Here is a 246372-nt window from a genome sequence, read left to right as displayed (position 1 = left end):
CCATCTCCCGGGTTCAAGTGATTCTCCTGCCTCAGCCTCCCGAGTAGCTGAGATGACAGGTGCATGCCACCACAACTGGCTAATTTTTGTATTTTTAGTAAGATGGGGTTTCACCATGTTGGCCAGGCTGGTCTCAAACTCCTAACCTCTGGTGATTTGCCCGCCTCGGCCTCCCAAAGTGCTGGGATTATAGGCATGAGCCACTGCACCCAGCCACTGTTAGTTTTTTTTTTTTTTAACATCCAAACAAATGTGACTATATGACTCTATGTTCCATGCTCCCACCCACTTTTTTTTTTTTTTTTTAAATCAACCATCTTAGTCTTTTTTTTTTTTTTTGAGACAAGAGTTTTGCTCTGTCACCCAGGCTGGAGTTCAGTGGTGCCATCTCAGGTCACTGCAACATTCGCCTTCTGGGTTCAAGCAATTCTTCTGCCCCAGCCTGCCAAGTAGCTGGGACTACAGGCACCTGCCACCATGCCCCGCTAATTTTTGTATTCTTATTTTATTTTTGAGATGGAGTCTTGCTCTGTCACCTGGGCTGGAGTCCAGTGGCGTGATCTTGGCTCACTGCAACCTCTGTCTCCTGGGTCCAAGCAATTCTCCTGCCTCAACCTCCTGAATAGCTGGGATTACAGGCGTGCTCCACCAATGTCTGGCTAATTTTTGTATTTTTAGTAGAGACAGGGTTTCACCGTGTTGGCCAGGCTGGTCTTGAACTCCTGACCTCGTGGTCCGCCCACCTTGGCTTCCCAAAGTGCTCTGATTACAGGCCTGAGCCACTGCGCCTGGCCAGTCATTTAAAAATACATAGTTCAGGCCGGGCATGGTGACTCACACCTGTAATCCCATCACATTGGGAGGCTGAGGCGGGTGGATCATGAGGTCAGGAGTTTGAGACCAGACTGACCAACATGGTGAAACCCCGTCTCTACTGAAAATACAAAAATTAGCTGGGTGTGGTGGCGTGTGTCTGTAATCCGAGCTACTCAGGAGGCTGAGGCAGGAGAATCACTTGAACTTGGGAGGCGGAGGTTGCAGTCAGCCAAGATCGTGCCACTGCACTCAAGCCTGGGCGACACAGCAACTCTCTGTCTCAAAAAAAAAAAAAAAAGTATGTGTGTGTATATGTATACACACATATATACACACACACACACACATATATATGTAGTTCAGGGGCATGACACAGATTTATATTGTTGTGCAATCATCATCACCATCCATTCCAAAACTTTTTTTTTTTCTGTTTTGAGACAGGGTCTCGCCCTGTCACCCAGGATGGAATACAGTGGCACAATCATGGTTCACTACAGCCTCGACCTCCTGGGGTCAAGCAATCCTCCTGCCTCAGCCTCCTAAGTAGCTGGGACTATAAGCACGTACTACCACGCCTATCTAATTTTAAATATTTTGTGGAGATGAGGTCTTGCTATGTTGCCCAGGCTGATCTGGAGTTCCTGGCCTCAAGTGATCCTCCTGCCTTGACCTCACAAAGCGCTGGAATTACAGGCCTGAGCCACTGCCCCTGGCCCTCATGTACAAATTCTTAGGTGGACATGTTTTCAATTCTCTTGAATATATACTGGAAGTAAAATTGCTAAGTCATACGGCAACATTTTCAGGAAATGCCAACCTGTTCTCCTTAGCAGCTGCACCATTTTACATTCCCACCAGCAATATTTGAGTGTTCCAGTATCTTCATGTCCTTGCCAACACTTGCTATTTTCTATCTGTTTGATTACAGGCATCCTAGTAGGTGTGAGGTGGTATCTCATGATACTTCTGATTTGTATTTCCCTGATGGTTAATAAGATTGGGCTTCTCTGTGTGTGCTTACTGGTCATTTGTTTTATTTGTTTATTTATTTATTTATTTATTTTTTTGAGACTGAGTCTCGCTCTGTCGCCCAGGCTGGAGTGCAGTGGTGCAATCTTGGCTCACTGCAAGCTCCACCTCCCGGGTTCGCGCCATTCTCCTGCCTCAGCCTCCTGGGTAGCTGGGACTACAGGCACCCACCACCACGCCTGGCTAATTTTTTGTATTTTTAGTAGAGACAGGGTTTCACCATGTTAACCAGGATGGTCTCGATCTCCTGACCTCGTGATCTGCCCGCCTCAGCCTCCCAAAGTGCTGGGATTACAGGCGTGAGCCACCGCGCCTGGCCTTCACTTTTTTAATGTTGTATCATTGGTGTCTAATGTTTTTAAACTTTTTTCAATTTTAATTTTTAATTTTTTTTTTTGAGACAGTCTCGCTCTGTCACCCAGGGTGGAGTCCAGTGGCACAATCTCGGCTCACTGCAACCTCTGCATCCCAGGTTCAAGCGATTCTCCTGCCTCAGCCTCCCAAGTCGCTGGGATTATAGGTGCGCCACCACGCCCGGCTAATTTTCTGTTTTTAGTAGAGATGGCGTTTCACCAAGTTGGCCAGGCTGGTCTTGAACTCCTAACCTCAAGTGATCCATCCACTTAGGCCTCCAAAAGTGCCGGTATTACAGGCATGAGCCACTGTGCCCGGCCAAAGATGATTGGTTTTTGTTTTGTTTTGTTTTTTTTTTTTTTGAGACGGAGTCTCGCTCTGTCACCCAGGCCGGAGTGCAGTGACCAGATCTCAGCTCACTGCAAGCTCCGCCTCCTGGGTTCAAGCGATTCTCCTGCCTCAGCCTCCCGAGTAGCCAGGACTACAGGCGCCCGCCACCGCGCCCGGCTAGTTTTTTGTATTTTTTAGTAGAGACGGGGTTTCACCATGTTAGCCAGGATGGTCTCGATCTCCTGACCTTGTGATCCGCCCGTCTCGGCCTCCCAAAGTGCAGGGATTACAGGCTTGAGCCACCGCGCCCGGCCTAGATGATTGTTTTAGAGTTATGGTTCGCCAGCCAGGAAGGGTGTCCCTGAGATCCCCTCAGTGAGTCTGTAAAGTCAAAATTATTTTATTTTTTTATTTTTTATGTTTTTTGAGACGGAGTCTCGCTCTGTTGCCCAGGCTGGAGTGCAGTGGCCGGATCTCAGCTCACTGCAAGCTCCGCCTCCCGGGTTTACGCCGTTCTCCTGCCTCAGCCTCCCGAGTAGCTGGGACTACAGGCGCCCGCCACCTCGCCCGGCTAGTTTTTTGTATTTTTTTTAGTAGAGACGGGGTTTCACCGTGTTAGCCAGGATGGTCTCGATCTCCTGACCTCGTGATCCGCCCGTCTCGGCCTCCCAAAGTGCTGGGATTACAGGTTTGAGCCACCGGGCTCGGCCATTATTTTCATATTGCTATTAAGATGTCATTTGCGGCTAGGTCCTCAGTAAGAGAGCGGAGATTCCTGAGAGCAAGCATTTGAGAACTGCAGGTGAAAATATCGTTTCTCAACCTCATTTGGCTGCAATCCACGGCGAGCTGGCCTGCAATGCCTGACCCAGCCCGGGGCCTCCCTCTGCCGTGGCTTGTGACATAGTGACGGATTCTGTTTTATGTAAAAAGGAAATGCGTGCCAACAGGAGATGAATTCATCTCCCAATGTGCCAGTGGGTACCCACGGTGGGGTAGGTGATGCCTGGCTTCCTGTCCTGGCCTCAGGCAAGTGAATACTTTCGTTTTTTCTCTGTAAAATGAGATAATGATGGAGGGACCCACCTCACGGTGTCCTGTGAGGATTTCGTTTCTTTTGTTTTATCTGTTTTGGAGACCAAGTCTCACTCTGTTGCCCAGGCTGGAATGCAGTGGCGTGATCTTGGCTCACTGCAACCTCCACCTCCTGGGTTCAAGCCATTCTCCCTCCTTAGCCTCCTGAGTAGCTGGGATTACAGGTGTGTGCTACCATGCTGGCTAATTTTAGAGACGAGGCTTCACCGTGTTGGCCAGGCTAGTCTCGAACTCGACCTCAGGTGATCTGCCTGCTTCAGTCCCCCGAAGTGCTGGGATTACTGAAGTGAACCACTGTGCCCAGCTAATTTTGTTTCTTAATTTTGTTTCTTTTTTTTTTTTCTTTTGAGACGGAGTCTTGCACTGTCGCCCAGGGTAGAGTGTAGTGGCATAATCTTGGCTCACTGCAACCTCTGCCTCCCAGGTTCAAGTGATTCTCCTGCCTTAGCCTCTCGAGTAGCTGGGACTACAAGCACCCGTTACCATGCCTGGCCAATGTTTGTATTTTTAGTAGAAATGGGGTTTCACTATATTGGCCAGGCTGGTCTCGAACTCATGACCTCAGGTGATCTGCCCACCTTGGCCTCCCGAAGTCCTGGGATTACAGGCATGAGCCACTGCGCCCGGCCAATTTCGTTTCTTTTAGAGACAGAGTCTTGCTCTGTTGCCTAGGCTGGAGTGTAGCGGCATGATCATAGCTCACTGCAGCCTTGACCTCCTGGGTGTAATTAATCCTCCCACTTCAGCCTCCCAAGTAGCTTGGACTGTAGGCACTCACCACCACACCTGGTAATTTAAATTTTTTTGTAGGGACGGCGTCTTGCAATTAGGTTGGTGCAAAAATAAAGGTGGTTCTTGCCATTACTTTTAATGGCAAAAATCACAATTACTTTTGCATCAATCGAGTGTGTTGCCCAGGCTGGTCTGGAACTCCTGGGCTCAAGCAATCCTCTGGCCTCAGCCTGCCAAAGTGCTGGGATTACAGGTATAAGCCACCGTGCCTGGCTGGAAGGAAGAAAATGTAACTGATTAAGGAAGTGCCCAGTGCAGTGCCCAGCACATAGTAGGTGCACAATAAATGTGAATTCCTGCCCTTGTTATTCTCTGACGTGTCCCTGAGCTGCTGAGCTGGGCTCAGGTCCGGCTGTGTTTGCAGCCACCCGCCACCCTGGGAATGCAGGACTGGAGCCCTTCTTGGGAGGGTTGGGCACCAGGAGAAAGGCTGGCGGGGACCTAATGCAGAAGGCGATTTATGGCGCAAACACAGCACTTGTGTGTGGAAGGAAAAGATTTTCTTTGAACAAACGAGACTCTCAGCCCTGTTTCCCAGTAGCACGATTACTTCAGAACTGTGCAGCTTTCACAAAACAAAAAATATGGTGAGGGATGAAGGGAGATGAGAACACCCTTGCAGCCAGTGGAACAAATGTTTCTGAACTGCAGAGGGGCGGCAGTTTGCAGACAGCGAGGCAGGGCTTGGGATGGAGGCCTGGGTGCATGTCCCAAGCCTCTGCCATCAGATTAGGGTTTAGGCCGGGCGTGGTGGCTCACTCCTGTAATCCCAGGGCTTTGGGAGGCTGAGGTGGACAGATCGCTTGGGGTCAGGGGGTTCAAGACCAGCCTGGCCAACATGGTGAAACCCCGTCTCTACTAAAAATACAAAAATTAGCCAGTGTCATGGCACGCGCTGGTGACCCCAGCTGCTCGGGAGGCTGAGGCATGAGAATCACTTGAACCCAGGAGGCAGAGGTTGCGATGGGCGGAGATTGTCACCCTGGGTGACAGAGCGAGAACCTGTCTCAAAAAATAAAAAAACAGGCTGGGCGCGGTGGCTCAAGCCTGTAATCCCAGCACTTTGGGAGGCCGAGACGGGCGGATCACGAGGTCAGGAGATCGAGACCATCCTGGCTAATATGGTGAAACCCCGTCTCTACTAAAAATACAAAAAACTAGCCGGGCGAGGTGGTGGGCGCCTGTAGTCCCAGCTACTCGGGAGGCTGAGGCAGGAGAATGGCGTAAACCCGGGAGGCGGAGCTTGCAGTGAGCTGAGATCCGGCCACTGCACTCCAGCCTGGGCGACAAAGCGAGACTCCGTCTCAAAAAAAAATAAAAATAAAAAATAAAAAATAATAAAAAATAAAAAAACAAAGTTATGAATTGAGGCATTATTTGAGGGAGTTCGGGAAGGAAGGGGCATGGGAATGACAGACTCATGGTATCCCTGTGTCTTCAGCTGTTGGCCTTTGTGTTTGCAAAGTGTTTCATGATTATATTAAGTTTTACAATGTCTAACAGTTAATAGTAGCCCTATTTCACTGTGTGTCAGGCACTGTCTTTTTTGTGTGTTTGTTTTTTTGGAGACCGAGTCTCACTCACTCTGTTGCTCAGGCTGAAGTGCGATCCTGGCTCATGGCAACCTCCACCTCCCAGGTTCAAGTGATTCTTCTGCCTCAGCCTCCCAAGTAGGTGGGACTACAGGCATGCACCACTATACTTATTTTTTGTAGAGATGGGGGTCTTACTATGTTGTCCAGGCTGGTCTTGAACTCCTGGCCTCAAGCAGTCCTTCCGCCTCAGCCTCCCAAAGTGTTGAGATTACAACCATGAGCCACTGTGCCTGGCTGAAAGGTTGCCTGTTTCATCAGGTGACTGCTATGCCTTTGTGCCATTTATTTATTTATTTAGAGACAGAGTGTCATTCTGCTGCCCAGGCCGGAGTACGACGGTGTGATCTCAGCTCACTACAGCCTCCGCCTCCCGGGCTCAAGTGATTCTCCTGCCTCAGCCTCCTGAGTAGCTGGGATTACAGGTGCACACCACCATGCCTGGCTAAGTGTTTTTTTTTTTTTTTTTTTTTTGAGATAGAGTCTCACTCTGTCGCCCAGGCTGGAGTGCAGTGGTGTGATCTCGGCTCACTACAAGCTCCACCTCCTGGGTTCACACCATTCTTCTGCCTCTGCCTCCCAAGTAGCTGGGACTACAGGCACACGCCACCACACCCGGCTAATTTTTGTGTTTTTTTTTTTTTTTAGTAGAAACGGGGTTTCACCTTGTTAGCCAGGACGGTCTCGATCTCCTGACCTCGTGATCTGCCCTCCGCGGCCTCCCAAAGTACTGGGATTACAGGAGTGAGCCACCGTACCTGGCTAAGTTCTTGTATTTTTTTTTTTTTTTTTTTTTTTTTTTTTTTTTTTTTTTGAGACGGAGTCTTGCTCTGTCGCCCAGGCTGGAGTGCAGTGGCCGGATCTCAGCTCACTGCAAGCTCCGCCTCCCGGGTTCACGCCATTCTCCTGCCTCAGCCTCCCGAGTAGCTGGGACTACAGGCGTCCGCCACATCGCCCGGCTAGTTTTTTGTTATTTTTTAGTAGAGACGGGGTTTCACCATGTTAGCCAGGATGGTCTCGATCTCCTGACCTCGTGATCCACCCATCTCGGCCTCCCAAAGTGCTGGGATTACAGGCTTGAGCCACCGCGCCCGGCCTTTTTTTTTTTTTTTTTGAGACGGAGTCTCACTCTGTAGCCCAGGCTGGAGTGCAGTGGCCGGATCTCAGCTCACTGCAAGCTCCGCCTCCCGGGTTCACGCCATTCTCCTGCCTCAGCCTCCCGAGTAGCTGGGACTACAGGCGCCCGCCACCTCGCCCGGCTATTTTTTTGTATTTCTTAGTAGAGACGGGGTTTCACCGTGTTAGCCAGGATGGTCTCGATCTCCTGACCTCGTGATCCGCCCATCTCGGCCTCCCAAAGTGCTGGGATTACAGGCTTGAGCCACCGCGCCCGGCCAGTTCTTATATTTTTAATAGAGATGGGTTTTCACCATGTTAGTCAGGCTGATCTCAAATTCCTGACCTCAGGTGATCCACCCGCCTTGGCCTCCCAAAGTGCTAGGACTGCAGGCATGAGCCACCATGCCTGGCCCCTTGTGCTATTTGTTGATTACTGACTGTACTGGGGCTGAGCCAAGGCCAGAGCCCTGTGGTCCATCTCTGCAGACCTGTGTCTGGTAAAATCCTACCCCCGGCCTGAGTTCTGGAGTAGGTCACACTTTTGTTTTCTTTTCTTCTCTTTATGTTTTTTTTTCCCTTTCTTTCTTGAGACAGTGTCTTGCTCCGTCATCCAGACTGGAGTGCAATGGCATGATCATGTCTCACTGCAGCCTCGAATTCCTGGCCTCAGGCAGTCCTCCCCCCTCAGCCTCCTCAGTAGCTGTGACTGTAGCTAGATACCACCATGCCCAGCTAATTTTGTGTAGTGGTGGTTGGGGGTGGAGGGGTCTCACAATGTTGCCCAGGCTCATCTCAAACTCCTGGGCTCAACCAGTCCTCCCAACTTGGCTTCCCAAAGTGCTGGGGTTACAGCTGTCAGCCACCACAAGCAGCCCACGCTTGCTTTCAAAATGCCCTGCCATGGGCCGGGCACAGTGGCTCATGCCTGTAATCTCAGCACTTTGGGAGCCCGAGGCGGGCAGATCACGAGGTCATGAGATCGAGACCATCATGGCTAACATGGTGAAACCCCGTTTCTACTAAAAATGCAAAAAAAACATTAGCCGGGTGTGGCGGCAGGCGCCTGTAGTCCCAGCTACTTGGGAGGCTGAGGCAGGAGAATGGCGTGAACCCGGGAGGTGGAGCTTGCAGTGAGCTGAGATCTGGCCACTGCACTCCAGCCTGGGCGACTGAGCGAGACTCCGTCTCAAAAAAAAAAAAAAAACAAAAACAGCCCTGCCAACCCAGCAGCCAGCGTTGGCATTTCTGCTCTGTTAAGGTGTTGTTTGCCTCCGGGTTCAAGTGATTCTCGTGCCTCAGCCTCCCAAGTAGCTGGGACTATAGGCATGCGCCATCACGCCCAGCTAATTTGTTTTTTTTGGGGGGGATGGAGTCTCACTCTGTTATCCAGGCTGGAGTGCAGTGGCACAATCTTGACTCACTGCAACCTCTGCCTCCCGAGTTCAAGCGATTCTCCTGCCTCAGCCTCCTGAGTAGCTGGGATTACAGGTGGACGCCACAATGCCTGGCTAATTTTTGTATTTTTAGTAGAGATGGGGTTTCACCATGTAGGTCAGGCTCGTCTCGAACTCCTGACCTCCTGATCCATCTGCCTCGGCCTCCCAAAGTGCTGGGATTACAGGCATCAACCACCGCGCCTGGCCAATTTTTGTATTTTTAGTAGAGACGGGGTTTCGCCATGTTGCCCAGGCTGGTCTCGAACTCCTGACCTCAAGCAATCCACTTGCCTCGGCCTCCCAAAATGCTGGGATTACAGGCGTGAGCCACTATGACTGGCCAGAAACCTCTCTATACAGAGCAAGGCCTTGGGGGGTCATTTTATTGGGGGATAGTGTGGACCCCCGTCTTGCTGCCAGTTCACTGCTGTGTTGCCCAGAAACAACTGACTGTCCCTTATCAGCTCTGAGACAAACTTCAGCCAAATCCTGAAACGGTTCCACCTGCTTTTCAGTTTGTGGTTTAAGGTTTTGGGGTTTTTTTTTTTTTAGGAAGTGAAATGAACAACTCTCCTCTGGAAGAGAAAGATAAGGCTTGAATCCGCAGGAGCGATGTCTGCTGGAAAGAAATATTTTTTAACTTGTGGGCAGTTCTCCAGCTGGGCTGTGTGAGTGAGGAAGCTGGCAGCGCTCTCACTGAGCGAATTGGACGGAGGCTCTGTCGAGGCAGGGGTTCCTTTCCCCGGCGAAGCAGGCTGTGGGCCCAGGCCAGCCAGGCGCAGCGACAGGGATGGCTTGTGCCACAATGTGGCCTGGAGATCTGGTGAACTCGGAGGCCCGGACCCATTCCCCAGGCCAGCCACCTCTTCCCTCCAAAACACCCACTCCTGGCTGATGGGGGCCACTTGGGGCATCACAGGCCTTTGCTATCTAAAAGCTGCATTTCCCGGGCCTTCCGTTGCTTTTAAAAATACAGCTTAACCCTCCCTGACACTGCAGAGTCATTCTCTAGCTTGCTGCCATCTGGAGACTGCTGTGTATGGCTTCCAAGGTGGCCTCAATGCTCCACTGAGTTTCTGCAGGAACTCACTCCCACCGCCTGTAGCAGGATGTGTTTGGTAGCAAATAATAAAAAACCTAGCTCGAAACAACTTCACAATGAAGGGAATTTGGTGTAATGGAAAATGTGCAGTGGTAGGGTAGGCTTCAGGTCAGGATTGATCCAGCAGCTTACTCACATCTCTAAGGACTCAGTTTAGAATAGCTACCAGCAAACTGGACTGTGGGATTCCTTGTTTATTCCTACTACTGAACCAATTGCTCTGACCAGGGGAATGAGAACACCTTGATTTGCTTAGAGTAGTTACCCATTCTGTGGTACCCACACCACACAGCTGCCATGGAATGGGACAGATCTAATTTTATGGTGCCCACAGAGTCCCCCCAATCCCTTTGTAAAATGTAGTATAGCGACTCCTGTGGAACTGACCTGAGCTGAGCTCATCTGAGCTGTCCTCTGACCATCACCCACAAGTCTGTGTGTTCTTAGAGGGGACAGTCCTAGGCCAGGTGCAGTGGCTCACATCTGTAATCCCAGCACTTTGGGAGGCCAAGACAGGTGGATCACTTGAGGTCAGGAGTTCAAGACCAGCCTGGCCAACAAGGTGAATCTCCATCTCTACTAAAAACACAAAAATTAGCTAGGCATGGTGGCATGCACCTGTAATCCCAGCTACTGGGGAGGCTGAGGTGGGAGAATCATTTGAACCAGGGAGATGGAGGTTGCAGTGAGCCGAGATTGCACCACTGCACTCCAACCTGGATGACAGAGTGAGACTCTGTCTCAGACAAACAAAAAAAGGGGACTGCCCCATTCTGTTCTGAGTCTCAGCACCCGGGGCTGTCCCTTCCCACCTCCCAACCTCCCTCCTCTGTCCTTTGCTCCCAGCCATGCTCGCCTCCTTTCCATGCCTTAAGTGTTCTGTCCTTGGCCTGCCCTAGGGCCTTTGCACAAGCTGTTCCCTCTGCCTGGAGCCCCCACCTTGCTGAGTCTGTTGCTTCTGCTCATTCTTCAGGATTCAGAGAATGTGCCCCTAGGCTTGGCCTCCCCGGGGCCTCCTGGGCCTCGCCTGCCCCCACTTCCCAGGGCTTGTAATTGACTGCATGAGATGAGGGGTTTATGTGCGAGTGCATCGTGATGAGTCTGAGATCCCCCTTGGTTTGTCCTCCCACTGATTCGAGCTGCCCCCAAGCTTACTGCCTTGGGAAGGGGTGAAGTGGAAACTGAGGGATGGCTGGCTTTGTCTCCTGAGAGCCCAAGGCGGCCGACTGGTGCGGGGGGAGCACGGTCCCGAGAGAGCAGATGCCGTGGGCCTAAGGGACCAGGGATGGGAGCAGGCAGCGGGTTCCTGGGCAGAGCCGAGCCTTGGGGAGGACAGCAGTGGGGGCTGGGCTGCTTTTAGGTCCCATGATGAGGTTGGGTGGAAGCAGGAGTTGCCAGTTTCAGTGGGGTGACCGGGCCGGTGCAGAACGGAGGTTGGGTTGTTCAGGAAGCAGATGCTGAGAAGGACTGCGGAAGGCAAAGGGGTTCTTCGGGGGTTGAGGGAGGAGTGACACTGGGGAAGGAGCACAGAGGGAACGAAATGTGGCAGGGAGCTGTTAGACTTCGATGCTGGAGCCAGCACGGCCCATGAGAGAGTCCCGCGTGGGGCAGAGATGGCCAGGTCTCGCCTGGGCATTGGCTGGGGCCACGTGGAGAAGAGTGTGACCTTGCTGAAGGACCAGACTCTCTCCTGATGCCATGGAAGTGGTGTTTGTGTGTGTGTGTGTGTGTGTGTGTGTGTGCGTGCATGCATGTGTAGTGGGTGGGGGGAAGGCACCATCTAGGGACACCCAGGAAGTTCTGCTTCCCACTTCCCTGAATTCACAGCCTGGGTTTGAGGCCCACCCTGTGGGGACGTGGATGGTCAGCAATCCCTGAGGATCTTCTCAGGACGGACTTGGCACCATGGGAATGCAAACCCCAGAATAGAAGCCCATTCCCACCGAGGGGATGGCAGTGTCCTGTGGGGAACCAGGGAGGACAGGAGCGGCTGGGCTTGTGGAATTGCTTCTGATGCCAGTGAAGCCAGTGGCCAGCAAGGAGACTAAGGCAGTGCTCCTACGAGAGTGCTCCCTGATGCTCCTCCTCACATATGCTCCCCGAGAGTACTCCCTGGAGTACTCCCCAGAGGGTGCTTCCCAAGTATGTGCCCTGAGAATGTTCAAGTATGTGCCCTGAGAATGTTCAAGTATGTGCCCTGAGTGCTCCTTGAGAGTGCTCCCCAAGCATGTGCTCAGTACTCCCTGAAAGTGCTCCCAATGCTGCTCCCCTGATGTTTCCCCCTGAGAGTGCTCCCCAGATATGCTCCCAAAGAGTACTCCTTGGAGTGCTCCCCCGAGAGTGCTCCCCAGATAGTCTCCCTGAGAGTGCTCTCAAGATAATCCCCCAGAGTCCTCCCCAGTAGTGCCCAGGGTTGGTCCCTGAGCAAGAGGACAGGGAGCCAGCCTCGAGTTTGCTGACGGGGCTAACCTCACAGCAAACTCCTAAAGTGATGGCATGGAAGGTGGCCCTTGGACTGCCGTGGTGACTGGGATCACTCTTACAGCACCGCCCTCCAGGCTCTGGTTTTCCCGACTGTAGGGGCGAGGGTGGCATCGATAAGCAGACTCTACCCTTTAGGATTCGAGAGACAGAAAATCCCAAACAACAGCGGCTTAGCCAAGCAGAGTGTCCTCTCACTGACAGCTCGGGTGGCCATCTGGGCTGATGGGCAGTGGGGGAGGCGTCTTATGCCTTGGGGGCACCTCCTCCTCCGTGAGTCCTCACTTTGCAACCTGGGTGCTGATGGGGCCCTGCAGGCCCTGCAGGGTGGCCCTGCCCTCGGCCCCCAGGCTCTGTTGCTCCCTCGATGTGTGCCCTGGGGTAAGTTCCTGAACCTCTCTGAGCCTCACTCAGAGCCCCATCTGGAAAATGAGGTTCTTTCTTTTCACTCATTGAGGAATTCATTTCTTTCCTCCTGCTTCTCAGAAATCAGTCTGGATGGGAAACAGGCATCAAACATACTAATCTAGTGGCCTCTGGAGTGGATGCACAAGATCATTTACTTACGTGAGAAAAAAATAAATAACGCTTTCATTTTAAGTTATTCTTTTCTATAAAGTAAGAATGAAACAGCCGAGGCAGGAGGATCACTTGTGGCCAGGAGTTCAAGACCAGCCAGGGCAACACAGGGCCGGGCGCTGTGGCTCACGTCAGTAATCCCAGCACTTTGGGAAGCCGTTGCAGGCAGATCACGAGGTCAGGAGTTCAAGACCAGCCTGGCCAACACGGTGAAATCCCCCCCTTTAATAGTAATACAAAAATTAGCCAGGTGTGGTGGCGGGCACCTGTAATCCCATCTACTCAGGAGGCTGAGGCAGGAGAATCGCTTGAGCCTGGAAGGCAGAGGTTGCAATGAGCTGAGATCATGCCACTGCACTCCAGCCTGGGCGAAAGAGCGAAACTCTGTCTCCAAAAAAAAAAAAAAAAGCTGGGTGTAGTGGTGCATGCCTGCCATCCCAGCTACTTGGGAGGTTGAGGCAGAAGGATCGCTTGAGCCCAGGAAGTGGAGGCTGCAGTGAGTCATGATTGTGTCACTGTTCTCCAGTCTGGGTGACAAAGCAACACCCTCCAAACAAACAAAAACTTTGCAGGCCAGTAGCAGTGGCTCACGCCTGTAATCCCAGCACTTTGGGAGGCTGAGGCAGGAGGACCACTTCGGCTCGAGTTCAAGACTAGCCTGGGCAACACAGTGAGACCCTCTCTGTAAAAAACAAACAAACAAACTTTGCTAACATTGAATGTACAGATTTGCCTGGCTTGTGCTGGTGGGGGTCTGGAGCAATCGCATGTATCTGAGGTCCTGGATGTATGGCTCTGTGCCAGCTGCCCCTGTCCTGAGGCCTCAGTTTCCCCCTCCTCCTCTGGGAGGAGACACAGAACAGGCCATGAGGTGCTTGGAACTGTGCCCGGCAGGCTGCCGCTGAGTCATAGCTGTCTCTGTCCCACGGGAGAGGTGGATCCTCCCAGGGGAGGAGGGCCAGCCCGAGGTGCTCTGCTCACCCTTTGACTTCGTGTTTGGGACACTCGGAGGCTGGCGTGCGGCCGAATAAGTGGATCTATAGATTAACAAAACTAATCCTAATGAGATGGGTGTATGGCTTAAGCAGATTCTTGCTTAAAAAAAAAAAAAAACCCTCCCCCCAGGCAAACCCACAAAATCCATCTCAGATTAGAGAGGAACGGTGCAAGCCTCTTGCTCCTTGGGACCTGAGGAGACAGTGGGGGCGATGGTGACGTCATCACAGTGCCGGCTTGTTGCTATTGGCTGGATGGCCAAGAAGTACCACCCAGTGACCTCCAGCAAGAGGGGGCCCAAATCCATGACATCATCCAGAAGATCCTTTCACAAAGGGATTTGTCCCCAGAGCCCTTCACAGTCACTGCTGGGAGGAAAAGAGGGGTTTAGAGATGTTTCTTGGCTCGGCACGGTGCTTCACGCCTGTAATCCCAGCACTTAGAGAGCCCAATGCTGGAGGATCACTGGAGCCTAGGAGTTCAAGACCAGCCTGGGCAACACGGCAAGATTGTCTCTGTATAAAAGAAAATTTTAAAAATAAAGAGAGAGAGATGGAGAGACAGAGACAGACAAATAGGCAGAGACAGAGGCAGATGGAGACAGAGATAGCAAGACAGAGACAGAGATCGAGCAGACTGAGACACAGATAGACAAACAGGACAAAGACAGATGGAACTGGCAGATTAACCAGGGGGGGGAGAGGAAGCAGGAGGGCTGGGAAGCTGAGCCTGGCGGGCAGGACCTGGCGGCTGACCAGGCCTGGGGCCTCCCCGGGCCGATGCATGGCCACTATTTCCACGGCGTGGCCAGACTGGCCCAAGCTCCTGATGTTCCAGCCTCTCTGGGCGGGGCGGGGCAGGGCTGGGCACTCAGTATGCCCACTGCGTGGGGACAGGGTGGATCTGCGCCTTGGAGGGGATGAGAGGGGGCAGGTTCCAGCCCTCTTTCCCCCATGGGGTCAGCTGAGGTTTGGGGATTTCTGGGACATTCCGGGTGCGAGTGCAGCAGCTGCCACCAGACTACAGGGTGTGGGGCCAGGGACAGGCATGGACCAGGCCCCCAGGAGCGGCTGGGCTCTGAGCTGTCCCCAGGGTGTGGTGGGCATCAGAGGAAGGGCTGGTCACCCCCTCAGCCCCTGCAGTGTGGCCAGGCGTTGCCAAGCTGTGGGGTCAAGTGTGCCCACCTGCTCCAGTGCAGACGGGGAGACTGAGGCCCTGAGAGGTGGCAGCCAACCCAGGACCACAGGCCACCTGGGGCAGGTGGGAGGACCAAGGCTGGCCCCTCCACACAATCCCCCTCCAGGTGACTCAACATCCATGACCAGCCCCCGTTACTCAGAGGAGCCACTTGGGGGTCTCCAGGGAGGTCCCTTAAGCCCTCGCCTTTTGTGCATTGTGTCCCTGGCCATGCTGCGCTGGGTACATGGGCTCAGGTCGTGCCCCAGGACTGCCTCTGGGCAAAGTGGTGGCCCAGCCGCTCCCTGCAGACCCTGGGAGGAGGGGAGAGTGGGGATGGGGAAGATCTTCCTGGGGTGGGACTGGGGCCTGGAGTGGGAGGGCCAAGAGGATCAGGTCAGCAGACACCTCCCAGGTCGGCCCTGGGCTCAGCCCTGGACACACGGGGATCCTGAAATCATGGCAGCACTACGGAGGAGCCCTGGCTGGGATGGGATAGTCCCCAGGCCATGACAGTGTGAGGAACACAGAGCAGGGTTTGGGGAGGTCACAGCCAGCAGAATGTTCTGGACGGCTTGGCTGAATCAGTGTTAGCAAGATTGAGGAAGCTGCGAACAGCCTTCTGGGGAGGGGCCTGCAGGTGCAGAGCCCCCGGTGGGAACCGCAGGGCCGTTTATGGGGCCGGCATGCGGTGTGGCGGGGCCTGTGCCACTCCCTGAGGCACGGTGCTGGCAGGACAGGTACGTGTGTGTCTGCAAAAGCCTGCCGAGTTTGTGGGGGCCACAGAGGAGCTGGGGACGGGGCTGGGCTGTGACAGCACCTAGGTGACAGGTGACAGCATCTGGGTGATGGGAGATGGGCTCTGTTCAGGGTATAGCCAAGGACTTGGGGTGAAGTGGACACAGGCCGGGGGACTGAGCAGAGGGACGCAGAGGAGCTGGAGGGGAGCCGTGAGAGGTGGGGCCCCTCTGAGCTGAGGCCTGGGGCCCCACACAGTGGAGATGGAGTTGTTGTGTCTGAGATGGGAACCTTGAAGGTCTGTAGGGAGGTGATGTCTCAGCTGGAGTCACTGACTCCAGAGCTGAACCCAGAGCTCTCAGAGCCATTGGACAGGGCAGGGGGACAGAGTAGGAGGGGACCTAAGCGGGGCACAGGAGCGTTCTGGGGTTGAAAGTTTCCCATGAGGAAAGAAGATGGGTCGGGCAGGTGTGCCCCACTCCCAGTGCCTCCACACCCCCAACCTCCAGCCTGGGTGACCCCACCCATCCCAGCCTGGGTTGCTATGGTGATGGGATGCATGGCCAGCAGGTGTCACCAGAGCCTGCAGAATCTGGAAGGAGCAGGCGCAGACGGGTGGGGGCGCCTGTGGGACCCTCTCCTGGGGTCCCCTCCAGCCAGACCAGGCCCAGAGAGGTGCCCTCAGAGCCACCTTGGCCAGGAGCCGGAGACACAGCCCGGCCATTGGGGACACAGCCCAGGACAGCAAGGAGCCCTGGGTGGGACCACAGGAGGGGGATGTTAGCTCAGGGGGAACCCTGGGAGGAGTTTGCAGTCGGCAGGTCTATGAGAAGCGGGCTTCACCACGGTGGGATCCTGGGCCTCATTTTCCCCGTCTGTAAAATCATGCCCAGGCCTTGCCCAGAGCAGGGAACCAATAGGACTTGGAAGTGGCCAGGTGCAGTGGCTCACACCTATAAACGCAACTTTTTATTTTATTTTATGTTTTTGAGACGGAGTCTCGCTGTCGCCCAGACTAGAATGCAGTGGTGCGATCTTGGCTCACTGCAACCTCCGCCTCCCGGGTTCCAGCGATTCTTCTACCTCAGCCTCCCAAGTAGCTGGGACTATAGGCATGCACCACCACACCTGGCTATTTTTTGTATTTTTAGTAGAGATGGGGTTTTACCATGTTGGCCGGGCTGGCCCCAAACTCCTGACCTCAAGTGATCTGCCTGCCTTGGCCTCCCAAAGTGCTGGGATTACAGGTGTGCGCCACCATGCCTTGCCTAAACCCAGCTTTTTGGGAGGCCAAGGTGGGAGGATTGCTTGAGACCAGGAGTTCAGGACTAGCCTGTGCAACATGGCCAGACTCTATCTCTAGAAAAAAATTTAAAAATTAGCTGGGGATGGTGGTACACGTCTGCAGTCCCAGATACCTGGGAGGCTGAGGCAGAAGGGTCGCTTGAGGCCAGGAGTTCAAGACCAGCCTGGGCAACATAGCCAGACTCTGTCTCTAGAAAAAATTTAAAAATTAGCCAGGTGCAGTGACGCACGCTTTCGATCCCAGCTACTTGGGAGGCTGAGGCAGGAGGATTGCTTGAACCTAGGAGTTTGAGGCTGCAATGAGCTGTGATTGTGTGATTGTGCCACTGCACTCCAGCCTGGGTGGCAGGGCAACACCTGCTCTCTAAAAAAAAAAAAAAAAAAAAAAAAGAAACCTCAAAGTATCTCTGGATCAGAAGCCACTTTGACCCAGGAAGCAAGGCGCACGCACATGCACACGCCTTTGCACACGCATGTCCACGGCCCGTACAGAGGCACAAGTCTGAATTTCACTGCATTTCACTTCTTAGTTTGAACCTCCCGACAGGGCCTCTGAGGTCAGAGCCCCTGGGCCTAGAACACAAATCCCACTGTCTAGAACCATCTACTGAGGTCCCAGGGAGGAAGCTTGAGGGACCAGGCAGGTCCTGGCTTTAAAAAATTTATATATATATATATATATATATATATATTTTTTTTTTTTTTTTTTTTTTTTGGCAGAGACAGAGGTCTCACCATGTTGGTCTTGAACTCCTGGCTTCAAGTGATCTTCCCGCCTCGGTCTAAGTGCTGGGATCACAGGCATGAGCCACCGTGACCAGTCCTGGCTTTACCACTCCTGCTGTGCACCCCTCTCTGAGCCTCAGAGGGGTCCCTGGCCTTGACATCTCCCCTTGCTGGGCCATAGGACCAAGGCCTGGTGACTGATTAATGCACAAACTAGGTGGGGCCTCTGGAGAATGATGGAGGACACGGTGGCCGGCGAGCGATTCCACCCTGGAATTAGGTGAATCCACGAACTCCCTCTAGCCCCGTCCCCCTCCCCTCCCCGGCCTTCCCCTCCTCTACTCCCAGGAATGCTGCCAATGCCAGGGATATGCTGAGGCCTGCTCTTCTCCTAAATGAAGTCTCCGCTGCCGGCATTAGCTTATTTTCTGCAGAAAGCAAATGAAAGGGGTTGCTGAGGAAGGTATTTGGATCTTTGGGGCCGCTCCCAGCGTCCTTGCACCTGGCCAGGGGTGAATCTGGCCTGGGGGGCCACCATGGTCCCAGTCCCAGGCCCCTTCCTGGAATTCCCCTTCCCAACCCCTGCTACTGCACGTCCAGCTTTCTTTTCAAAGCCTCCCCGGCCAAAGTGGGGAGGGGGGACCTGCCTGCATCATGCCTGGGGCCCCAGCATCGGAATGGCCAGTTGCCTGTCCCTCTGCGGGTTGTTTTGGCCTCTCAAGTTCACAGACCGTGTCTTTTAAGTCTCACTATATTTTTTTCTGATTATAAGAGCAATCAATTTCACCATAGAAATGTCAGGAAATAAGGCTGGGGGTGGTGGCTCATGCCTGTAATCCCTAAGATTTGGGAGGCTGAGGAGGGAGGATCACTTGAGGCCAGGAGTTCAAGATCAGCCTGGGCAACATAGTGGACCCCATCTGTACAAACAATACAAAAATTGGCCAAGCGTGGTAGTGCGTGCCTGTCATGCCAGCCACTTTGGAGGCTGAGGCAGGATCCTTCAGCCCAGTAGTTGGAGGCTGTGGTGAGCTATGATGGCGCCACTGCACTCCAGCCTGAACAAGAGTGAGACCCTGTCTGTAAAAAGAAAAAGGAAAAAAAAAAAAAAAAAAAAAAGGCAGTGCCTGCGTCTACCCCCCGCCTCTCTTCGGTGCATTTTTCTCCCTTTGTCTTACGGAGTCTGAGGCTCTGGCCCACCCCTCCCCACCTTTAGTGTGTTTCCTTCCACGGGGCGAGGTACAAAGAAGGACTGTCGGAGGGAGGGCTGGGGTCAGGGCTGGGCACAGGGCGGGATGAGGTGGGTGAGGGTACCCATGAGCTTCTTGCCAGGTCCTCCTGCCACACCCGCAGCTCCCCCAGCCACTGAGGAGCCCCCTGCAGAGCTGAGTGGCAGAGGCAGCTTGTCCCCCCACCTTCAGCAATGGGAACCTGTAGCAACTGGAACAAGGCCCCACCGTAAAGTTCTGTGTGTCCCAGGTAAGGCTGAGAGACGGAAAAAAGACCCCGACAGCTTTCATCTGTTTCCCGGCAGGGATGGGGTTCTAAGGCAGGTTTCCTGGAACCCTCCAGCTCTCTTTGTCTAGCTGGGGAAGTGGCTTGTAGACCAGGTCAAGGGACAGAAAGCACTGATTCATCCATCCATTAGCCTATCTATCTATCTATCTATCTATCTATCTATCTATCTATCTATCAATCATCTATCCATCCATCCATCCATTCACCCATCCACCCACTCTTCCGTTCACCTACCCACCCATCTGTCCATCCATCTACCCACACATCCACCTATCCATTCACTCATCTATCCACTTCATCCATCCATCCATCCATCCATCCATCCATCCATCCATCCATCCACTCATTCACCCACCCATCCACCTACCCACCCACCCATCCAACCATCTACTCATCCATCCATCCACCCAATGTGGTAGCGTGCGCCTGTGGTCCCAGCTACTCAGGAGGCTGAGGTGGGAGGATCACTTGAGCCCAGGAGTTCGAGGCTGCAGTGAGCTGTGATTGTGCCACTGGACTCCAGCCTCAGTGACACAGCAAGAGCCTGTCACTTAAAAACTAAAAGAAAGCAGCAGTTTTGGAGAGTAAATGCAGCCGGGCCAGTGGCTGGAGAGGCCCCAAGTGGTACTAGAGCAGGGTGGCTGTGGGATTGGGTGTTCTGGGTGGGCCTCCCTTGGCCATTCCTGGTCAGCAGTGGTTGGTGAGTTCTCGGCCACCAACCCTCCCTGTGTTCTCTTTAGCAAAGTGGAGGGGCCTACAGGGTCACTAGTCCCCTGGGATATGCTGAGGGGGCAACTCTGGGCCAGGAACCCCTCACTGGGTGGGCACACAGGGCAGGTGCCCTGAAAACCTGTCCCCCAGAATAGCCGCCTGATATGCCCCTTCCTGGCCAGGCCCTGTTGGGTAAAGGGAGGCATGGCGGAGGAGGTGGGAGGGAATCAGGGAGGACCCTGCCTCGGAGCACCAAGTCCTGTTCACCCAGCCCCACCCCACTCCGATCTCAGAGCCCCTGGGGGTGGGAAAGGAACCCATTTTCAGAATCCATTTCCTCCATGTCAGTTACAGGGAAATCAGAAGAGAGAGACGATGCCAGAAAAAAAGATAAAAAAAAAACCCTCCACAAACTGTGAAAACATCCCCTCTCCCCAGCGCTCCACCCCGGCCTGAGCATTGCTTTCCAGATATTTCTTGGGTGAGAAGAATTAAATTTAGTTCAAAGAAGTGTTTATGGAAAACAGTGTCCAGTGTCCAGTGCTGGCGGGGCAGTGGGGTCGTCTCCTGGGAGGCACCTCGCCCTGTCCGGGGGACGGCTCTGAGAGTCTCCTCTGGTGTCCCCCATGGGGTTGGGCGCTGCAGGGAGCAATGCAAGTCGAGGGAGCAACCCTCAAGGTCAGTGCCCAGCAAGCTGATGCGGGGGGCTCCGGGTATCTGAGAGCAGCCAGATCTCCTGGGGAGATGGGCGGGTGGCCACAGACTGGGTGGCTTCCAGTGACAGGAGTTTGCTCTTTCACAGTGCTGGAGGCCAGCAGTCCAAACGCAAGGTGTGGCAGGGCTGACTCCTTCTGGAGGCCTTTGGGGAGGCTGTTCCAGGCCTCCCTGCAGCTTCCTGGGGCTCCAGAAATCCTCAGTGTTCCTGGGCCTGTAGCTGCATCGCTCCCATCTCTGTCTCCGTCGTCACGTGGCCTTCTCTGTGCCTGTGTCCCCTCCTTTCCTTTTCTTTTTTCTTTCTTTCTTTCTTTTTTTTTTTTTTGAGATGGAGTTTCTCTGTCACCTAGGCTGGAGTGCAATGGAACGATCTCGGCTCACGGCAACCTCTGCCTCCCTGGTTCAAGTGATTCTTCTGCCTCAGCCTCCCGAGTAGCTGGGACTATAGGCGCTCGCCACCATGCCTGGCTAATTTTTTGTGTTTTTAGTAGAGACAAGGTTTCACCGTGTTAGTCAGGCTGGTCTCGATCTCCTGAACTCATGATCCGCCCACTTTGGCCTCCCAAAGTGGTGGGATTACAGGTGTGAGCCAACCCGCCGGGTCCCCCTCCTTTTCTTGGAAGGACACTGGTCACTGGATTTAGGACCTGTCCTAAGCCCAGGATGATCTCATCTTGAGATGCTTAACCAGTGACACCTGCAAATATCCTGTTTCCAAATAAGGTCACATTCTGAGGTTACAGGTGGACAGGAAGTTTTGGGAGAACATCCTCCAACCCCCTGCAATGGGAAAATTGACATGCAACTGTTTGTTGTTGTTGTTGTTTTTGTTTTGAGGAGTCTTCCTCTGTTGCTCTGTCGCTAGGCTGGAGTGCAATGGCACAATCTCGTCTCACAGCAGCCTCCGCCTCCCAAGTTCAAGCAATTCTCCTGCCTCAGCCTCCAGAGTAGCTGGGACCACAGGCATCTGCCACCACGCCTGAGTAAATTTTTTTTTTTTTTTTTTTTTGAGACGGAGTCTTGCTCTGTCGCCCATTCTGGAGTGAAGTGGAGCAATCTTGGCTCACTGCAAGCTCTGTCTCCGGGGCTCATGCCATTCTCCTGCCTCAGCCTCCCAAGTAGCTGGGACTACAGGCGCCCACCACCATGCCTGGCTAATTTTTTTGTATTTTTAGTAGAGACAGGGTTTCACCGTGTTAACCAGGATGGTCTCGATCTCCTGACCTCGTGATCCGCCCGCCTCAGCCTCCCAAAGTGTTGGGATTACAGGCGTGAGCCACCGCGCCCGGCCTAAATTTTGTTTTTGAGATGGAACCTCACTCTGTCACCCAGGCTGGAGTGCAATGGCATGATTTTGGCTCACTGCAGCCTCCGCCTCCCAAGTTCAAGCGATTCTTCTGCCTCAGCCTCCCAAGTAGCTGGGATTACAGGTGCCCACCACCATGCCGAGCTAATTTTTTTACTTTTAGTAGAGACGGTTTCACCATGTCGGTCAGGCTGGTCTTGAACTACTGACCTCAAATGATCTGCCTGCCTCGGCCTTCCATAGTGCTGGGATTACATGCATGAGCCATGGTGCCTGGCCAAATTTTTGTATTTTTAGTAGAAACAGGGTTTCACCATGTTGGCCAGGCTGGTCTCAAACTCCTGACCTCAAGTGATCCACCCGCCTTGGCCTCCCAAAGTGCTGGGATTACAGGCGTGAGCCACTGTGCCCAGCTTGTTTTTTTTTTGGAGACGGAGTCTCGCTCTGTTGCCCAGCCTGGAGAGCAGTGGCGTGATCTCAGCTCACTGCAAACTCCGCCTCCTGGGTTCATGCCATTCTCCTGCCTCAGCCTCCCGAGTAGCTGGGACTACAGGCGCCTGCCACCACACCGGGCTAATTTTTTTGTATTTTTAGTAGAGATGGGGTTTCACCATGTTAGCCAGGATGGTCTCAATCTCCTGACCTCGTGATCCACCTGCCTCGGCTTCCCAAAGTGCTGGGATTACAGGCGTGAGCCACCACACCCGGCCTTTTTTTTTTTTTTTTTTAGACAGGGTCCCACTCTGTCTCCCAGGCTGGAGTACAGTAGCACAATCAAGGCTCACTGCAGCCTTGAACTCCCAGGCTCAAGAGATCCTCCTGCCTGAGCCTCCTCAGTAGCTGGGATTACAGGTGCATGCCACCACACCCAGCTAATTTTTAACTTTTTGTAGAGAAAGGGTCTTGCTATGTTGCTCAGGCTGGTCTCCAACTCCTGAACTCAAGTGCTCCTCCCACCTCATCCTCCAGAATAGCTGGGACTACAGGTGCGCACCACCACACCTGGCTAATTTTTAAATATTTTGTAGGAATGGGGTCTCGCCGTGTTGCCTAGGCTGGTCTTGAACTCCTGGCTTCAAGTGATCCTCCTGTCTCCGCCTCCCAAAGTGCTGGGGTTACAGGTGTGAGTCACTGTGCCTGGCCCACCACTGTGTTCATTCCCTAGTGCCACTGTTACAAATGCCCACACACGGGGTGACTTCAAAGCAGAAACCTGTTGTCTTACAGCTCTGGAGGCCAGAAGTCCCAGATCAAGGTGCAGGCAGAGTTGGCTCCTTCTGGAGACTCTCAGCGAGAATCCTTTCCAGGCTTCTCTCCAGCCTCTGGTGGCTGCGGGCCATGCTTGGCGCTCCTGGGCCCGTCGCTGCCTTGCTGCAGTCTCTGCCCCGGCCATCAGGCACTCCTTACGTGGGAGTGCGCTCTGTGTCTCTTAAGGACGGGAGTCATTGGATTTAGGGCTCATTCTAATCAGGCACGCTTATCTCGAGAGCCTTACCTTAATTCCATCTGCAGAGTCCGTTATTCCAAGTGACAGCCTATCTGAGGTTCCAGGTGGACATGCCTTTTGTGGGGACACCCTCCAACCCCCTACCCTGCTTGTCTGTGGGCGGTTGGCTGACCCACTGTCCTGGGGATGAGAGGGTGCCTGGACGGAAGGAGTTCAGTGAGAAAACTGGGGCATTCCCAGGCACACCGGGTCAGTCGGTCCCAGGGGCATTCGGTAGGGACTGGGATGTGGGTTTTATAGCCTCGGTGGTGGGCGACACTTCAGGATGGAAGGGTGGGCTCTGGGTGGGAGGAGGGGGACCTGCTGCCCACCCGGGGCCCCTCAGGGACACAGGCTCTGAGCTCAGGTCTGCCTTGGGCAACTCCCTTTTACTTCTAGAGCTGCAAAGCCCCACCCATAGCGCAGCTGGTGTGGGCGCTGGGGGCTCCGAGATGAGGGTAGGGAGCTCCTGGCATAGGGTGGGCACACGTCACCCCTGTGGGCCCCGAGGGAGATGCCTGAGGGGCCTTTGGAAGCCTCCCGGTGAGGGCTAAAAATGGTCCCAATTAAAATGGGAAGCTGGCAGAGCCTGGGGCCAGAAGCTCGCCTCCTCCTTGGCAAGTTTGATTATTTTAAATCCCCAGGAGGGATTAGGTCTCCAGGGACAGCCTGGTTCCAGGATAAAGGGAACCAAATGAAACCACATGAGGTGCCCTTTCCAGGTGGATGGACCGCTGTAGGGGTGAAGCCCCTCTGGTCTCCACACCCGTGTGGCCCACCCAGGGGTGAAGGTCGAAGGTGCCCTCTCAGGGGGGCATCGTGGGGGGCAGAGGCAGTGGCGCAGCATGACTGGTTGAGGGGGACGGTGAGGAGGGGTGTCAGTTCTGGAAAGTGTCCCTGGAACAGATGCAGCTCAGGTACAAGGCTATGGTTGTCAGTGACACTTTGCATGGGACAAGTTGGACTGCAGGGCAGTGGGGACATCACTGCGGCCATGGAGTGAAGTATCCACCCAGACCCCAAAGATCCCCCTCCCTTTTATTTTTCATTTAAAAAATGATGGCAAAATATGCTGGGTGTGGTGGCTTAAGCCTGTAATACCAACACTCCGGGAGGCTGAAGCTGGTGGATCTTGAGCCCAGGAGTTTGAGACCAGTTTGGTCAACATGGTGAAAATCCATCTCTACTAAAAATATAAAAATTAGCCCAGTGTGGTAGCGTGTGTCTGTAGTCCCAGCTGCTTGGGAGGCTTGGGCCGGAGGATTGTTTGAGGCTAGGAGTATCAAGACCTTGTCTCTATAAAAAAAATCAAAAATTAGTTGGGCGTGGTGGTGCATGCCTGTAGTCCTAGCTACTCAGGAGGTTGAGACAGGAGGATCGCTTGAGCCCGGGAGGTTGAGGCTGCAGTGAGCTATGATTGCACCACTGTACTTCAGCCTAGGTGACAGAGGGAAACCCTGTCTCTAAAAATAATAATAAAAAGGAAGAAAAGAAAGAAAAAAAGGAAGCAAGCTTTTAGCATCAGCTGAGTCATGGTGGCGGCTGTTTTCCAAGCCAGACCCTGTACTCAACATGTTTTCCTTGTCTTCCCAAATTTCCCTGGCAGGCTGAGAAGTGCTGTCTGTGGGGAGGAAATGGGGTTCAGAGGAGCTGGGGGTCCACTCTGGGTTACACCGCAAGCTGGGGGCTGAGCTGGGATGGGAAACCCTTAGGCAGATGTTGGCCCCAGGCCAGCTGCAGGCAGTCACCTACCACAGCTGCAGACTGACAGATCACACGGCAGAGCACAGCTGCCCGGGGCTGCAGCAGGGACTGGGGACCCAGAGCCTGCGGGAGAGGGTCTTACCTGCTCAACCCAGGGAGGGCTTCTCTGGGGAGGTGTCCCTCACGCTGGGCCTTTCGGGATGACAAAAGTCAGGGTGGGCGACAGGAAGGGTTTTCCGGGAAGAGGGAACGGCAGGAAGGGAGTTCCAGGAGGCTGGGACGTGGGATGTGCCGGGGACCAGTGCTGTGGGGGTGGGGAGGGGGGTGGCAGAGGAAGGGGAGGCCAGGATGGGGTGGGGAGACCTGGTGGAGGGTCGGCCAGCCTTGGAAGCAACCCTTGGGGGAAGAGGCGCCGCTGGGGACTTGTGGGGACCACCACGCACTCTGGGAGGGTCTGGAAGACAGGGCAGGTGTGTGCGAGGAAGGCCTCTGAGACCCTCTTAGCCCCATTTCCAGCAGCCAGGCCTTGGTTTCCTGTTCCCAACAGTGAGGGCTCCCCAGTGCTGAGGGCTGTGCCTTTTTTTTTTTTTTTTTTTTTTTTTGGTAACTGATGTAAAATTCCCATGACATAAAATTCACAGGCTGGTGAGGTGGCTCAGGCCTGTGATCCAAGCACTTTGGGAGGCCAAGGAGGGAAAATCGCTTGAGCCCAGGAGTTCGAGACCAGCCTGGGTAACATGGCAAAACCCTGTCTCTACAAAAAAATACACCAAATAAGCCAGGCATGGTGGCACACGCCTGTAGTCCCAGCTACGCGGGAGGCTGAGTGGGAGGATCTCTTGAGCCCAGGAGTTCGCGGTTGCAGTGAGCCAAGATCACACCACGACTGCACTCCAGCCTGAGTGACAGAGCAAGACCTCAAAAATTACAATTCCCCATTTCAAAGTGAAAAAGCAGTGGCAGTTAGCACGTTCACAGTGCTGCAGTGCTGTGCATGCACCACCTCTATCTAGTTCTAAGACCTTTCCATTGCCCCCAAACAAACCCCGTATCTGTAAAACACTCACTCGCCCAGGCCCCTGGCAACCCCCAGTCAGCTTCTGTTATTGCCTATTCTGGACATTTCATATAAATGGGATCATTTAATAGGTGACCTTTTGTGTCTGGCTGGAATGTTGGAGGCGCACCCATAGCACAGCACAGATCAGGACTTTGCTCCTTTTAAAGGCTGAATCATATTCCCAAGTATGAAAATACCACAACTGGGCCGGGCGCAGTGGCTCACACCTGTAATCCCAGCACTTTGGGAGGCCAAGGCAGGTAAATCACCTGAGGTCAGGAGTTTGAGACCAGCCTGGCCAACATGGTGAAACTCCGACTCTACTAAAAATACAAAAATTAGCTGGGTGGCACACCTGTAATCCCAGCTACTTGGGAGGCTGAGGCAGGAGAATTGCTTGAACCCAGGAGGTGGAGGTTGCAGTGAGCCAAGATAGAACCACTGCACTCCGGCTTGGGAAACAGAGAAACTCCATCTCAAAAAATCAAAAAATTAATACATAAACCACAATTAGTCCATCCCTCTGTGCCGGACATTGGACTGCCCCATGTGCCACTATTGAGCAGTTCTTATTGCCAGGGCGTTCTTCTGTCATAGGGGGCAGCCTGGCCTCCCTCTGACACCTCCCTGTCTGTTCCTGGGCACTGAGAAAGCCTGGATGGGGTCGTGTCTAGGGCTTCGGAGAGGTGAACGGCGTTCTCTCCCAGTCAGATCTTGGCCTTTAAGCCTAACGCGGCTTCTGCCACCATGTTGGGGTGCCCCTGCTGGGCACAGCACCCACTGTGTGCGAGTTGGGGGTGGAATTCGTGCAGGGTGGGGGTGGCCGTGCCCCCCCCAAGCGGGTGAGCGAGGCTTCTCGTGAAGCAAGCGTGACGCTGCCACCTTCTCAGGACCATGCACCCACAGCCCACACTCCTCTCTGGTTTGAGGCTAAGTCCAGGGCCGTGGGTGGGGCGCGCTGCTGGGCGCCTGTCACGTCCTCACTCTGGCCCTTCAGGTGCTGTTGACTCCTTGGGCCCCCTCTGTTCCCCACCCCCGGGCCATCATCCCCTGCACCTGTGGGAATTCCAGGGCCCCAGCCCTCCCTTGAGCCCTAGGGCCCCGATGGCTCTGATGACCGTGGGGTCACAAGTGGGTCAGTGAAGGCCCGCCTGCCCCCGGCTCTGCACCAACCCAGCTCACCCAGTACCCAGGTCCTACCCCAAAGGGGTGTCAGTCTTGGGGGAGGAAGCCAGCTGAGGAAGTGGAGCCCAGGAGCCCCAGGAGGGGCTGAGGGGCTGGGATAGAGTGACCACTTCCCAAGCAGGGGAAGCCATGCTCCCAGCACGGGGGGCAGACAGGCAAACACCTGCCGGATCCATGGCGGAGGGCGGGGTGGGGGGACTCAGGCTCAGGGAGGGCAGTTCCTGGCAGAACACGCCTGGTCCAGCTAGACTTCCCGGCAGCCAGGCAGGGGCGGGGCGGGGGGCTGTTTGCAACCTGGGGTGTAGGTGCAGAGCCCAGGGCACTATCGGGGATGAGGGCAGAACCAGCAGTGCCCACCCCAGTCCGTGCTGGCTGCTGCCCCTTGTGCCAGACTTGCCTTGTCCCCCCAAGACACTAAGGGCTGGGGCTCTGGGGGCCAGAGATGGCCACATCCCATTCCTGGCCTCTCACCCTCTTACTCTGCCAGATGCAGTTGTTTGTGTGTGTGTGTGTGGGTTTTTTTTTTTCCTAGAGACAAGGTCTCAAGAGGCCAGGCATGATGGTTCATGCCTGTAATCCCAGCACTTTGGGAGGCTGAGGCGGGAGGATCGCTTGAAGCCTGGAGTTTGAGACCAGCCTGGAGTTTGAGACCAACATAGTGAGACCCCATCTTTACAAAAAATTAAAAAAAAAAATTAGCTGAGCATGGTCATGGGTGCCTGCAGTCCCAGATACTTGGGAGACTGAAGTGGGAGGAAGGCTTGAGACTGGGAAGTTGAGGCTGCAGTGAGCTATGATTGCACCACTGCAATAATAGCTTTTATTTTTATTTTTTGGGATAGGGTCTTGCTCTGTCACCTAGGCTGGAGTATAGTGGTGCAAACATAGCTCACTGCAGCCTTCACCACCCGGGCTCCAGTGATCCTCCTGCCTCAGCACCCCAGGGTAGCTGGGACTACAGACATACACCACCACACCCGACTAATTTTTAAATTTTTTATAGAGATAGGGTCTCGCTTTGTAGCCTGGGTTGGTCTTGGACTCCTGGACTCAAGCGATCCTCCCACCTCGGCCTCCCAAAGTGCTAGGATTACAGGCATGAGCCACAGTGCCTGGCCCACCCTCTTAAATTCTTACTGTCCTCCAATTCCCGCATAAGCCGAGAGGGAAAGAGGGAGGGATGAAAGAAGGGAAGAGAGAGCCAGGCAGCAGAGTCATCTAAAATGAGCATTTAAGAGGCTAAAAACATGGTGAGCTGATATAGCAAGCCTCAGCTGACATGTGGGGACCACTTGGGGAAGCAAAGAGGGAAGGAAGGAAGGGCAGATGAGTGGCAGGGACCTGGGTGCAAGGCCACTGTCTCCCCACAACCTGAGCCATCTTATTTTGGCAGCCTGGCCCATATCCCTACAAAGGATGTCACATCTGAGACATGGTATCTTCAACCCCATTTCACAGATGAGGAAACCAAGTCCCAGGGGCCTTGTTGATCCTTCATGGGAGCTTGGGCCACCTGGCTCGATGCCCTGGCCCCTTTCTATAGCCCTTTCACAGGGACATTGTGGACCACTGGCTTGGCCAAAGATGGCTACAGGAAGGTCCTCAAGGCTGGACACGGTGGCTCACACCTGTAATCCCAGCACTTTAGGAGGCCAAGGCAGGAGGCTCACTTGAGGACAGGAGTTCAAGACCAGCCTGGGCAACACAGTGAGCACGTATGGCTAATTTTTTTGATTTTTAGTAGAGACAAGGTCTTGCTATGTTGCCCAGGCTGGTCTCTAACTCCTGCGCTCAAGCAGTCCTCCTGCCTCAGCCTCCCAAAGTGCTGGGATTACAGGTGTGAGCTACTATGTCTGGCCTCTATTTTTTTTTTTTTTTGAGATGGAGTTTTGCTCTTGTTGCCCAGGCTGGAGTGCAGTGGCACGATCTCAGCTCATTGCAACCTCCGTCTCCCGGGTTCAAGCAATTCTCCTGCCTCAGCCTCCTGAGTAGCTGGGATTATAGGCATGTGCCACCACGCCCGGCTAATTTTGTATTTTTAGTAGAGACAGGGTTTCTCCATGTTGGTCAGGCTGGTCTCAAACTCCCGATCTCGGATGATCTGCCTGCCTTGGCCTCCCAAAGTGCTGGGATTACAGGCATGATCCACCACGCCCGGCCCTCTATTTTTATTTATTTATTTATTTTTCAGAGATGGAGTTTTGTTCTGTAGCCTAGGCTAGAGTGCAGTGGCGTAATCTGGGCTCACTGCAACCACGACCTCCTGGTTCAAGCAATTCTCCTGCTTCAGCTTCCTGAGTAGCTGGGATTACAGACGCCCGCCACCATGCCCAGCTAGTTTTTATTTTTGGTAGACACAGGGTTTCGCCATGTTGGCCAGGCTGGTCTCGAACTCCTGTCCTCAAGTGATCCGCCCGCCTCGGCCTCCCAAAGTGCTGGCATTCCAGGTGTGAGCCACTAGCCCTGGCCTCTATTTTTAAAAAAGAAGAAAAACAACAGAGGAATGCTAAGGATGACTGGCACCACGAGAAGCCAGGAGGAGACAAGGAGAGAGTCCACCCAGAGACTTGGGAGGGCCATGGCCCTGCCAACACCCTGATCTGAGACTTCTGACCTCCCAGAGACAGTAAATTTCTGATTTTTTTTCTTTTTTTTTTTTTTTGAGATAGGGTCTTCCTGTCACTCAGGCTGGAGTACAGTAGCGTGATCACAGCTCACTGCAGCCTTGACCTCCCGGGCTCAAGACATCCTCCTGCCTCAGCCTCCTGAGTAGCTGGGACTACAGTTGTAAGCCACTGTGTCCAGCCTAATTTCTGTTGTTTGAAGCCCCCAGTGAGTGGAGCTTTGTTACGGCAGCCACAGGATACTAACAGATCTGGAGGGGAACCTGGGGAGAGGTGGGAACAGCTCTGGAGCCTCAGGCTACCTCCTCTGGCTTCTCAGGGAAGTAGGCGAGCATGCATGTGCATGCGTGCATGTATGTATGTGTCTGAGTGTGGGTTTCTGATGTGCTTGGGGAAGGTTCAGGTTCCCAGAAGAGGCTTAAATACCAACATCAAAGCAGGAGCTAGACTGGCAGGGCTGCATTGCAGACAAAACAAAGGACTGGTGGCTGCTATTTTAAACCAGGGCCCCTGGCCAACCCTGTCCTGGCCTCTTCACCCTGTGTCTGAGGCAGTGCGGGGCTGGGCGGGTATTTAGTGTGGCAGGAGTCAGCATAGCACGGAGGTGGGCAACTTGCCCACACATCCCCCTGGCTCCTGCTAAAGCCCTGTGGGGGCTTTCTGTCCTAGGAGTAGCGGCCATTGAGCCCATGAGAGACCCTTCCAGAGGGCTCTCAGCCTTGTCACTGGCTTTTTCTCAGGATGTTGGCAGGGCTGGAGCACATCAGACTGGCATGGATTCTCCCAGTCAGGCAAAGGTGAAAGGTGCTCTGGCCTGGCTCAGCCCCTCCACCCCTTTAAGTGTTATCCCACACTGGACTCAGTAGCCCCACTAGTGACTACTGCGGTGCTTCAAATTGTTACAAAATGTAGCAGTTTAGAACCATCCCCTTATTTTGCTCACAATTTTGCGGGTCAGAAAGTCAGGGTGGGCTCAGCTGGGTGGTTTTCTCCTGGGGTTACTCATGCAGTGAAAGCAAGTGCAGCCTGGTACTACAGTTATCTGTGGTGGAAATGCTACATAAGTGAGCGACTACACTTCTCTTCCCAAGTCTGAGTTCAGTGACATCAAGTTGGCAGCTTGAAGCTGGGAGAATTTACACCACAGATATTGGCAGAGGCTACACATCAGGTTCCCTCCTTGTTCCCCACCCCCACCCTAGGCTCCAGCCACCTGAGAACTTACTAACATTGACCAGTGTCTCATTGCTGTGGTCCCCACATGGGCAGGTCCGGAAAATGTATGAGACCGGGTTTTTTTTTTTTTTTTTTTTTTTTTTTTTTTTTTTTTTTTTGAGACGGAGTCTCGCTCTGTCGCCCAGGCTGGAGTGCAGTGGCCGGATCTCAGCTCACTGCAAGCTCCGCCTCCCGGGTTCACGCCATTCTCCTGCCTCAGCCTCCCGAGTAGCTGGGACTACAGGCGCCCGCCACCTCGCCCGGCTAGTTTTTTGTATTTTTTAGTAGAGACGGGGTTTCACCGGGTTAGCCAGGATGGTCTTGATCTCCTGACCTCGTGATCCGCCCGTCTCGGCCTCCCAAAGTGCTGGGATTACAGGCTTGAGCCACCGCGCCCGGCCGGGAGTTTTTTTTTTTTTTTTTGAGACAGAGTCTCGCTCTGTCACCCAGGCTGGAGTGCAGTGGCGTGATCTCGGCTCACTGCAAGCTCCGCCTCCCGGGTTCACGCCATTCTCCTGCCTCAGCCTCCCGAGTAGCTGGGACTACAGGTGCCCGCCACCACACCTCACTAATTTTTTGTATTTTTAGTAGAGACGAGGTTTCACCATGTTAGCCAGGATGGTCTCAATCTCCTGACCTTGTGATCTGCCCACCTCGGCCTCCGAAAGTGCTGGGATTACAGGCATGAGCCACCGCACCCGGCCTTTTTGTTTTTGACAGAGTCTCACTCTGTGGCCCAGGCTGGAGTGCAGTGGCATGATCTTGGCTCACTGCAGTGCAACCTCCAGCTCTTGGGTTCAAGCAATTCTCCTGTCTCAGCCTCCCGAGTAGCTGGGACTACAGGCACACGCCACCAGGCCTGGCTGACTTTTGTATTTTTAGTAGAGACAGGGTTTTACCATGTTGGTCAAGCTGGTCTCGAACTCCTGACCTCAGGTGATCTACCTGCCTCAGCCTCCCAAAGTGCTGGGATTATAGGCGTGAGCCACTGCGCCTGGCCTGCACCTGTTGAAGTTTTATGAAGCATAGCCTCAGATATCTTTTTCTGCCAAACCCTGTGTTTTAGCTATTTTTTAATTTTTTACAGAGTCTCACTCTGTTGCCCAGGCCGGAGTATAGTGGTGCAATCATAGCTTGCTGCAGCCTCCAGTGCCTGGGCTCAAGTGGTCCTCCTGCCCTAGCCTCCCGAGTAGATGTACTACAGATGTGAGTTGCCACACCCAGCTAATTCTTTTTGTTTATTTGTTTTTGTGGAGACAAGTTCTTGCTATGTTGTCCTGGCTGGTCTCAAACTCCTAGCCTTAAGCTATCCTCCTGCATTGGCCTCAAAGAATGCTGGGGTTACAGGTGTGAACCACTGTACCCCGCTAACCACACGTTTTTCTTTCTTTTTTTTTTTTTTGAGATAGTGTCTTTCTCTGTCACCTAGGCTGGAGTGCAGTGGCACGATCATGGCTCACTGCAGCCTCGAACTCTGGGCTCAAGAGATCCTCCCACTTCAGCCTCCTGAGTAGCTAGGACTACAGACATGCACCACCATACCTGGCTCATTTTTTATTTTTTGTAGAGACGGGATCTTACTATGTTGCCCAGGCTGATCTCAAATTCCTGAGCTGAAGGGATCCCTCTGCCTTGGACTGGCAAAGTGCTTGGATTACAGGCATGAACCACTGTGCCCAGATGACCCCATCTTTCAATAGGGGGAATTTCAAATAATTTTAGGGCTGTGTTCTCATGCCACCACAAGCCAGGGGGCCAGATTAGCTGAGGACATGTCCTCTAAGCCCTTCTGTGTCCCTTCTGTTTTCAGTTTCTCTTCTGTCTCCTTTCCTTGGAGGTGACAGAGGGCACCCATGTGCCCAGGCTCACCCAGGCAGTAGGTGACACCAGTGGGTGACAATGTAGATGGCTTGCCGTGCCAGACACTCACTCCAATGCCCATTTTACAGATGAGAAGACTGAGTACGGAGTGGCCAGGCAGCCTGAGCAGGATCGCAGAGGGAGGATTTGTTCCTGGGCCAATCCCCTTGTTTCCCATCCATGTTCCCTATTCCTGGCAACTTGAGGGGACAAAGACCTATTCAGGCCCCGCCACCTCCAGCCAGATCTATCTTCCACAGCAGCTGAGCCTCGATGGCTTGGGGCTAGGTCACAGCCCCTGACTGATGGTGAACTGGCCTGACAGGTAATTTGTACCTTGCATAGGAAGATGCGGTTATTGCCAGATGAGAACCAAAACCGGCCATGAATAATTCCTGTGCTTTCAACAAAAACACCGATACAATGAAAGTTAAATAAATACTGCTCAAGCCACTCAGGCGTGAAGGGGAAAAGAGATACTGAAAATCATCTGAGCTAGCTCCTGTGAGCAGAGGTGCTGGGGCCCTGGTCCCTGTGGAGGTTGGCTGGACTCTGGCTCATGTGGAGCAGGTTGGCCTGCACTGACTGAGGGAGGCTACAGCTCTCTTCCCTGCTCCAGGTCTGGCATGTGACCTGCGAGACAGGCAGCCCCGCTCGGAGGCTTCCAGGCCTTGGCCTCGGCTGTTCTTTAAGCCTGGAATGCCCTCTGTGCCTTCTCTGCCTAGCAAACTCCTATTCATCCTTGAAAACCCTACTGAGATGATATCACTTCATTCATTCATTAAATGGACACTCACTGAGGTCTGCTGGGCCAGCCATGGGGCAGAGAGTGATAGAAAAAAGGGAGGGTCACGCCTGTAATCACAGCACTTTTGAAGGCCAAGGAAGGAAGATCGCTTGAGGCCAGGAGTTTGAGACCAGCCTGGGCAACATAGTAAGACCCTGTCTCTCCAAAAAATAAAAAATTAGGTGGGTGTGGTGGCACACACCTGTCGTCCCAGCTACCCAGGAGGCTGAGGTGGGAGGATCGCTCGAGCCCAGGAGATCGGAGCTACAGTGAGCTGTGATTGTACCACTGCACCCCAGCCTGGGTGACAAATGAGATCCTGTCTCAAAAAGTAAAATAAAACAATAAAGTGAAGAGCCTCTGATGTGGGCTGAATTATGTCCCTCACAAATTCATATGTTGAAGTTCTAACCCCTAATTCCTCTGAGTGTGACTGTTATTTGGAAATACGGTCCTTAAAAGAGGTGATTAAATTAAAATGAAGTTATTAGGTTGGGCCCTAATCCAATATGCCTGATGTCCTTATAAGAAGAGGAGATTAGGACAGACACGCACAGAGGGACGACCATGTGAGGACGCAGGGAGAAGACGGCGTCTACAAGCTAAGGAGAGGCCTCAGGAGGAATCAGCCCTGCCCACTCCTTGATCTCGAACTCCAGCCTCCAGAACTGTGAGGCCAATTATGTTTCTGTGGTGTAAACCACCCAGTTTTTATTCTAGGGACCCTGGGAAGCTCACACAGCCTCACAGGCTTGTAGAGGTGACAAGCATGTTGGGAACAGTGACAACAAGGGTTGTCACTGGGAGGATATAGCACAGTCACGATCTGAGTTCAGGCTGAGTGTGGTGGCTCATGCCTGTAATCCCAATGCTTTGGAAGGCTGAGGCCAGATAATTGCTTGAGGCCAGGAGTTCAAGACCAGCCTGGGCAACACAGCAAGACCCCATGTCTACCAAAAATAAAAAATTAGCTGGGCATGGTGGTGCATGCCTGTAGTCCCAGCTACTCAGGAGGTGGGAGGGTGGCTTGAACCCAGGCGTCAAGAGCTGCAGTGAGCTGTGATGCCACCATAGCACTCCAGCATGGGCAACAGAGTGAGACTCTTTTTTTTTTTTTTTTTGAGACGGAGTCTTGCTCTGTCGCCCAGGCTGGAGTGCAGTGGCCGGATCTCAGCTCACTGCAAGCTCCGCCTCCCGGGTTTACGCCGTTCTCCTGCCTCAGCCTCCCGAGTAGCTGGGACTACAGGCGCCCGCCACCTCGCCTGGCTAGTTTTTTGTATTTTTAGTAGAGACGGGGTTTCACCGTGTTAGCCAGGATGGTCTCAATCTCCTGACCTTGTGATCCGCCCGTCTCGGCCTCCCAAAGTGCTGGGATTACAGGCTTGAGCCACCGCGCCCGGCTTTTTTTTTTTTTTTTTTTTGAGACTCTTGTCTCCACAAAGAAACTTAAAATATGAAGAAATAAAAAAAGAGGAGAAGGTCATGAAGACACAGCCATAGAGGGAAGGTGGCTTTGTGACAGTAGAGACGGTGACATTGTGGCGATGCAACTGGGAGCCACCAGAAAGCACAGAGGCCCAGAACAGTGTCACCATCAGAGTCCCCAAGAAGGACCCAAGCCTGCTGACACCTTCATTATGGACTTCCGGCCTCCTAAACTGTGAGAGAAAAACATTTCTCTTGCTTAAAGCCACGCAGTTTGTGGTCCTCAGTCATAGCAGCCACCAGAAACCAATACAGTTGGCCTCGGTCCTGTCCTGGTCAGGAAACATTGGGTCAAACCAGGCATGGTGGCACACACCTGTGGTCCCAAGGCTGGTGGATCACATTGACCAGCCTGCACAATATAGTCAGAACCCTTCTCTATAAAGTTTAAAAAAAATGAGCTACTCGGGAGTCAGAGGTGAGAGGATGCTTGAGGTCGGGAGTTCAAGACCAGCCTGGGCAACATAATGAGAACCCATCTCTACAAAAGTAAAAAAAAAAAAAAAAAAAAAAAAAAAAAAAAATATATATATATATATATATATATATATATATATATATATATATATATAGCCAGGTGTGGTGGTGTGGACCTGTGGTCCCAGTTACTTGCGCGGCTGAGGCTGGAGGATTGCTTGAGCCCAGGAAGTTAAGGCTGCAGTGAGCCGAGATCACACCACTGCACTCCAGCCTGGGTGACAGAGCAAGACCCTGTCTCTTAATAGAAAAAGACAGGCTGGGTGGGATGGCTCACATCTGTAATCCCAGCACTTTGGGGGGCTGAGATGGGAGGATTGCTTGAGGCCAAGAGTTCAAGACCAGCCTGGGCAGCATAGCAAAACCCCATCTCTTTAAAGTAAATACATAAAAATAAAAGAGACTGGACATGGTGGCTCATGCTAATCCCAGGACTTTGAGAGGCCAATGCAGGAGGACTGCTTGAGCCCAGGAGTTTGAGACCAGCCTGGGCAACACAGTGAGAAGTTAGGGCTACAAAACAGGGTCTACAAAAATAAAAATAAAAAAATTAGCCAGGCGTGGTAGCATGTGCCTGTAGTCCTAGCTACTTGGGAGGCTGAGGCCAGCCTGGGCTACATAGTGAGATCCTGTCTCTAAAATCATAATAATGGTAATAAAATTAAACCGGAGCATAACTAGCATTAGTGAGGATGTGGAGAAACTGGAACCCTGCTGCACTGCTGCTGGGAGTATAAAATGGTACAGCCGCGGCCGGGCGCAGTGGCTCAAGCCTGTAATCCCAGCACTTTGGGAGGCCGAGATGGGTGGATCACGAGGTCAGGAGATCGAGACCATCCTGGCTAACACGGTGAAACCCCATCTCTATTAAAAAAATACAAAAAACTAGACGGGCGTGGTGGCGGGCGCCTGTAGTCCCAGCTACTTGGGAGGCTGAGGCCGGAGAATGGTGTGAACCCAGGAGGCGGAGCTTGCAGTGAGCTGAGATCCGGCCACTGCACTCCAGCCTGGGCGACAGAGCGAGACTCCGTCTCAAAAAAAAAAAAAAAAAAAAAAAAGGTGCAGCTGCTTTTAAAAAAGTCTGGTAGTTTCTCAAAAAACTAAACACAGAATGAAAGCAAGGTCTTGAACAGATATTGGCACACCCATGTTCACAGCAGCACTCTTCACAACAGCCAAAAGGTGGAAATGACCCAGATGTCCATGGACAGTTGAATGGATAAACAAAATGTGGTCTGTCCATAAGATGGAATATTATTCAGCCCTGAAAAGGAAGGAAATTCTGCCACCTGCTATGACGTGGATAAACCCTGAGGACATTATGCTGAGTGAATAAGTCAGACTAAAGGACAGATATTGTATGATTCCACTTATATGAGCTTCCTAGGATCATTAAATTCATAGAGACAGAAAGTACAATAGCCAGGGGCTGGGAGAGGGGAATCAGGAGTGTTTAAAGGGGACAGGGTTTCAGTTTGGGAAGATAGAAAACAGCTCTGGAGATGGATGGTGGTGATGGCTGCACAACAGTGCGAATGTGCTTGATGCCACTGAACTGTGCACTTAAAAAGGGTTAAGATTGAGGCCGGGCGCGGTGGCTCAAGCCTGTAATCCCAGCACTTTGGGAGGCCGAGACGGGGGGATCACGAGGTCAGGAGATCGAGACCATCCTGGCTAACCTGGTGAAACCCCGTCTCTACTAAAAAAATACAAAAATTAGCCAGGAGCGGTGGCGGGCGCCTGTAGTCCCAGCTACTCGCGAGGCTGAGGCAGGAGAATGGCGTGAACCCGGGAGGTGGAGCTTGCAGTGAGCTGACATCTGGCCACTGCACTCCAGCCTGGGGGACAGAGCGAGACTCCGTCTCAAAAAAAAAAAAAAAAAAAAAAGGGTTAAGATTGTGGCCGGGCGCAGTGGCACACACCTGTAATCCCAGCACTTTTGGGAGGCTGAGGTGGGTGGATCACCTGAGGTCAGGAGTTTCAGACCAGCCTGGCCAACATGACAAAATCCCGTCTCTACTGAAAATACAAAAAATTAGCCGGGCGTGGTGGCGGGTGCCTGTAATCCCAGCTACTCAGGAGGCTGAGGCAGGAGAATCGCTCGAACCCGGGAAGTGGAGGTTGCAGTGAGCTGAGATCATACCACTGAAGACTCCATCTAATAAAAAAGTCGGGGGGCCGGGCACGGTGGCTCACGCCTGTAATCCCAGCACTTTGGGAGGCCAAGGCGGGCGGATCATGAGGTCAGGAGATCGAGACCATCCTGGCTAACACAGTGAAACCCCGTCTCTAGTAAAAATACAAAAAAATTAGCCAGGTGTGGTGGTGGATGCCTGTAGTCCCAGCTACTCAGGAGGCTGAGGCAGGAGAATGGCGTGAACCCAGGAGGCGGAGCTTGCAGTGAGCAGACATTGTGCTACTGCACTCCAGCCTGGGTGACAGAGCAAGACTTCACCTCAAAAAAAAAAAAAAAAAAAAGGTGGGGGTGGATTAAGATGGGTAAATGTGATGTGCATTTTACCACAATTTTAAAAGAAGTGCCAAAGTTAGCAACTCAGGAGATGTGGCTTTGCAAGTATGGCCAGCATTGTCTAAACTCACCAATACCTGGTTTATCTCCCCTTCCTGGGCACAGCAAAACTCTCCAGCACCCCTCAGCTAAGTGTGATCATGTGGGCTGTGAGCACCAGGGACATGGGAGTCTGTGCATGCCCCATGGTGACCTCACATGCAGGTGGACAACTCGTGAACTCTAAGTGGCTCAGGCTGTCCAGACACCACAAGGAGGTCAGTGGCCTGGGAGCAGCACCTGGGCTGTGTTGACAATATGAAGAGGAGAATATGTTTTTCTGTGTTGCATCAAGCCATTGAGATGTAGGGGATATTTCTCACTGCAGCATAACCTGGCCTATTCTGACTGATAGACCAGCTTCCCTGGAACAACAGCAGATCTGGCACCCTGGAGACAGCTGGTTGGAACTGCCAGGAGCTACAAGGGTCAATGGTTCTCACTTGACCCTTGTAGGCTCTTAGATTTGGGATGGTGTCTGAGTCTCTTTGAGCTGCCATAGTGAGGTGTCACTAACTGGTGGTTTAAACAACAGAAATGTATTCTCTTACCGTTCTAGAGGCTTGAAGTCCAAGATCAAGTCTCTAGTCCAAGGTGGCAGGTGTTGGCAGAGCGTGAGGCGTCTGTCCCAGGCCTCTCTGGTGTGTCCACCCCCCTCCACATCTTTCTACATTATCTTCCCTCCATAGCTGTTTGACTCCAAATATCTTCCTTTTATTGGTGACAGGATCTTGCTCTATTGCTCAGGCTGAAGTGCAGTGGCATGATCACAGCTCACTGCAGCCTCGACTTCCTGGGCTCAAGCCATCTTCCCACCTCAGCCTCCCAAGCTGCTGGGACTACAGGCATGTGCCACTATGCCTGGTTAATTGAAAAAAAAAAAAAAAAAATTTGTAGAGGCAGGGTCTTGCCCAGTCTGGCCTCAAACTCCTGGGCTTAAGCAATTCTCCTGCCTCAGCCTCCCAAATTGCTGGGATTACAGGCATGAGCCACTGCACCCAAATGTCCTCTTTTTATAAGGACATCAGTCATGTTGAATTAGGGCCCACTGGACTCCAGTATGACCTGATCTTAATTACATCTGCAATGACCCTCTCTCCAAATAAGGTCACATTTCAAGGTATTAGGGGTGAGGAATCAAATATATGAATTTGGGGGGGACTCTCTTCAATCTACAACAGATAGCCCCACAGAGGAGGATCTGTGGCAATCGGGCCAGGAGAGGAGGGCAGGGGCAGGGGCAGGTAGGGGACGACCAGACACCTCCAGCAGATGGAACTAAGTGAGCAGGTCTTTCTGGCAGGAACAGCTCTAGAATATTCTTGTTTTGTTTTTTTGGAACAGAGTCTTGCTCTGTTGCCCAGGCTGTAGTACAATGACATGATCTCAGCTCACTGCAGCCTCCGCCTCTCGAGTTCAAGCAATTATCCTGCCTCAGCCTCCTGAGTAGCTGGGACTACAGACACCCACCACCAAGCCCAGTTAATTCTTGTATTTTTAGTAGAGACGTGGTTTCACCATGTTGGCCAGGCTGGTCTCGAACTCTCAACCTCAGGTGATCCACCTGCCTTGGCCTCTTAAGTGCTGGGATTACTGCCGTGAGCCACCACGCCTGGCTTAGAAGGTTCTTTAGAGAGTCTCCATGGCCATAGAAACTGGGTGTGTGTGTGCCTGTCTGTGTGTGTGTGTGATAGGATTCCTACCTCCTGCCCCTCTCTGGGGTGAAGGCAGACCAATACATGAAGAGAGAGTGTAGGGCAGCCGGGAGGGGCCTGTCAGGCTTGATCTCTGTAGGTTTGTTTTTGACTCAACGCTGGCTCTAGAAATGGATTGACATTGGGGTGGGTGTGGGATGGAGGCTGAAAGGAGAGGGAAGCTTTCAAAGCTGTAGCCATGGGAAATGTTTTTATTTTCCGCTTGAAAGAAAATGCCAAAGAAGGATAAAAAGGAAAAAAAGGGGGGGAGGGGAGAGGTGATGAGAGAGACTGTGTGTGTGTGTGTGTGTGTGTGTGTGTGTGTGTGTGAGAGAGAGAGAGAGAGAGAGAGAGAGAGAGAAAGCCGGGATGCCTTTTTGTATGAGACTTCTAGATTGGGAAATGAAGCTCGGCCAGGCGTGGTGGCTCACACCTGTGAGTGGCTTCCAGCACTTTGAGAGGCCGAGGAGGGAGGATTGCTTGAAGCCAGGAGTTCGAGACCAGCCTGCGCAACATCATTAGACCTCCCCTCCCCGCATCTCTATAAAACATTAAAAAAAAAAAAAAAAAAAGGCCGGGCGCGGTGGCTCAAGCCTGTAATCCCAGCACTTTGGGAGGCCGAGATGGGTGGATCACGAGGTCAGGAGATCGAGACCATCCTGGCTAACACGGTGAAACCTCATCTCTACTAAAAATACAAAAAAATTAGCCGGGCAAGGTGGCAGGCGCCTGTAGTCCCAGCTACTCGGGAGGCTGAGGCAGGAGAATGGCGTGAACCCGGGAAGCAGAGCTTGCAGTGAGCCGAGATAGTGCCACTGCACTCCAGCCTGGGTGACAGAGCAAGACTCCGTCTCAAAAAAAAAAAAAAAAAGCTACCTGGCGTGGTGGCACACATCTGTAGTCCCAGCTACTTGGGAGGCTGAGGCAGGAGAATTTTTTGAGCTGGAAAGGCTGAGGCTGCAGCGAGCTGTGGTTGCACTGCTGCACTACAGCCTGGGCGACAGAGCAAGTCCCTGTCTCAAAAAGAAAAAAAGAAGAGACCCCAAGGGAGGCCAAGCTTGGTGGTTTGGGTCTGTAATCCCCACACTTTGGGAGGCTGAGGTGGGAGGATTGCTTGAAGCCAGGACTTCAAGACCAGCTGGGGTAACATAGCGAGACCCCATCTCTCCAAAAAAAAAAAAAAAAAAAAAGATGATCCCAAGGGACAGGGGATATGGATTCTCCAGGTTTGCCCTGAACCTCAGTCTTCGCTAGGTTCTGTGGAATTACACAGGAGCTCCTGCTCTCCAGCCACGGCTCTCCTGATCTCCAAGGTGACCCCTGGGTTACTTTGACCTCATCCCCCTACTTCGCCCCAGGCCAAACCAGGGTCTCATACTGCTCCTCTGACCTTCACTGCCCCCCTTCTTCCCCATGCCAGGCCAGGGAAGGAGACAGCCTCTACCAAGTGGCAGGGAGGACTGATGGTTAGCACAGTACATGGGTGGCGGAGTGTGTCACGTGTCATGGGAGTGGCCTTGCCTCTACCTTTTTTTTTTTTTTTGAGACAGAGTTTTGCTCTTTTTGCCCAGGCTGGAGTGCAATGGCGCGATCTCGGCTCACCGCAACCTCTGCCTCCTGGGTTCAAGCGATTCTCCTGCCTCAGCCTCCCGAGTAGCTGGGATTACAGGCATGTGCCACCACCCTGGCTAATTTTGTATTTTTAGTAGAGACGGGGTTTCTCCATGTTGGTCAGGCTGGTCTTGAACTCCCGACCTCAGGTGATCCACCTGCCTCGGCCTCCCAAAGTGCTGGGATTACAAGCATGAGCGACCGCGCCCGGCCGCCTCTACCTTCTCTAAGTGAGTCTCAGCCAGGCTGGGGCTCCCAGGGGCACAGGGCTTCCACACTGGGGTCCCCAGCAAGCTGCCTGGTTTAGTTCAGGGTGCCTGCTACTTCCTGGCTGCATGGGCTTGTCACGTCTCCTTTCTGCCCTCAACTTTCTCATCTGTTAAATGGGTATGCCGGTGCCCCAATCATAGGGTTGTCAAAGCCTGCCTGAAGCAGGGCTCAGAGCGCACCACGAGGAATTCAGACAGGAAAAGAGGAAACTGGGAAGGCTCTGCGTGGGAACGGGGTGGGACAGCCTGGATTTGGGACGCAAGGCGTGTGCTAAGGAGGTGGAGCTAGGAGAGGTGGGGCGTGCAGAGGTGCCTCTGAGGGCCAGGCTGGCAGTGGAATTTGCTGCAGAACTCTCAGCTTGCACAGGCCTGCCTGGGAGGGGATCAGAGGCCTAAACAAAGCGGGGAGCCGGCAGGGAGGGGGTAAGGGAAGGAACCTCTAAGAGAAGGAACAGTCCTCTCCCGGGGCACCCACTCCCCACCTAGGTGCAGCGCCTCTCCCCAAACACACGTGCTGCCAAGCCCTTCATCAGTCACCCTGGCACTGACATCCATAAATCCCATTAGTCACACCGCCACAAACACATCCAGTCCCAGGCAGACAAAGACACGGGGCCCCAAAGCGGCTGTGTCTGTCCCCAGTGGCGCTTTCCCCATGCCTAGAACTGTGCGGACACCGCAGGCGCTCCGTGCAATTGTTGAACCGACAGCAAGCAGCACTCCTCGCAATCACAAACGCCTCCTGATCGCGTAACTACAGGCCCCCGGATAACCACAGTTGTTCCTTTCCCCCATTCCAAGTCTCTCCCATCCCCTCGGGGTACACACGTACTGCTGTAATCACCCACGAATGCCCTTGGCCATTCCCTCTTCTGCGTCTCTCTGGAGGGGGTAGGGCTGACACTGCGCCCCCCTCCCCCAAGCCTGTGCTCGGACGGGTCAGGCAGAAAAACCATCCCCCAAGGTCACCAAAGCTCTTCAGCAGGCGCCCCCGGGAGCTGATTTATTGGCGGCTTATTTGGAGAAATGCTATCGCTCTTAGATTCCGGAGGGGGGAAAAACACGCTCGCGGTGGACTTTAACCTTGGGCTGAAACCACAGCGCTTTGTTTTCAGAGGTGCTTCCTAGGGCGCCGCGGCGGGGCTGGGGCCTAGCGGGGGAAGCTCGGCCGGAATGTGGCCCAGCAGCCTCTCCACTCCCAGGCTGCGCTCCCGCCTGCCCTGGCAAGCGCTCAAATTCCTCTGGCCCCGGCCGGAAGCCCTCGGTCCCTCCAAAAGTGCTTCTAGAAATTCTAGGAAGGAGCCGAAGCTCCTTGGATGAGGGCGTCCTTGGAGCGAGGTTTCCAAACCCTCCCATCCCAAGCCCCCGGCATGTGCCACCGCCGTTCGCAGTCGTGTTACTGGCATGGTGAGGTTTTCGGGAGGCACCCAGGAAGGGCTGAATGCTTCGGTTTCCGCGCACCTTAAGTCCGGAGCAAAACCCCGCTGGAGGTAGTTGGCTCCGATCGCGTGCATGGTTTGCTTGGCTGATGTAAGACACCAGCGCGAAGGCCTGTTCCCGCCCCTCTGGCAGAGATAAATTAAGCGTTATTATTGCAAATGCATCCTCTCTGGATCTGCTCCCCACGACTGTTCCGTGTGTCAAAACCGCCGCTTCCACCAGGCAGCCACAAGGGCGAGACCAATTACCGCTTTCCCCATGGTTGTGCCAAAGCACGCAGCCAACGAGGGCTCCAAGCCGGGACCCCGGTTGAGAAAAACCTGGGGCATCCGGCAGCACCGACGGTGGGAACCAGATGAGCCCCCGCCTCCGCGCATGGTGCCCACAGTCACCCCCCCGCCTTGGTCCTCCTATGCCAAAAAAAAAAAAAAAAAAAAAAAAAAAAAAAAAAAGGCTCATCATGCGCCCGCAGAGGGCTCTGAGGAGACACGGGATGAAGGCAGGGTCCGCGGAGAAGTGGCAAGCTAAATTCTGAGAAGCCGCTTCGACCCTGACCCTGGTGTCGCCCCTCCGTAGTGCAGGTGGCACCGGAGTTGGGCTCGAGTGGACAGCTGCACGCCCATCCCAGTCTCACCGAGCCTTTCTAAGAGGAATGCCAGGCCCGGGCGCCCCTACCCCAAGGCGGTGATCCTGTGAAGCTCGGGCCACCTCGGGGTCCAGCGCCCTCAGGGATGGATGGTGCTGGCACCGAGGGACGAGGCCGTTCCCTCTCTTTGGTGAACGGAGAAGCTCTTGGCGTGGTTCCCTGCGCAGTCTTGGGGTCCCCAGGCCGTGATGGGGTGAGCAGGGCGTGCGGCGTGGCCTGGGATGCGAGACCAGTCTGGAGCACCCCCGCGTGAGCGACGGGAAGGAGGGCCCGCCCGGAGATTTATGGCCGCAGCTGGCCCCCTGCGCACCGAGCGCGTCTCCGTCCTTTCCCAGCCAAACAGTGGAGTGGAGGACCCGACCCTGGCTGGAGGAAGAGGCCAGGGCCGGAGGCGGGGCCGAGAGGAGCTGGAATCCATCTGGGCTGGGCCTGGCGCTTCAGTCCCAATTCTGCCCGCCTTGCGCCCTGGTCTCGGTGGGGTGTGGGGCGATGGCGCCGCGTCCCTGGTCTTCCAGGCAGGTTCGGGCAGCTCCCGGCTGGGTTGGCCCAGCCGCGACTTGGCGCTGTATCTTGGCGCTGTATCGCGGCTGGGTCTGTCGCAGCGAGGGGACGGCGAACGTGGCTTTCCCGGGCACAGCCTCTTCGGGTTTTAGCCGCTCCCGCCAGACACGGGACCTGCGGAAACCGGAGCTTAAGACACCCAGCCACATGGCCTCTGAGCGGGCAGTAGAAGCCGGCAATCCCTCAGGGGGTGCCCTTCACCGAGATGCCAGCGGAGAATGGGGGCTTCGGTCCCTGCCTGGAAAGGCGGTTGGGGAGATGGGTGAAGTGGCTCGGGTGGCCGCGCCAAGGAAAGGATGCTGGCTTTTTCTTCCCCCGCTGGGGGAAGGATAAGGGGAGAACGTGTCCAAGCGGCCAGCAACACCAGAATTTGGGAAGAACCGGGTTCAACGCCGAATTGAGGGAGGCCGTCTGATCGCGGGAGCTGCACCAGTCGGGGCTGAGCCTGCGCCAACAAAAGCGCGACAGGGGTGACGGCCGGGCTCAAGGTTGGCCTGTCCTTTGGTTTTAAAACAAAGAGGCAGAATTTTGTCAGTCGGGACGCGTCCAGGGAGCAGAGGCCGGAGCCGGTAGCCTAGGAACACAGGAAAGGCCTCGGCTCCGGTGGCCCAGACTGGCTGCGGAGAAGCACGGTGGGCCGGGCCTCAGCTAGCCAGGGCAGATTCTCCCGCAACTGCGGTGGTTTGGGGCTACAAGGAAGACCCACCCCGCTCCCCCGAGTCGATTTTTCACCCAGTCAGTAAAACACACACACACACACACCCACCCCAACTGCGTCCACAGGGTTTTTGGCCACCTATCCCGCTGGGTAAACAAAAGTGTGAGGGGGCGGGGAGGGGGAAGGGGAAGGGACGGAATGGGGGTGGGGCGCGTAAGATGGCGGCTGGACCTGGTGGCCTATGGCCTGTGCCCTATGGCCGTGGCACCCAGGCCTGGTTTTTACATTTAAATGTGGCCCACCATACTGGGGAGGGCGTTTCCCTGGACCCTGAACCCTTGTTAGGGATGTCCTAGAGGCTCCCCTTTACGAATGGAGGCACCTGGGCTGCACCCACTACACTTCGCTTGGGATCTGTCCTCCGCCCCAAGATGGCTCCCAGTCGCTGTTTACTCAGCGACTGCGGGGACACCAGGGCGCGGGGCTGGGGAGCAGGCGGAGATCAGGGCGCGTATAGATTGGCCTGGGCAGGCGGCCTCTCCGCGTAGCCCGCCCGCGCCCCCACGCAGTTGGCATCCCTGGAAAACCAGCGTGGGCAGGATGCATCCTGGCCGCCCCCACCACCACCGCGTCCCCAGGCCCTGCGCCCTGGCCGGGCTCCGGTGGCTGCAGGGCCGCGCAAATGTGGAATGGGTGCCGGGGGCGGGTATGGAAGGGGCCCGCGCGAGGGGGCTGGGCGCACAAAGCCCAGGCACCACGGCCCTAATGAAATACCGGCTGGGTTCGTCACGCTGCCGAGGCGCACACTTGAAAAATGCAAACGCCATTGGCAAATCCAGGGCAAACAGGCAGAATTTTTATTAGCAACTAAATGATTTATGGCACACGTACCCCGCCGTCACAATTACGGCGTCTCGGAGCATCCAGGGGGTGAAAACATTAAACATTTATAAAAATGGGCCTTTGTTTTTTTCTACTCCGCAACCCTTTGTTTTCCCCACCCCAACTCTCTCAAGATATACATATTTTTTCCTTGAGCTATATTAAAATAAAGAAAAACATTCCCCAAATCCAGGGCAGGGTAATGCGGTGGAGAATTAGGGTCTGGGCTTGTAATAATGGTGGGCAAAGAGAGTGGAGAGGAAGCGATGGGGCCTCGGGCGTGGGAGGGCTTAGCTAGGAACACACAAGACCTCTGCATATGGCTCAAGGGCGCTCTGCGCCCCCACACACGGCCCCCTTCCCCCGCCTGGGCTTCCAGCAGCCCCGCGCAGCTCGACTGCGTTTATTCGATTCCTGCAGTCCCCTCCTCCCCTAAGGCACACAGACACAATACCTCCTTTCTCTAACCCCCCTCTCCTCTCCGTCTTTGCTCCTGGCTGTCCCGGGGATGCACCGGGCGCCTCTCGCCGCCCCGAATGCTGAGGCCGCCACTGAGACCCGCACGGCCAGCTCCAAACGCGGACACCGTGGCTTGTTCCCCTCGGCTCCGGCTATTTTCGTTCCTTTCTTTCCTTTTCACTCCTCCCTCCTCCCCAGCGGAGCTACAGCTTCCAAAAGAGGGCAGCCTAGAAACCAACGCAGGAAGCTCCAGGAAGGGCAACTTGAAACTGCCCTCAAGAGGCTGAACTTTTTTCCTCAAATTTATCCTGGAATTAAATTAGACACCCCCCAGTTCGTTCTCGAAGCCTCCCCCCACCTTTTTTTTTTCTAAAAGTGGAGAAAAGAAAATAGAACGAATGGGCACTAACGCGCTCATTTTCCCCCCTCCCGAAAAGTTGCCTTAAAAATTGATTTAAAAAAACAGAACGGGCAATGCGAAAACGCTGAGTCCGCAGCGCGGGGCGAAAGAGCGGGCTCCTCTTGTTTTAATTAAAATCTTATCACCGCAGTTGCTCTTCGAGGCAGGATTGGAAGGATTTCTGCCCCTCCAAGCTTCCTTTCCAGGGTACGTAATGCCTAGCCGGGCTCGGGGGCCTGCAGGACTGCAGAGAGGGTGCGGGGGCCCCCAGGACAGTTCTGCTGGCGTGGTCCGCACTCCCTGCGCCCCCGGTCAGGTAGGTCGGCCGCGGGCAGCTCACGGCTACTCAACCCAGAAAGGATTTTGCTGAAAGAGCAAAATAAAAGTACAAAGTCTGGGGGATTGGGGCTCCCTTCCCCCTACGGCCGCCGTGGCCAGCCAAGCACTTTTTGGGCTTGGCGGCTACTTCCTCTGAGCTCAACAGATTTTTTTTTTCCCGGTCTCGCCCTCCCTGGAGGGGGCGCGGCGGATGGAAGGCGAGAGAGGCCCCCAGCCAAGAGGTTTTTAATATTACACTTTAATAGGTTTCAGAAGGCTCCGTGGAGAAATGCTAATAGGCTGAAATGTCAGAATCAAGAGGGATTCAGTTCGCGCTCAGCCGATCTAATCCTTTTTTCTGCTCTGATTTTTTTGTGGAGGGGGGGAAGGAGAGGGGAGCGCCCACGCAAAGAGGGACTTTGGGGAGGGGCGCGCTGTGCGAAGCGCCGCAGCCCCGGCCTGGGCCGAGCGGGGGGCGCGCCCCGATCCGCGTTTCTATAGGAACCCCTTTTAGAAGATTAGAGACTCACCCGCTGCCCGCCGCTGCGGCCTCTCCAAAATATTAATCAGTAACCATCTGACACCGCGTTTCAGGGAGGGACCCGCAGGCCAGTGCTAGGAAAACGGCCTTCTCGCCTGCCCATCCCACCCGACCGCGCTGCTGGGGCAGAGGGAATGAATCGCTGCTTTGTTTTAAAAGGAAGAAAAAAAACAAGGGAAAAAGCAGCCCTTGTCTGTTTCGGCGTCTCCACCGCGCGTACTAGAAGCGCACCCCAGGGGAGGTCGGGGCCCGGGGCCCGGGGCGCGGGGTGCAGCCCGCCGGGCCCCAGGCCCTCCCCGGCTCGCTTGGCTTGTCACCTCCTCCTGCGAGCAGGAAGCTGACAGGCGGCCCATTAAACCGCGCCTTGCAAAGCCCTGGATTGCGGCGACAACCATCTTCCTCTATTTTGATCACTCAGCCCAGACGCTGGGGGAGGGGGGAAGGAAAAGGGAGGAGAAGGAGAAAGGAGGGAGGGGGGGTCCGAGCTGGTGGAGGGGGAGGGCTGCCTAGAAACGGCCCGGAAAAATTCTCACCACCAGTTTTGATCATTCAGCCCCGCCGAGGGGAGCCTGGAAACTGCTGGAGCCCCTAGGTCCGTAATTGGTTTTATAGGAATGGCTGTGGGCCAAGGTGTTTACATGCGCGTGATTGGCGGCGCGCGCGGCCAATGCACGGCGGCCGGGGGCCGGGCTAGGGGGGGCGGGCGCCCGGGAACAATGCGTGTTTCTTTGCCGGAGAGTGCTCCCCTCCCCCAACCCCCTCCAACCTCCCCCCCGCTGCCTTTTTTTTTTTTTTTTTTTTTTTTTTTTTTTTTAGATCCAGCGAGAGGAACTTGAAAGGGGGGTTGTGTAATGTACCTTTTCCAATCCCGGGCTGTATATGGAGATTTGGGATTCTTTAAACCGGCGCTACCTGGATTTTATTAAAAAGCGGGGAGCTCGGCGGGAGGAAAGCTGGCTTTTCCGGGGGCTGCGGGAGCCGGGCCGCGGGAGGGCGGAGGAGTTGGCGCGCCGAGCGCTCGGCCCGGGGAGCGGTTTTCTACCAAAAAAAGGAAAGGCGGGCAAAAAGTGTGAGGCGGCTGCGGGTGGCGGAGGGGAGCGGCGGCCGCGGGATGGCAGGCAGCACGGGCGCCTAGCTGCGCCGGGAGCCGGGGCCGCCACCGGAGTCGTTGTCGCCGGAGCCCGGAGCCGTGAACCCAGCCGCGCCAGGTACGCCGCCGGTCAGCCTGCCGGCCCCCGGCCGGGCGCGATGGTCTTCAAACTTCTCCAGCTCGACCCCCAACCACGCCTGCCCCTCGGGGTGCGCGGGGGGGATCCCCGCTACTGTCTGGCTCCCGATTACAGAATCGGGGACCAGGGCCGGCTGGGAGGGGGCGCCCTCGGAGGGGTGGGGGTGGGCTGCTGCGCCCCGGGCGCCCACGGGAGCCCCCAGCCCCGCTCCGGCCCGCCTGGCCCGGCCGAGGGGCGGCGGTTCCTCTCTTGGTTCCCAGCAGGCGGTGGGGGAGCCTGGGACGCCGAGACGTTTTCGATTATAGGCTGTTTTTAATTAAAAGCCGGAATTCAGCCATTTTAACTCCATTTAAGAGGGGGAGAAAAGTAGGGAGAACGCAGCGGAGCCCGCAGATGGCCGATGCAGCTTGTTTGCCAGTGCGAGGGTGTTCCTGGGGGCTTCACCCCGACTTCCCCGAACTGGGGCGCCTGGTCATACTGCGAGGCACTGGCTTTTAAAAAGCTACCCAAAGAATCTCTTACCAAAAAAAAAAAAAAAAAAAAAAAATCACGGGAAGCTCATCGCCTCCTTAAGACATGTATCCTCGGATGTGGCGATCTTAGATTTTTCCAAAGTAAACGCGGATCTGGTAACCAGAGCCTGATGGGAGAGAGCGAGGGAGGGAGGGAGGGGGTGTTTGTAACCAAAACCGAGTTAAAATAGGCACCCTTAGCAAAGTTGGGGAGGGAGGCTGGAGAGGAAGGCCGGCGGGTTTGGCCAGGGGTTTTGCAGCCGAGGGGGTCTCCTGCTCGGGGGGCTGGGCGCGGAGTGCAGGGCGCCGGGCGGGCACCCGGGAGCCGGTGGCTTTGGCGTGATCGGCGGCTCTAAGAGCGCCCAGGCCTCCTAGAATCAGGAATGTGAGCTGCTGCAGACAGATCGAGGGAAGGGTGGGCTCCAAGATCCCCTCCGATCCCCAAGAGAATCCGCAAACGACAAATCTTTTAAACAAACAGCTTTAAACTGGAACTACAGGGGGATTTACCCAACGGTGGGGGAGGCGCCCCTTGGCCGGCCCGCGCTGCAAAGGTTTTCTTTGTAGGTTATTTTGGGGGGTGGGTGTGTGGGGGGGGAAGCTAGGAGTAGAAGCGAGATCCTTGATCCATTTCCTTCTCCTCTTGACATCCCCCAAATCCCCCACGCCAGGCCACGTCCTCGGGCTGCAGGATCTCAGGCCAGGGCGTTGGAAAATGAAACCAAAGCTTGTTTTGTAGGATTCTTTCCAGTCCTTAGGCGAGAATGCCACGTCTCGGGTCCTCGGACTCGAGCTCTGGGACTCATAGTGCCCCCGGGGGGAGAAAGGGGGGGGGACCACGAGCCTCTTTAAAAATAATAAACCCGCTTTGGACCCTCCCTCCTCCCACCCCCAGAAAAACACCATTCCGTCGGCGGTTCAAGGCGAGCTCAGGAAAAACCAAACTCGGAAAAGGGAGGCGAGGTCTCCAAAAGGTTAAATATTAAACTTTGCGGATCAGATAGTGCCAGAGTGTTTTGGGAGACACTTCGGACCTCTTGTGGCAAGGCTTCACGGTTTTAAACCCCGGAGCATTTGACGCCCAGGAATAAAATACACTTAAGAGGTTTGTATTTACGCTGTCCGGGCGCAGCCGAGGAGCCCTGCCCGGTTTCGGGAGGACCCGGCAGCCGCCGAGGCAGAGTCTGGGCTGGGGCGCAGCGCGCCACCGCCGCCGGTCACTTTTCCGAGCCAGGTCCCGGGAGCCTGAAGCCGCCGGCGGAAGGAGTATGGATTTTACTTTTCACTGAAAAGGGGCTACTCCTGATTTCATTTCTGGCCACTTGGTCGGCACCCCCCGATCCTGAAGGGCGAGGCGACTTTCTGAAACTTATTACTTTATTTTTTTTTCCCTTTTTCCTTTTCCCCTTTATATTTCTTCCGCGGCCCGTCTCCTCCCCGCCAAGACGCCGTGTGCGCCGCCTCGCGCAGCTCCGCCTGGCCGCCCGGAGGGGCCCCACCGCCGGCCGCCTGTGCGCCCCGGGCCGCGGGCCCGCCGCCGAGCGCAAGCCCCGCTGGCCGCCGCCATGCACGCCGCGGAGCCCCCGCCGCCCGAGGACTCTGGGACTACGCCGAGGCCGGACTTTTAGGTCCCACTGAGCTAGGCCTGCGGGCCGGGTGGGGGGCTGGCCGCGGCACTCCCGCGGAGGATGGATGGCCGAGACTTCGGGCCCCAGCGGTCCGTGCACGGTCCCCCGCCGCCGCTGCTGTCCGGCTTGGCCATGGACAGCCACCGCGTGGGCGCGGCCACTGCCGGACGCTTGCCCGCCTCGGGCTTGCCCGGCCCGCTGCCGCCTGGGAAGTACATGGCTGGCCTGAATCTCCATCCGCACCCGGGTAAGTGCCCCACGCCCTGCCCATCCCCTGCTGTGTTCTCCGGGAGATCCACTCGGCGGGGTCCTCCTGTGCACTCGCGGCCGGGGCTCGGCGACTCTCCTTCGGCCGGCCACGAGGGTGCGGGCGGACTCAGCCCCCAGGGCGGGGAAACTCCTGGCCCCGGAGCCGAGGCCAGTCCGGCGGCTCCGGCGGTGGAAAAGGCTCGGTTGCCTTTTCCTCACCGTGTCCGGCCCTAGTGAGCCGAAAGCGGGTGCCGTAGCCCGAGCCACCGGGGGCGATTCCAATCCCCGGGGGCCCCGGCGGCACAAGCCTGGGCTGGAGTTTTAAAAATCTGGGCGAGAAAAGAACAAACCGGCCCCCGCACCCCGCGAGACACCCGCTCCCCGAGCTCGATTCTTTTTCTTGGCAAACGCCCCTTTTGGCGCCCGTGGGCCCTCCTGGGTTCTGTTCCCAGCTCCACCACCCGCGCCGAGCCGGGTCCCTGGCAGTTACCTAGCGCCGGGGGATGCGGGAGTACGGTGACCCCAGCCCTGGGACCCTGGCCTCGTGGCGGGCGGGATGCCCCTTTCTTCCCGGGGAGAACGGCGGCCTTGGGAACCAGCACCCCGTTAGGAGGGCGGCGACCCGGGCCCTCGGGGACCCAGTGTTCGCCGGCGCTAAAGAGTGCGGAGGCGCGGCAGGGACGCCGAAATGGGGCCACCACCGTCCCGAACCTAGAGGGAAAGAAGAGAGCGGGTCGGGCAGGGCCCAGGCGGCGGAGGGGAAAACCCTGCTGCGGGAGGAGGTGGCCGAGAAGGTCCCGTGGCCTCCGCCATTTCCCAAGAGGGGCTGCCCAGGCACGGTGGGGACAGTGTCCGGGCAGGCGCTTCGCCGGGGCGGGAGACTATCGCTCTGGTCAGTCCGCGGCCGCTGCAGCCAGTGAGGCGGGAAGGAGCTCGGGGACCTCCAGACCAGCCCGGCCGCCGCCCGAGGACACCCGGTTCCTCCTCCTTGGGCTGCCCTGGCTTTTGCGCTTGGTGTCCCAAGTCTCGACTTAAAAAAAAATCCACCTTCTCTTGGAATTGCAGTTTCGGATTTTTGCGATTTCCAGAGTAGCCCCCGATGCCCCCCTCTTCTTTGGGGTCTTGCCGGAGACACCCCCGGCCCAGAGCTGCTGCCTCGGCCTTGCCTCGCCCGCTCGGCGGAACTCGCCGATTTTGCCTCTCTCTTTGATTTTTCTCCTGGAACTTTTCAGGAACTGGAGTCCCGGGGGCTCGGCGGGACAAAGGGCCTTTGTGAGGCGCCGGGCGGGGGAGGGGCGGGCGCCCGGGGGCCGGGAGCTCGGAGATCCCCGCCGGCCGGGGTGCTAGAACTGGGTCTTGGCCCTCGGACCTGCTTGTGCCCCTCCGGAGCTGGGGGCGCATTCCGCCCGGGGTCTGCGACCCGGGCAAGGGGTTGTTCCCGAGTGGTGTGTTGTGGCGAGGGAGGGGCGCGGGGGACCCCCGAGTAAGAAATTGGGGGGCAGCCCTGGGGTACAGAGGCCATCTGAACTGTCCCCTTCTGCGCTCCCCACAAGTCCACCGTGATGTGTGTGTGCATGTGCTTTTTGGGTCATTTGGTCCAGCCCGGAGTGGTGGCAGGGGGGCCCCCCCAAGCCTGGCAATCGGTGCCCGTGTCTCTCTGACTGGCAGGGCCTGCGCTTGGCTTTTTCGAGGCTGGGAACGGGCGTCGCGCACTCCCCGCCTGCGATCTGGCTCCGGCCTGGCAAGGCAAAGTGCCCTAATGCGAAGCGGTGAAAACAGCTACTACTCATGCATGAGTGCACCGTGCCAGGGCCGCGCCTAATCTGACGCAGCAGTCAGACGGCCTAGTGCCCATTTGCTGGATGGTGAGGCTGAGGTGGAGGGAAGGCCAAGCCTCGGAAGCCCAGCGGGAGGTAGCCTCGGAGCTCTGCCTCTGCGCACCTTCTGCGCTCACTGGGAGCTGCCTGACTTCTACACGCCGAGGCTGAGGTCGGGGAGGAAACAGCAGGAGGACTGCTGCCGCCCCCTGAACCCCGTGCTCACCCGGGAGGGAAAGGGGGGGCCGGTGCTGCTTCTGGCTGCCCCCCTCCCCAACTTCGAGTGGCCGCACGGAGACCTCGGACCCCAGGCCAACGCCCAGAGCCAAGCCCGTGCTAATCCCATTAGCCACGAGGTGGGAGCAGCTCCCATTCACTCTCTGCTTGGGGCTGGGCCGGATTACACATTCCTCAGCCCAGCACACCCTCCCCCTCCCGGGTTTTCTTTGTGGGGTGCAGGTGCTAAATTTTCCCTTCTGACGCACCTCCCTCTCTTCCTTGACTGTCGGCACCTTAGGTCTTGCCAGCTTTATCAGTCCCATCTTTATTTGTTTATTTTTGTACCGGGAAGTCCTGAGTGGTTGAGCCACTTGCTTGGGGTCACACAGCTAGGGAGAGGCACATTACCGTTGGGCTCTGGGGACGTGGATGAGCGCTGCCAGGGCTTATAAAGCCCCTCCTAGGCCGAGGGAGGTTCCCTGGAGAGAGCTCAGAGCTGGAGGGGCCCTCGGAGAAAGATCCCCTGGGAGGAATCCCATCCAAGCTAGCATTGACAGCCATCTGCTGGGGTGGGTCCTCTGGAAGAGCTGGTTTCTGCCTTATGGGTCAAGATGGAGGGGTTTGGCCTCTTCTCTGCAGAAGAGGAGGTGATTTTAAGAATGAATGGTGTTTGGGATCAGGAAAGGGTGGTTTTTTAAGTTTCCTATTATCTTGAGCCTTGCTACATTGTGAACAAAATAGTCATAGCCTGATCGGGGAGATGGGCATGTAACTGACAAGCACCTGGGGCTTGGCTCTGTGCTCTGGGCTTGGGAGGCCTGGACTCAGTTGTCCTCACAGGCTGCAATTAAAGAGTTATTAGTAGGATTTTGTACTTGGATGTTTATTCTCCCTGACCCCGCACCCTAGGCTGGCCCTGGGAGGGTCCATGAATAGAGGGTGGGACTCAGGGATCTGGGTGGGGAGGCCCTGCACTCTGGCCTGGCCAGCCGTCAACAGGGGGCCATGGACCTTCTCCAGGGTCTGATCAGATCCATCTCTGGAATCCAGTCTGTCAGCCTACTGGGATTGATTTGGAAAGATTCATCAGTGAAGACTGCTGGCAGAGTGATGGAGAGATAAGGACGATTTGCAAGGGGCTTCCTTCTCTGGTTAGAGGCGACAAGGGAGGCCCTGGGAGAGTTCTGGAATCTGGAAGGGCCACTTGGTGGGGAGGAGGCTCTCTCTCTTGGTTCTTCAGCTCCCAACACCGGTGCTTTCCTTCTTTTCTCACTTGCTCATTTACTCAGCAAATAATTTCCAAGTGCTTCCTGCGTGCCAGGCACCGCTCCGGTCCCAGGAATGCGGCAGTGAACCCAACAGAAGTCTCTGCCCTCATTGGAGCTCACGTTATTCAGGGGAGTTGGAGTGAACACACAAATACCAGAAGGAAATTTTTTTTTTTTTTTTTTTTTGAGATAAGTTCTTTGTCTGTTACCCAGGCTGGAATGCAATAGCGTGATCTCAGCTCACTGCAACCTCCACCTCCCAGGCTCAGTCCATCCTCCTACCTCAGCCTCCTGAGTAGCTAGAGTTACAGGCGCGTGCTACCACGCTCTGCTAACTTTTTGTATTTTTTAGTAGAGGTAGGGTCTTGCTGTGTTGCCCACGTTAGTGTTGAACTCCTGAGCTCAAGTAATCCTCCTGCCTTGGCCTCCCAAAGTGCTGGGATTTCAGGTGTGTACCACTGCACCCAGCTGATTTTGTTACTTAAATTTTTTTTTTTAATTTTTAAGAGACAGGGTTTTACTCTGTCACCCAGGCTGGAGTGCAGTGGTGCAATTATAGCTCATTGCAGCCTCAAACTCCTGGCCTCCCTGCCTTGGCCTACCAAAGTGCTGGGATTTCAGGGGTGCACCACTGCACCCAGCTGATTTTGTTACTTTTAAAATTATTTATTTGTTTATTTATTTATTTATTTTGAGACGGAGTCTCGCTCTGTCGCCCAGGCTGGAGTGCAGTGGCCAGATCTCGGCTCACTGCAAGCTCCGCCTCCCGGGTTCACGCCATTCTCCTGCCTCAGCCTCCCGAGTAGCTGGGACTACAGGCGCCCGCCACCTCGCCCAGCTAGTTTTTTGTATTTTTTAGTAGAGACAGGGTTTCACCAGGTTAGCCAGGATGGTCTCGATCTCCTGACCTCCTGATCCGCCTGTCTCGGCCTCCCAAAGTGCTGGGATTACAGGCTTGAGCCACCGCGCCCGGCCAATTTTTTATTTTTAGAGACAGGGTTTTACTCTGTCACCCAGGATGGAGTGCAGTGGTGCAATTATAACTCATTGCAGCCTCAAACTCCTGGGCTTCTCCTGCCTTGGCCTCTTGAGTAGCTAGGACTAGGGTATGTACCACCATGCCTGGCTAATTTTAAAATTTTCTGTAGAGACAGGGTCTTGCTGTGTTGTCCGGCGGGTCTCGAACTCCTGGGCTCAAGAGATTCTCCTGCCTCAGCCTCCCGAGTAGCTGGTACTAAAGTCCAGCGCCAGGTTGGAGTGCAGTGGTGCAGTCTTGGTTCATTGCAACCTCTGCCCTCCTGGGTTCAAGTATTCTCCCTCCTCAGCCTCCTGAGTAGCTGGGATTACAGGTGTGTGCTGCGACACCCAGCTAATTTTTTTTATTTTCAGTAGAGACAGGGTTTCACTGTTGGCCAGGCTGGTCTCAAACTCCTGGCCTCAAGTGATCTGCCTGCCTTGGCCTCCCAAAGTGCTGGGATTACAGGCATGAGCCACGGTGCCTGGCCTAATTTTAAAATTTTCTGTAGAGACAGGTCTCCCTATGTTATCCAGCTGGTCTCAAACTCCTGGGCTTTAGAGATCCTCCTGTCTCAGCCTCCCGAGTAGCGGGGACTATAGTCCAACGCCACTGTGCTTGGTTAAGCAAATGATTTTTTTTTTCTGAGAGGGAGTCTCACTCTGTCGCCCAGGCTGGAGTGCAGTGGCGCGATCTAGGCTTACCACAACCTCCGCCTCCTGGGTTCAAGCGATTCTTCTGCTTCAGCCTCCTCAAGTAGCTGGGATGACAGGCACCCGCCACCATGCCCAGCCAATTTTTTTTGTATTTTTAGTAGAGATGCGGTTTCGCCATCTGGGCCAGGCTGGTTTCAAACTCCTGACCTCAGGTGATCCACCTGCCCAGGCCTCCCAAAGTGCTGGGATTACAGGCGTGAGTGAGCCACCATGCCCAGTTTAACTTCAACTTATTTTTAAGTGAAAGTTTCCCAACAGTGAAAGTTGCCAATTTTCCCTGGACAACCAACTGGAGAAAGGATTCTCATATTGTTTTGTAATCTGATGTTTAAAAATGTAACGCTACACTGTGGAGTCTTATGCAGGCCGGGCTCAGTGGCTCACTCCTGTGATCCCAGCACTTTGGGAGGCTGAGGCAGGCTGATCACCTGAGGTCAGGAGTTTGAGACCAGCCTGACCAACATGGCGAAACCCCGTCTCTACTGAAAATACCAAAAAAATTGGCTGGGCGTGGTGGCGGGTGCCTGTAATCCCAGCGATTCGGGGAGGCTGAAGGAGGATAATCGCTTGAACCCGGGAGGCGAAGGTTGCAGTGAGCCAAGATCACACCACTATACTCCAGTCTGGGAGACAGAGATTCCATCTCAAAAAAAAAAAAAATAAATAAATAAAAATAAAAATAAATAAAAAAGGAACACAGACCATGCAGAAAACAAAATGGTAAAGGTCTGGTCTGGTCTGGTCTGAGAGGTGAGGGGCTGTATTAGTGCAGCCCACCCCCACCCAACTGATCTGGAGGGGTGACCTTTTTTCCTGCATGCAAAGGGCAGAAAAGTGTGGTGAAGGTGGACAGAACACAAAAATCAGAACCCGGCATATCTGAGCTGGCAGAATGGCTGTAGCTGGTGGGAGGGAATGTGGGGGAGGTGGGATCCTTCAGGTCCCTGAAGGCCAGTCATGAGGTCTTGGAATTTTAAACTAAGGAATGAGGAGGCAGTGGAGGGTTTAAGTGGAAGGAGTAATTGAAATTGAGGGATGTTTCACAGAACTGGTCTGGACTCTTAAAAAAATGTCAATGGTGCTACTGCTAAAGGCAATGTGTGGCTCTCGATTGGATCTTGGGATCAGGGAAGAAATTGCTCCAAAGAACATCATTGGGACAATTGAGAAAACTGGAATATGGACTGTAGATTAGCAGATAGTATCAGATCACTGTTAGGTTTTATGAAGTGGATAACTGTGTGTGGTTGTGTAAGAGAATGTCCTTGTTCTTAGGAAATAAGAATACTGAAATATTTACAGGCAAGGGACGTAGAGTCTATAACTTGTCCTTGGAATGGTTCAGGAAAAGAAAAAAAATATATATGGGAGACAATGGTACCTCAAGTATTAACATCAAAAAAGATAGTGAGGGGGGCGTGGGGTTCATGCCTGTAAGCCCAGCACTTTGGGAGGCTGAAGTGGGTGGATCACCTGAGGTCAGGAGTTCAAGACCAGCCTGGCCAAAGTGGCAAAACCCCATCTCTACTAAAAATACAAAAATTAGCTGGGTGTGGTGGAGGGCACCTGTAATCCCAGCTACTTGGGAGGCTGAGGCAGGAGTATTGCTTGAACCCAGGAGGTTGCAGTGAGCCGAGATCGTTCCACTGCACTCTAGCCTGGGAGATAGGATGAGACTCCATCTCAAAGAAAATGAAAAAATAAGACAGAGAGCAGCCAGTTGTTGGATCTGGTGAAGGTCATAGGGCAATTCATTGTACTATTTCTTTTTCTTTTTTTTTTTTTGAGACAGTCTCACTCTGTTGCCCAGGCTGGGGTGCAGTGGCCGGATCTCAGCTCACTGCAAGCTCCGCCTCCCGGGTTTACGCCATTCTACTGCCTCAGCCTGCCGAGTAGCTGGGACTCGCCCGGCTAGTTTTTTTGTGTGTGTTTTTTAGTAGAGAGGGGGTTTCACCGTGTTAGCCAGGATGGTCTCGATCTCCTGATCTTGTGATCCGCCCATTTCAGCCTCCCAAAGTGCTGGGATTACAGGCTTGAGCCACCGCACCCGGCCTCGTTGTACTATTTCAAACTTTTCTGAATTGGAAATGATTTCAAAATAAGCATTTAAAAACAACACTAGGGGCTGGGCATGGTGGCTCATGGCTGTAATCCCACCACTTTGGGAGGCCTAGGTGGCTGGATTGCTTGAGGCCAGGAGTAGGAAAGAAGTCTGGGCAACATAGCAAGACCTTGTCTTTACAAAATGTTTAAAAAATTAGTCAGGCATGGTGGCAAATGCCTGTAAGTCCCAGCTACTTGGGAGTTTGGGAGTCTGAGACGGGAGGATTGCTTGAGCCCCAGAGACTGAGGCTGCGGTGAGTTGTGATTGCACCAATGCACTCCAGCCTGGGCAACAGAGTGAGACCCTGTCTCAAAACAAAAGAAATGAGGCTGGGTTGCTAGCCAGAGATAGTCTGGTAGATGAGGAGAGAAGCAGGAGATAATTAGGAGGTGTTGGTGACCAGGGAGGGAGGCTGGAGGTGGCCAGGGTTCTGTGCCCTTTGGAGGTGGGGCAAGTAAGACGGATGGGGAGAGGAGGGAAGGAGGAAGGGGAACTCAATGGCTTGGGTCCCAGCTGCTTGTGGAGGGATGGGGAGGGGCAGATTTGAGGAGAGGCTGGGGATTGGGTATTCTTGTTTTGGATGTGGCTGGCGGGGGCTGCTCTTGGCTCCCCGTCATGAACCAGTCTGTGGTCTGGCCCGACTCCTCCTATCCTGTCATGTACTGTAGCCTTGTCCTCCAACCAGACCCTTGCACCGGCTTTTCAGGCATCCCAGCCCAGCTTTTTAGGGGACAGGCTGGAGCTGTTCTCAGCACAGGTATCGGGCCTCCCCAGGGCCTGCTGGGAGCCCTGGTCAGTGGTCAGTCAGGGCCAGGGTCCTTACCACATCTGCTGCCCACAGAGGCCTGGCATGTGCCTTGGGAGGAAGTCTAGGCCACTAGGTGGGAGCCACTCAAGTTCCTTGTCACTTCTCCCAGGCCACCAGTGTACTCAGCATTGCAGTGAGGTTTTTTCAGGCGATAAGGAAAGTGGTGGACCCTCAGCCTGGGGGGAAACCTTGACTTCCCACATCGTCACCAACCATTTGACACATTGCTGAGCCTTTTGGGGGTCCCGGGAAGCTCCTTGCAATCGCCAGATAGAACATTGCTCCATCTAGAGGAAGGATGGCCTCCAAGCTGAGGTGTGGGTGTTGTTCCCCCAGTTAAAGAGCATGTGATGACTTTCTAAACCTCAATTTTTTCATCTATAAAATGGGTTAATTAGAGTGAATGAATTCATTTGGTGGTTGTGAGGTTTGTTTTTATTTTTTTTGTTTTTATTTTATTTTTTTTGGGACAGTGTCTCGCTCCGTCTGCCAGACTGGAGTACAGTGGTGCAATCAGCCCACTGCAACCTCCACCTCCCGTGTTCAAGCGAGTCTCCTGCCTCAGTTTCCCGAGTAGCCGAGATTACAGGTGCCTGCCACCACTCCCGGCTAAATTTTGTATTTTTAGTAGAGATGGGGTTTAACCATGTTGGCCAGGCTGGTCTCAAACTTGTGGCCTCAGATGGTCCACCCACCTTGGGCTCCCAAAATGCTGAGATTACAGATATGAGCCACCATGCCTGGCTGAAAATTCATTTCTTTATTTTCTGGAGTTACTGTCTTTTTTTTTTTTTTTTTTGAGACGGAGTCTCGCTCTGTCGCCCAGGCTGGAGTGCAGTGGCGCGATCTCGGCTCACTGCAAGCTCCGCCTCCCGGGTTCACGCCATTCTCCTGCCTCAGCCTCCCGAGTAGCTGGGACTACAGGCGCCCACAACCGCGCCCGGCTAATTTTTTGTATTTTTAGTAGAGACGGGTTTCACCGTGGTCTCGATCTCCTGACCTTGTGATCCGCCCGCCTCGGCCTCCCAAAGTGCTGGGATTACAGGCGTGAGCCACTGCGCCCGGCCTTTTTTTTTTTTTTTTTCATTTGGAATTCCTTAGAATATTTGGCTTCCAGTTTCTCTCTCTCTTTTTTTTAAGAGACTGGGTCTCGCTCTGTTGCCCAGGCTGGAGTGCCATGGCATTCTCGTGACTCACTGCAGCCTCAACCTCCTGGGCTCAAATGAGCCTCCTACTTCAATGCCTCCTGAGTAGCTAGGACTACAGGTGCATTCCACCACACCTGGCTAACTGTTACATTTTTTGTAGAGATGGGGTCTCTCGCCATGTTGCCCAGGTTGGTCTTGAACTCCTGAGCTCAAATAATCCTCTTGCCTGGACTATCCTAAGTGCTGAGATTATAGGTGTGAGTTACCTCACCTAGCCAGCCTTCTGGTCCCTTGATACATTTTTTTCATTTGTCATATCTATTGGATGAGCTGCTTTGTTTTCTTGGAGATTTCCTTCCTGAAATTTTCCATCTTCCTTCTCTAGTCTGGTTGGCCCGGTTCTTGGGTATGCTGTAGAGCCATTGTTCTTCAAACTCCCTTTACCTGTCTGCTGTGTGTCTGATTCCCTTGCCTTCCCGTTTCCTGTTTTACTGCCTCCTTTCTGTAGAGCACATCCTGCGGTTACTTTCTGTGAAAGGGTACGAGGAAGGCAACGTTTTTGGGGCCTAGTATGCCTGAAAAATGCTTTTGTTCTACCTTCACACTTGAGTGCTATTTGGGAAATACTTTCCCTTTCCCTCTAGGAATTTTTTTTTTCTTTTTTAATGAAGTCTTGCTCTGTCACCCAGGCTGGAGTGCAATGGCGTAATCTCGGCTCACTGCAAACTCCGCCTCCCGGGTTCAAGCGATTCTCTTGCCTCAGCCTCCTGAGTAGCAGGGATTACAGGTGTGAGTCACTGCATCCGGCCTTCCCTCTAGGATTCTGAAAGAATTGCAACATCACCTTCCATATTCCACTGTTACTTTTCAGGAATATGATGCCATTTTGAGTCCCGATCTTTGTGTATGAACCTCCCGCCACCCCCTTTCTTTCCCTTTCTTTTCTTTTTTTTTTTTTTTGAGATGGAGTCTCACTCTGTAGCCCAACCTGGAGTGCAGTGGCACGATCTCAGCTCATTGCAACCTTTGCCTCCTGGGTTCAAGCGATTCTCTTGCCTCAGCCTCCCAAGTAGCAAGTAGCTGGGATTACAGGCATGTACCACCACGCCCAGCTAATTCTGTATTTTTTTTTAACGGAGATGGAGTTTCACCATGTTGACCAAGCTGGTCTCAAACTCCTGACCTCAAGTGATCCACCTGCCTCGGCCTCCCAAAGTGCTGGAATTACAGGTGTGAGCCACCACGCCCAGCCTTCTTTCTTTTCCCTTCTCTTCTTCTTTTTTTATTATTATTATTTTTTGAGATGGAGTCACACTCTATTGTCCAGACTGGATTGCAGTGGCGAGTTCTCAGCTCACTGCAACCTCCGCCTCCCGGGTTCAAGCGATTTTCATGTCTCAGCCTCCCAAGTAGCTGGGATTATAGTCTTATACCATCACACCTGACTAACTTTTGTATTTTTAGTGAAGATGGGGTTTTACAATGTTGGCCAGGCTGGTTTTGAACTTCTGGCCTCAGGTGATTCACCCACCTCGGTCTCCCAGAGTGCTGAGACTCCAGGCATGAGCCGCTCCGCCTGGCTGCAGTTATTCTTATTCTTCATCACTATTCTGAAATTTCATGTTGATGTGTTTTGTTACGGGGTCTTTTTGCATTTACTGTCTTGGGTGCCGTATAGACCGTAGCAAACTGGAAACTCAAGTCTTTCAGACTGAAATTTTTTGTATTAGTTTTATTTTTAAATTTCCCTCCCAGTATTTTTGCTCTTCTCTCTAGTATTCCTATTAGTTAGGTATCCTGGGTCTCCTAGGCTAATCATTGAATTTTCTTTTTGTTTTTTTGTTTTTTTGAGACAGAGTCTTGCTCTCTTGTCCAGGCTGGAGTGCAGCGGCATGATCTCGGCTCATTGCAACCTCCGCCTCTTGGGTTCAAGTGATTTTCGTTCCTCAGTCTCCCAAGTACCTGGGATTTCAGGTGCGTGCCACCGTGGTTGGCTAATTTTTGTATTTTTAGTAGAGATGGGGTTTTGCCATGTTGGCCAGGCTGGTCTCAAAACTCCTGGCCACAACTGATCCGCCCACTTCAGCCTCCCAAAGTGTTGGGATTACAGGTGTGAGCCACTGCACCTGGTCTGATTATTGAATTATTTATTTATTTTTTATTTATTTTATTTATTTATTTTTTTTGAGACAGAGTCTCGCTCTGTCACCCAGGCTGGAGTGCAGTGGCGAGATCTCGGCTTACTGCAAGCTCTGCCTCCCAGGTTCATGCCATTCTCCTGCCTCACCCTCCCAAGTAGCTGGGACTATAGGCGCCCGCCACCACCCCTGGCTAATTTTTTTTTTTTTGGATTTTTTAACAGAGATGGGGTTTCACCGTGTTAGCCAGGATGGTCTCGATCTCCTGACCTTGTGATCCACCCACCTCGGCCTCCCAAAGTGCTGGGATTACAGGCATGAGCCACCACACCTGGCCTTCTTTTGTATTTTGTATGTCTTGCAGTTTTTTCTTTCTGGGAGATTTTCTTAATATTTTCTTAATGGTATCTTCTAACATTTCAATTTTTTTTTTTTTTTTTTTTGAGACAGATTCTCCCTCTGTTACTGGGGCTGGAGTTCAGGGGTGCAATCACTGCTCACTGCAACCTCAAACTCAAACGACTGGGGCTCAAACGATCCCTCCTGCCTCAGCCTCCTGGGACCACCACGCCTGGCGCACACCAATTTTTGTAGAATTTAATTTTTAAATTTGAGCTATCATATTTTTCTGTCCCAAGAGCTCTTATAACCTGGGTGCTCTGTTTTTTTTTTTTTTTTTTTTTTTTTTTTTAAATAGCATCCTGTTCTTGTTTCATGGATACATGATATTAATTGTATTTTTTTCCCCTGGCGTTTTCTTCTTCTTTTTTTTTTTTTTTTTTTTTGAGACGGAGTCTCGCTGTCACCCAGGCTGGAGTGCAGTGGCGCAATCTCGGCTCACTGCAAGCTCCGCCTCCCGGGTTCACGCCATTCTCCTGCCTCAGCCTCCCCAGTAGCTGGGGCTACAGATGCCCGCCACCGCGCTCGGCTAGTTGTTTTGTATTTTTTTAGTAGAGACGGGGTTTCACCGTGTTAGCCAGATGGTCTCGATCTCCTGACCTCGTGATCCGCTCATCTCGGCCTCCCAAAGTGCTGGGATTACAGGCTTGAGCCACCGCGCCTGGCCCGTTTTCTTCTTTCATGCATTGTCTTTGTTTTCTGAGTCTTTTTTCTCTTTTCTGTTTCACCTTGGAGACTTCCCGCGGGCCCCTGCCAATGATCATTCTCAGGTGCCCCTTGTTTAAGAAAAAGCAGATGGGATTCAGATGTAAGGGTGGGACTTGTTGGCCATTGAGGAGCTTCTTGAATGTCCTCTGTAGAAAGATCTTTCTTTGTTGACCTTGTAAATCTCACGGGCAAGAATTCACTGGTTTCTTGCCTGTTGACATTGAAGCCAGGCTGTTCCTGTCCCAAGAGCTGAGTGTGCATGTTAAGGTTGACGATTCGCACTCCGATTCCTGTTTTTCCTTTGGTCCACACCCTAGTCCTGAGACTGCATACCCTCAATGTTCCATCTTTCCCTAGTAAACAGAGGGATCAGTGCTTCTGTGGTGAAACCAACTCTTGTCAGCTATTCTGTGAACCCTGGCTTTACAGGCACTAGGGTCTCTGGGTTCAGTCTCCAGAACTGCTGGTTTCCTGATTGCTCCAAGCTTAAGTGTTTCATTTCCCCACTCACCACCCTGCCAAGCTGCACATCTTCTGTCCCTCTGCTTTCTTTTTTTTTTGAGACGGAGTCTCGCTCTGTCGCCTAGGCTGGAGTGCAGTGGCCAGATCTCAGCTCACTGCAAGCTCCGCCTTTTGGGTTCACGCCAATCATTCTCCGGCCTCAGCCTCCCCAGTAGCTGGGACTAGAGGCGCCCGCCACCACACCCAGCTAGTTTTTTTGTATTTTTTAGTAGAGACGGGGTTTCACCGGGTTAGCCAGGATGGTCTCGATCTCCTGACCTTGTGATCCGCCCGTCTCGGCCTCCCAAAGTGCTGAGATTACAGGCTTGAGCCACCGCGCCTGGCCCTCTCTGCTTTCTTGCTTCCAAATGGTGGTTTGTTTTTTTTTTTTTTTTTTTTTTTTTGAGACGGAGTCTCACTCTGTCACTCAGGCTGGAGTGCAGTGGCGTGATCTCGGCTCACTGCAACCTCCGCCTCCTGGGTTCAAGCAATTCTCCTGCCTCAGCCTCCTGAGTAGCTGGGACTACAGGCATGCGCCGCCACACCCAGCTAATTTTTATATTTTTAGTAGAGACGGGGTTTCATCATGTTGGCCAGGCTGGTCTCGAACTCCTGACCTCAGGTGATCCACCCGCCATGGGCTCCCAAAGTGCTGGGATTACAGGCGTGAGCTATGCGCCTGGCCAGGGGGCTGTTTCCTTTTTCCTTTCCACTTCTCTCCTGTCTCGCTTTCTTTCCTTTTTTTTTTTTTTTTTTTTTTTTGTTAAGACAGAAGTCTTGTTCTGTCGCCAGCCTGGAGTGCGGTGGTGCCGATCTCAGCTTACTGCAGCCTCCGCTTCCCGGGTTAGGCACGCACACCACGCCCAGCTAATTTTTTTTATTTTAGCAGAGACGGCGTTTCACCATGTTGGCCAGAATGGTCTCGATCTCCTAACCTCATGATCTGCCCCTGCTGCGCCCGGCCACTTTCGTTCCTTTTGAAACTGTATTACTGTCATTTTTGTGAGGTTCTGGTGTTTGGGAAAGGATTTGTAAAGATCAAACACCGTGCAGTCTCTTGTAGGCTCACACTCCTCCTCTTGCTACTTTGCCTGGGAGACTTGGTTCTTCTGTCTCTGCTAAGAGGCATCTGATGTCTTCTAGCTTTTGCCCGAGCAGTTCCTAGAAGGCCCTCCACCCCTACCTCTTTTTCCACCCTGGGAGGTGGAGTCTCCGTAGGGGGGAAACCAATCACTGGGGAAATCCTTTGTGATTGCTTGAGAATTGACGAAGTCTGGAGCCCTAGGGGCAAGGCTGAGATGGACGTATTTGCATATCCTTGGCTGGCCTGAGGCCTTGACCTCTCCTTGGCCGCCTTTGGGATTCCTTTTATTTAAATTCGAGCACTTATTTTGTGGGCTGGGTACCTGATTGGAGCAAGACAAAGTCCCTGCCCATATTTGAGGATTGGGGAGGGACTGGGATTAAGCCAGAATTGCCGGCTCGTGCTGTGGTCCCAGGTGGGGAGTAACTGGGAGCCCAGCTTGATGGATATTTTTTGGAACTCTGCTCACCTGGTGGGGAGGTCAGCGATGGCTTTCTGCTGGAGTGGAGGCTGGAGGTGTAGGAGGGGCAGGATGGGGTGAGGAGGCTGGGAGGGGCAGGATGGGGTGAGGAGGCTGGGGTGGGCCCTCCTTCTCCCTGGGGCCATCCCCCAGGCCCTCCTGGTGGGGCAGGGTCGAAGCAGGTTGATCTGGGCTGGTGGCTACTGCAGTCTTGGTCCTGGTTCTGGTCCCAGCATAGCTTGGAGGAGACTGCAGCCTCGGACTCTAACTTGCCTCTTTTCTGTGCGGATGGGAGCTCCAGGATGGCGGCGGTGGCCACAGGTCCGATGGCCCAGCCGCAGTACCAAGGACATGCAGGGTGAGCCCCTGTCCCACCACCCTAGTCTCGAGCTCTGTCACCTGAGGGGAGGGGGGATGCCGCAGACGTCCCTGCGAGGCCGGGACACAGAACCTTGCCATTTTAGGCTCAGAGTGTGAGATGCCCACCCCAGGTCCCACAGTGGGAGGTGAGGGGTTCGAGGACCTAGCTCCCTGCAGGAACACTGGGGGCTGGTAGGGAGGTGGGGGTGTTGATAGGAATTTGTCTATTTTTTTTTTTTTTTGCTTCTTGGTTTGTTTTTCTTTTCTTTTTCTTTTTTTTTCCCCGGAGACAGAGTCTCGCTCTGTCGTCCAGGCTGGAGTGCAGTGGTACGATCTCAGCTCACTACAGCCTCCGCCTCCTGGGTTCAAGTAACTCTCCTGCCTCAGCCTCCTGAGTGGCTTCAATTACAGGCACCTGCCACCACACCCAGCTAATTTTTGTAGTTTTAATAGAGACGGGGTTTCACCCTGTTGGCCAGGCTGGTCTTGAACTCCTGACTTCAGGCGATCCGCCTGCTTCTGCCTCCCAAAGTGCAGGGATTACAGGTGTGAGCCACCGTGCCCGGCCTCTACTTTCTGTGTCTACGGATGTGAGTACTGTAGGTACCTCAAAAGTGGAATGACATACAGTATTTGTTTTTTGAAAAATTAAAAAAAAATTTTTTTTTTTTGAGACAGAGTCTCGCTTTATTACCCAGGCTGGAGTGCAGTGGTGCGATCTCGGCTCACCGCAACCTCCGCCTCTTGGGTTCAAGCGATCCTCTCACCTCAGCCTCCCTAGTAGCTGGGATTACAGGTGCCCGCCACCACGATGGGCTATTTTTTGTATTTTTTGTAGATGGGATTTCACCATGTTGGTCAGGCTGGTCTCCAACTCCTGACTTCAAGTGATTTGCCTGCCTCGGCCTCCCAAAGTGCTGGGATTACAGGCGTGAGCCACCGCGCCTGGCCCTAGTATTTGTTGTTTATGTCTGGCTTATTTCACTCAGCTTCATGTCCTCAAGGTACATCCATGTTGTAGAATGTATTGGATTGTCCTTCCTTTTTAGGGCTGAATAATATTCCACTGGCTGGATGGACCCCATTTTGCTTATTGATTGATGGATGGACACGTGGGTTCTTTCCACCCTTGACTATTGTGAATAGTGATGCTGTGAACATAGGTATACAAATATATGTTCGAGTTTTGGATTTCAGCGTCTGCATACTTTTCTATTTTTTAAAATAGAAACAGGGTCTCATGAGGTTGCCGAGACTGGTCTCAAACTCCTGACCTCAGATGATCCTCCTGCCTTGGCTTCTCAAAATGTTGAGATTACGGGCATGAGCCACTGTGCCTGGCCTGATTTCTGTATACTTTTTATTTTTATTTTTATTTTTGAGACAGAGTCTTGCTCTTTGCCTAGGCTGGAGTGCAGTGGCCCAATCTCGGCTCACTGCAACCTCCATCTCCCAGGTTCAAGGGATTCTCCTGCCTCAGCCTCCTGAGTAGCTGGGATTACAGGCATGCACCACCACACTTGGCTAATTTTTGTATTTTTAGTAGAGACAGCGTTTTACCATGTTGGCCAGGCTGGTTTCAAACTCCTAACCTCAAGTGATCCACCCACCTCGGCCTCCCGAAGTATTGGGATTACATATGTGAGCCGCAGTGCCTGGCCCTGGCTAACTTTTGTATTTTTAGTAGAGACGAGGTTTTGCCATGTTGTCCAGTCTGGTCTTGAACTCCTGAGCTCAAGTGATCCTCCTGCCTCAACTTCCCAAAGTGCTGGGATTATGGGTGTGAGCCACTGTGCCCGGCCTAATTTCTGTATACTATTTTTTTTTTGAGACAAAGTCTCACTCTATCGCCCAGGCTGGAGTGCAGTGGCACAATCTCGGCTCAGTGCAACCTCCACCTTCCAGGTTCAAGCAATTCTCCTGCCTCAGCCTCCCAAATAGCTGGGACTACAGGCGCACGTCGCCACACCTAATTTTTTTTTTTTTGTATTTTAGTAGAGACGGAGTTTCACTGTGTTGGCCAGGCTGATCGTGAACTCCTGAGCTCAATCTTCCCGCCTCGGCCTCCCAAAGTGCTAGGATTACTGGCCTGAGCCGCCGTGCCCTGCCGTTTCTGTATACTTTTTAGAGACACCTTTTCATTTTACACACAAGTGTGCATGCGCTGCTGGGGTTTTGATGGGGATTACATGGAATCTGCAGATCATTTTGGTTGCAGGAGCATCCCAGTAGATAGGTCTGCCTGTTTCCTTAGGAGGGATCCCCAGAAGTGGGTCTGGGCGCCTGCAGTCCTCGGTAAGCCTTGTGGATTTGTTTTCGAAAAGCTGGAGATGAATTGGCTCAGTTGTCATCCTTCCTGGGCAGCTATAACCACCCAGCGCCCTCCACAACTAGAAGCAAAAATTTGCTGATTTGATGGAATGGAAATGACATCACTGTTTTAATACTTCTTTGTAATGCTGATGGCGTTGAAATTTCGATGGAGTTTGGCCATTTATAGGTTCTCTTTTTCAAATTGCTTGGGATTTTTTTTTTTCTTCCTCAAGCCAGAGTCTTGCTCTGTCACCCAGGTTGGAGTACAGTGGCACAACCTCAGCTCACTGCAACCTCCACTTCCCAGGTTCAAGCAATTCTCCTGCCTCAGCCTCCTAAGTAGCTGGGATTACAGGCGCCTGCCACCACACCCAGCTAATTTTTGTATTCTTAATAGAGATGGGGTTTTACCACGTTGGCTAGGCTGGCCTTGAACTCTTGACCTCGTGATCCAACCACCTTGGCCTCCCAAAGTGCTGGGATTATAGGCATGGGCCACTGCACCCAGCCCTGCCTGGGATTCTTACAGCATTCTCAGAATCTTTATACAGCCAGAGTGATAACCCATTCTTTGGCTTAGATATTACAGAATTCTCTGGATCTTGGGATCCGTGGCAGTTTGAAGGTCATTCTATCCGGAGGGTCCTTGCAGGATTTTTAGCTGCTATCTTGGAAACACCTACGTCACCTGTCAGTGCTTGGGGCCAGAATAATGTCTTTCTGGGTGACAATTCTGGTTTGATTAAGTCTATGAAGATGCCCTCATCATCTGTTGACATCTTAAGGAATGCATCTTTTTTTCTTTTTTTTTTTTTCTTTTTTTTTTTAAAACAGCCAGGGTCTCACTCTTGCCCAGGCTGGAGTGCAGTGGCACAGTCTTAGCTCAATACTTCTAATTTCTGGGCTCAAATGATCCTCCCGCCTTCAACCTCCCGAGTAGCTGGGACTACAGGTGTGCACCACTAAGCCTGGCTAATTTTTAAATTTTTTTTGTATAGATTGCTGGGGGGGTCTTGCTAGGTTGCCGAGGCTGGTCTTGAACTCCTGGCCTCAAACGATCCTCCTGCTTCGGCCTCCCAAAGTCCTAGGATTAATAGGTGTGAGCCACCAGACCGCGCAGTCTGGGATGCAATTGTTGTGAGAGGTCAAGATGTTTCCAAAAATGAAGATAAAGCAGGCGAGGTGGTTTGGGAGGCCAAGGCGGGCGGATCATCTGAGGTCAGGAGTTCAAGACCAGCCTGACAACGTGGAGAAACCGCCGTCTCTACTAAAAATACAAATTTAGCTGGGCCTGGTGGTACATGCCTGTAATCCCAGCTACTCGGGAGGCTGAGGCAGGAGAATTGCTTGAACCCAGGAGGTGGAGGTTGCGATGAGCCGAGATCACGCCATTGGACTCCAGCCTGGGCAACAAGAGCGAAACTCTGTCTCAAAAAAACAAAGTGAAGATTAAATGTTATGTGTTTGATTATGAAGGGCTGTTTGGGATTGAAAATGTGCAGCCTATGCCTGATGAATGCTTCTGCTCTGTCTGGGTGCGGCTGAGTGGAGAAGTGTAGGTTTGGGAGTCAGAGCCTCAGTCTCCTTATCTGTAGAAGGGACACCAGTCCCTCTCCCAGTTGACAGGAGTGGGGAGCACAGGGTAGAGAAGCAGGTCCCAGAGAAGCCTGCAGGGAAGGCCTGGGCTCCCTTCCTCTAGCTAATCAGGACCTTGCCCCATTCCACACCATAAATACTATTTTCTTTTCTCTGTGTGTGTGTGTGTGCGTGTGTGTGTGTGGTTTTTTTTTTTTTTTTTTTGAGACAGAGTCTCAGTCTGTTGCCAAGGCTGGAGTGCAGTTGCACTGTGTTGGCTTACTGCAACTTCCGTCTCCTGGGTTCAGGCAATTCTCCTGCCTTAGCCTCCCGAGTAGCTGGGATTACAGGTGTCCACCACCACGCCCGGCTAGTTTTTATATTTTTAGTAGAGACGGGGTTTCACCATGTTGGCCAGGCTGGTCTGAAACTCCCGACCGCCAGGTGATCCGTCTGCCTCGGCCTCCCAAAGTGCTGGGATTACAGGCGTGAGCCACCACGCCTGGCGGCATAAATATTATTTTCTGATTTTTTTTTTGTTGTTTGTCCTTTTGAGACGGGGTCTTGCTCTGTCATAGGCTGGAGTGTGTTGGCGCGATCTCGGCTTACTGCGCCCTCCGCCTCCCGGGCTCAAGCCATCCTCCCACCTCAGCCTCCTAAGTAGCTGGGATTACAGGCCCACACCGCCATGCATGGCTAATTGTTTTTAATTTTTGTAGAGATGGAGTCTCACTGTGTTGCCCAGGCTGGTCTCAAACTCCTGACCTCAAGTGATCTGTCTGCCTTGGCCTCCCAAAGTGCTGGAATTACAGGCATGAGCCACTACACCCGTCCTAAAATAAGTTTTTTTGGGATGGGGTCTTGCTCTGTTGCCCAGGCTGCTCTTAAACTCCTGGTTATCCTCCCACTTTGGCCTTCCAAAGTGTTGAGATTATAGACATGAGCCACAGTGCCCAGCTCCTACCATAAATACGACTTGATTACCTCCTATGTGCAGCATAGGACTGGGAATAGAAAATAACCTGTAGCACTCCTAGTAATGCCGGGGTGAGCAATCTGGCCAAATGTGGCCCACGTCCTGTTTTTATAAAGAAAGTTTTATTGGTACAGAGCAACGCCCAATTGTTTACCGTCTGGGTGCTTTCCTTTCAACAGGCAGCAGACACCCTTTCAAAGAAAAACTTGCTGTCTTAAGTGGGCAGAGACGATAAGGAACTAACACCTGTGATAACAGGTGATAGGCATTGGAGAAAAACATTTCAGGAAAGGGCGTGGTGGGGTAAGTTGCAACGTTAAAAAGGCAGTTAGGGAAGGCTGAGCTATAAGAGAAGGGAGTGAGGGAGTTAGGGTATAGACAGGCAGGAATGTGCAGGGTCTTCCCTGTATCTGGAGGGAGGATCTGATTCAGGGCGAGGTGCAGAGGTGGCTGGAGCTACTCTGGACCAGCCCATTGACAGTGACAAAGCCTTCTGGTTCTTTGCTGTGCAAGAAACTGATGTCATCGTCACCATGATCACATGCAGCCTCCCGCCCTGACTCGAACCAGGGAGAACTTCAGGTGCCCACCATACAGTTTCTGGAAGGGTCCCCAGCAGCTCTACTGTTGCAAAGGGAAGATTGCATTGCTGGGCCAGGCATGGTGGATGGATCACTCGGCCTCCCAAAGTGTTGGTATTACAGGCGTGAGCCACTGCACCTGGCCTTAGTTTTAATTTTATTTATATATATATATATATATAATTTTTTTTTTTTTTTTTTTTTTTTTCTTGAGACGGAGTCTTGCTCTGTCGCCCAGGCTGGAGTGCAGTGGCGCGATCTCGGCTCACTGCAAGCTCCACCTCCCGGGTTCACGCTATTCTCCTGCCTCAGCCTCCCGAGTAGCTGGGACTACAGGCGCCTGCCAACTCGCCCCGGCTAGTTTGTTTGTATTTTTTTTAGTAGAGACGAGGTTTCACCGTGTTAGCCAGGATGGTCTCGATCTCCTGACCTCGTGATCCACCCGTCTCGGCCTCCCAAAGTGCTGGGATTACAGGCTTGAGCCACCGCACCCGGCCAATATATATATTTTTTGAGACAGGGTCTTGCTCTGTCTCCCAGGCTGCACGCAATCTCAGCTCACTGCAGCCTCAGCCTTCTGTGTTCAAGCGATCCTCCCACCTCAGCTTCCAGAGTAGCTGGGTTACAGGTGTGCACCACCACACCCGGTTAATTTTTTTGTATTTTTTTTTTTTTTTTTGTAGAGATAAGAGTCTCTATCAGCCCAGGCTGGTCTTGAACTCCTGGGCTCAAGTGATCTGCCCACCTTGGCCTCAGGTAGTGCTGAGATTAAAGGTGTGAGCCACCACACTGGGCTAGAGCTTGCATTTTTTTTTCATGGAGGTGAAATTCACATAGTATACAATTAACCATTTGAAACGTGCACCCTTCAGTGGTATTTGGTGTACTCATCCTGTGTAATCACCATCTATCTGTGGTTTCAAAATTGAATATTTATTTGAGAGAGAGTCTCACTCTGTCGCCCAGGCTGGAGTGCAGTGGCATGATCTCGACTCACTGCACCCTCCACCTCCTAGGTTCAAGCGATTCTCCTACCTCAGCCTCCTGAGTAGCTGGGACTATAGGGACACGCCACCATGCCTGGCTAATTTTTGTATTTTAAGTAGAGATGGGGTTTCACCATGTTGGTCAGGCTGGTCTAGAACCCCTGACCTCAGGTGATCCGCCCACCTCTGCCTCCCAAAGTGCTGTGATTACAGGCATGAGCCACCACTCCCAGCCCTGAATTTTTATTTTAAGCAAGGATAAATGGCATTTTGCTAGAAGCAGTCACGGACTCTGACGTCGTAGTAGGTGCTTAGCTTCTCTGAGCTCCAGAGTTTATAACCATAAAGAATAACAATAATCATAGACCAGACACAGTGGCTCAGGTCTGTCATCCCAGCACTTCGGGAGGCCAAGGTGGGAGGATCGCTTGAGTCCAGGAGTTCTAGACCCCATACTGGGCAACATAATGAGATCTTGACTCTATGAAAAAAAATTAAAAGTAGCTGTACATGGTGGTGCATGCCTGTAGTCCCAGCTACTCAGGAGGCAAAGGTGGGGCAATTGCTTGAGCCTGGGAGATTGAGGCTGCAGTGAGTCATGATCGCACCACCTCAGCTCCCCAGGTAGCTGGGTCTACAGGCGCCTGCTACCACGCCAGCTAATTTTTGTATTTATAATAGAGATGGGGGGGTTTCACCATATTGGCCAGGCTGGTCTCGAACTCCTGACCTCAAGTGATCCGCCTGCCTTGGCCTCCCAAAGTGCTGGGATTATAGGTATGAGCCGTCGTGCCCGGCTGTGTGTTTTAGATTTTTTTTTTTTTTTTTTGAGACACAGTGTCGCACTGTCGCCCAGGCTGGAGTTCAGTGGCGCGATCTCGGCTCACTGCAGCTTCCGCCTCCTGGGTTCAAGCAATTCCCTTGCCTCAGCCTCCCGAGTAGCTGGGATTACAGGTGCGTGCCACCACGCCCAGCTAATTTTTGTATTATTAATAGAGACAGGGTTTTACCACGTCTGCCAGGCTGAACTCCTGGCCTCAAGTGATCCGCCCACCTCGGCCTCCCAAAGTGCTGGGATGGCAGACCTGAGCCACTGTGTCTGGTCTATGATTATTGTTATTCTTTATAGTTCACAGGTGTGAACCACTGTGCCCAGCTTTGTGTTTTAGGTTTTGACAGTCATTGGTCTTAGCTTCTAAGGTGTCGGGTGAGATAATTACCGGGGTGAGCAGGCGGCAGCCAGTTACTTGATTTGGGGAGCTAGGTCTTGAGCTCAGCCTAGGGCGGGAGGCAGGGAGACCCCCATACCGCAGGTTGGCATGAGGGATTCCAACCAAGTCTTTGGAGAGGCCAGTGAGCTCTGGGCCTAACTCTGAGTGAGCCCTGACACCCTGCGGCCTGTACCCTTCTTGGTGAAACGGGGGGATGGCAACTGCTCGGTCCTTGGGTGTGGGTGTGAGCAGTGGGTGGGGCGGGGGGCACTGTGGGGGGTTGGGGTACAGTGTAGAGATACAAGGAGACAAGGCAGGATGGCCTGTGCTTCCTCAGGGTTTATTTTAGAGCCTCTCTTGTGGGTTGCGGGATGCCTTGACCCTCTCCTCGTCCTAATGTGAATTTCTTTGCTTTGGCCCTGGGAACACTGGAAATCTCATTTATGGCCAGGCGCGGTGGCTCACACCTGTAATCCCAGCACTTTGTGAGGCCAAGGCAGGAGGATTGCTTGAGGCCAGGAGTTTGAGATCAGCCTGGGCAACACAGCAAGATCCCATCTCTGCAAAAAAGAAAAAAAAATTAGTTGGGCATGGTGGTGTGTGCCTGTGGGCCCTGCTACCCAGGAGGCTGAGGCTAGAGGATTGATTGAGCTCAGGATTGGAGGCTGTAGTGAGCCATGATTGAGCCACTGTAGTACAGTGTGGGTGAAGAGAGAGAGACCCTGTCTTTAAAAAAAAGAGGCCGGGCGTGGTGGCTCGCTCCCGTAATCCCAGCACTTTGGGAGGCCAAGGCAGGAGGATTGCTTGAGGCCTGGAGTTTGAGACCAGCCTGGGCAACATAGCAAGACCCTATCTCTGAAAAAAATAAAAAGAAAAAAATTAGGTGGGTGGCCAGGCACAGTGGCTCATGCCTGTAATCCCAGCACTTTGGGAGGATGAGGTGGTTGGATCACCTGAGGTTGGGAGTTCAAGACCAGCCTGACCAACATGGAGAAACCCCATCTCTACTAAAAATACAAAATTAGCCGGGCGTGGTGGTGCATGCCTGTAATCCCGGGTACTTGGGAGGCTGAGGCAGGAGAATCGCTTGAACCTGGGAGGCGGAGGTTGTGGTGACCCGAGATCGTGCCATTGCACTCCACCCTAGGCAACAAGAGTGAAACTCCATCTCAAAAAAAAAAAAAAAAAAAAAAAAAATTAGTTGGGCCTGATGATGTGTGCCTGTGGTCCCTTCCTAGCCCACCCAGGAAGCTGAGGCTAGAGGATCGATTGAGCTCAGGAGTTGGAGGCTGCAGTGAGCTGTGATTGAGCCACTGCACTGCAGCCTGGGTGAACAGAGTGAGACCCTGTCTCTAAAAAAAGAAACAACACTTAGCGATCGGATAATCCCCAATACAAGTATGCCCTGGGTGGCAGGTCACAGGTGGCAGGTTCCAGCCACTGTGATGTGGCAGGAAGTGAGGCAGCTAGTCCCCGCTTTCAGGGAGGGAACTCTCGGGAAGACAGAGGCATGAAATACACAAGGAGGCTGGCAGATCTGTTTCTGAGGGGCCGTGGATGGTCACAGTGTCACTTGGGGCCTGCTTGGGTTGTGTGGTTGTTGGGGGCTTCTCTGGGGCCCAGGGAGGCCTGAGGTGGGAGTGAAGGAGGAGGGTTCTAGGAGGCCTGGGAGCTCGTGCCTGAGGGGCCAGGCAGGAAAGCGGGCAGGCACGGGGACGTGACCAGGGAGAAGTTTGTTCTGGAGAGAGAGGTGGGGGCGGGTGATGGGCGAGTGCTGGCCTTATTGCCCTAGCTGAGTAGGGATCGTGTGTCCATTTTACAGAGTTGCAAACTGAGGCCCTGGGAACGGCACTGACTTGCTGGGGATGCTGGGGGTTCCCAGATGCCCCGCCCAGCCCGGGAGGAGGGGCTTTGGGTGCCGTTGAGCCCTGTGGCTGGCAGGAGCCGTTGGCTGGCATCCGGGCCTGGGTGCTGCTGGGCGGGTTTCACAAGCCCGGTCAGGGGCCGGCCTGGGCCGCTAGGCTTCCGTGCAGCCTGGGGCAGGAAGAGCTGGCGGCTGATGTAAGCTCTTGCGCAAACCCTGGCTGCTGGCTTCCGGAGCCTTCTACCCATCCGCCTGCCACAGCAAGGCGGAAGCCCGGGGCTCGGCAGGGCTCAGAGGCCCTGCTGCCCCGGCTTGGGCCGCATGGATGGACTGACTGGCCACCGAGGCCCTGGGGCCCAAGGGCTTGGCGCTGGAGTCCGGTGAGGGGGCTGGGCCTGGCTGGACTGGACTGTTGGGGTCCGGACATGGGGCGGTGGTGACAGGGCATGTGGTCAGAGGGCACCCCCTGCTGCTCTGCCCACTCCTGTCTCTGGGGCCCAAGGTGGAGGCCCTGCCCTTCTCTGCCTCAGTTTCCCCACATGTACCCCAAAGAAGCTGGGTTGGACATTCTGGGATCTCTGACGGTACTTGTTGACTATGGGTCTCGTGCTGGTATTTAGCCTCAGATAGAGTTTATCACACGCTTTGGGCTGCATTCCCAAGCAACCCGACTCCGGGAAGACCCGGGCCCGGCACGCCAGGGGTCGCTACCGGCCTCACACTGTCGACAGGCTGGGCCTTGATCAGAAGGACTTGGGCGGTCACTGAGGCCGTTTGTTGGGGAGCCGGGGGGCACTTGGGACCCAGAGGCTGGACTTGGGCCTGTGAGCTCCCACAGGCTGGACCGGGGCCATCTGGGAGCCCGCATCTCCTGCAAAGCCACATAACTTATCCGTGACACCTGTAAACAGTGTCCACGACACAGGGACTTAAAGGAGGTGGCTGTAGGGTACACACGGAATCCCTCCGCTGGGGGCTGGCTTTGCTGCCACCTACCTGAGGGCGTTGCCGGGAGGGTTTGAAATCACCTGCACGGTGCCTGGTGCATGCCAAGTTTTAGTGAATCGGTGCCACGGCTGGTTATGGTTGTTGTTATTTATATTTTGAGTCCAGGTTTTATTCTGTGGTCCGGATTGGAGTGCAGTGTGAAAACCTCACTCACAGCCCACCGCAGTCTCCAACTCTTGGGCTCAAGCCATCCTCTCGCCTCAGCCTCCAGAGACGACAGGCGAGAGCCACCTTGCCTGGCCTGTTGTCATTATTTATCGTTTTTTATATATATATATATATATTTTTTTTTTTTGAGACGGAGTCTCACTCTGTCGCCCAGGCTGGAGTGCAATGGCATGATCTCAGCTGACTAACCTCCGCCTCCTGGGTTCAAGTGATTCTCCCGCCTCGGCCTCCCGAGTAGCTGAAATTACAGGTGCCTGCCACCACGTCCAGCTAATTTTTTGTTTTTGTTTTTGTTTTTTTGAGACGGAGTCTCACTCTGTCACCCAGGCTGGAGTGCAGTGGCGCGATCTCGGCTCACTGCAACCTCTGCCTCCTGGGTACAAGGGATTCTTCTGCCTCAGCCTCCCAAGTAGCTGGGACTACAGGTGCCCGCCACCATGCCCAGCTAATGTTTTGTATTTGTCTTTTTAGTAGGGACAGGGTTTCACCATGTTGGCGAGGCTGGTCTCTAACTCATGACCTCGTGATTCGCCTGCCTCAGCCTCCCAGAGTGCTGGGATTAGAGGCGTGAGCCACCGCGCCCGGCCTCATTATGTTGTTACTGTGATTAAACATATGCTTCCTTCCTTGTCATTCCCAGAGGGAGGCATTTTTATCCCCATTTTGTTGATACGCAAACTGAGACCTGGTAAGGGAAGCCCCTTGCCCCAGGGCCTGCATGCTTCTCTCTGACCTGTTACCCAGAGGCCTGCCAGGGTCTTCCCTTAGAAGGGGTGGCGTTTGGGGCTTGTGGGACAGTGCCCTGGGTGGCAGCTGGGAGGCACCCTGTCCGATGTGGGCCTGCCCATGTGGGGTGTGGCGGGGCTGGCTGTGGCTTCCACCCAGGCCTCAGCTGATTTCCATCATCTTTCTGAGCAGCAGTCAGCCTGTGGCCCCTATAGGCAGTAACCCCAGGTGTGTGGGGCCTGCTGTCTGCAGGGGTTGCCCTTGATGGGGCTCCCTTAGTGACTCCCATGTCTGCCACTCCATGCATTCACAGATTCATCCCCTAAGCCACTGTGGCTCGGTGGTGCCAAGTCCCTGCTTTCTGGCTGTGTGACCTGGCACTTCCCATCTCTGAGCCTCACTTTCTTTGTTAAGTGGGTACACGGGGCTGGCTAGGGCTGCCGTGGGAGGTCATTCTCCGGCTGGAGGGTGGGTGTCCTCTCGGCCTGCAGAGCTCAGCATATGAGCCACCCGCCTGTGAGTCCCCCACCGCCTTGCCCTGTGGCCTCTGGAAGTCCCAGTGCCCCACCGACTTCAGGATTCCCCCTGCAGATGGGGAGAACGGTGCCAAGCCGGATCTGGGCTGGTTGGGCGGCAGGGGTAGAAGGCCCTCCTCTGAGGGTGTGGGGTGCCGAGGGCTGAGGGTCTGCTGTTGGGGGCTTCCTGCCATCTTGTGCTTTCTCAAGCCCTGGGTCTGGTTGGGTTGACCCAGGCCCATCCTGCGGCCCAGGGGTGGGGCCGGAGCAGGGGAACCCTCTTGGTCAGTTGGCCATTATCAGTTCCACACAGTTGGGGAGAGGCGGGGGTCTCGGGGTGGTGGGCTGGGGCGGCGGCGCTGGCCTGACTGGCTGCCTGACGGTCCTCCCAACTTCTCTCTGCAGGCGAGGCCTTCTTGGGCAGTTTTGTGGCCAGCGGGATGGGGCCCTCGGCCTCATCCCATGGGAGCCCGGTGCCACTGCCCTCTGACCTCTCCTTCCGCTCCCCAACCCCTAGCAACCTGCCCATGGTGCAGCTGTGGGCCGCCCACGCCCATGAAGGTAAGGAGCATGCCGGGGTCGGGGCTGAGGGCTGCTGGGCTGACGTCCCAGCCACTCTGGCCACTTCATATGCCCCTCTATTGTCATCACTGAGCTGGGGCTGGTGGGCCCCAGGTCACCTGGCCTCCCTGTCATTTCTCAAACGCTCAGGGCTTCCTGTTGTCACAATCACAGGGCCTTTGTACGAGCTGTTCTCTCTCCTTCCAGCCTGACACCCCATGCCACAGACCACCTTCCATTTCTCCTCCAGCTCAGCTCAGAGACCCCCTCTTCCCCACCCCCTTCCATCACTCTCTTGTGACGACAGATTATCTGATCCTTCATGAACCCCTGCTTTCCCGCCGGAGTGAGCCCTGAGTGCAGGGCCTGGTTTGATCTACTCAGCACTGTATCCTTGGTGCACAGTAGGCTCATTAATAATTAGAGGAGCAGGCCGGGCGTGGTGGTTCACAGCTGTAATCCCAACACTTTGGGAGGTTGAGGTGGGAAGATCACTTGAGGGCAGGTGTTCGAGACCAGCCTGGGCAACATAGCGAGACCCCATCTCTACAAAAAAAATTTCCTGGAGCCTGGGGACCTGGGGCTGTTGGGGCCTCTTCTTTTGCATTTCTGCAGCCATGCCCCTCAATGTAGGGGCTCTGCAGGCCTGGCTTCCCCCAGGCCATGAGCAGATTCTGGATTTCTGTAGAGCCTCACTTTCATTCTCTGCCTGTAAAGGAATGGGCCTGAGGACCTCTGAGCTCCTCCTCTCCTCCTTTGACAGGTTCTGGATGTTGGGCACTAGGTACCTCCTTCCTCCTTCCTCCTCCCTCCTCCCAGGTGTCCTGTAGGTGCTCATGGTTCCTGGAAGGTTACAGCCCTGGAGCTCCTGCTGCAGGCTTAGGGCTCTTCCGGCCCTCCCCAGCTACTGTCCCTCCCCTTCCTCCGGTGGGGTCAGGTCTGACCGAGTGCTCACCGTCATCCCGAATCCTGTGGCTACTGCGTTCAGCCCAGGAGGAGACAGGTTCAGCCAGAGGCATCCCCAGCCACAGGACCCTATCCAGTCCTTACAGTACGTTGCCCATTGTACAGATGAGGTCAGCGAGTCTGCTCCTCCTGGACACTCTGGGGAAGGCATCTGAATCCAGGCACGAGGGTGTCTGGCCTGCACAGAGGGGGCCTTCTAGGCTGGGGTCCCACCTGAGCCTGCCACTTTAACCAGCCAAGGCAGGTGCCTGGGCGAGAAGAGCCTGCCTCTCGGGCCTGTCTGCCAGCAGCTCGTTACCTCTGTCTCCCTGAGACTTCCTTTTCTCTTTGGCCAACAAATCCTAGTAATGACCGCAAACACACAGCGTGCTTACCACAGCCCAGTGCACACTCAGCTCACTTCAGCCTCAGAGCCAGCCCTGCCTGGGGGAGGGACTGTTAGGCCCTTATTTTTACAGACAGGGTCTTGCTCTGTCGCCCAGGCTGGAGTGCTGTGGTGCAATCTCGGCTCACTGAAACCTCTGCCTCCCAGGCTCAAGCCATTCTCCCACCTGAGCCTCCTGAGTAGCTGGAACTATAGGTGCATACCGTCACGCCCAGTTAACCACTAGATTTTGTTTTGGTGGAGTCGGGGTTTCACCATGTGTCCCAGGCTGGTCTTGAACTGCTAGGCCCAAGCGATCCCCCCACCTTGACCTCCCAAAGTGCTGGGATTATAGGCATGAGCCACTGCGCCTGGCCTATTAAGCCCATTAGGTCCATTTTACAGACGGGAGAGCAGAGACCTGGTGCCTGTGTGGGAGTGCTGTTTTTTTGTTTGTTTGTTTGTTTGTTTGTTTGTTTTTTGAGACAGAGTCTCGCTCTGTCGCCCAGGCTGGAGTGCAGTGGCCCGATCTCAGCTCACTGCAAGCTCCGCCTCCCGGGTTCACGCCATTCTCCTGCCTCAGCCTCCGGAGCAGCTGGGACTACAGGCGCCCGCCACCTCGCCCGGCTAGTGTTTTGTATTTTTTTTTTTTAGTAGAGACGGGGTTTCACCATGTTAGCCAGGATGGTCTCGATCTCCTGACCTCGTGATCCACCCGTCTCGGCCTCCCAAAGTGCTGGGATTACAGGCTTGAGCCACCACACCCGGCCTGTTTGTTTTTTATTGGTTGTATTTTTAAATTTTTTTTTTATTTTTTGAGATGGAGTCTTGCTCTGTCGCCCAGGCTGGAGTACAGTGGCACGATCTCGGCTCATTGCAACCTCTGCCTCCCGGGTTCAAGCGATTTTCCTGCCTCAACCTCCTGAGTAGCTGGGATTGCAGGCGTGCACCACCACACCTGTAATCCCAGCACTTTGGGAGGCTGAGGTGGGCGGATCACTTGAGGCCAGGAGTTCCAGACCAGCCCCACCAACATGGTGAAACTCCTTCTCTACTAAGAATACAAAGATGAACCGGGTGTGGTAGCAGGCGCCTGTAATCCCAGCTCCTCGGGAGGCTGTGGCAGGAGGACCTCTTGAACTCAGGAGGCGGAGGCTGCCGTGAACCGAGATCCTGCCACTGCACTCCAGCCTGGGCCACAGAGTAAGACTCTGTCTCCAAAAAAACAAAACAAACAAAAAATTGTGAATAGTTGAAGTCAGCAGGTCCTGATGCTGGGCATTGCTGGTGGGGGGCCTTTGGGGAGGCGGGGAGGATCTTTGGTGGGGGGAATTCCTTCCTGGCAGCTTCTGCCTGAGAGACCCAGCAGCTGAAGATGCTGGGTCCTCTGAGGTTCAGAGAAGGCAAGTGACCAGCTTGGGGTCACACAACAGAGAAAGGGCCCGTGTTAGGCTGAGGTTAAGAGTCCTGGCTCCAGGGTTTGATGGCCTCGGTCCAAAGCCAGGCAGCTCTGCTGTATCTCCTTGGGCAAGTGGCCTTCTCTGAATTTTCTCATCTTTAAAGTAAGGACATTAAGTCTCTTCCTCGTAGGTCGTTTCTGAGGTTTAAATGAGGATGACAGTGGCAAAGCTCTTGGTCATGTTTGGTAGACTGTTATCGGGCCCTGCTAGTTGGATCCATTCTGATCCTCTTCCTGTGGGGACTGGAGACCCCATCCTCCCATGAGGGCTTCCTGGGCCTGGAGAGAGACCCAGGGTTGGGGAGCAGGGGAATGCCCTGAGGAGCTGCTGTTAAACCTCGAAGCTCCCTACACCAGCGGTCACCTGCCGAAATAGTTTATTTCCAGGAGCTGGAAGGAAGCTCCTGGTGGGCAGCACAAATTGGCCCGGCCCAGCTTTTCTCTTTTCTCTGTTACAGGCTTCTCCCACCTGCCCAGCGGGCTGTACCCATCCTACCTCCACCTGAGCCACCTGGAGCCCCCCAGCAGTGGGAGCCCCCTCCTCAGCCAGCTGGGTCAGCCCAGCATTTTCGATACCCAGAAAGGTCAGGGGCCAGGAGGAGGTAAGACTGTGGAGTCCGGGGTGGGGGGTGGCACAGGGGCCTTCTGACAGGCTTCTGGGGCCTTTGGCAGCATCCAGCTAGCCACCAGCTCTGTCCAGGATGCTTGCTTTTTTTTTTTTTTTTGAGACAGGGTCTCACTATGTTGCCCAGGCTGACGTACCCCACCACACCCAGCTGACTTTTTAACTTTTTGTAGAGGTGGAGTCTTGCTGTGTTGCCCAGGATGGTTTCAAACTCCTGGCCTCAAGCAATCCTCCTACCTCGGCTTCCCAGAGTGCTGGGATTACAGATGTGAGCCTCAGATGCTCTTTTGAGACCTGAGTCCCTAAGACCCCCACAGACTCCTTGGGCCCACCCACAGCCCTGGGTGCCTTCTGGTCACACTCTCCTCTTAGGGGCCCTGCTAGGCCTTCTGGGAAGCTCTGAAAACAACCCCTGGTCTTTCCTTTTACAGATGAGGAAACTGAGGCACGGGAAGGGTAGATTTAAACTTGGTTCTAGATATTTCCAGAGCCTGCACTCTCTAGCTGGGTTGCCCATTTCTTCTCTTCTTGCCCTGGGGAGATGCCTTGCCTTGCTGTGAAACCTCGGGGCTCCCTGCACCAAACTAGTTTAATTTCCAAGAGAAAGCACTGGGCCGAGTGCGGCTCACGCCTGTAATCCCAGCACTTTAGGAGGCTGAGACAGGTGGATCACCTGAGGTCAAGAGTTCAAGACCAGCCTGACGAACATGGTGAAACCCCGCCTGTATTAAAAATACAATAATAAGCCGTGCATGGTGGGGTGCGCCTGTAATCCCAGCCACTCGGGAGGCTGAGGCAGGAGAATCGCTTGAATCCAGGAGGCAGTGAGCCAAGATTGCGCCATTGCACTGCAGCCTGGGCGACAAGAGCGAGACTGTCTCAAAAAAAAAAAAAAAACAAAAAAACAAACAAAAAAAACACTGGGGGAGGCATGGGTTGGCCCAGCTCCCTCTCAGGTGTCCTCCTCCGCCCAGGCAGGGGTGGGAGGTGGCGCTCGCTCACTGCCTGCTGCTCTCTTCTCTGCAGACGGCTTCTACCTGCCCACCGCGGGGGCTCCGGGCGCCCTGCACTCCCACGCGCCCTCGGCCCGGACCCCTGGCGGCGGCCACTCCTCGGGCCCCCCTCCAAAAGGCTCGTCGTCGCGGGACGGTCCAGCCAAGGAGCGGGCGGGCCGCGGCGGGGAGCCGCCTCTGCTGTTCGGCAAGAAGGACCCGCGCGCCCGGGGCGAGGAGGCCTCGGGGCCACGCGGCGTGGTGGACCTGACCCAGGAGGCGCGTGCGGAGGGCCGCCAGGACCGGGGGCCCCCGCGCCTGGCTGAGCGCCTGTCGCCCTTCCTGACTGAGTCCAAGACCAAGAACGCGGCACTGCAGCCGTCGGTACTAACCATGTGCAACGGCGGCGCCGGGGACGCGGGGCTGCCCGCGCTGGTGGCCGAAGCGGGGCGCGGGGGTGCTAAGGAGGCCGCCCGGCAGGACGAGGGCGCGCGGCTGCTGCGGCGCACGGAGACGCTGCTACCCGGGCCGCGCCCCTGCCCCTCGCCGCTGCCCCTGCCGCCTGCGCCCCCCAAGGGGCCTCCCGCACCCCCCGCGGCCACCCCCGCCGGTGTCTACACCGTCTTCCGCGAGCAGGGCCGTGAGCACCGCGTGGTGGCGCCCACCTTCGTGCCTTCTGTAGAGGTCTTCGACGAGCGCCCCGGGCCCATCCAGATCGCATCCCAGGCGCGTGATGCCCGGGCCCGCGAGCGTGAGGCTGGTAGACCAGGGGTCCTGCAGGCGCCCCCCGGCTCCCCGCGGCCTCTGGACCGGCCCGAGGGCCTGCGCGAGAAGAACTCGGTCATCCGCTCGCTCAAGCGGCCGTCGCCTGCAGATGCCCCCACGGTGCGGGCTGCACGCGCCTCCCCGGACCCCCGCGCCTACCTGCCTGCCAAGGAGCTGCTCAAGCCCGAGGCGGACCCGAGGCCCTGCGAGCGTGCGCCCCGCGGCCCAGCCGGTCCTGCAGCCCAACAGGCCGCCAAGCTCTTCGGCCTGGAGCCCGGGCGCCCCCCGCCCACCGGCCCTGAGCACAAATGGAAACCCTTCGAGCTGGGCAACTTCGCCACCACGCAGATGGCCGTGCTGGCTGCGCAGCACCACCACAGCCGCGCCGAAGAGGAGGCCGCCGTGGTCGCTGCCTCCTCCTCGAAGAAGGCCTACCTGGACCCTGGGGCTGTGCTGCCCCGCTCAGCGGCCACCTGCAGCCGGCCTATCGCCGACATGCACTCTACAGCCCACGGGCCTGGAGAGGCCTCTGCCATGCAGAGCCTTATAAAGTACAGTGGCAGTTTCGCCCGGGAGGCTGTGGCCGTGCGCCCTGGTGGCTGTGGCAAGAAGAGCCCTTTTGGAGGTTTGGGCACCATGAAACCCGAGCCTGCGCCCACCTCTGCTGGTGCCCCCCGAGCCCAGGGCCGACTCCCACACTCTGGAGGCCCTGCAGCGGGTGGCAGCCGGCAGCTGAAGCGAGACCCGGAGAGGCCCGAGAGCGCCAAGGCTTTTGGGCGCGAGGGCTCTGGTGCCCAGGGTGAGGCAGAAGTGCGACACCCGCCCGTGGGCATTGCAGTGGCTGTGGCCCGGCAGAAGGACAGTGGTGGCAGTGGCCGGCTGGGGCCTGGGCTGGCAGACCAGGACCGCTCTCTGTCGCTGAGTAATGTCAAAGGTAGGTCCTGGGTCTCTACCCCAGCCCCTTCCTTTCCTTGTTTTGTGCCACCCCGACATTCCATTTCTCCATCTCCCTTTCCACCTTCCCTGGCACACCTTCACATCTCCCTGCCTTCAAGCACCATTTGTCCTTTCTCTCACTTGTGGGCTGTGGCCGCTTTTAGAAGTTTATTGGTTTTTCCTTTGTGCACATAGAAAAATGTGTAAAATATGGCCGGGCGCGGTGGCTCAAGCCTGTAATCCCAGCACTTTGGGAGGCCGAGACGGGCGGATCACGAGGTCAGGAGATCGAGACCATCCCAACATGGGCTAACATGGTGAAACCTCGTCTCCACTAAAAAAAATACAAAAAACTAGCCGGGCGAGGTGGCGGGCGCCTGTAGTCCCAGCTACTCGGGAGGCTGAGGCAGGAGAATGGCGGGAACCCGGGAGGCGGAGCTTGCAGTGAGCTGAGATCCGGCCACTGCACTCCAGCCTGGGCGACAGAGCGAGCCTCCGTCTCAAAAAATAAAAAAATTAAAAAAAAAAAAAAAGAAAAATGTGTAAAATACAGAAAAAGAGAACAAAGGAAAAGGGCCATTATATTTTCCCAATACCCTGAGTCTTTCTGTGTCTTCTTCTGAATTCATTTTATGGTGCAATGTGCTTCTACCTGCAGAGCCCCTGGTGCATGTAGGATCTTGGGTCTCTGTGTCTTTTCCCGTATGTTACCGTGTGGGTCCTTTCCCTTCGTTATTGCTAAGTCTTTATAAGTACAATTTTTTTAATGGTCTTAAATGTTCTGCTGAGAGCATGTACCGTGGTTCCGTTCTCCATTTCCTTGGTAGGCATTTTATTTGTTCCTTCTCCGATGTTTTCTGTTCCGAACGTTGCTTTCGGTCCGTGTGCATTGCGCCTTCATGATATTTTTAGTCATTTCCTGAGAATAGATGGTCTTGGGAATAGACAAATATCAAACGTTCAATTTTAAGTCATCAAGGGACCTAACTGCGCCTTACTGATTCCAGTGGCCTCAGTACCTAGCCATCCTGGGCTCTGGCACGTAGTAGGTGTTTGATGGATGAGTGAATGAGTGTTTGAGGAACAGACAGAAACTGGGGTTCCGACATCCTCACGGTCTTGATACTTCGTACCTGAGTGACTTTTTAGGTAGAGAGTTTACGTGCCTGTAAGCGGTTTATGAGTCTCTGTTATATTTTGGATTCTTCAGAATTGTTTTATTTATGTATTTATTTTTGAAACAGAGTTTCGCTCTTGTTGCCCAGGCTGGAATCCAGTGGCAGGATCTCAGCTCATGGCAACCTCCGCCTCCCAAGTTCAAGTGATTCTCCTGGCTCAGCCTCCCGAGTAGCTAGGATTACAGGCATGCGCCACCATGCTCGGCTCATTTTGTATTTTTAGTAGAGACGGTTTCTCCAAGTTGGTCAGGCTGGTCTCAAACTCCTGACCTCAGGTGACCCACCCATCTTGGCCTTCCAAAGTGTTGGGATTACAGGCATGAGCCACTGCGCCCGGCCTGTTTTATTTTTTAGTTTATAAATTATTATTTTGTCTTAGAGATAGGGTCTTGCTCTGTCACACAGGCTGTGGTGCAGTGGTGCAATCATAGCTTAGTGTAGCCTTGACCTCCTGGGTTCAAGTGATCCTCCCGCCTCAGCCTCCCAAGTATCTGGGACCGCAGGTATGTGCCACCACACCTGACTAATTTTTTCTTTTTCTTTTTGTTTTTGGAGACAGAGTCTTGCACTGTTGCCCACACTGGAGTACTGTGGTGCCATCTTGGCTCACTGCAATCTCCACCTCCTGGGTTCAAGCAATTCTGCCTCAATCTCCCCAGTAGCTGGGATTACAGGCATCTATCACCACGCCTGGCTAATTTTTGTATTTTAAGTAGAGATGGGGTTTTGCCATATTGGCCAGGCTGGTCTCAGACTCCTGACCTCAGGTGATCTGCCTGCCTTGGCCTCCCAAAGTGCTGGGATTACAGGCGCGAGCCACTGGGCCCAGCCAATTTTTTCATTTTTTTGTAGAGACAGGGTCCTCTTGTGTTGCCCAGGCTGGTCTCGAACTCCTGGCCTCAAGTGTTCCTGCTCTGGCCTCCCAAATTGCTGGGCTTACTTACAGGGGTGGCCACCACCACTGTGCCCGACCACAACTTGAGTTTTTATTTTTTTAAACTGTTGCTGCCAGGCAGGCCTGGGTGACAGAATGAAACCCTATCTCAGGAAAAAATAAAACTAAAATTAAAAGAATAAGAAGGTTGATAATTTCAGTAGGGGAGGATAGTGCATTTCTGTAAGTTTTGAGCGTTTCTGCAGAGCTTAGCTGGCAGTCAAATTTCCTGTGTCCCTTCTTGTCTAGTTTGCTGTTGGGATTCCTCCTGGGATTTTGGGGGGAGTTCACATCTGAGGTGTGTTTGTTGGAACTCCTGACTTGGTCTGTCCGGAAGGTGGCCCACTGTTGAGCCAAGACCCCCGCCTGAGACTGTGTTTAGCCTGCGTGGTGTGAGGTTGCAGGCTGGAGTAAGGGCCAGGGAAGTGATGTTCGGCTGCTTCTAGCTCGTGGGACTTCTTGACAGTCAGCCTCTGCCCCCAGCCCCCTGAGCGCAGCCCACGTCCCATGCTCACTTGCTGGGAGCTCACACCTGTCCCAGTGTCTGGGTCCTTGTTTGTGGCACCCACAGGACTCCTTTCCCTTCGTGTCCCAGACTCTACTACTGCAGGCTGCATAGGCACCATGGGTGCCTATCTTCTGGGGCTCCGTCCTTCCCCAGCCTGGCCTTCCAGGCCTACCTGGGCTTGGACCTTGGTCCATGGCAAGTGGCATGGCTGGGTCCTGTCACCACCACCTCCTACTTCCACTGTCTCAACCTTGTTTTCCCAGACAGCCCAGGAGGGCACAGGCCACCCTCGTCACACCAGCCCTGCCTCCCCAATGTTCGTGTACACCATGGCTGCAGAGGACCCTGTAGATGCCACTCTGTGTTCCCCTCCCAGAGTCCACCCCGACCCGCTACTCTGAGGATGGGAGTCTGGGCCTCTCTGGCTGAATCTCCTACTTGTGTTACTTTTTTTTTTTTTGGAGACGGAGTCTTGCTCTGTTACCCAGGCTGGAGTGCAGTGGCACGATCTCAGCTCACTGCAACCTCCGCCTCCCGGGTTCAAGCGGTTCTTCTGCCTCAGCCTCCCAAGTAGCTGGGACTACAGGCACGCGCCACCACACTTGGCTAATTTTTGTATTTTTTAGTAGAGACAGGGTTTCACCATGTTGGCCAGGCCAGTCTCAAACTCCTGACCTCAAGTAATCCGCCCGCCTTGGCCTCCCAAAGTGCTGGGATTACAGGCATGAGCCACCGCATCCGGCTTTTTTATTTTTTTGAAACAGAGTTTTGCTCTGTTGCCCAGGCTGGAATGCAGTGGCACGATCTTGGCTCACTGCAACCTCTGCCTCTCGGGTGCAAGTGATTCTCCTGCCTCAGCCTCATGAGTAGCTGGGGTCACAGGCACCTGCCACCACGCCCAGCTAATTTTGTATTTTTTAGGTAGAGATGGGGTTTCACTATGTTGGTCAGGCTGGTCTCGAACTCCTAACCTCAAGAGATCTGCCCGCCTTGGCCTTCCGAAGTGCTGGGATTACAGGCGTGAGCCACTGCGCCCGGCCAGCTGTGTCACTTTCCCACCACCTTGACGCGTGCCCCAGCCGGTCCTGGGTATGTGATGCTGGACCTCCTGCCTGCAGCGCCCTTCCCACTTCCTGCACGGCCACGTCTCCTCATCCTCTGTGCCTTCACCTCCCCGTGGAGCCACCTTGGATGGGGGCTGCTTTGGCCGAGCTCCAGATGCTCCTGCCTTCTGGGGATGGCCCTGGAGTCTTTGGATTTTGAGTTGGGAGGTGGGGCTCTGTCAGGCTTGTCTTGGAATTCTCTTCATCCAGCAGGACTGGCTCAGTGAGCGATGCTCAGTGAGTGTTTGCTGACTGACTGAATGAGCACACGGTCCTGTGTGGAGCTCCGGGGAGCCAGGGAAGCCCCGCTACACTCTGACCCTGGGGCTTTGCACGAGAATCGGCCTTATTCAGGGACAGAAGGAGGAAGCGGCCAATAGCCCTTGGATTGGAGGTGGCCAGCTTGGTGATAGAAAAGTCTCCTGCCCAGAGCTTTGGGGCTGGGGGGCCCTGGGAGGCAGGAGATCTCTTTGAGCCTTTCTCTGGAAGGATCCTCCTGTCGCATGGGGTGGCACCTTTGTTGGGGGCTCACGGTCAGTGGAGTCCATCTGAGATCCCAGAGTACCTGTCTGTGTCCAAGAGGCCGTGAATGTGTGTGTGTGGAGGGGAGGGGGACAATGTGAATGTGAGAGAGGGAGGGAGGGTGTGCCAGAAGTTTGGGATGAGATGTTTGGGGATTTATCTGAAGCCGCCCTTCTCTGTTGGTGCTGATGTTTGAAAGTAGGTGACTGGTTGGGGGCCGGGCATGGTGGCTCACGCCTGTAATCCCAGCACTTCGGAAGGCCAAAGTAGGAGGATCACTTGAGCTTAGGAGTTTAAGGCCAGCCTGGGCAACCTAGCAAGACCTTGTCTCTACAAAAAATAAAATAAAAATAGTCTGGGCGTGGTGGCTCAAACCTGTAATCCCAGCACTTTGGTAGACCGAGGCAGGTGGATCACCCGAGGTCAGGAGTTTGAGATCAGCCTGGCTAACGTGGTAAAACCGCATCTCTACTAACTAAAAATACAAAATTAGCCGAGCATGGTGGCACATACCTGTAATCCCAGCTATCTGAGAGGCTGAGGCAGGAGAATCGCTTGAACCCGGGAGGAGGAAGTTGCAGTGAGCTGAGATCGTGCCATTGCACTCCAGCCTGGGCAACAGAGCGAAACTCCACCTCAAAAAATGAAAAAATAAAAAATAAAAAAATCATCTGGGTATGCTGGTGTGTCTGTAGTCCCAGCTACTCAGGAGGCTGAAGTCGGAGGATAGTTTGAGCCCGGGAGGTCAGGGCTGCACTGAACTATGCTTGTACTACTGCACTCCAGTCTGGGCAACAGAGTGAGACCCCGTCTCTAAAAGGATAAAAAAGTACGTGGCTGGATTCTTTCTGTCCTTAAAAAAAAAATCCCATAAGAAGTGGTCATTTCTCTCTGGGCAGCCCAGTCTGAATGCTGAGCAGCTTTGAAAGGAGGGAGGAGAGAGACGCACTGGGGTGCCTGTGCCTGGGCAGTTCTCCCAGCTGAGGACAGTCAGGTTGTCACCCTGGTCTCCTGGGGTCTCGCCCCAGTCTCTTGCTTTTTGGAGCGAGCCCTCTGCCTCTGTCAATGGTTTTAAGTCCAGGCTCTGCCCTTTGTAGCTACGTAACCTCGAACAAGAGCCTTGAGCCCTCTCGGCTCTGGGGGCAGCTCATCTGCTTGATGCCAGGTAGGCTGACGGGCACATAGTGGGCCTCTCTCTCATCTGCTCATATTTAGGGATTAGGGTCTTAGAGTGCGCCTGCCTGTGCAGGGGAGCCCTGGGTCCTCCTGTCCTCACATAGGATCTAGGTCTGGCCTTAGGCTGTCTTGGACCTTGAGATGGATGAAGGACAGGCATTACCTACATTTGTGAGCCCCACGCAGTCAGAGCCCCCACGCCTGAGAACTCAGGAACCCTAAGAGTCATCCTTGCTAGATGCAGCGACTCATGCCTGTAATTCCAGCTCTTTGGGAGGCCAAGGTGGGTAGATCGCTTGAGCTCAGGAGTTGGAGACTAGCGTGGGCAACACAGTGAAACCCCAGCTCTAAAAAAAAAAAAAAAAAAAAAAGCCAGGCACGGTGGCTCACGCCTATAATCCCAGCACGTTGGGAGGCTGAGGCGCGTGGATCACAAGGTCAGGAGTTCAAGACCAGCCTGGCCAAGAGGGTGAAACCCCATCGCTACTAAAAATACCAAAAAAATTAGCAGGGCGTGGTGGCGGGCGCCTGTAATCACAGCTACTTGGGAGGCTGAGGCAGAGAATCGCTTGAATCCGGGAGGTGGAGGTTGCAGTGAGCTGAGATCATGCCACTGCACTCCAGCCTGGGTGACAGAGTGAGACTCCACCTCAAAAAAATAATAATAATAATAAAATAAAAATAAACGATCCGAGCATAGTGGCGTGGCACCTGTAGTCCCAGCTACAGGGAGGCTGAGGCAGGGGAGGATCACTTGAGCCCAGCAGGTCGAGGCTGCAGTGAGATTGCACCACTGCGCTCCAACCTGGGTGACAGAGTAAGATCCTGTCCCCCAACCGCCCCCCAGAAAAGAAAGCAATCATTGCCATTGAGCCAGCAGCCTGTATGAACAGACAGCTCCATGAGGCCTCCTGTGAGGACGTGGACCTGTGCAGAGGAGGGGCTGTTACTCTCCCCGTTCACAGATGGGGAGACTGAGGCCTGCAGGGATGAGGCAAGGCTGAGTGGGGAACCCTGAGCTGAGCTTTGTCTCTCCCACCTCTTCACTGGCCCATCACCTCTAGGGTGGGACCAGGTCTGGGAGGGAGGGGCTGTGGGGATGTCCCCACCTCCAGCATCACAGGGGGTGGCTGGGGGTGCAGAGCCAGGTGTACGCCATGGTGTTGGTGACAAGCCTGCTGGGGCCTCTATCCCTTCACGGCCCCCCCACCATCCACTTCCCCGGACCCCTGGAGAGCAACCCGATCTGGAGCTGTTCAGAGAGAGGCCAGGAAGGGGTTGCCATGGGAACGGGGCCTCTGCGTGATCCTCGGGCTCCTAATGGCTGCAGTGTGGGGCGTGTGACCTGTGATGGGGGTCGTTAGCGCTGCAGACTGGGGGGCTTTTGCTGCACGACACCCTCACCCCACCATGGGCCCTGGGGTGGGGCTGGGCCTCTGGGCGGCCTGCAGATAGGGGACAGCAGTGACGTGGCTAGACAGGGCTGTGTGGCACTCCCTACGTGGGGCCGTGTATGTTGGCAGTCAGCAGGGCCGACTTGGACGCTGATCCCAGCCATGACGCGTCCATGTTAGTCTTGTGACCTGGGCGTGTTTCTTTATCTCCCTGTGCCTCAGCTTCCTCATCTGGAAGATAGGGATGAGGGCTGGGATCTGCCTCCTGGGTTGATGGTGATTGAGTTCATGTGTGCAAAGTGGCCTGGTGCCCTACTGGGCACAGGGACAGCCTCTGTTTATTTATCCACTTTATCTTATTTTTAATTTATTTTTATTTTATTTTATTTATTTGATGGAGTCTGGCTCTGTCGCCCAGGCTGGAGTGCAGTGGTGTGATCTTGGTTCACTGCAACCTCCCTCTCCCAGGTTCAAGTGATACTCCTGCCTCAGCCTTCTGAATAGCTGGGATTACAGGCACCTGCCACCATGCCCAGCTAATTTTTGTTTTGTTTTGTTTTGTTTTGTTTTTTTGAGACGGAGTCTCGCTCTGTCGCCCAGGCTGGAGTGCAGTGGCCGGATCTCAGCTCACTGCAAGCTCCGCCTCCCGAGTTTACGCCATTCTCCTGCCTCAGCCTCCCGAGTAGCTGGGACTACAGGCGCCCGCCACCTCGCCCGGCTAGTTTTTTGTATTTTTTAGTAGAGACGGGGTTTCACTGGGTTAGCCAGGATGGTCTCGATCTCCTGACCTTGTGATCCGCCCGTCTCGGCCTCCCAAAGTGCTGGGATTACAGGCTTGAGCCACCGTGCCCGGCCAATTTTTGTATTTTTAGTAGAGACAAGGTTTCACCATGTTAGCCACTCTGGTCTTGAACTTCTGACCTTGGGTGATCCGCCCACCTCGGCCTCTCAAAGTGCTGGGATTCCAGGCGTGAACCACCATGCCCGACCTGAGTTTACTTCTCTTTCTTTCAGTCTTTCCTTCTTTCTTTCCTTCTTTTTTTCTATTCTTTCTCTCTTTTTTTCTTTTTTTGGAGACAAGGTCTCACTCCGTCGCCCAGGTTGGAGTTCAGTGGTTCTGTCATGGCTCACTGCAGCCTTTAGAACACAGATAGTGTTCAATAAGTAGAATAGCTGTGTGGAATCAAGAGAAGCGTGATGGAGCAGAGGTGGTCGGGGGGGCTTCCTGGAGGAGGTGGCACTTGAAGCTGAGCTCTGATGGTGGAGGTCCAGGTGGCGGGAATGGTGTGTATGTGGCCCAGAGGTGGGGAAGGGACGAGTGTGACATGTGCAGAGAGGGTGGGGCACCCTTGAGGGGCCAGCCAGGTCCCCACTTGGCCCCATGGGGTGACAGATGGGACCAGGATTAGAGCAGATGGGGGGGGCGACAGAGTGAGGAGGGTAGAGCAGGAGCCTGGCAGGGGTAGGGGACAGAGGGCTCACTATATCTCTTCAGAGGCCAACCACATTTGCAGGGAGCAGCCTGGGGCTGTGACCCTTGAGGCCCTGAGGGGGGCAGGTGCTCTGAGAGGGGGCTGGCGAGTAGACTGGCTTCGGTGGCAGGTGGCGCCCAGGATGGAAGCCCCTGAGACCATTCGCAGTGACAGCTGGGACAGTCGGGGGCACAGAGGACTTGGGGCTGAGCCCAGGCTGCACGCTCAGTGCCCGCCTCTTCTGGGGGTACCAGGAGTGCCCTGTGCTCAAAATTTGTCCCAGACTCCAGGAGGAGCCAGGGGACGTGAGGGTGGCCCCTTCAGGTGGCTGAGCCTCCGGGATTCTGTAAGCTGGAACGGCTGTCTCCTCTGGGAGAAAGAAGCTTGAGCTCATGACCCGATTTCTCAGCACAGCTGTGGGACTCTGGGGTGGCCCTCTGTTGTCCCAGTCCTGCCCGAGACCTGTCACTGCCCTTCTGGGCCTCAGTTTCCCCGTGAGGTCCCCAGGCAGGGCCCCTTTCAGTCCCGACTAAGGGGTGCCTTGTGAGCTCAGGTTCTCCTTTGATACAGGAGCAACACTGTTGTTGGAGGTCCAGGTGGGCCTGGAGGCCCATGTCCAGCCGCCCTCATCGACATGCCCCTCCTGGTGCCGGGCTGCTCAGCTGTCCCTCCATACACTCGGTCCTGCAGGCATCTGGGCCGGCATGACTGTGCCCCTCTCTGGGTTCCTTTCTTCTGCTTCTGGGACGGGTGGATTCCCACCTTCCTCCTGGCTAATTTTTTATGTTTTTGTAGAGGTGGGGACTCACTGTGTTCCCCAGGTTGGTCTCAAACTCCTGGACTCCAGTGATCCTCCCACCTCGGCCTCCCAAAGTGCTGGGATTACAGGTGTAAGCCATTCTGCTGAGCCTGGGGCACTGCTCATTAGGAGCTCCCGGTATTTGGGGGTGTGGGAAGGGAGAGATGAGAGGAGAAGCTTGATTCCAAGGTTCCTCACCCATTAGGGTCATGGCTGTGGAGCCACTGTAGACCCCAGCTAGGGCAGCTGGGTGGGGACCTTGTCTCCAGCAGAAGGATAGTGTCTCTGTGCTGGGGGCTGAGCCCCTGACACTGCTGCTGGCAGTGCTGGACTGGGCCCTTGGGGGTGGCTGATGGCCGGTATCTGCCCGCAGTAGCCCTGGGTAGGAGGACCTAGCTCCCAGCCCACCCCTCTTCCTGGCAGCCCTGGGAAGGCCGGCCCCGAGGGGAGTATCAACCATGCCTCAGCCCGTGCGAGTGGCACCCGGGAGCCGACGGGCAGGTTTCTGAGCTGCACACCTGGTGGCCTCTGCCGTGGTGCTCAGCTTCCTCCCGTGCCCTCGCCTGTCCGGTGTGTCCCATCTCTGGCTCATAGTGTTAAACACTCAAAGAGGGGCCCAGGGCAGGGTGGCAGGGACGAGGAGGGACCGAGAGGGACAGACGGGGCTCCTGCCACTCCACCGCTCCCCGTCCCCTCTCCTCTGGTGACCATCCATGTGCCAGGCCTGGGACTCAGGGGCTGGCCATGGGGAGGGACAGGGATGGGTGAGCCTGGTGGCATCTCCCACTCTGGGGGCCAAGGCCACCCCTTCCACCCAAGTGGATAATGTTCTTTGGGTTTACTTTTCTGTCTTAATTATTTTTTCTTTAGAGTCTGGGTCTTGCTCTGTCACCCAGGCTGGAGTGAAGTGGTGCAATCATGATAGGGAATCGCTGTAGCCTCGACTTCCTAGGCACAAGCGATCCTCCCACCTCAGCCTCCCGAGTAGCTGGGACTACTGGTGCATGCCACTATGCCTGTCTAAATTTTTATTTGGGTTTTTTTTTTCTTTTTGAGATGGAGTCTCGTTTTGTCTGTCGTCCAGGCTAGAGTGCACTGGGGCAATCTCGGCTCACTGCAACCTCTGCCTCCTGGGTTCAAAAGATTCTCCTGCCTCAGCCTCCCGAGTAGCTGGGATTGCAGGGCGCACACCACCACGTCCGGCTAATTTTTGTATTTTTTTAGTAGAGATGGGATTTCGCCATGTTGGCTAGGCTGGTCTCGAACTCCTGACCTCAGGTGATCCACACCCCCCTTGGCCTCCCAAAGTGCTGGGATTACAGGCGTGAGCCACCTTGCGCAGCTAGCCATGTGTATTTAAACTGTCTTGGGACACACAGGCCTGCATGGTTGGGACCACAGCCTGGCTTAATGTGACCCAGGTCTGGCTAGTTTTTGGGTTGTGGTTTTTTTTCCATTTGGACTCTGCCCTATCCTCACCAAACCGCAGCTCAGAATCTGCTTTCCCATCATTAAAACAGCATTAGTGGCTGGGCGCGGTGCCTGTAATCCCAGCACTTTGGGAGGCCAAGATGGGTGGATCATGAGGTCAGGAGATTGAGACCATCCTGGCAAACCTGGTGAAACCCTGTCTCTACTAAAAATATTAAAAAAATTAGCCGGGCGTGGTGGTGGGCGCCTGTAGTCCCAGCTACTCGGGAGGCTGAGGCAGGAGAATGGCGTGAACTGGGAGGCGGAGCTTGCAGTGAGCCGAGATCGAGCCACTTTACTCCAACCTGGGCGACAGAGCGAGACTCCGTCTCAAGTAAAAAAAAAAAGAAAAAGTAAAATAGCATTAGCAAGTGCACCTAGCCTCACGTTTCATTGTTATGTGACAGGTTTTACGACATTTTCTTATAATATCCATGGCTGTTGTTCTAATTATTGCCACGGTTGCCTGTCTAGGGAACATAGGCCTTTTGGATGGGGGATGACAGAAGGGATGGATGATTCCTGGCCCTGAGAAACCCTGATTGGGGTTTGGGGGAGCTTGGTGTGTCATAAGGAAAGGTGTTGGGGTGAAGGTACTGCACAGATGGCTGTGCAGGACCGTTGGGGCTCTGGGGGGCCCAGGGAGGGGTGAGGGCAGTGGGACCAGTGGGTCTGGGGTGGGCTGGGCGCTGGCTGGGGGGCTCACTTCCGCCTGTCCCCCTGCAGGACACGGCCGAGCAGATGAGGACTGTGTGGATGACCGGGCCAGACACCGGGAGGAACGGCTGCTCGGGGCGCGGCTGGACCGGGATCAGGAGAAGCTGCTCAGGTGAGGGCATTGGGGGAGACTGAGGGTCTGGGGGGTGTCTGGGAGCCCCTGGAGGTGAGGGGCAGCTGGACGACCCCAGGTGGGCTTCGCCCCTTGACCCACGGATGCTGTGGTACTGAGAGCGGGAGCTGCCCTGATCCTCAGCACTGGGCCAGCCCTGCCCAGGCCAGATGACCCCACGACCCCTTCCAGTGAGTCTGGAAGGCCCTGGGAGGCCCTTCAGTTCCGAGCAGTGGTTGTCCTGACTCATGGCCTGGTGGCAAACAGTTCCTTGGGGCAACCCCCTTCTCCCTCTCGTCCCCTGGCTGTCCGAGCTGTCGCTGACACCTGTGATCCTCCTTCCAGAGAGAGTAAGGAGCTGGCTGACCTGGCCCGCCTGCACCCTACCAGCTGTGCTCCTAACGGCCTGAACCCCAACCTCATGGTGACAGGGGGCCCGGCGCTGGCGGGCTCGGGTCGCTGGTCTGCCGACCCCGCAGCCCACCTGGCCACGCACCCCTGGTTACCCCGCTCGGGCAGCACATCCATGTGGCTCGCCGGACACCCCTACGGTGAGTGTGGGGTGCAGGGACTCTCCCCTTCTCTGAGGGAGGGGTGGGAGGGGGCGGGTGCAGGACAAGAGCTCAGGGCTGACTCCTGCCTGCCGTTTCCTGGGGGTCCTGGGCCTGGCCTCCACTTTTGTCCGAAGAAGGAATGATAATGGCTTCTGCCTCATGGGGCCCCTCTGCCATACCTGTTCGGGGCAGATGCCCAATGCGGGTGGCTCTGTGAGGTTCTTTGCAGCCAGCGAACATCCCTGTCCCTTGGCTTCTCCACTGGAGGCCCCAGGAGGTTCAGGACTTGGGAGATGGTGCTGGGCTGGGGCCGCCCGAGGACAAACCGCCTGGGGTCCCCCAGCACTGACTCAGGCCTGGGCTTCTCCTCCTAGGCTTGGGCCCCCCATCTCTGCACCAGGGCATGGCCCCTGCGTTCCCACCCGGCCTTGGAGGCTCCCTGCCATCGGCCTACCAGTTTGTCAGGGACCCCCAGTCGGGCCAGCTGGTGGTCATTCCCAGCGATCACCTGCCTCACTTTGGTAAGTGGACCCTCTGGGTGGCCACCGTGGGCCAGGCTGGCCGTGCCCAGCGAGGTGGGCTCTGATGCCAAGGGCCTCCCGCTGAGGGGTGGCGGCCGGCAGATCCGGGGTTTGGGGAGGCGGACCGGGGTTCAGAGAGAACATCTGTTGCCAGCGTTATAAAGCCTTGGGGTCTTTGTTGCAATGAGCTCCTGCCCAAAAACTCCCCAAAGAGAAGCAAGACAGGCAGCCCTGGGTGGGGGCTGGGATTCCCCTTACCTGGCGCCACCGTCTCCTCAAATCAACGTCGAAGGCCGCTGGAGGCTGGGCGCAGTGGCCCAAGCCTGTAATCCTAGCACTTTGGGAGGCCGAGACGGGCGGATCACGAGGTCAGGAGATCGAGACCATCCTGGCTAACACGGTGAAACCCCGTCTCTACTAAAAAATACAAAAAAACTAGCCGGGCAAGGTGGCGGGTGCCTGTAGTCCCAGCTACTTGGGAGACTGAGGCAGGAGAATGGCGTGAACCCGGGAGGCAGAGCTTGCAGTGAGCTGAGATCCGGCCACTGCACTCCAGCCTGGGCAACAGAGTGAGACTCCGTCTCAAAAAAAAAAAAAAAAAAAAAAGACGATCACTGGGAGGGTCGGGAGAAGGTGTTCCCTGGGTCCTCACAGTGGCCCTCTTACACGTCTGCATGCTGACCTGCTCTGGTTGTCAGGCTGTGGGGACATCCCATCCCGGGTGTGGACAGGGCTGTGTTCCCGGGCCTGGGGTGCACATGTGGCCTATGGAGGACAGGACAAGCTTCCTGCCCCTAGGGAGCAGCCGGGGGCCCTGCAGAGCCCAGCTCCCCGCTGTGTGTGTGGCCCCTCTCTGGCCTCGGCTTCCCCTCTGTAAATGGGCATGGTGGTGCAGCATCAGGCCGCAGGTGGAGCACACTGTCTGTGTCCCCGCAGCGGAGCTGATGGAGCGGGCCACCGTGCCACCCCTCTGGCCCGCCCTGTACCCGCCAGGCCGCAGCCCTCTGCACCATGCACAGCAGCTGCAGCTCTTCTCACAGCAGCACTTCCTGCGGCAGCAGGAGTTCCTGTACCTGCAGCAGCAGGCGGCCCAGGCCTTGGAACTGCAGAGGAGCGCCCAGCTGGTGGTGAGTCGGGGAGGATGAGGCGCAGCTCCCTCTGGGGGCCCCATGGGTGATGAGGCAGATGAGTCAGCCAGCAGAAACTCCAGACAGTTACAGGGAGGGAGAAAATAGCAGAGGGGCAGGTGGTCAGGGAGGGCTTCCTGGTGGAGGCAGCACTGGAACAGAGACCTGGAACAGTCTGTGGAAAAGCTCTCCAGGCAGAGGGAGCTGTGAACAGAGGTAGATGGAGCCTGGAAGGGCAGGGTGCAGGAACAAGGGGGAAACCAAGGCAGAGAGGTGGCCTTGGGGACTGGGGAAGGGTGATTGGACGCTGAAGGAGTCCAGTGGGCTCCCGCTGTTGCCTGAGCCCAGCCTGGCCTCTTCTCTCTAGGTGGCCTCTTGGAGAGGCACAAGGAGGCCTGGCCAGCTGTCTCTTGATGGCATGGTCCCATAAGATAGGGTACAGGAGGAGTCTGCTCTGGAGGAGTCGGCCCAGGTGGTACATACAGCAAGGAGCTCTCAGAGCCTGAGCCCCAGTTCTGAATCTTAGCTCTGCCAGGCCTGGCTGTGTGCTCATGGGGAAGTACCTTTACTTCTCTGGGCTTCAAGTTTCCTCTCCTAGAAACAGATGCTAGCGTTGTGTAGTCTTTGGGTTGCTAAATGTAACTGTTTAGTAATCGGGAGAGTGGCCTGTCTTAGAGCGCTTCATCCTGGTGTTTTTTGTTTGTTTGTGTAGTTTTTTTGAAGTGGAGTCTTGCTCTGTCGCCCAGGCTGGAGTGCAGTGGTGCGATCTCGGGTCACTGCAACCTCCACCTCCTGGGTTCAAACGATTCTCCTGCCTCAGCTTCCTGAGTAGCTGGAATTACAGGCGCATGCCATCTTGCATGGCTAATTTTTTTTTTTTTTTTTTGAGATGGAGTTTCGCTCTTGTTGCCCAGGCTGGAGTGCAGTGGCGTGATCTCAGCTCACCGCACCCTCCACCTCCCGGGTTCAAGCGATTGTCCTGCCTCAGCCTCCAAGTAGCTGGGATTACAGGCATGCGCCACCACGCCCAGCTAATTTTTGTATTTTTAGTAGAGATGGGTTTTACCATGTTGGTCAGGCTGGTCTCGAACTTCTGACTTCAGGTGATCCACCCGCCTTAGCCTCCCAAAGTGCTGGGATTACAGGTGTGAGCCACCATGCCTGGCCCTCTAGCATGTTTTGTGTATTGACTGACCAGCCCAGGTAGGCATTGGTGGTCACGGAGCCGACTCCCTCCCATTTCCTCATAAGAGACATGCCTGGGCTCCTCCTGTCCGCTTTGGGGCATTGTGAGACCATAAAATGATGATGCAGTGAAGCAGGAAGGTTGAGCAGGTAGTGAGCTCTCCGTGAAGGCATCTGTCCCAATGCCATCGAGGGGTGGCCCCCCTGCCCTGACTGTGAGGGTCCCTGCAGGGCCGGGGTCCTGGTGGAGGTCCCCCATCAGCCCTGGTTCAAAGGGGCCCACCAGAGCTCCTCACCCCCAGCCCTGCCTTTTGGGGTTCTGCATGGAATGCTGTGCTTGTGACACATGGACTGGGATGGAATGTCCTCCGTCTCCAGCCTGGGAGGGGGTGGGCAGCCTGGACCCCAGGCCCTGCATGAGGTTCTCCTTGGGCTGGGGGACCCTAGGGGGACAGGGCAGGTGCGGGGGTGTGGGGCAGGGAACTCGTGCCGTGCTGACCCTGCCTGCCGGCCCCTCCCCAGCAGGAGCGGTTGAAGGCGCAGGAGCACCGGGCGGAGATGGAAGAGAAGGGGAGCAAGCGGGGCTTGGAGGCTGCGGGCAAGGCTGGCCTGGCCACTGCTGGCCCCGGGCTGCTGCCGCGGAAGCCCCCCGGCCTGACCACCGGCCCCGCGGGCACCTATGGCAAGGCTGTGAGCCCACCACCATCACCCCGCGCATCCCCTGTGGCTGCCCTGAAGGCCAAGGTCATCCAGAAGCTGGAGGACGTGTCCAAGCCACCCGCCTATGCCTACCCCGCCACCCCCAGCTCCCACCCCACCAGCCCGCCGCCCGCTTCCCCGCCACCCACCCCAGGTATCACCCGCAAGGAGGAGGCTCCCGAGAATGTGGTCGAGAAGAAAGACCTGGAGTTGGAGAAGGAAGCCCCCAGCCCCTTCCAGGCCCTTTTCTCAGGTAGGATGCAGCCGAGACCCTCAGGGTCTAACTCTGGCCCTGGCGCGGTAAAACTGCTCACCCATCTCTTCATTGACCCATTCGGTCGTTCATTCATTCCAACTCCACGGAGCACCTCCTGCGTACCAGACCCGCCGCCAGACACTGAGACAAACACAGGAGCCCACAGTCACATCCAGCCTCTCCCCGGCCCCTTCTCAGCAGTAGTGTCAGGGAAATGGGCGAAATATTAGAAACTGCTTCAGGACAAGTTGTTCTGAGCTTTCAACCGAGCCACACCTGTCACATACTCAGTATGCAGTCAGCGCTAAGTTCTACTTTGGTGATGATGGTCCAGGGACGCCCGTTCCGTGGGTCGCACGCACATACCCACTCTTCCCGTCTTCTGCATCAGGTGGCATTGCAGCAGGTGGCTTTGGGGGCTGGGACTGTGTTCTTCCTTCCTGGGGGGTGTTAGGCATGTGAGCGCGTGCTTGGGAGGACTTTGGTTCAAATTCAGATTCTGGCACCAAGGCTGGGTGAGCTCGGGCCAGTGGTGGCAGTTACTGAGCTTGGCCTGGCGCCTGTCTCTCCTTTGTCAGTTTCCTTTTGTGCACCTCCAGCTGCTGGGCTGGGAGTGGTGCAGAGTATCAGGGGCACACAGCCCTACTCTCAGGGAGATTATACCTGGGGACAGAACTGGGTTGCTATTCCTTTTTCTTTCTTTTTTTTTTTTTGAGATGGGATCCTCACTGTGTCACGCAAGCTTGTACTACAGTGGTACAATCACAGCTCACTGCAGCCTTGAACATCTGGGCTCAAGTGATCCTCCTGCCTCAGCCTCCCAAGCAGCTGGGACCATAGGCACGCATCACTGGACTTGGCTATTTATTTATTTTTATTTATTGATTTATTTTTGAGACTGAGTTTCACTCTTGTTGCCCAGGCTGGAGTGCAGTGGCGCAATCTCGGCTCACTGCAACCTCCGCTTCCCAGGTTCAGATGATTCTCCTGCCTCAGCCTCCCTCGTAGCTGGGATTATAGGCATGTGCCACCACACCCGGCTAATTTTGTATTTTTAGTAGAGACGGGGTTTCTCCATGTTGGTCAGGCTGGTCTCGAACTCTCAATCTCAGGTGATCCACCCACCTTGGCCTCCCAAAGTGTTGGGATTACAGGCGTGAGCCACCATGCCCGGCCAATTTATTTTTTATATTCATACAGATGTGTCTTGCTTTGTTGCCAAGGCTGATCTTGATCTCCTGGGCTCAAGCAGTCCTCCTACCCTGGCCTCCCGAAGTGCTGGGATTGTAGGCTTGAGCCACTGCAGCTAGCCCTGCTGTTGTATTTTGTTTTGAGATACGGTCTCACTCTGTCACCCAGTCTGAAGCGCAGTGGTGCCATCATAACTCACTGCAGCCTTGATCTCGCAGGCTCAAGTGATCTTTCCACCTTTGCCTCCCAAGTAGCTGGGATTACAGGGGTGCACCACCATGACCAGCTAATTTTTCTTTGTAGAGATGGAGTCTTGCAGGCCAGGCACAGTGGCTCACTCCTATAATCCCAGCACTTTGGGAGGCTGAGGTGGGTGGATCACCTGAGTTTAGGAGTTTGAGACCAGCCTGGCCAACATGGTGAATCTCTGTCTCTACTAAAAATATAAAAAATTAGCTGGGCACGGCCGGGCGCAGCGGCTCACGCCTATAATCCCAGCACTTTGGGAAGCCAAGGCGGGCAGATCATGAGGTCAGGAGATGGAGACCATCCTGGCTAACATGGTGAAACCCCATCTCTACTAAAAATACAAAAAAAAAAAAAAAAAAAAATTTAGCCAGGTATGGTGGCGGGTGCCTGTAGTCCCAGCTACTCGGGAGGCTGAGGCAAGAGAAGGGCGTGAACCCAGGAGGCGGAGCTTGCAGTAAGCTGAGATCGTGCCACTGTACTCCAGCCAGCCTGGGTGACAGAGTAAGACTCCATCTAAAAAAAAAAATTGGCCAGGCGTGGTGGCTCATCCTCATGCCTGTAGTCCTAGCTGCTCGTGAGGCTGAGGCAGGAGAATCGCTTGAATCCAAGAGGCACAGGTTGCAGTGAGCCGAGATGGCGCCATTGCATTCCAGCCTGGGCGACAAGAGTGAAATTCCATCTCAAAAAAAAAAAAAAAGAAAGAAATAGGGTCTCACTTTTGCCCAGACTGGTCTTGAACTTCTGATCTCAAGCAATCATCCCACTTTAGCCTCCTAAAGTGCTGGGATTACAGGCGTGGCCCACCACACCTGGCCTTGCTGTTACGTTTTGAACAACTGCTTTAATGGGGTGGAGCAGCAGGTTCGTGGGGAGTGGAGGCCAGACCACACAAGGTGGGTAAAGGCAGTTGTAGGCCTTTGCAGACCTCATGAAGCGTTTGCTTCTGTTCTAGCCTTGTGCTGGGTGTGGAGTGGGAAAGGGATGAGAGAAACAACTGTGGTTCTCTGCCTTCAAGACCACAAGACCCTGGGGACAGGAAGGTGGCTGATTTTTCACTGTGGGGCTGCTGCATGGCCCTGGGGTCTCTGAGATCCCACCTAGAACAGCTCCCAGCCCTGCAGCTGGGTGAGCAGAGGGCAGCTGTGTCCCGCGTCTCTGGGGTGGTGGGCAGTGTCAATGGGGACATGGGATATGAGATCCTAGGGCTCCCATGCTGACCCCTGTGTTCTTGGCAGATATCCCACCCAGGTACCCGTTCCAAGCCCTGCCACCACACTACGGGAGGCCCTACCCTTTCCTGCTGCAGCCCACGGCAGCCGCCGACGCAGATGGCCTGGCCCCCGACGTGCCGCTCCCGGCTGATGGGCCCGAGCGCCTGGCACTCTCACCCGAAGACAAGCCCATCCGCTTGTCGCCCTCCAAGATCACAGAGCCGCTGCGGGAGGGCCCAGAGGAAGAACCGCTGGCTGAGCGGGAGGTGAAGGCAGAGGTGGAGGACATGGACGAGGGCCCCACAGAACTGCCGCCTCTGGAGTCGCCACTGCCACTGCCCGCCACGGAAGCCATGGCTACCCCCAGCCCTACAGGGGGTTGTGGAGGTGGCCTGTTGGAGGCCCAGGCGCTGAGTGCCACTGGGCAGAGCTGTGCAGAGCCCTCCGAGTGCCCAGACTTTGTGGAGGGGCCTGAACCACGGGTGGATTCCCCAGGCCGGACAGAACCCTGCACTGCCGCCCTGGACCTGGGGGTGCAGCTGACACCCGAGACGCTGGTGGAGGCCAAGGAGGAGCCGGTGGAGGTGCCTGTGGCGGTGCCCGTGGTGGAGGCAGTGCCCGAGGAAGGCCTGGCACAAGTGGCACCAAGCGAGTCCCAGCCCACCCTAGAAATGTCAGACTGTGACGTGCCCGCCGGGGAGGGACAGTGCCCGAGCCTGGAGCCCCAAGAGGCTGTGCCTGTGCCTGGCAGCACCTGCTACCTGGAAGAGGCAAGCTCTGACCAGTTCCTGCCCAGTCTAGAGGACCCACTGGCTGGCATGAACGCCCTGGCGGCGGCTGCGGAGCTGCCCCAGGCCAGGCCTCTGCCCTCCCCGGGTGCTGCTGGAGCCCAGGCCTTGGAGAAGCTGGAAGCAGCTGAGAGCCTTGTCTTGGAGCAGAGCTTCCTGCACGGCATCACCCTGCTGAGTGAGATCGCAGAGCTGGAGCTGGAGAGGAGGAGCCAGGAGATAGGTGAGAGTGCGCAACCTCTGAGTTCTGCAGATTTGTGAATTTTATTTTTGTGGCGACGGGGTCTTGCTATGTTGCCCAGACTGGAGTGCAGTGGCACAGTCTTAGCTGTCTGCAGCCTCAAACTCCTGGGCTCAAGTGATCTTCCCTTCCCAGCCTCCCAGGTAGCTTGGGCTACAGGCATCCACCACCCTGCCCAGCTAACTTTTTTAAAAGATCTTTTTTTTTTTTTTTTTTTAGAGATGGGGTCTTGCTCTGTTGCCCAGTCTGGTCTCAAACTCCTGGACTCAAGCGATTTTTGCCCGCCTCGACCTCCCACAGTACTGGGATTATAGGTGTGAGCCACTGTGCCCGACCCCTTAAACATTTTTTAATAAGATTTTTAAATTATGAAAAACTGGGAATGTGGTTTATTCATATTCGTTTTTTAAAACAATTGTGATAAGATACACATAACAAAATGTTCCATCTTGAGCATTTTTAAGCGTCCTGTTGAGTGGCATGTTAAGTGTGTTTGCACTGTGCAGCCGGTCTGTAGGTTTTCTGGTGGCGAAATTTCGCATTCTATCAATGGTGTGTTTTAGCAGGATTTCTTGGGTTGCAAGGAACAGAAACTCTTATTTAAATTGGTTTAGGCAGGAGAGAATTAATTGGCTCTTGGAACTGAAGTCCAGCAGTAATTAGGTAATTTCAGGTATGGCTGGATCTAGGTGTTCAAGCCAAGAAACCAAGTTTCTCTTCTCCTACACAGGACCTTCCCTAGTCTCTCTCTCTGTGTCCCTATCTCCTTCCCTCTTGTTCGACTTTTCTCTCTGTTGGCCTCATTCAAGGCCGACTTACTGTCGCTTAACCGTCTTCATTGGGTTGGGGGGCGTGGTCTGTCAATTCCTCCCAGATCCCTGGGCCTGCTCAGCAGCCTCACAAAAGACGCCACCTCTTTCTTGCTAGCTTTGGCAAAAACACTGAGATTCACTCTCGTAGGCTGACTGCGGTTCATGCTTTTTTTTTTTTTTTTTCTGAGACAGTCTCCCTCTATCACCCAGGCTGGTGTGCAGTGGCATCATCTCGGCTCACTGCAGCCTCCGCCCTCCCGGGTTCAAGTGATTCTCCTACTTCAGCCTCCTGAGTACCTGGGATTACAGGCACGCACCACCATGCCTGGCTATCTTTTTGTATTTTTAGTGGAGATGGGGTTTCACCATGTTGGCCAGGCTGGTCTTGAACTCCTGACCTCTAGTGATCCACCCGCCTTGGCCACCCAAAGTGCTGGGATTACAGGCGTGAGCCACCATGCCCGACCGTTTTACTTAAAATGTTCTTTTTTTTTTTTTGAGACAGAGTTTCGCTCTTTTTGCCCAGGCTGGAGTGCAATGGCGCGATCTCGGCTCGCCGCAACCTCCACCTCCCGGGTTCAGGCGATTCTCCTGCCTCAGCCTCCCTCGTAGCTGGGATTACAGGCATGTGCCACCACCCCGGCTAATTTTGTATTTTTAGTAGAGACGGGGTTTCTCCATGTTGGTCAGGCTGGTCTTGAACTCCCAACCTCAGGTGATCTACCTGCCTCGGCCTCCCAAAGTGCTGGGATTACAAGCGTGAGCCACCGCGCCCGGCTAAAATGTTCTTTATTAAACAGTTTTCAAAGTTGTGGGTTTAAATTAATATTTTTTTTTTTTTTTTTTTTTTTTTTTACAAAAAGTAGAGATGGGGTTTCGCCGTGTTGGCCAGGCTGGTCGCGAACCCCTGACCTCAAGTGATTTTCCCACCTTGGCCTCCCAAATTGCTGGGATTACAAGCATGAGCTGCCAGCTTAAAGCTGTGGTTAAAAAAAAAAAATCATTGTTTTAGGAACTGCCCAATTTTCTGCCTGATGGTGGCCCTGGCCCTCGATGACCCAGTCTTAGATGGTCAGGCATTTTCGTTTGCTTTAAAACAAAGTTTATTTATTTATTATTTTCTGTTGCAAATAACGGGATGGTTATCCTTGAAGAAAAAAAATCTTTGTCCATATCTCTGAATTGCCTTGGATTATATGCCCAGAGGTAGAACTGTTGGGTCCAAACAAGGCCACATTTTTCAAGGCTTTCTGATTGTCATGGTCAGATGACCCTCAAGGAAGCCTGGAGAAGCCACGCTCCCATTGGCCTGTGTGAGCAACGCCCCTTCCCCCCTGGGCGGCCGTTGTCCTAAAGTTCATTGCTGCTTTTCTCTCACTAAAATAGTTCAATAGAAACTTTTTTTTTTGGTAGAAGAAAATCAAAATTCCCTTGGTCGGCTGGGCGTGGTGACTCACGCCTATAATCCCAGCATTTTGGGAGGCCGAGGCAACAAGAGTGGAACTCCATCTCAAAAAAAAAAAAAAAAAAAAAAAAAAATTCCCTTGGTCTTCCTACCTGGTATTGGGTTTTATGTATGTGTGTGTGTGTGTGTGTGTGTGTGTTTTGTTTTGTTTTAAATTTTTTCTGGGACAGAATCTCGCTCTGTTGCCCAGGCTGGAGTGCAGTGGTGTGATCTCAGCTCACTGCAACCTCTGCCTACTGGGTTCAGGTGATTCTCCTGCCTCAGCCTCCCAAGTAGCTGGGATTACAGGTGCATGCCACCATGTCCAGCTAATTTTTGTATTTTTAGTAGAGATGGGGTTTCGCCATGTTGGCTGTGCTGGTCTTGAACTCCTGGCCTCAAGTGATCTGCCCACCTTGGCCGCCCGAAGTGCTGGGATCACAAGTGTGAGTCACTGCACCCAGCCCAGAATTCTCCACCCTAGTAGGACACCAGCCTTACGGAATTAAGACCCACTGTCATGACTTGAACTTGACCACCTCTGCAAAAGCCCTGTCTCCCACAGAGGTCACCTTCTGAGGTTACGGGGCGGTTAGGACTCTCACATATTAAATTAGTGGGAAAATGACTGAACCCCTCACTGCTTGGCATCCCTTGTCTGATCAGTTAAGAGCTTCGGGAAAATAGGTTTGTGGGAGGGTGAAGGAGGTGACACAGTTGTACCTTGGTCCCCTCCTGGAGAACAGAGCAGCCCTCCGTCCTTACCTGACATTGTAGACTCCACGTCTCGCAGGAACTTGGGGCGGGGGTAGGTGGCGCAGAGGCATCACCGTGGGGTGGGCGAGACGGTTTCAATCTAACATCAGCCTTTGGGAGCTGATCAGGTTTGCGGCTTTGTGGCCTCAGTTTCCCTAAAGATATAAGAAGAGCAGCTGGGCACAGTGGCTCACGCCTGGAATCCCAGCACTTTGGGAGGCCAAGGCGGGTGGATCACTTGAGGTCAGGAGTACGAGACCAGCCTGGCTGACATGGCGAAACCCTGTCTCTACTAAAAATAAAATTAGCTGGGTGTGGTGACACATACTTGTAATCCCAGCTACTCGGGAGGCTGAGGCAGGAGAATTGCTCGAACCCAGGAAGCGGAGGTTGCAGTGAGTCGAGATTGTCACTGCACTCCAGCTTGGGCGACAGAGTGAGATGACAGAGTGAGATGACAGTGAGATTCAGTCTCAAAAAAAAAAAAAAAAAAAGATATAAGAAGAGCAAAACAAGTATTCTCAACTAGAGGTGATTTTGTTCCCCCAGGGGACATTGGCAACTGCAGTTTTGGTTGTCACAGCTTGGGGGGAGCACTACTGCCATCTAGTGGGTAAAGGCAGGGACTCAGCAAGACACCCTACAGTGAAGGCAGAGGACAGCCCTCAGCAGGGATGCGAATGAATAGTGAAATGTGAATGGTGCCAAGGAAGAGAAGCTCCCCCCTCAGCAGCATCATTAGTCATGTCTGTCTGTGGAACTTTGCCAATAGAGAATATGGTTCTCGGCTCACCACAGTCTCCGCCTCTCGGGTTCAAGCGATTCTCCTGCCTCAGCCTCCTGAGTAGCTAGCACTACAGGCATGGGCCACCATGCCCGGCCAATTTTTTGTATTTTTAGTAGAGATGGGGTTTCTCCATGTTGGTCAGGCTGGTCTTGAACTCCTGACCTCAGGTGATCCGCCCACCTCGGCCTCCCAAAGTGCTGGGATTACAGGTGTGAGCCTCTGCGCCCAGCCAAAAATTGGTATTTTAGATCACAAAGAAAATGTCAGCTGGGCATGGTGGCTCGCGTTTGTAATCCCAGCACTTTGGGAGGCCGAGGCAGAAGGACTGCTTGTGCCCAGGAGTTTAAGACCCGCCCGGGCAACATGGCGAGACCTCGTCTGCATTAAAAAAATGAAATGTCAATTAAAAAATTGTAATAGGACTCATTTAAATTTGGTGGAGACCAAAGCAAGATCTCTGTGGTTGAAGCACTCTTTCTGGAGGGTTGGGGGAGTATTTATCAGAGAGAGAGAGAGAACTGCACACACCTGGTCATATTCATCACATTGGTGAGGCTTTTCCTACCACACGTGTCCCAGCTATGTGCCCATGTGCTCCTATTACAAAAAGACAGGAGGCCGGACACAGTGGCTCACGCCTGTAATCTCAGCACTTTGGGAGACTGAGGTGGGAGGATCAGTTGAGCCCAGGAGTTCGAGACCAGCCTGGGCAACGCAGCAAGACCCCATCTCTACAAAAAATATAAAAACTAGCTGGGTGTGATGGCATGTGCCCGTGGTCCCAGCTACTCAGGAGGCTGAGGCAGGGCGATTGCTTGAGCCTGGGAGCTTGAGGCTGTGGTGATATGTGATGGTGAACTCCAGCCTGGGGCACAGAGTGAGACCCTATCTTTAAAAAAAAAAAAAAAAAAAGATAGGGAAGAACCTAAATGCAATGAATGGGAGATGACTGACTTGGATGAATCAAAACTCATCAGTTCAAGAGGGTTCTAGGCTGCTCCTCCGCCCCGCCCCCTCGCATGATTCTGCGTCAGCTCCTTCTTTGCACGTTTGACCATTTAAAATTGCTGACATTCTAGTGTTTTTGACCTTTAGAGATGGCAATTTTTATAAGGTTCAAGCTGATAATAATGAGGTTAATGTTTGCTTTGTGCTGAGAAAAGACATTAAGCAGAAAAAAAAGCAAAGTGTGATACAGTGTTGAGATTTTTTTTTTTTTTCCCCTGAGACAGTCTCCCTCTGTCGCCCAGGCTGGAGTGCAGTGGGGCTATCATGGCTCCCCGAAACCTCTGCCTCCAGGGTTCAAGCGATTCTCGTGCCTCAGCCTCCCAAGTAGTTGGGATTACAGGTGGTCACCACCGCATCCAGCTAATTTTTGTATTTTTAGTAGCGGGGTGGTTTTACCATGTTGGCCAGACTGGTCTCAAACTCCTGGCCTCAAGCCATCCACCCACCTCGGCCTCCCAGAAGTGCTGGGATTACAGGCATGAGCCACCGTGCCCAGCCTGAGATTTGTGTTGGTGTGTGTTTGTGTGTGTGTGTGTGTACGTTTTTTCTTTGAGACAGGCTTGCTATGTTGCCTGGGCTGGAGTGCAGATGTGATCGTGGCTCACTGCAGTCTCACCTTCCTGGGTTCAAGTGATCTTCTTGCCTCAGCCTCCCGAGTAGCTGGGACTGCAGGCACCCAGTTTACATTTATATATATATATATATTTTGAGCCGGGGTCTCACTCTGTTGCCCAGGTTGGTGTGGCTCAATCTCAGCTCGCTGCAACTTCTGCCTCCTGAGTTTACGCAGTTATGCTTCAACCCGCGAATAGCTGCGACTACAGGTGCTGGCCACCATGCCCAGTTAATTTTTGAATTTTTAGTAGAGACAGGGTTTCACCATGTTGGCCAGGATGGTCTCAAAACTGCTCACCTCAAATTATCTGCCTGCCTTGGCCTCCCAAAGTGCTGGGATTACAGGCGTGAGCCACCGCGCCCAGCTTATTTTTATATTTTAAAAGATGCCCGTGGATGTCATGTGCATTTGAATATGCATAATCATTTCTGGAACTGTCTTCTGGAAACTGCACCCACAGTGGCCTCCCAAGGGGGGGACCTGTGTGTTGCAGGAGGAAGGAAGAAGACTTTTTTTTTTTTTTTTTTTTGAGACGGAGTCTCGCTCTGTCGCCCAGGCTGGAGTGCAGTGGCCGGATCTCAGCTCACTGCAAGCTCCGCCTCCCGGGTTTACGCCATTCTCCTGCCTCAGCCTCCCGAGTAGCTGGGACCACAGGCGCCCGCCACCTCGCCCGGCTAGTTTTTTGTATGTTTTTTAGTAGAGACGGGGTTTCACCGTGTTAGCCAGGATGGTCTGGATCTCCTGACCTCGTGATCCGCCCGTCTCAGCCTCCCAAAGTGCTGGGATTACAGGCTTGAGCCACCGCGCCCGGCCGCAGACTGTCTTTTTTTTTTATACCTTTCTGCTTGGTTTGTATTTTTCATCCTGGACTTTTTTCTGATTATAAGAGCCATGTATATTAGCTACGGAAAAATGTACATACAAATAAGTGAAAGGAGAGGTGTACTGCTGGGAAGTACCCTTCGGCCTTTGGAGGCCCTCCCTCTGGAGGTTTTGCTGTGCCCAGTGTACTCTGGGAATAGAGCACAGGACCCTGTGGCGGGCGTGCTGCCTTCTCTCCTGTTCTGTTGATAGATGGACTGAGACAGAGTCTCGCTCTGTCGCCCAGGCTGGAGTGCAGTGGTGCCATCTCGGCTCACTGCGTTTCACCGTGTTAGCCAGGATGGTCTCGATCTCCTGACCTCATGATCTGCCCGCCTCGGCCTCCCAAAGGGTTGGGATTACAGGCGTGAGCCACCGCGCCCGGCCTATTTTTTTTTTTTTTTTGGAGATGGAGTCTTGCTCTATTGCCCAGGCTGGCATGCAGTGGTGCAAACTCAGCTCACTGCAACCTCTGCCTCCTGGGTTCAGGCGATTCTCCCACTTCAGTCTCCTGAGTAGCTGGGATTCCAGGCGTGTGCCACTACAGCCGGCTAGTTTTTGTTATTTTTAGTAGAGATGGGGTTTCACCGTTTTCCCATGTTGGCCAGGCTGGTCTTGAACTCCCGGCCTCAGGTGATACGCCTGCCTCAGCCAGCCAAAGTGCTGGGATTATAAGCATGAGCCACTGTGCCCGTCCTTCTCCCCCGTTCTTGTTGAGAGATGCTCAGGACTTCCGGCATGTCACAAAGGCCTCTGTCCACTCAGCACCTTGGGGGATGGGTACGTGTGGCCTGGGGCCTGTGCTTGCCCTGGGCCTTGCCATCCCCGTTTGGGGTCGGGTGGGGCGGTGGCGGCAGCGCCCTGTTACCTGCCTCCTGTCTGCAGGTGTGGAGCGGGCCCTGGTGGCCCGGCCCTCACTGGAGAGTCTGCTGGCAGCGGGCAGCCACATGCTGAGGGAGGTACTGGATGGGCCTGTAGTGGACCCGCTCAAGAACCTGCGGCTCCCGCGGGAGCTAAAGCCCAACAAGAAGTACAGCTGGATGCGCAAGAAGGAGGAGCGGGTGAGTGGCCGGCTGCTTCCTCCCTGGGGCTCGCGGGCTGAGGCCGGGTGGGAGTCCCCTCTGTGGAGGTGCCCTTCTGCTCGGGCGTGGCTGGCTTTGGCGCCAGAGAGGGCTGAGCTACATTCAGCTCCTTGTGCTGCGTGCTATGTGGTCCCAGGCAAGTGGTTGCCCTTCTCGGGGACTCAGTTTACCCATCTGCTAGCATGTCGGGCACACCATACAGGTCGCGGTGTGATCCAGTGGCAAGAGAGTAGCCCAGGGTCACATGTAGCTCTGGCCTTAGGTGCCCACTGGGCCTGGGGCTGCAGCATCCCCTCACTGAGCCTCCGTTTATAAATGACACAATGGCCCTCACTGATGGAGCAGGTGTCATACGCAAGTGCTGTGCTTCAGGCATGCCATCTAATTGAGCTCTGCCACAGCCCCGCAGAGCCAGCACAGGGTCCTTTGCCTACGATGAGGCCATGGCCTCAGTTAGGTGGCAGCGGTGGGACTCGAGCCCCAGCTCCCAGTGCCGTCTCCCCTTCCTCGGGGCACCTGGGTGGGCGGTGGGCGTCGTTGGGCAGTGGCGTCCTCACCCCCTCCTCCTCTCCCGGTTCTTCCCCCAGATGTACGCCATGAAGTCTTCCCTGGAGGACATGGACGCCCTGGAGCTGGACTTCCGGATGCGGCTGGCCGAGGTCCAGCGCCAGTACAAGGAGAAGCAGCGTGAGCTGGTGAAGCTGCAGCGCCGCCGGGACTCCGAGTGAGTGTGTCCCCCGCCCGCCCCGTGGGGCCCCGCCCCGGCCGGCCAGGCCCCCAGGCGCGCAGCAGCCGTCGAGGTGTGCGTGGACCCGACGCCGTGTGTGCGTCGTGTGCCCGTTCTCCACGTCCCGCCCGAACCCCAGCGTCACAGCCAAGCGTGTGATTCTTTTTAAGGGACAGGCGCGAGGAACCCCATAGAAGCTTGGCACGCAGAGGCCCTGGCAGGCCGCGGAAACGGACCCACGCCCCGAGCACCCTGTCGCCCCCCCGCAAGAGAGGGAAGAGCGGCCACAGTAGCGGAAAGTAAGGCTGGCCCCTCGGTGGGTCGGGGACTGGCACACAGCTTGAGGGGAGGAGCCCGGGCCCCACGCGGGGCCTGCCTCGGGGTACTGGGGGACCTCGCGTCCCTCGGGCTCTGACCTACCTGCAGCAGTGGCCCTCGGGGAGCACGGACTGTGCTGCCCGGGCCAGGAGGGAGCGAGGCCAGTGCTGAAGTGGATGGATGGCTCCTGCGACAGATTTTTCCCATGTCCTAACCCAGCGCTTCACCTGTCTTCCTGCCACGCCTGCCTCCTCACGCCTAGGGCCTAATTCCTCTTTTACATGCGCCTCCTCCCTGCGGAAGGACCCGCTGGGCTGCCAGCCTTGCTTGCTGGGACGGACTGTGACCCGGCTGTGGCTCGGTCTCCGCCATGCCGGACCTGCTGGCTTGCCCCCGAGACCAGGGCTGGCTCCTTCTGGCACTTGGGGACAAGCTCCTCCTCCTCGGGTGGCGGTCGCAGCCTTGTGGGGCGCCTGTGTGGGTCTTTCTGAACGCCAGCTGGAACGAGAGCTTTTCCCGCAGGGCGAGGCGTACACAGAAAAGATGATTCATCCTTCCCTCGGTGTCTGTAGCACGGGCGCAAAGGGGCCCGTCAAGGAAAGGGGCCGGAGTGTTCTGAGCCTGGGACAGGAGGGTGGGGTAGACGCTAGGTGGCTCAAGACCTGCCCTGAGGAAGCAGGAGGAGCCCGGGAGCCTTCGGGGGGCACAGGAGAGGCAGTAGGAAGGCCACAGGTCTTCTCAGGATAAAACAGCCCCAAGGCCCCCACGTCTTGCATTTAACATCCTTGGATGTTTCTGAGTGAAGAGAGGATGGAGAGTGGTAGAAATATCCCTCGCCGGCCACAGCAGGGGCAGGGAGAGTTTCCTGGAGAAGACGGCAGGAGGCTGCGGCCACTAGCAGTGTGGTGGTCAGGGGTGTGGCCTGCACTGGTTAAATTTCCTATTCTTGAGTCCCAGCACCATCCCTTAGTGTGACTGACCTCAGGCCAGGTGTCTGCTTTACTGAGCCTATTTTCTCATCTAAAAAAATTAAGTACACAGGTTGGCCACGGTGGCTCATGCCTATAATCCCAGCACTTTGGGAGGCCACCGAGGCAGGCGGATCACTTGAGGTCAGGAGTTTGAGACCAGCCTGGGCAACATGGAGAAACCCCATCTCTACTAAAAATACAAAAATTAGCCGGGCGTGGTGGTGTGTGCCTGTAGTCCCAGCTATTCGGGAGGCTGAGGTGGGAGAATTGCTTGAACCTGGGAGGCAGAGGCTGCAGTGAGCTGAAATTGAGCCACTGCACTGCATCCTGGGCAACCGAGTGAGACTCCATCCAAAAAATAAAAATAAAAATAAATAAAATACAGCAGCACCAAACGTTTGTGGCCAAGATACATGTCACTAACAGTGCAAGACACACAGTGAGTGAGTGCCAAGTACAGATTGGCTGTTTCAATCACCTGTGAAGTTTCAGCTTAAAGCAAGCAAGTGGGGCTTCTAAGCCACGTCTGTGTCCCCATTGCCACTGCACACGGGATTCCGGAGACCAGCAAATGGCTCCTTTTTTGTTTTTTTTTTCCTTGCTGGAGAAGACAGACTGGAATCCTTCTTCGTGTAAACTTGTGTCCTAAACTCCCCCTGCCATCCTGGTGGATTTCGTTGGCGTTTCTGATCTTTGTTCTTGGCACGATATGGTTAATAGGTATCTGACCACACAGAGATGTGTGTGAGTGTACGCGTGAAAGCACATAAGAAAGAAAACGCTTTTTTCCTTCTTTCACCTTAAACTCTCATTCTGCCTCATTCACAAATATCCCAGAATTCCAGCACTGTTGTAATTTACAAGATCCATCTCCCCACGCCCATCACTCTGCCATCACTGTCCATGCTTCAGGGTCCAGAGCCCAACCCTTCAGGGCCACGAGGGTGGACCCCAGCCCGCAAGTCTTGTCTGGCCAGGGTGCTGACCGGTAGTGCGTCTGCGTTTCAGGCTGAACAGCAAGTCTCTGCTGACATCAGATGACTATGAGCTGGGAGCAGGGATAAGAAAGAGACACAAGGGGTCTGAGGAGGAACATGATGCCCTCGTCGGAATGGGGAAAGCCAGGGGGAGGAACCAGACTTGGGATGAACATGAGGCCTCGTCCGACTTCATCAGTCAGGTGAGTAACCCAGTCTTCCAGGTGTGTGAGATCTTTCAGGGAGGTGTCTGGAGGGTATGTTAAGAGTTCACGCTCCCTTTGCAGGCCCCTTGTTCCTGTACAGAAACCTTAGAAGTGGCTGTCTTAGTGCCAGAATGACGACTCTTCTCCAATCCTTATTTTACAGAGGGGGAGATTAAGGCCCAGAGGAGGTCAGAGACCTACCGAAGTAACACAGCTTCAGAGACAGGAGACCTAAAAGCTATCTCCCTCCGTGTGCTGCATGACCCTTTGCTAAAGCCAAGCAGAGATACAAGTTCTTAACCAAATAATGCAATTGCTCTGTTGTTTAACGGTGTAATTGTTTAATGAGTGGCTTTGCCATTCTGTAGTTCTAAGAAACAAGGGCTTGGTGCCATGGTAATTTCCTCTCTGAACTCTCCAGGGGTAATGGGCTGAGAGCCAACTCCTTGAGTCTTCTTATTTCTTCAGAGCATTGAAATCACCCACTTAAGGTGCCTTTCTGTAAATAGTAATGTACCTTGTCATCCCTCCCCATAAAGCCCAGTGCAAAGGGGTAGTTTTTTGTTTTGTTTTGTTTTTTTGAGACGGAGTCACTCTGTTGCCCAGGTTGGAGTGCAGTGGCACAATCTCAGCTCACTGCAACGTCTGCCTCCCAGGTTCAAGCGATTCTCCTGCCTCAGCCTCCCGAGTAGCTGGAATTACAGGCGCCCACCACCATGCCTGGCTAATTTTTGTATTTTTAGTAGAGACAGGGTTTCACCATCTTGGCCAGGCTGGCCTTGAACCCCTGACCTCAGGTGATCTGCCTACCTCAGCCTCCCAAAGTGCTGAGATTCCAGGCGTGAGCCACTGCACCCGGCTGAGGGGTATTTTGGTTGACCTGGTTGAGAAAGCATGTTTTCTTAAGAAAATAAGAAGTGTTTATGGAGTCAGAGTTAAGATATTGTCACCTGCTTTATGGGGCTGTTGGGGCAGGCTCAAGGAGGGAGACGGGGTCTAGGAAGAGAACGATCGCCAGTGTGTACACCAGATATTTTTTACTTTAAAATTGTGGTAAGGGATGCTTTTGTTTTAATTGCCACCATCCCAACTTTTTTCTTAAGAAATGTCACCTGATTAAAGAAAATCGAGATAAAATGTTCAAACGTGGGGCATCAATGGCTTTGAAACTGCATGTTTCACTTCAACAAATGACTACAGCTGACAATAGATGTGCAGGCAGGAATTTAATCTGTGAAATCGCTAATGGTTCTTTCTGCTTCAGGCATCCAAGGAACACTTGAGGCATTTTTTTTTTTGGCAGGTTTGGCCCCTTTAGTTGGGCAAACTGGTTTGGACTGTGCACTAGTCTTTGTCAGCTGCTGTAGGTGACTGAGGCATATCAGCTGTGCTTCAATCTGGGGTTTTGATCTTGATTCCTTTCCTCCTCTCTTAATCCAGCTGCCTTCTCCAGGCCATTGGCAGCAGCACTTGCAAGTGCTTCCTTAGGAGACAGCAGGCAGTGCCACGGAAAGCCAGGGCCAGGGATTAATGTAACCACAGCACTGGCTGTTTAATAAGTGGTTACCTTGTACCAGACATTGTGGTCACTGCATACCTTACCTGAGTTCATCTTCAGAAGCACCTTGTAATGCCAGACACAAGTATCCCCATTTTACAGAGTTAAACATTGAAGCTGGCCAGTTGTGGTGGCTTACGCTTGGAATCCCAACACTTTGGGAGGCTGAGGTGGGAGAATGCCTTGAGCCTAAAAGTTTGAGACCAGCCTGTGCAACACGGTGAAACCCCATCACTACAAAAATAAAAATAAAAAAAATCAGGAGTGGTGGCACACGCCTGTATTCATCCAGCTACCAGAGAAGCTGAGGCGGGAGGGTCACAGAGCCCAGAGGTTGAGGCTGCAGTGACTTCCGACTCCCAGCTAGTCGGGAGCCTGAGGCAGGAGAATTGCTTGGACCTGGGAGGTGGAGGTTGCAGTGAGCTGAGATCACGCCACTGCGCCCCAGCCTGGGCAACAGAGCGAGACTCCGTCTCTAAATATATGTATATATGTGTGTGTATATATATAAAAAAAATATATATATAAATATGTATATTTATAGATATAGAAGCTAAGAGGAGTTAAATCACAGAGGCAGGGGAAGGATTGGAGCCCAGGCTGGGCAGAGCATGTGCACAGACACCCACTACGCTGTTTTGTCAAATCTTTTAACCCATGACCCACCTTCCCTCTCCAGCTAAAGATTAAGAAGAAGAAGATGGCCAGCGACCAGGAGCAGCTGGCAAGCAAGCTCGACAAGGCCCTCTCCCTCACCAAGCAGGACAAGTTGAAGTCCCCCTTCAAGTTTTCGGACAGTGCTGGGGGGAAATCGAAAACTGGCGGGGGCTGCGGCAGGTACTTGACTCCTTACGACAGCCTGCTGGGGAAGGACAGGAAGGCGATGACCAAGGGCCTCGGCCTGTCTCTGAAATCCTCCAGAGAAGGTAAACACAAAAGGGCCGCCAAAGCCAGGAAGATGGAGGTGGGGTTCAAGGCCAGAGGCCAGCCCAAGTCGGCCCATTCCCCGTTCGCCTCGGAAGTGAGCAGCTACTCTTACAGTAAGTAGCGGATGCCGCGCCACCTTTGGTCCGCTGCTTTCTCTTTCGCTCCCCTCTTCTCTCCACCGTTCTCCTCCCCTCTCTCTCTCTCTCTCTCTCTCTGGGGCGCACTAAAGTGCCTAGGCTTGGCATGGCCGCCAAGCCGGAAGTTGGGGGGAGGCCGCCTGAAGCGGATATGCCTGTGATTGGCGAGTGTGATGCCGGGCTGGTGCCGGTGATTGGTGGGCGCCCTTGATTGGCGATTGGAAGCCGACGTCCGCCAGCGCTCTCCTTACCCGCCGTCCGCTTGCCTTCCGGATGCCGTTGGCGTGGAGGCCTTGCGCGTCATAGATTTTGCAGCTGTTTGGCCTAGACAGGTCTGGAGTGCGACTGCTCTTGAGGGTCCTAGAGGTGACTGGACTCCCCTACCCACAGGAAGCGTGCTATCTGTTGCAGACCACAGCTTTGTAGCGAAGTGTTGGCGGAAACAGCATTTATGGAGCGCCCAGTGCTGGGCTCTGGATGCAGGGCTTCACTGGCATTATTGTGTCTATGGCAGCTCTGACAGTGGTACCCCCATGTTGTTGCTGGGGATGCTGAGGCCTGAGAGCCAGAGGGAGTGTGTGCGCTCAGGTGCGAAGAGGCGACTCGGGGTTAAAACTGGTTTGGCCTGACCCACCTACTCACTGGAACCTGCTGCCATCATGGCTGTGGCCCACTATTGAGTTGTTTTTGTTTTTTGGGTTTTGTTTTTGCTTTTTTTTTTTTTTTTTTTGAGACGGAGTCTCACTCTGTCATCCAGGCTGGAGCACAGTGGTGCGATCTTGGCTCACTGCAACTTCCACCTCCTGGGTTCAAGCAATTCCCTTGTCTCGGCCTCCGGAGTAGCTGGGACTACAGGCATGTGCCACCACGCCCAGCTAGTTTTGTATTTTTAGTAGAGATGGGGTTTTGCCATGTTGGCCAGGCTGGTCCCGAACTCCTGACCTCAGGTGATCCACCCACCTCGGCCTCCAAAGTGCTGGGATTACAGGAGTGAGCTACCGCGCCCTGCGTTTCTTGAGACAGTGTCTCTCCTTATTGCCTAGGCTGGAGTGCAGTGGGGCCATCATAACTCACTGCAGCCTTGAGCTCCTTGGGTCAAGTGATCCTCCTGCTTTAGCTCCCCCAAGTAGCTGAGACTAGGTGAGCACCACCACACCCGGCTAATTTTAAAATTTTTTTGTAGAGACAGGGTCTTGCTGTGTTTCCCGGGCTGGTGCCTGGGCTCAGGCAGTCATCCCCTCTGAGCCTCCTGAGTACCTGGAACTACAGCTGTGTACCACCGCGTGCAGCTAATTTATGTTGATTTTCGTAGAGATGGGGTCTCCGTGTTTTCCAGGCTAGTCTGGAACTCCTGACCTCAAGCAAGCCTCCCGCTTTAGCCTCCCGAATAGCTGGGACCGTAGGTGCACACTACTACATTCAGCTAATCTATTTTTATTTTATTTTTATTTTTATTTATTTATTTTTTTTTTGAGACGGAGTCTTGCTCAGTCGCCCCAGGCTGGAGTGCAGTGGCCGGATCTCGGCTCACTGCAAGCTCCGCCTCCCGGGTTTACGCCATTCTCCTGCCTCAGCCTCCCGAGTAGCTGGGACTACAGGCGCCCGCCACCACGCCCGGCTAGTTTTTTGTATTTTTTAGTAGAGACGGGGTTTCACAGTGTTAGCCAGGATGGTCTCCATCTCGTGACCTCGTGATCCGCCCATCTCGGCCTCCCAAAGTGCTGGGATTACAGGCTTGAGCCACCGCGCCCGGCCTTATTTTTATTTTTATAGAGGCTAAGTTTTGCTATGTTGTCCATGCTGGTCTTAAACTCCTGGGCTCGAGATCTTCTGCCTCAGCCTCCCAAAGTGCTGCAATATAGGCGTGAACTGCCTTGCCCAGCTGCTATTGAGCTCTTGAAATGGAGCAGTCCTGGTGGGACTGAAGAATGGAGTTTTATCTCATTTAATAAGAGACTGCCAGATTGGAGTGCCCTCATGGTCATGGCCTCTTGTGGCCCAGAGCCTGCTGCCTGTTTGGTTGAGGGTGCTTGCTCAGTATTTGTGGACAGGTGCTAAGTTTGTGGCTGCTGCAGGGAGGCCAGGAGGAGCCTCCTGGGTTCTAGCCCATGTCAGTGTCTGTGGTGGCTGTTCTGGGAATCCCCAGTCCCTGGGGCGTGTGGAGAGCTTTTGCATTGGCAACTGCCTGGTTCTGTGTATCTGGAGTTTTTGATTGGCTCTGGCCAGTTCATGGGCGGAGAAGGGGGAAGTTTGAATGTCAAGGGCAAAAAGTGGACACATTGGCCGGGCGCAGTGGCTCAAGCCTGTAATCCCAGCACTTTGGGAGGCTGAGACGGGCGGATCACGAGGTCAGGAGATGGAGACCATCCTGGCTAACACGGTGAAACCCCGTCTCTACTAAAAAATACAAAAAACTAGCCGGGCGAGGTGGCGGGCGCCTGTAGTCCCAGCTACTCGGGAGGCTGAGGCAGAAGAATGGCGGGAACCCGGGAGGCAGAGCTTGCAGTGAGCTGAGATCTGGCCACTGCACTCCAGCCTGGGCGACAGAGCCAGACTCCATCTCAAAAAAGAAAAAAAAAAAAAAGTGGACACGTTTACTGATACAGTAAAGTGTGTTTTCTTAAGGAAAGAAAATAAAAAGTGTTTGCTTTATGGGGCTGTTGGGGGGCCTTAAGTGAGCTCACGTGGGCAGAGAGTGGAATGTGGCACTTGGCACAGGATTAAGCTGCTGGGTTTTTTGGGGTACATGTGTTTTTCCTGGGCTAGCAGGTCACCAGGACTGATGCTCCCCATGGGTGTGAGTTAAGCTGCTGACTTGTGCCTTCTGTGCTGAGGACGTATGAGAGTGTCGTGGCTTCCGTGCCTCTCTGATTGGGATGGGTGTGATCACAGAAGTACAGCACAGGCTCCTGGCCAGTGTGCGTGGGCACAAGCAGGGAGGGACAGTGCCAGAGACTCATCACTCTGAGGGGGGAAAGGGAGGGGCTTTCTTTGGCTCTCTCAATCTCTGCTCATTTTGGAAAAGTAAAGGGGGTTCAGCAAAGTGGGGGGAGATTGCTGTTCTTTTGATCTTCTGAGGGAGTGGGGTCGGTGGATGCAGTCTGGGTGACAGCTGGAAGAATTCCCCACTTTCAGGCGGATGTGGATGGAGTCCAACCGAAGGTCAGAGATGAGCTCTGTCCCTGAGGTCTCTGGAGTGCTCCAAGCTGGTGTGTTCACTCTTGGCGCGTGTGAGGGAATGTTCGTTTTATTTATTTATTATTATTATTATTTTGAGATGGAGTTTCACTCTTGTTGCCCAGTCTGGAGTGCAATGGCATGATCTCGGCTCACTGCAACCTCCGCCTCCTAGGTTCAAGTGATTGTCCTGCCTCAGCCTCCTGAGTAGCTGGGGTTACAGGCACGCACCACCACGCCTAGCTAATTTTGTAATTTTTAATAGAGACAGGGTTTCATCACACTGGCCAGGCTGGTCTTGAGCTCCTGACCTCAGGTGATCCGCCTGCCTCAGCCTCCCAAAGTGCTGGGATTAGAGGCGTGAGCTGCCGTGCCCGGTCTGGGAATGGTCAGCTGGGCACCCTCACTTCATCTTGCCTTTGTTGAAAACTCCACTGTCCCAGATGAGAGAAACAGACTAATGTAGCAGTGAGGAATTCAGTGGGCCTGGCTCCAGTGGGATGGTGGCTGTGGGATTCACGTGGCTCTGCAGAGCGCTCCTCTATTTTTTATAATCTGCTTTTCTGCACTTCTGGGTCAGAGAGAGTGCAGGGTCCACAAGCAGGTAGGGGTGTGTCCGGCAGGGAGGCGCTGAGCTGGACGAGGTCGAAGCGAGAACGGTTTCCTCTTGCTTTTTCAGTTTCGATTGTAGGGGTCGGTGGCATGCCCTGTGGGTTTTTGTTTTTTGGTTTTTTTGTTTGTTTGTTGTTAGATGATGTCTTGCTCTGTTGCTCAGGCTAGAGTGCAGTGGTGTGATCTTGGCCTCACTGCAACCTCCATCTCCTGGATTCAAGTGATCCTCCCACCTCAGCCTCCTGAGTAGCTGGGATTACAGGCGCCGACCACCACAATACAATACAAATAGAAAATACAACAGTTTTTGTATTTTTTAAAAATACAGATGAGATTTCGCCTTGTTGGCCAGGCTAGTCTCGAACTCCTGGCCTCATGTGTGCTGCCCGCTTCAGCCTCCCAAAGTGGTGGGATTATAGATGCAAGCCACCATGCCCAACCTCCCTGTGGGTTCTTGTAGGAGGCCAAGTTGATTGTCACCCACTGGTCTCTCCAGCCTGGGACACAGCCTTGGGAGGGACAGTTTGGAACATACAAGAGAGAGCGTGCTTTGACTGGTAGATGGGCAGGGGCTGGTAGCCTGGCGGGGACTGGACCTTGTCCCACCCCAGAGTTGCCGGACCATCCTGAGGTTAGGGTCTTGCTGGAGTGAAAGCTTAGGTGTTGGTGGGAGCAGTCAGAGGAATGCCTGCCGTGGACGCGTGCATGTGGTTTCTCTTGGAGGTGGCAGGTGCTGCCAGAACTGTAGCTGTGCTGGTTCACGTTCCCCCCATTGGCAGTGGATTTCAGCAGATCAAGGGATTATTCTGTCTCTGGAATCCCTGTCTTCCCATCTTGCCCAGTATGAGAAACAAATCAAAATGGCATGAGCATGGCGGGGACTGGAGCAATGCCTGCTTCGCAGGCTCCCCTCCCAAAGCTGGCGGTTGTCTCTCCAGAAGGTTTGAAGACTCCTGTCCTCCATTGTATAGTGAGGCTGGAGGCTTCGGGGCAGCCATCAGTGGTGTGTCGGCGCACCGGCTTGTAGAAAGAAGAGCAAGGGAATAGCTAGCGGTAACAGCATTTGCCCATTTCCATGGCGTAAACACCCTTACCGTGGCCTGTCTCGTGCTGCCATTAGGCCGCTGGGAGGGGCGTTGGGAAGAGAACGCGTGATCTGCTCTCATGAGCCCTTCCCCTCCTGAGTCAGGTCCTCTGCAGTTGTCGCCCTTGGGTCATTGTAATCCCATGGGACAGGCAGTGACCACCGTGACCAGGGGACAGTCCTTCCTGAGCATAGGGCTCCTCTCATCCCCTGGTGCCCGGAAAGGCTGGAGTGACTGGTGGGTGAGGCTGGAAGCATCCAGTCTAGGAAGGGCCTGGGTCCAGCACTCGGAAGATGCCGTGCAATGGCCGAGGCACCCGGAGCAAGGAAGAAGCCCGGACTGGGAGGGGAGCTGGTGACATTGGGCAAGGCCTTCCCACGGCTGCCTACTAGGTATTCAGACCTGTTTGTTCTGGCACCTTCCAGTGCGTTCTCAGAACCATTAAAACCAATACAATGACACCAGCTCCCGCTGCCCTGTGACTTATCTCTATTAAAAACTACTTTGACTGCAGATACGGACTCAGAGGAAGACGAAGAATTCCTGAAGGACGAGTGGCCCGCCCAAGGCCCCTCCAGCTCCAAACTGACGCCTTCTCTCCTGTGTGGCATGGTGGCAAAGAACAGCAAGGCGGCTGGCGGCCCCAAGCTGACCAAGAGGGGCCTGGTGGCCCCCCGGACTCTGAAACCCAAGCCGGCCACCAGCAGGAAGCAGCCGTTTTGTTTGCTGCTTCGAGAGGCCGAGGCGCGTTCCTCCTTCAGCGACTCCTCGGAGGAATCGTTTGACCAAGGTTACTAGCTCCAAACACAAAATACCTTCCGTGTTTCCTAGCGAGAGAGTGCGTGCGAGTGAGCGAGAGGGAAGCGAGTGGGCGCACGGGAGAGATGGCGGGTGAGGAGGCCCGTGCGGATGGCCGCGAGAAGGCTGCCATCTGGGTTCTTGGCAGCGTAGCCTGCTGTTAATCAGCTGAATGGTTTTGATTTTTGCTTTGATTTGTACTGTATCATTGTGATAATATCACCGGCTGGCTCTTTTTGAGCTCTTATATGGACTGCTTTTGAGTCTGCGTTTTTCTCCACTTTCCCTCTTCCCTGCCCTCCTCCCCCTCTCCCAGAGTTCCCCCCAGCTCCCGCACTCACCTTTTCTGCCCACCCAGAGACCCCAGGCTTGGGTCGGGTTCTCTTTGGGCATGGGTTTGGTGGAGGCTTCCCGAGGAACATTTTGTAAATGGAATTCTGTCGTGTGGGCGTGTGACTTGATGTTTGTACTGCGATTTTGGTAATACCAAGCTTTATTAAACATATCGAGTTCATTTTTAACTAAACCTGTGTGCCTTGTCTCTCTTGCTGTGTCCTTACTAGACATTAGGTTGACGCTTCCCTCTCATTTTGTTTCTCCCCCACCTCCTCCCCTCCCTCCTCCCCACCCAGAAGGAGTAGGGACGGGACCGTGCCGCCTGCCGCTTGCCTGTGTTATTCAAATATCCCTGGTATCGATTGGCATTCATTTCATTTTTCAGGTTTAAAATCAAGCGCCTTCACCTCCAGCATCATCATGTTTTTTAGTTGCTTGTTTTGTCTTTTATTTTCTTAAAGCTCTGTTCTTACTTGCCAGTGGTTAAAAACTATTATTTATAAACACTTGGCTTCTCACGTGTATTTCTGTTTTGAAGGGCGTGTAGGCAGCGCAGGGCCCAGAGCCTTTGACACCCCCGGTCTCTGTCATTCAGTACGAAAGCGGCTCTGTTGCCGTGTCTAGGGACAGAATGTCATGCTTTGTTTGGAGAGAGGCTGCCCTGGTCTCAGCTCGGGGTCCTCAGCCACCTCGGTTCTCAAAAGAGAGCCGCCTGGGCCCTGAGAACCCACTGGCCTTGCCGTCTCCAGTGTCAGAACTGTGCTTCTGAGATGAGACATGTGTGAGCCTTTCAGGCCCTTCAACCAGAAATGCCCTAAGAAAGGAAAGCAGGTGAAGCTCTGACATTTTTTCCTAGCCCTGGTTTTAGGATTTGCTTCAGGGTAAACTCCCCCTAGGGCCAGCCGAAGGGATCCCCCAGGCCCTGGGTAGCCACACCTGAATGTCAGCTACTCCCTGAGGAAAGCCTGGGGAGGGATGTCATCATGTCCCTGGGTCTGACCTGGCTCGGGCACCCCGGGACCTGAACGCTGTCCCCCCACCCCGCCCTGTTTTTCCAGCCCTGCTCTCGAATTCCTGGTCTACCACCTCCCCTCCCAGACCTCCCCTCCAAATTGGCAGAGATCCATTTGGGTGACCAGGAGGTGGTATGGCAAGGAGTACGATGCCCCAGGGCCCATGTTCCCCTGGGCTGCTACTACCCCTCTGAGCGAACGCCGCCCGGGCCAAGAAGAAAGGCCCGTGACCCACTGGCCAGCCTCATTTTCTGAGGCCTCCCCCTGCCCTGGCCGTCCGTGGATGAGTCGGGTTAGTTTATGATTCCCTTGTCCCTCCCCAGCCTCCTCCCTCTCCCCCATCTCCCCCATGGACTGGACCGCACGCCCCCACCCCACGCCTCCTTAAAGCCATGGTTCCCACTTCCAAGTTTTTGAGCCCTCCTGCCCCAGCTCAGACCCCACAGAGAAGCAGGCAGCCCCCTAGGCCTCTTAGGAAGGGGCTCCAGGCTGGATGCCGCAGTGCCAAGTGGACAGGACCCAGATAGGGGAGTGCGGGGGACGAGGGGAGGCTGGGGAGGTCCAGGCTCCTCAGTGCCCCCCTCCACCCCCGCCAGTCCACCATTGAGCAGGTCTTGAAAGGGATATTTGGGTAATAGGGCCTCGCTGACCTGGTACTAAACTCCATAACTGGCTTGGCTTTTCTAGTGTGTCTGCTTCTTCCAGCAGCCCGACCATCCCTCCACCCTTGACCCCTCCCCATGACGCTTTGAATGTCTGTTTTGGTCTCTTGCATTTGCTCTCACGCTGCACTCTGGACGCAAAGCGAAGGCTGGGAGTAGGGCAGACGGCGCAGCGGGTCACTGAGCTTGGGTGCGAGCCTGGCTCGTTGCTCCGTAGGTAGGCAAAACACTTTTCTTTCTGTCCTCCGTGCACCTCCCTCCTCGGGGTTCGCCCCCACCGGGTCTGGCAGCAGCAGATCGCTCTGACATTTACCACCAACCTGTCACCGCCAACCCCATGTCCTGAGCCAAGATCTTTTTTTGTTGTTGTTTTTTTCTTTAAATCATAATAAAAAAAAGTTTTTCTGCATTTCCTTGGGTTACTTTGATGGGACTTTTTTCCCCCCCCTCCCTGTCCCCAACCCTTGGCAGGCTTTGTTGCCTCAGGTGTGGATAACTCCAGAAAGGTTTTCTTGGTCCTGAGAGCCCCTCTGCTCCCCGGCCTGCCACAGACGCTAGCGGTGTGTGCCCCAGACCCCGCAGGGGCAGCAGGCGTGGCCTTGTCAAGCACGCAGGGAGGCGGGAGGGGCTCCCATGCCAGCATGCAGGCATCGAGCTACTCCCGGCTTTCTGGGCTCTGGTGTGGACGTTGTGGGCATCCAGAAACCCAGAGCTCGCCCTCCCGCCGCAGCCCCTGCTGGTTGAGAATTCCTCTGGATGGGAAAGATTTCTGGAGTCTGCACACCTGAGTGGCAAGAAGGGAAGATCCCTGGCCTCATGCCCAACCCTCCGCCCCCACCCCCTAACCAGCACCCCTCGGCACCACCCTGCTCAAATTGGCCCACCCCAGGGAGACCCGATGTGGGGGACCCAGGCGCTGTTGAAAGTCTGCCTACACTTAGCCTGCTTTGCCGCTGTGGCCCACTGGGGCGGAGACAGAGCCATGTGACGCCTGCAATGTGAATGATCGCAAGTGTGCACTGCCTGCCTGCCTGTCCCCGCCTGCCCGGCTGGCCTCTCCAGCCTGCTTCATCCATCGCTCTGGGGGCCAGTCTCCCCTCTCACCCTCTTAACAAACCTCCTCCCTCTCCCTCTGGCTCCTCCCTCCCTCCCTCCCTCTACCCCTCTGCGGACTCCTCAGACTCATCACCGTCCTCTGTGAGGTGGCCCAGCAGAAATCCGGGCTCCCTCCAATACACGAGTAGACAGACAGAACCTCTGCCCTCATTGGCACCCCTGGGGCCACCGCTTTTGGCCACAAGTTGCTTAAGCAAGCAGGCGGCTTGGGGCATTGGCAGGAGACTGTGGAGTTGGCTGTCCGTCTTCCCCGTCCGTCTCCCCGAGCCTAGACTGCTCCCCATCCTGGAGAGAGAGGGTCTGGCATCTGCCTCTTCTTGCTGGAAGGGGTCACCTTCCAGCCCTGCGGCACCCAGAGTCACCTTCCCGCTTCCAGCACTCTGGTCCGCGAGGCAGACAGGCGCCCCTGTCACCTGCTTGTGGGTGACACTTTGGATGTGGCATCCCAGGGCGGAGTTTGCTCTCTGAGGCCTCCCACCTGCCTGTCCTTGGAAGTAAGTCTCTGCCTCAAGACAGTCTCTCTTTTTGGTGGGGGAGATTTTGGTTTGTGTGCAGGGAGCCTCTTGTCTGCCAGCTGCCTTTGTCCTGTGAGCCTGGGCTGGGCTCTGGGGGCTGCAAACTCTCAGGTAGGCAGGGAAGGTTACCGGATAATGCTCATCTTAAGTCACCAACCAGAGAGACAGGCTGGGGCTTCTTTATTTTTTTTAAGTTTTTATTATTATTTTTTGAGATGGAGTCTCGCTCTGTCACCCAGGCTGGAGTGCAGTGGTGCGATTGTGGCTCCCTATGACCTCTGCCTCCCGGGTTCGAGTGATTCTTCTGCCTCAGCCTCCCGAGTAGCAGGGATTACAGGTGCCCGCCACCACGCCTGATTGATTTTTGTATTTTTAGTAGAGATGGAGTTTCACCAGGTTGGCCAGGCTGATCTCGATCTCCTGACATCGTGATCCACCTGCCTCAGCCTCCCAAAGTGCTGGGATGACAGGCATGAGCCACTGCGCTGGCCTATTTATTCTTGAGACAGGGTCTCGCTCTGTCACCCAGGCTGGACTCCAGTGGTGCCACCGTAACTCACAGCAGCCTCGGACTCCTGAGCTCAAGTGATCCTCCCGCTTCTGCCTCCGGTGTTGCTGGGACAGCAGGTGTGTGCCACCATGCCTGGCTAATTTTTAAAATTTTTTTGGGGGGCCGGGGGCGCTCATGCCTGTCATCCCAGCGCTTTTGGGAGGCTGAGGTGGGCAGATCACGAGGTCAGCAGATGGAGACCATTCCTGGCTAACACGGTGAAACCCCATCTCTACTAAAAATACAAAAAAAAATTAGCTGGGCGTGGTGGCATGCGCCTATAGTCCCAGCTACTCGGGAGGCTGAGGCAGGAGAATGGCGTTAACTTGGGAGGCGGAGCTTGCAGTGAGCGAGATCGAGTCACTGCACTCTAGCCTGGGCGACAGTGCAAGACTCTGTCTCAAAAAAAAAAATTTTTTTTTTGGTAGAGACAAGGTTTGCTCTGTCGCCCAGGCTGGTCGCGAACTCCCAGCCTCGAGATCTTCCCGCCTCAGCCTCTCAAAGTGCTGGGATTACAGGAGTGAGCCACCTTGCCCAGCCCTGGGGCTTCTTTAGATAGTCTGCCAGCTCTGGGTTCGAGCCTGCTCTTCTACTGCCCAACTGCTTAACCCCGTTGGGCCTCAGTCTACCCCTGCCCTTCCTGGGCATCCCATGAGTGAAGTCACAGCTGGCTTTAGCTCCCTGGGCACGGGGACAGCACAGTTCCTGCCTGCAAGTCACAGGGGTGGCCCTGTTTCTGTTTGGTCGTCTTTAAGCTTGCAAATCGCTTCCTCCTCCATGCAAATGATTCTCTTTGGACCCTGCCCTTGGCTGAGCCAGTGGGCTGGGGAGGGTCACCCCTTGCTTGCTGCAGGTGAGAAAACAGAGGCTCAGAGAGGGCCAAGCACTTGCCCAGCCTCCTCAGAATGGGGGATTGCTAGGAGTCAACTTAATTTTTTAAAATTAATTTTTCTAAAAAATTAGACACGGGGACTCTCTACGTTGCCCAGGCTGGTCTGAAACTCCTGGGCTCAAGTGATCCTCCTGCCTCGGCCTCCCAAAGCATTGGGATTACAGGCGTGAGCCACTGCGCCCAGTCAGGAGTCAACTTTATTTTATTTTATTTTTTTGAGACCAAGTCTCACTCTTGTCACCCAGGCTGGAGTGCAGGGGCGTGATCTTGGCTCACTGCAATCTCCACCTCCCGGGTTCAAGCGATGCCAGGAGTCAACTTTAGACTCCAGATCCCTCCTCAGGGCTGAAACCATGGGGGTCCCCTGGCCCCCAGGAAGAGTCTGAACTCCACCTTCTCCTGCCGCCAGCCTCCAGGACTCAGCTGGTAAAGCTGCCGCGGGCACCTGTGCCCAGAACCCCTGGCCTTGAGCCCCCAGGGCCCTCTTCCCTGCTCACCTCCCTCCGCTTCCTCTTTCCTTCTCCTCTCCTGCCTCTGTGTTGTGTGTTGGGGCGTGTGTGCGTGTGACCGTGGAGAGCGCTGTCTCCAGTCCTTGTCCGTGTGTCTGGCCCCTGCCACAGCACAGGTGCATGTTGGTGCCCTTCACAGAAGCCCACCCTGACACACAAGGCCGCTGCCCACCTCTGGGCTTTCCGGGATGCCCGCATTGGGCTCAGCTGGCCGGGGGCATTGGGCCATCGGGTGGGGGGAACCGTGGGCTGGGTCTGCATCCATCCCCGGCAGCCCCCTGCTGAGGACTGAGGGGCTAGGCTGGAGCCCAGAGGCCACTCCAGGCCAGGGGGTGGTGGGGGGCAGCCCTCGCCAAGGCTAAGGCTCTGACTTGGTCCCTGTTTTCTGCACGCCAGATGAGAGCTCGGAGGAGGAGGACGAGGAGGAGGAGCTCGAGGAGGAGGATGAGGCCAGCGGCAGCGGCTATAGGCTGGGTGCCCGGGAGCGGGCCCTGTCGCCGGGCCTGGAGGAGAGTGGGCTGGGCCTGCTGGCACGCTTTGCCGCCAGCGCCCTCCCCAGCCCCACGGTGGGCCCGTCCCTGTCTGTGGTACAGCTGGAGGCCAAGCAGAAGGCCCGGAAGAAAGAGGAGCGGCAGAGCCTGCTCGGTGAGTAGCAGCAGGTGGGCTGTGGTAGGGGGGCGCACGCCATCGCCCCATCCCACAGGTGAGGAAACTGAGGCTCAGAGATGCAGGTGCAGAGCTGGGAACGGGCAGAACCCCAACCTCGTGGGCCAGCCCCATCCTGATCAGGGATACTGGCGACAGGGGCCCCAGCCTGCTATCTCCAAGGAGCGGACTCCTCGCCTTGCAAAGGGCAACCTCCTTCACTCTCATGCTTCCAGCAAACACGGTCCTGTTTGGGGCACTTGGGGGGCTGCGGGAGCTCCATGGAGGCCCCTGACCCAGCCTGGGGTTTGTGGGGGCCATTCCAGGTTGGTGACACCCAGTCTGGCCCGTGAGAGAGACGTGGGTGCTAGCTGAGACACAGGTGCAGGCGAAGGAACAGCCACGCCGCGGTAGGAAGAAGACAGCGCGCGTCTCGTTCAGGCTTTGCGGGGTGGTGGGGGTGCAGTCTGTGCCACGGGAGAATGGCTGGGACGGGCCTCATACGGCCTGGGCTTGAGCCTGGAGGAGTCTGGTGGGGTGGGCAGACACCAGGCTCTCTTCGACTTGCCCGCAATCCAGATAGATAAACCGAGGCAGCAGGCGCTTACCCCAGTCCATGTCCTTCATGTCTCTGCATCTCTTGATTGTTTCCCTGCATCAGGGCCCTGCCTTCTTGGGACCCTCTCGTGGACCCTCCCTATTCTCACCAGGCTGAGTGCCCTCACATGGATGCAGCTCACCTGCAGCTGGGGTTGGTGCCGGAGATGGAGATGGTCATGCATGTGTTCAGGCTCTGAGTTCCCCTGGCCCCAGCAGGGAAGGGTCCTTCTGACCCCTCAGGCGTCCTTTTCTGAGCCGCAGTAGGGGTAGGTATGAGGCCCTCCTGTCGGGCTGGGACAGAAAAACAGGCATTGCTTCCCCTGAAGGCCACCCAGCTGCCCCTGGCTTCATGTCCTCTGTAGGTTTGTGTAGCAAAGCCCCCCCCCGACCTCCAGTGTCTCTTGGAACCCCATTTGTGGCACCCATGCCAGGCTCCAGGCCCTGCCTTCCCCTCCTCCCTCTCACTCCCACACCCTGCCATTGTTTGCTGGGCTCCAGGCCTGGCTCTCCTAATAAAGAGGCACCAGGGCCCCCTACAAGGCTACCTATTCTTAGGTATTCTTCATACAGAAGCAGCTGGAGGGCATCTTCAGAGTACACGCTTGGCCAGGCCACTCTTCTGCCCAGAACCTCCAAATGGCTTCCCGCTGCCCTCTGATCAGTGCTATCTGTCTGACTCACCACCATCAGACAGACTGCTTGGACAACATTATCCTGTCCACAGCCGCTACATGCACCAGCCGGGCTAGTACCCTCAGGCATTTACACTTGCTATTAATACAGCCCCAAATGTCCATTTCACCCAAACCGTCCAAAGTATTGGCATATGGTCCAAATTATTCCTTTATTCTACATTGACTGTCTGAAGGGTCTGTAGTGATGTCTCCTTTTTCATTGCTGATACGGATTGTTTCTTCTTACTCTATTGCTTGGTCAGTCTGCCTAGACGTGATCAGTTTCATTGGCTTCTACTCTTTGTTATTTTCTTCCTTCTCATTCCTTTGGGTCCACACGCATGTCTTGGAGATACTGCAGGATTGCTTCCAAACCATAAAGCGAATATCACAGTAAAGCAAGTCACATGAATGTTTTGGTTTCCTAGTGCATATCGAAGTTATGTTTAAACTATACTGTTGTCTATTAAGTGTGCAGTAGCATTATGTCTGAGAAAACGATGTACACACCTTAATTAAAACCAGGTTATTGGCCGGGCGCGGTGGCTCAAGCCTGTAATCCCAGCACTTTGGGAGGCCGAGACGGGCGGATCACGAGGTCAGGAGATCGAGACCATCCTGGCTAACACGGTGAAACCCCGTCTCTACTAAAAAATACAAAAAACTAGCCGGGCGAGGTGGCGGGCGCCTGTAGTCCCAGCTACTCGGGAGGCTGAGGCAGGAGAATGTCGTAAACCCGGGAGGTGGAGCTTGCAGTGAGCTGAGATCCGGCCACTGCACTCCAGCCTGGGCGGCAGAGCGAGACTCCGTCTCAAAAAAAAAAAAAAAAAAAAAAACACACCAGGTTATTGGCCATGCATGGTGGCTCACACCTATAATCTCAGCACTTTGGGAGGCCAAGGCAGGAGGATTGCTTGAGCTCAGTAGTTCAAGACCAGCCTGGGCAGCAGGGCAAGACCCCATCTCTACAAAAAAATAAACAGAAAAATTAGCCAGGCATGCACCTCTGGTCCCAGATACTTGGGAGGCTGATGCAGCGGGATCACTGGAGCTTGGGAGGTCGAGGCTGCAGTGAGCCGAGATTGCGCCACTGCACTCAAACCTAGGCAACAAAATGAGACCCTGTCTCAAAAATAAAAGACCAGGCAAGGCACAGTGGCTCACGCCTGTAACCCCAGCACTTTGGGAGGCCGAGGCAGGCAGATCACGAGGTCGGGAGATTGAGACCATCCTGGTTAATATGGTGAAACCCCATCTCTACAAAAAATTACAAAAAATTAGCCAGGCGTGGTGGCGGGCGCCTGTAGCCCCAGCTACTCGGGAGGCTGAGGCAGGAGAATGGCGTGAAGCTGGGAGGCGGAACTTGGCAGTGAGCCGAGATCACGCCACTGCACTCCAGCCTGGGTGACAGAGCAAGACTCTATCTCAAAAAAAGAATAAATAAATAAAAATAAAAGACCAAACAAAAAGCATATGTTTACACTATCCTGTAGTCTCTTAAGTGTGCAATAGTATTGTCTTTTTTTTTTTTTTTTTTTGAGATCGAGTCTCGCTTTGTCACCCAGGCTGAAATGTAGTTGCACAATCTCTGCTCACTGCAATCTCCATCTCCTGGGTTCAGGTGATTCTCCTGTCTCAGGCTCCCGAGTAACTGGGATTATAAGCACACACCACTACGCCTGGCTAATTTTTGTATTTTTATTTATTTATTTATTTATTTTTTGAGACAGAGTCTCGCTGTATCACCCAGGCTGGAGTGCAGCGGCACAATCTCGGTTTACTGCAAGCTCCACCTCCCAGGTTCACACCATTCTCCTGCCTCAGCCTCCTGAGTAGCTGAGACTACAGGCGCCCACCACCACGCCCGGCTAATTTTTTGTATTTTTAGTAGAGATGGGGTTTTACCGTGTTAGCCAGGATGGTCTCAATCTCCTGACGTCGTGATCTGCCTGTCTCGGCCTCCCAAAGTGCTGGGATTACAGGAGTGAGCCACTGCGCCCGGCCTGTATTTTTAATAGAGACAGGATTTCCCCATGTTGACCAGACTGATCTCGAACTCCTGAACTCAGGTGATTGCCCACCTCGGCCTCGCAAAGTGCTGGGATTCCAGGCATAAGCCACCGCGCCCAGCTGTCATAGCATTATGTCTAAGAAAACACTGTACGTACCTTAATTTAAAAATAGTTTATTGCCGAAAATGCTAATGATCATCCGAGCCTTTAGTGAGCTGTAATCTTTTTGCTGGTGGAGGGCCTTGCCTCGATGCTGATGGCTGCTTACTGATTAGGGTTGTGGTTGCTGAAGGTTGGGGTGGCCGTGGCAATTTCTTCAAATGAGATAACAGCGAAGTTTGCTGCATCGATTGACTCTCTCAAGGAAGATTTTTCTGTAATATGCAATACTGTTTGATAGCGTTTTACCTACAGGACTTCTTTCAACATTGGAGGCAGTCGTCTGAAACCCTGCCCCTGCTTTATCGTCTAAGCTTATGCAGTATTCTAAATGCTTTGTCATTTCAACAGTGTTCACAGCGTCTTCACCAGGAGTGGATGCCATCTCAAGAAATCACTTTCTTTGCTCCTCCATAAAAAGTAGCTCCTCATCTTTTAAAATTGATCATGACATTGCAACAATTCAGTCCCATCTCCAGGCTTCATTCTAACCTGAGTTCTCTTGCTGTTTCCACCACGTCTGCAGTCACTTCCTCCAGTGAAGGCTTGCGCCTTTCATAGTTGTCCACGAGGGTTGGAATCAACTTCTTTTTTTTTTTTTGAAATTGAGTCTCGCTGTGTCGCCCAGGCTGGAATGCAGCGTTGTGATCTCGGCTCACTGCAACTTCCGCCTCCCTTGTTCAAGCGATTCTTGTGCCTCAGCCTCCCGAGTAGCTGGGATTACAGGTGCCTGCCACCATGCCCGGCTGATTTTTGTATTTTTAGTAGAGATAGGGTTTTGCCATGTCGGCCAGGCTGGTCTGGAACTCCTGGCCTCAAATGATCCACCTGCGTTGGCCTCCCAAAGTGCTGGGGTTACAGGCGTGAGCCACTGCACCTGGCCTAGAATAGTGAATTCTTTCCAGAAGGTTTTCCATTTACTTTGCCCAGATCCATCAGAGGAATCATCATCTGTGGCAGCTATAGCCTTACAAATTATATTCCTTAAGTAATGAGACTTGAAAGTCAAAATTACTCCTTGATCTATGGGCTACAGAATGGGCGCTGGGCTAGCAGGCATGTAACCAACATTCATCTCCTTGTACATCTCCCTCAGAGCTCTTGGATGACAAGGTACATTGTCAATGAGCAGTAATATTTTGAAATGAATTTTTTTTCCTGAACAATAGGTCTCAACAGCAGGCTTAAAATATTCAGTAAATCATGCTGTGAACTGAGGTGCTGTTACCAAGGCTTTGTTGTTGCCTTTTTTTTTTTTTTTTTTTCCTTTCTGAGACGGAGTCTCGCTCTGTCACCCAGGCTGGCGTGCAGTGGCACGATCTCGGCTCACTACAAGCTCCGCCTCCTGGGTTCATGCCATTCTCCTGCTTCAGCCTCCCGAGTAGCTGGTACTATAGGCGCCCCCCACCATGCCCAGCTAACTGTTTTTGTATTTTTAGTAGAGACAGGGTTTCACCGTGTTAGCCAGGATGATCTTGATCTCCTGACCTCGTGATCCACCTGCCTCAGCCTCCCACAGTGCTGGGATGACAGGCATGAGCCACCGCGCCCGGCCTGTTGTTCCACTGGTAAGAGCACTGGCAGAGGAGATTAGCATCATTCTTAAGGACCCTGGGGTTTTCAGAATGGTAAATGAGCATTGGCTTCAACTTAAAAGTCCCCAGCTGCATTAGCCCCCAACAAGAGTTGGGCTGTCCTTTGAAGCTTTGAAACCAGGCACTGACTTCTCCTCTCTATCGATGAAAGCCTTAGATGGCATCTGCTTTCAGTGGAAGGCTGTTGTGTCCACATTGCAAATCTGTTGGTTGGTGTAGCCACTTTAATCAGTGACCCTAGCTGGATCTTCTGGAGAACTCGCTGCAGCTTCTCCATCAACACTGGCTGCTTGTCCTTGCATTTTTATGTTATGGAGACGGCTTCTTTACTTTTTTTCTCTGAGATGGAGATCTCACTCTGTTGCCCAGGCTGGAACACAGTGGTGCAATCTCAGCTCACTGCAACCTCTGCCTCCCGGGTTCAAGTGATTCTCCTGCCTCAGCCTCCCCAGTAGCTGGGATTACAGGCACCCGCCACCACGCCTGGCTAATTTTTGTATTTTTTTAGTAGATGTGGGGTTTCACCACATTGGCCAGGCTGGTCTCGAACTCCTGACTTCAAATGATCCGCCCGCCTTGGCTTCCTAAAGTACTGGGATGACAGGCGTGAGCCACTGCGCCCGACTGACAGCTTCTTTCCTTACACCTCATGAGACAGACTCTCCTGGCTTCAGACTTTTCCTTTGCAGCTTCCTCACCTCTCTCGGCCTTCACAGAATTGAAGAGAGTTGGGGCCTTGCTGTGGATGAGGATTTGGCTTTTGGCTTAAAGGAATATTGAGGGTGGTTTGATCTTCTCTCCAGATCACGCAGACTTTCTCCATGTTAGCAATGAGCTGTTTCACTTTCTTATTTGTGTGTTCACCAGAGCACTTTAAATTTCCTTCAAGAGGCCGGGTGCGGTGGCTCACGCCTGTAATCCCAGCACTTTGGGAGGCCGAGGCGGGCGGATCACAAGGTCAGGAGATCGAGACCACGGTGAAACCCCGTCTCTACTAAAAATACAAAAAATTAGCCGGGCGCGGTTGTGGGCGCCTGTAGTCCCAGCTACTCGGGAGGCTGAGGCAGGAGAATGGCGTGAACCCGGGAGGCGGAGCTTGCAGTGAGCCGAGATCGCGCCACTGCACTCCAGCCTGGGCGACAGAGCGAGACTCCGTCTCAAAAAAAAAAAAAAAAAAAAATTTCCTTCAAGAACTTTTTCTTTGCATTCGTAGCCTGGCTAACTGTTTGGCACAAGAGGCCTTGCTTTTAGGCTATCTCAGCTTTTGACTGGCTTAAGCCTTCCTCCCTAAGTTTAATCATTTCTAGCTTCCTTTTTTTTTTTTTTTTGACTCCGAGTCTTACTCTGTCACCCAGGCTGGAGTGCAGTGGCCAGATCTCAGCTCACTGCAAGCTCCGCCTCCCGGGTTCATGCCATTCTCCTGCCTCAGCCTCCCGAGTAACTGGGACTACAGGCGCCCGCCACCTCGCCTGGCTAGTTTTTTGTATTTTTCAGTAGAGACGGGGTTTCACGGTGTTAGCCAGGATGGTCTCGATCTCCTGACCTCGTGATCCGCCAGTCTCGGCCTCTCAAAGTGCTGGGATTACAGGCTTGAGCCACCGCGCCTGGCCTCTAGCTTTCAATTAAAAGTGAGAGACATGTGACTCTTCAATTCACTTGAACATTTAGAGGCCATTGTAGGATTAATTGACCTAATTTCAATATTGTTGTGCTTCAGGGAATAGGGAGGCCCAAGGAGAAGGGAGAGAGATGAGGAAGGCCAGTTGGTGGAGCAGTCAACACACGCTTTTTTTTTTCTTCCTTGCTATATAAAGAACATACGGCTGGGTGCGGTGGCTTACGCCTGTAATCTCAGCACTTTGGGAGGCCGAGGTGGCTGGATCACTTGAGGTCAGGAGTTCGAGACCAGCCTGACCAACATGGTGAAACCCCATCTCTACTAAAAATACAAAATTATCCGGGTGTGGTGGTGGGCGCCTGTAATCCCAGCTACTCTGGAGGCTGAGACAGGAGAATCACTTGAACCTGGGAGGCGGAGTTTGCAGTGAGCAGAGATCGGGCCATTGCAGTGCACTTCAGCCTGGGTGACAAGAGTGACACTCTGTCTAAAAGGGAACATACATTGAGTCAGGCATGATAGCTCGCGCCTGTAATCCCAGCACTTTGGGAGGCCGAGGCAGATGGACCATCAGAGGTCAGGAGTTCGAGACCAGCCTGGCCAACATGGGGAAAGCCCATCTGTACTAAAAATATAAAAATTAGCCAGGCGTGGTTGTGGGCACCTGTAATCTCAGCTTCTTGGGAGGCTGTAGCATGAGAATCGCTTGAGCCCGGGAGGCAGAGGTTGCAGTGAGCCAAGACTGCACCGCTGCACTTCAGCCTGGGCAATAGAGTGAGACTCCATCTCAAAAAAAAAGAAAGAAAAGAAAAGAAAAACAACACATTTATCAGTGAAGTTTCCCATCTTATATGAGCATTGTTCATGGAGCCCCAAAACAGTTTCAATCTTTTGTGGAGAAGAGGTCTCGCTCTGTTGCCCAGGCTGGTTTCGAATTCCTGTCCTCAAGTAATCTATCTGCCCTCATTGGGCTCCCAAAGTGCTGGGACTACAGGTGTGAGCCATCATGCCTGGCCTTGTCTAGTAATTTTGGATTGTGTCTTGGACGTTGTGGGGCTGAGGTGGTGGAGAGTCAGAATGCCTTTTTTTTTTCTTTTGAGACGGAGTTTTGCTCTTGTTGCCCAGGCTGGAGTGCAGTGGCGTGATCTCGGCTCACCACAACCTCTGCCTCCCAGGTTCAAGCGATTCTCCTGCTCAGCCTCCCAAGTAGCTGGGATTGCAGGCATGCGCCACCACGCCCGGCTAGTTTTGTATTTTTAGTAGAGATGGGGTTTCTCCATGTTGGTCAGGCTGGTCTCAAACTCCCGACCTCAGGTGATCTGCCCGCCTCGGCCTTCCAAAATGCTGGGATTACAGGCGTGAGCCACTGCGCCCAACTCTTTTTTTCTTTTTAAACACGGTGTTGCCCAGGCTGGAGTGCAGCGACACGCTCTCAGCTCCCTGCAACCTCTCTCTGCCTGTTGCCCAGGCTGGTCCTGACCTCAGCTGATCCGCCCACCTTGGCCTCCCAAAGTGCTGGGATTACAGGCCTGCGCCACCACGCTTGGCCCCTTTTATCATTTTAGAATGTTCTTCTTTGTTGCTAGTAACAATTTTTGTCTTAAAAAGTCTATTTGGTTTGTTGTTAGTATAGCCACTCCAGCTCTCTTGGTTCCTGTTTGCATGGTACACCTTTTTCATGCTTTGCCTTTCAATGTATTAGTGTCTTAGTCTTTAGTTTTTTGTCTAATTTTTGGTTCTCCTTTGCTGCCTTTTAAACAGATTTATTTGAATATGTTTAAGAATTCCATTTTAATTTTCCTGTTAGCTTTCTCAGTATCATTTTGTCATTTTTAAAAATAGAAAATAGAGATAACAATATACATTCCTAACTTTTTACATCCACTTATCATGTGTTTTATTTCACATCCACATATCGTGTGTTTTTTTTCACATAAAATACAGAAATCTTGCAACTTTATCAGTCCTTATCATACCTCATATTTTATATTATATGTAATACTTCTTCGCATGGTATCAACCCCTGAAGACAATGTTACAAACTTAGTGTTTTTGTTTTTTTTTTTTTTGAGACGGAGTCTCGCTGTGTCACCCAGGCTGGAGTGCAGTGGCGCGATCTCGGCTCACTGCAAGCTCCGCCTCCCGGGTTTACGCCATTCTCCTGCCTCAGCCTCCGAGTAGCTGGGACTACAGGCGCCCGCCACCACGCCCGGCTAGTTTTTTATATTTTTAGTAGAGACGGGGTTTCACCATGTTAGCCAGGATGGTCTCGATCTCCTGACTTCGTGATCCACCCGCCTCGGCCTCCCAAAGTACTGGGATTACAGGCTTGAGCCACCGCGCCCGGCCATTTTTTTTTTTTTTTTTTTTAGGCAGAGTCTTACTCTGTCACCCAGGCTGAAGTGGAGTGGTGTGATCTCAGCTCACTGCAACCTCTGCCTCCCGGGTTCAAGCGATTCTCCTGCCTCAGCCTCCCAAGTAGCTGGGATTACAGGCACCTGCCACCTCGCCTGGCTAATTTTTTTATTTTTAGTAGAGACGGGATTTCACCATCTTGGCCAGGCTGGTCTTGAACTCCTGAGCTCATGCTCCACCTGCCTCAACCTTCCAAAGTGCTGGGATTACAGGCATGAGCCACCGCACCCGGCCACAAGCTTAGTTTTAATGATTTAAATGGCTTATAAGGAAATTAAGAGGAAAAGTGAACAAAGTATTTTGTATTTATTCAGATATTTATTATTTCTGTTGCTTTTCATTCTTGTCTGAGGATTCCAGTTTTCCTGCAGTTTCAGCCCAAAGAACTTCATTTAGCAGTTTTGCCTTGTAGAGCTGCTGGTGAGGAATTTTCTTGGTGTTCCTTTTTTGTTGTTGTTGTTGAGACAGTCTCACTCTGTCACCCAGGCTGGAGTGCAATGGTGCGATCTTGACTTACTGCAACCTCCACCTTCTGGGTTCAAGTGATTCTCCTGCCTCAGCCTCCCGAGTGGTTGGGATTACAGGCGTGAGCCATCACGCCCGGCCTCTTAGTGTTCTTTTACCTGAAAATGTTCCTATTTCACCATGAATGATGTTTTTATTGGATATAGAATTTGGGGTTGACAGTTTTTTTTTTTCCTTTTCTTTGAGCACTTAGAAGATATTCTACTCTCTTCTGGTCTCTGGTTTCTGATGAGAAGTTTGCCATTAATCAAGTGATTGTTTTGGAAGTCATAGGTTACATTTTTCTTGTTATTCCTGGGGGTTCGTGTTTATCTTTGTCAGCCATTTGACTGTGGCATGCCTCGTGACAAAGCTGTTTGTGTTTATTTTGCTTGGTGTTCATCTGATACCCTACATCTGCAAGTTTCTGTTTGTCATCAAATTTGGGAAGATTTCAGCTATTGAGGAAAAACAAATCTTCAAGCATTTTTTCTTATTCTTTCTTTTCCTGTTTAACATACATTTGACCATTTGTTATCTGACAGGTCTCTGAGGCTGGTTCCCCCACACCCAAACTCACAAACTCACTTTTCTCTTTTTTTTTTTTTTTTTATTGAGGTGGAGTCTCGCTCTGTTGCCCAGGCTGGACTGCAGTGGCGTGATCTCTGCTTACTTTGCAAGCTCCGCCTCCTGGGTTTACGCCATTCTCCTGCCTCAGCCTCCCGAGTAGCTGAGACTACAGGCGCCCGCCACCGCACCCAGCTAATTTTTTGTATTTTTAGTAGAGGTGGGGTTTCACCGTGTTAGCCAGGATGGTCTCGATCTCCTGACCTTGTGATCCGCCCATCTTGGCCTCCCAAAGTGCTGGGATTACAGGTGTGAACCACCGCGCCCGGCCTTACTTTTCTCTTAATCATATCCATTCAGCTCTTAGATCCCTTCTATGGATTTTTTATTTCTGAAATTGTACTTCTTAGTTTTATAATTTCTTTGTGTTGTTTGAGACAGGGTCTTGCTCTGTCACCCAGGCTGGAATGTAGGAGCACAATCATGGCTCACTGAAGCCTCAACCTCCTGGGCTCAGGTGATCCTCCCACCTCTGCCTCCTGAGTAGCTGGGACCACAGGTGCGTGCCACCATGACTGGCTAATTATTGTATTTTTTGTAGAGACAGAGTCTCACTATGTTGCCCACGCTGGTCTTGAACTCATGACCTCCTGACCTCAAGGGATCCTCCCGCCTCAGTCTCCCAAAGTTCCGGGATTACAGGTGTGAACTGCTGTGCCTAGCCAGTTCTGTACTTAAAGTTGGTTCATTTGGTTCTTTTCTGTTGTTTCTGTTAGTCCTTCCTATTTCTCTGGTGAGATTTTCATGCATTGAAAACAAGTTTTATTTTACCTCTTTGAGGATTTCAGAAGCCTTGGCTGTTCGTTCCAACATGTGGTTCATCTCAGGGTCAGGTTCAGTTGCTTTTGTTTTCTCTCTGGAATGTGATGCATTTTCTTGGTTCTTCATTTGTCTAGTAATTTTTTTTTTGAGACAGAGTCTCGCTCTGTTGCCCAGGCTGGAGTGCAGTGGTGTGATCTCTGCTCACTGCAAACTCTGCCTCCTGGGTTCAAGGGATTCTTGTGCCTCAACCTCCCAAGTAGCTGGAATTACAGATGCATGCCACCACGCCCAGATAATTTTTGTATTTTTTGTAGAGATGGGGTTTTGCCATGTTGGCCAGGCTGGTCTCAAACTTCTCACCTCAAGTGATCTGCCCACTTTGACCTCCCCAAAGTGCTGGGATTACAGGTGTGAGCCACCGTGCTTGGCCTTGTCTCGTAATTTTGGATTGTATCTTAGACATTGTGGGGCTGAGGTGGTGGAGAGTCAGAATGCCTGCCTTTTTTTTTTTCCAGTGAGTATTATCTCCTTTATTTTAGCAGATATTTCCTTGGTAGGGCTTGAAGTCCAGTTTCTTGGGTGGTGTCTTTGGCCTCTGTTCAGATCACTTTTTGCTGAGCCCTGGGCTGCTTGGAGTCTATTCTGTGTGTAGGTAGTTTCAGGGCCATTCAGAGACATGGGGGAGAGAGAGAGCGCATGGGGACCCCTCTCTGGCTCCCTTTCTAATTTTTTTTTTTTTTTTTTGAGATGGAGTCTCACTCTGTCACCCAGACTGGAGTGCAATGGCACGATCTCAGCTCACTGCAACCTCTGCCTCCTGGGTTCAGGCGATTCTCCTGCCTCAGCCTCTTGAGTAGCTGGGACTACAGTGTGCGCCACCATGCCTGGCTAATTTTTGTATTTTTATTGGAGATGGGGTTTCCTCCTATTGGCCAGGCTGGTCTCGAACTCCTGACCTTGTGATCCACCCGCCTTGGCCTCCCAAAGTGCTGAGATTACAGGTGTGAGCCACCGCGCCCGGCCTCTGGCTCCCAATTTTTTTTTTTTTTTTTAGTCAGATTCTCACTCTGTCACCCAAGCTGGAATGCAGTGGTATAATCTCTGCTTACTGCAACCTCTGCCTCCAGGTTCAAGTGATTCTCCTGCCTCACCCTCCCAAGTAGCTGGGACTATAGGCGCACTCCACCGTGCCCGGCTAATTTTTGTATTTTTAGTAGAGACAGGGTTTCACCATGTTGGCCAGGCTGGTCTTGAACTCCTGACCTCAGGTGATGCGCCCGCCTTGACCTCCCAAAGTGCTGGGGTTACAGGCGTGAGCCCCTGCACCCGGCCTCTGGCTCCCTTTCTACTCTCTTCTGTGTTGCCAGTTTCTAGACTTCTCTTTCCTGGTGCTGAGGTCAGTGGGACTCTATTTCTTTTCCATGTGGGCCCCACCTTCCCTGCTGTGTGTGCCAAGAAGACCGTGTCTAGTGCCAGGGTAGAAGGTGCAGGGGGATGTGCCTCCTGTGACTTCACTCTCTGCATTCCACATGAGCCTCGTCTCTGTCCACTGTCCCTCCCTGAACGATACACAATGGGCCTGTGAGGGATTATGGAAGCCAGGTGTTCCAGTGGATCTCTGGGGGGACTGTTACCGGGTGGTGCCTCATTCCATCACACCCAGAGCAGAGCACTCAGGCTTGTGGCCTGCACCCACATCAGCCTCAAAAGCCCCTTGCTGCCTCCCTGCACCGTGGGAAGTTGGAAAGTCTGTTGGCAAAATATTAACGATCACGCCTGCAATCCCAGCACTTTGGGAGGCAAAGGCGGGTGGATCACAAGGTTAGGAGTTCGAGACCAGCCTGCTTAACACGGTGAAACCCCGTCTCTACTAAAAAAAAAAAAAACAAATGTAGCCGGGCATGGTGGCGGGCGCCTGTAGTCCCAGCTACTCAGGAGGCTGAGGCAGGAGAATGGCGTGAACCCGGGAGGCGGAGCTTGCAGTGAGCTGAGATCGCACCACTGTACTCCAGCCTGGGTGACAAAGCAAGACTCCGTCTCAAGAAAAAAAAAAAAAAAATTAACGAATAGGATCATTACACTTTGCCGGTGACTCTTTCCCACTGGGCAGCTCCCGCCGGCCTCTGTTGCTGTGACTTCCTCTACCGGCACAGTGCAGGGCAAGCCTCTCATAGCTGTCCCTGGGGTCGGTAGGCCTGGGATTGGGCCTTGGCTTTTCGGCTCCTGTGCTGGAGGATTTAAGGCAGACCAATGGCTCTCCCTGAGGTTGTTAACACAAGGGACTGTCACACAGATTGCATCCCTGAGTGAAGGCACCTTGGAGCCCCTGTCCTGGGGAGCAGTGCCGCCCACACCTCACTCACACGCTCTTCCTGGATACCAGCTCTGACCTGGGGCTTTAGCTGGAGATCTCAGAGAATTCAGGGATCTGCTTCCCAGGGGCAGGGCAGGCTGGGATAAGCTGGGACCTGGGCATGGACAGAAATGCTAAGGTGTGGCATTGCCTGTGACAACAGAGGTGTGGCCAGAGAGGACTTCCCGGGGTGTGGGGTGGGTCTCCTTCTGAAGGACTTAGTGCTGTTCCAAGGAGAGGTCGGGGGAGCTGGTGCTCTGTGCAGAGGGGATGGCAGAGAGCAGAGCTTGCAGCTGGGAATGAGTGGGGATGGTAGGTGCTGAGCAAGTGCTGGGCGGCCTGTGCTCAAGAGGCTGTGCGTTCAAGGAGCCCAGGGGCTGGGACCCAGGATCCAGGACAGAGGGAAGCAGGGCCTTGGCTGTGCAATGGGTGGGGCCTGGGGTGGAAGGAGGGCTGTTGGGGTGGCCCTGTCGTGTAGAGAGGGCAGTGGGAGTGGACGATTCCTGGGACCACCCAGCTCTGACAGGCAGCACCAAGAACAGGGGAGAGAAGGCGAGTGGAACTTGGGGCTTCTCTGTGGGTTTCCCCGCCTGCCTGCCTTAGAGGGCTGCTGCCCTGCAGGTGTGGGGCCGGCCCGCCCCGCCCAGCTGCCCTGGCTTTTGGGATTTCCACAAGTCACATGGGGCCTCGGAGGAGCTCAAGGGGCCCAGGATCTTTCCATGGGGCGAGGGGTTGGGAGCAGTGTCCGGGCAGCGGAGGTGGGTGAGGACAGGCATAGTAGGGACAGGCGTGGGCCTTGTGAGTCCTTCTTTTCTGGGCCTCAGTTTCCTCTCCTGGAAACGGGGGAAGCGCTGCCATCGGCGGGGAGGTCCTGCGGGGGAGGAATGGTGCCCATGGGGTTGGGTCCCCACGAGATTGTGACCAGCACGCTCTCCTCCCGCGTTCAGGAACAGAGTTCGAGTACACCGACTCGGAGAGCGAGGTCAAGGTGCGCAAGCGGTCGCCTGCGGGGCTCCTGCGGCCCAAGAAGGGACTGGGGGAACCGGGACCCTCCCTGGCCGCACCCACGCCTGGCGCCCGCGGCCCCGGCCCCAGCAGCCCGGACAAGGCCAAGCTGGCGGTGGAGAAGGGGCGCAAGGCCCGGAAGCTGCGGGGTCCCAAGGAGCCTGGCTTCGAGGCGGGGCCCGAGGCCAGCGACGACGACCTGTGGACGCGGCGCCGCAGCGAGCGCATCTTCCTGCACGACGCCTCAGCTGCTGCACCAGCGCCCACCAGCACCGCGCCCGCCACCAAGGCCAGCCGCTGCGCCAAGGGCGGCCCCCTGAGCCCGCGCAAGGACACCGGGCGTGCAAAGGACAGGAAGGACCCCAGGAAGGTAGGGGCCGCGTGGGGAGGGGAGCCACAGAAGGGTCCCTGGGGTTCTGTGAGGGAGGGGCCCTCTCCCCTCCCAGCCTAGGGAAGCGGCTTCACTGTTAACGGACTCGGACTCCGCTCCAGGCCCGCCCAGAGCCCCTGCTAGGACTCAGCCCCAGGAGGAGCTGGGCACCTGTTCCTTTGTTTCTTAAGAGTCAAGTCTTGCTCTGTCACCAGGCTGGAGTACAGTGGCCTGATCATGGCTCACTGCAGCCTTCACCTCCTGGCCTCTAGCAGTCCTCCTGCCCCAGCCTCCCAAATAGCTGGATTTTCAGGCACATGTCACTGCAGCCGACTAATTTATTTTTTGTAGAGATGGGCTCTTGCCGTGTTGCCTGGGCTGATCTTGAACTCTTGACCTTCAGCGATTCTCCTGCCCCAACCTCCCAAAATGCTGAGATTACAGGCATGAGGCCACCATGCTTGGCCACCCATTTCTTTCTTTCTTTTTTTTTTTTTTTTGAGACGGAGTCTGGCTCTGTCGCCCAGGCTGGAGTGCAGTGGCGCGATCTCGGCTCTCCGCAAGCTCCGCACCCGGGGTTCACGCCATTCTCCTGCCTCAGCCTCCTGAGTAGCTGGGACTACAGGCCTCCGCCACCGCGCCCGGCTAATTTTTTGTATTTTTAGTAGAGACGGGGTTTCACTGTGTTAGCCAGGATGGTCTCGATCTCCTGACCTTGTGATCCGCCTGCCTCGGCCTCCCAAAGTGCTGGGATTACAGGCGTGAGCCACCGCGCCCGGCTTACCACCCATTTCTTAGAGAGGTCCTTACTGTCTCTTCTTCTGTCTCAGAAGATGACTTTAAAAAGTGACTAAAATACTTGGAGGAGGCTGAGGCAGGAGAATGGCGTGAACCCGGGAGGCAGGGCTTGCAGTGAGCCGAGATCGTGCCACTGTAGTCCAGCCTGGGCGGCAGAGTGAGACTCCATCTCAAAAAAAAAAAACAACAAAAAAAAAAACCTGGGACCCCAAAGGAAGACAGTGATATTGACCACAGTTATCAAAATATTGAAAAGACCCTTCTGTGATATGGTACCTATATGTTCCTTTAGGGATGTATTTAATTAATAAGCACATCTGGCAGTGGGTCTAGTAAATACCATACTTAAAATTTTATTATTTTATGTTTTAGAGACAGAGTCTCACTCTGTCACCCAGGCCAGAGGGGAGTGCTGTGATCATGGTTCACTGTGACCTTGAACTCCTGGGCTCAAGCAGTCCTCCCACCTCAGACTCCTGAGTAGCTGGGACTACAGGTGCACACCACCATGCCCAGCTAATTTTTAAATTTTAAGTATAGACAACGTCTTGCTGCGTTGCCCAGGCTGGTTTCAAACTGTTCTCCTGCCTCAGCCTCTCAGAGTGCTGGGATTCCAGGCGTGAGCCACCGCGCCCGGCTAGTGCAGTACTTCTGAAGCAATGAGTATAAAGGATGGTTTAAGGTCCCTGCAGTTAACTGTTGTGTGCTGCAAGACTCCGTGGTTTCCATAGGTGGCAAAGTCACTGGTACTGCAGGTACTTTTGTGGTTTGTGGCCTCTACTCTCACCTGAAGGAAAACCCCATTTTTTTTTTTTTTTTGAGATAGAGTCTCGCTCTGTCGCCCAGGCTGGAGTGCAGTGGCCGGATCTCAGCTCACTGCAAGCTCCGCCTCCCAGGTTCACGCCATTCTCCTGCCTCAGCCTCCCGAGTAGCTGGGACTACAGGCGCCCGCCACCACACCCGGCTAATTTTTTGTATTTTTTGGTAGAAACGGGGTTTCACCGTGTTAGCCAGGATGGTCTCGATCTCCTGACCTCGTGATCCGCCCGTCTCGGCCTCCCAAAGTGCTGGGATTACAGGCTTGAGCCACCGCACCCGGCTGAAAACCCCATTTTTTTAAAAGATTAAAATATGAAAATACAGGTGGGATTTTCTTTCCTACCCATTTACAGATTTCCTAAATTCTCTCTATGAACACCACAGAGTAAGAAAACTTGCTTTTCGACAACTTTATGATAATTGGACCTGTTACCCTTTTTGCACTGGCCACTGGGAAGCTAATGGCCAGTTGCTTCCTCCTCTTATTTGGATGCGTTCAGACTTAACAGCTAGGTTTTGACGGTGTTCTGACTCGGGCCTCTCTACCCTGAGCCCTGGATGTAGGACGAACCCTCAAATAACAATGACATTCTAGAGAAAATCACAAAAAAGATGAGAGTCACATTGATTTCCTGACAGAGGGGTAGTAGTGAGGAAGGGACCAATGTAAGCACCATCCATAGGCACCTTGGATTTGTGCTCTAGTCTCCTTGTGGCAGAGGCCATCTCAGGTTTTTGAAGGCCTTGCAGGACAGGTGTCAACAATTAGTAACAATAATAATAATGATCCAGCCAGGCGCGGTGGCTCATGCCTGTGATCCCAGCACTTTGGGAGGCCAAGGCCGGTGGATCACTTGAGGTCAGAAGTTTGAGACCAGCCTGGCAAACATGACAAAATCCTGTCTCTACTAAAAATACAAAAGTTAGCTGGGCATGGTGGCAGGCACCTGTAATCCCAGCTACTCGGGAGGCTGAGGCAGGAGAATCTCTTGAGCCCAGGAGGCGGAGGTTGCAGTGAGCTGAGATCACGCCACTGCCCTCCAGCCTGGGCAACAGAGTGAGACTCTGTCTCCAAAAATAAAATAACAATGCTACCAAGTAGCACATAGTAGGCCCAGACATGTTCTAACCCCTTCACCGCGCACACTTAACATGCAGGACCATATGAAGTGGGTTCCTCCTATGAACCATACTCTATAGGTGGCTTACATACTGACAGGCACCAGACTGGCTGTGGTGGCTCACACCTGCAATCCCAGCACTTTGAGGTGGGAGGAGCCCTTAAGGCCAGGAGTTTTGAGACTATCCTGGGCAACATAGCAAGACCCTGCCTCTACCCCAAAAAAAAAATACAATTAGCTGAGAGTGGTGGTGGCAAGTTACTGTAGTCCCACCTATTCTGGAAGCTGAGGCAGAGAGATTGCTCGAGCCCAGGAGGTAAAAAGGCTGCAGTGAGCTATGATCGTACTGCCTCACTCCAGCCTGGGCAACAGAGCCCAAGACTCTGTCTCAAAATAAAGAAAAACACTGGATGCAGTGGCTCACGCCTGTAATCCCAGCACTTTGGGAGGCCGAGGTGGGCAGATCACCTGAGGTCAGGAGTTCAAGACCAGCCTGGTCAACATGGTGAAACTCCATTTCTACTAAAAATAAAAAAAAAATTAGCCGGGCATGGTGGCGGGCGCCTGTAGTCCCAGCTACTCGGGAGGCTGAGGCAGGAGAATCTCTAACCTGGGAGGCAGAGGTTGCAGTGAGCCGAGTTTGCGCCACTGCACTTCAGCCTGGGCGACAGAGTGAGACTCCGTCTCAAAAAAAAACAAAAACAAAAACAAAAAGAACAGCTATCTGTCCAAGGTTCCAGCAGCGAATGATCAACAGAGCAGGGCTTCGAACACTGGGGACATAGCTTCAGTTCTGGCTTCTTAACCGCTGCCTCTTTTGGCGTTTCCCAGGCGTTCCTTCTGTTGGAGCCCAGGGTTTCCAATTCCTGGCATCTGAACAGCTGAATACCCAGCTATTATATCCAGCTATAATACCAGAGGCTCACCCAGTGTCTGCCTTTTGATAGTGTAGCAGGAACCTGGAACAGAACGGATTCCTTGTTGACAAACAGAGGCTCAAACACCCAAGGAAAATCACCCCACATCCCAGCATCCCAAGAACAGACACTGTTAATGTTTTTTGTTTGTTTTTTGAGACAGGGTCTCCCTCTGTTGCCCATGCTGGAATACAGTGGTGCAGTCATGGCTCACTGCAGCCTCCACCTCCCAGGCTCAGGTGATCTTCCCACCTCAGCCTCTGGAGTAGCTAAGACTATACATGTGTACCAACATGCCTGGCTAATTTTTTTTTTTTTTTTTGAGACGGAGTCTTGCTCTGTTGCCCAGGCGGGAGTGCAATGGCATGATCTCAGCTCACTGCAACGTCTGCCTCCTGGGTTCAAGCGATTATCCTGCCTCAGCCTCCCAAGTAGCTGGGATTACAGGCATACACCAGTACATCTGGCCAATTTTTGTATTTTTAATAGAGGCAGGGCTTCTCCATGTTGGCCAGGCTGGTCTCAAACTCCTGACCTCAGGTGATCCACCCACCTTAACCTCTCAATGTGCTGGGATTACAGGCATGAGCCACCGCACCCAGCCTGCCTGGCTAATTTTTAAAAATTTTTTGTGGAAACAGGATCTCACTATGTTGCCCAGGCTGGTCTTGAACTCCTGGTTTCAAGCAGTTCACTCACCTCAGTCTCCCAAAGGGTTGAAATTATAGGTGTGAGCCACCACACCCGGCCCAACATTTTTTTGAAATATACTTTCATACAGTATTCCCCCCTTAGCTGTGGAGGATATGTTCTAAGGAGCCCTGTGGATGCCTAAGACCACCATGGATAATACTAAACCCTCTATTATAAGCAATCAGGTACCGTGGCTGTAACTTACAGCTTGAGGTGCAACAGCAAAACTAGCACAGGTGTTTTTCCTTCTTTACAGTTTCACAGATAGAAGAGTCTTTTTGTTTGTTTGTTTGTTTTTTGAGACACAGTCTTGCTCTTTCCTCCAGGCTGGAGTGCAGTGGTGCGATCTCAGCTCACTGCAGCCTCCGCCTCCTGGGTTCAAGCAAGCAGCTCTCTTGCCTCAGCCTCCCGAGTAGCTGAGATTACAGATGCCCACTACCATGCCCAGCTAATTTTTGTATTTTAGTAGAAACATGTTTCACCATGTTGGTCAGGTTGATCTCGAACTCCTGACCTCAAATGATCTGCCCACCTCAGCCTCCCAAAGTGCGGAGATTCCAGTCACGGGCCACCGCGCCCGGCTGTATTCTGCTTTCCAGACTTAGTTCAGTCTGTGTTAGAGCATGTGTACTGCCACGTGGGACGGGCTTTTTCTTTTCTTTTCTTTTCTTTTTTTTTTGAGACGGAGTCTCGCTCTGTTGCCCAGGCTGGAGTGCAGTGGCGCGATCTCGGCTCACTGCAAGCTCCGCCTCCCAGGTTCCCACCATTCTCATGCCTCAGCCTCCCGAGTAGCTGGGACTACAGGCGCCCACCACCTCGCCCGGCTAGTTTTTTTTCTATTTTTTAGTAGAGATGGGGTTTCACCGTGTTAGCCAGGATGGTCTCGATCTCCTGACCTTGTGATCCGCCCGTCTCGGCCTCCCAAAGTGCTGGGATTACAGGCTTGAGCCACTGCGCCCAGCTTTTTTTTTTTTTAAAAAAAGACAGAATCTGTCCCACTGCACAGACTGGAGTACAGTGGTGAGATCTTGGTTCACTGAAACCTCTGCCTCCCAGGTTCAAGCGATTCTCTTGCCTCAGCCTCCCGAGTAGCTGGGATTACAGGCGTTCACCACCATGCCCGGCTAACTTTTGTGTTTTCAATAGAGACAAGGTTTCGCCATATTGGCCAGTCTCATCTCGAACTCCTGACCTCAGGTGATCCGCCCACCTCAGCCTCCCAAAGTGCTGGGATTACAGGCACGAGCCACCACGCCCGGCCTTCTATCTATATTTTTATTGTATTTATTTATAAGAGACAGAATATTGCTCTGTTGCCCAGTCTGGAGTGCAATGGCAATTGTAGCTCACTGCAGCCTCGAATTTCCAAGTTTAAGCAGTTCTCCTGCCTCAGTCTCCTCTGAGTAGGTGGGACCACAGGTGCACGCCACCACACCTTGCTAATTTTTTTTTTTTAATAAGAGATGGTGGTCTCTGCCAGGCGTGATGGCTCATACCTGTAATCCCAGCATTTTGGGAGACCAAGGCGGGTAGATCACGAGGTCAGGAGTTCGAGACCAGCCTGGCCAATATGGTGCAACCCTGCCTCTACCAGAAAAAATACAAAAAAATTAGCTGGGCATGGTGGTGGGTGCCTGTAGTCGCTACTTGGGAGGCTGAGGCAGAAGAATTGCTTGAACCTGGGAGGCGGAGGTTTCAGTGAGCCGAGATTGTGCCACTGCACTCCAGCCTGGGTGACAGAGCGAGACTCTGTCTCAAAAAAAAAAAAAAAAAAAGGGGACAGCGGTCTCACTGTGTTGCTCAGGCTGGTTCAAACTCTTGGGCTCAAGTGATCCTCCTGCCTCGACCACCTAAAGTGCTGGGATTACAGGTGTATACCACCACGTCTGACTAATTAAAAAAATACATATTTTTGTGCAGATGGGGTGGGGTCTCCATATGTTGCCCAGGCTGGTCTCGACCCCCTGGGCTCAAGCAGTCCTCCTGCCTTAGCCTCCCACAGTGCTGGGATTACAGGCATAAGCCACCACGCCTGGCCATCGGTATTTTTGTTTGTTTTTTGAGACAGAGTCTCACTCTTGTGACTGGAGTGCAGTGGCGCGACCTCAGCTCACTGCAACCTCTGCCTCCTGGGTTCAAGAGATTCTCTTGCTTCAGCTTCCTAAGTAGCTGGGATTACAGGCACATGCCCTCGCGCCTGGCTAATTCTTGTATTTTTAGTAGAGATGGGATTTCACCATGTTGGCTGGGCTGGCCTTGAACTCCTGGTCTCAAGTGATCCGCCTGCCTTGGCCTCCCAAAGTGCTGGGATTACAGGCGTGAGCCCCACCACGCCTGGCTGTCAGTATTTTTGAATGGTTGAATGCCATCCCACTGCCTGCCTGTCTCCCACCACTGACCCTGCTGGCGGTTGGTGGTTTGGGTGATGATGGTGTTTTGCTGTCATAATTACCAAAGCAGTGAGCGTCTCTGTTTTGTGTACAGAGCTTCTATCATGTCGGAAGTTATTTTCTTATTTATTTTATTTTTTTTGCAAAAAAGTAGGGGAAGGCTCCCAGCCATGGGTGTTCTGATCAAAGGGAAAGAAAGAGTTACTGGTTTTATCTGATTATAACAGTAATTTGGAAGATAAAGAAAAGAAAAATCCACTCAGGCTTTTTTTTTTTTTTTTTTTCTGCTGTCATTTCCTTTTGTTCCCTTGTGGGTACAGCTGTAGGGACATGTACCAGGAGCTGCAGCTATCTTCTTAATGACAGATCCCAGAGATATGGGGACAGCGCCACTAATATTCCTTCAACGCCTAAGATGCCTCTGATTCCAAAAGGATGACTTGCATTAAAGAGTTCAGCAGAAACAAGAAAATAAAACACACACACACACATATACATGTATATATTTCCCCCCCAAAACGGGGATTAAACTGTATACTCTTTTTCCCTAGAACACGCTATTTTTTCTTTCTTTTAGCGCTCTTTGCTTTGACTTTCATTTTGGATACGGACACTGTGACTTCTGTTGTTGTCTTGGTAACATTTGACCATTATTATCTTTATTTATTACTTTTCTACCTCTCCTGGCCTTGGTTATTTGGTTTTTTTTGTTGTTCTGTTTGTTTGTTTTTTGACAAAGAGTCTTGCTCCGTCATCCAGACTGGAGTGCAGTGGCCCAATCTCGGCTGACTGCAACCTCCACCTCCCACTTCAAGCTATTCTCCTGCCTCAGCCTCCCGAGTAGCTGGGACTACAGGCGCCCGCCACCACGCCCGGCTAATTTTTTTGTATTTTTAATAGAGACGGGGTTTCACCGTGTTAGCAAGGATAGTCTCGATCTTTTGACCTCGTGATCCTCCCACCTCGGCCTCCCAAAGTGCTGGGATTACAAGCATGAGTCACCACGCCTAGCCTTGTTTTTTTTTCTTAACTTTATTTTTGAGATGGAGTTTCGCTTTATTGCCCAGGCTGGAGTGCAATGGCACGATCTTGGCTCACTGCAACCTCCGCCTACCGGACGCAAGTGATGCTTCTGCCTCAGCCACCCAAGTAGCTGAGATCACAGGCACCCCCCACCATGCCCAGCTAATGGCCATTTGTTTTATGTCCTTTTTAGAAAGTGTAGACTTTTTAGCTGGGCATGGCGGTGCATGTCTGTAGTCCCAGCGAATTGGGAGGCTAAAGCAGGAGGATCACTTGAACCCAGGAAGTTGAGGCTATAGTGAATTGTCATTGCACCACGGCTCTCCAGCCTGGGCAACAGAGTGAGACCCTGTCTCAAAAACAACAACAAAACAGAGAGTGAAAAAACAGAGGCAGCCTACAGGTCCTTCTCACCGTGGGGGTGGTTAAAGTAAATGAATTACAGTTTCTCCATACCTTGGCTCAATAGGCTGCTGTTAAAATGAAGCTCCTTTTATGTGTATCAGTCGTGTTACGGGGGAAACGTTGCAAGGCAGGACTATTGGTAAATTCCTACCTGTGTGTAGGTGTTTTTTTTTTTTTTTTTTTTTTTTTTTAAATACTGTGTGTGCATGGTTGTGTCTGCATAGCCGTCATAATTACAGGGTTGTGTGTGTTTGTGGAAAGTTCTAGAAGGCCACACCATGCTGTTACTAGTAGCTGACTCTGTGGAGTTGGTAGGAGAGTCACTGGAGAGGAACTCACAACATATATACACCTCAGTGTTGTCTTTTTGGGTAGAGGGGGCAACAAGTAATACTAGTAATAAGATAATACACATTAAAAACAGCCTGTAATCCAGCACTTTGGAAGGCCAAGGCGGGAGGATTGCTTGAGGCCAGGAGTTTGAGACCAGCCTGGGCAACGTAGCAAGACCCTGTCTCTAAAAAAAATAAAAATAAAAATTTAGCTGGGTGTGGTGGTGTGCACCTGTAGTCCAGCTACTCAGGAGACTGAGGTGGGAGGATTGCCTGAGCCCAGGAGGTCGAGGCTGCATTTAGTGGTGATGACGCCACTGTCCTCTGGCCTGGGCAACAAAGCGAGACCCTGTCTCCAAAAAAAAAAAAAAAAAAAAAAAACACCCAAACCAAAAACTCTTGCAGGGGGAGAGAGAAGGGACGTTTTGTTCCTCCCGGGAGGGCACACTTGGGGTGGTACAAAACTTGGGGGAGTGAGTGAGTGAGTGAAGGGGACAGGGTTGCTGCCTGCACTTTCCCTGCCCTCTGATGGCTCCTCTCTGCTGCTTCCTCCTCCAGAAGAAGAAAGGGAAAGAGGCCGGGCCAGGAGCTGGGGTGCCGCCGCCCCGAGCTCCCGCCTTGCCCTCTGAGGCTAGGGCTCCTCACGCCAGCTCCCTGACCGCTGCCAAGAGGAGCAAGGCCAAGGCCAAAGGGAAGGAGGTGAAGAAGGAGGTGAGGCTCGCGGTGCCCTGGTGGGGCACCGTGGGGGGGCTCAGCCATGCTCCTGTGGTCAGGGTAGGGGGCTCCACCTGCTGCTCTGTATTTACCCTCCCTGTAGCTGTGGCTCAGAGAGGTTGCAGGTGATGGGGGTGACCTGGCCGTCCCCGTGCTCCAGGGATAAGGAGATACTGGAGACTCTGCTCCTGTCCTCAGGAAATGCGTGCTCTAGTGGGGATGGGGGACACTGGAACAGAGACCAGGAGACCTGGGTGACAGGCCCCCAGCCCAGCACCAGGTCCTCACAGGGCCCTCAGGTTTGGGTGAATTTCTTAGCCTGAGTGGCAGATGATGGTGTGCCCACTCCCCACACCTGCTAGCCCCTGCCCGAGTGGTTTTTCCTGAAGTCCATTGGGTGTGGCTGGAGATGCTGCTTAAGTTTCTTTAAGGAGGGAACAGAGGCACTCACCGTAGTGATGAACAGAGATGTGGTAGTGAGTGCTGAGCACTGAGTGTTGATACTGAGCACAGAGTACTGAGTATTGAGCACCAAGTACTGAGCACTGGCCAGCTGGGTTTCAGGCCTATTTCACCCTCCCCCTGGCCTCTGGGGTGCCCTCAGCTGGGATCCCTGCCATGCACGTGACAGTTCCCCCTGTGGCCTGATTGTGGCTCCAGGTTTCCAGAGGGGTCCCTAGCTCGGCAGGACCCCCGTGCCAGGTCCTAAGTCATTTGTCGGCCGTGCTCTGTCCCCAGAACCGCGGCAAGGGGGGCGCCGTGAGCAAGCTAATGGAGAGCATGGCGGCCGAGGAGGACTTTGAACCCAACCAGGACTCGAGCTTCTCGGAGGATGAGCACCTACCGCGTGGCGGGGCCGTGGAGCGGCCGCTGACCCCGGGTGAGTGGCCGTGATGCTGCATGTGCCAGGCGGGGCTGCTGGAGCCTCCCTTGGGGAAGGCAGATCTGAGCAAGGCATGAGACGGAAGGGCTGGGCTAACTGGGGGCAGGGAACCGTAGGAGCAGAGGTCCTGAGGCCGTTACCCCGTTTGATGAGAAGGCTGGACTGGCTGCAGCTCAGTCCACTCTGGAGATGGGGCAAGAGAGCTGCCTTGGGGCCAGGGAGGAAGCAGGTCCTGTGGGGCTTGGGAAGGACTTCCGTGTTGGCCCCAAGGAAAGTGAGCAGCTCTGTGAGGTTAGATGTGGAGATGTGATATGCTCAGATTGACTTTAAAATGAGCTGTCTGGGCTGGGCAGGGTGGCCCATGGCTGTAATCCCAGCACTTTAGGAAACCGAGATGGGCAGATCACTTGAGGTCAGGAGTTCCAGACCAGCCAGGCCAACCTGGTGAAACCCTGATTCTATTGAAAAGACAAAAATTAGCTGGGTGTGGTAGCAGGCGCCTGTAATCCCAGCTATTAGGGAGGCTGGGGCGGGAGAATCGCTTGAACCTGGGAGGTGGAGGTTGCGGTGAGCCAAGATCATGCCACTGCACTCCAGCCTGGGCAACAAGAGCGAAATTGTCTTACCAAAAAAAAAAAAAAAAAGCTGTCTGGTGCTGCACAGAGAATGAGTGGGGGCCCCAGGGAAATCAGGGAGTCTAGTTAGGAGGCTGTGCTGTCCAGGTGAGAGTGGGTTGTGGCCTGGGGCTGCCACAGGGGCAGCAGGGGGGGAGGCGGGGCAGGGCGTGCACATTAGGAGGGAGACTGGATGGGAGGCAGTGTTGGGGGTGCAGGCAGATGAGAGGGGAAGGGAAGGGTGAGGACAGGTTTGGGGGGGCTGGGCAGAGGCCCTGTCCCTGAGACCCGGGTCAGAGAGGGTCATGTGCTGGGCTTTGATAACTCGAGTCTGGGGTGCCTGGGAGGCACCCCGGGAAGTCACGCCCAGGCTGGGACCCAGGGGTCTGTAGCCCAGAGGCGAGATTGTGGGTATATGGGGGAGCGAGTGAGAGAAGGAGTTGTCTACCCCAAGGCTGCACTGGTGAGCAGCCGCTGTGTGACAACCAGCCGCCGCCGTGTGCATCTCGGGGCGTGCAGGGCTGCTGGGTGGCTGTGCAGACCCCCACTGGCCTTGCTCCTGCAGTGATGGGCTGGCCAGGGGTCAGCTGCTCTACGTCTGTGGTCCTCTCTGCATGTGTCGTTTATCCTGCCAGACCCGTGGCTTAAGAGAAGTTGAGCGTAAGAGCTCTCTTGCCTAGGCTCAGCATTGGGCCCCGGCCACTTCTGAGAGTCACGTGGCCAAGCCCAACGTCAAGGCGTGGGGAGTCCAGTCTGCCTGTGACAAGGCCACGTGAGGGCTCTGTGCAGGCACAGGCAGGGATACGGCAGTCCCAACCATCCCTCTCCCAGCGAGCCATCTGGGTCTTTTTATATTCATAATGGGAATGTTGGGGACCGGGTGAAAGGTCCCACTGAGAAGGAAAGGCAGGCCCAGGTCAGGGGCGCTCCAGAGAAAGGGAGGCGCCCACAGGGAGCGGGAGCAGAGGGCTGGGGCAGTGAGAGTTGACCGCCATTGGGAAGTTTGCCCCTGGGCATTCATTTCCACCAGAAAGAAATAGTGGACGGAAAGTCTCAGAGGTACGTGGGGTGTGGTCACCTGCACCTGTAATACCAGTGCTTTAGGAGGCTGAGGTGGGAGGATCACTTAAGACCAGGAGTTTGAGATCAGTTGGGCAACATATCGAGACCCTGTCTCTACAAAAAATAAAATAATTAGCCAGGCATGGTGGTGTGCACCTGTAGTCCCAGCTACTCAGGAGGCTGAGGTGGGAGGATGGCTTGAACCCAGGAGCTCAAGGCTGCAGTGAGCTATGATCTTGCCACTGCACTCTAGGCTGGATGACAGAGCAAGCAAGACCTTGTCTCTGAAAAATGATGATGATGATGATGATGATGATTATTGTTGAGATGAAGTCTCACTCTCTGTCATCCAGGCTGGAGTACAGTGGCGTGATCTCGGCTCACTGCAGCCTCCGCCTCCCAGGTTCAAGCAATTCTCTTGCCTCAGCCTCCCAAGCAGCAGGGACTACAGGTGTGCGCTGCCAAGCCTGGCTAATATTTGTGTTTTTAGTAGAGACAGGGTTTCACCATGTTGGCTAGGATGGTCTTGATCTCCTGACCTCGTGATCTACCTGCCTCAGCCTCCCAAAGTGCTGGGATTACAGGTGTGAGCCACCGTGCCTGTCCTGAAAAAAATTATTTAAAAAAAGAAAGAGGCCGGGCACGGTGGCTCACACCTGTAATCCCAGCACTTGGGAGGCTTGAGGTGGGTGGATCACCCAAGGTCAGGGGCTCGGGACCAGCCTGGCTAACATGGCAGAACCCTGTCTCTACTAAAAATACAAAAATTAGCCAGGTGTGGTGGCAGGTGGTTGTAATTCCAGCTACTTGGGAGGCTGAGGCAGGAGAATCACTTGAACCCGGGAGGCGGAGGTTGCAGTGAGCTGAGATTGTGCCATTGCACTCCAGCCTGGGCGACAATATTGAAACTCCATCTCAAATAAATAAATAAAATAAAATAAAAAGAAAGTCCTAGAAGTTTGGCTGAGGGCAGCAGTAAGGGGGGTGGACGTCATGATGGAGGATGGTGGCTGTGAGTGTCCGGTGATGGCTGGAACCCAGAGCTTCGTGCCAGTCCCAGAGGCTGCCTTGGGGTGGGAAGAGACAGCACGTGCAGGCTTTCATCCCTGGGTTCACTCCTGCCTGGGGTCTTTGCAGACATCTGGGGCCAGGCAGGGAAGGGGGCTGAGAGGAGAGGGGCTGCCCACGGCACCCTGTGTGTGCCCACCGGTACACACAGGTCTGCACAGGTACACACATGGGCAGACAAAAGATGTGCACACATCTCAGCCCCACAGGCCCACCCGGCACCAGGGCCTCCATTTCAAGGGGATGACTTAGGGGTGACGGGAGGAGGGAGAGGTGTCGCAGACGCCCCTGGTTCCAGCCTTGCCTCACGGTCCGACCCCTGCAGCCCCTCGGTCCTGCATCATCGACAAGGACGAGCTGAAGGACGGCCTGCGTGTGCTCATCCCCATGGACGACAAGCTGCTATATGCCGGCCACGTGCAGACCGTGCACTCGCCAGACATGTGAGTGGGGTGGGAGGTCCGGCGCAGAGCCCCATGTCCCATACCTGCCCCGTGTCTCGGCCTCTGTGCCTGGCCACTTCTCCTTTCTAGGCTGTGGCTTCCCCTGATGGCAGAGGGCAGGGGCATGAGTGGGCTCAGAGCTGACAGGGAGGCCCTGGGCACTTTGAGGGAATACTGGGTGAACCCTCCCAGGGGCTGGGCACGGCGGCTCCATGACAGGAGCCGTAGCGGGAAGGGGTGAGAGGGAGCGTGCTGGCCTCTCTCAGGATCTGGACTGCACCAGCCTGGCGTGCTCTGCAACCCCTAGTTCTACAGATGAGGAAAATGAGCCCAGAAAGGAGGAGAATTGCCAAATTCAGCAAGCCAGCAAACCTCTGAGTCCTGGTGTCACCTCCCAGTGGTCTGGGAGGCAGAGCTGGTGCTGGCGGAGTTGAGGCCCTCTGGGAGGTCTCGGCCTCTGCCACCTCATGCCTCCTTTGCTCCCGCAGATACCGCGTGGTGGTGGAGGGTGAGCGCGGAAACCGGCCTCACATCTACTGTCTGGAGCAGCTGCTGCAGGAGGCGGTGAGAGGGGGAGGGCGGGGCCTCGGGATGCTCGGGGTGGGCTGGGTGTCCAAGGCCATGGCCACAACTGTGTCCACACCTTGCACTCATCCCATGCCCTCCTAGATCATCGATGTGAGGCCAGCCTCCACTCGCTTCTTGCCACAAGGGACCAGGATTGCAGCTTACTGGAGCCAGCAGTACCGCTGCCTCTATCCAGGCACCGTGGTCCGAGGTGAGATGCCTCCTCCCCAGCTCTCCCCTGCCGCCTAACACCTCAGTATGGACTTATTTGGCTACTAAAACCTAACTCTAACTGGCTTAAGAAGAAAGACTTGTGGGCTCACATAACTGAAAACTATATGGCCTTCAGGCATGGTTGGATCCAGGTGCCATTTAAACGATGTCATCAGGACTCCAGCTCTGAGTATCTGTCAGCAGTGCTGTCCTCTGTGCTGGCTTCACACTAGCTCCTTGGAGATTGTATTTTACCATCTTAAGAAATCTTACCATTGGACGATTTCTCAGTCCCAGTTTTCCCACACAAGTTCTAGTGTGAACTGACTTGGGCCACATGGTTTTCATTGATCCTACCGCTGTGAGTCTGATCGACCGTGCCTGGGTCAGATTCTCATCCCTGGGGCTAAGGAGTGAGGTCACCTCCCTTTTATTCGTGGGCTGCGAAAGATGGGAGGGTGACTTCCCCTGCAAAGTAGACATGTTGTTAGAATAAGAGAGAATGAGGCTGGGTGCGGTGGCTCACACCTGTAATCCCAGCACTTTGGGAGGCCAAGGTAGGTGGATCACTTGAGGTCAGGAGTTCAAGACCAGCTTGGCCAACATGGTAAAACCCCATCTCTACTAAAAATAAAAAAATTAGCTGGGTGTGGTGGCAGGCGCCTGTAATCCCAGCTACTTGGGAGGCTAAGGCAGGAGAATCGCTCAAACTTGGGAGGTGGAGGTTGCAGTGAGCCAAGATTGCACCACCGCACTCCAGCCTGGGTGACAGAGCGAGACTACGTCTCAAAAAAAGAAAAAAGTATGGAGGCTGGATGGAGAAAAACAACAAGTACCCTAGGACATGTAGGTGTGGATATCAGACAGGCAAGAAAGACAGTCAAATGGTCCAACCCTTAGCTCTTGCAAAAGCAGTGTATCCTAGAGAGGGGGTATGGATGTGGATTAGACATTCTCCACCCCCGCAAAAAAAAAAAAAAAGCCCACCCACATGCCAAATACAGTCCACTGCTTGGCCTAACATCCATTCATACCCAGAAAATGGAAACCAATGCTAGCTCAGCAGAACAACAGATGACTGGTCCAGCCTGAGTAGAGGATCTCAGGCCAGGAAGATTTATTTTTTTCCATCGTATTAGTCACTCATTTATCATCCAAATTCTGAAAGTGCTGTTAATAAGGTAGAAGTTGGCTTTAGATTCAGATTTCCTGGCACACGCTGTGCCCCTGTACTGGGAGGTGCTGGCTGTGTTCTAGGCCTGCCTCATGGGTATCATTCTGGATTCTTGGGCCTTCCCTGTCCCTCATCCTGGGAACTGCTTTTGTTGCATTGCATGTTTTTCTCTTTTTTTGGTTCAGTTCCTTGTTTTAAGCAGCAGATCTTTCAGTAGCTTTCTGAGGAAGAGTATGTGGGAGTTAAATTTCTCACATCCTTGTGTGTTTGTACTCTCTTCATTCTACCCTTATTTTTTTAGAGATAGTTGAGCTGGGTACCCTTATTCTTTAGAGATACTTGAGCTGGATATAAATTCACAACTGGAAATAGTTCCCTCTCACCATTTCAAAGACATTTTTCTATTTTTATCTTGCTTCCCATGTTGTTGAAGACATTCAACGTTGTGATTCCCAAATCACTGTAGAAGACCTGTTTTTTTAATCTCTGGAAACTTTTAGGACCTTCTCATTATCCCTAGATCTGCAATTGTGTGTGTGTGTGTGTGTGTGTGTGTGTGCGCGCTCATCATGCTGGGTATCTGCAGAGGGAGGCTTTGATTTTGAAGCAAATTTCATTGAGTCCTGGAAGCTCTACTTGTGAGCACAACTTGGATAACTGCCCTTGTGAATTTCATGTTTTCTCTGGAACTTGGGCTAGTCCCATGGTCCCTGGTGTGTGTGTCTTTTTTCCTGTTATTATTTTCTTACTTTGTTCAACTTATGGAGATAATTTCTCTACTTTTATCTTCTAACCCCATCTGTTTTCTTGAATTTTTTTTTTTTTGAGACGGAGTCTCGCTCTGTCACCCTGGCTGGAGTGCAGTGGCCGGATCTCAGCTCACTGCAACCTCCGCCTCCCGGGTTTACGCCATTCTCCTGCCTCAGCCTCCCGAGTATCTGGGACCACAGGCACCCACCACCTCGCCCGGCTAGTTTTGTGTATATTTTAGTAGAGACGGGGTTTCACCGGGTTAGCCAGGATGGTCTCGATCTCCTGACCTCGTGATCCGCCCGTCTCAGCCTCCCAAAGTACTGGGATTACAGGCTTGAGCCACTGCACCCAGCCTGTTTTCTTGAATTTTAAAAATTTCTGCTGTCATTTAAAAACTTCTCCACCAGCTGCGGTGGCTCACGTCTGTAATCCCAGCAATTTGGGAGCCCGATGCGGGTAGATCACTTGAATCCAGGAGTTCAAAACCAGCCTGGGCAACATAGCAAGACCCTGTCTCTACAAAAAGATAACAAAAATTGGCCAGGTTTGGGCCGGGCGTGGTGGCTCACACCTGTAATCCCCACACTTTGGGATGCCAAGGTGGCAGATCACCTGAGGCCAGGAGTTTGAGATCAGCCTGGGCAACATGGTGAAACCCCATCTCTACTAAAAATACAAAAATAAGCTGGGCGTGGTGGCAGGTTCCTGTAATCTGAGCTACTCGGGAGGCTGAGGCAGGAAGAAATACCTAAACCCAGGAGGTAGAGGTTGCACTGAGCCGAGATCACACCACTGCACTCTAGCCTGGGTAACATAGTAAGACTCTGTCTCAAAAAAAAAAAAAAAAAAATTATCCGGGCTTGGTGGTGTGCACCTGTTGTCCTAGCTACTTGGAAGGCCGAAGTGGGAGGATCACCTAAGCCTGGGTGATCGAGGCTGCAGTGAGCTATGATTGCAACATTGCACTCCAGCCTGGGTGACAGAGCGACACCCTGTCTCAAAAAAAAAAAAAAAAAAAAAAAAAAAAAATCCTAAAGAGTTATTTCTTATTCTCTGAGTATTTTTTTAAAATTTTTTTTAGCCAGGCACGGTGGCTCACGTCTGTAATCCCAGCACTTTCAGAGGCTGAGGCAGGCGGATCATGAGGTCAGGAGATCAAGACCATCCTGGCTAACACAGTGAAACCCCGTCTCTACTAAAAAAAAATGCAAAAAATTAGCCGGGCTTGGTGGCAGGTGCCTGTGGTCCCAGCTACTGGGGAGGCTGAGGCAGAAGAATGGCGTGAACCCGAGAGGCGGAGCTTGCAGTGAGCTGAGATCGCACCACTGCACTCCAGCCTGGGCGACAGAGCAAGACTCCGTCTCAAAAAAAAAAAAAACATTTTTTTTTGTTTTATCAACACATTTGTTTTTAAACTTTCTGAGAGGATTGTTTTTCATTTTAACTTTCTGTATTTTTTTTTTTTTTTTTTTTTTTTGAGACAGAGTCTTGCTCTGTTACCCAGGCTGGAGTGTGGTAGAGTGATCTCAGCTCACTGCAACCTCCACCTCCTGGGTTCGAGTGATTCTCCTGCCTCAGCCTCCCAGGTAGCTGGGATTACTGGCATGCATCACCATGCCTAGCTAATTTTTTGTGTTTTTAGTAGAGACAGGATTTCACCATGTTGGCCCGACTGGCCTCGAACTCCTGACGTCAGGTGATCTGCCTGTCTCGGCCTCCCAAAGTGCTGGGATTACAGGCATGAGCCACTGCACCTGGCCTCATTTTAGCTTTCTGCAGCTCCCTCTCTCTTCCCGGTCTCCGTTCCTTCTGTTTGCTGGTGCTGTGCCCTTCCTCTGGTTAGAACTCCTTAGGCTTCTGGGGACCTTGAATGAAGGAAACATTATCAAGCCGGTGGGAGCTCTGTGCACTCACGAGTCTTTGTCATCGCGAGTGGACAGGAATGTTTTGTTAAGGGACTGCTCAGATTCTGCAAGACTCACATCCTTGGGGATATAGTCCCAGCACCTGGCGTTTGGGAAGAGGGCTGGGCTGTCACCCTTTGCGGGGCCTGTCCAACCTCCTCCCTGCACTCAGTGTCCTTCAGTCTGGAGCCTCTCTCTGGGGTAAACCCCCCAGCTCCTGCCAGCTGGGCCTCCCTCAGCCCATTCAGTGTTGAGGTCTCCCTTAGCCCTGCCTCCGGAGGTGCTTGGGGCCTCTCGGGTCTGAGCCTTGGCAGGATTCTCTTGGGAACACCACCACCTCCTCGTGGGTATCACCTCCTCCTAAGAGATCAAAGCCCGCTCCTGCACGTTCATCCCAGCATCTCTCCCAAAATGCCACCATTTCCCGCTGCTGCCCTCCCCTTTCCCATTCTTAGTGTCCTTCAGGGTTGACACCCGCTTCCCTCCTTTGCTGTGGTTGCAGGAGGGTCTTGGGTGTGAGCGGGCACAGGTGCATGTGCTCCGCTGCCTTTTGTCACCCAAAGTCAGCTAGAAATGGGAGACCCAGGCCAGGTGCAGTGGCTCACGCCTTTGGGAGCCACTTTGGGAGGCCGAGGTGGGTGGATCACCTGAGGTCGGGAGTTCGAGACCAGCCTGATCAACATGGAGAAACCCTGTCTCTACTAAAAATACAAAATTAGCCGGGCATGGTGGTGCATGCCTGTAATCCCAGCTCCTTGGGAGGCCAAGGCAAGAGAATCACTTGAACCCGGAAGGCGGAGGTTGCGGTGAGCCGAGATCGTGCCATTGCACTCTAGCCTGGGCAACAACAGCAAAACTCCGTCTCAAAAAAAAAAAAAAAAAAAAAAAAAAAAAAAAAAAAAAAAGGAGAGCCAGTTCTCCTGCCCAGATGGCCTGGCTCTAACACCCACATTCTGAGCCACTGTAAACCCTCACCCATGTCCCCACTGCTGTACCATAGAGAGCAGGGCTGCACAGGGGCCGGTTTCTGCTGTCCCCACCCTTGTGCCTCACTAGGGAGCTGGAGGTCCAAGGGCCTCCCCTGAGCCTCTCCTCCCACAGGGTTACTGGACCTGGAGGACGATGGGGACTTGATCACTGTGGAGTTTGACGACGGAGATACTGGCAGGATCCCCCTCTCACACATCCGCCTCCTGCCCCCCGACTATAAGATCCAATGTAAGTGACAAGCTTGTGACACCCGGGCTCCTGCCAGGGGCCGCCCATCCAGGCTCTCGCCCTCCAAGCCCAGCTCTGGGCTCTGTCTGAAGTCATTTGGAGCCATAGGTGATGGAAGTAGCAGAAACCATGGATGGGCTCCTGTGAGATCCCAGGGCTCCCAGGTCCTGGGTCCATGAGGACAGCCCAAGCCCAGTGGCCCAGGCCATGGGAAGCTGATCAAAAATTATTAATGGCCGGGCGCAGTGTCTCACAACTGTAATCCCAGCACTTTGGGAGGCCAAGGTGGCCAGATCACAAGGTCAAGAGATCGAGACCATGCCGGCCAATATGGTGAAACCCTGTCTCTATTAAAAATACAAAAATTAGCCAGGCATGTTGAGACGCGCCTGTAGTCCCAGCTACTCGGGAGGCTGAGGCAGGAGGATCCCTTGAACCCGAGAGGCAGAGGTTGCAGTGAACCGAGATCCTGCCACTGCACTCCAGCCTGGCGACAGAGCAAGACTCCGTCTCAAAACAACAACAACAACAACAACAAAAACCAAAGTCAGCATCTTTATCCACCTGTCCCAGTTCCACAAAGTGCTTTGTTTTACTTCATTCATTCAGGGGCCTCTGGCTGCTCCCTGCAGATGGGATTTCCCCCGCTGGACCTCACAGCCTATCGTGGGAGCCCACCCGGGGTCAGCCACCTGGCGTTGGTTGCTTCCGCCCCCATCCCTGATCCCCAGGACAGACCAGGGTCTTGGAAGCTCCAAGCTGGGGACCCCAGGCCTGATGAGCCACTCTGTCCTCTGCCCTGCAGGTGCTGAGCCATCCCCAGCCCTCCTGGTGCCGAGTGCCAAGCGCCGTAGCCGGAAGACCAGCAAAGACACTGGGGAAGGCAAAGACGGTGGTACGACTGGGTCGGAGGAGCCAGGAGCCAAGGCCCGTGGGCGTGGGCGGAAACCCAGCGCCAAGGCCAAGGGTGGTACGTTGAACCGGACCCCAGGGCAGGGGCGGTGGGTAGAGCTCCTTTGTGCATCCAAACTCGGGGCTTGAGAACCTGCCCAAGTGCCTACCTGCTGTCTGTAAGAACTCTGAGCTGGGTGCGGTGGCTCACGCCTGTAATCCCAGCACTTTGGGAGGCCGAGGTGGGCAGATCGCCTGAGGTCAGGAGTTTGAGACCAGTCTGGGCAACATGGTGAAACCCCGCCTCTACTAAAAATACAAAAATTAACCGGGCATGGAGGTGAGTGCCTGTAATCCCAGCTACGTGGGAGGCTGAGGCAGGAGAATTGCTTGAACCCGGGAGGTGGAGGTTGCAGTGAGCGAAGATCGCGCCATTATACTCCAGCCTGGGTGACGAGTGAAACTCTGTCTCAAAAAAAAAAAAAAAAAAAAAGACCTCTGCACCTGCACCGCAGGATTGTTCTGACCAGGTGACAGATGAGGAAACTGAGGCTGAGGGAGGCAGGTTGGTTTGTCAGAGGCAGAGCTGAGCTGCAGCCGGCCTGTGTTTCTTTCCAGAATCCAGAGAAAATGCTTTGTACAGGCTGAAAGCAGAGGCTATTGGAGGACCCACTTTGGGGCCAACACAACTTAAGGTTGTTATAGGGGAACCGCCGAAGGAGGCCTAAGAAGGCCGCAACCGGGTTCCGCTCAAGAAGTAGCAGAGCCAGGATTGAAACCAGGCCGTTCTGCTGGGCTCGGTGGTCCACGCCTGTTCTCAGCACTCTAGGAGGCCCAGGCACAGGGATTGCTTGAGCCCAGGAGTTTAAGACCAGCCTGGGCAGCAGAGCAAAACTGTATCTCTACAAAAAAAAAAATAATAATACAAAAATTCCCCAGGCATAGTGGCGCATGCTTGTGGCCTCAGGTTACTTGGGAGACTGAGGCTGGAGGCTCACGTGAGCCCAGGGAGGTTAGGGCTGCAGTGAGCCCTGATCATGCCACTGCATTCCAGCTTGGGTGACTGAGACCCCATCTCAAAAAAACAAAAACAAAACCCACAGAAGCAGGCCTTCCTGATGAAAGCCACAGCTCGTCTCTGCCAGGAAGCCCCCGCCCCAGTCTCTCATCTGTTTTCTTTTGTTTTGCAGACAGAGCCGCTACCCTGGAGGAGGGGAGCCCAACAGATGAGGTCCCCAGTACCCCCTTAGCCCTGGAGCCGAGCAGCACCCCAGGTTCCAAGAAGAGTCCCCCAGAGCCTGTGGACAAGCGAGCCAAGACCCCCAAGGCGCGCCCAGCACCGCCACAGCCCAGCCCCGCACCACCCGCCTTTACCAGCTGCCCAGCACCCGAGCCCTTTGGGGAGCTCCCAGCCCCTGCCTCCACCCTGGCCGCAGCACCCCTCATCACCATGCCCGCCACACGCCCCAAGCCCAAGAAGGCGCGGGCAGCCGAGGAATCAGGTGCCAAAGGCCCTCGGAGGCCGGGGGAGGAGACTGAGCTGCTTGTCAAACTGGACCACGAGGGTGTCACGTCACCCAAAAGCAAGAAGGCTAAAGAGGCTCTGCTGCTCCGGGAGGACCCAGGGGCCGGGGGCTGGCAGGAGCCCAAGAGCCTCCTGAGCCTGGGCAGCTACCCCCAGGCGGCCGGCAGCAGCGAGCCCAAGGCACCCTGGCCCAAGGCCACGGAGGGGGACCTCGCCCAGGAGCCCGGGCCGGGGCTCACGTTCGAGGACTCTGGGAACCCCAAGAGCCCGGACAAGGCCCAGGCCGAGCAGGACGGGGCGGAAGAGTCCGAAAGCAGCAGCAGCAGTAGTGGCAGCAGCAGTAGCAGCAGCGGCTCGGAGACGGAAGGGGAGGAGGAAGGCGACAAGAATGGGGACGGGGGCTGTGGCGCCGGGGGCCGTAACTGCAGCGCTGCCAGCTCCAGGGCAGCCTCACCGGCCTCCTCCTCCTCCTCCTCTTCCTCGTCCTCCTCTTCTTCCTCCTCCTCCTCCTCCTCTTCCTCCTCCTCCTCCTCTTCCTCATCCTCCTCCTCCTCTTCCTCTTCATCTTCCTCCTCTTCCTCCTCCTCCTCCTCTTCCTCATCCTCATCCTCGTCCTCCTCCTCCTCCTCTTCCTCTTCCTCCACCACAGACGAGGACTCTTCCTGCAGCTCAGACGATGAGGCAGCCCCCGCCCCCACGGCTGGCCCTTCTGCACAGCCGGCGCTCCCCACCAAGGCCACCAAGCAGGCCGGCAAGGCGCGGCCCTCGGCCCACTCCCCAGGCAAGAAGGCGTCTGCGCCCCAGCCCCAGGCGCCTCCTCCGCAGCCCACACAGCCTCTGCAGCCCAAGGCTCAGGCCGGGGCCAAGAGCCGACCGAAGAAGAGAGAGGGCGTCCACCTCCCCACCACCAAGGAGCTGGCCAAGCGGCAGCGCCTGCCGTCCGTGGAGAACCGGCCCAAGATCGCCGCCTTCCTGCCAGCCCGGCAGCTCTGGAAGTGGTTCGGCAAGCCCACCCAGGTAACCAAGCTCGCGCTCGGGCGGGGCGCAGGGGCTGGGGGCCTTGTCTCTCTCTGCTGAACCCACGGCTTCACGCCGTGTTTCCGCGTGTGGTAACCTCCCAGAACCCCAGGGTGGAGGACTGGCGTCCCACTTGATGGATGGGTACACTGAGTCTCAAAGTGTCCTCAGGTACCTGGGTCTGTCGGACTCCGATGCCTGAGTCCTTCAGAGCAGAGCAGTCCTGCCCTCTGGTCCCGGGACGCAGAGCCACCCTCATGTGGAGACCAAATGAAGGAAACCGCAAAGATCAGCACAGACCCACAGGCGTCAGCGCCACGTGAAGGAAGGGGTTTTCCAGGCCTCTGGGTTTTTTTTTTTCCTTTTTTGAAACCGAGTCGCTCTCTGTTGCCCAGGCTGGAGTGCGGTGGTGCGATCTAGGCTTATTGCACCCTCCACCTCCAGGGTTCAAACAATTCTCCCGCATCAGCCTCCCAAGTAGCTGGGATTACAGGCACCCGCCACCATGCCTGGCTAGTTTTCATATTTTTAGTAGAGATGGGGTTTCACCTTGTGGGGCAGGCTGGTCTCGGACGCCTGGCTTCAAATGATCTGCCTGCCTCGGCTTCCCAAAGTGCTGGGATTACAGGTGTGAGCCACCACGCCTGGCTTTTTCTTTTCTTTTCTTTCTTTTTTTTTTCTTTTAGAGACAGGATCTTGCTCTGTCACCCAGGATGGAGTGCAGTGGCGCTATCACAGCTCACTGCAGCTTTGAACTCATGGGCCCAAGCAGTTTCCCCGCCTCAGCCTCCTGAGTAGCGGGGACTCCAGACGTGTGCCACCATGCTGCCCAGCTGGTTTTTAAATTTTTTTGTAGAGACAGAGTCTCACTATGTTGTCTGGGCTGGTCTTGAATCCCTGGGCTCAAGTGATCCTCCTGCCTCAGCCTCCCAGAGTGCTGGGATTCCAGGTGCTAGGCCTGACAGCCTGTTGTGTGTGGCGTTTGCAGTGTTCCCAGCCATGCCCCGGGCTCCCAGCCACCAGTGTGGCAGTCCCAGCAGAAGGTGCCTCCTTCCCGGGTTTGCCAGCAAAAGTCCAGGGTTGAATCTCCTTGGCCTGGCCGGGATCTCGTGTCCATCCCTGAGTGAATTAATATGGCCTGGAAGACAGACAGTCCTGGCTGGCCAGGTCGGGGTCCTGTGTCCGCTGCCTGTAGCAGTGGGTTGGTTGTTCAGAAGGTGCCCTTCCAGCCTGCCTGTGGCTGGCTATACACTCGCACACACACATGCACACAGTGCACTCACAAACACAGCCACATGGACACACGCATACATATGCATGCACATGTACACACGAATGCACGTACAGCCACACACAAAGGCAAGTACACGCACGCAGACATACACGTGAATGCACGCATGTACATGAACCATGTAAACATGAACATGCACACAAATACACTACACACTACACCCACACATGCACACAAGTATACTACACCCAAATGCACGCTTGCACACGTACACAAATGAAGGCGCATACATGTGTGCACATGCATCCATGCACACGAACACCTGCACAAATGCACAGATGAACATGTGCACACACAGGCACATACACATGGCAGGACCCAGTGTGAGAAATGAGAGTGGTTCAGACAGGCTGGCAGTGAGCCCCCAGTGTGCCGTAGGTGTGGGGCAGGAGCACCTGTTCCGGTAGGAGTCAGTGGTGTCTCAGGCAGCATTTCCAAAGCTGCTGTAGAACAGAGTTTCCAGTCTGTCTTGCCCACGTGCAGTGGTTGAAGTCTGTAATCCCAGCACTTTGGGAGGCTGAGGCGTGAGGATCACTTAAGCTTGGGAGTTCAAGGCTGCAGGGAGCTTTGATTGTGCCACTACACTCCAACCTGGGCAACAGAGTGATACCTAGTCTTGAAAAAAATAATAGTTTTAGCTGGGCGCGGTGGCTCACGCCTGTAATCCCAGCACTTTGGGAGGCCCAGGCAGGAGGATCACTTGAGGTCAGGAGTTCAAGACCAGCCTGCCAACACGGTGAAACCCCGTCTCTACTAAAATACAAAACATTAGCTGGGCGCGGTGGCAGGTGCCTGTAGTCCCAGCTACTTGGGAGGCTGAGGCAGGAGAACTGCTTGAATCTGGGAGGCGGAGGCTACAGTGAGCCAAGATCGTGCCACTGCACTCCAGCCTGGGCGATAGAGTGAGACTTCGTCTCAAAAATAATAATAGTGGCCGGGCGCAGTGGCTCACGCCTGTAATCCCTGCACTTTGGGAGGCCGAGGCGGGCGGATCACGAGGTCAGGAGATCGAGACCATCCTGGCTAACATGGTGAAACCCCGTCTCTACTAAAATACAAAACATTAGCCGGGCGCGGTGGCGGGTGCCTGTAGTCCCAGCTACTCGGGAGGCTGAGGCAGGAGAATGGCGCAAACCCGGAAGGCGGAGCTTGCAGTGAGCCGAGATCGCGCCACTGCACTCCAGCCTGGGCAACAGAGTGCAGACTTTGCCTCAAAAAAAAAAATAAATAAAAATAAAAAAAATAATAATAATAATAGTAACAAGTTTTAAAAGATAAAAAAGGCCAGGCATGGTAGCTCACGCCTGTAATCCCAGCTCTTTGGGTGGCTTATGTGGGAGGATCACTTGAGGCCGAAAGTTCGAGACCATCCTGGGCAACACAGACCCCCATCTCTACAAAAATAAAAATATTAGCCATGCATGGTGGTGCATTCCTGTAGTCCCATCTACTCAGGAGGCCGAGGCAGGAGGATGGCTTTAGCCCAGGAGATTGAGGCTGCAGTCAGCTATGATAGTACCACTGGATTCCAGCCTAGGTGACAGAGCAAGACCCTTTTTCTGAAAAAAGTAATTTTAAAAAGAAAAATAAGGCCAGGTGCAGTGGCTGACACTGCAATCCTAGTGCTTTGGGAGGCAAAGGTGGGAGGATGGTTTGAGGCCAAAAGTCTGAGACCATCCTGGGCAACATAGTAAGACCTTGTTCTCTACAAAAATTTAAAAAAATCAGCCGGGCGTGATGTGCGCCTGTATTCTCAGCTACTCAGAGGCTGACGTGGGAGAGGATTTCTTGAGCCTAGGAGTTCGTGGCTGCAGGGAGTCATGATTGTGCCACTGCACTCCAGCCTGGGCAACAGAGTGAGACCCTGTCTCAAAAATAAAGTCTGGTAGTGGCAGAATCCTTGGATTAAGTGAAGCGCCTCTTGGAGACCCAGCATGTCAAAGAGATGGAAGAGGGGCTTCCCCAATTGGAGCGAGACAAGGGGCTTCCTCCTCTCCCCAGAGTTGGATAGGGGTTGACTTGGAGGCCGAGGGCCCGGAGTCCCAAGTGGCAGAGCCTGCTAGGCGGCGGGCTCGGCGGGGCTGGGCCAGGGCCGTGCCGTGACACACGTGTCCTTGCAGCGGCGTGGCATGAAGGGCAAGGCCCGCAAGCTCTTCTACAAGGCCATCGTGCGCGGCAAGGAGATGATCCGCATCGGGGACTGCGCCGTGTTCCTCTCCGCCGGCCGTCCCAACCTGCCCTACATTGGCCGCATCCAGAGCATGTGGGAGTCGTGGGGCAACAACATGGTGGTCCGAGTCAAGTGGTTCTACCACCCCGAGGAGACCAGCCCGGGCAAGCAGTTCCACCAGGGCCAGGTGAGCCTGCGGCACCCCCAGCTGGGCTCCCCAGTCCTAGGCAGTAGAGGGCAGACCTGAGGGTGAGCAAGGCATTCTGGGTGCTGGAGGATCAGTGGCCCTGCCCAGTGGGTCAGCCCTGTCCTGGGGCCTGGGGTCAGGTGCGGCGGCTCCCCCGGCTCACCCAAGCCCCTCCCCTGTCCCCCACACAGCACTGGGACCAGAAGTCCAGCCGCAGCCTCCCGGCAGCCCTGCGGGTCTCCAGCCAGAGGAAGGACTTCATGGAGGTAGGTGGTGGTGGTGGTGGTGGTGGTGGTGGGCAGGTCGGGGGTGGCTGCCTCCTTCTGGGCAGCTCAGACAGGGCCTGGCTCAGCATCCGCTGCTGTCCCCCATGGTCTCCCTCGGCCTCTGACCTCCTGTCCCTGCCACTCTCAGTGCCTGGCTCCAGTTCTCTGTCTCTCCCAGTCTCTGCATCTGTCTCCATCTCTGGGTCTCCTCTGCTCTCCCGGTGTCTGTCCCTGAGTCTCCGGCCATTCTTACCCTCTGACTCTCTCTGGGTCTCTCCCAATCTCTGTCTTTCGGTCTCTGGGTCTCTCTCAGTCTCTGTCTCTCTGGGTCTTTGGATCTCTTGGTCTGTCTGTCCTTGTCTTCTGTCTCTCATTTGTTCTCCATCTCAGTCTCTGTTTTGTTGGTCTGGCTCTTCCTCAGCCTCTGTCTCCGACTTGGTCTCTGTCTCTGTCTCGGTCCCTGGGGCTCCCTCTGCTTCTGTTTCTGTCCCTGTGGCTCCCCGGGGCTCCCTCGGCCTCTGTGCCCCCCACCCGCCATCCTGATATCCCCGCGTGCCCACAGCGCGCGCTATACCAGTCCTCACATGTGGACGAGAATGACGTGCAGACGGTGTCACACAAGTGCCTGGTGGTGGGCCTGGAGCAGTATGAGCAGATGCTGAAGACCAAGAAGTACCAGGACAGCGAGGGCCTGTACTACCTCGCGGGCACCTACGAGCCCACCACGGGCATGATCTTCTCCACGGATGGCGTGCCCGTGCTCTGCTGAGCCCACCGGGCCCCATGGGCCACTGGCCACCTGTGCCCCGAGGGCGGCCAGGGACCCCTCTCCATCACTGCCACGGCGCGGGGACCACGTGCGTTGTGTGCATGCGAGTGCTCCTGCAGGCATGTGCATGGGGCCAGGTGTGCACGTTGACGCCCGGGTGAGCGTGTGTGCATGTGTGTGCCCACGTGCATGCACGTGTGTGCACACATGTGCACAAGCCTCCAGCTCCACCTTCCAACCCCTCAGTGCCCCTAGGACAGGGGCCCCTCTTAGCTATCAGGGTATGGCCCTGCCGTCCCCCTCAGGGCAGCCTCGGCCGGACCGGCCCTCTCTGCCCAGCACGTTGCAAGCACTTGGCCAGGCCGGCCCTCCAGGCTGCTGCTGCGTGGGGGCCCGGGGGCCCCCAGGCCCATGCAGACTGGGGATTCTGGTGGGGAGGGGGGCTTCTAAGGAACCAAACTGACGTTCACTCTGGGCTTCTCGGGCACCCTTAGCATGGAGCCCACCCCAAGGCCTCCCACTGTGCATGGGACGGGGTGGCCCGATGCCAGCCGGCCTCCTTGACCGTGCCAGGGGCCCTGCCCCCACCCTCTCAGGATGGCCTGGACTTGGGGAACAGAGCCGGGTGGGGTTGCAGCCCGGAGCATCAAAGGCACCAGGTGGATTGGGCCCAGCAAAGGCCAACCCTGGTCCAAACCCTCACACTACAGAAAACCCCAATGGTGCTGAAACCCTTGCCCGGCCACGCCCGGCCCCTCCCCACCCAGGAGGGAGGTGGCACTTCTTAACCTGTACAGTTTTATTGTACCAAGAGACTCGCCCCGCCCCTGTATCATAAGCCTTTAAATGGAGTCAACTTTTTAATTATATATATAAAGATAAATATATATAAATATATATAAATATAAACTTTTTAAAACTGTGAAAAATAGCTATGAAATTATAAAAAAAAAAAAAAACGAACACATTCTGACGTGCAGAATATTATTTTTTATTTCCTGTTAGATTGTAGTGTCTAGCACCGGCTTCACCGGCCTCCCAGTCCCCAGCACACCCCCACCCACCCCGCCAAGTGTACTGTACTCACCCCCCAGGATAGAGAAAAGAGGGAGAGAAGAGGGAGAGAGGCAGGAGCCGGCCCGAGCCCAGGGTCCCTGCTTGGGCCGCAGAAAGCACTTAACCAGGCCCCAAGCCTTCCAGGGAAACCAAGGCCTCGACCAGACAATCTTGAGGGAAGGAAAAGCCAGACTTTGGGTTTGTTTTTTGGGGGAATTGTTTTTTTTAAGTTTCTTTTGGAATTTTGTTTGTTGGCAAATTCTGTGTGCTCTTTTTCATAAGAAAAAAAAGAAAAAGATTTAATTGGAAAAATAAAATGGTTTGGAGTGGTTTATTTCAGGGGCCGGAATGGGGTGGTATCTGGGGGGATTCTGCCATATCAGGGCACTGGGAAGTAGGATTCAACTGGAAGTTGGCTACCACCCATGCAGGGGCAGTGACCTGATGGCCATGTAAATGAACTAATCAGCCGGGCACGGTGGCTCACGCCTGAATCCCAGCACTTCAGGCGGCCGAGGTGGGAGGATCACTTCAGGCCAGGAGTTAGAGACCAGCCTGAGCAATGTGGTGAAACCCTGTCTCTACTAAAAATACAAAAATTAGCCGAGTGTGGTGGCACACACCTGTAATCCCAGCTACTCGGGAGACTGACGTGGGAGAATCACTGGAACCTGGAAGGCAGAGGTTCCAGTGAGCTGAGATTGTACCACTGCACTCTGGCCTGGGGGTGACAGAGAGAGATGGTCTCAAAAAAATTTTTTTTGAGCAAATTTACATGAGAAAAAATTAAAAGTTAAGTTGGCTGCGTACGGTGGCTCACGCCTGTAAAATCCCAGCACTTTGGGAGGCTGAGGTAGGCAGATCACTTGAGGTCAGGAGTTTGAGACCAGCCTGGCCAATATGGTGAAACTCCATCTCTACTAAAAATACAAAAAAATTAGCCAGGTGTGGTGGTGCACGCCTGTAATCCCAGCTACTTGGGAGGCTGAGGCAGGAGAATTGCTTGAACCCGGGAGGCGGAGGTTACAGTGAGCTGAGATCGTGCCACTGCACTCCAGCCTGGGCAACAAGTCAAGACTCCATATCAAAAAAACAATTCCAGGAATGGTGGCTCACGCCTGTAATCCCAGCACTTTGGGAGGCTGAAATGGGTGGATCACCTGAGGTCGGGAGTTCGAGACCAGCCTGACGAACATGGAGAAACCCCATCTCTACTAAAGACACAAAATAGCCGGGCGCGGTGGCTCAAGCCTGTAATCCCAGCACTTTGGGAGGCTGAGACGGGCGGATCACAAGGTCAGGAGATCGAGACCATCCTGGCTAACACGGTGAAACCCCGTCTCTACTAAAAAATACAAAAAACTAGCCGGGCAAGGTGGCGGGCGCCTGTGGTCCCAGCTACTCCGGAGGCTGAGGCAGGAGAATGGCGTAAACCCGGGAGGTGGAGCTTGCAGTAAGCTGAGATCTGGCCACTGCACTCCAGCCTGGGCGACAGAGCCAGACTCAGTCTCAAAAAAAAAAAAAAATAAATAAATAAATAAAAACACAAAATTAGCCGGGCACGGTGACACATGCTTGTAGTCCCAGCTACTCGGGATTCTGAGGCAGGAGAATCGCTTGAACCAGGGAGGCAGAGGTTGCAGTGAGCTGAAATCGAGCCACTGCACTCCAGCCTGGGCAACAAAAGTGAAACTCCCCTCTCCCCCACAAAAAAGCAAAGCTGCACATTCCCAGCCATGCCTATCACAACTGAAGAAAATGATACTAATGGTAAGAGTGGCCCCAAGCCCTCACCTAGATGGGGGTGGACAGCCTCTGCACTGGGGCCTAGGGAAGCTATAGGTGAGGGTCTGGCTGCCCAGCGACTGACCTGGTTCGTGTGGGCAGCCTGCAGAGGACAATTGGGGCTTTGCAAAGAGGGTAACCCAGAGAGGGCAGCCAGCTGGCCTCAGGCAAGGGAAGGGCCCGGCGTGGGCTATGGGAAACACTGTGGTGTCACCTGGTGTAGTCTTGGCCCAAGTGGCCGCCCACCTGGACCCCAGGGAGGATGCCTGCCCTGTATCCTGGAGGCTGCAGACCCGGAGCACAGGTGGCCCTTCTGCCCTCCTTTAAGGGACCCACATCAAAACCTGGACCAGCCTCACTGCTTGGGGAAACTAAGGACAGAACAGGCTGGGTACAGTGGCTCACACCTATAATCCTGGCACTCTGGGAGACCGAGGCAGGAGGAACACTTGAGGCCCAGACTTTGCGACCAGTCTGGGCAACAGCAAGATCCCATCTGTACACCAAATAAAAGAATCTAACCAGGCGTGGTGGCATGTGCCCATATTCACAGCTATTTGGGAGGCTGAGGTGGGAGGATCACAGGAGCCCAAGAGGTGGAGGCTGCAGTGAGCTATGATGGCAGCACTGCACTCCAGCCTCGGCGACAGAGCGAGAGCCTGTCTCGCAAAGAAAAAACAAAAATGAGGCACAGGCCGGGTGCAGTGGCTCATGCCTGTAATCCCCCAACACTTTGGGAGGATGAGGCAGGTGGATCACTTGAAGTCCGGAGTTTGAGACCAGCATGGCCAACATGGTGAAACCCCATCTCCACAAGAAAAATTAGCCAGGTATGGTGGCAGGCGCCTATAATCCCAGCTACTTGGGAGGCTGAGGCAGGAGAATTGCTTGAACCTGGGAGGCGGAGGTTGCAGTGAGCCAAGATCGTGCCACTGCACTCCAGCCTAGGCAACAGAGCGAGACTCAGGCTCAAAGAAAAAAAAAAAAGAAAGAAAATCAGGAATGGAACAGTGCAGGATTTCGTCCAAATTGCACAAATCAGTAAAAGGGCTGAGGCTCGAGGCCAGGAGGCTCTGACTTCTAGGATGCAGTGTAGTCCCTGAGGGGTAGGGGACAAATCACGCCCGCTTTGTTTCCCCTTCAAATGGGCTGCATGCAGCCATCCTCCCTGATCCTCATGGAGACTGGGGGGTCAAGGTGAGCGACAAACCACAAGTGCTCCCAGCTGTCACCCCACCACCCAGCCCTGCCCACAAACCAAGCCTACCTGGTATGAGGACACCCTCCTGCTCCCTGATCCACCCCGCCCACCTCGCAGATGGGAAGACTGAGGTCCGGCTTACACGGGGCGACCCGAGTTCCACCGGGATCCCAAGATGGCAGTCCCGGCCCCCGTCCACGCACAAACTCTGCTGGAGGCGGCAGTGCAGCGGTCTGCTTTATCTTTTAATGGCCAGTGCGGTACAGTTAGTGGACAGACGGGTGACGGGACACGGCAGGGTTGAAACGGCAGTCACAGCCAGGGCCAGGGTTCTGTAACGGTGGGCCGTCCTCCCCCTGGAAACGCTGTCTCTGGAAGGACACCCTTAGAATCCCCCGACCTCAGGGTGCCACCCACACGGGCCTGGTGTTCTGGGGGACCCAGGCTGGAGTGCCCCCAGCCCCTCCCTACTTGGTAGGGACCCTTGGGTCTGTCGGGTCCCTTGCTGGATGAGGGTCAAACCTAGGTCAAGCTGACTTCAGCCAGGGTGTGGGGGCCCTACTTCGCAGCCCCCAGACTTACCTCCCCTCTTCTGTCATGGGCCAAGGCGGCAATGGGAGGGCTCCCTAGTCAGGCACAGCCCCCTGGCCTGTGGCATCGCGTGGGTGTGTGGGGAGGTCCTGATGTGCCTGGCTGGCACCACTGCTGTGGTTCCCGAGAGGCTGACGCAGACCGCAGGCGGGTCCCTTCGGACCCAGGGCTCCAACTCCTTCATGGCTAACGCGTTTTGTTTGGGAGAAGCAGTCTCTAAGAATGAGGACAGAAGGGGGAGGCCTGAGGGTGACAAGGTGGGGGGCTGCCTCTCTCCTCTCAGGGCTCCAGGGTTCATGAGGGGTCCTTGGTGGAGGCTGGCCAGGTGGTGCCCCAATCAGTGGCAGCGGGTGATGAGGACTGGGGTGCAGTCACCAGGCACGCACACTCTGGCGGGCGTCTGCTGTCCTGCGTGGGGACACGGTGCGTGTGACCCCACAGAGTGCTGGCTGGGCTGGAGCTGGGGCCGCTGGACACAGATGGAAGGTAGAGGCAGGTATGAGACCAAACACAGAACACAGTGCTGGCCAGAGCCCCAGGTCACAGAAATGTGTCCCGGTCCTCAAAGGACTTTGCAGAACTTCAGGCCAGGATTGGGGATGGCTGGACCCAGAGGGGGTGGCGCTGCTGGCACAGGGAGAGGCTCAGGGCCCCGCAGGCACTGAGGTGGGGACGGGGGAGGGGCCTTCAGGCCTTGGGGCCCCTGGTCAGGCCCTTGGCATCCCTGGCAGTGGGCAGAGCTGGCTCAGAGGCCTGAGAGGATGGAGCCATTGGCGGCGGAGGGGTGCAGGCAGCTGCCGTGGGCGTCGCGGGTGAGGCTGTAGGTGCAGTAGGCCACGGCGGACCCCAGTGTCAGCCCCGACATGTAGGACACGGTCATGGTGTTCCCTGTGGACAACACTGGCCTGAGGGGAGCAGAGCCGGGGCGACCACCTGGTGGCCACGGCTGCTCGGGTGTGAGGTGCGGTGACACCCGCATGAACCGTGCCGCCCCTCCAGGACCCGCTGCCCCATCGCTCTGCATGGGAGCACCCTCTCCGGATCCTGTCCTTCCTCATTCCTCCTCCCCGGGGCCATCTGCTATGCACACCAGGCCTCGCCTGCTTCTCTGGGTCCCCCAAACCCCCATTTTTAAAATTTAAAGACAAGGTCTTGCTCTGTTGCCCCGACTAGAGTGCAGTGGTACAGTCACAGTTTTCTGCAGCCTTGACCTCCTGGGCTCAAGTGATCCCCCAACCTCAGCTTCCCAAATACCTGGGACCACAGGCACATACCACCACGCCTGGCTAATGTAAAAAAAATTTCTGTAGAGACTCAGTCTCACTATACTGCCCAGGCTGGTCCCAAGCGATACTTCTACCTTGGCCTCCAAAACACTGGGATCACAGTCCTGAGCCAGTGTGGCCGGCCCCAACCCTCCCCATTTTAATCTCCAGTCTCAGCCAGGTATGGTGGCTCACGCCTGTAATCCCAGCACTGGGAGGCTGAGGTGGGGGAATCACCCGAGGTTAGGAGTTCGAGACCAACCTGGCCAACATGGTGAAATCTCACCTCTACTAAAAATACAAAAATTAGCCAGATGTGGTGGTGGGCATCCATAATCCCAGCTTCTCAGGAGACTGAGGCACGAGAACTGCTTGAACCTGCGAGACAGAGGTTGCAGTGAGCCGAGATCATGCCACTGCACTCCAGCCTGGGGAACAGAGCAAGACTCCATCTTAAAAAAAAAAAAAAAAAAAAAAAAAAAAAAAAATCTCCAGTCTCCGATCTCCAGCTTCCTCCCTATCAGGGACAATTTGGGATGTCCGATGGGCACCTGGAACGTACCAAATCCCAAACCCAACCCCAACCCCTCCCCGCAAGCCCCCTTCCCATCTCAGCCAGCCTTCTTGCCTTGAACAGTGGACCCCAAACCTGAAGCCCCCTTCCCTCTCACACCCTACCTCTTAACCCATCAGCCGGTCCTGTGGGCTGCCGTTCAAACAAGACCTGGAATCCGGCACCTCCCAGTGCCACGTCGACCTCCTCCAGGTCTGGGCCCCGTCCTCAAGGGCCTGGACTGGTAAAGTAGCTCCTCACTCACCTCCATGCCCATGGCAGCTGGAGGGATGCTTTATCAACCATCAGACCCCATTCCTCTCCTCTCCAGCCCCTGGCCTCAGTGCCCGCAGGACCTTTGCACATGCCATTCCCTCTGCCTGGACGCCTTTCCCTTGCATCCTCACATGGCTGTTTCCCTCGCTACTTCCTCCAGGTCTTTGCTCAAAAGTCACCTCCTGGCCGGGCGCGGTGGCTCAAGCCTGTAATCCCAGCACTTGGGGAGGCCGAGATGGGTGGATCATGAGGTCAGGAGATCAAGACCATCCTGGCTAACACGGTGAAACCCCGTCTCTACTAAAAAATACAAAAAATTAGCCGGGTGTGGTGGCAGGCGCCTGTAGTCCCAGCTACTCAGGAGGCTGAGGCAGGAGAATGGCATGAACCCGGGAGGTGGAGCTTGCAGTGAGCTGAGATCCGGCCACTGCACTCCAGCCTGGGCGACAGAGCGAGACTCCGTCTCCAAAAAAAAAAAAAAAAAGTCACCTCCTCAGTGAGGTCTTCCCAGATTGCTCCATTTACACTGCTGGCTCTTGAGCCTGACTCTCCCCATCCCATCACTGCTGTTTCTCTGCTTTATTTTTCCCCATAGGACTTCCTGCCATTCAACCAGTCACACCAATCTAGGATTTTTTTTTTTTTTTTTCCGAACAGGATCTTGCTCTGTCACCCAGGCTGGAGTGCAGTGGCGTCATCACAGCTGCAATCTCAAACTCCTGGGCTCAAGTGATCCTCCCATCTCAGCCTCCCGAGTAGCTGGGACCATAGGCGCACGCTACCATACCCAGCTAATTTTTAACACTTTTGTAGAGAGGAGAGGCTCTCGCTGTGCTGCCCAGGCTGGTCTTTAACTCCTGGGCTCAAGTGATGCGCCTGCCTTGCCCTTCCCAAGTGTTGGGATTGTAGGTGTGAGCCACTGCGCCCAGCCTGGGCTGCCTCCACATCTGGACAGTCAGTCCCACAGCACGGGGAGTGCCGTTTTGTCGCCACTGTGTCCCCAGTGCCTTGAAAAGCAGTTGGTCCACAGGAGGGGCTCACCAAGTAGTTGTGGGGTACACGAATGAATGAGTGAATGAATGAGTGAATGAATGAAGTGGTTGAGAATGTCTCCACACCTACGGCCTCCCAGACATTGACTGTTCTGAACCTTCAGAACCCAAATGCACCTTCTTGCGGTCTGCCCTGGGTTTCCCCGTGAGGGGGACGTTGCACTGCTGGGAGGACCACCCCCCTCCATGCCCCGTGGGCCTCACCTGCCAGCTCCCGCTGCTTGGGGCTCACTTTGCCCGCCGCCAGGATCATGGGCACGCTGCCGAAGTAGCCGTTGCTGATGCCCATAAGCAGCGAGAAGATGCAGGGCCAGGCGGGGTGGCGCAGGGCGGGCGTGCCGCTGGGGTAGACGCACAGGATGAAGAGAGGGATGAAGACTATGCGCAGGCAGGAGCAGGCCAGCAGGTGGGTGCCCCGCCAGTCCACAGGCAGAGCTGCCAGGATCTGCAGAGAGCCAGGCATGTGGGCGCCCTGTCCCGGCCACCCCCACTCCTCTCACAACCCCCCCAGCCTCCAGCCACGTCCCCATCCCCAAACACTCCTGGGTCTGTCCAGCTCGGCCTGCACCCCTGCCCTTCTCCGGATCGCCCCTCTAAAATCCCCCAAATCCCACTTAAAACTTTTTCCCTTAGAGTCAGGGTATCGGTCTATCCCCCAAGCTGGAGTGCAGTCGCACGATTGTGGCTCACTGCAGGCTCAAACTCCTGGGCTCAAGCAATGCTCCCACCTCAGCCTCCAGAGTAGCTGGGACTACAGGCACATGCCACCACGGCTGGCTAAGTGTTTTGTTTGCTTGCTTGTTTTCTGAGACAGAGTCTCATGCTGTCGCCCAGGCTGGAGTGCAGTGGCATGATATCGGCTCACTGCACCCTCCACCTCCTGGGTTTAAGCGATTCTCCTGCCTCAGCTTCCCGAGTAGCTGGGATTACAGGCACACACCACCATGCCCAGTTAATTTTTGTATTTTCAGTAGACACAGGGTTTCACCATGTTGGCCAGGCTGGTCTGGAACTTCTGGCCTCAAGTAATCTACCCATCTCTGGCCTCCCAAAGTGCTGGGATTACAGGCATGAGCCACTGCACCTAGCCATTTCTTTGAGCCATTTCTGAGGGTCCCTGCCCTCTCTGGATCCCCTCTGGGGCATCCTCCTGTGCTCATCCCCGGAGGACCTGTGACTGTGAGGCGAGAGGGTGAGTGCCACACCTGTCCTCCGAGATGCAGCTGATACTCCGGAGTGCCCCAGTGGGATCAGGCTGGGGCCACCCTCCACAGAACACTGTCTGGCATGGTGCCACTGCATGGCTCTTGCCCTTTCCACCTGGGATCCACATGCATCCTTCACTCAGAACCCTTCCTGAATGGATCAAGGTCTCCCCATCACCTCCACCCTGTGGCATCCCCCGACACTGGGCAGGGCGGGCAGCCCACCTTGCCCACGAAGTCTGACAGGTTGAACACAGCCATGATGAGGATGGGCAGCCACTCGCCCAGGATGCAGTGGCGGATCTCAGACTCGAGGCCAGGGAACAGGCACAGCGTGATGAAGTAGGTCACAGCGATGGAGAGCATGTCGGCCCAGATCACCCGCGCCACCACGTAGCGGTGCAGCAACAGGGCTGGGGGCGGGCGGGGGTCAGAGGCAGTGCCCACAGGGACCCCTGCCTGCCTCCCACCCCCCGCCTGGGTACCAGCGCCAGGGCTGCAGAGGGACCCCCTGCACTCACCTCTGAAGGTGGGCCAGCTGCGCTGGACCCTTGGCCGCGGCACATCAAAGCGCATGTAGGCCCCGCCGCTGCCGGTCACCTCGTGGGCTGGGCTGTCCTTTGGGGACCCGCTGGAGGCCAGGGCCGGGGCTGGGTGCTCCTGGAGGGAGGACAGAGTGGGATGGGGTTTGAGTGGAGGACAGGACAGGAGAGGAATCCAGGCCCAATCAGAAGAGCTGCACTGGGGCTGGTGCTGACATTCAGGTGGTACCTACTGTGTGCAGACACCCCTCTCCCTTGACTTTATCAAGGTCTCTCACTTCACATTTCTGTTTCAGAGAGAGGGTCTTGCTCTGCTGCCCAGGCTGGAGTGCAGTGGTGCAGTCACAGCTCACTGCAGCCTCAACTTCCTGGGCTCAGGCAATCCTCCCACCTCAGCCTCCCAAGTAGCGGGGACTACAGCCATGCGCCATCACCCAGGCCAGTTTTTTTGCTGTTTTCTTTTTTGTAGAGACAGGGTCTTGCTATGTTGCCCAGGCTGATCTCAAACTCTTGGGCTCAAGCGATCCTCCCACCTTAGCCTCCTCTATAGCTGGGATTGCAGCTATAGAGGCCTGGCTCTCACACTTCTGATGCTGCAAATTCCACCTCACCACTCCCATGAACCCTCTACCAGCTTCCGACCAAACCAACCAGAGCATCTTGTCCCCCATGACCCCTTTACTCCTCCTCCAAACACACGGAGCTCCTCCCAGCCTCTGAGCCACTGCACACACTTTTCCCTCTACCCCAACACCTTTCCTGTGGGTCAGGTCTTAGCCCAAAAGTCCCTCGGGGAATGTCCCTGGCCATGAGAGGGATGCACCCCTGCCCCGGCTTGTCCCTTTCCATCCTGGGTCCCTCTCTGGGTGTGGGTGCTCCCCTGGGGATGGTGTTTCTGGCTCACTTCAGTGTCCCCAGCCGAGGGCCCAGGTGACTCACTGGATCAAGGCCTGCATGACCATTCTGGTTCTGGACCCTCAGGAATGAGGACCAACGGCTCCCTCACCCCGCCTCTTCATGGTCTGGCACTCCTGACCTCACCCTGCAGGTGTCCCCAGGACTGTACAACTGCCAGCCCTGAGCCTGGGGGGCTGTGCAGCGCTGCTGCCACCAGAGGGCACCCCAGCCCCCCAAGGACAGCTGCCTGCCCCAGGGATGGTGGGACAGGGCACTTCCTGGCAAGAGCTGTCTGTGCTGGGGACCCCACAGGGGCAGTGTGACAGGGAAGCCCAGCAGAACCAGGGGCCACAGAACAAGCCCCTGGCCCTCCCTCTCTGCCTGTCTATCCTCACCTGGGAGACCACTCCCTTTCCTGGCTGGCTGGTGGTGACTTATATGGGAAACTCTGGGGGCCCTGCTACACCCCCTCAGGGAACCCAGGGTTATCCCTGAGCCCTGATTTCCCTCCTGGTGTCCTGTCTCTAGGGAGGAAGGGTGTGAGCTTCCTAGAGAGTTTGCTGCCACGCTGAGCTTGCAGGAGGAATCTCCAACGTGGGTTGGCACAGCCAGGAGGGCTGAGACCCCCCCCAGAACCAACGTGGGCTGTCCTAGGGATGGAAACTTTAGTGTACGTCATGTGGGGTGTCACTGCGGACAGGAGCCATGCACGCCGCACGCCTCACGCCATGGGATACAGCAGCTGGGCAGAGCCCCAGACCACAGATGCAGGCGGGGTGGGGCCTCAGGCCACGGGATGTGGGGGTGCCACTAAGAACCCACAGCTGAGTCCACAGAATAAAGGGAGCTGGCAGGAAGTGGTCTCCGCCACAGCGGGAGGCCGCAGCCTGGGGTGCAGGGGACGGGCTGGGCCGCGGGTACTTCCCAACCTCGCGGTGGGGACAGAGGAGGGAACAGAGGTGGGCGATGCGCACTTACGAAGTGGACGTCCCCGGCGGCGACGTCGTGGTGCACGCGGTAGCCAGAGCCCTTGCCCAGGCCTGGCCTGCCCCGGCGGCTGTCACGCGGCCGTGTGGTATAGAAGAGCACGAAGCGGCTGCGCCGCACTAACAGGTGCAGCAGGAAGCACAGCAGCTCCAGTGCCACTGACACCAGGAAGAAGATGAGAGTGCTGGCGCGCTCGTCGGGCAGCAGCAGCTTCGTGAGGATGCGGCTCAGAGAGATCATCACGCCCGCCGTGCCTGGAGGGCATACACAGTGGGCCCGGGCCTGATCCGCCCAGCTCCCTGCACCACTCCGCCCCGACCCATCCCCGCCCACACAGACCCCTCCCCACCGGCGCCCCCTTCCACACACAGGCCCCTCCCACCACCGCCGACCCTGCCCTCCACCACCGGCCCTGCCCCCACCCACAGGCCCCACCCACTTCCACCGCCCCGCTCCCACAACCAGACCAGCTCCACCAGCCCCTTCCAGCAATTCCTACAGTAAGCGCCCCAGCTGCTTCCCGACCCCATTCAGCTCCGCCCCCACTCAGCCACGCCCAGCTCCATCCCACCCTCCACCCCCACTCAGCTTGGCCCCACACAGCCCCGCCCCACCTCCCTTCCCAGCCACGCCCCCTGCCGCTCCATCAAGTCCTGAGTCCCGTTTCTCTCCGGCCCCAACTCCGGTTGCCCCCAGCTCCGCCCCAGCCACAAGAGGAGCTGCTCACAGGAGCTGCCCCTCACAGCAGCCCCACCCTGACGCCGCTCACACACCCCCACCGTGGGGCATTTACCCAGTGCCTGCTGCGTGGCTGCACCCTCCTGCTCTGAGGACGCAGTAGGGCCACGATGACACACGGACGCAGGGTGGGAAGAGGATGGATGCAAACAAGATTGTGCGTGATTCAGGCAGGGGGCAGAAAGAAACGGAACAGAGGGCGCGCAGAGGTGGGGGGCAGTTAGAGGACCCCTGTCCCATTGGGGGCCTTTGACGCGGAGGTCTGCAGGACAGGGCCGGGAGTGCAGCCTGGGGACGGGTGTTCCTGGCCGGGGACTGTGAGCTGAGTGCTCATGTTTGAGGCGCTGGAAGCCGCGATTAGGGTCACGAGGCTGGGAGGGAGGGCCTTGGGGTGGGCGGGCTGTGGGTTTTTTCTTAGTGTGGCCATGGGCCACTGCCCAGTGTGAGGCAGGGTGGGTCAGGGCCATGGTGGGCCACCCCGTGAGGGTGGGCAGGGCTCTGAGCGCGTCTTTTCTGCGGGGCCCTTGGCTCCATAAACCACCTGACATCAGTGTGCCGGCACAATTCTGCACCCACTCTGGCTCAGCCCCACCACAAAATCTACCGGCCAAGATGGGAGTCTGGGAGCTCCGGGGCGTCTGGTCTACCTCAGCACCAGGCAGAGGGTTGCAGAACGCCCCCAAGGGGAGAAACGAACCGGGCCCACGTGGGTCTTGATCTGGGCTTCCGCTTCCTGCCTGGGCGGCACTGACCCCGGGCGGTCCAGGCACAGAAGGAAGCTTGGGGACCCTGGGAGGAAGGGGCTTGCACGCACACAGTGTCACTGCCAGGGGCCAGTGCTGCCCCTCTGCAGGGGCTGGAGGCCAGGGGACAGAACTAGGACTTGGAGAAGGGCCGGGTGTCATATAAGGTTCAGGCATGAGCAAGGGGGTGCCATTTGCTGAGAAGGGGCGGGTGTTGAGTGGCAGGGTGGGGGGAGGAGACGTGAGTTTGAGAAGCCCGTGAGACACCCACGTGGGGTGCTGACCAGGGGGTGGCTTGTGTGTCCGTGGCTACAAGGAGAGCATGGTGCTGTAGGCATGGCGTGATGTCCATGACATCACGGCCATGGATGGGGCCCACTCCCTAACACACGCGCACACACAGACTTACAAAACGCACACCCAGCCACATGCTCAGAGACACACAAGCTTCCCCCATCACAAAGGATCACACACCCCAGAAACAGCACACACATGTGTGGGCCCACATGTCCCTCCCATGTGGGAGTCCACCCCTTTTCTACCCCCAGCCAGGCCAGGAAAGATGGTGATCACTGTCCCTAGCTCAGTGTGCCCAGGGATTGTGAGCCTCCCTCCCAGACCGGGGCGCATCATGGGGAGCCCCTGGGAAGAAGCTTCCAGAGCCCAGGGCAGCTCAGCACCCCCTCCCCGGGGGATCTGCAGATACTCACTCTCCCCGGTCATCACCCCTTGTGTGTACCGCTTGGGTAGCATCCCCGTGTATCCGTAGAAGCTGGATTGCTGCACTTGAGAGAGAGAGGGAAAGAGGAAAAATCCGGAGACACCATTATCACCTGTCAACTTGGGTGAAATGCACTAGCTTGAGAGAACTCAAGGGTGCATAAACAGCCGTTAACACCACTAATGGCAGAGAGATTTGACACGCAGCAGTAGGAACACCAACCAGTGTACCCTTGGGGTCAGCCAGGGTCATTGACAAGCTCTGGCGGATGAAACATCAGCAGAAATGACACGTCACTTCTGGGCAAGGCAGTGAAAAGCCTGCATGGACTGAACCTTTCTTTTTCCCATGGGCAGGGACAGGAGAGGCCATGTGTTATGGACTGGGGAGAGGACTGTCTGCCTGAGGCCCTGAGAGACCGTGTGGAGCATAACACCCTTCACCCTCTAGACAGGACAGGCAGCAAGAGTGAGAAGTCAGGCTTGTTCTATGGAGCCACTGAGATTTCTGGGTTAATTTGCTATACAGCAATAACCCCTCTCATCCTAAATAATACAGCCAGAAATCGATCAGGATCTAGGGAAAATAGAAGTGTACAGGCCCCTACGTTGGAGTCTAGCAAATCCATGACTGGAAGTAGCCTTGGGGGCAGTCTTTGTCTAACTAAAATCTTCTGGTCAAGGCTGGGCACTGTGGCTCACCCCTGTAATCCCAGTGCTTTGGGAGGCTAAGAAGGGAGGATCGCTTGAGTCTAGGAGTTCAAGACCAGTGTGGGCTACAAAGTGAGATCTTGTTTTTATGATTTTTTTTTTTTTTTCAGATAGAGTCTCGCTCTGTCGCCCAGATTGGAGTACAGTGGCACTATCTCGGTTCACTGCAACCTCTGCCTCCTGGGTTCACGTGATTCTCCTGCCTCAGCCTCCTGAGTAGCTAGGACTACAGGCGCCCGCCACCACAGCTAATTTTTTGTATTTTTAGTAGAGACAGGGTTTCACTATGTTGGCCAGACTGGTCTTGAACTCCTGACCTTGTGATCTGCTCGCCTCAGCCTCCCAAAATCCTGGGATTACAGGCAAGAGCCACCATGCCTGGTGACAAAAAATTTTTTAAAAATTAGCTGGGTGTGGTGGCCTGTGCCTGTAATCCCAGCTACGTGGCGGGGGCCTGGGCTCTCCATTGAGCCCAGGAGGTCGAGGCTGCAGTGAATCATGATCCCACCACTGCACTCCAGCCTGGGCAACAGAGTGAGACCCTGCCTCTAAAAAAAATAAAATCAAGTCACAGCATTTTTTTGTTTTTTAACAAAACAGAACAGTAGCATTGGGAGTATTATTTCATGAAGGCTTGATGTCATTTATAAATACACACGCGTGTTTACAGGGCCATAATACAAAATGTATTTCTTTCTTCCTGAAAGTCATGGTCAAAAAGAGTTTGAAAGTCTACCAAGCTGGCTAGGCACAGTGGCTCACGCCTGTAATCCTAGCAGTTTGGGAGGCTGAGGTGGGCAGATCACAAGGTCAGGAGTTCAAGACCAGCCTGGCCAATATGGTGAAACCCCATCTCTACTAAAAATACAAAAAGTAGCCAGGCGTGGTGGCGGGCGCCTGTAGTCCCGGCTACTCAGGAGGCTGAGGCAGAAGAATCCCTTGAACCCGGGAGGTGGAGGTTGCAGTGAGCTGAGATTGCGCCACTGCACTCCAGCCTGGGCGACAGAGAAAGACTCCATTTCTAAAAAAGAAAGAAAAAAAAGAAAGTCTACAAAGCCTGGCCTGGACCCTTGCAAAATGTCACTGCCATGAAACACAGGGGTGGGTGAGGGACTGTCCTGGATTAAAGGAAAGTTATGAATCTAGAGAGTATGTTGGGTCAGAAAAAAAAAAAAGCTATAAAGAACATTATCCGGGCCAGGCACAGTGGCTCACGCCTGTAATCCTAGCACTTTGGGAGACTGAGGCGGGCGGATCACGAGGTCAGGAGATGGAGACCATCCTGGCTAACACCATGAAACGCCGTCTCTACTAAAAATACAAAAAATTAGCTGGGCGTGGTGGCGGGCGCCTGTAGTCCCAGATACTTGGGAGGCTGAGGCAGGAGAACGGTGTGAACCCAGGAGGTGGAGCTTGCAGTGAGCGGAGATCCACCACCGCACAGGGGGAGACTCTGTCTCAAAAAAACAAACAAACCATTATCAGAATGACTGGAGAAGTTTGAATATGGGTTGTAGCTTAGAAAATGGTATCGCGGCTGGGCGCGGTGGCTCAAGCCTGTAATCCCAGCACTTTGGGAGGCCGAGACCGGGGGATCATGAGGTCAGGAGATCGAGACCATCCTGGCTAACACAGTGAAACCCCGTCTCTACTAAAAAATACAAAAAACTAACCGGGCGTGGTGGCGGGCGCCTGTAGTCCCAGCTACTCAGGAGGCTGAGGCAGGAGAATGGCGTAAACCTGGGAGGCGGAGCTTGCAATGAGCTGAGATCCGGCCACTGCACTCCAGTCTGGGTAACAGAGCGAGACTCCGTCTCAAAAAAAAAAAAAAAAAAAAAAGAAAATGGTATCGCATCAGAGTTAAATTTCCCAATTTTGGCAATTGCAATGTGGTTATAGAAGAAATGTCGGCCGGGCATGGTGGCCCACACCTGTAATTCCCTGCACTTTGGGAAGCTGAGGCAGGCGGATCACCTGCGATCAGGAGTTTGTAACCAGCCTGAGGAACATGGTGAAACCCCGTCTCTACTAAAAATACAAAAATTAGCCTAGCATGGTGGTGCGTGCCTGTAATCCCAGTTACCTGGAAGGCTAAGACAGGAGAATCGCTTGAACCCGGGAGGCGGCGGTTGCAGTGAGCTGAGATCGCGCCACTACACTCCAGCTTGGGCGACAGAGCGAGACTCTGTCTCAAAAAAAAAAAAAAAAAAAAAAAAAGAAAAGAAAAAAGAAAAGAAATGCCTTGACTGGTAGAAAATACACTCTGAAGTATTAGTAATTAGGCAAGAAAGGTGATGACATCTACAACTAACTCTCAAATGGTACAAGGGGAAAGATGTATTTTATATTTATATACTTAGGGAGAAATTTAAGTACAGAGAGAGAGGGGTGGAGGGAGAGGGGGAGAGAGTGCTCGTGTAGGACTTCACTGTATCATTCTTGCAAGCTTTCCTGTAGGTTTGAAACTTTTGCAAAATAAAAAGTAGCTTTCAAAAGTTTGTAAGGCCAGGCAAGATGGCGCGTGCCTGTAATACCAGCACTTTGGAAGACCGAGGTGGGAGGACTGCTTGGGGCTAAGAGTTCAAGACTAGCCTGGGCAATATAGAGAGACCCCTGTCTCTACAAATAATTTTGTAAAATCAGCCAGGCTTGGTGGCATGTGCCTGTGGTCCTAGCTACTCAGGAGGCTGAGGTGGGAGGCTGGCTCACCAGCTTGAGTCCAGGAGGTTGAGGCTGCAGTCATCTATGATCATGCCACTGCACTCCAGCCTGGGTGACAGAGTCAGACCCTACTGAAAGCCATTGCCCAAGAGAAACAGTGACATAGTGACAAAGGCAGAACAGTCCTTGAAGCCCTGTTTATACCAGGGAAACCAGGAGCTGCCTCAGAGTCTCTGTGGCTACATGCTGTGCATACACTGCATACACAGGCTCGTGTGGGTGTGAGCCAGTGTGCCGGGGTGTGCAGGTGTGCATGCTGGCATGCAGGTGGACACACATCTGGCACCCAGCCAGCCCAGCTCCCATCATGTCACATGCCACCAGCAGGAGACCAGGGCTGGGGTGGGACAGGGTCAGAAGTGGGCACTCAGGGCCTCACCCCTGGGCCCCGGTTCCTACCTGTGCAGCCGAAGGCCACGGTGCCCACAGCGGCCAGGTTGATGGCGTAGGCCTGGTCCCGAGAGAAGAGCTGCAGCCACACATCGCAGATGCTGATAAAAAGGAGAGGGCCCAAGGCTAAGAGGTAGCCTGTTGGGGGAGAGGCCAGTGAGGGGAGCGGTGGAGCCAACTGGGTGGGGGTCCCCCTCCTCCTCGCCCCTCCTGCATAGTCAGTCGGAGGCTTTCTCTGCCCTTCTTCTTTAAGGAGGGCCAGGGATGCTTTATAAGTCTAACAGGGGCACCCGGAGGGCTTCCTGGAGGAGGCGCCATTTGAGCCAGGCCTTGAAGCTGGATGACACCATGCGGAGGAATGGGAAAGGAAGAACACACTGGGTGTGGGGAAGAGCTTGGGCGGGGCCCAGGGACATGTGGTGGGGTACAGAGGCCCCACCACGGCCAGACCCCAGGGCAGCCCTAGGAAGTGTGCCCATTTTACAGACGAGGCGAGTGAGGCTCAGGGAAACTGGGCGAGTGGATGACCGGCCAGGCACATGGGAGCCACAACAGGTAGGCATCCCGTGGTGGGGCCCGGCGCACCTGCGGTGATCCTGGTGTGCAGGGTCAGTCTCTCCACCAGGACGTTGTTCAGGAGCACGGCTGCCAGCGCCACCAAGATGTAGGTGAGGCTCATGTCAAACACGATGGAGGTCCCTGTGGAGGGCCAGAGACAGCAGGTGCTGAGGGAGGCCCCACCCTCTGCATTGACCCCTGCCAGATGCAACCTCCCAGAAGGGTCTCGCTGCCCAGAGGGGTGAGTGGCTGCCCTGAGGTCACTCAGCAGCTCACAGTGGAGCCGAGATCCGAATAAAATGGGTCCCTGGGTAGGACTCTCCCACCCGGGGGTTTCTGGGAAGCCCCAGGCCATGATGGAGTATGCTGAGTGGCCGGGCGTGACCGTGGAAGGACCCACCTGGGTACTTGTGATGCAGGTAGTCCACGTCTGTGATGAAGCTGTTGTACGGCAGCAGGAAGCCCACGCCAGCCAGCAGCATTGCAAAGTAGATGGCGTGGTAGCGGTCATCGGGCACCGGCTCCTCCAGTGCTAAAGCCAGAGACACCAGGTGAGACGGGGCACCCTCCATGTATGGCTGCGGCCTCCGCACAGGACGATGGCCATCACCTCGGCCTCCATCACCAAGGCCACTGTCCATCGCTGTGACCCCTGCTCCCCTCTGCTCCAGATACCTCTGTCATCTGACCATTATCAAAAGCCACCAAATACTGTGGCTACGGCTACCACACCCACGCCATCACAGCCACTGAAGCCACCAGCTTGATGGACAGGAAACCAGCTCACGCCTGTAATTCCAGCACTTTGGGAGGCCGAGGTGGGCAGATCACCTGAACTCAGGAGTTCGAGACCAGCCTGGCCAACATGGTGAAACCCCATCTCTACTAAAATAGAAAAAATTAGCTGGGCATGGTGGTGCAAGCCTATAGTCCCAGCTACTCAGGAGCCTGAGGCAGGAGGATAGTTTGACCCCAGGAGGTGGAGGTTGCAGTGAGCCAAGGCTGCGCCACTGCACTCCAGCCTGGGCAACAGCACGAGACTCTGTTTTCAAAAAACAAAACAAAACAAAAATTATAGGATATGGAAGGGGAAGAGTGAGCACCCTCTGCCTGTCCTGCTGGGGAAGGGGTCAGCATGTTTAAGGTTGTACAAGGTTCTTGCATCATGTTCGGTGGCCGTATGACCTTGTCACCGCCTTTGTTTGGAGAGAAGACATGGTTTAGGGAGATGTCTATGGGAGCCACATTGGCGAGGGGGGGACCGTGATGGTTTGTTTATGGTCACCTTGACAGGCTGAAGGACAGTCCCCAGGTTCAAACACTAGCCCTGCTGCTGCTGTGACGGCGTTTTGCAATTCAAGTTCCTTCTCCATCAACTTTCAGTTCATCAAAAGGAAAATGACCCTGGGTGGGTCTGACCTAATCAGGTGAGGCCTTGAGGTCTTCCTGGAGCTCAGAGACTCCAAGAAGCTCTTGTCCGTGGATTCCAGACTGTCCATGACCTTCCTGACTGCCTGCCTGCCTGGCTTAACTAGCTCCCACTTTAGTTAGCCAATTTTTCTTTTTTGTTCAGACAGAGTCTCACCGTCGCTCAGGCTGGAGTGCAGTGGCACGATCTTGGCTCACTACAACCACTGCCTCCTGGGCTCAAGTGATTCTCCTGCCTCAGCCTCTGAAGTAGCTGGGATTACAGGTGTGTGCCACCACACCTGGCTAATTTTTGTAGGTTTTTGTAGAGACGAGGTTTTTGCCAGGTTGTTCAGGCTGGTCTCAAACTCCTGGGCTCAAGCGATCCTCTGGCCTCAGCTTCCCAAAGTGCTGGTATTATAGGCGTGAGCCACCGTGCCCAGCCTTAACCCAGGTTTCTGAGCCTAAAGTACTAGCATAAACAACAGCTCCCTGCAAAAGAACTATAGCTTACAGGGTGCCTCCTGAGTGCCAGGGACAGGCCCAAGCAAGATTCTGTTGATTCTGGTGCAGCCACATTGACACAATACCATCCCCCTTTTCCAGAGGAAGAGACCGAGGGCCAGAGAAGAACAGTGACTTGACCGGAGCTCCTGGTGGGTGAAGGATGGGAGGCAGTCTTGAACCTGAGCCTGTCAGACTCCAAGCCTGTGGGCTGTCCACTCTGCAAGTCTGATCTCAAAGTCAGTTGGCCCAATTCCTCAATGTAGTGAAACTGAGGTTCAGAGAGGTTCAGGCCCTTGCCTAAGGTCACACAGCTGGGCTGAAAACCAGAGCTTTGAACCTCACATCCAATCCTGCTCAGGCACTTTCCTGGCTCCTTTGCAGTGAGGCATAGCTTGCTTTGGCCAACGAGTGTGACCAAAGTGACATGTGTTACTCCAGATAGAAGTTTTATGGATCAGCGCATGAGCCATGGATCCCTTCACCCACCCAGCGAGCACGAAAGCCCATGTTAAGACAGAGCCTCCTGGCCGGGCGCGGTGGCTCAAGCCTGTAATCCCAGCACTTTGGGAGGCCGAGATGGGCGGATCATGAGGTCAGGAGATCGAGACCATCCTGGCTAACCTGGTGAAACCCCGTCTCTACTAAAAAATACAAAAATAACACTAGCTGGGCGTGGTGGTGGGTGCCTATAGTCCCAGCTACTGGGGAGGCTGAGGCAGGAGAATGGCGTAAACCCGGGAGGCGGAGCTTGCAGTGAGCTGAGATCCGGCCACTGCACTCCAGCCTGGGCAACAGAGCGAGACTGTCTCAAAAAAAAAAAAGAGCCTCCTCTGCCAGGGGCTGTTGGCAGGGCCCCAAGTACGGACACACAGCATCAGGGCGGAGACATTGAGACGGTGGGCATGTTTGTTATGCAGCAGATCTAATCCACACTGACAGGCACTGCCTCCAGTCCATGACCACCCATGGCTCCCCAGTACCCCAAGGCTTCACTGGGGGTCACACAGCTCAGTCTGCTTCGGGGCAGGACACGCACCTTGCCCGCACCCCTACTTACTGGAGTCCGTGAAAGCCGGGATGCCCCTGGCCCTAAGGCCCTGGCCCTGAGCCGCCTCTGCCACCTCCTCCAGCTGGTGACTGTCGAAGGTGAAGCTCATCACTATGTCCGGGTCTGGTGTGCCTGCCACGCTGGGCTCCTCAAGGCGCTGGCTCCCGACAGAACCCATGGCAGCCTGTGCTTTGGAGAAAGCAGAGAGAGCAGGGGAGGGAAGAAGAGTGAGATGATACCCCAGCCCCGAAGCCATGAGGCCGGGACTGTATCCCCTGGGGGACTGTCCTTTCTATCCATCCAGAGGACGTTAATTTTAAGCAGATAAGCAATGTCACCTGGTGTCTTTTTTTTTTTTTTCCTAGACAGGGTCTCACTCTGTCACCCAGGTTGGAGTATGGTGGCGCAACCATCACTCCTTTCAGCCTCCACCTCCTGGGCTCAAAGTATCCTCCCGATTCAGCCTCCCAAGTAGCTGGGACCACAGGTTCGAACCACCGTGCCTGGCTAATTTTTAAAAAATTTATTTTGTAGAGATGGGGTCTCACTACATTGCCCAGGCTGGTCTCCAACTCCAACTCCTGCCTTGGCCTCCCAAAATGCAGGGGTTACAGGCGTGAGCCACTGAGCCACTGCACCCAGCCCTCACCGGGTGTGTCTCAAGATGCTCATCCTCATTGCTATCTAGGGAGAAGGGGTCGGAGGGCAGGAGAGCTCAGAGACTGCTGCCTTGGGGAACAACCAAGGTGGCCTGCATGGTGGCAGCGGGCACGGTAAGAAATAGATGGAGTGGAGGAATACTTTGGTGGTGTGATACCAGAACTTGGGGGGCAGTCGGAAACAACAGATGACATGAGTGAGCCTCGTCCGTGCCTGCACTGGGCTGCAGTGTCCTCTGGGAGAAAGGCGCCTTTACCACTCATTTTTCAGCTGAGGAAAGTGAGAGTCCCCTTGATCTCACAGGTAGAAAGTGGGGGAACCCAGACCCCAGCCCAGGTCTGTGTGACACTCTGAGCCACCGTGACCCTTAGTCCTGGGGCCAACCACCTTCATGGCGGAAAGTTCTTTCTGTGGTCTTGCCTCAGTGCTTCTTGCTTCAATTTGGATCTGCCAGCCCTGACCTTCAGAAGGAAAGGAAGGAACTAAGTCATCTGTCATGGAGATGCTTGCACTGTGTGGGCAGCCCTGTGTGTGCCTGGGGCAGGCTAGCTTTTTCCCCTAAAATGATTTTTCTTTTCTTTTCTTTTTTTTGAGATGGAGTCTCACTCTGTTGCCAGGCTGGAGTGCAGTGGCGCGATCTCAGCTCACTGCAACCTCCGTCTCCCGGGTTCCAGCGATTCTCCTGCCTTAGCCTCCTGAGTAGCTGGGACTACAGGCGCCCGCCACCACGCCTGGCTAGTTTTTGTATGTTTAGTAGAGATGGGGTTTCACCATGTTGGCCAGGATGGTCTCAACCTCTTGACTTTGTGATCCGCCCACCTCGGCCTCCCAAAGTGCTGGGATTACAAGCCTGAGCCACCGCGCCTGGCCAATGATTTCTTTTTCTAATAACATGTATTTATTTATCTGAATGCAGAAAGGATTTGTGTTCATCGCAGAGTTTGAGGCTAACAGAGAGGACAGCACAGCACTGAGTGCTGAATGTAGTGCCTCAGTTTCCCCAGTATGTGGGAGAGCCGTGGAAAGGCTGGAAGAAGCTCACCCTGAGGGGTCCCACAAACCCAGAGGAAACTTGATTTGTTTGTTTTTTTGAGACACAGTCTCTTTGTTGCCAAGGCTGGAGTGCAGCGGCACGATCACCACTCACTCCAGCCTCTGCCTCCCAGGCTCAAGTGATCCTCCCACCTTAGCCTCTTAAGTAGCTGGAACAGGTGTGCACCACCAGGCCCGGCTAATTTTTTTTCTTTTTTGTAGAGATGGGGTCTCATTATGTTGCCCATAGTGGTCTTGAACTCCTGGGCTCAAGTGATCCTCCCACCTTGGCCTCCCAAAGATTATAGACATGAGCCACTGCACTCAGCCCACCCTGATTTTATTTGGGGTTGACCCATGTTACCTCTGCCTGCTCTTGTCCCATCTCCTGGGTCTCATTTCCTCCAGCTCCCCTGACTCAGTTTACTCCCTTCCCAGCCTCCAGGCAGGTTTCGATGATCAGGTTACCAAGCACCTCCCTGTGACTCCACGTCCCCCTCTTCTAGCTCACTACAGAGTTTTAACTGGAGCCTGAATGGGGGCCTGGGGCCTCACTGGGGCTTTGAAGCCAGAGACGTCCCATTTCCAGGTTTTGGGGGACTGGGGAGATTCAGCCCCTGACAGCTGGGGACCAACCCAGGTGATGAGTGCCCACTACCAGGGGAGAGGCGGTCCCGGACTTCTGGGGGCTGAGAAGCCTGGCGTATCTCCTCTTCTAGGCTCAAGGCTCTCCTGACTGCCCCTTGTCAGCCCTGGCCCTCCTGCCACATCTGGAGCTGGGGGTGGTGGGGGCGAGCAAGGCTTAGAGCAGAGCTGGGCTTGAACTGGAGTGGCCCTGGGAGGGCTCTGCACACCTGTCCTCCCCTGTGAAGTGGACACAAGCCTGACCTTGAGAGTCGTTGGGAGGTGCCAGAGTCAGCAAAGGCTTAGAGACCCCGGGGCCCTTCTTCGGCCTGCAGGGCCAGGGAAGGGGATGGTATCAGGGTGACAGTCTGTAACAATCAAATACTCCTCCTGCCACCTGCTCAGGATACCAGCCCAGCCCAGGACATCCGAACCCAGAAAGGTCTGGTCTATGTTCAGTAAGGGCCCCCGAGACGCTCCCCGGGACGTGCAGTGCCCCGAACAATCCTGGCCAGAAAGCCGACGTTTCGGCCTTGCCCAGAGGCCACACCACCCAGGAACGCGGACGTGCTTGGCATCCAGCCAGGAGGCGGCTGCTGTCCCCTCTGGCTCAGTCAGTAAAGTGGGCAGCTGCCACCCACACTGCCCGGCTCGGCCAGCCACTGTCCCCATGGTGGAGGGTGTGGGGAACCTGCTGCAGCCGCTCGCCCCCACCTCTCCTGGGCCACAGGCTTCCAACTGTGTCCTTCCCAGCCCCCAGAATCCAAGCCTACTGCCCCCCGGGGAAGGCAGCCCAGGGCCTCCTGCCCTGTCCCCCGTTAATTAAAATTTAACCACATGCACATTGGCCTAACCACCCCAGCGTTTAAGGGGCTTGGCTCTGCTCCTCCACTCTGAGCTGCCGTGACCCCTCGATGCCTGCCCCGGGGGGCCGTTGAGAAGACACAGGTCACTTCTTTGGCCTTGAGGTCATCCCTCAGGTCTCAGTTTCCCCACCTCACAACTCAGTAGAGGAAGGAGAGGCTGAGAGTACGTCACAAACAGGGACTGGGTGGGTGGCTGGTGGGGTAGGCTCGGCTACACACAGTAGGCATTCAACAGTTGCACAAGCTGCCACTTAAAGAACACTGCTATGGGCAAGGCAGGGCTCCCACCCCTTCCCTCTTTTTTTTTTTTTTTTTTTTAATTTCTATTTTTGTAGAGGTGGGGTCTTGTTCTGTTGCCCAAGCTGGTCTTGAACTCCTGGCCTCAGGTGATCCCTCAGTCCCAGCCTCCCAGAACTGAGATTACAGGAATGAGCCACTGCGTCTGGCCAAGGCCTCTCACCATTTTGCAGGGAGGGCGACTGAGGCACATAGAGGTCAAGTCGGGGGTGGGGGGGGTCATGCAGCTCAGACTGGAGCCTGGCCCAGTGACCCCCTCCAGCTCCTCCCATTTCCACGGGGCCTGAAGTGCACAGCAGTCCTGAACGTGGCCCCGGGCAGCTGGAGGCGCTGGGGGTCTGGACCCCAAAACCAGTCTGGCCTCACTCTGGGGCCGCGCTCCTCCGGCCCGCCAGGGAGAACCAGGGGAACCGAATTCCACTTGGAAAGCGGGCCTGGGCTCGCACTCCTGGCTCAACTACCAGTCCTGGTTAGTTGATGCCTGGTACACCCCTGGTCCCCGTTAACCGGGGCTAACGATGTCTCTGTGGCCCTTTCCGCAGCCCAGCGGTCTAAGCTGCTCCAACTCCTCTGGGGGTGGGTTTCAAGCCCCTCCGGCCACCCCCTTCTTGCAGCCCCCCCAGGGACCGATGCATGCAGGGGCCACACGCTGGCCCCTGGACCCACCGCCCTCCCCGGCCTGGGTCCCCGCGCCTTTCTGCCGCTCGCCCCCCGACATCATCAGCCGCAAAGTTGGCTCACAGACCTGCGCCCCCAGGCAAAGGGCAGACCCCCTGAGCCGCCCCGAGGTGACCCCGGAGGCCAGGCCCCGCCTCTCCCAGACGCTTTTTCGAGAACAAGGAAGGGGTCGGCGGGGGCAGGGGGGCGATGGGGTGGCGCGGGAGGGTCCGGGGAGGAACTTCGTGCGGGAGGACCCCCGCGCGGTGATAGGGGAGGCGGTGGCGCCGACACCCTCCATGGCCGGGGCCCAGGGGTCCGGGTCCGCGCTTGTCGCCGGGCGCCGGGGGCTGGGCCGCACAGGACGCGGTAGGGGCTGCCTCGGGTTCCCGGGACAGGGGCGGTCTGGGGAGAGGGGACAGCGCCCGGACGGGCGGGAGGGGGCGGGGGGCCGCGCGCGCCGCAGACAAAGGCTCCGACAGGTCCCCGCCGGCGCCTCCCCGCGTCCCGCGGCCACCGCTTACCTCCGCCCGGCCCGGCCTGGGGTCCTCTGCGCGCCTGCTACGCCGCCAGGCGCCCGACACTGCGCGCCCGCGCCCCGCTCCCCCAGCCTCGGGCCGGGCGCGCCCGGCGTCCTCCGCCGGTCCCCGAGTCCGCCCGGCCCCTGTCCACGAGCGCGGCGACGAGCACAGCCCAGGCCACCACGCCCCGCCTCTGCCCGCCCCCAGCGCTCGGCCCCGCCCCGCCCTCCTCCTCCTTCCTCCTCCTCCTCCCTCAACCCTCTCACTCATCCCTCTTCCCTACCCCTCCCGTCCCCCTTCCTCCCTCTCTTCCCTCCTCCCGTCACCCTTCTCTCCTCCCTCCCCCTCCTCCCATTCCTCCTCTCTTCCCTTCCCATTCCCTCCTCCTCCCTCCCCTTCTCCCTCCTCCCCACTCCTCTCTTCCCCTCTCCCTCCTCCTCCCTCCCCCTCCTCCCCATTCCTCCTCTTACCCTCCCTCTCCCTCCCACCCCTTCTCCCTCCTCTCCATCCTCCCCACTCCTCCTCTCATCCCCTTCCCTTTCTCTCCTCCCTCCCCTCCTCCGTCCCACTCCTCCCCATTTCTCTTCCCTCCCCCTCCCTCTCCATCCTCCCACCCCTCCCCTTCAAAGTCCTCCATTACCCTCCTCCTGCCCTCCTCTCTTCTTCCCTCCTCTCTCCACCCTCCCCCCTTTCTCCTCCCCACTCCTCTTCCTCCCTTCCTCTCTCTTCTCCTCCCTCTCCCTCCCTCCTCCACCTTCCGCATTCTCCTACCCAGTCCTCCCTCTCTCTTCCCTCCTGCCTCCATTCTATCATCCCCACTCCTCCTCTTTTCTCCCCCCCCCCCCTTCCCCTTCCTCTTCCTTCTCTCCTCTCCTCCATCTTCCCCCTCCTCCTCTCTGCTCCCATCTCCTTTCTTCCTTTCTCTCTCCCCCCACCCTTCCATCCAGCTGGGCTGTGCAGGGGCCAGGCCCAGCCTGAGGCTGAAATCAGGATCTCCAACACACTAGGGTGCAGCATAGTGGCCCTGGTAGACCCGGGTGACCTGTGCTGACCCAGCCCACCACCCTCGCTGCCCACCCCTCAGCCTTGGTGCCCAGGCTGCTCCCCCTAAACAGGTCCACTCACCTGGGAGGCTAGCAACGCCGCTGGCAGGTGGGTAGGTTCAGTCACAAGGCCACTGGGTGACCAGATTGAAAGTTTTGAAGGATGAGTAGGAGTTCACGTGCTGGAGAAGGTGCAGAGAGCAAGTCCAGCTAGGAGTGGGGGCTGTGGCCAACCCTCAGTCATGTCCTGCCGTCACTTGGTCCTACCTCCGCCAGCTCCCTTTCTCCTCCCAGCTTGGGATCAGAACTGGCTACATTGCTTCCCATGACTCCCTTCACCTGGGAACCTCTGTGTTTCTCCCAGGTGAATGGAATCATGACCCCGCCCTATTCTCCCTGTACTCACCTGTAGCCTGGCTCTAGGGCAGACTGAGCAGAGCCCAGGGGGCCCAGGCATAGGACATCAGCTAGCCCTGGGGGGCTGGGAGTGTTACTGGCTGGGAGAAGGGTCCAGCCTCAAGATGAAATCAGGAACCAGGTGGGAATCACACCTGTGGGGGCCTGTCTGTGGGGATCAGGAGCGGCCCTCCAGGTCTGAGCCACCAGGTGGGATGCATCCAGGGGCCTGCCCAGGCCCCCATCAGGCTCCTACCTGAGGCCCTTCCTTCACTTTCCACCAGATCAGCTCCTTCTCCCTGTTAAGCCCCATCTCCAACGTGAGCACCTCCAGGGAGCCCCCAGGGTTTCTTCTGCCACGCAGCCAGTGGAGTCAGCACCTTTGCTCCAGGCCTTGCCCATCCCTTCTAAAGGACTGGGAGCCCCATGAGAGTAGAGACCTGCTTTCGTTCTCTGGATCCTCAGTGCTCAGCGAGGCATACAGAGGCTGGCATACGGCAGGAGCCAAATATTTGCTTGAAGGGCAGACTGCACTGGGAGCTGAATAAGGAAGTGTTGAGTGAAATGACTCCATTCACCTGGGAGCCTCCGTGTTCTCCTAGGTGAATGGAATCACCTGGTGGGAGGCGGCTACACACTCTTATGGTGGGACACCCCTCTCCTTCCTGTGCTGCTGTCTGGGCAGAGGTGGGGGGTGCCGCTGCAGGGGGGCCCAGTTCGTTCCTCCAACTAGTTACAGTTCATGACGGCTGGGCACGGCGGCTCACACCTGTAATCCCAGCATGTTGGGAGGCCAAGGTGGGCGGATCACCTGAGGTCAGGAGCTCGAAACCAGCCTGGCCAACATGGTGAACCCCCCGTCTCTACTAAAAATACAAAAATTAGCTGGGCGTGGTGGGCGCCTGTAATCCCAGTTACTCAGGGGGCTGAGGTGGGATAATCGATTGAACCTGGGAGGCGGAGGTTGCAGTGAGCCGAGATGGCACCACTGCACTCCAGCCTGGGTGACAAGAGTGAAACTCCATCTTGAAAAAATAAAATAAAATAAAATAAAATAAAAATAAAGTTCATGAGCTCCAGTGCTTCCCGTAAGCCTAGAGCTTTCAGCGGGGTTCCTTGCCTTGTCCTGGATGTGAGGAGGTTTCCAGATAATAATTATTTGGTAGGCCAGGTGCAGTGGCTTACGCCTAAAACCCCAGCACTTTGGGAGGCCAAGGCGAGAGGATGGCTTGACCCCAGGAGTTTGAGACCAGTATGGGCAACATAGCAAGACTCCATCTCTACCAAAAAAAAAAAAGAAAAAAAGCGAAAATAAGCTGGGCACGGTGGTGTGTGCCTGTAATCCCAGCTACTCGGGAGGCTGAGGCGGGAGGATTGTGTTAGCCTGGGAGGTGGAGGCTGCAGTCAGCTGTGATCATGCCACTGCACCCGAGTCTGGACAATAGAGCAAAGCCCTGTCTCTAAAAATAAATAAATATATAATAAAAACATTATTAGGTGCATGTGAGACATTTTCTAGATGCAGGGGACGCTTCCAGGGTCCCTGCTCCCATCCAGTTGCACTTAAATGGTGGGTGCTGGCAATAAACCAGTACAGTAATATCGGAAGCATCAAATGCTTGGAAGACTAGATGGGGATGGAGCAGGCACCAGCATGTGACCAGGGCACAGGGGTGGGCTTTGATATCCAGGTGGTCTGAGAAGGCGATATCTGAATTGAGAGATTTGAATGATGGAACTGTTAGTGGGAAGGGTGTTCCCAGCACAGGGAACAGCCAGTGCAAAGTACTGAGTCTGGAAACAGATCATTTAATTCAAGAACAGAAGGAACTGTTCTTGCTGTTGTGGGAACAGAGGCAGTGGGGAGAAGGGAGGTGAGGTTGGAGAAGGCAAACAGCCAAGGGAGGTCTCATTGGCCATGGTGAGGGCAACGCTTTTTTTTTTTTTTTGCGATGCAGTCTTGCTCTGTCGCCCAGACTGGAGTGCAGTTGCGCGACCTTGGCTCACTGCAAGCTCCGCCTCCCCGGTTCATGCCATTCTCCTGTCTCAGCCTCCGGAGTAGCTTGGACCACCATGCCCCGGCTAATTTTTTTTTGGTATGTTTAGTAGAGACAGGGTTTCACCATGTTAGCCAAGATGGTGTCCATCTCCTGACCTTGCAATCCGCCCACCTTGACCTCCCAAAGTGCTGTGATTACAGGCGTGAGCCACCACGCCTGGCCCAGTACATTTTTTTTTTTTTTCTGAGACAGTCTTGCTGTGTTGCCCAGGCAGGAGTACAATGGTGTGATCTTAGCTCACTGCAGTCTCTGCCTCCCCAGTTCAAGCGATTCTCCTGCCTTAGCCTCCCAAGTAGCTGGGATTACAGGCACCCACCACCACACCTGGTTAATTTTTGTATTTTTAGTAGAGACAGGGTTTCACCACTGGTCTCAAACTCCTGACCTCAGGTGATCCGCCCACCTCAGCCTCCCAAAGTGTTGGGATTACAGGCGTAAGCCACTGCGCCGGCCACAAGGCTTTCCCCACCCCCCCCAGATCTCCCCATTGCTGGGTTGCTGGAGGGAGTGAAAATGGGACCAACCCTTTTGGAACATAAACTGGCTTAAAAGACATGCTTACCATTTGGTCCAGAAAAATCTGGCCTGAGGAAATATTTCTAAATGCAGAAAAGTTTTTATATACAAAGATGTTTGTCATAATAGCCAAACACTGCAAATCGTCCCCTTTGGCCAAGATGAGTCCCCGATTTACATTGCTCGTCCCGGGGGAACAGATGACATGATTGTTGTATTTGAAAAGCCCAAAGAAATCAGTGGAATAATATGTAACCCTGCAGAGAAATCTGAAGTCACCGCCAGGCTATGCGGTTAGGAAGATTTAGAGTAATATGGAAAGCTGGCAGCGTGACAGTGTTAAGGGATACAGAACAGCAAAGGGAAATACAAAAGATGCTTTCCACCGTGTGCAAAAAAAAAAAAAAAAAAAAAAAAAGGAAAAACTGGGTAAAATGATTTTCTGGTAAACTATAAATAAGCAGAAAAGCTGTTATCAGAAAGAAAGAAATCTAAATAGCACAATGACTGGAAAGGGCATGGGGAAATTTGTTAAAGAATTTCTACTTCCCTGCTGGGCACGGTGGCTTATGCTTGCAATCCCAACACTTTGGGAGGCTGAGGCAGGCAGATCACTTTGAGCTCAGGAGTTTGAGACCAGCCTGGGCAACAGGGTGAAACCCCGTCTCTACTAAAAATACAAAAATTAGCTGGGCATGGTGGTTCGTGCTTGTAATCCCAGCTGCTTGGGAGGCTGAGGCAGGAGAATTGCTGGAACTCAGGAGGCAGAGGTTGCACTGACCTGAGATCTTACCATTGCACTCCAGCCTGGGAGACTGAGACTCTGTCTCCAAAAAAGAAAAAAAAAAAGAAATTTATGGATTTCACTGTTTGTCAATTTTGCCTAAAAACAAAACTAAACAAAGCCCATACCAAATTTTGACCTCGGCCGAGCATGGTGGCTCACGCCTGTAATCCCAGCACTTTGGGAGACCGAGGCAGGCAGATCACAATGTCAGGAGATCGAGACCATCCTGGCTAACACGGTGAAACCCTGTCTCTACTAAAAATACAAAAAATTAGCCGGGTGTGGTGGCGGGTGCCTGTGGTCCCAGCTACTCGGGAGGCTGAGGCAGGAGAATGGCATGAACCCGGGAGGCGGAGCTTGCAGTGAGCCGAGATTGTGCAGCTGCACTCCAGCCTGGGCGACAGAGCGAGACTCCGTCTCAAAAAAAACAAAAACAAAAACAAAAACAAATTTTGACCTCTAGTTAACGATATGCGTGTTTAAGAGTCAAGTGCCCTAATGTCTGCCACTGACTTTGAAATGCATGGAAAGTTGGAATTGGCAGGTGGATGGGGAGCTAGATAGACAGACAGGTAGGGATCAGAAAAAGCAGAGAGCAGAATGTGGGCAGTGAGCACATGAGTGTTCACTGTATGATTTTTTCCACTTTTTAAAAAATAGAGATGAGGTCTCACTGTGTTGCCCAGGCTGGTCTCAAACTCCTGGCCTCAAGTGATCCTCACACCTCAGCCTCTGCCTCCCAAAGTACTGGGATTACAGGGTGAGCTGCCACCTCCTGGCCGCCTTCTTCTTCTTCTTTTTTTTTTTTTCAGATGGAGTCTCGCTCTGTCACCAAGGCTGGAGTGCAGTGGTGCAATATCAGTTCACTGCAACCTCCGCCTCCTGGGTTCAAGCGATTCTCCTGCCTCAGCCTCCTGAGTAGCTGTGATTACAGGGTGCCCACCACCACACCCAGCTAATTTTTGTGTTTTTAGTAGAGACGGGGTTTTGCCATGTTGGCCAAGCTGGTCTCAAACTCCTGACCTCAGGTGATCCACCCACCTCAGCCTCCCAAAGTGCTGGGATTACAGGTGTGAGCCACCACGCCCAGCCCTTTTTTTTGAAAAAAATAGAAATGGGATTCTCGCTATGTAATCCAGGCTAGTTTTAAGCTCCTGGCCGCAAGCGATCCTCCCACCTCAGCTTCCCAAAATGCTGGGATTGTAGGTGTGAGCCACCATGCTCAGTTTCCACTGTTTTTTTATGTTTAAAAATTTCATAGTAAGGTGACGCAGGAGGACTGCTTGAGGCCAGGAGTTCGAGACCAGCCTGGGCAACATACTGAGACCCTGTTCTCTAAAAAATGTTTAAAAATTAGCTGGGCATGGTGGTCCACTCCTGTAGTCCCAGCTACTCAGGCAGCTGAGATGAGAGGATTGCTTGAGCCCAGGAGGTGGAGGCTGCAGTGAGCTGTGATCCTATCACTGTACACTAGCCTGGGAGACAGAGCGAGACCCCATCTCTTTTTTTTTTTTTTTTTTTTTTGAGACGGAGTCTCACGCTGTTGCCCAGGCTGGAGTGCAGTGGCGCGATCTGGGCTCACTGCAAGCTCCGCCTCCTGGGTTCACGCCATTCTCTTGCCTCAGCCTCCTGAGTAGCTGGGACTACAGGCGCCCGCCACCGCGCCCGGCTAATTTTTTTGTATTTTTAGTAGAGACGGGGTTTCACTGTGGTCTCGATCTCCTGACCTTGTGATCCGCCCGCCTCGGCCTCCCAAAGTGCTGGGATTACAGGCTTGAGCCACCGCGCCCGGCCAAGACCCCATCTCTTTAAAATAAAACACAATAAAATGTTGGGGGGAGGAGAAGCCGGGCACGGTGGCTCAGCCTGTAATCCCAGCACTTTGGGAGGCCAAGGCAGGTGGATCACCTGAGGTCAGGAGTTCGAGACCAGTCTAGCCAACATGGTGAAACCCCGACTCTACTAAAAATACAAAAATTAGCAGGGTATGGTGGCGGGTGCCTGTAATCCCAGCTACTTGGGAGGATGAGGCAAGAGAGTCACTTGAACCTCGGAGGCAGAGGTTGCTGTGAGCTGAGATCATACCTCTTCACTCCAGCCTGGGTGACAGAGCAAGATTCTGTCTCAAAAAAAAAAAAAGAAAAAAAAAAGTTGGTGGAAGGAGAGAAACATAAAGAGAGCCCAGTGGGGCATCCCCCCACCCAGCCCTTGCCGCCTGCCACTGCTCTAGCCGGGCTGTTCCAGGCCGGGCAGCTGTGCCATCTGCTTCTGGCAGAGATCAAACTTAATTTCTTCCCAGCTTATTAACTTGAAGCCCATTAGAATCTTTCCCGTCAATCCGTACACGCAGTGGAGATCAGACAGAGATGGGGTGAAGGGCCCTGCTCGGGACACGGTTCCCTGGGGAGGCAGAGGGAGAGGGCGCTGGCTGGCTGGGCTTTCGGGGGACAAGGGCCTCCCCCCTCCTCAGTCTCCCTGGGTGCAGGGAGTGGCTTTCATAGAAGTCAGCTCATCTCATTTGCACAGGAACCTGGGTACCCAGTGAACCACCTTTTGCAGACCGGGGATCCAGCTGGTGAGTGGCGAGGCGGGGGCCCCACTGAGGAATGGTGGGTCTGATAGCATGGCAGCAGCCATCATTGTGGTGACACATTACTGCGTTTCTGCTATCAGCAACTCTAAGACAGGGGCAGGACTGGGCGAGTCCGGCCCGGCCTGGAAAGCCCGGCTACAGGAGTGGCAGGCGGCAAGGTCTGGGTGGGGGGATGCCCCACTGGGCTCTCTTTATGTTTCTCTCCTTCCACCAATATTTTTTTTTTTTTTTTTTTTTTTTTTGAGACGGAGTCTTGCTCTGTCACCCAGGCTGGAGTGAAGAGGTATGATCTCAGCTGACAGCAACCTCTGCCTCCCGGGTTCAAGTGACTCTCTTCCCTCATCCTCCCAAGTAGCTGGGATTACAGGCACTCGCCACCACACCCTGCTAATTTTTGTATGCTAGGCCCAGGGACCAAGGCTTGCAAGCCTGACCATGGGCAGAAACGCCCCTTGCAAACTCCCTGAGCCCCAGGATCAGAGTTCCTGGGCCGTTCCGCATTAGCCCCATGTCTGCCTTTGCCAGGACAGGACACCGCCTGCTTCCCCTGCATTCAGGTACCATGGAATCAAACTTGCAAGAGAAAATGAGACCCATGGCCAGGCGTGGTGGCTCATGCCTGTAATCTCAGCACTTTGGGAGGCTGAGGTGGGTGGATCCACTGAGGTCAGCAGATCGAGACCAGCCTGGCCAACATGGCGAAACCCCATCTCTACTAAAAATACAAAAACTAGCCAGGCATGGTGATGCGAGCCTGTAATCCCAGATACTCGGGAGGCTGAGGCAGGAGAATCGCTTGTATACACAGGAGGCAGAGGTTGCAATGAGCCGAGATCACGCCACCGCACTTCAGCCCAGGTGAGGGAGCAAGAAAGAAAGAAAGAAAAAAGAAAACGAGACCCAACCATCTGGGCCAAACAAGCAAATTCAATCAACAAATGAAGCCCCATGATCCTCTCTGGAGAGGGCAAGGCAGCCTGTGTGCACTGAACGGCAGGGCTCTGCAGGAACAGGGAGGGGTTGGCGCTCACCGCACCAGCTACGTGCCAGGCTCTGGGCCCAGAGTGTCCTCTGCTCAGAACCTCACAGTGACTACGGGAGGGGAGACATCCCACACAGTCGGGAAGCCCAGGCTCAGAGAGGTAGAAGAGCTCACCCAAGTCACACAGTGTGGCCAGGCAGATTCTGGTTCCTCCCCAGGCCCTGGTCCCTCCCTAGGTCCTGGTCCCGTCAGCCCTGACCAGTTAAGCTGCCTCACTGGACGCCTCCACTCTCATTCCAGATCCCTCGTCCTGAAGACCAGAGAGGCGCACCCCAGGCCAGGCTTCTGGGACTGGGGCCCCAAGCCACAGGTGGCCTCCTGGAGCTTCATTACCCAGGATGCCCTAGGCCAGAGAGGTGCGGTGAAGTCTTCCTGGGACTGCAGGCAGCAGCTGGAGGCAGGCCTAGGACAGGAGGAGCCTCCTGGCCCGGCTCCAGGAGCTGTCAGCTGGAAGGAGCACTTCATTACCGGCTGGGCTGCTGTGAACGAGGTTGCGGGGGAGGGAGACCCAAGGGATCCGAAGTCCGCTTACAGTCCCCCTTCCAGCCGGCTCCAAACCCCTCTATGCAGCTGGGCATCCCAGGCCCTGCTCGAGCCCATGAGGTGCCTCCGCACCCAACCCATCCCTGGAAGCACCAGCCATACCCAATCATGCCATGCATCTGTAAAGTGTAAGGACTAGTGTTGCCTCCTCCAGGAAGCCTTCCCTGATTGCTGCATGGTAGGAGTAACTCTGAGCACTCTGAGCACACATCATCTTACGGAATCCTCCCTGTGACCTCTGCGGGAGGCTCAAGGGAATGAAACCCAGAGAGGCAAAGGGAGCTGTCCAAGGCCACCCAGTGCAGAAGGCTTGAATCAGCTCCTCTCTGGGCCTGGCGACAGGGCTGGGTACTGAGGAGGACCTGGTAAGTGTTGTTGGAAGAATTCTGTCATAAGGGCTGGGTGAAGGGACTACTGTTGGGGACAGGAGGGGCAGGGATGCTGCCCAGGGTGCAGCCCCCACCCTGTTGACCCCAGATGAAGGCAGGAAGGATGGCTAGATTCCTACAGATTCATCCAGTCCCTGAGCGCCTACATAATAGCTCCTGTTTTACGCCTTTGGCATTAACATGCCCATTTTACAGATGAGAAAACTGATGCCAGAGGGCCTGAGGCCAGTGCAAGTTTCCCAGCTGGGCTCCAAGGGAGCACAGAGCCAAGACCTGAACCCAGACCTGCCGGGGCCCCGAGCCACTGTCCTTCCCATGATCCCCTGGTCAGCCAAGGATCCTAGCCTTACCTGGGCCTTACCTGGTTCTTAACCTGGGACTTTCCTGTGCTCCTTCTAAGGCCTCTCCCCGTGGCATCAGCGTCTGCCCGGCAGACACGCTACTCGGAGGAACCTTTGTACTCTCTATTTACAAGAGGAGGCTGTGAGCAAATTAGCAGGGTAACCAGGGAAAATGTTTGGCATCCGTGGGTGAGAGTTGGAGCCATCTGTTCCCAAGTGCTGAGAAAACACTGGAGCACTCCCTGGAGCCGTGGTGCCCGGCAGAGCTCCAGGAAGTGGAACCAAGCACCTGCAGGCTGTGCATCCTAGGGCAGGGCGCTCACCCTCTCTGGGCCTCAGTGTCTGGATCCGTAAAACCTGCGGGTCTGTCCAGTCTTGTGACTCCAGGATGCTCCCTGTCTCCTTTGCCCTCCCGTCTCTCTGCTCCTGGGCTCCCCACAACCTTTCTGTGCCCCCCACCCTGAGACCAAGCCCTTCCCGGGAAGGAAGGCTGGCGGCCTCCACCGTGACGACAGCGCAGGCCTGCCCAGCACCGGCCTTGGGAGTTTATTTACCATTGGACTCATTTGTTTCCAAGCTGAAAATAGCTTTATTGTTCCTTCTAAAGACAAAGATAATGTTTCACCAATCCAGAAATGTATGCTGTAGAAAAGTAAACTGAGAGAGAGCGCCTCCCCGCCTACGCCAGGCACCTGTCCCTGAGAGCAGTGGCCCAGGCCCTGCCAAGCAGCTGGTCACATAGTGGGCCGTGCACAGGGTGGGATCCTTGACTGACTTATTTCAGAGACAGAGAGATAGAAAGGGGGTGCAGGGGCTGGGTGCATTGGCTCGTGCCCGTAATCCCACACTTTGGGAGGCCGAGGTGGGCGGATCACCTGAGGTCAGGAGTTAGACAGCAACCTGGCCAACATGGTGAAACCCGGCCTCTACTAAAAATACAAAAATTAGTTGGGCAGGTGCCTGTAATCCCAGCTACTCGGGAGGCTGAGGCAGGAGAATCGCTGGAACCTGGGAGGCGGAGGTTGGGGTGAGCCGAGATTGCACCACTGTACTCCGACCTGGGTGACAGAGCCAGACTCTGTCTCAAAAAAAACAAAAACAAAAACAAAAGCAAGCGGTAGATGCGGGGGAGGGAGAGAGAGGGAGGGAGAGAGAGGGAGGGAGAGAGAGGGAGATGAGAGAAAAGGAGAGAGAAGTGCAGGGGGAGAAAGAGACAGAGACAGGGAAAAAGAGAATGACTTCTCCCCACCTAGGACCCCTCAGCTCCTCATCAGGGTCCCTGGAGGCCTCAGGGGTGGCTCCTTGGGGACAGGTGCCCTTTCCCCCACCTTGCTCTTCTCCCCTAGTCAGGACAGAAAAAAGGTTTCCAGTCTGAGTCTTACCGTCTCCTAACCACGTGTCCTAAGACAAGCGCCTTCCTCTTACCCAGCCTCCGTGGCCTCAGCTGTAACGTGGTGTAACCATGGCACAGGATTACTGTGAGTTACATGGACCACGTGTGACAGTCCCTGAGCCTGGGCTGGCGCTGAATTAGTGCCCAGCGGCCATTTGCCGTGGTCAATAGGATCAATAAAACGCCCGGGATATCTAGCCGCTTGGTAGAAACTGACCCACGCGGGGCCTGTGCCGGCAGCACCGGGCCTCTTGGTGAGGCTGGGGCGTATCACCTTGACCGTGAGTGGACGTGGATGTGGGCTCCTTCGCTGGAGGGAACAGCTCTGTGCTGCCCTGGAACTGCTCCCAGCAGCTCCAGAGAGCCGATTAGCACATTTTCAGGAAATATTGCGAGAAGGTTGTTAAACTCAGACACTGCTTATTTTATTTTATTTTATTATTTATTTATTTATTTATTTATTTATTTATTTTTTGAGACGGAGTCTCGCTTTGTCGCCCAGGCTGGAGTGCAGTGGCGCGATCTCAGCTCACTGCAAGCTCTGCCTCCCGGGTTCCCGCCGTTCTCCTGCCTCAGCCTCCCCAGTAGCTGGGACTACAGGCGCCCGCCACCTCGCCCGGCTAGGTTTTTTGTATTTTTTAGTAGAGACGGGGTTTCACCGTGTTAGCCAGGATGGTCTCGATCTCCTGACCTCGTGATCCGCCCGTCTCGGCCTCCCAAAGTGCTGGGATTACAGGCTTGAGCCACCACGCCCGGCTTTTATTTTATTTTATTTTAAGATGGAGTCTCGCTCTGTCGCCAGGCTGCAGTGCAGTGGTGCCATCTCGGCTCACTGCAACCTCCGCCTCCCGGGTTCAAGTGACTCTCCTGCCTCAGCCTCCCGAGTAGCTGGGACTACAGGTGTGCACCACCACGCCTGGCTAATTTTTGTATTTTTAGTAGAGGCGGGGTTTCACCTTGTTGGCCAGGATGGTCTCTATCTCTTGACCTCATGATCCGCCCGCCTCAGCCTCTCAAAGTGCTGGAATTACAGGCGTGAGCCACAGCACCCGGCCAGCCATTGTTAAAAATTGAATGAAATAAACGTACGAAGGTAATACAAACTCAAAACTCATCACTGTCTAATTATTTGACTAGGGTCTGCATTCTCCGGTTTATTTCCGTCCCTGGTGTCCTGTAGGGTGGAAATGCCAAATGACAGTGTGCTGTGTGGCTGTGTTCTCTCCCCAAATCCAAGTCCAGTGATGTCATCTCAGCACCTTGAAATCAACCATGGACCAGTACCATGATTCACATTGCTAATCCCAGAGCCTCAGGAAGCTGAGGCGGGAGGATGGCATGAATCCAAGAGTTTGAATACAGTCTGGGCAACATGGTGAAACTCCATTTCTACAAAAAATGCGAAAGTTAGCCAGGCTTGGTGGCATGCACCTGTAGTCCCAGCTACTTGGGAGGCTGAAGTGGGAGGATTGCTTGAGCCTGGGAGGCAGAGGCTGCAGTGAGCTGAGATTGTACCACTGCACTCCAGCCCCAATGACAAAAGTGAGACCCTGTCTCAAATTAAAAAAAAAATAAAAAGGAAAGGAAAAAAAAAGAAAGATATGAAACAGGAGCTAAGTGCCTGCCTCTAGTCCCAACTACTCAGGTGGAGGCTAAGGTGGGAAGATTGCTTGAGCCTAGGAGTTTGAATCCAGCCTGGGCAACATAGCAAGACCCTGTCTCTAAAAAAAAAAAAAAAAAAAAAAATTAAAAAAAGAAAGGTATGAGACAGAATGTATTTGCCTAGCAGTTTTTCCGCTTGATTTATAACTCTTAACTATGATGTGTGAGCCTTTCATCATTTGGCCCTCATCCCAGGCCTTGTATATTTAGGGGTGGGCCTGACCTCAAGTTCCAGCCTCTGTATCTTCTTCTTTTTAGAGACAAGCTCTTGCTCTGTTGCCCTGGCTGGACTGCAGTGGCGCAATCATAGCTCACTGCAACCTCAGACTCGTGGGTTCAAGTGATTCTCCCGCCTCAGCCTCCCTGAGTAGCTGGGACTACAGGAACATGCCACCATGCCTGTAGTCCCAGCTACACAATTAACAAATTTTTTTGTAGAGACAGAGTCTCACTATGTTGCCCAGCCCAGTCTCAAACTCCCAAGCTCAAGTGATCCTCCTGCCTCAGCCTTCCAAAGTGCTGGGATTACAGGTAAGAAACACTGCACCCAGCCTCAGACTCTATATCTTTGTTTGTGCTGTTTTGTCTTCTGAAAACACCAGTCCCCTTGGAAGCCTTCCTGGGCTGTCTGAACACGGCTGTGGTTGTTATAATTATGGGCTGTGAGCCTGATGAGGTGGGGATGGGTTCGAAGGTCAAGGCTCCTTGAGGGGCTGGTCCCAGCCCACTAAGAGCACGGGTTGGTGAGAGGCGGCTGGTTTGTCCCTGAAGGAGATTATCTTGGCTGAATTCTCCTAATCCTCTTGCAGGATTAAGGAAACTCAATGTACGTCCCATTGATAATGCCCTTTAAGGATTTAATAAGCTTTGGGCTTTCCAGGAGAAAGCCTTGGATAAGGAATTTGAAGAATTTGCCTCAGCTCCAGACTTTGCTTCTCACTCACTGGCTGACCTTGATCTGTGGCTCCATTTCTCTACCTGCAAAGAAAAGGGGTGAGTGGTGGCCTGTGGTCCCTGCGCTGTTGTGTGTCTCAGGGGAGGGCTGCGATCGCTATAGTGTGTATTGGTTTGGAAAGCTTCCACCCCGCCCGCCCTGGGGGGAGGTAGGGCCGTGATTCACCAAGCATCACCGAGGCCAGTCATGGGACAGTATCCACTGGAACACAGAGGTTGGTCAGGGAAGGGCATATGGCTCGAGCCTGGCCCATCAGAGTCTTCCTTGGAACTTTTATGAGGTCTTCCTGGATGGGTTTATTTTATGGCACCTCAACTTGGGGAGATAAGATCAAGCTGCCGTGGACACCTGTCCACCATGTGCCCAGCACCTATGTGCAGAATGAAGTTCATGAAGACAAACAGAACAGCAGATGCAGCCAGAGCCCTGGCAGCATTACTTGTGACCCTGGATCTAGCCTTACCTGACACCCACTCTGTGGGCCAGTAAATTCCCTTTTTAGCATAAAGCTGTTTGAGTGGTGTTTCTGCCACTTGGAACTAAAGGAGTGTGGATGTACCTGTTTCCAGGAAGAGGAGCTGATGGATTTCATCAAATTCTCCTTGATTCCCCCAAAGACTAAGAAGCTCTGCTATGGTTTAAATGTTTACCTTCTCTGACACTCATGTTGAAATTTATCCCCAATGCGGCAGTATTGAGAGGTGGGGACTTTAAGAGCTGATTAGATCATTCGGGCTCTGCCCTCTCGAATAGAGTAATCCATTCATTAATTAATGGATTAATGGGTTATTATGGGGGTGGGATTGGCGGCCTTATAAGAAGAAGAAGAGAGACTTGAGATAGGATGCTCAGCCCCCTCACCATGGGATGCCCTGTGTCTCCTTGGGACTCTGCAGAGAGGAGTCCCCGCTAGCAAGAAGGTCCTCACCAGACGCTCCCCCACAGCCTTGGACTTCCCAGCCTCTAGAACTCTAAGAAATAAATCGTTTACTTTCCTTTCCTTCCGTTCCTCCCTTTTTCCCTTCCTCCCTTCCTCCCTTCCTCCCTTCCTTCCTTCCTTCCATGGAGTCTTGCTCTGTCGCCCAAGCTGGAGTGCAGTGGCGCAATCTGGGCTCGCTGCAAGCTCCGCCTCCTGGGTTCACGCCATTCTCCCGCCTCAGCCTCCTGAGTAGCTAGGACTATAGGCGCCCACCACCACGCCCAGCTAATTTTTTGTATTTTTAGTAGAGATGGGGTTTCACTGTGTTAGCCAGGATGGTCTCGATCTCCTGACCTTGTGATCCACTCGCCTCAGCCTCCCAAAGTGCTGGGATTACAGGCATGAGCCACCCTGCCCGGCCGTTTCCTTTAAAAATTACCCAGCATCAGGTATTCAGGTGTAGCAATAGCAAATGGACTAAGACAAACCCTGCGGTAGTTTTATTCTGGCTCCAGGTGCTCAAATCTCTCAGCAGCCACTGGCCAGTATAACCTGGGAGAGGTCATCACCAGACTGTGCAAATCATCCTCTGATTTCCCCCACCCTTCTCTACCATGCTCAGTGCCCTGGGGAGCTGCCCTGTATGGGCCACATCAACGGACTCCCTGCCTCTGTCTTCCAGTGAGATTTGGCTAATGGAAGGAAGACACAGGGGGTTGGAGGGAGTGAGAAAGAGATTCGAGATCAACCATATCTTCCCCTGACTCCCTCCCCATGAGGTCACCCTGCCTAGAGTGTTCCTTGACATAGATCACAGCTTCCCAAGGCCCCTCTCTCTCATTCTAGATTCTGGTGTCTGGTCCTTTCCTACTGGTTTGGGCTTAGGGGCAGTCAAAGCTCTTTTTTTTTTTTTTTTGAGATGGAGTCTTGCTCTCAGCTCACTGCAAGCTCCGCCTCCCAGGTTCAAGCAAGTCTCCTGCCTCAGCCTCCCGAGTAGCTGGGACTACAGGCACACGCTGCCAAGCCTGCGTAATTTTTTTTTTTTTTTTTTTATAGTAGAGACGGGGTTTTACCATGATGGCCAGGCTGGTCTCAAACTCCTGAGCTCAGGCAATCCGCCCACCTCGGTCTCTCAAAGTGCTAGGATTACAGGCTTGAGCCACCGCGCCCAGCCGGTCACAGTGCTTTTTTTCTGCTATCCCAGGTCACCGTAGTGTCTGGCGGTTCCTGACCCCCCGTCCTCTCTTGTGTGAACCATCCCTTTGTAAATAACCCTCCTTGAATTACCCTGATCTCAATCTGCTGTTTTCTGTTGGAGTCTCAGAAATGCAAGCGCCACCAAAAAACTTTATGATCAAGGAAAACCTGGTGGCCCAGGGATGACCACGTAGACCTTGGGGTGGAGCAGAAAGGGTGCTGAGCTGCCAGGAGATGGGACACACTCGGGATGTTTCTCGGGTGTGCAGAGTCACTTTTGGATACTCTACTTCATCATCAGTAACATGAAAGTTTACCTAAAGGCCGGGCGCAGTGGCTCACGCCTGTAATCCCAGCACTTTGGGAGGCCGAGGCGGGCGGATCACAAGGTCAGATGATCGAGACCACGGTGAAACCCCGTCTCTACTAAAAATACAAAAAATTAGCCGGGCGCGGTGGTGGGCGCCTGTAGTCCCAGCTACTCAGGAGGCTGAGGCAGGAGAATGGCGTAAACCCGGGAGGCGGAGCTTGCAGTGAGCCGAGATTGCGCCACTGCACTCCAGCCTGGGCGACAGAGTGAGACTCCGTCTCAAAAAAAAAAAAAAAAAAAGAAAGTTTACCTAAAACAGTACAACATCTCTCTGGTCTAGTCCTAACTCCTATAGCATCCTTTTTTTTTTTTTTTTTTTTTTTTTGAGGCAGGGTCTTGCTCTGTTACCCAGGCTGGAATGCAGTGGCACCGTCATAGCTCACTGCAGCCTCGATCTCCTGGACTCAAGTGATCCTCCCACCTCAGCCTCCTGAGTATCTGGGACCACAGGTCCCTGCCACCACACACGGCTAATTTTTGTGGTTTTTGTAGAGATGGGCTTTCACCATGTTTCCTGGGCTAGTCTCGAACTCCTGGGCTCAAGTGAGCCTCCTCCTGGGAGGATCCCAAATTGCTGGGATTACAGGCGTGAGCCACCATACCCGGCCTGAACATCAATTCTTGAGAGCAGCATATTTCATGTTTACAACACTAACTTAATTTTATTTCATTTTTAAGAGTCAGGGTATGGCTGGGTGTGGTGGCTCACACCTGTAATCCCAGCACTTTGGGAGGCCGAGGTGAGCAGATTGCTTGAGATCAGGAGTTCAAGACCAACCTGGCCAACGTAGGGCAACCCCATCTTTACTGAAAATACAAAAATTAGCCGGGTGCGGTGGTGCACATCTGTAATCCCAGTTACCTGGGAGGCTGAGGTACAAGAATTGCTTGAACCCGGGAGGTGGAGGTTGCGGTGAGTCGAGGTTTTGCCACTGCATTCCACGCTGGGCTACAGAGCTAGACTCTGTCTCCAAAAAAAAAAAAAAAAAAAAAGTCAGGGTCTCGCTCTGTTGCACAGGCTGGAGTGCAGTGGTGTGATCACATGCTGCACTGTAGCCTTGACCTTTTGGGCTCAAGCTATCCTCCTGCCTCAGCCTCCCAAGTAGCTAACAGGCATGCACCCCCATGCCTGGCTAATTTTTTATTTCTGTAGAGATGGGGTCTCACCATGTTGCCCAGGCTAAATAACATAATGAACGTAAGCAATCCTCTGGCCTCGGCCTCCCAAAGTGCTGGGATTATAGCTGTGAGCCACCCACGCCCAGGCAGAGGGAAGTTCTTAAAAAGGAAGCCTGGTGAGATGAAGCAATGCACACAATATAATGTTCCGTGGGAATGCAGAATGCACATTGCTTTTTGAAATGTGTGTCAAAGTCAGGTTTTGTTGGGTGAAATAAATACGCACGTGGGGGAGGGTGGGAAAGAACTCTGTCCTTAGCTAAAAGTTCACCTGTGAATTCTTGGAGCACTTGCCTGTGCAGCTGAGGTGAGTGTGAGAGTCGTATTTCACCGGGCCTTCCCTGCTCCCCCAGGATGTCAAAGGGACTACCTGGAAACCACTCTGCGGCTCCCAACATCTTGTTCTTTTTTTTCTTTCTTTTTTTTTTTTTTTTAGACAGAGTCTTGCTCTGTCACCCAGGCTGGAGTGCAGTGGCGCAATCTCGGCTCACTGCAACCTCCACCTCCCAGGTTCATGCCATTCTCCTGCCTCAGCCTCCCGAGTAACTGGAACTATAGGCGCTCGCCACTACGCCCGGCTAATTTTTTGTATTCTTTAGTAGAGATGGGGTTTCACCGTGTTCACCAGGATGGTCTCGATCTCCTGACCTCGTGATCCACCCGCCTCGGCCTCCCAAAGTGCTGGGATTACAGGCATGAACCACCGCGCCCGGCTCCAACATCTTGTTCTAAGCGAGGCTTGTCGTTATCCCAGGGATGCCAAAACACTGAGAATTCCTGCCTTCTGCAATATGTGGATTAACTCCCCATGAACTTAATTTTTCCTTTTTTTTTTTTTGGAGATGGAGTTTGGCTCTTGTCGCCCAGGCTGGAGTGCAGTGGTGCAATCTAGACTCACTGCAACCTCCACCTCCTGGGTTCAAGCAATTCTCCTGTCTCAGCCTTCCGAGCAGCTGGGATTACAAGCGCCCACCACCACACTCGGCTAATTTTTGTATTTTTAGTAGAGACTGGGTTTTGCTATGTTGGCCAGGCTGGTCTCGAACTCCTGACCTCAAGTGATCCACCCACCTCAGCCTCCCAAAGTGTTGGAAATACAGGTGTGAGCCACTGTGCCTGGCCTTAATTTTTCCTTTTTAGCCAAAGGGTGTGAGTGGTCTGATGTCTTCTGATCCAGTCCCATCTCAGTTTTCTTGGGCTTTTAAGGACCTTTAATAATTGATGGGGCGGCTGCCTTCTGAGCCATCGGGAGTGGAGGGTGCTTTGGATTCTAGTGCTTTGACATGCAGGAGGAAGGGAGCATCTCTGGGACCTTATTGTTCGGCACCCTGCACTGTATGGCCTTGGGTAAGTAATGCCTCCTCCTGGGGCCTTGGCCATCAAATCTATGAGATGGGCCATGTTGCCCAGGCTGGTCTCGAACTCCTGACCTCAAGTGATCCTCCCACCTCACCCTTCCAAAGTGCTGGGATTACAGGTGTCAGCCACCACCCACACAGCCACCCACTTTTATCTCCCAGGAGGGCCCAACTCTTCTCCCTTGGTTCCAATGTGAAAAATGCCAGGGGAGAATCTGATTGGCCCAGCTTGGGTCACATGGTTGCCCAGGGCCAGGAGGGTGGGGCATCCACCTGACTGGGGTTGGGGAGGAGGGGCTCTTCCTGATAAGGGGTGTCTGTCCAGAACAGAGAGGGTCCCAGCTTTTGAGTGATGGAGGGTTGGTTGCACTACAGCCTCTAGAGTCTTCTTCAGAGGGAGGAGAGAGCATGAAGCTTGGGAGAAAAGGCTTCCTGGAGTTAAGTGGGAAACAGAGCTCCTCGTCTATTCTTGTCCCTTTGATCCTCAGTGGTATTGTCAATTCCATGACAACGGGAGATGCAGGCTTTTAAGTCACAAGTGATTTTCGCAAGCAACAAACTTTATATTTTTATCACTCTGAATCCTCCCAAATGACTGCTTTCTCAAGGGCTGTGTGTGGGGCCTGCCAGAGTCTCCTTGAGGATCCACAGTGCCTCCAGAGGTGGGTGACACCCCACTGGTCTTGGGGCGCTCTTGGAATCTGCCCGTTGACGTCATTTCTGCTGCCAGGCACTGCCTCTGTCTGGCTCCTGCCTCCTGCCCCCTCCACTTCTGTCTCCTCTGCCTCTTGAAGGACATTTGCAAGCAAATTGAGCTTTGTAGTGGAGAGCATCAGCCTCAATTTCACTTGAAACCATCATCTTCAGCTTGAGAGGCTACACAGTCACATGAACACACACACACACACAAACACCCCCAAAACGCTGTCACACACAGAAATGCATATGCGCTTGGACACACATATAGACACACACAGACATACGCGTGCATGCAAGACACACACGCTGATGCACACTCAGCCACAGACACATTCAGACACACAGAGGAGTGCACAGAGTCAGATAGGGACAGACAGATGAGCAAAGCAGGATACAAAGGAGCCGCACAGATGGACAGACCCAGACACACATATACAAGGACACGCACACACACACTCAATCTCACGTAGACGTATACACTTGTCAGTGCTGGACTGGTCAGTATTTAACACAACCAGCGTTCTGACTTGTAGCAGTTGCTAATTTCCTCGGTGTCAATATTCCCACCGGTTTCCAGCTATCATTATGAGGTCAGAGTTGGGGAGAGGGCACACGGTTGAGCTGGGAGGAGTCAGCTCTGACACCCGTAGCCACTGCCAGGCTCACACACTCACAACAATAGACACACGCACACGTGCTCTGCTGAAACTCTCTCCCCGCTGGTGTCCCAGCAGTCCTGGATTTAACCCCTGGGTATGCTGTGTGTCTTTGATCACATTTCTCAACCTCTCTGAGCCTGCCATTTCTTGTAAAATGGCAAAAGCCCAGCCAGGGCTGACGGAAGGATGAGTGGTCATTTGGGAGTGCCCCCACATGGAGCCTGGCACCGGTGGTGGCTTGGCCTTGCACAGAAGAGAGAGTACTCTGTGACCATCTGCTTGGTCCTGGGGTCTGGGCGCTGGGCTGACACAGATACCTGTTCAGCTGCCTGTTCACCAGAGCCCCAGGACCACAGCTGGTGTGTGCCCACCAGCCCGTCGGCAGCCCTTTGGCACTCTGCTGCTCTGGAACAAGATGTGGGGTATGTCCCCTGGTACAATTTAGGGCCCCCACCCTCTGCAACCTGGTCCCCCAGGCTTCCCAGATTTGTATCTTGGGCTGGTCTCTCTGCCTGGAGGGTCCTGCCTCTGGCCCCTCACCTTCTGACCATCAGAGTTCATGCTGTGGCTGCGCGTGGTGAGGTCCATCTGTAGTTCAGCTACTTGAGAGGCCGACGGGGGAGGATCTCTTGGGTCCAGGAGTTCGAGGCTACAGTGAGCTGTGATCGTGCCACTGCACCCTAGCCTGGGCGACAGAGCAAGACCTTGTCTCTACAGAAAATTTTAAACAGCATTAGCCAGGTGTGGTGGTGGTGCACCTGTGGTCCCAGCTACTTGGGAGGCTGAGGTGGGAGGATCGCTTGAGCCTGGGAGGTCTAGGCTGCAGTGAGCTATGATGGCCCCACTGCACTCCAGCCTGGGTAACAGAGCAAGACCCCCAACTCTTGGGGGAAAAAAAAAAAAAAAAGAATTGGCCAGGCGCGGCGGCTCAAGCCTGTAATCCCAGCACTTTGGGAGGCCGGGGCGAGTAGATCACCTGAGGTCAGGAGTTCGAGACCAGCCTGGTCAACATGGTGAAACCTCATCTCTACTAAAAATACAAAAATTAGCAGGGCGTGGTGGCACATGCCTGTAATCCCAGCTACTTGGGAGGCTGAGGTAGGAGGATTGCTTGAACCTGGGAGGCAGAGGTTGCAGTGAGCCGAGATCTCGCCACTGAACTCCAGCATGGGCAACAAGTAAGACTCCATCTCAAACAAACAAACAAAAAAACAAAAAACAAAAACAAACATAAAAGAGGCCAGGCATGGTGGCTCACGCCTGTAATCCCAGCACTTTGGGAGGCCAAGGTGGGAGGATCACCTGAGATCAGGAGTTCAAGACCAGCCTGGCCAAAGTGGTGAAACTCTGTCTCTACTAAAAAATACAAAAATTAGCCGGTTGTGATGGGGTATGCACCTGTAATCCCAGCTACTAGGGAGGCTAAGGCAGGAGAATCGCTTGAAACAGGGAGGTGGAGGTTGCAGTGAGCTGAGATCATGCCACTGCCTTCCAGCCTGGATGACAGAATGAGACTCTGTCTCAGAAAAAAAAAAAAAAAAAAATTACCAGATAGATTCCACAAACTGTCTCCAAAGGAGAGGAGACAAGAGGTGTGCTTCCAGATTTCCAGAACCTTCCCTGCATCTCCTCAACAAACCTAGTTCCCCTCAGCTCTGGAACGGGCTCAGGGCCTTGCCTGGACCCTAAGTTTACTCTGCATATGGCTGTGATCTGAACTGGGGTGAGGCCGGGGGACGACCCTGCCCCCCAGTCTGGGCCAGAGCTCCCATTTCCCAGGCTCATGCTTGGCTGTGGGTGGGCCCTGAGGGACCCTTTGCTGGCTGGGTCACAGATACAAGGTCCTGGTTTGTGAGCAGCCTGTTGACTTGCTCATGCAGTACGGGGGCCCTGTGGAGGGGACACGCTGTCCCCCAGGCCACCTCTGTCTGGCCTGGGAGGAGTCTGGGCAGGTCCCCGCCCCAGGGCCAAGTCCACCCTGTGGCCTCTTTGCCGTCTCTTCCCTCAAAGGGTTTCCTGCTGCTGGACTGGAAATGATTTCTTCTGATATTTCAGAGGCAGAAGGCATTTCTCACCTTCCCAAGAGCCAGGAGAATGGAGTTTAGAAAGAGTGGGGTCGTTTCCGGCCCAGGGAGGCCAAGTGGGAACCCTGTGACCGATCCATTTGTCCTGGTTCCCGGGAGGATGTCACCCAGGCAGGGCTCAGGGGAGGAGGTGGAGATTTGGGGGTGGAGGGGCTCCCACAGCCTGGGCCTGAACCCCCTGCTGGGCTCCTCCACCTCCCAGCTCTGCCTCTGGAGGGAGAGGCTAATCTTCCTCCAAACACTTCAGGCTTCAGGAAATCACAGGCTCTCAGAGTGCAGGGCCCCTCTCGGCAGAGCGAGTGCGATTTTTCCCGGGAAGTGGCTCTTATAAGATGCTCTAAGGGGTCCCTGACCTGAAAAGAAGGTTCAACAGCCCTGCCTCGGAGGAGGAAAATGAACATTCACTGTGCGTACAAAAATAGCTTACATGCTCGGAGCCTGCGTTTGAGGGGTGCAGGCCCAGCGCACAGGGGTCTGGGTCCAAGCCTCCACCTCGCTGGCACTCTCAATGAACTTGGGAGCAGGCACGTCCCCTCCCCGGCAGGTTCATTCCCCATCAAGGAGGGAGAAGCGGGCCATCTTCATGGGCCTCGGCAAGGCAGGAAGGGCTGAGTGCAGTGAGGGCTGAATGCTCGCTCCTCCTGGACACTGTGGCCCTGGCAGCCGCGGGGAAGATTCAAGGCATGTGTGGCTGGGCGGAGTTGTTTCAGCTCTGCCCTGAGCAGGGAGCCGTGGTGGTGGGCAGTTGGGTCCTGAGGGGTCGGGGTCTAGCTGGTCAGGTGACGTCTTCCACTCCCAGACTCTAGGAAGCAGGTGACATGTCGTTTGTACTGGGCACAAGTGGCCAGGGAATGACCGATGGCAGGCTGTTGTGACAGGAAGGAGGACAGAACCGGGACAGTGGAGGTCTTGGTTCTAGTGGCTGCTGTGACATTGTCCTCTCCTCTCTCTGCTTGTCTCTCTCCCTATCCTCATCCTGATCCCCACCCCTCCTCTCTCCCTCTCTTTTCTCCTCTGTCCTGGAGTCTCGCTCTGTCGCCCAGGCTGGAGTGCAGTGGCACGATCTCGGCTCACTGAAACCTCTGCCTTCCGGGTTCAAGCGATTTTTCTGCCTCAGCCTCCTGAGTAGCTTGGACTACAGGCACCTGCCACCACGCCCGGTTAATTTTTGTATTTTTAATAGAGATGGGGTTTCACCATGTTGGCCAGGCTGGTCTCAAACTCCTGACCTCAGGTGATGTACCCATCTTGGCCTCCCAAAGTGTTGGGATTACAGGTTTGAGCCACTGCACCTGGCCTAATTTTTGTATTTTTAATAGAGACAGGGTTTCACCATATTGGCCAAGCTGGTCTCGAACTCCTGACCTCGTGATTCTCCTCTGCCCTCCTTTTCTTTCTTTTCTTTTTTTTTCTTTTTTGTGAGACAGGGTCTCGCTCCGTCCCCCAGGCTGGAGTGTAGTGGCGCAATCTCAGCTCACTGTAGCTTCCAACTCCTGGGTTCTAGTAATCCTTCTTCTTCGGCCTCCCACATAGCTGGAATCACAGGTGCATGCCACTATGTCTGGCTAATTTTTTGTAGAGATGGAGCCTCACTATGTTACCAGGCTGGTCTTGAACTCCTAGGCTCAAACGATCCTCCTGCCTCGGCCTCCCAAAGTGCTGGGACTATAGGTGTGAGCCACTACACTCAGCCCCTTCTGCCTGTCTTGCCCCTAACAGGTGGGTGCCAGTCACCTTTCGCCTGAGGGCATTCCCGGTGCAGGTGCACGGCTGGGGCTGGCCCTAGGAGCAGCCCTCGCCTATGATGGGTGGCAGCTGGTGGATACACTCGGGCTTCCTGGTGCCTGGGTTGGGACAGCCACAGCAGCCCAGGGGCTCCCAAGAGGGTTGAGTTCCCCTTCCCACCAAGGTTCCGACTGTCTAAAGAACAGGCTTGCTCAGACCCACAGCCCTTCTCAGGTTGTCTGCACACTTGCTTCAGGGTTGCTTTGGGGACACCCCCCTCCCGGGGCTTCCTGCTCCCACTTCTGCTAACAAGGGTCTTGGAGGCCTGGCGTAGTGGCTCATGCCTATAATCCCCGCACTTTGGGAGGCTGAAGCGGGCAGATCATGAGGTCAGGAGATCCAGACCATCCTGGCTAACACGGTGAAACCTCGTCTCTACTAAAAAATACAAAAAATTAGCCAGACATGGTGGCGGGCGCCTGTAGTCCCAGCTACTCAGAAGGCTGAGGCAGGAGAATCACTTGAACTCGGGAGGTGGAGGTTGCAGTGAGCCAAGATTACACCACTGCACTCCAGCCTGGGCGACAGAGTGAGACTCAGTCTCAAAAAAAAAAAAAAAAAAAAAAAAAGAGGCATGTTTGTGGCTAGACATGGTGGCTTACGCCTGTAATCCCTGTATCTGAGGTCAGGAGTTCAAGACCAGCCTGCCCAACATGGTGAGACCCCCGTCTCTACTAAAAATACCAAAATTAGCTAGGCGTGGTGGCACACACCTGTAATCCCAGCGACTTGGGAGGCTGAGGCAGGAGAATCGCTTGAACCCAGGAGATGGAGGTTGTTGTGAGCTGAGATTGCACCATTGCACTCCAGCCTGGGTGAGAGAGTGAGACTCCGTCTCAGAACAAAACAAACCAAACAAATAAAAAAAAGGCATGTTTGTGTTGGAGACATTCTGTCGCAGGAGCTAGGGTGGAGGCCCCGGGGCACCCTGCAGCCAGGACCCCTTTCACTCAGCTTATGTGAGCAGCCACTGTGTGCCTGGATCTGTGCTGGGCCCAGGGATGGTGAGATGAGGCAACCGACACCACCTGTCCTCGGGGGGTTCCCAGGCTACTGGGGAAGGCAGGTGGAAGAGCCGGCAGGCCTCAGATGAGCAGGCTGTGGGGGCCAACGGCCTGCAGCTGCATCCAGGATCTCCTGTTATTGTGAGTTAGTACCTCTCTCCATGCCTCAGTTTCCTCATTTGCAATGGGCACGATAATAGCTTCCTCCTCAAAGGGCCATCGTGAGGCAGAAATGATTCCCATGAAGCACCTCCAGTGGGGCCTGGCCCGTGGTCGGATCTCAGTTGCTGTGAGATGTCAGTGTTAGGAACAGGGCACTGAGCAGGCCTGGAGCTGGGCCAGGGACCTCTCGGGAGGGCTGCAGAGAGTGGCCACCAGGCAAGCACTGGGCGTGGCGGATTGAAGCAGGGCCTCTCTGTGACAGGGCCTGCCAGGTTCCTGGAGAAACTGCCTTGAGTTGGTGATGAGATAGGAAAGCCTGTTAAAACAAAACATTTAACTTATTTATTTATCTCTCATTTTATTATTATTATTATTTTTTTTTTTTTTGAGACGGAGCCTCGCTCTGTCGCCCAGGCTGGAGTGCAGTGGCACGATTTCCACTCACTGCAAGCTCCGCTCCCCGGGTTCACGCCATTTTCCTGCCTCAGCCTCCTGTGTAGCTGGGACTACAGGCACGTGCCACCACGCCCGGCTAATTTTTTGTATTTTTAGTAGAGACGGGGTTTCACAGCGTTAGCCAGGATGGTCTCGATCTCCTGACCTCATGATCCGCCCGTCTCGGCCTCCCAAAGTGCCGGGATTACAGGCTTGAGCCACCGTGCCCGGCTTATTTTACTTTATTATTTTATTTTTTTTGAGACAGAGTCTCCCTCTGTTGCCCAGGCTGGAGTGCAGTGGCATCCTCTTGGCTCACTGCAACCTCCACCTCCCAGGTTCAAACTGTTATCCTGCCTCAGCCTCCCCAGTAGCTGGGATTATGGGCATGTGTCACCACACCTGGCTGATTTTTGTATTTTTTAGTACAGACGGGGTTTCACTATGTTGGCCAGGCTGGTCTCAAACTCGTGACCTCAAGTGATCTGCCTGCGCCTCTCAAAGTGCTGGGCTTACAGGTGTGAGCCACTGCGCCCGGACTAACTCTTGTTTTAGATGCTGAGGGCACACGTGCGGCCTTGTTACATGGGTAACTTGTGTGTCATGGCGGTTTGGGGTACAGATTATTTTGTCACCCAGGTAATAAGCACAGAACCCAACAGGTAGTTTTTTAGATCCTCACCCTCCTCCCCATCTCCACCCTCAAGTAGGGCCTCGTGACTATTGTTTCTTCTTTGTGCAAATACATATAACAGAGTCTCACTCTGTCGCTCAGGCTGGAGTGCAGTGGTGCAATCTTGGCTCACTGTACCCACGACCTCCCAGGCTCAGATGATCCTCCCGCCTCAGCCTCCCTGAGTAGCTGGGACCACAGGCATGCACCACCATGCGTGGCTAATTAAAAAAAAAGTGGTAGAGATGAAGTCTCACTCTGTTGCCCAGGCTGGTCTCGAACTCTTGGGCTCAAGCAATCCTTCCATCTTGAGCTTCCTAAGTGCTGGGATTACAGGCCCACCTTGGCCTCCAGAAGTGTTGGGATTACAGGGATGAACCACCTCGCCTGACCTGCAAAAAATTTTTTTTTATATAAAAGGAGTTTCTCCCCATCACTGATGCAAACCTGCTGGAGAGCTCAAGATACACTGCACGGTTTTCCAAAGGAACGTGCTATATTTATGTGTGTCTATTTCTGGGCTTTCTATTCTGCTCCATTGATCTATCTCTCTGTTTGCTTGCCAATTCCACAGGGTCTTTATTTATTTATCTTTTAGAGACCAGGTCTCGCTCTGTTGCCCAGGCTGGAGTGCAATGGTGCGATCATAGCTCACTGCAGCCATGACCTCCTGGGCTCAAGGGATCCTCCTAGCTCAGCTTCCTGAGTAGCTGGGACTACAAGTGTGTACCACAGTGCCTGGCTAATTTTTTATTTTTCATTTTTGTAGAGATGAAGCCTTGCTATGTTTCCCAGGCTGGTCTAAAACTCCTGGCCTCAAGCCATCCTCCCATCTTAGGCTCCCAAAATGCTGGGATTATAGGCGTGAGCCACTGCACTGGTTCCCCCAGCTCTTTTTTTATTTTTATTTATTCATTTATTTATTTATGTATTTACTTTTTGAGACTGAGTCTTGCTCTGTCGCCCAGGCTGGAGTGCAGTGGCGCGATCTCAGCTCACCACAACCCCCACCTCCCGGGTTCAAGTGAGTCTCCTGCCTCAGCCTCCTCGGTAGCTGGGATTACAGGCGCCCGCCACCACGCCCCGCTAATTTTTGTATTTTTAGTAGAGACAAGGTTTACACTATGTTGGCCAGACTGGTCTCGAATTCCTGACCTCAGGTGATCCACCCACCTTAGCCTCCCAAAGTGCTGGGATTACATGTGTGAGCCACCGTGCCCAGCCCTGTTTTTATTTTTTATTTTTAAGAGATGGGCTCTCTTTGCATTACCCAGGCTTGAGTGCAGTGGCTATTTACAGGTACAATTGTAGTGCACTGCAGCCTTGGACTCCTGGGCCCATGCTATCCTCCCATCTCAGCCTTCCACATAGCCAGGACTACAGGCATCCCCTACTGTGCCTGGCTCATGCCTTGATTACTGTAGTTTTATAGTAAATATTAAATCAGTCTTCCAACTTTCTTCTTCAATATTACGTTGGCTATTCTGGCTCTTTCGTCTCTCCATATAAACTTGAAAATTAGTTTGTCATTATCCACAAAACAATTTGCTGGGATTTTGATTGGGATTGTGTTGAATCTACAGATCAAGTAGGGAAGAGCTGACATGTTGACAATATCAAGTTCTCCTATCCATGAACATGGAATATCTCTCCATGTATTTGGTTCTTCTTTGATTTCATTAGACTTTTATAATTTTCCTCATATCAATCCTGTATATATCTTGTTAGTTTCATAGGTATTTCAGAACTGAGGTACTAATATAGGTGGTACTGTGTTTTAAATTTCTTTTCTTTTTTTTTTTCTTTTTTTTTTTTGGAGACGGAGTCTTGCTCTGTTGCCGGGCTGGAGTGCAGTGGTGCCATCTCAGCTCACTGCAATCTCCGCCTCCTGGGTTCAAGTGATTCCCCTGCCTCAGCCTCCCAAGTAGCTGGGATTACAGGCACGTGCCACCATGCCAAGCTAATTTTTTGTATTTTAGTAGAGGAGTGTTTCATCATGTTGGCCAAAATGGTCTCGATCTATTGACCTCGTGGTCTGCCCGCCTCGGCCTCCCAAAGTGTTGGGATTACAAGCATGAGCCACCATGCCGGCCCGTGTTTTAAATTTAAGGCCAATTGTTCATTGCTGGTACTTAGGAGAACAATTGACCTTTGTAAATTAACTTTTTATCCTGCAGCCTTGCTATAATCGTTTATTAGTTCCAGGAAGTTTCTGTGTTGATTCTTTGTAATTTTCCATATAGGTAATCATGTCATCTTGGAACAATAATGAAGTCATTGGCTTTAGAAATATTTGTGTTATTGAAAAATTCAAATTATACAGAAGCCAAGAGAATAAAACAATGAACTCACCTTACGTCCTCATCACCTAGCTTTGGCAATTGTCAACTCACAGGTGAGCTTGTTTCATCCATACCTGAACCTGTGCCTCCTCCCGTCCACATTCCAGACTTTGAAAATCCCAGATATCATATCACACCATTAGATTATATATCAGAATCTACTTCTAAAAAAGGATGCTTTTGAAAACCATCCCATAAGGCTGGGCGCAGTGGCTCATGCCTGTAATCCCAGCACTTTGGGAGGCTGAGGCAGGCGGATCACGAGATCAGGAGATCGAGACCATCCTGGCCAACATGGTGAAACCCCATCTCTACTAAAAATACAAAAAATTAGCCAGGCGTGGTGGTGGGTGCCTGTAGTCCCAGCTACTTGGGAGGCTGAGGCAGGAGAATGGCATGAACCTGGGAGGCAGAGCTTGTAGTGAGCCGAGATCGTGCCAGACAGAGCAAGACTCAGTCTCAAAAAAAAAAGAGGCCGGGCGCGGTGGCTCACGCCTGTAATCTCAGCACTTTGGGAGGCCGAGGCGGGCGGATCACAAGGTCAGGAGATCGAGACCACGGTGAAACCCCGTCTCTACTAAAAATACAAAAAATTAGCCGGGCGCGGTTGTGGGCGCCTGTAGTCCCAGCTACTCGGGAGGCTGAGGCAGGAGAATGGCGTGAACCCGGGAGGCGGAGCTTGCAGTGAGCCGAGATCGCGCCACTGCACTCCAGCCTGGGCGACAGAGCGAGACTCCGTCTCAAAAAAAAAAAAAAAAAAAAAGAAAAAAAAAAATTACCTGGGCATGGTGGTGGACACCTGTAGTCCCAGCTACTCGAGAGGCTGAGGCAGGAGAATCGCTTGAACTCGGGAGGCGGAGGTTGTGGTGAGCTGAGATCGCGCCACTGCATTCCAGCCTGGGCAACAGAGGGAGACTCCATCTCAAAAAAATAAAGAAAAAGAGAAAATAGAAAACCATCTCATAATACCATTATCCCCCATTATCCCCCTAAAACAAATTAACAATGTTTCCTTAATAGCACTGACTGTCCAATCAGTGCTCAAATGTTTCCAATTGCTTCATGAACTTTACAATGTTTTGTTGTGAAATTTTTCAATGTCACAACATGTCTAGAAGAACAGCATGATGAACCCCTGCAGGCGCTTCACCTGTTTTCACTGGTTGTTGAGATTGTTCCCCTTTTTTTTTTTTTTTTGAGACGGAGTCTGGCTCTGTTGCCCAGGCTGGAGTGCAGTGGCCGGATCTCAGCTCACTGCAAGCTCCGCCTCCCGGATTTACGCCATTCTCCTGCCTCAGCCTCCCGAGTAGCTGGTACTACAGGCGCCTGCCACCTCGCCCGGCTAGTTTTTTTGTATTTTTTTGAGTAGAGACGGGGTTTCAACGTGTTAGCCAGGATGGTCTTGATCTCCTGACCTCGTGATCCGCCCATCTCGGCCTCCCAAAGTGCTGGGATTACAGGCTTGAGCCACCGCGCCCGGCCTGTTCCCTTTCATTATTATTGCAAGAGTTTTACAAGTAGGTACACATTGTTTTTAGCCATTCCAAATGAGTCATTACCCATTGCTTTGGTTTCTTTTTAATAGTCAAGTCTTTTTTTTTTTTTTTTTTTTTGAGACAGTCTCACTCATTGCCCAGGCTGGAGTGCAGTGGCACGATCATGGCTCACTGCAGCCTCCACCTCCTGGGCTCAAGCGATCCTCCCACCTTAGCCTCCTGAGTAGCTGGGACTATAGGAGTGTGCCACTATATCTGGCTAACTTAAAAACATTTTTTATAGAGATGGGGTCTCATTATGTTGCCCAGGCTGGTCTCAAACTCCTGGACTCCAGCAATCCTCGCATCTTGGCTTCCCAAAGTGCTGGGATTATAGGCATGAGCCATCGTGCGTGGCCAATAATCACTCTTTGTACCAACAGGGTTATTCCAATGTCTTGGATTATTATTGCTGTTTTTTCCTATAAAAAAGTGGTAAATATTTTTTCTTGTTTCTTTTATATCCCTATAAAATTTGTAATTATTCATTTGTTTAACAAATATTTCCTGAGCCACTCCAGATACTGTAGCTGTTTTTCATATAAATTGTATTCATTTCATTTAATTAATTACTCAGTGTTTCATATCTTTGCTGCATTGTGAGTGATTTCCTGTCAGTCTTGTGGTGCTTCCCCTCCACCACTGTTTTTTCTAACCTATCATTGCTGGCATGTAGAAAATGATTGATTCGGCCAGGTACGGTGGCTCACGCCTGTAATCCCAGCAGTTTGGGAGGCCGAGGCGGGCGGATTGCCTGAGGTCAGGAGTTTAAGACCAGCCTGGCCAACATGGTGAAACCCCTCTCTACCACAAAAATACAAAAATTAGCCAGCTGCGGTGGTGGGCGTCTGTAATCCCAGCTACTCAGGAGGCTGAGGCAGGAGAATCACTTGAACCAGGAGGTGTAGGTTGCAGTAAGCTGAGATCATGCCACTGCACTCCAGCCTAGGTGACAGAGTGATTCCATCTCAAAAACAAAACAAAACAAAACAAAAAACAAAAAAAAAGAGATTCATGAATATTACTTTCATAATCAGACACCTAACTGAGCATTCTTTTTTGTTTTTTGAGTTGGAGTGTCACTCTGTTGCCCCGGCTGGAGTGCAACGGTGCGATCTTGGCTCACTGCAAACTCCACCTCCCGGGTTCAAGCAATTCTTGTGCCTCAGCCTCCCGAGGAGCTGGGACTACAGGTGCCTGCCACCACACCCAGCTAATTTTTTTGTATTTTAGTAGAGACAGGGTTTCACCACATTGGTCAAGCTGGTCTTAAGGTCCTGAACTCAAGAAACTTGCTCGGCTCGGACTCCCAAAGTGCTGGGATTCCAGGCATGAGCCACTGCGCCCAGGCTGTTTTGGTTTTAATTGTGGGGAAATATACACAATATAAAAGTGACAGTTGTAGCTATTTTAAGTGAACAATTCAGTGCCATCGTGTGCATTCACGATGTTGTGCAAACCATCTGGTTACATAACTTTTTCACCATTCCTAACAGAAGCTCTCCACCCATGAAGCAAACCCTCCACATTCCAACCTCCCCCAGGCCCTGGCAAGCACCTGAGCTCCCTGGATACGCCAGACATCCTGAGCCTTCTTCAGGGATCCCTCTTGACTGGGCAGCTCTTTAATGATTTGCTTTTTTTTTGAGACGGAGTTTCGCTCTTGTTGCCCAGGGTGGAGTGCAATGGTATGATCTTGGCTCACTGCAACCTCCACCTCCCTGGTTCAAGCGATTCTCCTGCCTCAGCCTCGCAAGTAGCTGGGATTACAAGGGCCCGCCACCACTCCCGGCTAATTTTTGTATTTTTTACTAGAGATGGGGTTTCACCATGTTGGCCCGTCTGGTCTCAAACTCCTGGCCTCAGGTGATCCACTTGCCTCGGTGGCCCAAAGTGCTGGGATTACAGGCGTGAGCCGCCGTGTCCGGCCTGTGATTTGCATTTTGAGCCATCTCTTTTCTTGCATCTCAAACAAATTTAAGGTCAAGTCTCAACTGGCGTGGATATTATACTGCAGCCCCAAGCTAGGGCCTGGATCTGGGCTTCACGCCCCTGGTCGCAGGTGCCATCAGACAGCCGGCCTTCCTGCTCTCATACTTGAGAATTCGCCTCTCTTTCTTTTGTGCTCAGCCATGTGTTTATAGCTGGGGGATCTGTGTCCACCTGGTTCATTTCTGTTGCTAAAACCCTCCACGTTTTTTCTCACCCTCCCACATAACCTCTGATGGCAGCCTTTCCATTTACAGCGCAGAAATAATGGTGCCTACCTCCCCCAGACGTGAGCTGGGTCCGTAGGCTGGTGCGTCGCTTCTGAAAAGTGAATACCGAGTGTATTCCAGGACCAGCTGAAACGCAAAGTCAGGCCACCACTTAAGAGGATTGGAGGGCCGAGCGTGAATTTAAAATGACTACTAGGTAATCACACCTTCTCTTAACTGGCCTGCTTCTTTGCTGGGTTTTATTTTAAGCGCTTCGGAGCATTTGTGTTGCTTTTGTGATCCTTCGTTCGTTCGTGGTTCTTTTGCAGCCAAGCCCTCCCCCGGCTTATGCAAATATGAGTCCCCCAGAAGGCAGCCCCCACACCAACTGCAAGGGACAGAGATAGTAAATTCCACAGCCAGGTTCTGGGTTTCGCCACCATCAGGAGAGATGAGGCCTGGAGTTCGGGGCTGGGGGCAGGGCACAAAGCCCCTCCTAAAATATCCCCACTGCCCACAGAGTCCCGTCTCCGTCAGCTCTTTTGCAACAGAAGACACATGCCTTTGGACTGTTGTTACCAAACCAGAGTCTGCCCGCCTCGCATGGCAAAGCCTAATTCTGACATCAGGGCTGCAGTGAAGAGAAAATGAGGTGTTTCACGCAGGACTCCCAGCAGGCAGAATTGGCCAGCTCATGCTTAAAACCCAGACTCCCCGACGGCTTCCCAATGGCTTATGGGTAAGGGTTTTTAAAGGTGGGGAGGGTCCGGGCACAGCAGCTGAGGCCTATAATCGCAGCACTTTGGGAGGCCAACACAGGTGGATCACTTGAGGCCAGGAGTTCGAGGCGAGCCTGGGCAACATGGTGAAACCCTCTCTTTACTGAAAATACAAAAAGTAGCTGGGTGTGGTGGTGCGTGCACCCCTGTAATCCCAGCTACTCGGGAGGCTGAGGCATGAGAATTGCTTGAGCCCAGGAGGTGGAGGTTGCAGTGAGCCAAGATCACGCCATTGCACTCCAGCCTGGAAGACAGAGCGAGACTCCATCTCAAAAATAAATAAATATATAAGTAAATAAATAGAAGTAGGATATCTCGAAGCAGCGGCCCACAGGTCATAGGTGGATTTGAAGTTTTTTTTGGTTTTTTTTTTTTTTGATGGAGTCTCGCTCTGTTGCCAGGCTGGAGTGCAGTGGTGCAATCTCAGCTCACTGGAACCTCTGCCTCCCAGGTTCAAGCGATTCTCCTGCCTCAGCCTCCCGAGTAGCTGGGACTACAGGCATGCACCACCACACCCAGCTAATTTTTGTATTTTTAGTCGAGATGGGGTTTCACCATGTTGGCCAGGATGGTCTTGAACTCCTGACCTCATGATCCGCCCACCTTGGCCTCCCAAAGTGCTGGAATTACAAGCGTGAGCCACCGCACCCGACCTGAAAATTTTCTAATTTGCAATTGCTTTAAGCAGGCGATGCTTTGTCTAAAAATCTGGGATCAGTAGAAAAGAATGCTAGCTCTGGCCTGTGGACAGGACCTCCTCCAGGCCTCTTGGGAAAGAATTTAGAACAAAGAACAGGGGTCAGAGTTCTGTCCTCAGCTCCCCCTTATCTGAGGTACCTGTCAACAGATCGTTTGGTGGGGGGGCGGGGGGTCCAGGTTTCTGAAAAACAACTCAAGGACCTATGTTAAGATGTCATCTTTAGCTGGGTGCATTGGCTCTCGCCTGTAATCTCAGCACTGTGGGAGGCTGAGGCGGGCAGATCATGAGGTCAGGAGATCGAGACCATCCTGGCTAACATGGTGAAACCCCGTCTCTACTGAAAATACAAAAACATTAGCTGGGCATGGTGGCAGGCGCCTGTAGTCCCAGCTACTCTGGAGGCTGAGGCAGGAGAATGGCGTGAACTCAGGAGGCGGAGCTTGCAGTGAGCCGAGATTGTGCCACTGCACTCCAGCCTGGGCGATAGAGCGAGACTCCATCTCAAAAAAAAAAAAAAAAGTCATCTTTAGCTTGGTGAGTTGGCTTTCGCCTGTAATCCCAGCACTTTGGGGGGCCAAGGCAGGCGGATCACCCAAGGTCAAAAGTTTGAGACCAATATGGAGAAACCCCATCTCTACCAAAAATAAAAAATTAGGCCGGGCGCGGTGGCTCAAGCCTGTAATCCCAGCACTTTGGGAGGCCGAGGCGGGTGGATCACAAGGTCAGGAGATCGAGACTATCCTGGCTAACATGGTGAAAGCCCGTCTCTACTAAAAATACAAAAAACTAGCCGGGCGTGGTGGCGGGCGCCTGTAGTTCCAGCTACTTGGGAGGCTGAGGCGGGAGAATGGCGTGAACCCGGGAGGCGGAGCTTGCAGTGAGCCGAGATCACACCACTGCACTCCAGCCTGGGAGACATAGCGAGACTCCGTCTCAAAAAAAAAAAAAAAAAAAAAAAAAAAAAAAAAAAAAATTAGCTGGACATGGTGGCGCATGCCTGTAATCCCAGCTACTCGGGAGGCTGAGGCATGAGAATCGCTTGAACCTGGGAGGCGGAGGTTGCGGTGAGCCGCAATTGCTCCATTGCCCTCCAGCCTGGGCGACAAGAGCGAAACTCCGTCTCAGAAAAAAAAAAAAAAAAAAAGAGTTTGAGACCAGCCTGGCCAACACAGTGAGACCCCCGTCTCTACTAAAAATACAAAAATTAGTTCGGCGTGGTGGCACGTGCCTGTAATCCCAGCTATTAGGAAGGCTGAGGCAGGGGAATTAGGCACAGCAAAGCCTATTTTTGACATCAGGGCTGCAGTGAAGAGAAAATGAGGCGTTTCGCGTAGGACTCCAAGCAGGGAGAATCGGCCAGCTCATGCTTAAAACCCAGACTCCCTGACGGCTTCCCAATGGCTTATGGGTAAGGGTTTTTAAAAGTGGGAGGGTCCGGGCACAGCAGCTGAGGCCTATAATCCCGGCACGTTGGGAGGCCAGCGCAGGTGGATCAGGGGAATTGCTTGAATCCCGGAGGTGGAGGTTGCAATGAGCTGAGATTGCACCATTGCATTCCAGCCTGGGTGCCAGAGCGAGACTCAATCTCATTAAAAAAAAAAAAAAAAAAAAAAAAAAAAAAAAAGGGATGGTCTGGGCTTGATGGCTCACACCTGTAATCCCAGAAACACCTGTAATCCCAGAACTTTGGGAGGCTGAGGCGGGCAGATCACCTGAGGTCAGGGGTTCAAGACCAGCCTGGCCAACATGGTGAAAGCCCCATCTTTACTAAAAATACAAAATCAGCCAGGTGTGGTGGTGGATGCCTGTAATCCCAGACATTCGAGAGGCTGAGGCAGGAGAATCGCTTGAACCTGGAGGTGGAGGTTGCAGTGAGCTGGAATTGTGCCATTGCACTCCAGCCTGGGTGACAGAGCCTGACTCCGTCTCACAGGGAAGGAAGGAAGGAAGGAAGGAAGGAAGGAAGGAAGGAAGGAAGGAAGGAAGGAAGGAAGGAAGGAAGGAAGGAAGGGAGGGAGGGAGGGAGGGAGGGAGGGAGGGAGGGAGGGAGGGAGGGAGGGAGGGAGGGGAAAGAAAGAGAAACAGGGTGAGCGCAGATGTAATTAGTTAAGGGCCTTGAGATGAGGTCGTATTGGATTTAGGATGGGCCCTAAACCTGATGACAGAGAAGAAGACAGAGACACAGAGAGGTGACAGCTGGGTAACTACAGAGATCCAGCCCGGAGCGATGCAGCCTCAAAGCGAGGAACGTCTGGAGCCACCAGAGGCTGGAAAGGGCAGGAAGGATCCCCACAGAGTCCTTGGAGGGAGCGTGGGTGGCCCTGGCAGACACCTCAGTCTCAGACTTGTGACCTCCGAAACAGTGAGAGAATCCAGTTCTGTGGTTGAAGCTGCCCAATCTGCGATACTTTGTCATGGCAGTCCCAGGACATTAACCCAGCTGGCACGTGGTGGCGCTGGGATTTGAACTGTGAAGGTTGATCATCTGAACTGGGTCATTCTTGTCATACTCAACTAACGCAGCATCGAGAGGCCAGGGGGGGAAAACTGACACAGAACACTGCTCCAAAAATGTCATTCTCTGCAAGCCCCAAGGCTGGCACTGCTGCTGTACTCTGAGACCAGTTTTCCGTACAGCTGCTGAGGTAACTCACTGCAACCATAGGGCTAATTTTGCCCACCTCCATCACCTGTCAATCAGAGATTCCCAGGTTCCCTTCCTGGGAACCTCACTAGCACCAAGGATCTTTCTCAAAGAGCAGTATGGGCTGGGTGTGGTGGTTCACACCTGTAATCCCAGCACTTTGGGAGCCTGAGGCAGGAGGATCGCTTGAGGCCAGGAGTTCAAGACCAGTCTGGGCAACATAGCGAGACCTCATCTCTACAAAAACAAATAAAATTAGGCCGAGCGCAGTGGTTCATGCCTGTAATCCCAGCACTTTGGGAGGCCGAGGTGGGCGGATCATCTGAGGTCAGGAGTTCAAGACCAGCCTGGCTAACATGGTGACACCCCATTTCTACTAAAAAATACAAAAATTTAGCCGGGCATGGTGGCACGTGCCTGTAATCCCAGCTACTCAGGAGGGTGAGGCAGGAGAATTGCCTGAACCCGGGAGGCAGAGGTTGCAGTGAGCCGAGATCCTACCATTGCACTCCAGCCTGGCAACAAGATCAAACTCCATCACAAAAAAAGAAACACACACACACACACACAAAACAAAGAAAATTAACTAGCGTGGGCCGGGCATGGTGACTCACACCTGTAATCCCAGCGCTTTGGGAGGCCGAGGTGGGTGGATCACCTGAGGTCGGGAGTTCAAGACCAGCTTGACCAACATGGAGAAACCCCGTCTCTACTAAAAATACAAAAATTAGCTGGGCGTGGTGGTGGGTGCCTGTAATTCCAGCTACTTGGGAGGCTGAGGCAGGAGAATCACTTGAACCCAGGAGGCAGAGGTTGTGGTGAGCCAAGATTGGGCCACTGCACTCCAGCCTCGGCAACGAGAGTGAAACTCCATCTCAAAAAAAAAAAAAAAAAAAAAAGAAAAGAAAAGAAAGAAAGAAAATTAGCTGGCACGGTGGTGCATGACTGTAGTCCCAGCTACTTGGGAGGTTGAGGTGGTAGGGATACTTGAGCCTGGGAAGTCCAGGCTGCAGTGAGCTATGATTGAGCCACTGCACTCCATCCTGGGCAACAGAGTGAGATCATGTCTCAAAAACAAACAAAAAAAAAATTAATTCAAAGAGCAATATGTAACTTTTCCCCTGTTTCCCTCCCTCTCTTTTTTTCTCTACAAAACCTCCGACCTCCATTTTGTTCTTGCACATACCTAGTCAGAGTGGATGCCCTGAATTACAGTTCTGTCTTCTCAAATAAAACATCGTATTTTATTTATTTGTTTGTTTGTTTGTTTATTTATTTTTTGAGATGGGGACTCGCTCTGTCACCTAGGCTGGAGTGCAGTGGCACGATCTCGGCTCACTGCAACCTCCACCTCTTGGGTTCAAGTGATTCTCCTGCCTCAGCCTCCTGAGTAGCTGGGATGACAGGCATGTGCCACCATGCCTGGCTAATTTTTGTATTTTTGGTAGAGACGGGGTTTCACCATGTTGACCAGTCTGGTGTCTAACTCCCGACCCCAAGTGATCTGCCCACCTCAGCCTCCCAAATTGCTGGGATTATAGGCGTGAGCCACCCCACCCCACCCAAATAAAACGTTTTAATTTCAGAGACTCGTCTCTGCATTTTTCTTCCTTTCTTTCTTTCTTTCTTTTTTTTTTTGAAACGCAGTCTTCCTCTGTCGCCCAGCCTGGAGTGCAGTGGCGCGATCTTGGCTCACTGCAACCTCCACCTCCGGGGTTCAAGCGATTCTCCTGCCTCAGCCTCCTGTGTAGCTAGGGCTACAGGCATGCTCAAGTGGTCTGCCCACCTTGGCCTCCCAAAGTGCCCGGCCCTCCATTTTTATTGTGACTTCGAAGAACCCTGATTTACCAAATCAGAGTGGACACAGGTCTTGAGCTCCTCAATACTGAAAAGAACCCCTAAGAATCACTTACCTCTGCGATGCTGCATGCAAAATTCTCCCTGCTCTTCAAATAGCCCAGGCCCCTCACTGTGTCCTCGGGGCCTGCCCTCAGCCTGCAGGCTAAGGCCCAGAGCCTGTGGCCTGGAAGGGGCTGCCCTGGGCAGGAGATGAGGAAGGAAAGCCCTGGCCGCTCCTTCTGGGCACGCTTCCTGGACGGTGACAAGGGCCCCGCGTGGCCAGAGGGGCAGGAGCTTAAGGTGAGTGTGTTTTCTCCTTGCAGTTCAGGGCGAGGTCTGGATTTGCCACAGCTGCGGCCTGCAGGGCTCGTGGCCAGCGGGCTCCCAGGAGGCCCTGCTGGGTGGTACTTAAGTGAATGATAAATGAGATGGACTGTCTGCATTGATCCAGCCTGGGCCTTACAGAATGGGAACTGTCGGATAGATACTGTGGCTGCCCGGGAGACAGGGTCTCCTGGGAGCAGCTGTTATCGTGGCTGCAGCTGCCTCGGCCCCCACCACCCAGGTGCGCCTTGGCCATGGTCACGGTGGGGAAGCACCTGGGCCCTGTAGCTCAAGGGCTCCAGGCCGCCCACCGGGATCTGCATGATCAGTTTCGCAGGGGCCCCTCCTCCTCCTCCTGGGGAAAGGCTGGAACTCAGCATCATCTGCTGACTCAGCGGATTCGGAGGGGGGCCCTGCTCCGCTGACTCTAGGATAATCCTCTCCAAGCAGGACCGAGGCCAGGAAGTGTGTTCCTTCCCTACTCGCTCTCTCTTTTCAAAATGGCTTTCTTTAGGCCTAGCGCGGTGGCTCACGCCTATAATCCCAACACTTTGGGAAGCTGAGGCTGGTAGATCACTTGAACTCAGGAGTTGGAGACTAGCCTGGCCAACATGGTGAAACCCTGTCTCTACTAAAAGTACAAAAATTAGCCGGGTGTGGTGGCACACACCTGTAGTCCCAGCTACTTGGGAGACTGAGGCATAAGAATCACTTAGTCCCAGGAGGCAGAGGTTGCCGGGAGCTGGGATCGAAACATTGTACTCCAGCCTGGGTGACAGCGTGAGAACCTGTCTTTAAAAAAAAAAAAAAAAAAAAAAAAAAAAAAAGGCTTTATTCGTCGAGCACGGTAGCTCACACCTGTTATCCCAGCACTTTGGGAGGCTGAGGTGGGTGGATTCCTTGAGGTCAGGAGTTCGAGACCAGCCTGGCCAACATAGTGAAACTCTGTCTCTACTAAAATTATAAAAATACAAAAAAATTAGCCGGGCGTAGTGGTACGTACCTGTAGTACCAGGTACTCGGAAAGATGAGGCAGGAGAATCGCTTGAACCCAGGAGGCAGAGGTTGCAGTGAGCTGAGATCATGCCACTGTACCCCAGCATGGGCGACAGACCCAAACTCTTATCTTCAAAAAAAAAAAAAAAAAAATAGAGACAGAGTCTCATTGTGGTACCATCACAGCTCACTCCAGCCTCGAAATCTTTGGCTTAAGCAATCCTTCTGCCTCAGCTTCCCGAGTAGCTGAGACTACAGTAGCTGAGACCATGCCCGGCTAATTTTTGTATTTTTTTTTTTTTTTTTTTTTTTTTTTGAGACGGAGTCTCGCTCTATTACCCAGGCTGGACTGCAGTGGCCGGATCTCAGCTCACTGCAACCTCCGCCTCCCGGGTTTACACCATTCTCCTGCCTCAGCCTCCCGAGTAGCTGGGACTACAGGCGCCCGCCACCTCGCCCGGCTAGTTTTTTGTATTTTTAGTAGAGACGGGGTTTCACCGTGTTAGCCAGGATGGTCTCGATCTCCTGACCTCGTGATCCGCCCGTCTCAGCCTCCCAAAGTGCTGGGATTACAGGCTTGAGCCACCGCGCCCGGCCAATTTTTGTATTTTTTGTAGAGATGAGGTATCGCTATGTTGCCCAGGCTGGTCTCAAACTTCTAGCCTCAAGTGATCATCCTGCCTCCGCTACCACAGCGCTGAAATTACAGGTGTGAGCCGCCATACCTGGTCTGCACTTGAAGTTTTTGAACTGTTTACTGCTTGATGTCCAGAAATGGCCAAATTCCAAGTATTGGTGCTTTTGCTCTTGTCACTTTGCCACCTCCTCTTCCTCTTGGTCATCGTTGGAGACTTGAACACAGGACAGAGGAGCCAAGGCTGTCTTCCTGGTTCACACACTCTCCTTGTCAGGGGGCAGTAGGCTGTGTATTTGAGTTGCTAACTGCTAAGAAGGAATATACCAATGATGGGGGTGGTCCCTGAAGACCTAGCTAACACAGTGAAGCTGGCTGGGCGCTGTGGTTCATGACTATAATCCCAGCACTTTGGGAGGCCGAGGTGAGCGGTTCACTTGAGGTCAGGAATTTGAGACCAGGCTGGCCAACATAGTAAAACCTTGTCTCTAGTAAAAATATAAAAATCAGCTGGGGATGGTGGTGCGCGCCTGTAATCTCAGCTACTCGGGAGGCTAAGGCAGGAGAACTGCTTGAACCTGGGAGGCAGAGGTCGCGGTGAGCCGAGGTCGCGCCACTGTACTCCAACCTGGCAAGAGAGTGGGAGACTCCGTCTCAAAATAAATAAATAAATAATAAATAAACACAGTATAGCTGCGGGGCACGGCAGGGCTCTCACAGGGCAGCAAGCACCCCCAAGGCCTATTTCTGCAGTAAGGAAGGTGTCGACCTAAATGGAAGAGAGAGAAAATCGCCAGGTTCCCTGGGCAATGACTGTGTTCAAAATCAAATGAGCAATCTTGATCAAAAAGACAGGGGAGAGCCTGATAGGGTCAGGCTTCGGGAGGCTGTGAGAACAGTGAGTTCAGAGTTTGCATGAGCAAACTGGGTTTAAACAGTTCTGCATGGCAGATGATGGGAATTTTCTGAAAAACCCAGGAGAAAATTATATTCAGATGTCATATTCTAAATACATCCTCTAGGATCCTGTGACTGTGTCTGCAAAAATGGACGAAAAGTCTTTCATTTCCTTCATCCATTCATGGGTCCTGTCAAATATCTGTGGATCGTAAAGTGTCCCATGGTTAAGAAACTGTGGAATGGACCTTGAAGGGCTTCCCCGCCTGTGCAGGAGGGAAGACTCGGGACAAACTGCAGGGTGGCCAGAGAGAGGAAGCACCTCTCCAGGCAGGGATAGGGTGGGGAGGAACAACACAGTGTGCCCTTTAAAACATATACTGGCAGGGCTGGGTGCAGTGGCTCAAGCCTGTTAATCCCAGCACTTTGGGAGGCCAAGGTAGGAGGATCGCTGGAGGCCAGGAGTGCAAGACCAACCTCAGCAACATAGGGAGATGCCCCGTCTCTAAAAAATTTTAAAAAATTAGCCAGGGCTGGTGGTGCACACCAGTAGTCCCAGCTACTCAGGAGGCAGAGGTGGGAGGATTGCTTGCCCAGGAGGTTGAGGCTGCAGTGAGCTATGATTGTGCTGCTGCATTCCAGCCTGGGTGACAGAACGAGGCCCTGTCTAAAACAAACAAACAAACAAATAAATAAGTAAACAAAAAACAGGCTGGGCGTGGTGGCTCATGCCTGTAATCCCAGCACTTTGGGAGGCCAAGGCGGGTGGATCACCTGAGGTCAGGAGTTCGAGACCAGCCTGGCCAACATGGTGAAACCCTGTTTCTACTAAAAATACAAAAAATATCAGCTGGGCATGATGGCGGGTGCCTGTAATCCCAGCTACTCAGAAGACTGAGGCAGGAAAATCGCTTGAACCTGGGAGGCGGAGGTTGCAATGAGCTGAGATCGCACCATTGCACTCCATCCTGGGGGACAAGAGCAAAACCCCATCTCAAAAATAAATAAATAAATAAATACACAATAATAAACAAACAAAAAACATCCAATGTCTCCAATGATCAGGACCTGTGATGACTCCACAGACATTAGTGCAATGGCCACATAATGCAGGACATAGCCTACTCGGCTTCCGCATCCAACCATCCGCAGCCACACGGCCCCATAGAGCCCATGCTGGAATCCTGGTCTGGGACAAAGGCCAGTGATCTTTCCAACACTGCATGCACAGGAATCACACACATCTACACACATGTGCACACGTGCATGCAACTGAACATGCCACCCCGGCTCCACGCCATCCTCCATGCTTCCCGGTGGGGTGGGCACGGTCTTGCATTCAGACACCCTGCTCTGTGGTCTCAAGCCTTTCTTTTTTCTTTTTATTTATTTATTTTTGAGATAGTCTTGCTGTGTTGCCCTGCTGGAGTGCAGTGGCGCAATCTTGGCTCACTGCAACCTCCGCCTCTGGGGCTCAGGCGATTCTCCTGCCTCAGCCTCCTGAGTAGCTGGGACTAATGGCATCTACCACCACGCCTTTCTATTTTTTTTTTTTTTTTGAGACAGAGTCTCGCTCTGTTGCCCAGGCTGGAATGCAGTGGCATGATCTCGGCTCACTGCAAGCTCTGCCTCCCGGGTTCACGCCATTCTCCTGCCTCAGCTTCCCGAGTAGCTGGGACTACAGGTGCCCGCCACCAGGCCTGGTTAATTTTTTTGTATTTTTTAGTAGAGACGGGGTTTCACCATGTTAGCCAGGATGGTCTCAATCTCCTGACCTCGTGATCTGCCCCGCTCAGCCTCCCAAAGTGCTGGGATTACAGGCGTGAGCCACCGCGCCTGGCCTCTAATTTTTGTATTTTTAGTAGAGACGGAGTTTCACCCTGTTAGCCGGGCTGGTCTCAATCTCCTGACCTCAAATGATCCATTTGCCTTGGCCTCCCGAAGTGCTGGGATTACAGGCGTGAGCCACTGCGCCCGGCCCGTCTCAAGCCTCTCGAGTACCTCCTACATTCCTATCACTCAGCACGCACCCTTTCTAGGCAGTCTCTTTTGTCCAACACACAAATCCATTGTCAGACAATGGATTCCAATTTTGGGATTGGAATAAAAAGGTTCCCATTAGTGATGCAGGGAGAACATAGAATCACTGTGGGGCCACATACTAATGGAAATAAATCAGCTCCTAACAGGATGTCTCTGTTAGAAAAGTCCCCAGAAGGAAACACACGGCGGTGTTAACCCCAGGTTAGCTCTGGCACTGGCAGTCACAGGTGATCTGTCTTCTCTTTTCTTTTTTTCTTTTTCTTTTCTTTCTTTCTTTTTTTTTTTTTTTTTTTTTTTAGATAATGTCTCGCTCTGTTGCCCAGGTTGGAGTGCAGTGGCATCATCTCAGCTCACCACAACCTCCATCTCCCAGGTTCAAGCGATTCTCCTGCCTCAGCCTCCCGAGTAGCTGGGACTATAGGTGCCCGCCACCACGCCCTGCTAATTTTTCTATTTTTAGTAGAGATGGGGTTTTGCCATGTTGTCCAGGCTGGTCTCAAACTCCTGACCTCAGATGATCCACCCGCCTTGGCCTCCCAAAGTGCTGGGATTACAGGCATGAGCCTCTGTGCCTGGCCAAGGACTGTTTTGTTGTTGTTGTTGTTTTTTGTTTTTGTTTTTGTTTCGAGACAGGGTCTCACTCTATCCCCCAGGTTGGAATGCGGTGGTGTGATCATAGCTCACTGCAGCCTCAATCGAGCCCCTGGGCTCAAGTGATCCTCCCACCTCAGCCTCCCCAGTAGCTGGGACTACAGGCGCATGCTGCTATGCCCAGCTAGGGGCAGGGACAGTTTGTGAACAGAGCCACTTGCTGCTGTGCAGGATGAGCTCTCTCTCCTCGATGACCCCATCCAAGTCCTTCTGGAGGACACTGGAGGACACAGGGCCTGGGGAGGGTCCCCTGCTCCGAAGCCCCAAAGCCTTCTCTGAGGGAAACTGCCCTGTGATGGGGGCACAGCCCTACGTGTCTTCATCTTTCCAGAAGCCAGCCCGGCGGCTCCTCCAGATTTGGGGGTGCCTCCTTAAGACCAGCACCCTGGTCTTAAGGGACCCCTAGCACCCTGACACAGTCTGACCCCTGGAGTCAGGGGGTGGGGACAAGAGCTGATCCCTTGAACTTCCTCAAAAGGAGGAGAAAGCTGAAAATAACCAGAAAAGATGCCTCCCAGAGCCTTAAGCAAAGGAGCTCGTCTGAACAAATTATGGGTTTTTCTCCTTCACCGGCAGCGCGGCAGCCACAGCCCTCAGGCCTGCCTGCGGTGACCACCTGAAGCAAACGGGGTGACTCTGCCAGCCACAGTGATGTTCTGTATTGCTGTAGGTTTCAGGACGGAATGGAGCAGCCTGGGGGCTCCCACTAAGGTCAACAGGGACATAAATGATGGAGTTGGCCAGCGGCCAGGATGCGGGGCCCATGGCAGGTTCTGGGGCAGTGGCCAGGCACCCTCTTGGGGGCCATTTGTCAGCACCAAGGAGGCTGCAGGGACGTGGCTGCAAGTCTGTCAAGAAGAGGGGCTGCAGGCAGCCTGGGGCATGGTGCCATGGTCTGGGCTGGGGGGTGGAAGGTGGCCAATCCCAGCATGCATCTCTGCATCTCAGAAGGGGCCCAGGGAAGCCAGGGTCGGGGCGGGGGTGGCTGAGGGTGGGGAGCTGTGCAGATCCTGGCTCTTCAGACAAGGACAGCGGGGGCCTCCCCCGGCCCTGCTCCTTCAGCCTCTGCCAGGAGCAACTGAGCCCTGTCCTGCCCAGTGCCACCAGCTGGGATGAGTTACCTTGCCCAGGGAGGGTCTTCTATTTGGGGAGGGGTGTTTTGTGAACAACGTGCCCTGAAACCAACGGGTCACTGTGCACACCATGAGGTGTTTCCTTCATTCTAAGACGTCACTTAGTTACGGATTTCCAGGGGACAGGTGGCCAAATTAATGACCCTGGACTGTGAAACACTCCAATTTCTTTTTTTCTTTTCTTCTTTTCTTTTTTCCTTCTTTTTTTTTTTTTTTTTGAGACAGAGTCTCACTCTGTCGCCCAGGCTGGAGTGTAGGGGCGCGATCCTGGCTCACTGCAACCTCTGCTTCCCAGATTCTCATGCCTCAGCCTCCCAAATAACTGGGATTACAGGCGTGCACCACCAAGCCTGGTTAATTTTTGTATTTTTTAAAGGAGATGGGGTTTTGCCACGTTGGCCAGTCTGGTCTTGAACTCCTGGCCTCAAATTATCCACCTGCCTTGGCCTCCCAAAGTGCTGGGATTACAGGCGTGAGCCACCGTGCCCAGCCCCTAACACTCCAATTTCAGAAATGCCACCACAGGGAAGGAATGGTCTTAGAATGAGTAGGTGGTTGCGTGCGGTGCCTCATGACTGTATCCCCAGCACTTTGGGAAGCTGAGGTAGGAGGATTGCTTGAGCCCAGGAGTTCAAGACCAGCCTGGGCAATGTACTGAGACCCTGTCTCTATAAAAAGGCATGGTAGTGTGCACCAGGAGTCCCAGCTACTTGGGAGACTGAGGTGGGAGGATCACTTGAGCCCAGGAGGTTGAGGCTGCAGTGAACTGTGATCACACCACTGCGCTCCAGCCTGGGTGACAGAGTGAGACCTGAACTCTAAAAGATAAAAGAAAGAATGAGGTCGGGCGGGTGGCTCACGCCTGTAATCCCAGCACTTTGGGAGGCCGAGGTGGGAGGATCACCTGAGGTCAGGAGTTTGAGACCAGCCTGGCCAACATGGCGAAACCTTGTCTCTACTAAAAGTACAAAAATTACCCAGATGTGGTGGCATGTGCCTGTAATCCCAGATACTCAGGAGGCTGAGGCAGGAGAATCACTGGAACCTGGGAGGCAGAAGTTGTAGTGAGCTGAGATTGCACCACTGCACTCCAGCCTGGGTGACAGAGTAAGACTCTGTCTCAAAAAAAAAAAGAAAAGAAAAGAAAAGAGAAAAGGAAGGAGGGAGGGAGGGAAGGGAGGGAGGGAAAGAAAAGAGAGAAAGGACCATGTCTTGCCTGGGCAGAGTCTTATGGTTTACACCCACTGATCTAACTTCACTCCCGGTACCTGGTACCTGCTGTTATCTCCATGGGATGCAGGGAAGCCGAGGGCCTCTCCAGCACTTTCTCTGTCCTGAGGTGCTGGACAGCTCCCTCCTCAGGCTCTCCAAGGAGCTGTCTCTGCTTGGCCGCCCTCCTTCCCCGGGGACATATCAGACTACACAGTGCCTGCTTCAAAGAAGAGAGCGTTTGCTGGTGCGGTGTGTGTGTGTGTTCATGTGTGTGCGTGTCGGGAGAGCCTCTGTCTCAAGGCTGAGGTCAGGAGCTCAGAGTCAAGCCGGCTGGGGGTGATGCTCTGGTCGCTCTCCCTAGATCTGACCGGCTTTCTTCTTCCTTCTTCTTCTTCTTCCTTCTTCTTCCTTCTTTTTCCCCTTCCCCTTCCCCTTCCCCTTCCCCTTCTCCTCCTCCTCCTCCTCCTCCTCCTCCTCCTCCTCCTCCTCCTCCTCCTCCTCCTCCTCCTCCTTCTTCTTCTTCTTCTTCTTCTTCTTCTTCTTCTTCTTCTTCTTCTTCTTCTTCTTCTTCTTCTTCTTCTCCGTTTCCTCTTCCTCTTCTTCCTACTCCTCTTCCCCCTCTTCCCCCTTCTTCTCCTTCTTCTCCCTCTTCGCCTTCTTCTCCTTCTTCTCCTTCCTCTTCTTCCTCTTCTCCTTCTTCTCCTTCTTCTCCTTCTTCCTCTTCTTCCCCTTCTCCTTCTTCTCCTTCTTCTTCTTTTCTTCTTCTTGACATGCACTGTCACTCTGTCGCCCAGGCTGGAATGCAATGGCGCAATCTTGGCTCACTGCAACCTCCGCCTCCCAGGTTCAAGCAAGTGTTCTGCCTCAGCCTCCTGAGTAGCTGGGATTACAGGTGGCTGCCACCACACCCAGTTAATTTTTGTATTTTTAGTAGAGACGGGGTTTCACCATGTTGGCCAGGCTGGTCTCAAACTCCTGACCTCAGGTGGTCCGTCCACCTCAGCCTCCCAAAGTGCTGGGATTACAGGCGTGAGCCACCGTGCCCGGCCTGACCGGCTTTTTCGATTCACCATTTTAAATAGTGATGAATTGGCTCTCCCTTGGGGGGAATGGCATGATTGGGAAACAGGTCGTTGAGAGGGGAGCGGTGGCCAATAAGAAGGCAGGCTGTCAGGAGGCCGCGGGGCTACAGACGGGGGAGGGAGCTGCCGCTGGAATGGAGCGCCATTGTGGCAAGGTCACCCTCTCCCCAGAGGCAGAGGCGCCCTCCAGACCCACGCTCATCCACAGGCGGTAACAAGAACAGTGAAATTCCCCTGGTCAGAGGAAGCCAGGTTTCTCCACGGCCACCTTTTGCCATTTTTGCATTGGGAGTTCATTCAAACTAGTGCACTGGTGGAGCTCCCGGTGCGACCGCCCAGCCCCCAAGGACACAGTCTGACCAGGGCACCCCCATCTTGTCAGCCCACCAGCCCCGCAGATGTCTGCATAGCTGAGAGACTTCCGCCACCTAGTGGTTGTGAGGAAACCTATCCACCCTCCCCAGAGCTCGGTGTTGGGAGGAGACTCAGGCGAGGGCTCCTGATGGTCTCTCCATCTCTGGCAGTGTTAGGGTCCAGAGAGGCACAGGAAAGGCAGGGCGGGGGTGGGGAGGGGTGCAGCGGAGCTCACCTGGTCCGGCCTGCCTCCCTTGTCTACCCAGCTCGCAGGGCTGCAGCAGCTCCAGGAGTCTGACAACAGCGCTCTGGGAAGGAAAATCTTACCAAGGAAGAGTTTGTAACTGTAGCATGCTTGTAAACTAGAATATTATTATTATTTTTTGGTAGAGGCTGCGGGAGGTGGGAGGGGGGGCGGTCTCAAACTGTTGCCCAGGCTGGTCTCGAACTCCTGGCCTTAAGTGATCTTCCTGTCTCAGCCTCCTGAGTAGCTGGGCATATCAGCACAACTGGCTAATTTTTTTTTTTTTTTTGAGATGGAGTCTCCCTCTGTCACCCAGGGCTGGAGTGCAGTGGCGTGATCTTGGCTCACTGCAAGCTCCGCCTCCCGGGTTCACGCCATTCTCCTGCCTCAGCCTCCTGAGCAGCTGGGACTACAGGCGCCCGCCACCATACCCGGCTAATTTTTTTGTCTTTTTTTAGTAGAGATGGGGTTTCAGCATGTTAGCCAGGATGGTCTCGATCTCCTGACCTCGTGATCTGCCTGCCTCGGCCTCCCAAAGTGCTGGGATTACAGGCGGCTATTTACTTTTTTTTGAGACAGTCTCACTCTGTCATCCAGGCTGGAGTGCGGTGGCACCATCTCGGCACACTGTAACCTCTACCTCCCGAGTTTAACTGATTCTCCTGCCTCAGCCTCTCCAGTGGCTGCGACTACAGGCATGTGCCACCACCCCCGGCTAACTTTTGTATTTTTTGTAGAGACGGGGTTTCATCATGTTGGCCAGGCTGGCCTCGAACTTCTGACCTCAGGTGATCCTCCCACCTCGGCCTCCCAAAGTGCTGAGATTACAGGCCTCAGCCACCACTGCGCCAGGCTAGATACCGGCATTTTTTAATTTGGAAAGGTACACAGCTGCTGCAGAAGAGAAGAGCATGGCATCTTGCCACCACATGCGGGAGGAGCTGGAGGCCTGCCCGAGGGCAGCGGGACAGACGTCCTGGGCATCAGACCGGGCAGGTGAACCATCAGGCTTCCATTTCCCGACCCTGCCCAGCCTCCCGACAGGACAGACATGAGGAAAGGGTCCCTTAGAAGAAGGTGGCCCAGGGTGACACAGCGACAGAGACCTCCAGCGGCCTTGCCCCAGCCAAGCACCACCCCGCAGCCACTTTCGGTTCCGTCCTTCCTCAGGGGCACATGGAGTGACAATGGAGGTGCCCTGGCATTTCCACCAAGGAGAATCCTCCCCACATGCCTGGGATGAACAAGGACAAGCTCAGGAAGCCGGCGGCAGCAGCTGGATGAATATAAACGGGAGGTGGATGCTCGGCTTTTTTTTTTTTTTTTTTTTTTTTAATTTTTTTTGAGATGGAGTCTCTGTCGCCCAGGCTGGAGCGCAGTGGCACGATCTTGGCTCACTGCAACCTCCACCTCCCGGGTTCACGCCATTGTCCTGCCTCAGCCTCCCGAGTAGCTGGGATTACAGGCGCGCGCGCGCCACCACGCTCAGCCAGTTTCTTGCATTTTTAGTAGATACGGGGTTTCACCGTGTTAGCCAGGATGGTGTCAAACCCCTGACCTCGTGATCTGCCTGCCTCGGCTTCCCGAAGTGCTGGGATTACAGGCGTGAGCCACTGCGCCCGCAGGGTGCTTGGCTTGAAAAGTTACTTGTCCTGGCCGGGCGCGGTGGCTCAAGCCTGTAAT

The 246372-nt window shown here is 54.1% G+C and overlaps 3 protein-coding genes, 1 long non-coding RNA gene and 1 pseudogene across 40 annotated transcripts in view; 3 read left to right on the top strand and 2 right to left on the bottom strand.

Moving 5' to 3' along the window:
• The window catches only part of FBXL18 (F-box and leucine rich repeat protein 18), a 69491-nt gene extending 51079 nt beyond the window's left edge, over positions 1–18412 (top strand). Inside the window, exon 5 of one of the 2 annotated variants that reach the window (XM_065541623.2) lies at positions 17664–18412. In XM_065541623.2, coding sequence (XP_065397695.1) covers positions 17664–17760 — 97 coding nt within the window. In that variant the 3' untranslated portion in view covers positions 17761–18412. Of the gene's footprint in view, positions 1–9118; positions 9718–17663 lie in introns of those variants that run through there. The other variant, XM_045387856.3, reaches the window with a different exon arrangement.
• Positions 18413–43854: 25442 nt separating this feature from the next.
• LOC102141275 (uncharacterized) lies at positions 43855–45124 on the top strand (annotated as a pseudogene).
• Positions 45125–46083: 959 nt separating this feature from the next.
• Positions 46084–48265, bottom strand: LOC141409824 (uncharacterized). The gene is made up of 2 exons (XR_012432186.1): positions 47839–48265; positions 46084–47356 (listed from the first exon to the last, which is right to left on the bottom strand). It is a non-coding gene; the product is annotated as an uncharacterized lncRNA (long non-coding RNA).
• TNRC18 (trinucleotide repeat containing 18) lies at positions 47064–171472 on the top strand. 13 transcript variants are annotated; one of them, XM_045387849.3, is made up of 30 exons: positions 48939–49057; positions 51036–51465; positions 78541–78696; positions 81944–82087; positions 83137–84801; positions 96086–96188; positions 96534–96739; positions 97117–97263; positions 98200–98390; positions 100101–100527; positions 103206–104192; positions 111380–111555; positions 112164–112300; positions 112474–112602; positions 114601–114772; positions 117013–117373; positions 122786–123061; positions 129059–129307; positions 143574–144001; positions 153058–153210; positions 153952–154093; positions 157166–157283; positions 157772–157847; positions 157953–158061; positions 162996–163112; positions 163918–164082; positions 165194–166545; positions 169957–170193; positions 170385–170459; positions 171022–171472. In XM_045387849.3, the coding sequence occupies exons 2-30, from the start codon at positions 51279–51281 to the stop codon at positions 171226–171228; spliced, it is 8892 nt and encodes a 2963-aa protein (XP_045243784.2). In that variant the 5' UTR covers positions 48939–49057; positions 51036–51278; the 3' UTR covers positions 171229–171472. The 13 variants fall into 13 exon arrangements, with proteins under 13 accessions (XP_065397694.1, XP_045243784.2, XP_045243781.2 ...); XM_045387846.3 differs by having other exon boundaries at positions 100098–100527; XM_045387847.3 differs by lacking the exon at positions 48939–49057 and adding an exon at positions 50589–50695 and having other exon boundaries at positions 100098–100527.
• A 4022-nt stretch (positions 171473–175494) lies between these two features.
• On the bottom strand, positions 175495–198194 carry SLC29A4 (solute carrier family 29 member 4). Of its 24 annotated transcripts, XR_006696558.3 has the most exons (13): positions 196842–196983; positions 192191–192365; positions 189620–189751; positions 189247–189360; positions 188671–188799; positions 184830–184904; positions 183432–183464; positions 182630–182892; positions 180734–180872; positions 180438–180625; positions 179212–179452; positions 177413–177504; positions 175495–176749 (listed from the first exon to the last, which is right to left on the bottom strand). XR_006696558.3 is itself a non-coding variant. In XM_065541625.1 (12 exons), the coding sequence occupies exons 2-12, from the start codon at positions 192357–192359 to the stop codon at positions 176607–176609; spliced, it is 1626 nt and encodes a 541-aa protein (XP_065397697.1). In that variant the 5' UTR covers positions 192360–192365; positions 197964–198194; the 3' UTR covers positions 175495–176606. The 24 variants fall into 24 exon arrangements, 21 of the variants coding, with proteins under 21 accessions (XP_065397697.1, XP_073890471.1, XP_045243776.2 ...); XR_012432183.1 differs by lacking the exon at positions 177413–177504 and having other exon boundaries at positions 184830–184899; XR_012432184.1 differs by lacking the exon at positions 177413–177504 and having other exon boundaries at positions 175495–176330; positions 184830–184899.
• Positions 198195–246372: the final 48178 nt, after the last annotated feature.

The sequence above is a fragment of the Macaca fascicularis genome, chromosome 3 (genome assembly GCF_037993035.2).
Source record: "Macaca fascicularis isolate 582-1 chromosome 3, T2T-MFA8v1.1".
NCBI lineage: Eukaryota > Metazoa > Chordata > Mammalia > Primates > Cercopithecidae > Macaca > Macaca fascicularis.
This window is presented reverse-complemented; position numbering and strand designations above follow the sequence as displayed.

Excerpts from the sequence above, each read along its gene's own strand:
- TNRC18 (XM_045387846.3), top strand. The coding sequence starts at position 51,279 with ATGGATGGCCGAGACTTCGGGCCCCAGCGGTCCGTGCACGGTCCCCCG. Across the intron at positions 157,848-157,952 it reads AGCAGCTGCTGCAGGAGGCG|ATCATCGATGTGAGGCCAGC; the intron begins GTGAGAGGGGGA and ends ATGCCCTCCTAG. Across the intron at positions 170,194-170,384 it reads AGCAGTTCCACCAGGGCCAG|CACTGGGACCAGAAGTCCAG; the intron begins GTGAGCCTGCGG and ends TCCCCCACACAG.
- SLC29A4 (XM_065541625.1), bottom strand. The coding sequence starts at position 192,359 with ATGGGTTCTGTCGGGAGCCAGCGCCTTGAGGAGCCCAGCGTGGCAGGC. Across the intron at positions 189,361-189,619 it reads CCTGCATCACAAGTACCCAG|GGACCTCCATCGTGTTTGAC; the intron begins GTGGGTCCTTCC and ends GGCCCTCCACAG. Across the intron at positions 180,626-180,733 it reads CAGCTGGCCCACCTTCAGAG|CCCTGTTGCTGCACCGCTAC; the intron begins GTGAGTGCAGGG and ends GCCCGCCCCCAG.